This window comes from Vulpes lagopus, chromosome 12 (genome assembly GCF_018345385.1).
Source record: "Vulpes lagopus strain Blue_001 chromosome 12, ASM1834538v1, whole genome shotgun sequence".
NCBI lineage: Eukaryota > Metazoa > Chordata > Mammalia > Carnivora > Canidae > Vulpes > Vulpes lagopus.
In genome coordinates this window covers 10,383,294-10,664,077 of record NC_054835.1, presented here as the reverse complement: position 1 = coordinate 10,664,077, position 280,784 = coordinate 10,383,294, and the positions used below count along the sequence as shown (strand labels likewise).

Genomic DNA, 280,784 nt, shown 5'->3' with positions numbered 1-280,784 from the left:
TAGTCTCTTCTGGTCTCGGAAGTCTGAAGTCCACAATCAGTGTTGTGGACTAGAGTTGTGGTGTCGGCAGGGCTGGTTCCTACTGGGGAGGACACCCCCTTGCCCTTCCCATCCCTGGGGGTGCCGCGTCCTTGGCTCGGGCCTCCTCCAGCCTCAAGCCAGCGGCTTCTCTCCTGCTCGCATGTTCGTCTCTGACCCCGGCCTCCCTCCGACAGAGACTCTGTGATGACACCGGGCCCAGCCGTTGTCCAGTCTTCTCCCACCTAAACCCCTCACTTGATTGTGCCTGCAGAGGGAAGCCTATAGGGGCACATGTACAGGGGCACAGGTGCAGGCTCTGGGGGTTAGGACATGGTCCCTGGGGCTGTTCCTCTCCCTACCACACAGGTGAGTGGGTGGTCTCTGGGGAGGGGGATGAGATCCAGGACATGCATAGAGGGGTGCCTGCTGGACTGGGCTCATTCCTGTGTCATTACTGTTACTTTAAAGAGGGAGCAGTTGGGTCTGTGCCCATCTGCACCTGCCCTCCCTCCCAGGGCCCTCCTCCACATGGCCCCAGCGGTTGCTGCTCTGTGTCTGGAATGATTCTGGACAGTCCCCAATGTGCTGCACAGGACTCCCTCTGCAGTCACCTTCTGGGGGAGCCAGCTTCACATACTTTTGCTTTTCCAGATAAAACTCCTACAATGTGAACTGAACCCTTTTGCAGAGGATTCAGGGGTACTTGGGATGTTCACAATGTCATGCGACTTCTGCTTCTGTCCCATTCCAGAACATTCCATCATCCCAGATAAAACCCCATACCTGGGATGCTTGGGTGGCTCAGTGGTTGAGTGTCTGCCTTTGGCTCTTGATCCTGGGGTCCTAGGATCAAGTCCTGCATCAGTCTCCCTGCAGGGAGCCTGCTTCTCCCTCTGCCTATGTCTCTGGCTCTCTCTATGTCTCTCATGAGTAAATAAATAAGATCTTAAAAACAACCAAAGAAAACCCATACTTGTTAGCCCCCAAGCCCCATTTCCCCTCCCCAAAGTTCCCGGGAGCCACAAATGTGCTTGTGTCTCAGTGGACTTGTGCACCCTGGACATCTATCTACAGAAGTGCACACTGTGTGGCCTTTGTATCCAGCTTAGCATCATGTTTGAGGTTCACTGGCATTGTGGCATGTGTCAAAACTTAACTTCGTGTGGTGGAACAGTGGCCACTGTGTGGAGAGCCCTCTGTGTGTTCATCCGTCCCCCAGTCGACAGGCCTCTGGGCTCTGCACCCCTTGGCTCCTGGGAATGTGTGTGGCCGTGGACCTGTTTGGGTACTGCTTGGGTCCCTGCCTGGCCCCCACCCCGGCGTTCCCTCTGTCCAGTGGAGAGAGAACTCGCTCTGCGTCCCTGTCCCAGGGCCCGACTCTGGAAGCTCAGATGTCATAGCAAAGTCTTGCACGTTGAGATTTGTTAAGCACGCATTCCTCCTCCACACCCGTGCTGACCCACAGGTAGGGCAGCCCCATTGCTTGCGACTACCCATATGTGCGTGGATTGAGGCAAACAGAGGTTGGGGTGTGGGTCCTCATTTCTGCACATCTGTCTGCTGGCCACTGGACTGGCCAGGGCAAGCATACAACATCCCAGTCCTCACACAGGGCTCTATTGGACTGTACTGCTCTGTGCTTTTTGGTGTGTTTGAAATATTTTACACTTATTTTATTTTATTTTTTATTTTTTTAAAGATTTTTTTAATTCATAGAGACAGAAGGAGAGAGAGAGAGAGAGAGAGAGAGAGAGAGAGAGAGGCAGAGACACAGGCAGAGGGAGAAGCAGGCTCCATGCAGAGAGCCTGATGTGGGACTCGATCCAGGGTCTCCAGGATCATGCCCTGGGTTGCAGGCAGCGCTAAACTGCTGCGCCACCAGCGCTGCCCTATTTTACACTTTTTAAACAGAACATTAAAAAGTCCCCCCTCCCCCCCCCAAAAAAAACAACAACAACAAACAAAACAGAAGCAAACTGTGTTTGGGACCAGAATGGAACAGATGAAGTCAGGGGCAGAGCTGGCTAGGTGGGTGCTGGTGGCACTGGTGTGGGGTGAGTTGACTTGGAGCCCCTGGACTCAGCCTCTTGGTCTGGAATGGGCCTGCTGAGCTGAGTGGGTCTGGGGACAGGGCCGTCCTGGGATCGGGACATGTGCCGTGTTACTGTCCTGCTTGCTGCAGCAGGAATCTCTTCCCGGGCCCAAAGCTTGGATGGGGACATGCAGGCCAGGAAGTCCCCAGGCTGTTGGTAAAGCTCCCCAGATGTCAGTGCAGCTCCGTGGCTGAGTGTGGTGGCCTGGGGAGGGGCTTCCAGGCCCTCTCCCTCTCCCCAGGAGAGAGCTGGCCCTGAGGAGCAGGGGCGGGGTGTGTGTGTGTGTGTGTGTGTGTGTGTGTGTGTGTGCTAATGCCCCATTCATGGAGGGGCTGCCTCAGGGCTAGGCAGCCAGCAGGCCCTGCATGCCCCTGGGCTGGATTCCTACACTCCCTGTCTGTGAAATGAGTGGCCCCTCTGGCCTCCTGGGCCAGGGAGCCTGCCTCCTCCTAGGTCTGTTTTCCTTTCTCATGCATTTTCTTAAACAAAACTTCTAAAGAACTTGCCATGTGCCTCAACCATTTTAAAACGCTGCAGACTTTAGCTGATTGAACCTATGGCACCCCCATGAGAGAATCGCACTTTACAGTAGGAGAACCTGAGGCAGACGGGGTCTGTGACCCGCCTGGGGTCACGCGGTCAGTTGGTGGGGGGTCTGGCTCAGAGTCTGTGTGCGTCACTGCTGTCCGGCACCGCCTGTCACCCTTCAGTATTTCTAAGCTGCCGTGGGGTAAGAGGGACTCTGGCCCAGGCCCTGCTGCATGAAGCCATCTGCACGACAGCCAGAGGCAGCATCCCGAGGCTGAGGGACACGGTGGTCACCCTCCACCTCTACGGGGCCGGCAGGGCTGCCTGTGTGCACATGGCCACTGTCGCTGTGTCCAGGTCTTAGCGGCACAGGCGCATGACTTCATCCCGCCCACGCCCTGGCCTCACACTGGAAATGACCCCTGCTATCCTATCCTTTATTAGAGGGTTTGTGGAAGCCTGCAGAAAATAAGAAACTCTGGACACCAGGAACCAGCTGGCTCAGTGTCCAAACACAGTGTTTTTATGGCACGGTTTCTTCCTCCCGGGCCTCCTGGACCACAGCAGTCTGCTCCCTGGAATGGACGCTGGGGAATGCTCAAAGCCCATTCTAGAGAAGTGATGGGACTTCTTCCCCTGCCCTTCAGGGGAGCCTCAGGGCCTCCTGTACCCTCCAGCTGCCCTGCATTGGATTCCCACCCCCAGAAAGCAACTGGGGGCTTTCCCATCAGCTTGCTCCCCTCCTGCCAGGTGCTGGGACTGAAGGCTGGAGAGATTAATCAAACGGGGTGGGACGAACAAAAGTCCGGGCGCCAGGTACTGCGGAGGCGCCAGCATCCCGCTCAGGCCTTCTTCCCTGGGTCTCCCAAGACCTGTCATGTGGAAATGAGAACTCCCTTTTCCAGGAAATTAATGAAAACCGCGTTTATGAGGCAGCTGTTCTCGGGTGTGAACTTTGTTGGGAGACTAGTGGGTCCAGGGGTGAACTGGAGGGGCCCTCTGCCCCTGTACACCTTCTACCTTGTACACGAACCCTGGGAGTGCGCTCCAGGCTCAGGCAGCTGCCGCCGCACATGCATGCTGGGTGTGTTCTCACTGGGATGCAGACACCCCCTGAGATCACTGTTCTTTTAATAGATTTGGGGCCTGTCGCTCTGGGGGTGTGCAGGCCTTGCTCTGGACCCAGCACGTACCACGCTGACGTGTCGGCAGCCCCTGGGTACTGGCAGCACTACTTTGTGATTAGTAATCCAAGGGCTCAATGCGTGCTTGGTTACCATGTCCCCATTTGTAAGCTCAGGGTGCACTGCGTCTTCCAGATGTCAGATTTATAGCCCTGTAGGTCCTGACAGCCTTTGCAGGGGGAGGGGGGCAGCATTTCACAAGCATCACCTGATGGTGCTTGTGATATTCTGCACAGTGGATTCCATTCTTATCTCTAGTTCACAGAAAGGGAAAGCAAGGACCAGAGAGGGGAAGTAACCTTCCCCAGGTCACCCAGCGAGGCAAGGAGTTCCCGAGCCACAACTGGCAAGCACAGCGCCCCCCTTGGTGGAGGGGGCTCGGGGTGTGTGTGTGTGTGTGTGTGTGTGTGTGTGTGCGCGCGCGTGCGTCAGCACTGGGCTGGACAGGATTGAAACAAACCCATCTGTGGACGCCCGGCTTCCTTGCCCTGATGATGTCATCTTCCAGGCCCAGAGCGGGCCCTGGGCGAGCGAGGGGGCCACAGGGCCTTGGTCTATCATGGTCCAGTTGAAGGCAGAGTGTTTTGCCAGAAGCTTGCCCTCTGACCGCACAGCGAACTCATCTTCTCGACTCCCATGCTGACTTGAGGAGCGAAAGGTATTTTCCACATTGTGTTAAAGTCATCTGTATGGGAGCCTCGCGGGTGGAAATAAAATATTTACCATTTGGAACGAAATTCCAACTAGACCAACAAGCACTCCAAGCAAAGGATGTGGGGGGAGTGGGGAACGGTCAGAGGCACACAGCTGCTGCCCAGCTGTGGCTGTAGGAGAGGGGACTGGGCCCGGCTGCCCTGTCCTCCCCGGGGCCTCGCCCAGGGGCGCATCCGCTTGCAGCCTCTCCCTTCGCTGAGCGCTGCTGAAGCCCCGTTCTTGGACGCTCTCCAAGCCCCTTCGTGGGCGTCCCCTCCCCTTTCTCCCTCCTGGCCCATCTGCCTCCTCCCAGGCCCTCGATGGCCCCACTGTGACCAGCTGTCCTCCGTCCCCCATGTACCCGGCCACCCGTGGAGATGCCCGCAGCCTGGGGGTGTGGAAGGGCCAGTCAAAAGGAAGTGTGGTAGCCCCAAGGCAGCCAAGCCCTCATCTGGGAAATGGAGCACTGGGTGGGAAGGAGCTTGCCCAGGTGGCTCGTGGAGGGAAGGGCTGTGTCCAGGTCCCTGCCTTGAAGCTGCTGGTTCACAGCCCACTGTCTCTCACTGTCCTTGACTTTAGTTTTTCTAAAGGGATGTTGATGTCCACAAACTGGTCATGGCTGAACTGGAGGTAATTACGGCAGTTGTTTCCTTACCTGTGGGGTGGAGGATTCCACCATGCTCCCCGTTTCCCAGCTGGGCGGTCCCTCCCCCCCCCCCCCCCCCCCCCCCCCCCCGCCCCGAATGCACACTCGCTGGCTCGTCAGAGCTGGATGGTGGGTCTCTCTTCTGTGGGGAGATCCCTGCTGTATGAGTGAGTACTCCTCCTCCTGAACTAGGGAGTCTTGTGCGTTAGGTGGGGTGGACCAATTGTCTGGAGAGTGGGCCCCTGTGCTCCCTGCCTTTGGGCCAAGCCACTCTCATCTGGGCCCCTGACATGGCCCTGATGGCTTTCCCTTATCACTCTTGGGGACCCTGGGGATGGTCTGGAGGAGGCTCTAGGGGTGGGTCCTGGAACCCCCCTGGGCAGAAGGACCTAAGGACCATGGATGTGTGAGGCATTGGTTAGTGCCTTATTCTAGCTGCTGGGGGACTGAGGCTATGACTTCCCCAGGCCCTGACCCCCCAGGTGACCTCCACAGGGCCTTCAGTGACCCAGGGACCCACCACCTCATCTGTGGGACAAATACTCTATTGATTCTCTGGTTCAACTAGAGGGAAAAATCCCCCTGAACCTCCGCCAAGGGTGTGGGGAGCGCGTTTGGAACGGCTCCAAAGCCGGAACCCAGGGAAGGGGGGATACTCCCAACTTTTATGACTTGCTTCAAATAACTTCCTGGAAATGGTCGAGTGCAGCTTGCAGTCCCTGTGGCCTCGTTGGGGAGCAATGTTCCATGCAGCGCAGGGTCACGGTTGGCCGTGGGCGGCTTGGCCAACCTGGCCGGAGGCTCTGCGGCGGGATCTGTAGAGCCCCCAGCAGCTCCGGGCTTCAGGGCTCCTTTTCTGCACTCTGGGTCCTTTCTGTGGGCTCCAGGACAGTCTGGTAGGGACACAGCAGGGCCACCAGATCTGCTGCTGCGCAGCACTGCTTGCCCTTGTTGGGTCCACCCTACAATTTGTGTGGGGCAGAATGCTTAGCTGAGCAGAATCAACCTCAGACTGTGTGGAAGGATCATATAAATCATTTCAATAAATATACCCCACGATAAGGACGGCGTCCTCCGTGTGCCAGACTCCATGCCAGGCTCCACTGCTTCTTGCTTGGTGACCCTGGACCGCGAGCCACTCTCCCTGTGCCTCCATTTCCCTGTCTGTATCTTGAGGGTGGGGAGCGTGTCTTGTCCCCGGAGCACCTACGGTGGCACCCACGGTGAGAGCCCTCGGAGCTGGGCAACGTTACCATCACCCCCAGCACTTCTGCCTTTAGGAGTAAAGGGGCTATAAACACTCTGCTGTGTGTGTCTTGGCCTTCTGCTGTGAAAATAAGTAAACCCACCACAGGGAGTTCCTAATTGAGAGGTTGACACTACATTCAAATGTGGATCGATACGACTAGAATGGCAGCCTAACAAGTATACGACTTGGCACCCCACCAGGGCATCGGGGTTGTCCCCTCTCCCAAACCCGTGCTCGTACTGCGTGTTGTAATAAGAGTTTTGCCGATGAGAGACACCTGACTCTGGGAAATGAACAAGGGTAGTGGAAGGGGAGGTGGGCGGGGGGTGGGGGTGACTGGGTCATGGGCACTGAGGGGGCCGCTTGGCAGGATGAGCACTGGGTGTTATGCTATATGTTGGCAAATTGAACTCCAATAAAAATATTTTTAATAAAAAAAATAAGAGTTTTGCCGGTGTAGCAGGTCAAAGATAACTTGAGTTGGGTTGCATGTCTTTTCATAGAACGGTAGGCTCTGCTTTGCTTCCCTTGTCCACGTCAGTGGCCTTATTGACGTGTGTACGCTCTTGGTTGATGAAGGAACTGGAGCCTTGGTCTATCGGGCAGCCAGATTTTGCTTTTGGCAGGGTATCTTTGTATTTGAATGTGTGTGTGTGAGATGTTTCCCCGTACGTGTGTGTATGTGCAGGCACACGTGCACAGTATCTGTGACGTCCACGTTACACAGACACGTGTGTATGTGCGTGTGCCACGCAGAACCTCCCCGTGTTCCGGTCAGTGGTCTCTGAGCACTTTGCTGGGCGCCCCCTAGAGTGGTCTTTCCTATCTGGGGTCCTGTTATCGATCCTCATGTGGTTTCTCCTTTACGTTTTTATGGTGTTACTTTCGCGTTTACAAAACTTTCTCTCGTGGTGGAAGTCGGTTTGGTGTAAGGAGAGGCCGGCATGCTGTTCTTCCTGAAACTGCTTCCTCCAGACGACAGCTCCTTTGCCCCACCGCCCAGGGTGGGACATTCTGTCGTCTCCCACCACCGTCTCAACACCCTGATGCCACCACACTGGTCTCTCTGGAGCTTTTTCTGGATCCTCACGGCCTCGCCAAGGGGCTGAGTGTCCGGCACCGAGCTGTTTCCAGCGTGCTGGCCCTAATGTCAGAGGGTTTCCTGTGCTTCATGCCCGCAGCAGCAGTTTCTGGTCTGGCTTCATGAATTAAGCATTTCATTTGCCCTCAGAAATCGTTTCTAACACCTCCACGGAGAATACTGTTGGATGTGGTAGAGTTAGGATGTAATCGTAGGAGGCAGCGGCATTTTTACAGCGTCTCCCATCCACGAGGAGTGTCCTCCTTGGCCCCGTGTCCGTCTTATTCTGTGTGACGAAGTTTCCACGTTGCTCCACACAGACCCCGTGCATTTCTTATTACATACGCGTGGTCGGTTTTGAGCTCCGTGGTGTTTTCAGATGAGCTCTGTTGTCCCCACCACCCGCTCTCTGCCTCTGTGACTCGCGGGGAAGCAGCAGACCGGGCCACATGGATTCCTGAGCTCGCGGGGGACTCCTCACTTTGGGTGGGAGGGGAGTGTGGGCAGAGGGGGCGGGGGCGGGGACTGCTTGTCCGTCCACTGAGACCTAGACCCACCTGGTCCCTCGTCATGCTACAACTGTAGAGACGGGACCGGGGGAGGAGGAGCAGCGTGGTGGCTCCCGCTCTGGCCCCAGGGAGGGCTTGGACTCAGCACGGCTGTCGTAGCTGAGATTCCTGCTGCCAGCGCAGCAGAGCCCACTTGAAAACACCCGTGGTGCCAATCACGTGTGGGTGCCAGGCTGGGGGGGGGGGCTGGGGGGCTGTTGTCCCCCACTGCAGGCCCCCCCGGGAGCTGCTCTTCTTGCCCCGAACAGGTCTCTTTTCAAAGAGCAGCAAGCCAATTTTCTTGTTTCTTTTCTTTCCTTTCCTTTCTTTTTTTAAAAAGCCCCCATGTGATTATGCAGCAATGATTGAGAATGCACGAAGGCCATACTGGTGACATCGGAATCCCACGTGTGTTGGGCCAGAGAAGGGAGACAGCAGGCTCACCTCTGAGGCGATCACCTGTGCTCAAGGGGGTGGGCAGCCACCTGGCAGAAGGTGGGGGCCACCGTGGGGAGCCGGGGGCAGGGGCACTTCCAGGGAAGCCGGGTCCGGATTCTGGCCCTCGGCGTCCTGGCCGCATACTTTGTGATCTCTCAGTGGGGACACTTTGTGGATTTGTGAAGGTTTCCATAATGTATGTCCCATAAAAAAAAAAAAAAAACAAGTTGTAAAACTTTCCAATTCATTTTTCTAAGATGCAAACCCTTAACCGGGGACCATCTGGATTTCTAGGTTGCAGGAAATTACAGGCCACGTTTGGAACATCCATGACATGACCGCCGCATCCATCAAACGCGGAAGTCAAGAATGGACACCTCTCTGCAACTGCAGGGCCATTTCTTTTCCTTGAAAAGTCCCAAAAGTTTATTTTTAGCATCTGAAACTCATCTTTCTCTCCTAAAATTGAACTTCATGTTGCAAGGAAATGAGTGAGTGTGCGCCTTCCCCCAGAGAACCCAAGCTCAGCTGAAGTCACAAAGAAGTGCCTGAGGCCTCGCGGGCCAGAAGCAAGGCTCTCCCTCTGGGCCTCGCCCCCGGTGGGTCTTACTCTTACGAATGAGCGTGCTGTGTGGTTTGGCCTGATTACAGGCTGCAGACCATGCCTGGCACAGTCCACACACTTCTGTCCTGAGGAAGCTTTCCGGGAGGGAGAGCCCACAGGTTGCTCTGTGGAGACCCTCCCAGGGCGGTGAACCCACGGCCAAGGCAATCTCCACCTCCTCCACTTTTGGGGAGAGGCCTGGAGCCGCATCCATTAGTTCCTCCAAGGACTGGGGAGAGATTTGGTTGAATGAGAAATCTGCACCGTGTGCTCGTTCTGGTGGGTTCTGCATTCTTTCCTAGTGAAGTATTGTGCATGGAAAACCAGAATATATGGTCAGCATTCTTCCTATAAACAGAGCAATTGTACATTGTGGAGGAATTACTTTGCGATGACTGGGGGCGTTGCCATGGTTACCCTTCCCCCACCACTGTGGTCCTGAGTGCTGCCTACGTGGGACCCAGCAACCCGGTGCCCGGCTGACACGTGGCTCTGTAGGCACTGCCATCTTGCTCCTCTTTTTCTGACTGGGAATGTGCAGGAGTGTGGCTGTCCTATGTGACAGCCTGCCTTCGTGTGTCCTTGTGTCACCTGAGGTCATATGTAGAAGTCCAGGATGTGAAGTGGTCGGAGATGGGGATGCTTGAGGTGGGCATGGGGATGGCTTGCCTTCAGTGAGCCCCTCGGGGCTCCAGAACACACGGTTGGGACCCTAGCAAACTCTCGTCCCTCCCCAGAGGGTCTGATTCTCACTCTAAATTGCATTTTAGGAAACTCATCTCGGGTCCATGCACATCCAGATGGGCCTGACTTCACACACAGCGTCCACTTGTGCATGAAGGCTACCTGGAGTGCGTACATGGAGCGATTTTTTTCACTGCTTTTCAGCAGAGTCTGGCTTGGGCCCATACTGCAAGTCACAGTCCAGAATCCCATACGTGCTCTGAGAAGCTGTACGTGCAGCTCTTTTTTCCAACGCCCCCTTGAAAGGGAGCCAGTGAACAGGCAATCCCCATGACTCTCGTACAACTGATTAAAAGCGTACTTGCCATATATCAAAATATGCCACGTAGACAAGCCCTCCTCTCCCGAGGAGTTACCTCAGAGACAGTGGACTTACCTAACTCCCCAGGGGTCCAAGTGGGGGTGTCAGAGCCTCTCCAGCCTCCAGGTCCTCCTCCCATTGTGGGCACAGTTGGGGCCCCATGTCCTTATCCCCCCTCACCCCTGTGAAGGCATGGACGGGGTCCCATGTTCTACTTCTGCCATTGTGGGCACAGGTGGGGTCCTGCGTCCTTGTCTCCCCACCCCCTAACCCCCCCTACTATCCCCCCACCCCCGTACAGGCACAGACAGGACCCTGTGTCTTCTGTAGCTTGTCTTCTCTCTGGAACACCTGCTTGTGGCTCTGTACATGCTGGGTTTGGTTGTTCCTACTGAGATATGTCAAGATGCTACAAATGGAGAGGTACTGATGGTTTGGGGGGTGTGCTTTTGGTTCCAACACCTTTGAGAGGGCAGAGGGAGAACTTGAGCCATGGTGCAGTCACGAAGAGAGTTGGGGCCCATCCCGCCAGCCTCAGGAGGGGCTCTGGAGGGGGATGACCATGGGAGGAGGGGGCTGGGTCTCACGCCCTGTTTGATTGGTCATTAGATGTGAGCTGGCCCAGGGCGGGGTGTGACCTCACACAGTGAAGCTCCTTTGGTCCAGAGTGTGAGTGGTGACACTCCAGGTGGGTCTGCTCATGCAGAACAAGCGCCTTGGGCTAGAAGTAGGCATCTAGGGGTGCACTCTGACATCCCCTCCAGGGCACCACTTGTGCTGCTGTTCACCCACTTGCTCCATAAGTCACATCCTTTCTGGGAAAAGAACTCAACTGGGATTTGGGTTGAGCCCTTTTCTGGGAATACTTCACAGCAGCCTCCACCCTCGGTGGAGGGTCTTCCTCCATGTGGGCTAGTGACTCTGGCTGACAGGCCTGTGACCCTGCTGGTCTCTTGGCATGAGGAGCCTGAGGTGGTCATGGGTAAAGGTTGAGGCACTCCTGCTGTGTCTCTGGGAACCTGACCTGGACAAGCTCCCTGGTAAATCACAGGGAGTCACAGGGGGTGGGGCAGCCTTCCTTCAGCCCATTTGTTCTTAGACTCATGTGTAAGAACCTCCTCAGAGCAGGTCGTTGATTTGGGGTATGTGCTGTGCCCAAGGAGAGGGGCCCTTCCTCACTCACAAGGTGTCCTCTCCAAGCTGGGGCTTCCGTGGCATCTCCTGAAGGCCCTCTCATCACCCCCTCAGCCCACACCTTTGGGCAGCGTGGCTGTGACTGGCCAGTGCGCCCAGTGGTTTACACAGCGAGGGTGCTCAACTCTGCCTGGCTCTGCATTTGGAGACATCACATAGGAGCATGAAATCCAACAAGGTGGGAGTATTTACACCATGGAAACTGGCAAATGCTGCAATATGGGCCTGTCACCCTGTCCCCGGCTGGTTGTTAAATACTCCCTGGCACAAAACAGCAGCGCCCACCCTGCACTTCCCGTGTTAAGCAGTGTGCACACTGGCATGCGTGTGTACGTAGATGTGCATGTTTCACAAAGTTGGTGTGCAGAGGTCGGGGATTTCCCAGACCCCCCTGTTTAGGCTGAGGTGGAGGGCCTGATTTGAACCAGGTGCACCTGAATCCAGAGCCTTCTCCCCCTCCCTGCCCCTGCATGTATGTGGCTATGCTTCCCTCCCGCTGCTGGCACCCACTACCTCTAGCCATGGAGGTTGATAGAGTTGGTTGCTCTGAGCCCTCCTCGCCTGGACAGTCTCTTTCATTTCTTGGAGGGAGTGCCCTGGGCAATGCAGAATGTCAGAAATTCTTGGGTTCTCACTGATTCCTGGCAGCCTTCCTATGTGTCCTGAAGCCTTGAGGCACAGCCCTGTACCTTGCTGAGCATTTCTGGGTCAGGGTCCTACTGGCCAGAGGGTACTGCTGGGGTGGGGCCGGCATGGAGGGACTGGGGACACTGGTCCCTTGGAGGAATGGGGGGCGGGTAGGCTCCAGCAGGATTGTTTGCCTCCAGAGTCCTTGGGGGTGGTTTGTGGGAGAAAGTCAGCCCCCAGCCCCATGTTGGGCTGAAATAAAGTGGCAATAAAGTGGCTGATGTAGTATGTTCATGGGGCTAGCCAGGGATGCCAAAATGAATTCCTAAAATATAACATGATTCTTAATACTTCATGGAAAACATTGAAGTTGTCATTTGGGAGAAAATAAATATATTTTTAAAAGATTTTGTTTATTCATGGGAGACATACATAGGCTGAGACATAGAGGGAGAAGCAGGGTCCCTGCAGGGAGCCGGATGTGGGACTCGATCCTAGGACCCTGGGATTATGATCTGAGCCGAAGGCAGACGCTCATCCACTGAGCCACCCAGGGGCCCCAGAAAATAAATATTTTATTAGGCTCCTTTTTCCTTATTTTAGTGCACATACTTGCTTTACTTTCGACCATATCCTGGAGGATAGAGGTGAGCAGGTGCTTGCCCTGGGTAGGTGGGAGGCCTCTGAAGGCCCTGCCTGGCTGTGGGGGCTGCACTGGGGCTGGTGGATCCCATTGGCTCTTGCTAGGAGGCCTCGAGGGAGACCTCCCTGAACTGGCTTTCCCAGAAATGTTTCTGCAGGGACTCTGGCCGAAAGATTCTCTTCCTCTGCATCTTGCTGCTTATCGGATGTTTGGAAACATTTAAAGTGCCTGGGCCAAGTTTATCTTCTTTTCCCACCATTACAAAAGAAGATTTTCTTTTTTTTTACATTTTTTTTTTTAAAGATTTATTCATTTGAGAGACAGAGAGTGAGTGAACATGTGTGCACACATGAGCCAGAGGGCCAAAGGGGAAGAGAATCTGAAGCAGACTCCGCACAGAGCAAGGAGCCCAATGTGAGGCTTGCTCTCAGGGCCCTGAGGTCATGACCTGAGCCAAAACCAACAGTTGGGCGCTTAACTGACTGAGTTGCCCACGCACCCCTCATTTCTGTTGAATGACAATAAATAACATCCTCTGTAAACCACTGCTTCTCATCCCTGCTTTGTTTCAGGACCCTGCTCTTAGGGCAGGGTATCATCCTGGTGGCCTGAGGGGAGACCTCACCCCCTCAGCTTCTGATAGCAGCCCCTGCCCGCATTGCTGGCCCTCGGGACCTGGCCCTCAGTGAGCGGCACCTGTTGATCTTCCATTCAGTAAGACTCGTGGGGTGGCTCCAGGCCAGTGCCGGGGGGATGGGGGCCTCGGAGAGGGCTCAGGTGTCGACATGTCCCCGGCCCCTCAGAAAACACAGTCTCCGCCACTGTTCGTGACACAAGTTCACTTTGCACCCCGGGACTGCGTGTGGCCCGTCCCCCAGGCAGGGAGCTCAGGGCCCACCAGCGCACACCTGCGCCCTCGACAGAACCTCGCTCTGCCTTGCACGGCTGTAGCTCCCATGTCCCTGGCACTGTCAATCTCTGCTTCTTGCGTGGAGGGAACGGACACCCTGCATGACCAGCAAAGCCACTCTGTTTCCTGGGTGATGCCAGCAGCTGGCCAGGCCATGTCAAGCAGGCAGCAGACCCAGGCCAGGCCCTCTTCATGCTCACCTGAACTTCCTCCCAGGGCCTGGAGCCCCGGACCTTCAGGGAGGCATTTTTGGGCTGTACCGGGTCAGGTATGAGCACTGAGGGGCCACCGAGCGACCAGGTGAGGGCCAGGTGCCCCACCCAGGTGCATTCTGCTCCATAGCTGCCCCGTCTGGTTCCAATTCGGGCTCCTCTATCCTGCAGCCTCTGCCTCCCCAGACCTACTTTCCATTTCCACTGCTACCTTCCTGTCCTGGGCACCCGGAGCTCTGGGTCTGCACTTCTCTCAGTGCTGAGGGGCTTCACAGGTCCTCTCACCCATGGGAGCTTCTGTGCCCTGTGGTGCAGAGTGATGGCAGATGGATGGCTTTCAGGGCAATCCTGGTGATTACAGTAGTGGCCTCCGGGGCCTCTCCATGAGGAAGGGCTGTGGTGGACCAGCCATGTCTGTGGGGCACCTGGGGAGGGCGAGACCCCTGTCTGCTTTCTGTTGGCATCCCCAGGTCCCCCACTTCATGTCCTTGATGAGGATGGCATGACGATGACCTTCGTGTTAGAGCTGAGGGAGTGAGAGGAGTCACATGCCCTGGGGCTCTCAGCCCACGGTGGAAGGATCGGTCGTTGGGCCTGGGGGTGAAGGTGGGTGGCGGGGCTATCAGTGGAGACCCCTGGGGTCCTGGGAGTCGCCCCACAGGAGCCCCTGGTAGAGCACGCCAGCCCATGACCAGTGAGTGTGTGCAGGGCCTAGCAGCTCGCCAGCCTCTCTCCTCCACCTGGCCCCACTTCATAGGCTCCTAGAGGATGCATGCTCCTTATTGAGATCTGGAAACATCTTGTACACGTTGCCTTTTCTGCATAAGGGGCTTATCTCCTTCATCCCATGAATACCCACAAGGCTTGGCATAGCCTCAGGACACAGGAAAACCATTTCTGTGGTTGATTTATCTTCCCTTATAAGTAGGAGCTGAGGTGACAGGGACACAAGCTGGTGTCCAGCTGGTAGAGAACTGAACTGTCCTAAGTGCTGCTAGGTCAGTGAGTCTGTCCTGCCTTTCATCTCGGGGAGCCCAGGCTCCTCATGGAGATGCACCTGGAAGCCTGTGGCTCTTCCTTGGACCCTTTCCCCCAGGAGCCAAGCCAATGGCTGCTCTGGGTGCCCCTGCCGCCTGCCCTCCCCCAAGCCTCCTTCAGACCGCCCCACTCCTGACGCTGCGGAGAAGAGCTCTAAGTCAGCCTTCCTTCTGGGGTGATTAAACAGATCGCTCTATTACCAGTTTGACTCACAGTCTAAAAATGTGCTCATGGCATAGTTGTGGCCACTGAGCCTGGTTTGGTGGGCCTGGCCCCAGCCTGCTGAGCCCCGACTCTGTGCAGAGGACAGCCTTTTCCCAGCACTCTGGGCCCCAGTGCCTTCCTGCCCACTGGCCACCCTCTTCTGTTTCTGCCCCGCCGTTAGCTGTGGGGTTTGGCCTGAGACCCTGGTAGAGGGGGACAGAGGGAGGAAGCCATCTGGAGAGGAATCAGTGCTCAGACGAGAAAGGAAATTGCCCTGAGTGATTCAAATGACAAGCAGAAGGGGAACCTGGACGGCCAAGTTCAATAGAAGAGGCATGGGGGAGGAGCTGAGGCCCAAGCCCAGCCGGGCTCTGGGTCCTCCTGCCCTGGCCACACATGCCCTGCTCTGCTGACCCTGGGGGCCTGACGGTCAGAGCTTGGCCGGGGGGAGTCCCATGTCTTCTGCCTCCTGGGATCAGTGGGCTAGGCAGGCATGGACGGGAACCCTGGAGATGGGGAGGGTCCTTCAAGAGCCGGAGGGGGAGGGCAAGGTGACTGTGACCAGGGTGCTCCTCCATGTTGGTGGGCTGCTGGCTGCCTCTCCTGGCTTGGCCAGCACCACCTCCTCCCAAGGGCCTTGGCCTTGTCTGCCCCCTTAGCAGAGGTGAAAACGGGGGGCCCCCACCCTGCCCACGTGCACATGCCCTGCCCCGGCTGTGGCTTCCCGGAAGCCAGGGCTGGAGCCTTTCACCAGGTCCGTACTGCTGGTCGGGGCCTACTGGCCATGCCTCGAGAGCTCAGTGACTATTTGGAGGGACGGACTCTGATCTTTGGAAGCTCTGCCTTTTAGGTTCTGATTTTGATGAGTCCTTCTGTCCATTTTCCTCTTGGGCCAGTGGAAGTGACTGGCTAGGGACTGGGAGTGCGTGGTGGGTGCAGTTGGCAGAGAGGATGACACGCATTGCCTGCAGTCAATGGCCTGGCTCCATGGCCATCCTGGGCTCCCAGCTCAGCCCTGGGCCTAGCAACCTCTGCGGGCCCCCCTGGCATATGCAGACTGGATCGCTGTGAGGTCAGAGGCATACAGCCTTCTAGAGCCTCATCCTGTTCTAGAGTGGCTTCCCTGCTTTCAGAGCAGACAGGTACCTGCCTTTGATTTGGGGCAGAAGGAGATGTGGGGTTCTGCCCCTGGCACCACCCCACTGACCTTTGGGCAGAGTGTTGCCATGGCCCTGATTCTCATCCTAGCCCTGAGTGCAACAGATACTTCTTGGGTGCCTACCGAGGGCCACTCTGCAGAGTGTGGACCCAGTGTCCACATGGAGCCAGGGCAGGGAGAACCGTGGATTCCCTTCTGCACTTTGCTCAGCTCCTCCTGGACTCCTGCCTCCTTGGCACCCCTCCTGGCATGTTCTAAGACATTTAGGGAGCCCCCTTGTAGCCAGGCCATGATGATGAATATGGTGGGACTCTGGGACTTGTTGGACAGACACACAGCACAGTCTGTGTGTCCTTCTTCTGTAAGACGCCAGGTTTCTGCAGCCCATTCCTGTGGGACCTCCCCCTCCCCCAGCTCATCCAGGGACAGATCAGAACTTTCTGGGCTGATGCAGTTCTGGAAGGTTCTAGACCCCTCGTCCTTATAGGAAAACATGCACACGGCAAATGCACTTGGTGATGATAGTGGTGTTTTGTTGTGACAGACACTCTCCTAGCTTCACTCCAATGCGTTCGTTTGCTGTGAAAATCTCTGTCTTCCATATGCGTTCTTGCTGAAAGCCATTCCAGGGAGAGGAGCACATGGGGGCAGAGAAGAGTCAGGAAGGGCCTTTTCTTCCCCACAAATGCAGAGTGCCCTGGCAAGGAAGGGTATTCCTCCGGACTCGGGACAGGGTGGCAGGAGTGGAGGCCTGGAGGCTTGCAGGCCTGGTGGAGAGGGCCAGGTGCAGGTGATGGGATGTGCATGTCAGGTGACCCAGGGAACAGGTGGGGAAGGGGGGAGTGAGGGGACTCAGGTGAGGGTGGAGAGGGTTGGATAGGGTCTGAGGGTGATGGCCACAGTGAGAACCACAGGTGGCCTAGGCCCAGCCCCAAGGAGGCAGGTGGGGGCCTGACAGAGATTGGAGTCCTAGCCAGCCTTGACTGCAGCCCAGCTCCCGGGGTTAGCTCTCATCTGCGACGGCAGCCACCTCCAGCTCTGCCCCTTGGCTGCCTACCATTTAGCTGCTCCAGGGTCCAGCCTGTGTAGACTGGAAGCAGCTTCCATCAGGATGGCCACCGGAGTCTGCCTTGGGGAGGAGCATCACCCAGGCGGGGCACAGCAAGTCCCCGCCCCACCCGGAGCCAGCAGACAAACTGGAGGTGACTGATGCCCCAGGAGTCCGGGTGGCCTCCTTTTGTGGCCAGGGCAGACATCACCAATCCATGCTGGCTCATCCCTGCCCACGCTCCCTCTCCTGCCAGCCTGGGGAGCCACCCTGATGGCCAGTGAGGTGACATCCACTGGCTGTCCTGGCCGTGGATCCACCACAGTCCCGGCTGGTACAGCTACTTGGTGAGCACAGCACGCATGATGTGTGACCTTGGTCTCCGAGGACAAGCTGTGGAATGTGTGCTCTGGGGCAGGATCAGAGCATCGCCTGAGCAGGGAGCGGAGGTCTGGGATCCGGGCATCTGGAGAGCAGACGAGAGGTTGAGCTCATTCCCACGCTGGGCCAGCAGCTCCCCACGAGGCCACGGGAACGGGTGGGGCTAGAATTACCCAGAGGAGCCTAGAGGGCCAGTGGCCCTCGGGCAGTGAGTCCAACGATGGGGAGAGCATTCAGTGGCTGCAGAGGCTCCCACACGGTGCTTGCCTTCTTAGGTGCTCTGAGTACAAGAACACTGGGGCCTCAGGAAGGCTTCTCAGGTGTGTTGTGGGCAGAGGGAAAAGTCACTGTGTCCATCCCACTTACCACAACTGTGCTATGTGGCCTTGGCCAGGTCACTTGCTCTCTCTGGGCCGTCGCTCCCCATTATGAATCTGCCATGTGCCTTGGTTCTTCCCTTAATGAACTTCCAGTCTCACAAGGTAAACCAGAAGCCTGTGCAAGCAGAATGGTGGTCAATTGGGAGTCTCTCTTGGAGGACTTGCTGTGTGCTGGGCCACTATCAGGAGCTTGAGAATAAGCATAGCAGAGCCCACACTCTCTGGGGGTCCTGCCCACACGCCTGAATGGGTCAGTGACCTCACACTGTCTGGGCAGGGGCAGGGGTAGGGTTTGGGTGGAGTTTTCCCGATATCTAGGATGGCAGGAGGTAGAGGGCAGGGGGCCAGGAAACACTGCCCAGTGGCAGCTACTGTGCATTCACCACCCCCACAGCCTCACTGAGTCCTCCCAACAGGTTAGGTGACTTTTGTCACCCCACTTTATAGGCAAGGAAACCTAGGCCCATGTTGGGGGCATGGCTACTTCCCCAAAGTTGCACGGCTGGTGAGGGGCAGAGCACCTCTGAATCCAGGTTTGTGTAAGCCCAGCATGCCTTGGTGCTTTACCACTGGGCCAAGTATTTGGGGGTCCCTGGAGGGCTGGAAGTGGGGAGGGGGTCTCTCACCGATGGTGGCTGGATGGTGAGATGGAAGGAAAGCACGGCCCACGGTTGGGTGTGGGGCTAACGTTGCTTCTAGCACGGAACTATGTCAGCCCTGTGCTTGCAGAGACTCTGGCCCAGATGGCCTGGCAGTTTCTATATGTTATGTGTCTGCCTGAGAGCTGTGGCCTGCAATGAAACAGATTTACTCCCGAATGCTGGGGGCTCAGGAATCCCCCCAGGGGTACAATGTTCTCATGGGCAGGAAGTGAGCTGGAGCTGGGCTGTGCTCCTCACGCACCGTGATGAAGAGGTCCCCAGCCCAGCCAGCCTTCTGCGCAGCCACTTGGCTTGCAGATGTGAGCAGAAGACAGAACGAGGCCTGTGCTGGGGGCAGCGGGTTTGTCAAAGGCTAGATTCTTCTTCTCTTCTAGTCCCCTAAGCAAACCGCTCGTGAGCTGACACAGTGCAAGCTGGTCTTTAGCCGCCATATGCAGTCTGGCCCCTTGCATGTTTCTGAGATTATTTCCTCTCTATGCCACATTCCTGGGTGAGGACAGTGATTTCAGAGGCTTTGTGTGACCTGAAAGAACATGTTAGGAAAGGCTAAAAGTCAGAGAGCTTTTACAACCATAAGGTGGCTTCTCTGCCCTGGTTACTGTGGCCTCCTGGCTGGGATCCTCCCACACAGAGCTGGCCCCTGGGTGTTGGCAAGTGAATGAAGCCCATGCTGGGGTGGGGGGGTGGGGCGACAGCACAGTGGGTGAGGTCTCAGTGATGGCGTGGGTGGCCTGGGTGTGTACCTCTACTGTTCAGAGGGGCATGGCCCTGGGCAACCAGAAGCCCTCTGGACTTTGGCCCCCACGCCCATATGGTTGTGGCATAATGCTCGTCCAAGTCCAGAGCCTGACGTGGCTCATTTGGGACTAAAACCAAGGCTGCAGCCTTGGGTCACACTCCAGGCTCTTCCACGGGGGACCTCAGTGGTGGTGGCAGACTGTGTGATCCAGGGATGGATCCCACCTGGGGACATGATGGAACCCTTGGAGATAGCAGTCCCAGGATTCTGGTGAGGGGCTCCTGTGGGGGCTGAGGGGCGCAGGAGCTGGCAAAAGAGGGTTAGCACCGTGACCTTGATAATAGCAAAGTTTTGTTCAGAAGCAGCCGGGGCAGACCCCGTTCTAGTGCGTTTTGTGTCCTCTCACATGCTCCTCGTGCCAATCCACCAGCAAGTGGTGGTGTTGTCCTCACTTTGCATTGGAGTTGCTGAGATGCAGAGCTGTGGAAGCCACTTGGCCCAGCTGCACTCCCGTGTCCCTGGCTGGGAAGGCCAGGGGGGGTCTGATTCATATGGGATTTCAGATACTTCTGTTTTGCTTTGTTAGAAGTATGAGTTGAAGGTCATCTGCTTTTGCGTATAAATGACCGATTCTCACAGCACCAATTACTGAAAAGGTTCTACACTCCTCTGAATCGCCTGTACATCATGGTAAAAAATCAGATGAGTAGTACTAGAGAGCAATGAACTACCTGAGTATAAATCAAACAAAATATGTGCAGGATCTGTATGTGGAAAGGTGCAAAACAGGTAAAAGGTGTCAAAGATCTCGCTATAGGGAGATGAAAGAAAGAAGCCACAGACTGAGAAAAGTATTTGTGAATCTTATAGCTGATAAGGGACATCTCTAAAATATGTTGAGAAACTCCTACAACTCAACAACAAGGAAACGGCCCAAAGAAAAACTGGACAAACACTTCACTGGAGGAGGAGCCCAGCAAATTCACTCATGGAGAGCTGTGCACATTCTTGGTCAGCAGAGACTTGGTTCAGGCTATGACGGGACACCATGACACACCTATTTGAAAGGCTAAAATCCAAAACGCTGACAAGTGCCGGTGAGGATGTGGAACAGCAGGAGCCATCCCTCAACTGCTGGCGGGAACAGCAGTGGTGCAGCTGCTGTAGAAGACACAAACTATGCTCTTCCCACGTGGTCCAGTACTCACACTCCGATGTGGTTGCAAAGTGGGTTGAAGGCTCATGTTCACCAAGAAACCTGCCTGTGAATGTTCACTGCGGCCTTCTTCATCAGCACCGGAACCCAGAAGCAACTGTGATGTCTATCAGTAGGGGGCTACACCAACCACAATGCAACCCGACAGCAGAATGTCATGGAGCAACAAGAAGGAATGTGCTATTAATGCATGCAACATCACAGATGAGTCTAAGTGCATTTTGCTAAGTGAAAGAAGCCAGACCAGAAGGGCTACATTTTGTCAGATTCCACTTACATGACATTCTGGAAAAGGACAAGCTACAGAGATAGAAAACAGATTGGTGGTTGTCAGGGGCTGGGGTGGGGGGGCCACTCAACTGCACGGGAGAGGCATGGCGTGTATTGGGGTGATGGTGTGAACTCGTATGGCCCCCGAGTAGTGGATGCCACACTCCGCTTCTGTCAAAACTCATACAGCTTCACCACACTAGGAGGGAACCTTAAGTTTTAAAAAAAATCAACCAAAAGGTGAGGGGATCCCTGGATGGAGGGGATCCTAACCGTATTACAGATGCATGATAGAGCCTCTCTGAAGGGAAGGGGGGAAAGGCTCTGACCTAAGTAACTAGAAAGTCAGAAACTATAAGGACCAAGGAGCCATGTGCAGACACTGCCCTAGCTGGTGAGGCTGTGTGTTATGGGGTGTGGGCACACGGTCCTGGAGTGCTGTATATACACAGTGGGAGTGAGCAAATCAGGGACTACAGTGAGCACGGGGCCTGGGCTTCTCCTGAGGGAGGAAATTGCAGACAAGCAAGGGGAAGAAGCCAGGGTAAAGTGCATGGTGCTAGATTGAAGTTGGGGCCATTGATACAAACTTCTGTTAGCATAATGTACACGGGGACAGACAGACATAGACCTAATGATGGATGTGTGTATGTGTGCACGCAGGAGTGTGCAAGCGTGCATTCCCTGGCACTGTCAGCTGAGAAGATAATGCCCAGCTCTGGTCTCTCACACCGCCTGCAGTGAGAGGAGCCAGGGCTCAGGCTGGGGCAGGGAGACATGAGATGAGCTGGGAGCATCATGCAGGGACAGAAGGTAAAGACATGCTCACAAAGCAAAAGTGGGGAGGGAGTATGTGTCAAAGGGACACAGGAGCCAACCTGAGACAGCTGGCAATGGCCAAACCTGGAACAGTTTGAGCCATGAAATAAATAATGTAGAATTGCAGTCTAACTTGAATTATGAAATAAACATTAATGATTCCATACTGATATATGTAAATGGCTGAATAAATAAATGGGGAGGAGAGACGCATGTCCTGCATCAGAGAATTGCAGATTATTTCAGTAGAACTTCTATCTACCCCCACCCCCTGCAGCCTGAAATGTGGGCTGCATGGAGGGAGGATAGTCTGGAAAGGGAAGCGGTGGAAGGAGCAGGGCCACCAGCACCGGTGACAGCCATGGCGGTGGCATGCACCCCTGAAATGATGTGATGAGGACATTGCCTGGCCTGTGTCTCCCTCCCAGATCCCACCACTCACCCAGCTGTGAGAGAAACCCAAGACAAATCTCAGTGGAAGGGGATTTTCTCAGATCCCTGACCAGTCCTCCCTGAAGCTGCCACGTTCATCAAAAGCAAGGGAAGGCTGAGAAGCCGCCCCAGCTGGAGGATGTTAAGGAGGCATGACCACTACCTGTAACACGGTGACCTGGGCGGGATCTGGGGCAGAAGAAGGACATTAGAGAATCATTGCTGAATGGAGCACAGAGTGTGGGGTGTCGTTAATAGCACCCCATGTTGCAGTTTTGACCAATGGACAGGGTAATGAGTGTTAAGATGTTCCCAAATGGGGGGCCCTGGAAGCCGAGCCTACCGAAACACTCTGTACTGTCTGCAACTTTTCTGGAAGTTCAAGACTATTTTAAAACTTAAAGTGCGTCTTTGTAAAGCACTCAGGCATACCAGTGTGGCGCTCTTTCTCTCTCGCTCCATTATTCTTCAAGTCTACCCCTTTTGCCGTCACATGATCTCTGGCTCTGTACTGAATCCTGAAATCAAGCAGATGAGTCTCAGGAGGGCAGGGCCTGGAATGGCCTCTGGGTCCCCTGAGCACATGATGCTCCGCCTGCCACAGCCCTGCGCTTCTGTGTGCAGGCTCTGCACACACATTACCTGGGTCTGACTCCCAGCTGCCCTGCTGGTTAGCTTTGTGACCTTGGGCAACTTACTCGGCCTCTCTGTGCCCTGGTGTTTCTGTCTGTCAAATGGGACAAGTATGGCACCTCTCTCAAGGTGCTACATAAAGGTTAAAAGAGCTAACACGATAGAAATGCTGAGGATGGCACCGGGCATGTATGGCAAGGGCACCAGGATGCGCCAGCCCTTATTTTGAGGTTGGCACAAGATACAGGTGTGTTGGAGGAGTAACCAGACAGCATAGGATTTCTGCTTCCTCAGAACCACTTGCCACAGGATCTGGCCATCAAGCGGAGAGTTCTAGGGAGCAGGCCAGCCAGGTGCACGTGGATGGCAGCTCTCATCCTTGCCCAGATCGGTGGTGCTGTGGCCACAGTCACCCTGCCTCGGTTATGAACCTCTTTGAGGCAGGGGCAGAGGGTTGTGGTCAAACACGCTCCCCCAGCTCTGTCACCTCGTCAGAGAAGAAAGACAGGTGTTTTCATCTCTTGCTGAGCTTTTTGGTGATCCTTAAGAGTAATGGGAATAAAAATAGAACGATACAGAGAAGGGGTACGGGAGCTCCACCAGGCTTCTAGATGCCAGAGAGGATCGTCCTTGGTGCGGCTTCCTCATTAATGGTGCCCTTAGAGTTGGCCTTACCGTGCTGTAGGGCATTGGGATCTTGAGGGATCCGGATGGAGCCACTAGATGGCCGGAAATGAGAATGCCTGTCAGTAAGCAGTGTTGGCAAGAACACAAGGCTTCAGGAACATTTAACTTCCCTGGGTGGGGGCAGACATGGGAAGGTGGGGGCTGCGATCCGGAGAAGCTGATGGTGTGCCTGCCCCATGAGCTGCACACCCCGCCCGGAAGCGTGTCCTGGGAACCCATGCTCATGTGTGCCGGGAGATTGGTGCCTGAGCTTTGCTGGAGCCCAGGCTCCCATCAGGAGAGTGTGGTGGGTTCACGCAGTGAAATGCCATACAGCAAAACAAGACCCACAAAACCCACACGCAGGCGCACGCGAATAAACTGAACTCCGTGAAACAGCACAGATAAACCTAAAAACCTAATTTTGAGGGGAAAAGGCCCAGACATAAAAGAACACTTACTGTGTGATTCCATTTATATAACATTAAAACATAGACAGAACTAAACTGTATTGTTAGGGCCACATAATTAGATAGTAAACCTAAGAGGAAAACACGGAAGCAGTAACCACAGGAGTCAGGGCGGTGGTTACCCGCCGAGGGTGCCGCGGCTGCTCGGCGGGCGTGGGGGAGGCGTCTGTGGCGTTTGCTGCTTGTCTGTGTCTTGACATGGGTGGGGATACATGGATGCTCTTTTGCAGCTTGTGTCTCACAATTAAAGCAATTTAAGAAGTTAAGATATGGGAGGGCTGAGGCCGCTTGCGTTCCCTTGAACAAATGCCCTAGAACATAATTAGAGACCCTGGTGCCTCTCTTCAGAATGCGTCCTGAGGGGTAGAAGGGGTGAGGTCTCCGGAGCAGACGGAAGAGGGTCTGAATGCTGGCGCTGCTGCTTTGTATCACTAGGGCCTCCGGCAAGACCCTGAACCTCTCTGGATCTCGGTTTGCCGACCTCTTAAATGGGAACGAATATATGTACCAGAAAAATAATCAAAAGGACTGTACCTTGCCCAGTGTCTGGCACAGACTAAACCCTAACAGTGGCATGGATTAGCGTTGATGTTGCTATTTTGACAACCGTCTGGGGGGGCTAGATCCACGGATGGCCGCCACCGGTTCCTTCCTTCCTGTACATCGATGTCACCTCCCCGTCAAGAGTATATTCTGCTTCCCTCGAGTCTGGCTGGCCTGTGAGTACGTGGGCCAGTAACGCCTGGCAGAAGTGATATCTAGGAACTCCTGAGTTCCTGCTGAGGGTGAGGCTGGAGGCTCCCTGGGGCTGCTGCAGAGGCTGGTCACGGGAAGTGGCTCCCCGGCTCACACGGTGCCTTGCGCCTCGGGTGCATTGGGAGCCCAGGGAAGGTATTAATAGAAATAGGAACATCTCTGCCAAGTGTGAAGCCTGAGAGATGCCACAGCCGCAGGGCATGTTCTTAACCTAATTAGTTCACTAAACGTTTCCTGAGCAGAGGCTCTGCAGCGGGCTGCTGCCACCCTGGGAGGGGGGGCGGTGTGCAGGCTGGGGTTCAGTCCCTCCACTTGCAGGTTACACCTTGCGGAAGAGCTCAGATAAGCTCCATAGGCACAGGTGGGTGATGGGCCTCCTTCCAGGGCAGGGAGGAGCCACATGACCAGCCACTGTCCTGGGAGCCCCATCAATGAGAAGGGCAGAGAGACCAATGGGGTATGAACTCACAGCACGATGCCTCCACCTCTGCCAGCCTCAAGTGGGGTCAGGATGAATGAACACCCGTAGCCTTGAGCCCACCGTTCATGCACGAATGCTGGCTGCCTCACCATGTACAGTGCACCATGCACACCATACCTTTTTCAAAGGAAATTTGACACATTTCCCCAAACTCAGAGTCCTGGATTGTACGGCCCTGCAGCCCACTTCTAGGGGTTCATGCTATGGATGTCTTGTCACTCACCACCCAAGATCCATGCATGGAAGTGTTCACTTCAGCGTCGTTTATGACTGAAAGTCCCCAACTCCAGCTGCATGCCCATCAGTAGAGAGCTGCATCAGTAATTTCTGGTGCCTCCCCAGAATGAAATCCTGAACAGCTGGGAAAAAAGAATGAGGCAGTGCCCCAGGCTCATGAATGGGGAGACTCAGTATCCTAAAGACACCATGTGACTTACCTAATGTTTTGATTCAATAGGATGCCAATACAATCTCCTCAAGGTCTGCATTTGTTTCTGGTAGGCTGTGTCTTGCCGTGGGTGGGGATACATGCTAGGCTGCTTCTACCATGTGTTTTGCTGAGCGAGGGTCAGGGCAGGACTGTCACCAAAGCATGTTTGAAGAACAATATAGGGATCCTTTTGGCTTGGTACAAGCTATGGCAGAAACAAGGACAGAGGAGCAAGTGAGTGGCTGGCTGCGCGGGGAGACTGGGCACGAGGTTAGGACAGAGCCTGGTTAAAGCATCTGGGTGTTGGCATGGAAATGAGATAAACTGGCTTCTGACATCACTTTACTCGCCAGAGATGAGCCCCCACCAGTTGAACACCCGACCCAATGAGCACAACCTTAGCATCTCCAGGAGAGACAAAAAGAAAGTATTCATTATGATCTGAGGGTAGGAAAAGATTTCTTACCCAAGATATGAAAAGGATGCACAGGCCAGGAAAATGTTCATAAATCAGCTGATATGTACAGTTTGAAACCTCCGGTAAAGGAGTCCTGGGGGCAGGATGAAAAGGCTGGTCACAGAGCAGCAGAAGGTACTTCCCCATGCACACGATAGTGGGTTTGTGCCCAGGATGCACATGCACTTTCCATGTGTCAGTAAGAACATGACCCTCCATCCAATAAGCAGGAAATGGGCAACATGTATGAACAGGAAAGTCGTGGCAGAGGAAATTAAAAAAAAATCCATGAAAAGAAGTGCGACCTTCATATGAGGCTGAACCCTGTGAAATTGCCATATCCAGTTAGTCTCCAGGACCAAATGTTGCCACTCCCCTTGGTCCTGTCACAGGAACCAGGCAGGCATCAGGTCCAGGTCAGCAGTCGTGATGCACAGCCCGAGACGCTGCCACCTGCTGAGAATGGGGCACGGCGGAAGTGTTGATGCTCTGCCTCATCATGGGGGCTGCGTGCCACACACTGTGGGGATGGTGGGTGTCTAGTTCACACCCACCGCAGATCCTTCTGGGAGAAGGTGGAATGTGGGAAGCAGCCGTGTAGCTCCTCAGATGATCATGCACTGAGTCCCCATGTGATGCTGCATTTCACTCCTGAAAGGAGGACGTTCCTTCCTGCACACACGTGTCTGTGAGTGCTCATGGCGGCATTGCCCATAGGATCCGGGAGCTGGACGCAACCCACATATCTATTAGCCGATTGATGGAGGAGGGGCTTGTGTCCCATCCACATGATGCAACATTCCTGAGCTGTAAAAAGGAATGGAGCACCAATGGGTGCTGTACCTTGGATGAGCCTGGAGGGCTAAGTCTCAGAAGGCCGTGTACTGGGTGATCCCACTATTACAGAAGTCCAGGATGGGAAATCTAGACAGGCAGAGGGCAGGTTAGTGGTTGCTGAGTGGTGGGGAGCAGGGGGCGGTCACAGCTAAGGGTGGAGGGGGCTTCTTTCTGAAATCATGAGAATATTCCCAAACCAGCACTGGTGGTAGTCACATGTCTTTGAATACACTTAAACCCACTAGACTGGATGCTTTAAACAAACGACTTGTATGGCGTGTGAATTACATCTCGTTTTGTTTGTATTTGTTTTTTAAATATTTATTTATTTATTTGAGAGAGAGACAGAGACATAGGCAGAGGGAGAAGCAGGCACTCTGCCAGGAGCCCGATGCAGGATTCAATCCTAGGACCTCGGGATCTCTCCCTGAACCAAAGGCAGACATTAAACCACTGAGCCAACCAAGTGTCCCTGTTTGGTTTTGTTTTTTAAACAGCCTCCAGGTGTATCACCCGCAAATGGCATCAGAGGGATGCTCTTAGGTGGTGAAACTCAGTGGGCCACATGGATGAGTAACACAGCACTGAGCTTTCAAGTCTCAGACAACACACAGGTGGGCACGTGGAGCTGACCATGGTTGGCTGCCCCAGGTCTGGTTTGTGGGGAGTGTCCCTCCTGGCCTGCATGGAGGAGGAGACAGGGACACGGCATGGCTGGGGCCACCTCGTGGCCAGGTCCAACTCCTCCCAAAACCACCTGTGTCAGGCATGGAAATGACACCACACAGCATGCACATTTCTGGCAGCTTCTCACTTGGAAGCTGTATGGGATTATGAAGGTATCTGATCAGGGCTGATCAGACACCGAGAGATCCCCGCTAGTAGAATAGGGATGAGTGTATTTGCTTGGTGGAAATAATCCTTCTTCCAAATTTTTAAACTCTGGATGACTTTAGAAGGAAAGACCTTAATCCCAGGTGTTCCGTGATTACTGCATGTAACTCACCAACCAAAACTTGGCGCAGCAAACCAATCCTGCGGTGGAGTCAGCGGATGGGGCATGGTGGGCATGGCTGTCCCTGCTGCTTCTCACGTGGGGCCTCGCTGGGTGACTCGACAGTGGGTCTAGGGTAACTTAGAGGCATCTTAACTCCCAAATTGGTGGTCGGTGCTGGCAGACAACATCAGCTGGGACTTGACTAGGGAGCCTTCACGTGGCCTCTCCGTGCAGCTCTCCCAACGATGCCACCTCCAGAGAGTCAGCCTTGTCACCTGGGGGCTCGAGGCTCTGGGAGGTTCCAGCCTTGGGTGCCACATGGGTCATCCTCTCTACACTCTGTTGGCTGCAGCTGTCTCAAGAGCACCCAGATTCACTGGGAAGGATGCAGGTGGCAAGGTCACACCTAAGAGGTCTGTGGGGAAGGAGGTGTTCTTGTAGGCGTCCTCAATGAGGCCATCTGCTCATCCTGTTGGACACACAGAGCCTCCAGGGCCCTGGCCCACGAGATGGATTATTGACTGGCTCTCTGTCCCTTCTTCTGCTGATGCTTCTGGGGAGCTATGCCATTCCCTGTCACACTCCTGGCCTCCATTCCCATGATTGAGCACATTAAAGGAGCAGGTTTCCAGAACCTACTGCTGCCCTGTTCTAGAAACTGTCAGAGGAAACACTAGTATGACTTTAAGATCAAGGATTTGCAATAGACGCCAGGTGGGCGAGACAGCTGACAATTTGGATCTAAACGTTGGAACCATGGTGTTTGTGGGAGTCCCTGTGTTGCAGCCAGCTTCGGGCTCGCCTGGCTGGGTCCCCACTTGTGTGAATTTGAGAAGGTTCCAGTACGTCTCGTACCTGCCTTTTCTGTCCACAAGCAGCGTTTGCACTGACATGCCCTTCCCTCTGCACACTTTCTTCTCACTGCTCAGATGGCTCGGTGGCAGTTCTATTGCCATTTCTAGCCCATGCCCCCCACCTTCCTGGCAGGGCAGCCCCTGACTGCATAGCATCCCAAGTGTCTTCCGCAGTCCCTGAGCCAGATGTCTGTGGAGCAGAGGAGGGAGCTCTGGACTGGCAGTGAGGGGATTGCTAGGAATTGCTATGTGACCTAAGAAGTGCCTTTTCCTGGGCACTTCCTCACGTGTTCACTGAGGTCCTGGCCAGAGGCCTGCAGGGCCAGCCCCCCACTGTTCCCATGGGCCATGGCTGTGGTCCTAGGCTGTCTTTCCTGGTACCCTGAGATATGCTCCTCCTCTATACACCCCCAGATTTTGGGGGGGACTGGGTCATAGGACCCTTGTCCCAGGGTCAGTGTGAGTGGGCACTGGCCCAGCTCCACTTTGTGTCAGGGAGTGAAAGAGGGTGAGACAAGTATGAAGGTTCCTGGTAGCCCTGGCAAGCCTGTGTCCAAAACAAGGCATTTTATTATATTCTGTGACATTGTTAGAGCCCTAGAGCCTCTGTGGCCCTGAGGATGTTACCCCAGCCAACCCTAAGACCGAGATGTGGGATTAGGCTGTTTGATAGAAATGTAAATAAATATAAACACCTACACACATTTCAAAATTGTCATTTGTAATCAGTGATCCCAAATATTTGATAAAGATCTAATTTAGAAACCAAAGCTGACTCTTGATATTTTAAACATTCACTGTGAAGTCATGGGGGGTGTGTGAAGCAGCAATGAACCTGGAAGCAGGCAAATGTGCTTGTGCTAGAATCGGGCGTGGCGCTCTGTGCCCACGGCTTCTATCCTGTCCCCGAGTGCTGTCACCAACCTGTGTGAGGAACCCAGACCAAGTTCACTGTGAGACACGTGGGGCCCAGGCCCGATTCTCACACGCACACACATGTCACAGGCTGCTCGAAGGCTTAGCAAGGAATTGTAGGCTCTTAAAACAATGTTTACTTTTGAAACATGAGTATATGGGAAATTCAGAGTATTTTGGCAAAAATCAGTACCAAATAAAAAACCATCTAAAGGGTACTATTAACTCAAAAGACAATATATGAGGAAAAACAAAGGTGATTGAGGAATAAAGTCATCACTTGGATAAATGGCACACATGGAATACAAACCACAAGTGATCGAGACCTCGCGTTTTTAGATTCAAAGGTGGGTGACCAAGGGAAGCACGCTTGCCTGAAGTGAAATACCCATCTTCTCTGGCTGGACATCATAGCTGCATTTGGCAAAAGAGAAAAAGCTGTAAAAGAGGAGACACAGGTGAGCGCCTGTGGAAGCCCTGCAGCCAGCGGGGCCTGGGGTTGGGGCGGGTGGCACTCTGCACTGCTCAAGGGGCTGCCCCGTGCGCATCCGTGCAGCAAGCCATGTCAGCAGTGAGGACAAGCGCTCAGAGCACGGGCCGCGGTGTTTCCTTCCTCCGAGCACTTCTGTGGGTCAGGGAGGCAGACACGAGAGCAGTCCTGCCATGGATCTCTGGAGACTCAGAGTCAGGAGCAGTCTAGCCCTCAGAGCCACCAGCCCATGTGTCCCAAATGCAGGACGACGTTCACAAATCCACGACGGCATTAACCAGATGGACCACATGCCTAGGTTCTCAGAAAGCTCCATTAATTCTATGTTGGGCAGTGTCCTTCATTCTGAGCTCATGTCCTTGGCACTGTCATGAAATAGGAGTGATATTTGATGTGTTCTAAAGCTGGCAACCCTTAGGTGCCTTCTGATTTGAAAAAAAAAATCTCACTGAATGATAAGGTTCCTGAACCCAGCAACCCCTAAGCTAATTGGCTCCCATCTGGGTGCATAGGTGAGCACAGAGAGGCAGGGAGAAGGGTCAGGGAGTCAGCCAAGGACAGGTGGATACTGAGCTCAGAGCCAGATGGCGGCTGTGTCCCTGTGCCTCCCCAGCTTTTCCCTGACTCCTCATTCTGAGCTGGTGGCATGAGTTCTGGGCAGGTCGATGTCAGCTCTCGGGTGGTCTCATCTGTTCATCTGGTGCCATCAGCACAGTGAGCAGGTGCAGGATGCCCCCAAGAGGAGCCAGGGCAGCACCATCGTGGGCCAGGTTCCCCTTGGCTGCTCTCACTGCTGTGGACGCAGAGCTGTGGCCTCGGCCCCCGTGGCACCTAGGACTGTGGTCAGTACACGGAGAGGCTGCCTAGAGAGGTGGACGGGTGCAGAAGGATGAGCCATCTCTGACTTGAATTAACGAGGAGACTGGCCAATCTGAATTTTGGAGAAGGCTGAAAAAAACTACCGTAGGCACGGTTTAACTTGGAGTGCCTGCTGTCTGCCTGGGGAGGGTGTGTGCCAGTCATCGGAAGTTGTCCCCTGGAGAACTTGAAAGGAGCAGGCAAATAACTAGGGTGGATCTGTTCTTTGCCTCTGTATAAATAGTCAGGAGAGGTTTTGAGAGCATGTCAGTGTTTTCTCAGACTTTCTGAAGGCTTGCTTGGCGGCAGTGCTGGGGATGTGAATTCTCTGTGAGGAAAAGCTTTGTTCAGAAAGGCTCCAGCTTTGCAAAATCAGAATTCGTGAGCATTTGCAGTTTTTGTGGCGTTTGATCTTAAGTAATAAAGCTCTAGGGGATTAGAGCTGTAGCAAAGAGTCAGGGTTAAAAGTGATGGCTTTGGGGTCAGGACCACGCCCACTGGATTTCCTTGGGGGACTTGGCTGTGAGCAGGAGCAGCCAGGGGCTGCGGGGGGCTCTGGGGGTCATTCTGTCCTTAGGCGCTCTGTGTGGTGGCTGTCGTGGCTGGCGGTGTTGCTATGATTCCTCTTTCCTCTCGAACGGTGGCAGCTCATTAAGTATCAGAGTTCTCAAGCCTCGCTTCATTTGGGTTCTGAGCCTGGGAGGAGGTGCATCTCTCAGGTCGAGCCACCTGACACGTTATGCCGCTTGGGAGGGGGGTCAAGGTCCTCACAGTCCAAACGAGCATCATCTTTGCCCTTAGCTGGTGCTCTCACTTGGGGCATGTCCTGAAGAGCCAGTTTAGATGGTCTCCTACATGGTTGTCTACACTGTATCTTGCTCCTGAGCCTCTTCAACTCCTGTCCTGTCCTCTTCCCCACCACGAGATTATCTCAGCGCTACTATAAGAAATGACCACAAACTCAGTGGCTTAAAACAGTTATTCCCTGATAGTCCTGGAGTCCAGACATCTCTTGGCTACGACCACTGGTGCTTTCTGGAGGTTCTGGAGAGAATATGCTTCCCTGCCTCTCAGCTTCTCCACATTCCTTGGCTCACGGCCCTTTCCTCCATCTTCAAATACATCCTCAGGTCCCTGCTTCCTGTGTCAGACTCTCCTCTGACTCTGACCTCCTGCTTCCCTCTTATCAAGACCGTTGTGTTGACATGGGCCCACCTGGGCCACCAAGGCTAATTTCCCCTCTCAAATGGGAAGTCATATCTGCAGGATACAAGGTGACATCCACAGGTTTCAGTGATGAGAACGTGGGATTTGGGGGGCCGTTATTCAGCTGACCACACCCACCTATGGTTGTTCCCTTCCTCCAAGAAGTTCTCAGGACAGGTGGTGTGGTATGAAAGACATGCCCGTCCCCCCCACAACACCCCTGCATGTGCTGCTGGCTGAAAGTGAAGCCCTGGGGAGGTGGCCTTGAGGACCTCAGCATCCCTCCGTGTGTGCTGGCTATCTCCTTCATAGACATCTGCTTCCCCTTGGATTCTCCTAGCTATTGCTGCAGCTGTGGAGTCGGGGAGCACAGTGCCCAGGGGCTGGCCATGTGCTTCTCCCCCATCCCTGCCTAGCTCCAGTGCACCTCACCACCAGACCCCTACCTGCTTGCAAGTGTAGATTGGAGGCTGATTTTCTACCTAGATGCATGGTGGTTATGCATAAAAGGCTTATTCAGTGGCATGGAATTGGTGGGGTCCTCTGGGCCCTCCCTCAGCAGTGGGCCTGGGGTTTGGGCTGTCTGTGGTCAGGCAGCTGATGGGAGTCCAAGAGATGACCCTGTAGTGAACCTTCTTCGGACTTGGCAGTCAGTTACACTAGAGGAGCCAGGGAGGTGGTGGTGGGGGGAATGAGTCTCCTTAAGACTGTACAGAACTCAGGGCCCATCAGGGGGATCTTGAGTAGACCCCACAGCCATGGCTGTCTCTGTGCCTGAGCATGGGAATAGTGGATTGAAGCAGAAGGAAGGGATGAATAATAACAATATAAGTTGGACACAAGCCGGGAAGTGGAAGAAGTTATTTACAACACATAACTGACAAGGGGCTCGAATCCGAAACATATACAAACTGGCAAATCTGTGAGGAAAAACCTCAAGTCTCAGTAGAAAAATGGGCGAGAGACTTGAACAGGAACTTGAGAGAAGAGGGCATTTGGAAGGCCAATAAACGTCTGCAGAAGTGCTTCACCACACTGGCAGTCCCGAAGATGCCAGTTATGATCACAATGACAACTTTCAGCCCATCCATACCATAGAATATGATTCAGGCATACAAAGGAAGGAAGTACTGATACACACTAGGCGTGGATGAATCTGGAAAACATGAGTAAGTGAAAGAAGCCAGACATAAGAGGTCACTCACTGTGGGATTCTGTCTCTAAGAACTATCTAGAGCACACAGTCTCTAAAGTCACAACGTCTTTGGTGGTTGCCAGGGGCAGGGGAGGGGGTGGGAAGGAACTGTGTGGAAGATGAGGGTTGTACTCGGGAGCCATGGGGATGTCTGGAGTGATGAGAGCTAGACAGGGCTGGCAGTTGCCCAGTACTGTGGATGTGCCACATGCCGTGGGACCGTTCCCTATTAAATGATTGGTTTTAGGTTATGTGCATTTCACTCAGTAAATGGGTTTTCTTTAAGAACCACAATGACACAGTGCTTGCCCCACCCCCACCCCACCCGAGTAGCTCGAATTAAAAGTGACCAACATGCCATGTGCTGATGAGAGTGTGGAGCAACCGGAATGCCTGTACCCTGTGGGCAGGGTTGCAGACTGGTGCAGCCATGGCAACTCTGTCTCCTGAGGTCAACAATGTGCAAACCCGGGGACTTAGCACTTTGATACCCCATGTACACCTGACGGAAGCGCATACACACACACAACAACACGCATGTGCGAGAATGTTAATTGTAGCCTTTCCATGGTCGCTCAGTGCTGGAAAGACCCGGTGTCCATCCACATCAGAATGAATTGGCACACAGCGCCCTTGGCGTGGTCCGTAGTCCAAGTGAGCGCACCTGCTGTGGGGGCCATGTGCTTGGATCGCAAAGAGAATGTAGGGGAAGAAAGCTTCAGGCAGTGATAAAAAAATCAAGAGAAAAAGCTCCCCAAAAGTGTTGTGTGATTCCATTTATACGTAGCTCAAAACAGGTATGTTTTAACTCATGGTGTTTGAAGTGAGGACAGTGTCACCCTTGGAGGGGGCAGGGGGACAGGGAGGACTTCTGAGACACTCCATGACGTGTTATATAATAGGACCAGCAGACTCGAGGACGGCCACCGGTGACAGCAGGAGCCACAGCAGGAGCAGGCCGGAACCGAGCACCCTGTCCCTGCTGCGGTGGGGGGCTCGTTTCCTTTCACCCGGCGCCTTTCTGCCTTGGTAAATCCTCACGGTAACTAGAGCATGCTCCGTGGGCCGGGGGCTACAGGCGGGAACGCACGGCCCCTGTGCTCAGAGCTGAAGGCCCGCGGGGACAGCTGGACAAATAAATAACTAGGATATGTGTAAAAACGGTTTAAAGCTGACAGCTTCAGGGGAGCACCGGGTGGAATGGGCCAGACCTTCTGCATATGCCCAAGGATGGCTTCCACGGGCTTTATCCTTCAGCCCCACAGCTACCCTCTGGGGTGGATCTCCTTGGGGTCCTGCTGCCAAGGACAGGGCATGGGTGGCAGGCGGGGCAGCTGTGGGCAGCATGGTCTCTAGGTCTCTGGGAGGACCTGCCCAGCCGCCCCCTCCTTCAAGCCCACAGCCATACCGAGTGTCCGGTGGGCAGAGCCCCGTTTGCACTCAGCGGCCTCCCCTCCTTCCCAGGTCTGTGTATGGTTGGCCTTGTCTCGGGCAGCAAAGGCAGACAGAATCCACGTCCAGCTGGAACACTGCCCAGCGCTGCCCTGGGGACTCCGAAGCTGTTTTTGGACTGTGGCCACACTTGGCCCCAGAGACACCTTCCATACCCCTGCCTGTCTCCCCGAGATCTCTGGGAAAAGGGCGATGGGGCCAAGAGGGTGGGGTGCCCTCCTTCTCAGTGTGCTGAGAGGAGCCCTGGGGAGATAGAGGCATGCCATGGGGCCTGCGAGGGGTGCGCGTGGTCTTCCATGCACTGGCTGACAGCACCCTGTGGTCACCACTAGGATGAGGGGCTCTGAGGGGCCTGCCATGGATGTACTGACCCGGGTGAGGTTCCCATGTGGGTGTGCCACCTCCCCCAAGAACCCAGGAGGCCACACACAGTGACTTCCAAGGGACTGTGCCCTGCTTCCTGTGTGGCTGGCCTGGGACGTGGTGCTCCTCTGGGAGGTGAGGAGATGGGATGCCTCCCTGGTGGCAGGAAGCTGACTGTCCAGCAGGAGTGGCCCTGGGATCTCAGAGTGCAGGGCTGGGCTTCAGGGGCCCCGGGCACCCATGCTGTGTGCTCTTGGGCACTTGGTGTTTTTCTGGGGCAATGATCCCGAATGTTCACCAGCAGGTCGGGAGCCCAATGGGGGTGCCCTCTGTCCATCTCACAGGTGAGCTGAGCTGTCAGCACCTCGAGCCGAGCCTGTGCCATCAGCTGTGGAGGCCTGGAGCCAAGAAGGGTGGGTGGGAGGAGGGGTTAGTGGGCGCTGCGATCAGGCCTTTCAGTTTCCCTCCTGGGGTGGAGACCCCACATGCTGCCCTCTGCTTGGAGACCACAGTCCCACTGAGTGTCGTGGCTTCCCGTTTCCTCCACAACTCCTACACAGGTCTCATTCTGTGGATTTTCCCATCAGAAATGACATTGGAAGATGTTTCTAAAGCCCAACCTTCCACCAGGAGAGCCAACTTGCCAGACAGGAGCTGCCAGGCCTGGGTTCAACGTGGATTTAGTGCTGGCTGCCTGGGTCCTAGGTGCACCTAGCCTTACCTGGCTGGCCACGGCCCCAGATCAGGTCTTGTCATCTCACCCGGGGTCTGCTTCCGACTGTGGTCAACCTGCGGGGTGAGTTGGGGTATAGGTTGGACATGTAGAGGAGCAGCGGGCTGCTGCACTTCGCACCCTCTGCCCCCATACTGACGAGGCCTAGGAATGGGCTCGAGGTGGGGCAGATGAGGAGGGCAGCAGAGATGAGGTGGACCCTGGGGCTCTGGCTTGGGCCAGGAGAGGACAGAGGGCCCTCTGCCAGAGACAGACACCACAGGAGGGAATGGCACAGGAGAAGAGGCCCCGGGCACTGACAGGGTCTGTGAGAGGTGGGGCAGGTGCAGACTCAGGACAGGGGCTGGAGCAGGTGGATTGGGGACCCCAGCCTGTGCCTGCTCCCAGAGGTCACCCAGGGCATGGCCATGAACGTCGATAAGGACCCAGGACCAGGCCTCGGGGAGTGTGCAGGGAGGAGACTCCCTGGAGCCCCAGGGCAGGTGGTTCCACAGGCCCAGGCCGGGCCCGTGTACTGGACACTCTGGCCAGGGAAGCGTCCAGCTGACTGTATCAATCACGTTTTTAATTTCCCCTATTTTAGGATGCTTTCACATCTCTGGGGCCTTGCCGTCTGGGGAGAGAGCGTCCCTCCCCGGGGTGGGGAGCTAGTTCCCTGGGACAGCAAACAACTCCCCTGCAAACACGCCTTTCACAGACCAGCCAATCCGGAGCCCACACGCATGTCCACCTCCCTGTCTGGCTCCCACACCCGAGCCAGGACTCCCCCTGCCCTAAATCACCCGGGCCAGGGACCAGACAGCTAGGGACACCCGGGTGGCCCAGAGCCCGCTGGAATTATTCAGAGCTGCCAGTGCTGAGCTTGCTGAGACTTGCGTCTTGGGTCTTGCCCATTCCTTCCCCGAGAAGCCACAGCGCAGGCTCTGGCCGTGCTCTCTCTGCTCCTTCTGCCTCAGGTCTGGTGCTTTGCCATGTGCCCTGCACCGTGTGGCCCCTCCTCTTAAAAACTGTAAGTAATAAACGTCCTTCGATGTCCTGAAGCCTCCACGTCATCACTTAGTCACCTCCATAGAGTCAGTCCTGGGTGGGTCACTGCAGGCCCCTGAGCCTGCCCCTCCTGGGCGTTGAGGTGCGGCCCCGTCCCTCGTCCCTCGGCCTCGCAGCTGCGGCCACGGCTGCCCCGCCCGTGAGCAAGTGCACCTGAACAAAGCAGCCCCGCGTCCCCGTCCACGGTGGGAACACGGCCTCCCCGGCCGCCCTCCCACACCCCTGCTGGGCCTGCTGGGAGCCCAGACACTTACTGACTCTCGCCTGGTTTTTTCCTTAGTCTTTTGGCCAAAAAATGCCCCGGAATAATGAAGAAATCTATTTACAGTAGCGATATTCAGTCTGGTGCTTTCTGGAATGAATTAGCCACAGGAGAATTCAAGTGTTGTTGTTTTTTTTCCTACTCTCGCACCGTCCGGCTGGTGGGGGAGAGCGGCTGGCGGTGCGTTTGTGAATCTCCGAAGCCCCAGCACCGGCGGCCGAGCCCGGCTCACGCCCTGCGTCCGCGCGACCACAAAGCCGCCTGATGACCCTGAGATCACAGGGCGCCCGTCCCCAAGAGGCCGACTTTCAGGTCCCTTTAATTGTGACCTTCCCCTGCCGAACAATCCGCGTTCTGAGAGGGAGTTATTTATATCTGCTCCTCAAGGCAGGCGAGCGAGACGCCGGGCTGGCGGGAATCCTTGGGCCCTGATCTGCGGCCGCCGTTCAAACAGACTCGGGTCCTCAGAACAGAACAAAACTTTCTTGATTTCAGATGTTCACTAATTCGAACTGGCCTAGGGCCACGGGCAGGCGGTGCAGCGCCACGGCCTTTGTCTGCAGCCGGCCTCCCGCCCCCATCCCAGGGCCTCCCTTTGGCGGGAGGGAGTGGGGGCGTCGGCCGCCGCGAGGCCTGCTCTCCTGCCTCCGTGGACGAGTGTGTAATGAGAGCCCCACATCTGTGCTGACTCACTGTGCAAACATCCTCCGCCCGCGGCCCGGCGGCAAGGCCCCCTTGGGCTCCCGGGCCGGGGCCACACTGCAACAGGGCCCAGGACGCGGCGCCCTGGGGTGGGGGGTCCCTCACAGAGGTGCTGGGCAAGGCCGTGAGCCCACGGTCTCTGGTTCTGGAAGCCCCTCCTGCACTCTGCAGAGCCCCCGGGGTTCCCTTGAGAGAGAGGGTCTCGAGGTCTGCCTTCAGGGTGTGTGTGGGCACCCACGTTCCAGGCATGCCTTCCCCATCCTCACTGCACACTCTTGCTCTCCCAGGATGTCCCCCCGCCTCTGACGTGTCCACCCCTCCCTGCCCTGGCTGGCGGCCTGCACCCGGCACCACCCTGGGAGACCCCCACCATTGCTCCCTGTGATCCTGCCTTCCCTCTGCTCTAGCATTCCTGCGGCTGCTGTCTGCCCCGCACCCCTGGCTCAGCTGCGGAATCCTGCCTTCTGCCTTCCAACGCCTCATGCCTCCATCAGCTGGGCCACTGGCCTGGTTAGCGGGGAGAGAGGGACTGGGCAGGGACTGTCCCTCCCCCTTCTTCCTCCCTCCTTCTTCCCTCCCTCCCTCCTCTCTTTCCTTCCTTCCTTCCTTCCTTCCTTCCTTCCTTCCTTCCGCCCCTCTTCCTCCCTTTCCTCTGTCCCTTACCTCCTCCGTCCTTCCCTCCCTCCTTCCTCTTTGTCTCTTTCGTTTCTGGTTGGTCTCCCTAGTGTTTAGCATGAGGTTTAACATACAAAATGTGCTCCAAAATATTTGTCGAATGACTGAATCAGCGAAGGGATCCTGCAGGAGCTCCCTGAGGACTCTGCCCTGCATTCAGCAAATGTTGAGGACGCACTTCCTAACTGGCAGGTACGTGTGTTCTGTGCTTGGGAACATAGCAGCTCTGCCCCTCTCCAGGAACCCCAGCACTGCCCCATTCGGGCCACCTCACTCTCCTGGGTACCCCCTGCCTTGAGATCATGCCCTGTGGCTTCCTTTTTCCCCAGAGTGAGAGTGAGTGTCCGGCTCTGATCACCTCATCACCCTGAATTTGGATGAAATGTCACTTCCCAGGAAGCCCTCCCTTGCACCTGCCAGTTGGGTCCCCTTGCTATGCATCTCAGGGTATCCCACAGCCTGGCCGTGAATGAACGGGCATCTAGAGCCTACCTGGTGCCCAGCATGGAGGCTCCCTGAGGGCCAGTGCATCTTAATTTCACCCATCCTTCTGTCCCACACCCTTCGTGCAGAAGACTGTGGCAAGCTGCTTGGCTCCCGAGAGGGCGCACGGTCCTGGGAACCTCCTGGGGTAGGCGGCCTAAATGATGGCACCTGAGAGCTGCCCCATGGCTGGCTCAGCACCTGGGAGGCTGGATGAAGCTGAGATGATGCCCAGCCTGAGGCAGGCCTGGGGTCACATCCCTGGGCAGCCACATACCAGCCATGTGACCTTGGCCGAGCTGTTTTGTCCTCTCTGGGTCTCTACCCCATGATCTGTAAGCTACAGGTAACCTCAGGACCTACCTGACTGGGGCTTGGGATGGCCCCAAGAACACACTCATGTGGGAGAAACCCAAACACAGGGCCCCCAAAGTGATTGGTGTGTGCCTGACTCAGGTTCACTGTGGATGACTGTGCAGGTTGTGCACTGCACAACTCTGGGGATCTGTCCATAGACCCCCATGTGACTGGTGCCCCCTAGAGTTTACAGCGATGGTCTGCACCCCTCAGCAGTGACTGCTGAATCTTCCTGTTTCCATCCAGAGGCACCAGGGAGCCAAGCATGGTGCTATGGACCCAATGTCTGTGACGCTGCCAGCTTCACGTGCTGCAGCCCGAACCCCCAAGGTGATGGTACTGGGGGGACTTTGGGAGGTGATCAGGTTCAGATGCGGTCGTGTGGGTGGAGTCCCTATGATGAGATTAGCATCCTTCTAAGCCAGGGACGTGGACTGGCGCTTTCCGGCCACTGGTGAGGGCACAGTGAGGAGGCGACTGTCAGCTGGCCGGGAGCAGAGCTCTCACCAGAACCGAATCTGTGGGCACCCTGATCTCAGACTTCCAGCCTCCAGAACTGGGAGGAGTGATGCCAGGCGGGCTGCCCAGGCTGTGGTGTCCTGCAGCAACAACCTGAGCACACGGGTAGCATGGCCGCGAGTGGCCACCGTGCTGCCCACTTGCCTCCACGTCCATGTCTGAAGGGAGCTGTGCACCTATTCCATAGCCCTTCGCTCTCTCCTCAGAGAAAGTCCTGGGCAAAGATTGAGGAAATGGGACAGAGCTGGAGCCGTGTGCAGGTTGGCCCCCAGGGGTGCCTCAGCGTCCCCAACTATAAGGTGAGACCAGACTCTCGCCGGGGTCTCCATGTGTGGAAGCTCTGCCTCCGCCATCCCAGAGGAGTTGCGAGTGAGCGCCCACCTTGCGGGCAGGGATGGGACGCAGCCGTTGTCTGTCTCCCGGGATGCACCTGCCCCTCGGCTCGGTGCTCGAGCTCTCTGGGACAGACGGGGACGCCCTGGGTTGCTCAGCCTGACCTCGGACAAGCAAGTCCTCCCCTCTCTCTGCCTCCCCCTTGTCTCACCAGAGGAGGACCGCCTCCAACTCATTGGCTTGAATCTTTGCGTGGAAGCCGGGATGATTCCACTCCATCTTCAAACTTCTCTGCCTTCAAAACCTATTCAACAAAACCAAGATCCAAAGGAACATACATTTTCTGGCCTTTGATCCTGCTCGAGTCCGGGTTCCTGGGCTGCCCGCTGGTGATTGCGGGAGCACAGGGCTTGGCCGTCTGGTCCCCGCGTGCTGGCAGCTGCTGCGTTGGGCGGCGGAAGCTCGGGTTAGGCCCACCGCCTGCCTTAGTGCCCCTCGCCACGTAGGGAACCCGTGCCGTTCCTCCTGTGCCAGAGACGCTCCTTGTTGCACCGGATCGGCCAGTGCACTTGTTTGCTGTGGGATCGAGGGTGCAGCCGCTCAGTGTGCGTCACAGCCACGCCGGAGGTGAGCGACCCACCACATGTCTCCAGCTAGCAGAGCTGGACAGCAGCACCGCAAACATGATGGCCTGGAAGAGGGGACGTTGTCCTGTCTGTGCGCCCAGACCGGCGGTTCCAGCAGAGCCTGTGATTGTCATTAGTCTGCTGTCTCCAGTGGACACTGCCAGCTTGTTCCCAGGGCCGCCTGGGTGGGGGAGAGAGTGCGGCCTCCGGGAGGCCGGGTGCCATGGGCAGGAGGGTCCCAGGGCACCAGGAGGTTTGGAGATCCCGGGGCACCCAGCCTGTAATTTCAGGGGTCTCCCTACTCAGGGGAGACAGTGAGCCCCCAGTTACAGTTCGTTCTGTCCCATTCCCATGAGGAAGAGGGTGTAGCTATTTTCTGAAACACCTAAAACATGTGGATTCTGCAGACACAAGTTGGCTGCTTGGACTGCGAGTTACATCATGCAGTTGTCTGGCTTGAGAGAGAGAACGGAAGAGAACGGGTGGGGAGAGACAGAGACAGAGACCCAGAGTGGGACATGGGGTGGGAAAGAGACAGAGGCAGAGACACAGAGCGAGAGATGGGGTGGGAGAGAGACAGGGGCAGAGACACAGAGCGAGAGACGAGGTGGGAGAGAGAGGCAGAGACACAGAGCGAGAGACGAGGTGGGAGAGAGACAGAGGCAGAAACACAGAGCGAGAGACGAGGTGGGAGAGAGACAGAGGCAGAGACACAGAGCGAGAGACGGGGTGGGAGAGACACAGGGGCAGAGACACAGAGCGAGAGATGGGGTGGGAGACAGAGGTAGAGACACAGAGCAAGAGACGGGGTGGGGAAGAGACGGATGGGGTGGGAGACAGAGGTAGAGACACAGAGCAAGAGACGGGGTGGGGAAGAGACGGGGCAGAGACACAGAGTGAGAGATGGGGTGGGAGAGAGACAGAGGCAGAGACACAGAGTGAGAGATGGGGTGGGAGAGAGACAGAGGCAGAGACACAGAGCGAGAGATGGAGTAGAGACAGAGACTATAGTGAGAGAGACACTCAGGGAGACACAAACACGCACACACTCGCCCAGAGGGAGAGAGCGTGCATGTAAGGTTCTGGGGCCTGGTTGCCCAAGATGCCATGTCCGGCTCCAGGGGTTTTCACTGGAAACCACCCTCCTGCCTGGGTTCTGTCTTATCTTGAGCTTCAGAGGACAAGACATTGTTTTAAAGATCAGAAGGAACCAGGATTTAGAAATCAGCCAGTCCCATCTGTGCCAGGTCTCAGGCTTCCATCCTGGGGGACTGTCCCTGGTGCCCCTGTGGTGGAGGAAGGCTCCTCCCTGGCCTGTGGAAGCAAAGGGAGATGGGAAGAGGAACCTCCCCGGGCGCCAGGCAGCCAACGGGAAAGAGGCCCAGCCATGCCGCCCACAGCTCTCCCTCCTCTCCTCTCTGCTCCTTTGGGAGAGTGCGCTGGCCCAGCCAGCTCAGGCGCCACCATCCCGTCCTCTACCCTGGAGTTCCGAGCTGCAGACAGGTCCATCCCTCACCACCCAGGCTTCCTACCTCCCCGTGGAGGGTGACTGTGGGGTGGATTCTCTGAGGGAATCTTCTGGTGGCCATTTAGGGTGCCTGGCTATTGAGCCCATCCACGCAGTGCCTCCCTGTCCCCAGCCCCATCTCTGGGGGGTCGTGGTGGTCCCATGTCTGAGCAGAGGTAGCAGTAAAGGTCATTTCCCCGGCCATGGAAACGGGCAGTATTCTGGGGCAGAGCCTCCAGCAGCTGCTTGGATCACTGTGGGAAGGTGTCAGGAGCTACATGGAGCCAGGAGTGAGCAACAACTGCTTCCTTCTTGTTTTAAACCACAGAGATGTTGGGGACGCTTGTTTCTCGGCATAAGCGAGCTTGTTGCTAACAGATGCTGGCAGAAAACATTCTCTCCTTATTAGAAAGCAGTGAAGTGTGCCATAGGAAGGTGAAGTGACTTCTCAAGGTCACAAGCCCAATTAGTGACAAAACAAAGTCAAGGCTGTCTGACCCAGGCCTGGCCCTTGTCACCAGGCAGGACCCTGGGAACCACAGCTGGTCTGGGCTGATTTGTTCTTCATTTCTCGTGGGAAACATTAAGCCTCTGTGTAACAGTTGGGTCTTCACCGGATGGGGAAAAAGCCTATTCACAGAGGAGCAGAAATCAAGTCAGTCTCAAGAGTTCTCTGCAACCAGAAATGCCAACAGGGGCAACACTGCAGTGAGGTTGAGAGTTACAGGTCGTGACCCTAAATTCTGTGCCCAGCAAGCTGTCACTTGCACAGAAAAGCAGCCTCCCCCAGGCAGTGTGCCCTTCTGTAACAGTGCGCCTGGAGGGTGCACCCCAGCTGTGTGAGAGCAAGTCGGGGTGAGGGCCTCAGGGATGAGCCATCCCAGGCAGACTCTTGCACATCTGGTTATAAAACTGAAAATGCACGCCTGTCTTCAGACGGTCCTTAAGGAAGCAAACCTAGTGATGGAAATTTCTAGACTAGACTGTGGTCACGTGGCTTGTGTTTCGTAATGCCCTAGGACCCGGGTGGGAAGGGGAGGGTTCCTTCTCCCTGTTTGGGCCTCAGTTTCTCTGTTTCCAAGAGGAAAGAGTAGCCTTTCGTGTCACGAGGGCCAGCCTGCCGGGAGCTGGATCACCGGGATGCCCTGCTTGGGGAGGAGACTCCCGGCCCCCTGGCCTCCCACCAACATCCTGAATGTTTTATGTGATAATTCACCGCAGGGATTTTGTGTGCCTGCTTAAGGAGCAGTTCTATTCTGGGAGTTTCGGGACACCCCTGGAAATCGTTTAGGACTGTGGAGCGGGAGGCAGCAGCTGTGTTCGTGGTTTGAGACCATCAGTGGCCGGACCCAATTTCTGGGAAAGGTGGGCTGTCTCGCTGGGCCAGCCCCGCCTCGTCCTGGTAGAGCCAAGAGGGACCGTGCTGGCCAGCCTCCAGGATGGCCCCCAGGCCCGCCGCCGAGCCCGGGCGGCCCCCAGCCTCCCTTGGCTTTGATTCTGCAACTTTTTCCAAACCCGAAGCATGATTCACGTCCCAGACCAACTTGCGGAATTTCTGAAGATGAGAGCAGAGGAATCTGTCTGTGCTTCAGAGAGGCTCCCCAGCTCCCACCTTTGGGGGCAGCTGGAAAAAGAAGCTGGGAACACAGGCACCGCATTCCTCATGGATGAAGCACTGTCCCCAGCAGGGAGGAAGTGGTGGCAAACGGCCTGAGTGACTACAGCCTCTCAGTGGCTCCGTGAAGTCGCTTAGACTGATTGTGTTTGACAAGGCTGGTACTCAGTCAGGGCCACAGGACTGTGCACAGCCCTGAATACTGCTGTTGGCTGACGGAGACCACGGGCTATGGCTTCTTCCTCACACTGTCCCTTTCCTTCTTAGCTGGAGGAGGACACCGCTGCCCCAGCTGGGCAGCCCTGGGACACAGAGATGAGGAGTCCCGGCCCTGCCCTGCCCAGAGAAGTGCTGGGTGGTTTCCTCCTGCCCATGACTGCACTCCATCTTCCCCAGAGCCTTTATTGTCTGGTGCAGACTCAGGAGGGATGAAGGCCACAGAGAAGCAGCAGCCTCTCGGGCCCTGGAGTCATTGCTGGAGAAACAGGGCAGCCATCGGGTTCCACACACAGAGGGCAGGGAGAGGACCAACCAGAGGAACCACAAGGAAGAGCCGCCGGGGGGACGTGGGTGTGAAGGTGGTGGGGGCAGGAGGCTGTCTGTCCCAGGGACGGTCCACAGTCACAGACAATCCACTCGCGTGTGTGCCTGGCATCATCCTGGGACTCAGCAGACACTGGATGGGTGTTTGAGTCAATGAATAAGAGAAAGAGAGAGAGAGAGACAGAGAGAGAGAGAATTCTCTGAGCAAATGCAATTCTCTCCTTCTCCCTAACTCCTTGGCCTGGTGACCACCCTTGGCTTCCCCCCACACCTACTCTGGATGCGGGTTGCTGGCCAGGGTTTGTGTGGTGTGATATGGGTCGTGGATGCACATCACATTGGTGACCTGCACCCGGAACTGGAAGAACGAGGGGACAGCACTTCCTGGCCTACAGGCCCTCCAGAGGCCAGTGTTGTATTAGGGCTTCCTTCCTCGCTGCCCACTCTTGGCCAAGGACGCCTTGTGTAGAGAGAGCTTGGGTGGCTGTCCAGGGCCGAGCCACTGCTTGCAGCTAGGATTTGCATGGGGTTTGTCTTGAACTTGGAATCCGCTCATTCACACCTGACTTCAGTTCCTCCCAGACTGGCTCTCCCCCTGTCACGCTCACACACACACTGGACTGGGATCTTTGGGGCCTGGCGCCACAGCGTGATACATGACACAGGTTGGCTCAGCGGGTCAACCCGTCACATCTGCTGCTGGCACACTGCTTCTGTCAAGTCTCTGCAGCGAAATAGCCCTCAAAGTCTGGTTTTTAGTTTTATTTCTTTTTTGCTAATAGTTAATATTTTGGGACACTTGGGTTCATTGCAAAACTGAGTGGGAAGTACGGAGATTTCCTGTATTGCCCTGCCCCCCAACCCCACGCACAGCCAACCCCATCATCTGCACCCCCGCCCCAGCCTGGTGTATCTGTTCCAGTGCACAAACCTGCTCTGACTCCTTACTATCACCCAACCACGTACCCTGTAGCTCACGTCAGGGCTCGCTCTGGTGCTGCACATTCAATGGGTTTGGGCAAATGTATGATGACACATACCCACCCATATAGTGTCCACCCTTCACAGAGTCATTTCACTGCCCTAAAATCCCCTCTGCTCTGTGCTTACCCCACTGTCTCCTCAACCCCTGGCAACCACTGGCCCTTTTGCTGTTGCCATAAACACCTACATGCAGGTTTTCACGTGATCATAAATCTTCAGCTCCCTTGGATAAATACCAAGGAGTGTGGTTGCTGGATTGTATGGCAAGAGGATGCTTAGCTTTGTAAGAAACTGCCAAAGTGTCTTCCAAAGTGGCTGCACCACGCTGCATTCCTACCGACAGTGAATGAGAGTTCCTGCTGCTCCACATCCTTGGCAGCATTTGATGTCGGCGCTCCAGCTCTGGGCCATTCTACTACACATGTAGTGCTAGCTCGCTGTTCTGCATTCCCTGATGACGTGTGATGTGGAACATCTTTTCATGGGCTCATTCGCCCATCTGTGTATCTTCTTCGTGAGCTGTCTGCTCATGTCTTTTGCCCGTTTATTGTAACTGAAGTGTAGTTGACATGCAAAGTTATGTTGGTTTCAGGTATCCCAACAGAGAGATTCCACATTTACAGACAGTGACCACCACGAGCGAGCTGGCTGCCCTCTGTCACCATATACAGTAATTACAATATTATTTACTATCTTCCTTATACTGTGCTCTTCTGGCCATTTTAAATCAAGTGGTTCACTTTCTGATTGTTGAGTTTTAAAAGTTCTTTGTATATTGAGGGTAATAGTCCCTTATCAGCTGTGTCTTTTGCAAATATTTTCTCCACGTCTGTGGCTTCTCTTCTCATTCTCTTGACATTGTCATTCACAGAAGCAGAAGCCTCTAATTTTAAAGCAGTGTAGCTCCATTTCTTTCATTGATTGCTTCTTTGGTGTTGTATCTGAAAAGTCATCTCCAAACCCAAGGTCATCTGGGTTTTCTCTTATGTAATCTTCTAGGGGTTTTATAGCTTTGCATTTTTATATTTGGTCTATGATCCATTTTGAGTTAATTTTTGTGAAAGGTGTAACATCTGTGTTTAGATTCACTGTTTTGTATGTGAGCATCCAGTTGTTGGGCACCATTTGTTGAAAGATTGTCTTTGCTCCATTATACTGCTCTGCCCCTTTGTCCAAAGCTTTATTCTTAGTATTTGATTCACCATGTGTCATATTCTTTGGATATACCATAATATATTTAGCCAGTTTTCATTTTGGATGTTGATTTTGAATTTTTTAATCATTGTGCAGGTGACAGGAATCATGTCGTGTATTTGCCTTGACCTGCCATCCTTGGGGTGCCATTCTACGAGGGGAATTTCAAGGTCAAAGTATTGAAATACTTTTGTAGCTCGTAGTACAAAATGCCAAATTGTCCTCTGGAAATCAAGAATCAGTTCACTATTAATGGGAAATGTCCATCTTCCCAAAGCTTGCCAACACTGGATTATTCCTGAAAAATCTGAATGAGTCTTGAAGTTATATACTCTTCAGTGGACATTTCTGTGACTACTGGTGAACTTGAACATTGATTTCACAAGTCTGCTGAGGAATTTTGGTATACATTTTCTCCTCCTATCTCCAGAAACCTATGCTTTATTGATCTGTGAAACTCTTCAAAAGCAAAGGATATGAATCTTTGTTTCTTTTACAATTTCCACGTGTTTTACCCAGTTTATCTTTGCCTTTTACTTTGGTTCACCATGTTCTATTACAAACAGAAGTTTAAGTAGTTTAACATTTTCTTTTTTTGTCTTCTGCCTTTCTTTTTAGACTTATAAATGTCTTTCCCACCTGGAGACTGCATAAATATTGTATCCTACTTTTAATGTTGTTCTGTGTCTTCACTTTTTACTTTTGGCACTTTGATTCATCTGGACTCTGTTCTGGCATAAGATAGAACCCTAACCGACCATTTTTCTGAAGAAGTAACTAATTATCCAACCATTGGCTGCTCTAGGAAGAGTTCTTTCTATCCCACTGATTTGAAAAGCTACTATTACAGGGCCTATTTATAGACCTTTTATTTCATTTTACTGATCTCTAGTTGTGACATGAGAGGGGGCCACACATTTAAAGTATTGAAGATTTATATCATGATTTAATGCATATTAATAAAAATTCTCAGAGAAACAGAACCAATAGGACACATGTGCAGATAGATAAGTTAGATAACTATGAGAGGATATTTATTACAGGCATCGGTTCACAACAGTATGGAGGCTAAGAAGTTCCAGGATCTGCCTTCAAGAACCAGGAAAGCCAATGGTATAACTCAGTCCAGGATCAAAGACCTGGGAATTAAGGGGCTGATGGTATAAGTCTCAGGGTGAGTCTGAGGTCCTGAGACACAGGAATGCTAAGGTCTGAGGGCATAGGATGGACATCTCAGCTCAAGCAGAGAAATCAAAGTCTCCTTTCCTCTACTTTTTGTTCTATTAGGGTCCTCTGCAGATTGGATGATGCTCGCCCCACCCCCACTGTGCATTTGGGAGGGTGATCTTTACTCAGTTCACAGATTGAAATGCTAATCTCTTCCAGAAACACTCTCAAGATGTGCCCAGTGTAATGTTTTAGCAGGCAACTGGCATCCCTTAGCCCAGTCAAGCAGACATCTGACATTAACCATCACAGTGTGGGACAGTGTATGTCATCATTCAGTACTCTTTTTCCCAAAAGATCTTGACTACTAGTCTTTATTCTTTGAGATTAATTTTTAAATTGCTTAGTCAAAGTTCCCTCTTAGAAAGAAAGAAAGGATTCCCTGAAGTAAAACAACTCTGTTTAAGCAGAAACCTGGGCATCAGAATGGGCCTTCACCACATCGACATCAAGTGAACATTAGCTTCTCTGTTATGGCCTTCCAGGATCCAGGGGACAACCACACCCTGCCCAAGGAGATTCTAAGACAGCCCATCATTGGGACTCTAAAAGACTCATATCAGTTTGATTAGACATACCCACATGCCCTGGGGCAATTGGAAAAAACATTTATGATGAATTTGGCACTGACTGGAGAAAAAAATTCTTCTTGAGAATTCATAAACACAAGCCAGTGCTTACATGGTTTGCAGCACAAGTTCACACTACCTGGGTGGTCCAAAGAGCCTCAACCTAAAAATTTAGCTTACTGTGGCCATGAATTGGCAGCACTTTGAAGTACTTGACAGAAGTGAGTATAAACCCTCTCTGAAGAAATTCACCTTCAAATCAGGTCTCAAAGAACTCTACCAAGTGAAACCACTTCAAGGGGTTGGGGTCTGTAGTCAAAATTACATTATACATGAAGAAACATGGCCCCATGAATAAGACCCAACAGAAAACAAAACACAGCAACCGGAAGAATCACACATCAGACTTCACATATTGGAAGTAGGAGAGAAGAATTTATGTTTGATATGTTTAAAGAAATAAGTGAGATTAAAATAGGGGTAAAGAGAGAGTATAAAAAATTGACCAAGAAGATTTTTTAAAGATCAAATATAATCACTAAAAAGGAAAATCATTCCAACTGAAACTGCAAACTCAGTGGATGAGTTTAACTACAGATGAAACACAATTAAAGAAAGAATCAATAAGCTGAGAAATGGAGCTGTAAAAATTACCCTGAATATAGCACAGAAAGAAAAGCGGTGTAAGATCTTAGAGATGAGAGTGATAGGAATTGAGTGAGGAGACTTAACTCACATTTAATCTGAAGGAGAAGGGACAATATCTGGTCCCTTCAAGGCTAAGAATTCCAAGAACCAATGAAAAACACCAATCCTCATCTTCATTGAGCCTGTTGAATCCAAAGCAGGACAAATAAATTTTTTTTTAATTTTTTTTTATTTATTTATGATAGTCACAGAGAGAGAGAGAGGCAGAGACACAGGCAGAGGGAGAAGCAGGCTCCATGCACCGGGAGCCCGACGTGGGATTCGATCCCGGGTCTCCAGGATCGCTCCCTGGGCCAAAGGCAGGCGCCAAACCGCTGCGCCACCCAGGGATCCCCAAAGCAAGACAAATAAAATCCACTCTGCACTCAGAGATATAGGAATGAAAATGCAGAATGCCAAAGAATAAAAGAAGATCTTAAAAGGACTGAAGGAGACAACTTTATTATGAGGAATAACAGTTACATTGACACCTACCTTATCAACACCAATAGCAGATATCAGAAGAGAGTGGATTCATTACTTTTTTTGGGGAAAAAAAAAGCTTTGTGTATACTGAAAGAAAATAATCTTTCAGGAATAAGGGAAAAATAAAAACATTTTTAGACAAACGAAAATTTCTCTATCAACAAATCTTCCCTAGAAGAGACTGCAGAGGATGTAGTTCAGGTCAAATGACGGTCATCTTAGGTGGGAGATGAGACAGAAGGAGAAATAGTGACCAAAGAAAGTGGTACCTCTGTGGCAAATGTAATTAGACATTGGCTGTGCAAAATAATAAACATGCCTTACAGAGTTTTAAAAATTGTAATAATAGAAAAGTCAGAAAATGAGAAATGATTTGAAGTAGTGTTTTAAATCTTCATTGTTTGAAAATAAATATATTAATTGACTGAATTTTGATAAGTTCATTGTATATGTTAAGATGTTTAGGGAGCCATTAATAGTAGCAAAATTTATGTAACTACAAAGGGAAAATTGAAATTAAAATATATCAATAATAAGAGGGAAGTAGGAGAGAGAAGAAAAACAGGAGGCAAGATAAATACCAAATAAAGGACAGAAATGAATCCACATATCAGTGATTAAAATGAATGTAAATGGAATAAAAATTCCATTAAAAGATGAAGATTTCCAAGCCCTGTTTTTAAGAAATCCAATGATAAGTTATTTAAAAGAGAGATATCTAAAACATGAGGGTAGGCCAAGTAAACATTAATAATAAAAAAATGACAGATTAATGACAGATGAGAAGACTTTAGACAAAAGAATCTTTACCAGGGTAATTTCCCCCCCAAATGCAAGAATTTGACGCTAGTTTAACTCCATTACACCCATAACCTTTGTACTATTGTTGCCATAAAGTCTGCTCTTTCCTGCATTGTCATCCCATTTCTTATAGTGTGTGAATACTAGCGGCAAACTCTTGAAGCTTTTCTCTTATTATGTGAAAACATCTTTAGGGGCACCTAGATGGCTCAGTCAGTTAAGTGTCTGCATTTGGCTCAGGTCATGATCTCGGGGTCCTGGGATTGAGCCCTGAGTCAGGCTCCCTGCTCAGTGGGGAGCCTACTTCTCCCTCTCCCTCTAGCCACCCCCTCCACTCCTGCTCTCTCACTCTATCTCAGATAAATAAAAAAAAATCTTTATTTTATCTCATTTTATGAAACTTCTTTCACCAGTTATAGAATTCTATTTTGGCACTTTTCTTCTTCAAGCATTTTGAAAGTACCATTCCATCGTCTTTTGGTTTCCATGGCTCTGCTGAGAAGTCAGCCATCATGCTTACTGCTGCTTCTTTGAAGATTATGGGCTCCTCCTTCGTGCCATGCCCTGTGGGCTGCTTTTAAGATTTCATTTATGATTTTTGGCATTTTGACCATGATGTGCCTAAGAGACTAATAAATCAAGAATCCATATTGCAATTTCTAAAGTATCTAATTCACTGAGGAGCTGATACAGTGGACTGACAAAAAGATTTTTATGGAGACTTGTAAATTAATTCTAAAATTTAAATGGAAACACAAAGGGCCTAGAGTAAATGGCCAAAATAGTTTTGGAGAAGAAAAGGAGAATTTATACTCCCCGAATTCAAGACTCATTATAAAGTTAACAGTCCTTAGGGCATGGGGTTTTGGTGCAAAAAAAGACAGATCAGTGGAATAAAATAGAGAATCTAGAAATAGGCTTATATAGGACCAGCTGAATTTAGTTCAGAAAATGATAGACATTCAGTATCATCAGTGATGGGAAAGTGCAAAGTAAATTAAAAAAAAAAAAGTACACGCTTTCACACCTACCATATGGGTAAAACTTATAAAAATATGAATTTTGGCAAATTGTAAAACAGCAAACATTCTTATAATTGCTTCTTGGAACATAAATTGGTTCAACTTCTGTGGAACAAGAGCATATAATATCATGTTGAGTAGGTACATACCCTGTGACCCAGCAAATCCACGAGAGAATGTGGCTTTAGGATGTATACCCATGAGCACTCACAAAAGAACTGCTTACAGTGACAACTTGTGAAAAATGACCCAAATACCCATCAACAGTGGAATGGGCACAGAAATAGGATTAGGTTCATATAATGGAGTATATTGCACAGGGTGAAGATGAATGATAAAGCTGCATTCAACAAAATAGATGACTCTCAAAAATTAAAGTTTGGTCAAAAATGCAGGAGGTGGAGAAATACATAGCAAGAGTACACTCATCAATTTCAAGAGCATAGAAATCCAAGCATTTGGGATATAAGAATATGAGGTAGGTCACCTGGGTGGCTCAGTGGCTGAATGTTTGCTTTTGGCTCAGGGAGTGATCCTGGGGTCCTGGGATCAAGTCCCACATCAGGCTCCCCGCAGGGAGCCTGCTTCTCCCTCTGCCTGTGTCTCTGCCTCTCTCTGTGTGTCTCTCATGAATAAATAAATAAAATCTTAAAAAAATAAGAATGTGAGGTAAAGTTATATGGTGCCATGGGAATGGTAGGATGAAATTTGAAAGTGGGTTCCCTCCAAGGGAGAAAGCAGAGGGCTGGAGAGGGTGCATGGGGTGATGTCCTGTGTCCTCCCCAGGGGTTGGGGTGTGGGTCTTTGCTGTACTTTTTTGTTATACATGACAATGACTTAAGAATTGTAATTTTTAATCAACCTAGTGTTTGGTGAAAACTTTTTTTAAGAAAATTGGAAAGATGGGAATAATCTCCTAACATTCCTACCTGGTTCTGGCATATTAATCACTTAGCACAGTACTTATTTGATCTACTCTTTTTATTTGGGCTTTTTCCATGTAAATTCATAGGGGAGGCTGTTTGTCGTGAGGCAATGCTTTGCAGAAATTAAGGCCACACTCTCGTGTGTGTGCCCTCTGGGTTTGAACTCTGTTCCTGACTCACACCAGCTGTGCCTCGGTTTTCCTTATGTAAAGCAGGTGATAATAATTTTATTCATGCCATTCAACAAATAAAATGCTTCAGGCACTATTGGACCCATAGACGCGCTCTTAATGCTAGTTTTTACTTTCCATTTGTTTGATTTCAACAGAAGGATTATGCAGGTGCATAAAGTGAATTGAAAAGCTTGCATTCCTTTTGTGGTTTGCAGCCATGTGGATACTCTGGGGATGAAGAGTTCTAGTATGGTAGGATTCCACTAAGAATTCCAAGTGTTTGAAAAAACTGTCATGAAACCGTCAGGGCCTAGAGCTTTTTTGTTGTTTAAAGTGTCGCTCAGACAAGCTCTTTTCCTGTTTCTTCCTGTTGCTTGGGTCTCCCACTTCCTGAAGCACACTGTGTTAGCTGCCTCCTTCCCATTCGCTGATCGGCTTGGGAGCTTGCCCTCCTCTGTGTTGTCCATGTCCTCCAGGAACACGGCTGTGCTAGTTTGAGGCAAAAGCCCATGTGTTACAACTGGATTTGGGGCCATGGCCCCTGGAGTGGACAGGAGCGGCAAGCTTTGGGAGGCCTTGCACCTGCTCACTCCAGAGGGAGAAAGGGAAGAATCCATCCCCTGGAGCTGCAGGCCAAAGGGTCACCATGGGGCATCACCACCTGCAGGTGGGGCTGCAGGTGGGGCTCCAGGTGGCTCGTGCTCAGCTCTGAGAGGCGTTCACAGCAGTATCCTGAGCCTTTGCCTGGACAGGAAAGCTGGAAGTGGGAGGTGGGAGCATAAGGGGCCAGCAGATGGGGGAGGCCCAGAGGGTCTTTGGCAGCCCCTGAGTCTTACCCCGTTCTGTGGCCCTGTCCCCGTCCCAGCCAGTCATGGTGGTTGTGCTCCTGCTCCCTGGAACTGGGGTGGGAATTGTGGCAGAGTGGCTGTCCAGGGAAAGATCTGAGCTTTTCAGACAGTCCTCAGAAAGACCTAGTGCTCTTCTGCCCCTGAAACTGGTGTGATGCTGGGAGCAGCCTGGGGCCCAGGAGGGCAGTGGGGAGAGCTGGAGTGCACCCAGGTTTCGGAGGTGCCCCTGAGCTGCTGAGTTGGCCAGCCCTGCAGCCTCCTAAACTTAGCCCCTCCCTGTCCCCCCAGCCCCTGACATTGTACCCCTGGGCCCTGGGCCTTTAGCTAGATCCCATGACTGCCCACAAAGCCTCCTAGCAGCTCAGACCAGGGTTCCTACTCCTGAGCCCCGCAGAATGTCACACCCTGCTGCTTTGAATGAAATCCTGCAGCCCCTTCCTTCTGCCGGCATCACTGCCTCCGGAATTCCAGGGCCTGTCAGGCCTGCTGGTCCTCCCCCATGCCCGAGAGAGAGCCCATCTCAGCTTCCATTTCATCTCTGAAGACACAGAAGGGAGCAGACCCTCCACCTCCTGTCCCTGTGGCCATGGGAGCCCTCAGACACATGCACTGCCCTCTCTCCTTCACCCCTGCAGGGCTCCCCTTTCCATCCTAGCACCAGTCGCTTTTATGAGTGTCCCGCAGGCCTGCACATGTGGGTCCCGGCGGCCAGGACGCCCGAGCGCTGGCTCCTGCGCCTGATGCTCAGACCAGCTGCTCTGAGCCCGCCGGGCCGGCCGGAACCCTCCTTGGCTCTGCTCAGCCCTGCTCTTGGTTCTCCTGCCAGAGAACGGAGCCAGTGATTTCCATTTTCTCAAGTTCACCGGCATTTGTTTATCCTCAGGCTCATTCACTTCCCTTCCTCAGGACTCTGGGACGTGCCTCGCCTGCCTGGCCGCCTGGCGACCAGGGTGGATGTGGAGTCCAGGTGGTTCCCGTGCAGGCGCCAGGCCCCAGCCCACCTTGCTCTGAGGGTGGCGTGGGTCAGTCCAGGTGGCTGGAGACACCCGCGGGGCTTTGGCCTCTTTGTGGGGGGAAGAGGGGTACACAGGCTTTGGGGTCTGTCCTGGGTCCTGCAGGGATGGTCTAGCAGCTTCTGAGAGAAGTGTGAGAAAGAAGACACGTGAAGGATGTGTGGCAGCATGGGTCGAGGGCCTGGCAGGGAACGGGGTGAGCAGGTGGCCGCAGCTGCACCCCTGCTGCCTGCTGGCTTCACCGCCCTGGGGGCCAGCCTTACCTCTGGCTACTCTGTGTAGCACCCTGCCCTGGGCGGTGCTGGCCTCTGCCCTGCAATCTGACCAGGTGGCGGCAGGACCTCGCTGATGAGCCTGCGATCAATGGGGGAGTCGGGGTTCACCCAGACCTCATGGGGTACCCGCTGGCGCCTCTTGTCTTCACCATGGTAGACTCTAAGGAATGGGGGTCCTGGCCCGTTTGTGGCCTTGGAACCCCCAGACTGGGTGCAAGTGTGAGGGCTAGAGGGACACACAGGGACCCAGTGACAGCATCCGTGGCGCCCTTCTGTCAGCTTTGACAGGACACAGCACAGTTCTGGTCCCTCCCCCAGGTGGAGCAGGATCACCCAGGTGTGGCTCACCCGGGTGTGCCTGGCAGCCTCCTGCCTGGACCTCTGGTGTGGGTAGAGGGAAGTTGACCTCTGGAAAGACAGACTGTCAGCTTTGGGCTCCCCCACTTTACCAGGAATCGTCCCTGACACTTGCTGCGTTAGGAGGAGCACTGCTTTGTGGAGACCAGACCAGATTGGATCCTTCCTGAGGACAGAGGAGCCCAGGACAAGACTCAGCTAGGGAGAGGTGCTCCGTGCCAGCCCTGGAGGTCACCGGGCACCACCCACTGGACACATGTCTGTGGGTCCCTGGGGTCCTCCTCGCTCACAGGCTCATGAAGGAGATGACCCACGGGGCACACGGGAGCCAGGATTTGAACCTGCAGCCGCCAGAAGCCGAAGCCCATCTGTTTCCCCTGGACAGTCCTCTCTGATGTGTAGGGTTGGGCTTGAAGAGGACTTTGGGGGTGGGCTCAGTAGGCTGGCAGTGCTGGAATTGGACTCTAGAACAACACCTAGTCCAGTTGCTCCTTTGAAGGCAGATAGAGAGCCAGCCCAGAGCAGGTGACCAGCAGGTGACTGGCGTGCCAAGGCCTCTGGCCAGCTGGTTGCTGGGATGGTCCCTGGCCTGACTTGCGGTCAGCTGAGCTGGCACTGGGTGCCCAGCCCAAATTGGGTGCTCCTCACCTGTGTTCCCATCACCCCCAGTCTTCTCCAGTGTGGTGTGCTCCCCAGTTGATCATGTTTTTAGGACACACTCAGCTCTTTATACCCACAAGGAAATTCTTGCAAGGGGCCCTGTGTCTTGTCTGCACATTTTCCTGAGCAGGCGTGAGTGATAAGCAGAGCTGTGTTGGTACATCCGTGCGGATCCGTGGAGCCTGCTGGGGGCAGAGCACAGTGGGGCTTGGTCAGGGCATCCCAGGTCCCTGCAGGCACCCTGGGTTTTGGCCAGGGGAGCTCAGCCAGGGCTGCCTGGGCCTCGTCTTGGAGGCTGCCAGCCCACACGACCTCCGGGGCTCCACCCTCGCCCGCAGCCGACGTGTCCTGCCCTCGGATGAAGCCCAGGGCCGCTGCCTGCCTGGAATCCTAACTGTGACCCCACCTCAGCAACCCCAGATGGAGAGTCTAGTAATTGTGGTTCTCGGGACTCTCTCTGCTGACCTCCAAGTACCAGTTCGGAAGGGCAGATTTATGGATGGGCGTGAAATTGCCATCTTGAGAGAAGGCACAGGCAGGGCTATAAATAGGGCAGCCCGTCCCCGGAGGGTAGGACCCTTCCTCAGGGGAGGGTGTCACAGACCAGTGTTGTGCCTGAGGGCAGGACAGCACAGCTGTTGAGCCAGGCCTGGCGGACGGATGTCCTGTCCTGACGGGATTCAGACATGCCAAGTGGCTCCTGTTCTGATAAGCAACGGCCCAGAGGCTTTCCTGACATCACTGTCACATTTTTGGTGACCTTTCTCACCAAGTGGGATTACCCCAAGCCACTAATTAATTCGGCTCTATTCCTGTTCCCTTCTCACTGGCCTACAGACACCCCCTCCCTCTCCCGGGGGGAGAACTGTGTTTCTTCTCACGTGTGTCCTGGGACAGAGGCTGATGGGGCTGAGCCCCCTCCCACCATCAGGGCATACGACCCAGGACAGGCCACAGTTGCAGCATCAAGGGCTTTGGGGTGATTGTCCTAGGAATGCCACCATGGCATCACAACGGGACAGATCCGCTAGCACAGCTGCAAAAGGACGTGCTAGGGGGCAAGGCCAGCAAATATGGTGCACAGGCCAGATCCACCTGTTGTCTGCGTGTGGCCCATACGCTACGGATGCTTTTCCATTTTTAGCTGCTTGGTTAGAAGAAGGAGATGAGGACTATTTTATGACACATAAAAATTACATGAAATTCGAATTTCAAGGTCCAGGAGCAAAGTTTTGTTGGAACACAGCCGTACCCATTATTATTATCCGTGTCTGTTTTCACCCTACAACCATGGAGCTGCATAGTTGCGCCAGATTTTTAGATGATGCCAAATGTATTTACTGTGTAACCCTTTACAGAGAAAGTTCCTGACGCTTCTAGATCACGGATCTGAACTTGTAAGGGCCATGGGCCTCTGAGCATCTGTAGTCATTCTCCCCGGAGAAGGTCCTGGGCACCTGAGCACACCCATACGCACAACTGGAGGAGGGGTGAGACTGGCCAGAAAGGCCAGCCGGGGACTCCACCCAGATCCCGGGATGTTGGTGGCTCTCAACTGAAGGTCGTTTGGCCCCCAGGGGGCATGTGACCACGTCTGGATTGGCTGTGTTTTGCCTCAAGTGGGAGCTGCTGGCATCCAATGGGTGGAGTTGGGATGGTGCTCAGGCCTGCGGTGCATAGGATGGCCCACAGATGAGAGCCTCTGGCCCCATGTCCCCGTGGAGGCTGTGCACCTGCTGTGGAGAAGCATGATCCTCATCTTGCAGGAGTCGGTGGACCTGTATCGGTGGGACGCAGCAGAAATGGCTCAAGGGGCAGCAGGGCCAGGGTGGTGGCCCTGCTATAACGAGCTGCACCCACCCACGGCTGTTCCCATGTGTCTCCTGTGCGCCGGGCCCTGTGCTCGGGCTCCAGGAGCGGGGATGAAGAAGGCTGGCTCAGCCTTTGGTTCATTCTAATGCCAGTTGGGGGACAGAAATCCACTGTTGAGGGCAGACAAGGCCCTCAGTGGTGAACAGCCCCGCACCCTCCATGGCTTCCTGCGTGCCCACCGTCCTCGAAACACGGGTGCCTACACTCCGCCCTGGATGGCCCCATGCACTCCTTGCAGCGGACAGCCCGTCAGGCCCTGGGCCTCCAGTCATCCACTTGGCAAGGCCTTTCTTCCTGGGAAAGCATCCCTCCCCCACATCTCCCCCTCCCCCTCCCTCTTTCCTCCCCCTCCCCTCCCCTGTCCTTCCTCCCTCTTTCCCCCACCCCCCTCCCTCCTTCCCCTCTCTCCTTCTCTCTCCCCCTCCGTCCTTCCTCCTCCCTCCTTTCCCCTTCCATCCCCCTCCCCCGTCCTTCCTCCCTTTCTCCTCCCCCTTCCTCCTTCCCTCTCTCTTTCCCCCTCCCTCCACTTCCCTCCTTCCCCCATTCTCCTCCTGCCCTGCCCTCTCTCTTTCTCCTTCCAGAATTAGTTTCAGCCTCCTGTGGACACACACTACTTTTTTTCCCAGCTTCTCAGGTGGAGCTTTTTGGGGTGCACTGCTGTGAGCTGCAGACTGAGCCCCTCAAGGGCAGGGCCTGTGCTCAGGGCCTCTTCATAGCTGCCATGCCCAGCCCTGGAGGCAGCCTGGGATGATGTTCCACAGCCCTGTGATGGCTGAACGGGGGCCCAGAGCCGTCTGACAGCATGATAGGCATGTGGTCGTGTGAGAGAGGCTGGCTGTGGACGGGGACCACCGTGAGCTCCGGTAACTGGGGAGGGATCCTTGGCTGTGGCGGGACTGCTGCAGGAGGAAGGGCAGGGCTGCCCTGGGCTGGCAGGGCCAGCAACAGACATTCAGAGCCCTCCTCTGGGTCACACTGATGAATTTTCCAGAACTCAAATGAATCCAGAGCGGACTTTACAAAGTCTGAATGGACAGAAATAAGCATCAGTTGTGTGGAGACCAAGGGCCTGACTCAAGCCAAACTGTATGATTCATTTTCAAGAAACTGGTTTTTGGCTCCCTTGCCAGTTCACTCTGTTTGAAAGTCATTTCCATTAAAACATTCTGGAGGGTTGAGGCTATTTTTCAGTGGACAGGGCTCATGCTGAGCTCCATGGCAATTACTGTGTTTCTGAGCCACTGGTTTTAGCGTGGAAATGACTACTTCTGTGCTGCTGCATGTCCAGAGTGCATGATGGTGTTCTGGGGAGGCTGGGAGGCCCCCTCACCCCGCGGACGTGGAAGCCTCAGAGATGCAGATGGAAAATGGACTGAGCCTTTGGGGCCAGCCGGGCCTGCTCAGTTGATGATGAACATACGTGAGGGAGATCTTGGAGCCAAAGCTCCACGAACGGGGGCTCGTTCGTAGCTGCAGGGTATGGGGTGAGTCGATGGGTTTCAGTTGCCTCCTGTGTGCAGAGTGTCTATTAGCTTAGTATGTTACTCATCAGATTCACCCAAAGCTTCTTAAACATACAAATCCTGGGCTTTAGGATCTGGGCTCCACTGAGCAGAACCTCTAGGGCTGGAGCATGGGGCTCTGCATAAACCCCGTGTCCTGGGTGATTGTGGGCCTGTTCAGGTTCTGAATTTACACTGTCCAGAGTCCAGTAGAACTCCATGTATATCAGCAGAAACCTTTTATATCTGTGCTGTGCCATTCGTGGCTGCTAGCTGCCCGTGGCCACTGGCTGTTTGACGTGTGGCTAGTGCAAGTGATGAACTGGATTTTGATTCTAACTTGATTTTAATGAATTTTAATTTGACATTTCAAGAGCTGTGTGTCATGGGTGGTGGGTGGCATTGGGCAGCACAGCTGTGGAAGGACAGCGCTGGTTAGGCCCCGGGGCCTCAGGAAGCACCATGCAAGGGTCAGGTGTAAATTTTACAGTGGAGACTTGTAGAGGGTGTGGTGTGTGCCCGGTAGGGAGAAATGCGTCATGTGAGCTGTTCCAGTTCATCTTCACCAGAACCCAAGAGGGAGGAGCTCAAGTTCAGAGGTGACGGTAAATTGTTAAGGCCACGAGACTGGTCAGGATTTTGTTTCCCCGTGTCTCCCACCATTTGAAGATTCCCACTAACATGCAGGAGTAAGATAGTTGGCTGTTCCATGTTTGGGTATTCAGATTCTCTCAGATATTCTTTTTTCAGAACTGGAATGGGGCAGGGGAAAGGGGAACCCAAACCCCAAACCTTGTAAAAGAGAATGGGATGAAAATATCAGCTGGCCATCTGGTCTACCTCTCATTGCGTCTATGACAGAGTCACTGCCAGCTTTCCAGAAGCCTCCGGGATACTTTAGAAGTGCTGTAGCAGTGACCATGGGGTCTCAGGAAGGCCAACACCACCCAAGCTTACTTGCTGGCATTCTGCTCAACCTGGCTCAATATCTCTCCTTTTTGCACCTGAATGAGGCTCTCATACTCAGAGTCTACCTGCCTCAGATTTGTGTGGCTCCAGCCACACTCTTTAGTCACAGCCTGGCCCTGCCCGTGGGGTGGAGTGTGCGACGTGCCCTTTGACTCCTCCACACTCCGGCCATTGGGAACAGTCTGTCCCTGCAGGGGATGGGAGCTGCCTCAGTGCTGCCAGATGCCCCCATCCAGGCACAGCTGCTTGGTGCCCAGAGTGACAGAGACTTTCCTGCCCATTGACTCACTCAGCCTGGAGGGTACAGCAGACGGGTGCAGAATCTCACCAGAGCAGTCGGTTTCAACCCAAAGAGGAGGAGGAAAAGTAGGTCAGCCATTTGAATGAGGCAATGAGCTGAACCCACAGGCCCTTCTCCTGGAGCTAATGCTTTCTTGAAGAGACCCAGCAACCACAACTCCGTGTGCATTGGAATCATAAGCCTGCACGTCCCTTCTGAAGCAGTAGCATGGTTTCGCTGACCCTGGTCAAGCCTAAAGGTGGCCTTGACACAGAGACAATTAGTTTGGGTACCCTACACAGCAAGGGCGTCGGGAGCAGGAAGGTAATGATGGAGACTGGGAGTCGGCTGTGGCGCTGGGGAGGCTGGACCAAATCCCAGCCGAGATGCTTCCTCCTCCTCCTCAAGCCTCAGGTTTTGTTTGGGAGGGAAAGGTGAGTGTCCATATGCTAGATTTGCTGCAAGAGTAAAACAGGATTTTGTGTCTCAAGTATCTTCATAGTGCTCGGCAGAGAGCAGACACTCAATTCCTGGCATCTTTTACTTGCACTGGGCCATGACTTTTGTGTCGTGGGAGCAGCCATTCTACATGAGAACGAAGACTGACCCAGGGGCTGGGATCCCAGGGCGTTTCACGTGTGGCACCAATGTGGGGCTTCCACGCATCTTCTCATTCCTCCTCTGAGTTTCTTGAGCAGTACAAAAGAAATAATATGTTCGAAAGCACTGTATAGACAAGAAGCAAACAGAAGGAACTATTTCCATCCATTGGATAATACCTGTCATTTTTTTTCTGACTTTAACTTAGGATTGATCTTCAGATAAATGCATCATTGTCCCCTCCAAAGACAGTCTACCTGGTTTAAAATCCATTATTGTTTTAACATGTTTAAAAAGGAGACAAAATGGCATGCTTTGTATCTAGGTTGTCCGGTTGCTGATCTGAATGAAAGCCCATAGATTGCAAACCTGGCCCCAGACCCCCCTGGGACAGGTGACAGTGAGCCTCACCATCCCTGGTGCCTCAGTCAAGGACGATGATAAGTAACCCACCTCTACGGGTGTTTGCCAAGGACCTAAGGTGATGACCTTGGCACTTAGCCCAGCTTTGAGGTTCTACAACTTGATGGACATAAGGGCCCTGTTGGTCAACATGCCTTGAATGCCTGGCACATGCAGATGGCCAAACAGGAGGGGTTGGGCACCCCTAGGATGAGAGTGTAGGAGGGATCCATTCCCTATGAAAGCATCTCTGAAAATACGCTGAGTATGGAGAGGCTCTCAGACCAGAAAATCCCCAGGAAGGGTCTCTGCGGTGCTAAGACACACGTGGAACAATAGTAAAATGGTTTCCCCCAAACATCTACCCAGCGCTGCTTCTGTGCTTCTCTGGCACACATGAAATAGCTCCTTTTCCATGGGACAGTCCTTCAAACATCTGAAGACAGCTGTTTAGAAAAGGCAGCCTCTTAGGAAAGCAGATGGCCGCCCCACAGGAAATCTGGGCTTTTACAGTGGATAAGGGGAAGATCCTGCCTCCCATCCTCCCCTGAGGGCTGGATAGATCACCGAAAGCTTCTGGAGAAAGATGGCGGCCACCTTCTGGGGCTCAAGGAAGTACACCAAGGTCAGGAACCGGCTTAGGGTTACTGGCCAGTGGTTAATGACTGACTCTTTAAGGAGAAAGGCCCAGATGGGTGCTGTCTGCCAATTTCCGGGGTGTAAAAACTCCCACCACGGCCCATTTCAGGAAGCCAGCTGTTGGGAGTCTGGACACCCCAGTGCCAGCCCAACACTGAGCCTCTCCTCGAGTGTCTGCAAGTGAACGGATCTTGGGACAGTCCATCAGGGTCAAGAGTAGGTTTTCCAGAATCTGCAGAAGTGAACGAGAGGGGGCTGACTGTTGGGCAGTGGGAGGGGCTCCCACCAGCTCTAAAATCATGACCAGTGCCTGCCCCTCGGGAGCTTCCCTGTTGGACTCCCCCATCTCAGCCATAGCCTGATCGATACTAGCAGATGTGGGCCTGCTTTTATCCCACAGAATCCTCAGGACGGTTCTGGGAGGCTGGGATGAGGCACAGAGAGGTGAAGTGTCCTGGCCAGGGTGTGCGATGGCTCCCACGAAGCACTTCTGCTCCTTGCCTCTCTCTCCCAAGTTGGGGTAGGGGGTCAGCTAGGGTGCCCCGGGGGCAGGGGAGGGTTGCAGGGCAGCCAGAGGTAGCAGCAGAGGGGCAGTGGCGGGGGGGGGCGCGGGGAAGAGGGGTGGGGGGGCGGGAGTACAGAGGGGCAGGGGGGCCAGGGCAGAGACCCGAGGTCCTCCCCGCACCTCCCTTTTTCTCTGTCCTTCCAGCCCCATTCCCTGCACAAAACTCACAGCTGTCCTGGGGTGGAGGTGGGGAGGCAGTTGAGGCTGCAGGAGGGGAAAGTCTGCACCAGGGTTTCTGCTGGTTCCCATTAAAACAAATCTCCTTGTTGACAAAAATAAAGACGCCCGAATCGACGCCAGCGTTTGCCCTCAGCCCCGTGGCTTTTATTCTCCTGCAAGGAGCTGGATCCCATGTTCCAAGCTGGCGCGGCCCTCGGGCTTCAAAGGGGACATTCCTAAGCAGGCAGGGGCTTTGGCTGGGTGCCCTGGTGAATGAAAGTGCCCCCCCGGGGGAGCAGCCGGAGATGCCAGGCCCAGGGTCTCATTAGCAGCTCACACATTCTGTTTCATTTTCCTCAGCGCGGAGTCTGGACTTCCCTGAGCTGAGATGTGGGACGTGAAGGCCGGGTGGACGGTGGTGATGAGCTCGGGCTGCAGAGTCAGCGTGTTGAGCTCAGGCGGGCTGGCCGGCCTGAGATGTCACCAGTGGGTGTCAGGCTCAGGGCGCCTGGATGGGGGACCCTGTGTCACCCGGGGCTTCGGGCTGGGGGGAGTTCAGTGAGTCTCTCCTATCTTCGAGCTTTGGGTCTGACGATGGGGACGTGGGGGCCACCTGTCCAGTGTGTCTGGGTCCCACACCTGCCACAGCAGAGTGCCAGGGGCAGGGGGGCTTACAACAGAAACTCATTCTGTCCCAGTTCTGAGGTCAGAAGGAAGTCTGCAGTCAGGTCCCTCCTGGCCCTCCCAGCTCCTGGGGGTGGCCGCATCCTCCAGCCTCTGCCTGCGTGCTCACACGGCCTCCCCCTTCCTTCTGGTGCCTCTCCTCCACATGACTCTTATGAGGACACTTGTCTTGGACGTAGGGCCACCCTTTGCCTCTCTGAGCCCACCCTCTCCTCCTCCTGGGTCTGGTGCTATATCCCCAGTGCATTTAGGGAGGCCCAGGCCCAGTGCCTTCTCCCATATCCCTCACCCCCATTGGCCCAGGGAGGGGACAGCTGCTCCAGGAGTCACTGGGCCATGTCAGCTGAGGGGTCTGGGCACAAGCCACACCTGCCACCTGGTCTGTCCACTTCCCCAGACTCCCTCCCAGGTGCCCTCTGCTCTGGGCCTGTCCACGTGGCCGAGGCTACAGGGGAGGGGCCTTCCTCATCTCCCTCAGCTTCTGTGGGCCCCAGATGTCCTGTGGCTCATGACAGTGTCTCTGCAGTCTCTGCTCGAGCCGACCCATCATCTTGCCTTCTGTTTGTCTGTCTTTAATCCTCTCCTGTCTTCCTCTTCCAAGGACACTTCCATGGCATTTAGGGCCCAGCTGGCCAAACCAAGATGATCTCCTTATCTCAAAGCCCTTAACTCAAGCACATCTGCACAGACCCTTTTCCCAAATAAGGACACATTGTAGGTTCTGGGGATTAGGACATAGAATTGTCTTTGGGAGCCACTGTCAGCCTCCGGCAGCCAGACCCACTGGGGGTCCCCCTGTTAGCTGTACCCACGCCTTCTGCGCGCTCCTGCCCTGCCCCCCCCCACTCAGGGCCCTGTCCCCGCCCCGCCCCCATGTCAGGGCAGATCTTATCTGTACCGTTTCTGCTGGAAGGCAGTATGGGCAGAGCATGCATCCTGGGGTGGACGGGCCTGGAATGCGACCCTGGCTCCTCCAGCTAAGAACCCGATGGGTCCCAATTCCAGAAATGCTCTAGCTTGAATTCTGACTTGCACATCACAAGCATCCTCCCACTGGCTCTGCTCAAAAGTTCTGAGGAGCAAATGAGTTCGATCTCTGGGTTGGACTCCAGTCTGGGATACTCATTCAAACTTCTACATTCCCTTTTATTTCCTCTTATGGAAGAAAATTTAATGTGGGAGCTATTTCCATTAAAAACATTGGTTTTAATACTAAAAATGAAAACAAATAAAACTGGACCCTACTGGAAAAAACAACAATCCCAGCCGGTGTTTGGCACACCCGGGCAGTGTGCCGTCGCACGCAGGCTTCGACCGGGCTGCCCTGTCCTCTTGCCAACTTGAGCCCTGCCATTGGGGATGTCCCCTGCTCTCAGGTCGCAGGAAGCACAGGGGCTTTTCTACACTTGCATTGAGCTGCACAGAGGTGCCATTGACCCCTTGTTTCACACCATGGCTGGCTCCCGTGGGTCTTCTCAGCCTCACCGGTGGGGCAGCAGCTCCAGCACCATGATGGGTTGATGGTGGCTCCTGGAAATAGGACCTCGTTTAAAAAGGTGACGGGCTGAGATCCTAGTCAGCCTTGAACACCCAGAAGACCCTCTGCTCCAGGCTTCACGGACATCTCCACCTTTGCCTCCCTACGTGGGGTGTCATGTGCTGGGGAAGATCAATCAGGTCCCGTGTGGGGTGCCACCACAGGCACCCTGGAATTGCTATTTGAATCTGGGGAGCAGCCTGCTGACCACTGGGTAGCTCTCTTTACCTGTACAGATGCTTCTTTGTAAGAGCTAACTAAAGAGATGTTTCCAACTGTATTTTTCCTGGGCTGCAAACCCAGCTGTTATCTATAAGACATCCTCTGGGAGGGTAAGAAGTCCAGCCAGTCACGGCCTGGAAGATGTGTATCCGCATTGCACCGTCTGGGTAATTGCAAACTCACTCTCTGTGTCTAGAGTCTTATTGGGTGTTCATCCTGGACTGTTTCGCTTGGAATTTCTATTATCCTGCAAAGTTTACTTGGCCCCTGATAGGAACATTGAGGTTCAGTAAAACCAGGCCTTTGTAAGCATGACACCGAAACCAAGCACAGTGAGGGGCCGCTCCAGCTGATTCAGCCAGGGTGGCATGGCTGGCCGGTGCTGGGCAAGCACCCCTGCATGCTCTGCAATGTGCACTGCCGCTCGATGAGGCGGCCCTGCTGCTGTGGAGAACCCCCTTCCTGGTCTCCCGCTGATGCCCTGAAGCGCTGATGGAAGAACTTCAGCCTCCTGCAGGCTAGTGTGTTTGGTCTGAATGATGGCGCCCGTGACCGTGACTGTGACTGGTGTGCTCTTGTAGAGTGGTGGTCCTGGCGCCCTTGGGTCCTGAATGTGAGCTCTGGAAGCAAGTAGTTCCCAGAAGGAGCAGGGCTCTGGGTTGGTTGGGGTTGGTGGGGTGGGTAGGGGCCTTCACTTCTCAGAGCTGTGGAGGTTTGGATGTGCATGGAAGAGAGCCTCACGGGGAAATCATTTGCATAAACCCATGGAATTTGAGGTGGAATGAGGGGATGAGGCCCCCCCCCGCCAGCTCCCCAGCTCTGAGTGAACACCTGGGCCAGAGCACAAGATCCTGATTCCCTGTGTGGCTCTTTCCAGAGCAGCCCCACATGCTGTCTGGTTCACTCAGTGGATCAGACAGTGGGTTGGCCCAGGGATGCCAATATAAGGTCCTGAGGCTGGCCTGCTGGAGCTGGAGGGAGATGTGTCCATGGCCATGTGGCCTTCTGAGGCCTGGCTCCCATGATGCTCCAGTGCATCTGCTCGCCCACAGACTGTGGCAAAGACAGTGATGTGCTCCTCTGCACACCCTGCGCATTTTGGTCCAGGGGTCCGGAAGCAGGCCAGCGACACCTCTTCACAGGAAGGGTAGGGAAGGAGACAGGAGGATCTGAGAAGGACTCAGGAGACGGCTGTGTCTCAGCCTGTGTGCTGCCCCCCACTCCTCAGCCAGTGTGGACGGCGACACAGACTAGACGCTCAACTCTGTGTTGCCAAAGGAGCGAGATCATTGGCAGGGCTGGACCAGCAGCCAGGGTGAGATACCATCGGAGGTCCCTCCTGCTGAGACACGGTCCCACCCCCACTCCCATGGGCGTCAGAATGCCCCTATTGTTCTGGAAAACACAGTGCCCTGGATTCCTCCGAAAGGCCCATAGACTGGGATTGCTGAGGTACTGTGGGCTGCACTGTGCTCCCTTCATTCCTGTGTTGAAGCCCTGACCCCCAACACTCCTGAAAGTGACTGTGGTGATGGGTCCTTTAAAGAGATGATAAGGTTAAAAAAAAGTCATCTTCATTTAAGGTGAACTTATCCAATATGACGGTCGTCCTTATAGGAGGAATTTAGGACACAGGAAAAGAAGGAGGATGGCGGTGGGGGAGGTGTAGAAGGCCGTCTACACCCAGAGAAGGCCTCAGAAGAACCAGCGACACCTTGACTTAGGACTTCCAGCCCCAGGACCCACTGTGAGAGAGTAGTCTCTTCTATTTATGCCCCAGGCCCTGGCACTTTGTGATGGCTGCCCCAGCAGACTGCCGACTGGGGGAGCCTGTTGTTGGGCCCATCAGCCCTTCCTGCCCTCTTCCACTGAGTCCTCTTTGAATGAGGAACGCGTTGAAAACAGGGTGATGATGGGCAGCCTGGGTGGCTCAGCGGTTTGGTGCCGCCTTCAGCCGAGGGCATGATCCTGGAGATCCGGGATCGAGTCCCATGTCAGGCTCCCTGCGTGGAGCCTGCTTCTCCCTCTGCCAGTGTCTCTGCCCCTCTCTCTGTCATGAATAAATAAATAAAATCTTAAAAAAAAAGAAAAAAAGAAAAAGAAAACAAGATGATGAAGGACATGCTGTGTCCTTGGCCTTTAAAGTGGTGAATTTTGCTGGTACTTGTTCAGAGGTTACCCTGGGATTAATAGTACCAGGCCCCGGTGTGGAGGGAGAGCCTGCCGGGAGTGGCCCAGCGTGCCGGGAGCCACAGCCGCACAGTTCAGTGGAGAACTCACTCGTGGCTGCCACTGAGGTCCTAGCCGAGTCTGTGGCTCCCATCTCGGGTCAGCACCTACAGGTGAGGGATGCAGGTTTGGAGCGTCCTCCTCGGGCAGCCAAAGGGAACTCACCCCGGGGATACCTCCAACATCTGTGGGTCGGTGTGGGGGCAGCACTAGCCACTCACTGTGCTGGCGGCAGTCTCCCCAAGGTGCCCTGGGTTCACCTTGATGCCAGCAGACTGTGACCTCTTGGAGGGCGAGCAGATACCTGGGCTCCTCCCCCCTTGTCCTAGGGGCTGTGAGCTTCCACCTGCAGAGGGGGATGGAGAGAAGGAACCCTGGGAATGGGCCGGCCATTTCCCAGCCAGGCAATGACTGTGGGAGCCTGAGCAGCCCCCTAGACGGAGGCTGAGGGCTTAAACAGCTTGGGGAGGGCAATACCCAGTGCTCGCATGGATGCTCTGTTGAGAACCATGACTCTGCTGCCTACACAGTATGTGAGGAGAGCTTACAGCCACGGGAGGGCAAGCTGGGTGGTTGGATCCCAGGTGCAAAATTCGGTGCACAGCTGGCCTGTCCCACTGTCCATTGGACACCATGGGAAGAGTGGCTGGGTGCACAAATCCCTGGATGGTGGTGAGTCCCTCCCATGACTCGAAGTCCAGGTGCCGGTTTTGGGCCAGCCAGAAGATGTGGGAAGGCTACGTGCACACAGGTGGCCATCCCTACACTGGTGAGTGATGGAGTCTCTGTGCGGCTGTCAGGCCCATGCTGAAAGGACCCCGGCATCTTGCTCACTGCAGACTCTCTTGAGCCAAGAGCAAAATAGTTTTCACAGGCCGTCCGTTTCAATCCATTGCAGGAGGGCCGGGGCAGGGATGCTGACCTTGGGTCAGATACCACCAGTCACTGCTGTGTGAATCTGGGCCAGGTGATCAGCATATTTCATGTCCGAAAGGAAGTCTGCATGTGAATTCTGGCTCCGCCACAGATGAGCTGGTACTTTGGGTAAGTCTCTGACCCTCTTGGGTCCCCTCTGGGGCGGCTGACCTCACTGTGCCCATGGACGTTCAGATCATGACCCAAATAGTCATGTTGTTCTCCTACAGTCCTGGGCTGGCAGGTCAGGCCACTCAGTTTGAGAACTTTTCTCTGAATTTCCTGGTGGGATGGAAACTTGCCTCCCAACCTGGCTCCAGGCTTGGATGGAGAGGAAACTCACCTTTGTCAGCTTGGCCAAGACATCACACTCCTTGCTCTTCAGGGATAGGATCAAACCCATCTGGCCTGTCTGCTCACGGCCACGAGCTGCAAGGCTTCTCATTGCCGAGAGGCAGCCTGGGTGGCCAGTCGCCTGATGGAGACCTGTGTGACTGTCTGAGAAGGAGTGCCTCGTGTCCTTGCGGAAAAGCTGGAACTCCTCCCTTAAATCTGTACTATTTCCTGGTAACCAAGCCACTGACCTATGTCAGCACCCCAAGTCGTGGAGGGAGGCTGGCCTTCCCACTGGTGGGGAGCACTCTAGGGGCCAGACAGTGCTGGGGGCTGTGGTCTCAGGAGTGTCAGGTGCAATGTCTCATTAAAAGGCATAAAAAAAGGACCAGCTCCAGCTTAGCCCCCCCACCCCTCGTACATAAACACATGCACACAACACACACACACAAACACACACACACACACACACACACACACACACACACTTCCCCTGACCATATATATGATTAATGGAGGTTGGAAAAAAAAAAAAAAAGGGAAAGAACGTGTTGCTTTACTTAATGTATCTTGTACCTCTCCCCCCATCTTGTTCTCTCTGTGTATTGTCCACATCTGGAGGGGTACACCTGGCAGATAGGAAGCTGACTGAAGTTGGGGGCAGCCACCTGCCACCTACCTCAAGAAGCAGCATGTAGCTATCCCAGCAAAGCTAACTCCCCCATCCTTGTTTCTAGAACGGTGGAGGTTAAGGGGATTTGGGGAGTCTCCCACCATTCTGGAGATGGAACTGCAGACTGGGGCGCTGGCCCCAGCCCTGTCCCAGCACCAGGGCAGGAGCTGTTTGCTCAAGGAGGTGGGGGTGGGACAGCTCTGGGGCTTTAAGTCCTTTCATCCACCTTCACCCCTTCTCTTTTTCAGAACCCGGGCTAGAGCTCTCCCAGAAGGGAAGATTCCTGGGGTGGGGGTGGGGGGGCTGATGGGAAGGGCAGCCCACTGCCCCAGGGGACCTCCCCAGGCCTGAAGAAGTAAAGGCAGGTGTCCATCAGGAGTCCCCAGGGCAGCAGGTCCTGACCCCTCGCTCCTTTGCCCGCTGTCACCTCCCCAAGGGGCATCTTCTCTGGTTTCCTTTTGTGGCAGAGGGGTCACCAGGACGTCGGCAGGAGCGAGGAGAGGGGTGGGGGTTGCAGGCCGGCTTCGCCTGATTAAGATCCCAGATGTGCAACCTCCAGGCTCACTCAGGGACCCTTGGGAAGTCAGACCCTAACTTGGGCTCCCACGCCCAATCTGTGGCGAGGGGCAAGGGGGGAAGGTGGAGGGCGGGTCCTCCGGGCGGGATGACAAGTCGGCCACAGTCTTGGGCGCCCCGATCTGGCTGGAGTGGAAATTCAGTCTCCACCCAGAAGAGGCGCTCGGAACTCCTCCACGTAAAAGAAAGAGTTGGGCTGCGCTGCAACTTTTTTTTTTTGTAGCCCAAAGTGCTCGAACTCGGGGCCCCTCCGGTGTGGCTCCGGGGAGAGGGCCGGGTGCTGGCCCCGCGGCGGGAGGGGTCGGGGGCGCGGGTGGGCCGCAGGGCGCGCCGGCGCGCGCTCGCTGGAGACGGAGGCCGCCCCCGCCCGCCCCCGCCCCCAGCCCCGCGTCGCCCCCGCGCCCGCGCGGCCCCGGGCCGGCCCCTTCCTCGCCGCGACTCGCCCGCTGGCCCCACCCCCTCGCCCGCGGCGCCCAGTGGGAGGCGGGGGCGGCCCGGCCGAGCGCGGCGCCGGGCTCTGATTTGCTGCGGGCGCGGGGGATCGACAGCCGCGGCGGGTGCCTTCCCGGAGGGAGGGAGGGCGGGCAGGGGGGAAAAGCGCAGGGCGCCCGAGGCGAGGCCGGCACTCCCCGTCCCCGCGGCTGGCGCAGGACCTCGCTCGAGCGGAGCGCCCACGGGGAGCGGGTCGCGGGGCGGCGGCGGCGGCCAGGCGGCGGCCAGGAGGAGTCGGAGGGGGCGAGGAGGCGAGGGCGCGAGCCGAGCGGGGTCCCGGCCGCCCCGCGGACCAGAGCCGACCCCCGCCCGTGGGGAGCGCGCCCGCCGGCCTGGGCCCGAGGGAGGACGCGGCGCCCGCCCCCCATGACTCCCTAGGGCGCGCGGTCCCGCCGAGTCCGCTCCCTCCCGGGCCGCGCCCGCGCCCCGCGCCCCTGCGTCCCCGCGCGCCCCGACCCGCGCCCCGCGGCATGGACGTCCACACCCGCTGGAAAGCGCGCAGCCCGCCGCGCCCGGGCGCCCCGCTGCTGTCCTCGCCGCCGCCGCTGCTGCTGCTGCTGCTGCTGCTGTGGGCGCCGCCTCCGAGCCGCGCAGGTAAGGCGCGGGGCGCGGGCGCGGGCGCGGGCGCGGGGGCGCTGACTGTCATCCCCGGCCTCCGGCGCCGTCCCCCGGGCTCGGGCCGCCGCGGGCCGCCCTCCGAGTGCCCGTCCTGGGCGCCGGGCAGCGGGACGCGCCGGCGCGGGACCCCGCGGCCACGGGGCGTTGGGGCGCGGAGGGCTGCCCACGAGGCCGGCAAACTTTGTCCTGAAAGAGAGCTGCTCCCACATCACTCGCGCCGGGCAGCACAGCTTCCTCTCCCGAAACCTGGGAAGGGTCGCCCCCTAGAGTCACAGCCCGTCAACTCCGGCCGGGCTCCTGCAGTCAGGGGACAGTGGTCCCTGGTAGGGGAATCCCAGAAGCTTGAGCTTGAGCACCCCCCCCCCCCGCCCCGGGCTTGCACTGCCCCCCCCCCCCCTGCACTGCCCGCCTCCAGGCTGGGTCTCTGCTTTCCTAGGAGTCTTGCAATCCTGGCCGCGAAGTGCCGTGGGATCCTCGGGATACCCAGGAGCCCTGCTCCTAATCCCACCCCAAAACCTCCTAGCCCCTCCGGGAGGCAGTTTTTCTTGGGTTTGCCTTCCAGAGATGGGGGGCGTGGAGCAGAGCCAGGAGATGGTGGTGGAGGTCGCGCAGAGTGGCTCAGATGGTGCACAGATGGGGCATTCCTCCTGCCAGAGGTCTGACTTGGAAGGCGCCCTCTCCCATGGGGAGGCTGGCCGCTCGCGACTCCCTCCAGCTCAGCCTTCTGATGGGACAGTGGATTCTGAGCATCACCTTGGTGGTTACCTGTGGGATGGGCCTTCACACATCAGAGGCCCCAGAAAACCCCCTGAGTCCCCATTAACAGGTGGGGAGGCAAGGCTCATAGCTGCTGCTGTGAGGTCAGGGAAAGTGGGGGGTACAGGGGTGGGGCAGTGGGCTCAGCTGGACCAGCTGGCCCTCCTGCTCCACCGCCCACCCCTTTCCCTCCGCCACTTTGTAATTTGAAGCCCTATGGGAAGAGTCACTTTCTATGTTCCACTTGCCAGTTAAGATCCTCTCTCCCTTTCTCCTGGCGTGCTGAGTGTGTGGTGGGCCAAAGGGGACGAGCAGGAGTCAGGGTGTCCAGCCAACAGGGGCCGGGGGAGACAAGGGGTGCCTAGCCTAGCTCTGGGAACCTGGCGCCCTGTCCCCTTGCTGAGCTAACTGACTTGGCAATTCTCCCTGGGGATCAGTTGAAGGTGGAGGACAGTCGTGGTCTCGGGGAAGGTGGTCTGGATTCCACTGGGGGATGTGGTCAGGGGGCCCCATGGTGGCCTTAGCCCCTTCCTGCTCCTCAGGTGGGCTTTCCCATGTGCCGGAGCACACGAGGGAACCCTTCCGGGGAGCTTCCACCCCACGCAGCTGGGGCTGGGTGCTGGCTGGGGAGCGCGCCTTTGCCAGGTTTGCGCTGGCTCTGCCCCTGTGGTCCCGCCCCTGCCTGGATCCCCGCGTCCCCGAGGGCCGCCGGCGGCTCCTTGGAAGCGGCATCGCGGCACAGGGGTCCAGGGGTTGCACCCTTGGCTCTGGTCGGACAGTGCGCAGCGTGTGAAGCAGCCGCTGTTCTGAGCGGGTTCCCAGGCGGGTCCCCACCTCCCAGGGTGGGAGCGGTTTTGAAGTCCCGGGCAGGGCAGCGCGTGGCCAGGGCGGGCGGCGCGCACCCCAGATGCGGGAGGCGGGCGGGAGCCTGTTCTCTCCATTTTGGGACGCGCCAGATGTTTTCCGAGTTTTCTCTGAACATGGCCCTTTTTTCCTACCTTCTCCTTGGCCAAGTGTGTGAAGGAATGAAAAGTAAGATTGCATTTGGGGCCGGTTAAGATTGTAACGGGCGGAGGGGAATATGTGAAATGAAACATGACCCCAATATTTGGAAATTGAGGTCATCTCCTCGGCCGGGCATTGGTCGACTCCGGTCACGTGACGGCTTCTCGCAATAATTTTGTGGGAAGAGTTGTCCAAGTTTTGTGGGACTTGACAGGTCTGAAATGGTTAACTTTCCTCTGACTCAATCAAGTTGGCTGGAAAGACACCCTTTCCATCCGTTCCCCTTCCCCTCCTCCCCAGAAGGGAGCAGTCAGTGGGAGGAGTTCGGGAGCCAGGCCTGCCCGCCCCCCCGCCCCCCCGGGAGCCCTCTCCCCCATCTGGTCCACATTTCAGTGGCTGGAGGGGCGGGGGCTGCGGTCAGTGCCCCGCGGCCGTGACCACCCAGCAGTGGCCGCGGGCAGGAGAGCCTTCCGCTGTGACGCTGCTCCAGGGCTGTTCCGGGGTGCTGGCCACAGCCTGCCCCGTACCCCACCCTTCAGATATTTCTGGACCTCCCCGCGGCCCCGCCCTTAGCCCGGCACAGCTGATGCCCGCCCCGCCCCGCCCCTGCCCTCTGGCCGTCTGGCCCCGCCTCCTCCCCATCACAGACAAGCCGGGTGGAGCCCAGGGGGCGCGGAGCAGATGCCCCCTGCCCTCCCCCGCCCTCCCCCGCCCCCTACTTAATAACAGGACAGCGGGAGGCCAGACTAGCTTGAGCCCCGAGGGTCAAGAATGAGTCACCCACACCGGGAGGCACCCACACGCTGGAGCCCTGGGCTTGCACTTAGGGAGCGAGGCGGGGTCCCTCCCCGAGAGCTTTGCTCGAGGGCACCCTCGTGATGGATGCGCTGGCACCTGCCGCCCTGGGCCCCCAGCATCTCAAGGGACCCCTACCCGAGTCTGCGGGATAAGGGACCCCAGGTGCTGGGCCTTGAGTGCCCTTCTCTCCGCTGCAGGCGAGGCTGCGCCTCAGCATTTCAGAAGTAGGGGGGAAGCGGGGACACCCCTTCACCTCCATTTACCAGCACTCCCCAGGGAGGCCTGTGCCCCAGCAGCGGGCTGGGGGTGGGGGTGGGGGTGGGGGGGCGTCCACTATCTGTGGCCCCAGGGTGAGCCACAGTGTTTCAGCCCCTCCTTCCCGCCCACCTCCCTCCACCCCTTCCTTCCTTCCTTCCTTCCTTCCTTCCTTCCTTCCTTCCTTCCTTCTTCCTTCCTCTCTCCTTCCCTTTCCTCTTTCCCTCCCTCCCTCTTCCTTCCTTCCTTCCTTCCTTCCTTCCTTCCTTCCTTCCTTTCCTCCTTCCTCTCTCCATCCCTTTCCTCCTTCCTTCCTCTTTCCTTCCTCTTCCTCCCTCCCTCCCTCCCCTCCTTCCTTCCTCTTTCCCTCCTCCCTCCTCCCCCTTCCTCTCTCCCTCCCTGCACTCCTTCCTTCTTTCCTTCCTTCTTCCCCCCACCCCTTCCCTCCCTCCCTCCTCCTCCTCCCTTTCTCTCTCTCTCCCTCCACCCCTCCTCCCTTTCCTCCCCTCTCCCCCCTCCTTCCTTTTTCACTGGAATGCCTTTGAGAGGGACCACATTGACTGCAGTCTCTACTCCTGTTCCATCTCTCCCTTTCACTCACCCTCAGGACCTGCCTGGACTCTGGAGGCCTGGCCTGGAGGGTTATGGGAGGACAGAGGTGCAGGGGATGGGGTTCCTCACTGCAGGACCTCTAAGTCTTCTGGGAGGGGCACAGGGCTTTGTTTCACTGTTCATTTTTCTGTCAAGTATCTCTTTAAATAGTCTGGGGCCCCATTGAGAGATCTGGGGAAGCTTCCTGGAGGAGGTGATGCTAAACTTGATCTTCTCCGTTTTCTTGTTCCCCTTCCTTGGCAGGTGCCCTCTTGCACCTCTGGCTTGGTTCTCACCCACCCCTCCTTCTTGGCAGGACATCCCAAACTCTGGTGTGGTGTTTGGTGTTCTCTGGGGCTGCTTCCTTGGCTGGAAAGCCCCGCATTAGCTTGGTTGGCAGGGCGCCCCCAGCTCCGCTTGTCGTGGGAGGGCTGTGCCAGCAGAAGTGGCTGCTGTGAGAAACATGGGGTCTCTGCAAGGGATGAGTGGGGACCCAGGGGCTTCCTTAACCCTCTCTGCCCCTGAGTGTGAGGCTGCTGCTCCAGAGTAGTTGGATGAGTTCTGCAGACAGGCCATGGCTGGGGATGGGGGGCTTCTGTGCTGGGGAACAAGCAGTTAGGTGCAGGAGGGGGTATCTGGTGGCTGAACCCCAGGCGCAGCATGGATAGTTGGGGAGGGGCCCGTGCCAACTGTGTGTTTGCCTCTGAGACCCACTCGAGGTGGCTGGTCTGGGCCAGTCACCCTGCCTCATCTTTCCCGTCTTTTCCAGCTGGTTGTGTGGAATACCTGATGTAGACTGAGCCCCTGAGTCAGGAACGACATGATGTGGCTGCTCTTCTGGATGGTGTTTTTGCAAAAGGAATGGAGCATGGTGTTGCCACAGACCCCCTGTTGCCATCCCAGGAGCAGCACAGCAGAGGGACATGTGGCTGTCCCAGGAGGCACTAGGCACTAGTCCTTGGTCCTTGGACAGCCACACCTCTCCATCCTTCCCACAGAGCTCTCATCCCCAGGCTGGGTCCTCTTATCTCCACATCACCTCCTGGGCCATTTGCATAGGTCTCATGAGGCAGCGTATGTGAACATGCTTGACAAGAGCCCCTTGGAGGGCTGGACACACGTGTATGTGTTTCTGGGTGTGTGTGTCCGAGTATGTGCATGTGTATGATGTGCAGATTTGCATGGACTGCGTGTCTGTATGTCATGTGTCGGTGTGTATGCTTGTGGGTGTATGTATGCATGTGTTTACGGGGTTTCCCGGTCCCTGGGGTGTCTGGGGAGCCTGGGGTAAGGTGACATTTCTGTCCTTACCATGGACCAGTGGGAGACACAGAGATGAACTGTGGCCAGGGGGTCTGCTAGGGACCCACGAGGCTGGGGGTCCTGCAGCAGGGCAGGTAGGGTCCTGCTGGGCTTGATCATTTGATGCAATGTTTTTACTGAGATGAGGGAGATGTGATATTGTAGTTTCTCTTTCCCCTCCTTATTTTGGCTCCCCCCATAGAAGCCACTCCTCTGTTGTCTGCACTCTGCCAAATGTTCCTTTTCAGGTTTCTGGCCTGGCTCAGCTTGTGGGGATCCTGAGATCTGCAGGTGGAGCTAGCTTTGGCCCTTCTCACAGGCAGACCTGCCTCTGCTGCGGGCACAGCATGAGGACCAGGTGTGGGTGATGCTCAGGGCAGCCGGGCTGGAGCCACACAGCCTGGATTTAGACCGTGGCTCCACTCCTACCAATGGTACATTTAACACCATTGTGCCTCAGTTTCCCCATCTTGAAGAAAGGAATGATGATTATAAGTCCCGCAGGGTTCTTTGTGTGGGTTCAATGCATAATGTATGCAGAGCACAGAGTGAGCCCAGTTACCACCGTTTGTCCTGCCCAGACCCTGACGCAGCACGAGGCAGTGGGTATGGGGCCCAGGGCTGAGTTCCTGGCCCTGCTCACTGGCTGGCTGTGTGAGGGACTCCTCTCTCCTGCAGACAGTGTCACATCAGTGCCTCCCTCGTGGGAGAAACAGGAGAGGTGATGTAGAAAGTGTCCCGTGGTGAGTTTATTAGACCACTTGCTGGGACTTCTGTGGTGTTGAGGCTGGGCGTGGAGATAGCTTCCCTTCCTCCCAGGCCACCCCCACTTTACAAGGAGGAATTGGGGTGCAGGGATAGGAACTGATCTGCCCCCATTCCACCTCAAGGACTCCAGTTTTCTGCCTCCGTGACATGCCCATGAGTGACCACTGGTGCCCTGGATGTGTTTGTGCTGGGGTGGGCGCAGGTGGGGGCTTTGGCAGCTCAGATGCTGCCTGCGCTGCCCCAGGTGGCTGGAAAGCCATGTACGGAACAGATGAATGCACACTTGGATGTGAGTGGGTGTGTGTGGCTGGTGGTGTGGGTCATGGGGGTCACACAGTCTGAGGCATCATCCCATCAGCTTTGACTCACCCAGTAGTTTTCTGGCAGATTCCCCAACCTAAGTAATAGCCCCACATTAGAAGTAAATGTCGCCATTCTTTGGTGATTCAGGCGTAGGAAATGGGACCACAGTCTGACCCAGTTTCTCCAAAGTTTCATGCCACAGAGCTCCAGGGGGGGCGCTGCAGTGTCTCTGTGCATGGTCTGGGGGTACCTTTGTTTTCTTGTTCCCACACCTGTGATCCTATGGGGGCAGCACTCATCTGGCCTAGTTTGCCTTGCCAATAGGGATCCTGATGACCTCTTTACTATTCTACCCAATGCCACAAAATGCCATCAGAATGTGTGCATGCAGCAGAATTGGTCTCACATGGTAAAACTCGGAGCCCGCATTGGAAACAGTGATCTCACAATGACAGGGAGTGAGCGTTTTAACGTCACTGGGAGGCGGGAAGCAATCTTCTGGAGGGATCTGGAGTGGTGGTGCGTATGCCCGAAGTGTTGGGGGACCTCCAGTGTGACAGACCTGTGCGGGGCATGGGGCACGGGTGGCAGGTGCATGGCTGAGCGGCAGGTGAGCATGCTGCAGGCCACCAGAGCTTCCAGTGCGGTGGGGGCCTCAGACTCCCGCGTAGGTGATTGGGTCCAGTGGGCAAGGTGGGAGGTGCTTGTGGAACATTCACCAGCAAGGGCTGCCACCGGCTAATCAGAGGGGAGGCACCTTCCAGCCACAGGGTGCTGGCCAATCAGAGGCCAGGCTGCTTTGTCAGACTCTGCTGTCCTGCCCAGAGCGAGTTAGAAGGGAGGCGGGGGAGGCGGGTGTCCCTCCGAGGACCAGATGGCACTTTTCCAGGTGTGTCCCCCTGGCTCCTGTACATCTTTAGGGAGGCCCTGTCCCGGGGGTCCCTGGAGCACCTGTGGTCCTCCCTCTGGCCCTGCAGCAGGTGTGGCTGGTCCCATCCTGCAGAGCCCACGGCCCCCTGGTTCCCAGTGACCAGGGCCCTCAGGAGGGTGCGGGACCATCACAGATGCTGGTGTGTCAGGCGAGGGGACTTCGACGCTTGGGGCTTTGTTTCTGGGTGGCTGCCCTGCCCACGGGGGGACTTCTGGGAGCCTTGGCCTCCCTGTCTCCTTTGTTTCTTTTTTTTTTTTTTTTTTTAATTTTTATTTATTTATGATAGGAACACAGTGAGAGAGAGAGAGGCAGAGACACAGGCAGAGGGAGAAGCAGGCTCCATGCACCGGGAGCCTGATGTGGGATTCGATCCCGGATCTCCAGGATCGCGCCCTGGGCCAAAGGCAGGCGCCAAACCGCTGCGCCACCCAGGGATCCCCCTCTCCTTTGTTTCTGATGCTGAGCTGCTCAGTTCCTGCTGCACCGAGCCAGGCCGAAGGTCAAGGCCTTCTTGGGGAGGACAGAGGGGCAGTTGTGCACCCAGTGGGCGCCTGGAGCCTTGGACTGCTAGGAGGGCCAGCAGGGAAGGGCCACCTCTCACCCAGGAGCTCAGTTTGGTCCCAGGAAGGCCAAGCTGTATTGGGGCTTCTCCCATCCTCCAGGTCTTGGGGAGAAGTGACCGTGACCTCCTCTCTGTTCAGTTTCTTCCTTGCTTTACTCTGTTCTGTGTTCTCTGGAGACGGTGTGCAGTGCTGAGGGGAGCTCCAGCTTCGTCCTGGGGAAGGAGGTGAAGGAGGTGGCCTGGGGGGGGCAGCTCCCCATGGGGACATGCTGTCCTTCTGAGGAGAGTGCAGCAGCATCCCAGCTGGTGTAATGCAGTGGAGGAAGGGACCAGGCTTCTGTGCCTCTTAGGCTGAAAATGCTCGCATCCCAGGGCAGGGGTGACTAGCAGTTCCTAGGATGGAAGTTCCAAAACAGGATTTCCGAATGGAATTATTTTCCAGGGAAGTACTTTGTCATTCAGATTTATAGTTGAGATAAGGGCTGTTATCTCAGAAAGCGCTGCTTGCATAGTGGCTCCATTTCACTGACCGCTGGAACCTGTGGATCCTCCTTAGGTACCCAGTGTGGTGGGGCCAGTGTGGGGTGGGCGCTGCTGGGTGGATGAGTGCAGCAAGCGTGCTCTGGGGGAGGAGCTGGAGTCAGCCCAGAGCTGGGGAGCGTTGGGGGCAGACTGGTGCTCCCTCAGGGTCATCCTCCTTCCCCGGAACAGGTCAGTGGCAGGTTTCAGCATAAATGATGGTGGGGACACTTAGGAGCAGAGATGGGCCAGGAGGGAAGAAGGGGCGGCAGGCGCTCCCCTTCCCTGTGTCTGCCCTGCTTTCTTTGGTGTGGCCCCAGTGATCAGGGGAAATTTCAAAGGTAGCACCACAACTCCCACAATCCACATGGGCTGGGCCAGTGTGTGCCCACTGCTAAACCACTCCTCTCCACCCCAATGACTGTGACACTGACCGCTGCGTCACACTTAGCTGGAGACTCTGCTGGCTATGTTCAGCCCTGGACTTCCTTTCTGAGATGTGTCTGTGTGGGAGGAAAGATGAGCATCCCCACCTGAGGGACATGGAGATGAGCAAAGAGTTCCGTGTCCTGGTTCTTAGCTCCCCTAGGGGCTGGGAGAGCAGGGAGACTGGTCCTATGGTCTGTGCCCAGTGCCCAGGCTCAGCGTGGGTATCTAAGCACCGAGGAGCACCTCACAGTTTCCCCATCTGTGAAATGGGCATAAACCAGTGCCTGTCTCCAAAGCCTGCTGGAAGGATGGGAGGAAGTCACTCAGGACTTGCCTAAGGACTGTCATGGTGCTGGTTCTGGCAGTTATTACTGCCGGGTGTTGAGTGCTGGATGTGAATGTAGGGCCTCTGTGTTGGTAGTTACTGGGGAGCTCATTCAGGCCTTGGAGCTGAGCCACTTGGGGTTTGGTAAGGTGCCAAGGGAGAGAAGGCATCACCCATCCTTGTCCTCTTTAGGCCCAAGGAGGACGGGCTGGGTTCATGGTGCAGGCTCTGGGCTCTCCACCTGCTGCAGGCCCTGAGTGGGATATTCCTGAGACAGGAGGACACTGGGTGCACTGGTCACGTGAGGCTCTGTGTCCCTGGGGCAGTTGGGGTGCTGGGGCCTGAGAGCAGAGGACAGCATGTGGCCAGGAGAGGCTCAGCCTGACTGCAGGGAGGCCACAGGCCCCGCCCTGCTGCCCGGTCACTGTCACTTCAGCTGGAACAGGGTTCCCCCCGCCCCTCAGGGATGTCCCAGCCCCAAGGGCTGGTCCCGAGGCAGCAGCTCTGCAGACATTTTGCAGAAGGCTGGGGCTCCCTGGGTCTGGGACCCTGGCCTTGTTCCCTGGTGCTTTCTGGGGTTGACTGGGAGCAACAGAGGTGGGGGGGGGCAGGTCCAGTTTCCTGTGAGGTGAGGCTTTGAGTGGGCTCAGCGGGGGATCCCCAAGAACGAGGATGGGAGCAGCACCTCCTCTGGCTGCCCCTCTCCATGGGAGGCCGGCCCCCATCCCTCCTGCAGTCTGCCACTTCTTTGACTTTTGAAAAGGAGGTTCAGGAGATGAGGGTGGGAAGCACAGATGAGTCAGCACCCAGGGAATAGGAGAGTGGCTTCCGAGGCCCAGAGAGCAGGGTGGGGACTCTTGGCTGTGTGACCTGCAGTGCTTTGCTGGACCTCTCTGATCCGAGTTAGCTTATCTCCAAATCGGAGACAATAGCACCAGGCAGGAGGGTGGTGGTGGTGGGGGGGCAGGGATTAGTGCTGGTGACCTGTGCGTGGACATCGAGCCCTTAGCGGGGTGTCCTGCATCCTGTGTTCAGGGCAGTAGGGCAGGCGGAGTCATGTTAATCCATGGTCAGAGTTGTCACTGTAGTCGTTAGCATGTCACAATAATATCATATATCGTTATTGTTAGTTTGTGTCAGTTGTTATTACTGGCAGAGCTGGGGAGGCAGGAATCGTCAGGGAAAAGCGGGAATAAAGCTTCTGCTTGCAGGTGCAGGGCTTAGCTGGATTGAGAGGTGGCTGGCCAGCTTGTGCAAAGGGCCCAGCTAGTGACGGAGGGGCACATCCAGGAGGGGTCGGAGTGCATTGGACAGATGATACTCTCCAGGGTGGGGGTTGCTGTCCAAGTTTCTACTGCACTGAATATCCTGGAGCTACTTCAGGCTCATTTCCTTGGCCTGGGGGCAAGGCAGGGGCCGAGACCCCGGCAGCAGACATGCCCAGGGTCCTGGGGAAGGAACTGGTGGTCATTCTGGGAGTCAGTGGTCTGGCCTCTGGCCTCAGGGTTGTTTTGCTGACTCATCAACTCAGAACTGGAGGGCTTTGGGGTTCTGGAGGCTGAAGGCTGCTGAGATATAGAGGGACCAGACCCCTGGGGTGGGCTTTGTTGCCCAGTGTCCTGCAGCTGGGAGGGGAACCTGGTGGTCTTGGATCTCCACCATCAGGGGGACGGTGCATGAACCTTGTGGATTCCTCCTGGGATTCACAGCCTGAGGCTCTCAGGTCTGTCCCAGGGTTCCTTCTGTCCCAGGTAGGTTTGATGGCCATTGGGACACCCACCATCCTGTGTAGGCTGATGGTACCCAGAGTGGAAAGTGCTGGAACCCAGCCTCCAGAGTCCATGGTTTTCACCTGCATGCCACAAACTGCAGAGCTTTCCAACTTCTTAATGCTTCCTTGCTCACCAGAAATACAGTGAAAGCTGCTTCAAAGTGAGGACACTCCCTGTGTTCCTCACTTGGTGGCTTCCCTCTGCATCTGAGCCACCAGGATCTGCCCAGGCAGAGGACCGTGCTGGGGGCAGTATAGGCCAGGCCTGAGTCGGGTCTCCCGGCTCTGAATCAGCCCCGCCTTCCCCTCCCTGCAGTGCCCTTGGCCCTCCATGTGGACAGGCCCCCAGCTCCCCTTCCAGAGCCTGTCCCATTATAAACAGCAGGCTGGCCCTGGAGCAGGTTCTGCGGCCACAGGGAGGGCTGCTGTCCAGGGGCTGGAAGGCACAGGTGGGGGGTTCTTCTTCCCCCAAGAGGGCTGGGGACAGGGGACAGGCTATTTGGCCTGAATGGCCTACAGGTCCTCGGGCCTGCCCACTGTTCTGGCCAGCTACAGGTCAGCTGGGGGAGAGTCAGGCTCTGGGCCGGGCGGGGGGTGCTTCTCAGCACCCCACAGCCTCCCCTGGTAAATGGAGTTGGAAGAGCAGGAGGGAGGCGTGCTTGCTTGCGAAGGGCCTTCCTTCTGTGTGCCTTCTCCTGAGGGCTTTCTCACTGTTTTGCGCCGATGACATCCTCCCAAGGTGAAAGGCCTCACCTCTGTTCTACAGGCCAGAAGACTGAGGCCCAGGAAAGCCCCGCCTCTAGTAAGTGGCAGAGTCGCACCCTCTGAAACGGCATCTCCGTTATGGAGATCTGATTTTGTACAGCCTCTTGGGAACAGGCTCTGTGTGTGGAGTCAGAGTTCAGAGGGCAGACCTCACAGCGGGCAGGAGTGGGGGGTGGCTTTGGGCCCGATCAGAGGCAAAGCCACCTGCTTCTTCTCTGGGGTCTTCGTCCCAGCAGCAGTGGGGAGGGCAGAGGGAAGAGGGGGTTGGTGAAGCCTGATGGTCACCGGGGGTGACCTCTCTGCCTGTCATCTGTCTCCCCAGGTCCTGGTGGGGGTGGGGGGTACCGGGTCCGAGTTCAGGATGCAGCACCCCCTTCCTGAGCCCCTTCCCCTGGGTCCTGGGTCCCACGGCGTCCTCCCCATGCCTCTGAGACAGGCTCTGTGGCTCTGTTTTTGGCCGAGGAGAGAGTGTTTGTAGGAGGGGGTGAGCTGCCTGGGTCTGAGTCAGTTTTTCCATCTTAGCGGGAAGGAAGGAAAGGGGAGAAAGGATCACAGCCAGGTAGGTCTTGCCTGTTTAATATCAGTGGACACACAATGAGAGAGACCTGTGGGGATCTGGGCCAGTAAGCCAAAGGCTGTAAAAGACCAGGGTGGGGTCACCCCCAGCAGTTGTGCCCTCTCTCCAAGGACCCTGTGGGGGTTGAGCGTCCGGTCCGATGTCCCGAGAGCTCAGCTGGGGTGGCTCAGCCGCAGCTTCTCCTTGGCCAGGGGAAGCTAGGCTAGGACCTGACCCACATCTTTAAACCAGCAACATTGCAGTCAAGGAAAATAAAAGCCCTGTGAGAGAACCAGGGCCCCGAGGCCTGATTTCTGAGCCCACCCTTTGTCTTATTAGCCCATCGCCTACGATGGATCCAAAAAGCCAGAGGCAGTGTGCAGACTTGCCGAGGACCAGGAGCAGAAGAGTTCTCCTCTTGGTTTCCTCTGGAAATGGGTCGCGAGTCCTAGAGGATTGTTCAGTCCCTCAGAATCTTTGCTGCTTGGGTCACACACCCACCCACTGTGCAGGCCAGACAGTGTGACTTGGAAAGATTTAGGGGATCTCCATTTATTTGAAACCAAGGGAGTAGGGCTTGTGTGTGTGTGGTGCTGGGCAGACTTGGTGGCGGGGCCACGTCCACAGGCCCCAAACTTCACGGCTGTGTGTGGGGGTAGTTCAGCCAAACATGGGCTAGACATGCAAAGACCCAGGTGGGGTGTGCGGGGCTGGTGCTGCGGCTCTCCAGGTTCGACCTTGCTCTAATGTGCCTCAGTTTCCCTATGTGCACAGTGGAGCTGAGAATGCCAGCCTCATGGGTTTCAGGAGGCAGGATTTAGAGCGGAGAAAATGGGCGGGGTCTGTGGGCCTCATGGCCTGGCACAGTGCCCGGGGCGGGCACAGGTGGTCGTGAGGTCGAACCAAGAGCCCCTCACAGACTCTCGGGGTGCTGGCCAATGTGTTCTGAGCTGGAATTCTGAAGGCAGGTGGGTGGGTATGAAGGGGCCCGGGCTACTCTGGGCGGGGAGGAGGGTACTGTGTCGGCTGGCAGAGGCAGGGACTCGGGACGGGGTGACCCCTGCAGGGGCTGGGGGAGAGAGGAGGCACAGGATTTGGGATTTGGTCCTGCTGGTGTGGAAGACCGCCTCCTGTGGGTGCTCAGGCGAGGGACCAGGTCCAGGAGTCTGCTGGGTTGGGGTCTGTGGCCCGAGTGCCTACCGGATCGCCCCACGCTGATGTCAATCTGCACTCAGGGGTGTGCCACCAGGCTTCACGCAGCAGTCTGACCATCCCAGGTCTCTTGAAGGATGGATCCCCAAGCAAATGACCAGTTTGTGGTGGGGTGTGTGCATCCGCGTGTGACGTGAGCAGGCGTGAGCACCATCCTGCTGGTGTCTCTGCTCCCGGGAACACAGAGCTGGCCGATGCCCCAAATGCCTCCTGCATTCTGGGGGCTTTACGCTCAGAATTGCTTGCTCCATCCAACAACCCCGGGGGTGGGGTGGGGGCGTCAGTACTGTGGGGCTTTGTCCGGTGACTCAGCTAACCAGGGGCAGGCCTGAGATTCCAACATGGCTCTGAGCACCCTGGGCCACCTCCTCCTGCCAACCCCCTCCCACTTTGTCTTCTGGATAATTTCCCAGCTGCCACTCGGCTCCTTAGCTGCCATCTCTCCAGATGACCCTCTCCAGACCTATTCACCTCAGGCTCCTTTAATTCCGGGATCAGTCATCTCCATCCTGTAAATAACTTCCAGAAACCCTGTCAGCCCTGTTTTGGAATTCCTTAAGTGCTATGAGCTCTGCTTGCTCTATCCAGACCACTTCTCTTCTGGGCTCTTCCCTTGAACCACTTCTGTTCTGCAGAACTTCCAAGTGAGTGATGGGGTGTCTCCTGGTGCCTTAAGGGTACTGCCTCCTGCTCCCCCACCCTGCCTGGGAGGCCGGGATCACGGACACCCCACTCCAAGCCGCCTCCCCGGCGCGGCTCCTTTGGCAGGGCCTGGACGAGCTCCTCTGCGTCCACCCCTGGTTCTCATGGTCTAGCCCTCCCTGGGCTGAATTTAGGCCCCAGCGGAGGCACTGGGCTCTGGGCATGTGCCTTTCTCCATAAACATTGCAGCCTGGTCAATATCTTGGCAAGAAAATAAAAAACAAAAGTCCTCCAAAGAGGGGTAGTCTGGTGTTTTTCCAGTCACTTATTAAAATATTTCCTGATGTGATTTCTACAGTAATATAAACAGCCAGTGAGGAGCTGCCCCCCCAGAGTGGCCCCAACACCCGTGGCTGGTCTGGGCAGCCCATCTCTGGGGCATGTCAGGCTCCAGGCTCGCGCATTTTTCTCTGACGACTCATGCTTGCTCTCCATCTTGCTGCGCCTTCTTCCCCTCTGTGATCCCCAGCGCCTTGGGAAACTCTGGGCTGCAGTGTCCCGCCCAGATGGGCCCAGCTGTAGGCTCCACTCCCTCTCGGAGGAGCCTTCCCCAGACTGGCCAGCACCCAGTGCTGTGTGTCCAGGGTCCCCCCAGGGATGCGCCTGCCCCTTCCTCGAGCTGCTCTTCCAGGAGCCACTCTCCACCCTCATGTCCTGTCCTGTGGCTCCTGGGCCCTCACTTCCCTTTTCTGTCCTGCTCCTGGCCTCTGCCGTCACAGCTCTCCAAGGAGGGGCAATGTGGCAGCTGCCCATTTGGATGGGAGAGAGATGACTGTCACAGAACACTCTGGCTCAGACCTGGTGCCCTGGATCTGGCGTTAATCCCATGTCTGCTGGGCCGCACAGTCTGTGTCCAGGTCTGTAATTGGACTCCGGAGCTGCTAGCAAGGGAAGGGCCTCATGTGTGTGTGCAGCACACCTGCTGGTGTCCTGCCTGTGGTGCTAGGCTGCGGTCAGAAAGGTGCTGGCATTACTCTCTCTGAATAAACTTAGGGGATACTGTGTGGCCTCCTGTGGCATCGAAGGTATTGTGTGCAGTTTTGCCAAGGGGGTGGTTGAAGACAACCCCTTCCCAACATGTAGTTCAGCATTTGCTGAGCACCACTGTGTGCACGCTGCTGTGCCCAGTGAATCTGATGCAGGGCCCCTTGAAGGGCACACAGCCTGGCCCCAGGGGGAAGGAGGGGAAGTCCTGGGCTCCTGGTCCCGTGGTCAGTGCACGGCAGCTCCTGGCTTGCCTCCATCTAAGCAAGGCTCGCCTCCCTTGTGCTGCCCCATCCTGACACCCCAGGAGAGGGAGGGCAGTGCTTGTTGAATGCTGGGGACACTGGGATCAGAGGTCACTTGGGGACCCCCGCTAATGGCATGGGCCAGGCCAGGACCAGGCTGGCCCCTGACCCATCTGGCTCAGTGTCCCCTGCTGCCTCCTTCCTGAGCTCTCCTAGGTTTGCACAGTGGCTCCGAGGGCATGTTGGAGCCAGGCTGCTAGTTTGCCTGAGTGGGGACTTGGTGTGTTGACACTTGGGGGTATGCTGATGCTGCCCAGGGCTTCTGGGGGACACGGTGCCGATGCTCAGAGGAGAGGCAGGGCCTGGAGGTGTGAGGGGAGCCCCCGGCAGGTCGTGTGGGGAGGGGTGAGTCCTCTCCTTAATGTCTTCCCCCTCTCCTTTTTTATTCTTTAACTATGTATGTTTTTAAATGAAAATGGATATGTTTTCATTATAGTCATTTTGGAAAACACAGAAAAGTATACAGAAGACAATAAAAATCACCCAAACTCAACCTCTGCTGGGTGTGAGCATGAAGAGTAAGGGAGAGAGGGGAGCACATGGTGGCTGGTCTGGAAATTAGGACACCTCCACGGAGGGGGGGGCTCGTCCCCACCCAGCATTCTCTCCCTGAAGGCGAAGGCCCTGGAGTTCCGGCCCAGCTCATCTGGACTTTCTTCCTTCACTTTATAAGGACAGCATTCTGTTCTCCGTCATGACTGCTGTAAAAAGCCAGATTCACTGGCAGTGTCTTCCGTGGTTAGACATTGGGTCATTTCCATTTTTGATATTATAAGTGCCTGCGAGTTCGTGAAGCAGGCATGTCTTGAATATTACCTGAGCTGCTCTCCAGCTGCTCTGGGTGGGAGGGAGGGAGGGAGGGAGGATGTGTCTGGGAGCACAGAGACACCCCCCCCCCCATTGTGGGACGTGAAGGGGGCTGGGTAGCCTTGGCTCTGTGGGTTTTTAGGCACAGCACCCGTAGGAATTCAGGGTTTGATAAAGGCAGCATTCATGTTGGCTGAGAAAGAAAGGATTAGTCATTGAAATGGGCTGGGGTAGAAAAGACACCACCTGGGAGAAGGAAGCTGGACCCTGCCTTCTTCTTGCACCAAAATGCATTCCAGATGGAGCAAAGATGGGAACTTTGCAGATGAAACCCTGGAGCTACCAGAAGAAACTGTGGGAGACTGGGTGTTACAAGCTGGGGGTGGGAATGCCGTTCCCGGTATAACAGAAACCCCAGAAGTCGTAAAAGAAAAAAAGTTTTACTCCATTAAAAGTCAAGAGTTTTCCTCAGGCTAAAAGAAAACCCCAAACGACCAATCAGTTAAAAAAAAAAAAAAAAAGGAATAGGAGCATGGATCATGGAGAAGGGATTGATGTGCTGCAATACTTAAAATTCCTGTAAATCAATAAGAAAAGGCCAGGAACCCCCCTATTCCCCCTGCAAAATGGACAAAAGACACATATAGTTCTTAGGAAACACAATACAGATAGTTTGTAAATGCACAAGATGATGCTTACTCCCTGGAAAAAGGAATTCAGGTGAAAGCCCAGGGAGATCCCTCCCCCTGCCCACCCCACCTGGCCAGATGAGCAAGGAACAGACATTGAACAACACACACTGTTGGCTCCAGGCGGTGAGGGGAAGTGGGTGTTCTCGAAGGTCCCCCTTCTATGAAAGGCAGAGGCAGTATCTCCCTGAATATTAAAATAAAATGCATGTGCTCCTGGACCTGGCAATGCCGCTGGGTCTTGACATTTTCCCTAATGGTACGCGCACACCTGTGTGCGGACACCTGTACGGCGGGGTAGCACCGTGTGGAAGTGGCCTGGTCTCGCCATGGGGGCTGTTTGGATAAGAACATCCTGCAGCAGCTAAGAGAATAGGGCTCTCTTGGTTTTGTGCATCCCGAGAGGGACGGGTCTCCCGGGTACTTTAAGGAAGAGAAGCAAGGTGAGGAGTGCTTCGGTGCTGTGAATCCACCTCTGTGAAAAAGGGAAAACACGTGTCTGGGCTTAGCTATCAGAGATGATGAGGACGGACACACGAGTGTGGGGACTCGTGCTTTGCACCGGAGCGGGCGGCGGGGTGCCGGCGTCCTGTGAGCTGGGCGGAGGGCTCCTTGGAGTGCCTGGGTGGCTGCGAGGTGGGCAGGTGTGCTGCTGACGGGCGGGCGGGAACGTGTGGGCTGGCTGCGCTGCGAGCCTCGGCCTTTCCTGCTGGCAGGCAGCTGCTCTGGGCTGGAATGCCTCGGTCAATTGAAAAAGTTTGTGGTTAAAAAAAAAAGGAAAAAAAGAAGGAAAGAAATGAGCTATTCAGGAAGGGGCTGAACAGACGACTGGGCATGTAATAGAGATCTTTTGACAGTAGGAACATGTGAGTGTAGAAGAGCCGAAATTGTCCTCCACAACCCAATCTACTCGTGCAGGCGGGGAAACTGAGGCTGGTGATACCTCACCTGGAGCCCCACAGCAAGTTCACAGAGTCCATAGACATTGTCTGTTTTAATCCTGAGGTAGATGCTGACAGTGCACATTTCACAAACATGGAGGAGCTGCCCTGCACTGCCCGGCTGAGCGCGGGGTCTGGGATTCAGGAGGGTCCTGCAGTCCCCCAGCACCCCACACCGCAGGCGGCGGGGCCTTGCCCCTTGCAATGCCCACCTGGGGCCCAAAGGCTCGTGCATCCTACCTTCTGTGCAGGTGGCAGCAGTCATGCTGTGAATGGCACCTGCCCCCAGACTGTCCTGCAGATGGAGCTGGGCTGGGTCCTGGGCATCCTCAGGCTGGGGTCAGTGAGAAAAAAAAAACAGATGACCACAGATGTGACAGCTTTGACCTGGGAAATGTTCTATGTGATGATGCTTGAGCTCGTGTGCGGTAGTGCAATGGTGGGTGTGGCCCTTGACCTCCAACCCCTTGAGCACCGTCCTGCCTGGATGGTCACCCACTGCATCATCTCCCCATGCTCCCTTGCCAGGGCAGGGCATGGTCTTTCCAACCGTCCAATAGCTGGGCCATCTGCTGTCACTCGGCTTGCCCCTTACCACAGTTCAAGTCACCAGGGTCCTTGGAGTCAGCTGATTCTCTGCTCACCCCTGGAAAGCCAGTCTGGACATGAGGCTTTGGGGGTTCCTCAGCTGGTGAGCCAAGGGAGGGGGCTTTGTGGTGTCAGAGGACAACGGAGAGTCCTCTGCCCTAGAGAAGCTGATGCCCCCACTTGTTCCCCAGGGCCCTTCATGTCTTGTTTCTACAAGATCACCACTGGGAGGTCCACCTTACCTTGGTCCCCAAACTTCAGCCACTAGTATTCTCACAGGGGAGTTGGTCTGTCCTGGTGGAGCTCAGAGCTGAGACCCCCGTGTTCGCTCACTCATCTGAGAATGGCAGGGTGTGCCAGGCATGTGGGCTAATCATGGCCCCAGATGCTGGACACTAAAATGAGCATGGGCTCCCTGCCCTTGAGCCCCACATCTGGGTGGGATTGGACTGTCACAGGAATCTGTTATAGGTCTGTTTGGTTGAACCATGAGGAAGTGGCATTTTATGGGCCAAAATGGCCCAGCAGCCATTTCACATGGTTTAATCTAGTTCTCCCAAGAGGGAGCACAAAGGAGGGCCAGCAGTTCAGCGTGGGGGCCTAAGGACACCTCCCTAGAGTGACTGTGTCTGAGCTTGAGGTCTACAAGGTCAGTGGGGACTCACTAGGAGTGGTGGTTGGGGCAATAGGATTGGAGGTTGGAGGATTCCAACTACAGGGAAATGGAATGTGCAACCCCCTTCATGCTGTGTGACCTTGGTCTTTGAATTTGGGGTCTGGTGTGACTGGAGCATAGCAAGAGCACAGGGGCAGGGGAAGGAGTGGCAAGAGATAAGGCTTTGGTGCCTGTAGTTCAGTGAATTCCTTTTTCTTTATCCACCATGCATCTACAAGTTCACCTACACAGTGTGCCTGCCCACTCATCTGTCCACCTACTCATCCATGCCATTAGCCCATCCACTCATTCCCTCATCCAACCAGACCATCAACTCATTCCTCCACCCACCTATCCATCCAGACCATGAACTCATTCCTCCACCCACCCATCCATCCAGACCATCAACCCATTCTTCCACTCACCCATCCATCCAGACCATCAACCCATTCCTCCATCCACCCATCCATCCAGACCATCAACCCATTCCTCCACCCACCCATCCAGACCATTAATCCATTCTTCCACCCACCCATCATCCAGGCCGCAAATCTGTCCACTCATCCATCCAAACCATCAACCAATTCTACCACTCAGCCATCCATCCAGACCGTCATCCCATTCCTCCACCCACCTACCCATCCAGACCATCAACCCATTCCTCCACCCACCCATCATCCAGACCATCAACCCATTCCACCACTAAGTCATCCATCCAGACCATCATCCCATTCCTCCAGACCATCATCCCATTCCTCCACCTAACCACCCACCCATCCATTCAGACCACAACTCTGTCTACCCACCCATGGATCCAGACCATGAGTCTACCCCACCCCCCAGCCCCCATCCTTCCTTCCATCATGGCACTGGGCTGCCCTCTCTACCACACCACATTCCACTTCCACGTCAGGGTGATATGACCCTGCAGATGTCCACTCTCACTCTGGGGCTCCTTGAGGGTGAGGAGAGGCTGACTCACTTTAGCTTCTGAGCGCTTACTTAGTATAGTTCCAGGCACAACTGGATTCTCTGGCTGTGTGTGCTGGCTTGAATCAAGAGCCTGGATGCTTCGGGCCGCAGCAGTGGCGCACAGTGCAGCCAGGATAACAGTGAGGCACTGCCCATGTGTCAGGGGTTCACTGAGGAAGGGGGCCCATGGCTCTGGACTCACTGGGGAGGTGGGAGGTGAATGGGCTCTTAGCGGAGGTGGGAAAAGGATGGTGGGGGAGCAAGGGAAGCTGTGCAGCTGACCGTGAAATGTCAGAGAAACTCTGTCTAGGGAATGGGGAGGTGGACTGTCTATGTTTCAGGATATTTGGTTATAGATTCAGAAATTCTACTAATTCCCCAAATACCTTTGTTAGCTTTTCTCAACTATAAAAGTAAAGCATACTTATTATGGCAAATTTTGGAAACATAAAACTGCCTTTCACTTTTCTGTTCTTAGTCTGTTTGGGCTGCTATAATAAAATACCACTGACTGGGTGGCTTCTAAACCACAAAGGTTTATTTCTCATGATTCCGGAGGCCCAGAAGTCCAAGGTCAAGAGCCAGCATGGCTAGGGGAGGACGCTTCTTCCGGTTCAGAGCTGGTGCCTTCTCACTGTGTTCTCATGTGGTGGAGGGGGTGAGGGAGCTCTCTGGAGCCGCTATCTTTGGGGCTGACGATTTCACCGTATGAATTTGGGGGAGGGAGGTCATGAGTATTCAGTGGCACAGCCCTCACGCTTTCCCCTTTCCCTGGCTCAGCTCCGGTAGAAACAGGGTTACACCTGTCCTGGTCACAGACATTTCCCGTGTCATTACCAGCTGTAAACATCCCCATGGCCCCCACCATTCACTGTATACTTGCACTGGACTTTACCTCTCTGCTCCCCTCGTGTTGGACTTGGGGTGTTTCCAGTTGCTTGCTGTTCTAAATAACACCTGGATGAACATCTTTCTGGTAAATCCTTTCTGCCTCTCATTATTTCCTTGGGGTGGATTCCTAGACGCTGACTCATGGCATCAGAACAGAGGAATGTTTTAAAGCCTTTTTATTGCGGAGGCCATTCCAACCAGCAGCAGGCACTTGTTGCTGGAGCTCCTGTGCCTTGGGCCACATTACCCTGGGTACCGACCCCAGGTGGGCCCATGTGATAGAGGGGGGGGCACCCGCCGCTGTGAGCTGGGCATTGTCCCCTGTGCTCCTGGGGGGCAGCTGGGCTCTGTTATGTAAAGCTCGTGACCTGGCTGGGCTGCCTGGGCTGCCTGGGCCTGTAGGGCTTTGGTTTCCTCATCTGGAACGTGGAGCAGCACTTCCTATCCCACAGTGTATCCTCAGAGCTGGGTTCTTTTTCTTTTCTTTTTTTTTTTTTTAAATATTTTATTTATTTATTCATAGAGACACACACACAGAGAGAAAGGTAGAGACACAGGCAGAAGGAGAAGCAGGCTCCATGCAGGGAGCCTGACGTGGGACTCAATCCCAGGTCTCCAGGATCACACCCTGGGCTGCAGGCAGCACTAAACCGCTGTGCCACCGGGGTTGCCCAGAGCTGGGTTCTTAATAATACTTATGCATCATGTACGTTTAGAGCACTAGTTGTCTCCTCCCACTTAGTCCGAAGATATAAGGGAATCTCCTGGGACCAAATGGACAATTAGTAGATGCTCATTGTCTCTCCCTATGCCCCCTTCCTCTCTGGTTTTCATGCATTTGCTGCGTCCCTGCCGTGGCCCAGAGAAGACAGTGGTATTGAGTCCTGCTGACCATAGGGTCCCCTCCCCACCAGGCAGTCACATGGAATGAGTGTGTACTGGAGCAGCGGTGAGGGGGGAGGGCTGGGGCTGGTGTTGGGGGTGCCACCGGGGTGGGTGGGAGAGAGAGTGGCCTGGACAGGGGCAGGCCCAGGTGTGAAGGGAATGGCCTGCTTTCATTCGGGTAGTCTCCTAGATGAATTCTTGCTGATGAGCCACCCAGTAGCGAAGGTGGGCTTCATGTAGACCTGCCCACTCTTGTACTTTGCCAGTGTTTGGAGGTACTGACTGAGCCCAGGGTTGTGGAATCTGTGGAGCCTGCACTTGCCACCCCTGGTGAGGTAGGGGGTGGAGGTTGGAACTCCACTTCGTCAGTCTGCCAGGCATGAGCCCAGGGAGTCCAGTGGAACTGGGGGTGGTAGGCTCGGGGGTGAGGGTTGTGCAGGCCAGTTCTGAGTCCTGCCATCACTTTGTGGTGCCTCCTTTGGGGGAGTTCAGTAGTTTTGCACAGTTCTGTGATCATTTGGTGTCCATGTGGCTGGTTTTAGTCATAGTAAGAGTGTTCTGAAGACTTGCTTGGCTCTAGTAATTTAAAAATGCCTTCTGGTCCTGGGGGAAGTAACGTAACATATTCCTCCAAAGGTCAGAGTGACCCAGTGCAATATTCTTTTACTTGGATCATATAATTGAATAACATAATTTCAGAGCCGAATCTTAGAATCAACAAAACCGCACTAGGATCTATCTGTGGCCACGCTCTGGACTGTGTAAGGAGCATTCAAGCGGATATGCAGGGCTTGACTGGATAGACACTGGCTTTAATTTGTAACAGGAAATATTCCTCTTAATTTCACTTATCACATTGTTTGCTTTGTGATATTTAATAGGTGTGACACCATCTCCAAGGGCTAATTTTCTTCTGTTTCTAAAGTTGTCTCTTCCAATGAGAATTTTAAGGCAGCCAATGTCAGCGCTGGAAAACCAGTGAGCCAGCAGACACATTTGCCTTTTGTCCACGTTTCAGTCCGGAAGGACAGGGGTGAGCTAGACTTGGGCCTTAGTGGGGGGGTGTGCAGAGGCATGGTGTGGGGTGGCCCACTCCAAATGTCAGACTCAAGAAATGTAACATTCCTGAGAAGTGCAAACACAGTTTTGTTTTATAAGGTTAAAAATTGCCTACTACCAAGGCAAAGGTGAAAAGAAAGCTCTGACAGTCTTGCAGGTTTGGTTTTAGGTGAACATGGAAAGAGGACAACTATTTAATCATAGTGCCATTTCCTGTGGGACACTAATTGGCATTTATGATTCCATTGATTTGTTATAAAGGCAATACACACCTGTCCTAGAACTGTTGAAAGCTACTAAACAGTATAAGGAGGAAAATAAAAATGAACCATGATCCCTTCCTTGTTTGAACCATGATTGTGGTGATGGTTTCTTCTATTGAGTGTAGCAAAATAAATTACCAGCGGAACATTTTGATATATCTATTTTCCAGTATTTGTTTCCATGCCCGCATTTACAAAATTGGAATTACAGGCTACTTTGTAATAGCTTTAAACTTAAAATATGCATAAATCTCAGTAAATGAGGAGTAAAAGGGAATTCCATCAACCTGATAAAGGACATTGATGTAAAATCTACATGCTGATTTCTCTGCTCCCTGGGATCAGGGACATGGCGAGGACACCTGCTCCCACCTTGCCTATTCAACATTGTATGGTGATCCTGGACAGTGCAATAAGGCAAGAAAAGGAAATATGAGGCATGTGGGTTGGAAAAGGAGAAGCGAAACTTCCTTTACTTGCAGGCCACATGATTGTTGATGTTAAAAACTCTATGGGCTTTACAAGGAAGCATCCAGAAGTAGTAAGTTTAGCATGGTCACAGAAGTCAATGCCAATACAAAAAGTCACTCATATGTCTAGAGCATAAAGATGAACAGTTGGAAATAGAAATTTAAGCTGCCACTGCTGGGGCATTAAAAATACAAAACACTTAGAGATATATTTGAAAGATAATTGTGCACTGGAAATTGTAAAACATCATTTAGAGGTATTAAAGAAAGTCTGAAGAGTTGGAGAGGTATACCATGCTCATAGACAAGAGGATTTAATATTGTGAAGGTATCATTTTAATCCAAAACTGATCTTGAGATTCAGTGTAATGCCAATTAAAATCCCAGAAGGCATTTTTGAAAAATAGACATTGGCAAGTTGATCCTGAAATGTACATGGAAAGGCAAAGGACCTAAAATAAAAAAAAAGAATTTTGAAAAAGAAGAATTTAAAGGGCTTCTGTTATATGATTATAGGACTTACTATAAAGCTACCATGATTAAAGCCTTCTGGTGTTGACATATAGACATGTAGAGCAAGGGAACAAAAGAGAGTCTATAAATAGTCTCACTCCTATATGATTTTTGACAATGGTGCTAAGAAATTTCAGTGGCAAGAGGGTAGTCTTTAGGACAAATGGTGCTGGAACAACTAGACATCCATTTGCAAAAAAAATAAATAAACCTGGATCCTTTACTTCAAATCATATATAAAAATTAGGTTGGATCGTAGGTGCAAGTGTGAGATTTAAAACTATAAAAATAAAACAAGAAAGAAAACACTTCCTGTTATCTTGAGTTAGTCAAAAATTTCTCAGAAAGTGCACAAGAAGTATGAACCATAAAAAAGTCGACACATTGGACTTGATCGAATTAAGTGCTTCTGCTCTTCAAAAGACACTGTTAGGAAAATGAGAGGGTAAGCCACAGATTGAACTAAAATGTTTGCAAAAACACACATGTAATAAACACATCTAGGAGAGATAAGGGAATGTTGTAGCTCAACAGTGAAAAGACAGATGACCCAATTTAAAGCCAGGCAGAAGAGTTGAACAGACATTTCATCAAAAAAAAAAAAAAAAAAAAAAAAAAAAAAAAAGAATGGTGCATTTGCATATGGAAAGATGCTTCACAGCTGCAGTCATCAGGGAATTACCGATGAAGCCCACAAGCGGGTACCAGAGCACACACAAGCATTGGCGAGGATGTGGAGAAACTGTCATACATTATTGGTGGCAATGCAAGCTGGTGCAGTCACTTGGGAGGACAGTTTGGCAGGTTTTTATAAAGTCAATCATACTTACCAGGGGGCCCAGCAATTCTACTCCTACGCATTTACCCCAGAGACATGAAAACATATGTCTGTGGAAAGACACACGTGTGAATGTTCACATGCTGCTTTATTACCCCAAACTGTGAACAACACAAGTGCCCATCAGTGGGGAGATGGCGAGGCAAACTGTGGTTGACCCATGTGGTAGAATACTTGACAGCAATAGCCAGAGTGGGCACATGAGCATTGTGGGTTCAGAAGTGTTATGTTAAGTGGAAGGCACAGACACAAAAGACTATATGGGATGCGATTCTATTCATGTGGCATTTGAGAAAAGGCAAAACTATATATAAAAGAAAAGTTAGTGGTTCTTAGAGGCTGGGGGTGGAAGGACATAAGGAGACTTTTTGAAGTGATAGAAATACTCTATATTGTGATGGTGGTGGATGGTTACAGGACCACACATTGGTCAGATTCTCTGGGCTGTACACTTACAAAGAATGTGTTTTTTTTTTTTTTTTAAGATTTTATTCATTCATGAGAGACACACACAGAGAGAGAGGCAGAGACACAGGCAGAGGGAGAAGCAGGCTCCATGCAGGGAGCCCGATGTGGGACTCAATCCCGGGTCTCCAGGACCACACCCTGGGCCAAAGGTGGTGCTAAACCGCTGAGCCACCCGGGCTACCCAAAGAATGAGTTTTATTTTATTTTATTTTATTTATTTATTTTATTTTATTTTATTTTATTTTATTTATTTATTTTATTTATTTTATTTTATTTTTAAATTTTTTATGATAGGCACACAGTAAGAGAGAGAGGCAGAGACACAGGCAGAGGGAGAAGCAGGCTCCATGCACCGGGAGCCCGACGTGGGATTCAATCCCGGGTCTCCAGGATCGTGCCCTGAGCTAAAGGCAGGCGCTAAACCGCTGCGCCACCCAGGGATCCCAAAGAATGAGTTTTAAAGAATGAATTTTACTACATGCAAATTATATATCCAAAACCCTGACTTAAATTATTTTTAAAAAATGGGGCACCTGGGTGGCTTAGTTAGTTAAGCATCTGCCTTTGGCTTAGGTCATGAACTCAGGGCACTGGGATCGACCCCAAGTCGGGCTCTCTGCTCATTGGGAAGTCTGCTTTTTTCTCTTCTTCTGCCCCTCCCTCCACTTGTACGCATTCTCTCTCTCTCAAATAAATGAGTAAAATCTTAAAAAACACCTGGGAACATTTCCCCAGATGATTAAATATTCATTTATTACTAATATTAGTGATTACTTAATTAAGCATTAGTAATATTAGTTAACATTAACATAACAATACATAAAGTTAATGAGTGTATGATATTGTGGTTTTCAGATGTACAGTAATATGTTCTATCCCCCTCCTCCCCAGGTTGGAACATTTAGTTTCTTTCCGTGTTTTTGGTGTTGCACATGATTTTGTGGTGAGGGTCTTGAAATTTTTATACCTCTCTGTCACTCGGTGTTGGAGGTAAACTCCACTGGGTGGAGAGAGTGAACGCTCCCAGCATTTTCAGTACCAAGTGTCACACTGTCTCTTAGAAGATGTCAGTTTGGGATCCCATCTGCACAGAATGAGAATTTTCATCTTTGCCAAACTTTAGTACATTAAAAAAATATTTTGCCAGTTTGATGGGAGACAAAAGAATCTTGCTTTAACTTGGGTTTATTTGGCTACTAGTGACATTGAACATGATTTATTTGCTTGTTTCCCTCCTTTGTAGCTGTAAGAGTTTCATACACATCTATTGGGAGTATTGCTGTTGTAAATCTCAGCCCCTATTTGTTGCTGGTTTATTGTGATTGTCCTTTGCTACCTTAAAACCATCCAGAACTTACTGTCTAAAGAGTGGTCCTCTGCTTTAGCAATCCTAGTTGGCTCTGGAGCCTGCGAATGGGGCCAGCAGGCAGGGGCTCTATGTTGCCCGGGCATCTGGTTGAGCTGCTGCACCGGGGCCAGTGAGGTGGCCCTGGGTCCTGGCTGGGGGCTTGGGTTCCCTTCATGGGGCCCCTCGAGGGGCTGCTTGGGCTTCCTTGCAGCATGGAGACTGGGTCCCAGAAACACTGTTCTAAGCTGCTTTAAGCCAGGACCCACAAACCAGCACACAGCACCTCCACGACTGGTCACATGGTCACAGAAACCAGCCCTGCCCCATTCAAGAGAGCATAGATAGCATCTCTTACTGGGCACTTGTGTTAAAGAATTTGCGGCTATTATAAAACTGGATCCTTGAAAAATGTGTTTTGGTATTTTTTTTGTGTGTTTTTTAAGATTTATTTATTTATTTATTCATGAGAAAGAGAGAGAGAGAGGCAGAGACATAGGCAGAAGGAGAACCAGGCTCCTTGCAGGGAGCCTGATGCAGGGCTCGATCCCAGATTCCAGGATCACGACCTGAGCTGAGGGCAAGCGCCCAGCTGCTGAGCCACCCAGGCATCCCTGTTGTGGTTGTTAATACAATTATGCAGGTTTTCTGAGGCTGTATTGAGCATTTTTCATAAGTGGGGGTGTATATAGAGACATGAGCTGATGTACCCTTTTACCTTCTACACGTGCTCAGCCCCTGCCCAGACAGAAGCCCCTCACTGTTCGGCTGGTATTTTTCTGGGCCTTTCTGTGCATGCATTTACATGACATGGTTTCAGGTTACGTAGACAGCTTTTATTTATTTTAACATGAAAGGGATGGCGCTCTGTGAATGTTTTTGTGATTTGCTCTTTTCACTTAGTGATATGTCGTGGCTGTCTGCCTGGGTCAGGCCAACAAGACCAGCCCCTTCCTGTCCAGTCTCTACAGAGGATTTCAGCAGGCAGCTTGTTTATTTTACCAGCTCCCAGCTGGTGGGCTTTTACCTGGTTTCCATTCTTTGCTGCTCTAAATGACTCTGCCTTACACCTTTGCAAGCTTTCTGTAGAATTCAGCCCTAATAGAGGAGAGGGGATCAGAAGGTCAATATGTATGTGCTTCCTAACTGGGCTGCTGTGAAATTGTCCCTAAAGGGTTTTCTACCTTACTGGATTTATCTTGAGTCCACAGAACACACATCTCATCACTTGTATGTCTGTTGGTTCTGTTCAATGGTTGGTTGGATGGTTAGTTGGTTGGTTGGTTGGTGGTTGGTTGATTGGTTGGTTGGTTGGGTGGTTGACTGGTTGGTTGGTTGGGTGGTTGGTTGGTTAGTTAGTTCACTGTACTATGCATCTATTCTGGGCTAAGCTCTGTCCTCCCACTGTGACTATGGGTGACACCCTTCTCTCAAGGAGCTCACAGTCCAGGAGATGGTGGGTCCCTTGGGGCACCTCCTGCCAGTCCAGTGTGGAGAGGGCATGGTGTGTGCAGACTGTGGTGTGGTGCTGGGGTGTCACGGTTAATGATGGGGCCTCTTGCTCTCCTTGAGCTTCATGAAGGAAATGGGTCTCTTGTGGATACAACTGCGACTTGTCATAATAACTCTTGAGGGAAGGAAGGAGCCTGATAATCTAGTGTTGGTGCTACTGATTTTGGCTACCATTCAAGGCTTCCTAGGAAAGCCAGGTCCTATTATACCCCTTTTATAGCAGGGAAACTGAGGCTCAGGGTGGTGGAGCTGCTGTTGGTTTTGGGATATGCTAGCACCTGATTCCGTGGTATGTCCATTTATTTAGTTCTGAGTCTTGATATGCAGGCCATGGCCACATGCAGAAAGGCCATGCACCTTTGGTGTGCAGGGCCAGTGGGCTGGAAATGCTCAGGCCAGTGCAACTGACATTGCCTGGACTCTGGAATGTTGGGAGGGTTAGTGCAGAAATGCTACAGACTTTCCACGTGTGCTCAATGCCCAGTAGACCCCAGAGGATATTGCTGCACAAATGAGGCCCCCCAGCACCCCCCAGTGACATTTCATGGAGCCAGTGGTGAGTCTGTTCTGGGCTGGTACAGTTTTGGCCCATGCCCGCCCTCCCTCATCCGCGAGGCACCCTGAGTGCTCCCTGGGTGCTGGGCCTGGGCGAGGCTGAGGATGCAGAGGGCCCCCTGCCAGTGTGACCCCAGCTGGCCCGATGGCAGCCAGCCCACCCTCTGGGCCTCGTGGAAGCAGGTGGGGCCCCACAGAGCCTGCGCCTACAAACGCAGCCAACCCCAGCCCGGTGGAATGTGGCGCTTGGTGCCATCCCCCACCCCTTCCCTTCAGAACAAGGAGATAAATTACCTCTGAGGAAACTAAGATTAATCATCTGGTTCCCCATCATGCCTGCAGGCTCCGCTTCTGGACTGGCTCCTGCTGGCAGTGCCTGTGTGCGCCCAGCCCTGGCCGCCTCCTCTGGCCCACACCATCTCTGCAGCGGCCCCAGGACTCCTGTGCATGCCCTGTTCTGTCAACGGCCGTCCCATGGGGTGGGGGACACATGTAAGCCCCTTTGTTTCCTTTCCATGAGGCCAGATGGAAAGCAGAGATGATGGACGAGAGGAGGAAGGTGCTAAGTGGATGCCGTGAGGAGCTGGACATGTACCCCTGCTCCTCAGGTCAGCAAGAAGATTGTCCTTCAGTTGTGACATTTGCTGTCATTCCTAGGGTGCTCGAGTCCTAGTCTGGTCTGGAGCACCCATAGTCTTTGGCATAATGGGAGCCCAGCCTCCTCCGTGAGGCCTAGCTGTGCTCTGACATCCCCATGCTGCCCTGCTTTTGGGGGGATTACCCCCTCGTGTGGCCCCAGGCAAGCCTTGGGGGGGCTTCTGTGTGCTCCCATAGGCTGTCTGCCTTCCTGTCCGCTCCTCCTGCAGGCCTTCTTCCCAGTGATGTGTGTGTGTTGAGGCTTCTCTTCTCATCTGGAGGGTCGGCAGGCTGGGCCACATGTGAGCGCCCTCGGCCTGGGTGCTGGCATGTGCATGTGTTTGGGCCCCATGAGGGCACCTGGCCAGCCGACGGCCACAGCGTGGGGTGATGCGGAGGTGCCAGAGTCCAGACCCCTGGGTCAGCCCCAACTAGGGGTGTAAGATGAGGGTCATAGCCTAAGGAGTGAGTTTCAGACTAGTCCCACCCCTCCTGGGGCTGACCAGCAGGATGACTCCCCCCACCACAGTCCCCCCTTTAGGAACATTGTGTTCCTAAATAGGGTGGTGTGGGTGTACACTGGGCACCCGGGGCCTCAGCTGCCCTCTCCCTGGGTCATGGGGGCACACGGTGGGCACCCAGGGCTGCGGCTGCCCCCCAGGTTAGAGTATGGGGGTGCATAGCTGGTGCCCGGGGCCTCAGCTGTCCCCGGCCCCTGCCAGGCTCACTGTACTTGCAGCCCCAGGGTGTCACCTGTTGGGAGGCCCTTGGAGGAGAGGTAGTAGCTGGTACCAGCTCCGTGACACTATACCTGCCTCTCCACCTGCTGCTCTCCTGTGCTCTCTGGAGTCTGAGTGCATCCTGGCTGCTATCACTCCTCACTGATTCCCCATTTCCTGGGCATTGCTGGGCAGCTGGGTGGCCGGCAATGACAGCCCAAGTGATCTGATGGGACTCACACCCCTCCAGGGCGACAGGTGCAGCGTGAACGGGATGCCACGGGCATTTGCTGGGAGGAAAAGGCTGGCTAGGCCGCTGTGATGGAGCTCACAGGCCTGGGGCTTCTCCCAAGGCTGAGCTGTGGCCTGGGGGGCTTCTGGGCCCCAGGAGGATGGAGCAGAGATAGAGTTTCCTGGCAGCAGGGGTGGGTGGGGCATGTGGGCTGAGGGCATCCTGCATCTGGCCCTGACCCCCAGTGGCTCTGTGACTGGCCTACAGGTCACCTCTGCTCCCTGCTGTCTGGAAGACCTTCTTAGCTCGTCCTTCCCTCCCCATGACAACCCTTCACCCTCAGAATGCTGCCATGAAGGCGCAGTGAGAGGCAGGATTGGGCCATCCTCCTCGCTGCCTGAGAGGCTCTTGTGTTTGCTCAGGGAAGGAGTGTGGTCCTGCCCTCCTCCCCACACTCTATGGGGGTGGTTGTTGGGGGCAGGGGAGGTGCTTGGTGTTGTCCAGCAGTTCCCGCTCAGGCTGGTGCTGCTCATGCCATGGGGCCGTGCATGCCCCAGGCCCACGCCCACCACTATCCCAGGGCAGGCCACCCTCGCAGTATCCTTTCCCTTTCACAGATGGTGACGGGGAGCCCCTGGGTTGGAACCCACTTTCTCCAGGGCCACAAGGCTTGTGGCTAGGAGAGCTGGAACCAGAGCCATATCCACCAACCCTAATCCTGGGGCCTTTGGAGGAGGGCCTAATCCTGGGCATCAGGTAGGCCTGTGCTGGCCATCCAGTCCGGGAGATAGATGCTGCGCCAATGATTTGCACAAATAGTCACACACAATGAAGCTGCCTCCTTCAGTGAAAACATCCTCCAGAAAGCCCTGAGCTCCTCCTTAGAAACTGAGAAACAGGCCTGAAGCAGTGGACGAGCCTGGTGATGTTGAGCATCGCAGGGAAGGCTGAAGGGGTCCTGGCTGGAGGGGTGGGGCCGGCAAGTCCCTGCCAGTTGCGGTCTCCATGCCATGCAGGCCCTTGTGTGAGGCATGCAGGGTGAACAGAGTCAGGCTTGAATCCAGCCCCATCGAGTGGCAAAACTGCCTGCGGGGAGGCCAGGGGTTCTGAGGCCACATGGGGGGCAGGTCCCTGGGGGTTTGAGCATGGTGGTCATGCCGTGTACTGCGCAAGCCCAGGACTGTGTTCTCAGGGACTGTAATGAAGTCATCCTTGCAACGCTGTGGCCTTGGTGGGGTGGCAGCCAGTGAGAGCCAGGCTCCCTGGGCAGGACCCTGATGTTGGCAGAGGAGCTCATTCTCAGTGATGGGAGCCACTGAAGGGTGGGTGTTCAGGGACCTGTCTTCCCAGTGTGGCAGCAAGCCCCGCCTGCCCCAACGTGATGGGCCAGGGCTCTGTCTCTGCCCCCCACAGCCTGGGCGTGGGGAGGGGAGCCTTGGGAGATGGCCTGTTCCAGGCCCGTGGTGCATTTGCTACCCACTGCCCTTTTGCTTTGTTCCCATAGTTTGGTCACTGAAGAGGAATGTCAGTTCCAGCCTCCGGAGGCTTGTTTGTTTTTTCAACCTGCTGTGCTGGCCTCCTTGATGGGGCCATGGAGGGCTGGTTGGGGGTGCCTCAGCCCTGGGGCGGGGCGGGGCGGGGGTGCTCCGCCCACCCTGCTTGCTGCCCTCCTTCCCCCCCTCCCCACCTCCACCCCTGGAAGCAGAGGGGGGACCTGGTGAGGACAGAGTGAGAGCAGGTGTGCCAGGTGTGCTCCTGCAGGCCGCGGGGGGGGGGGGGGGGCTCCTGAGTTCTGCAGCCCAGGAGAGCCGATGGACGTGGCACAGGAGCTCGATGTTACCTCCACTAGTGGAAGGACGTATCTCCAGGAGCTGTGAGGTCTCCACACATGCTGTGCTTCGGGGACCCCGACGTGTGTCACCTGCCTCTGCCAAGTGGCAGCCGGTTCAGGACCGGCATGGATCAGAAGCTGAGGGTGGCCCTGTCACAGCCCCAGCTGGCCAGTCCCCTTCTCCACACGTACTCACTTTTGGAATAAAGGGCCCTGCCCCAGGGTATCTGTGATCCTTCTAGCTATGACTTTAGACAGTTCTGAGGGTTTTGAAGGCATAAACCGTGGTGGTCATTTTGAGAACTCTCGTATTTTCCTTTGGTGACGATGTGGACTCCAAAGCGTGCAGAACCCCCTCCCTGGGCACATCCTGTCAGGGGCACCCAGCAGCCTGTAGGCACTGGTCAGGAGTAGGCCCTGGTCTCTGTCAAGAGATTGGTGTTGGAAATGTGGGCAATGGCCTTGGAGGGAGAGCCATGGAGTTCTGGGGCTGGGGAGGCCTGGGGGCCCCAGTACAGGAACCAAGTCCCACTGGGTGCCGAGGATGCAGGCTGCGTGCCTCACACCTCCCAGCAGCCCTGCCTGGGGACTGCGGTCTTGAGTGTTTGTGCATGTGTCAGGAGGCCACAGCCTTCCTTCACCTGTGAGGGCCGGTGTGCAGACAGGGGCTGTGCAGCTGACCCTGGGGCAGAGACAGACCAGCCCACACCAGCACCTGTGCCCAGAGAACCCCAAGCCCGGGGGCTGACGGAGCCCGTCCCTGTGGGGGATGCTGCTGACGGTCACTTGATGAGATAAAGGTGCAGTGGTGCCCCCACACATCCTGCCTGGGCCTGGGCTCTGGTGGAAGCCTGCGACCTGAGAAGGGACCCAGGGCCCTGGGGATCTGGCAGGTGGATGGGACGGCATTGGCAAGGACACCCTGATGGGAGAGTAGTGGTGGGCATGGCTCTGACTTGGGGGCCCTGGGACTCGGGGGACGGAGGTAAAGGTCCCCTCCCAGGGGGGTTCTGGTCATCAGTGGAATCCAAGGGCACGTTATGGTTCCAGGCCTGGAGAGTAGGTTCTGATAACCACACCCTCCTCCCTGAGCCCCGGAGGCGACAGTTAGCCCTCGCGCCATCTGGCAGTGGATAGACAGAGCCAGGGCCTCACAAGAAGTCTTTGCCAATAGCAAGTGTTTGAGAAAAGCAAATAAATAAATAAATAAATAAATAAATAAATAAATAAATAAATAAGAGAGGACTTTGAGCCCAAGGCCGGCTAGCGCAGGCAGTCCTGGTGTGCAAGGTGGGGCTGTGTCCTGCCCTCTCGAGGCTTGCTGGCTGGGTGACCATGTGACCCGCTGGCAGTTGGACCCTGAGTGCCCTGGGTGTGCTCAGGTCATCCTCGGTGGCTGCTTTGGTGTCTCGTGTCCTGCAGCCGTGAAACGAGGGGTGCGGAGTGCCGCCATTCCCGATCCACAGAGGCCCCAGGTAGCTGACTTTCCCAGTGACTGTGCAAAGTGCTTCTGGGGGTGGCGGAGGTCACCCTGGTGTCGCTGGTGGACATGTCGCCCCTGGCCATGGAAACGTTTGGCTCCTTAGCCCACCACTTGTAAGATTTGTCTCTGGCGCCTCTGCATCCTGGTCGGGGCCGCTCACTCCTGCACGGGCTCATCGGGAGACCCCTTGGTGGGTCCCTGCTATGCTTCTGTATTTGGGGGTCACTCCTGTGGCTCCTGCGTTTCTTTCCTGGGTCCTGGTGCTGCCTTGTGGGGACTTGGCACCTGGAGCTCAGCCACCTCAGTGCTAGGACCCTGTGTGTCCCTGAGCCTCACTGCCGGGGGGTGGGGGGGTGGTCTGGGAAGTGCAGTTTTTAGCTCCCCAGGCTCCGCAACGTGGGAAGGCACGGGAGCCTGAGTGGGACCAGAGTGCCTGCTGCTCCCAGAATGTGGTGGCCCAGGTGTGGTGAGCATGGCGTGGTCTCATCCTGGTGGCCTGCTTTGCACACTTGGGTCGGGTGTGGGGGCTGCATGGCTGGTTCCCTCTCTGTCTCCACCGGTGGCTGGGACATGCAGGGGTGCTGCCCACCTGGCTGTCATGGAGGGAAGAGGAGGGAGGGCTTGCTGCTTTTCCAGGGAATGTGCCAGGGCAGTCTTTGTTGCCAGGCATCCTCTCACCAGCCTTGGCAACCTCCTCCCTGGTGGGGTAATCTCAAGACCTCCTCCCTGGTGGGGTAACATGGGGCTCAAACCCAGGAGCACCTGTCCCCCAAACCAGCGCTACTCCCAGCACCATCCTCATCCTGACAGAGGCTCCAAGGGCCCTGATTTCTCAAGAAACCTCCTTTTGAAGTGGAGGCTCCTATGTCAGTGGGAAGGAGAGTCCACGGAAGTCCTGTCCTGCCAGATGCCTCCCAGGCCCTTCCCATACCTTCCATAAAACTTGAAGATTTTTTTAGCTCTGGCACAGGGCGCCCCTGGCCAGCAGGAGGGGTGGCCTTTTCAACTTGTTTAGCAGAGGCCCGTAAACATGTTCCTGAGGCTTCTGGAAAACAGCTCTCTCCCATCAGCAATTGAGAAAACAGGTTTGCAGGCTGCCCATCTGGGAAGAGCATCACCAGCTAGTGGGACGGGAGCCCAAGAAACCCCAGCCGCGATCTGTGATCTCTCCCCTTGGCTGCTGCCTGTCTTGGAACTGAGTCTCAGAGATGAGCCAGAGCTTGGTGCCGTGTCGCTGTGGCAGGTGAACCAGCGGCTGGCATGGCCCATCTCTTCCCACGGGCCGCGTCCAGGCCTGGGCTCTGCTGGGATCTGCATGGACGTCGAGTGGACAGGCACACTGTGAGGGCTGTGGGGAGCCTGTGGGCTGGGGGCAGGGGTCACCGGTGCCACACCAATGCTGTGGGGGGAGCTGACTATGCGGTGTGAGGTCTGGGCCCTGGGTAGGAGCCCAGAGCCACCCAGGAAAATCACAGAGGCCACAAGAAGTAGTGATTCTATCCACGAGTAGAGGTCCTGGGTCCCCACGCTGTCCCCTCCTTAAGGGTTCCCTCCCATCCTCATGTTCCCTCGGTTGCGGTGACAGGTCTGCAGCCAAGCTGAGCTGTGGAAGTGACTCCGCTGGGGGCAGAGCTCTGGGATCTGGGTGCCCTGGTGCCTTGCAGGGAACCGTGGGTGGGGGTGCATTTTGTGGTGAAGGAAAGCATCCCCATGTTCTTGGAGCCAGGCCCAGGAGGCTGTCCCGCCCATCCCAGTGTGTCATCGTGTGGCATTGGCACCTGCCAGGGCACCATCCACTGCCCTGAACGCCATGGCCCCTTGCAGGCATGGGGTCTCTGTCAGGGCCTTGCTGGACAAGCAGAGGGGGTGCACAGCTTCTGGGTCCCCACATGCCCCCACTCTCTGCCCCCGATGGTTGTGCTGAGCTCCAGGTGCAGCAGCTGGCTGCAGGATTCCCGGGACCCGCAAAGGGGAAACCGACACTGTGGCGGGAGGGGTTGTTTCTCACCTCAAATCCTCCACCCATGTTAGAGAAGCAAGGCTTTCCTCTTGAGCGAGTCTCAGGCATGTAGTCACCCCTCTGGGGAGGAAGGAGGGTGAGCCAGTGAGCTGGAGAGCCTGTGCCAGTCTCGCGGTCGCCCCCCGCACTGGATGCTGATTTTATAGTAGCAGGTGTTGAGTCTAAGCCAAGCTGCCCTAAATGTAGGGAGGAACGTGCTGGCTAACGTAGAGGTTCGTTCTTCAGGCACGGCTTGATCCAGGGGCGCGAGCTCTGTGGCAGGAGCCTATCTCTCTCTCTCCCAGGAGAGGGCCTCCTGCAGCTCCCCATTCATAGTCCATGTGCGGGACCAGCAGAGTAGAGAGAATTGCTCTTTCCTGGAGGAAGAGGCCCAGGATGGAGCCCTGTGGGGCCTGGGCCACTTATGGGCTACCCGGGCACCAACCACCTGGGATGAGAGGTGCTGTGCCCTGATTTGCACCGTGGAGCTGGAGCTCACATATTCAGTGGTGGGGGCCGGGCCAGTCATCAGCCCCACCCACACCCCCGCAGACAGGTGGGTGCTGGTCCCTGGGCTCCCCAAAACCCCAGGGCAGTACCTGCTGCTCACAGGGCCTGTCACTCCAACTTATTTTCTCTGCTGGAATGACTAGGGCTTCTTGTCTGTAGTAATGGGAGCTGAGCTTTTCCCCATGAAATGGCCTTTGTTTAGGGCAGGTGTGTGGATCCCAGGCCTGTAGTCCTCAGAGCCTGGAGGTCCCCGCTCTCCCTACTGTGAAGGAGGGAGCCAGGGGCACGGGGAGGCTGTCTCATTTCTTGCTGAAGGAAGTGCCCTGGCTGCCGTTGGAATGCCCTTGGGAGCTGCTGCCCTGCCCCCCATGGAGGGTTCGGAACTTTCTGGAAGGGATGCAGGGACCTGCTCCTCCCATGTCCTTGGTTCTGCACTGTCTTGCTTGTAAGCATAGGTCTTCTAGGGGAAGTGGAAACTGGCTCTTTGCTATAAACAGTTATGGGAAAAATCACCTTTTAATTGGATAATGATGGGGGGTAGCATGGGCTCTGCGGGCTCTGTGTCCTAGTCACACAGGATGTGTTGACCCCGGGAGCCATACAGCAGAACCCACGAGCCATCAGTGCCCCTGCTCCAGAAGACCTTCTTCCAGGGTCGCTCCCATCAGCAGTGGGGTCCTCGCGGCTTGCGTTCGGGGCGGCTTTCCCACAACTGGGCCAGGGGAGAGTGACTGGGAGCAGGCGTTGGACAGCACCGGCCAGCGAAGGATGCAGAGTGGAGGGGCTGTATCTGCAAAGTTGGGGTGGGGGCGGCCGTGGGCTGTTGCCAGCAGGGGTCTCCTCCTGGTGTGTGGCTGTGGCGGGAGCTGGGTTGGAGTGTGGTTCTGGGGACCCCGATGTGTGCCGTCCCATGCCCCCGAGCGCCTGGCCCCTCAGTTGGTCCTGAGCTGGTTCCCATTCTCCTAATCTGTCCGGGTGCTCCTGGGTGGGCGGCAGGTGCCGTGTGGTGCTCCTCACCTCACCCATAGCTAACCCCCCACCTCCCTTTACCATTTCAGCTCAGCCAGCGGATCTCCTGAAGGTCCTAGATTTTCACAACTTGCCTGATGGAATAACAAAGACAACAGGTTTTTGTGCTACGCGGAGATCTTCCAAAGGCCCAGACGTCGCTTACAGAGTCACAAAAGATGCCCAGCTCAGCGCGCCCACCAAGCAGTTGTATCCTGGTAAGAGACATGTGTGTGTGTGTTCAGGCAGGTGGGTGGTGGGTGGTGGGGACAGGTGTGCATCTTCTGTTGGAGGCAATGGCTCTACCTCCCACCTCCAGCCCAGGCGCAGAGCTGGGAGACTGTGTGGTGGGAGAGGCACGTGTGGTTTTGCTCGAAGCTCTTCTAAGGAGGCTGGTTTGGTGTCATTCTAGTGAAAACAGCCCAGTGGATATCACCCCGCCCCCCCACCCCCCAGAGGTGGGCATGTGGGGCCTCATCTATTCCCCTGGCTTTTCCCGGGCAGGTGTATCTCCAGCTGTAGACAGGCTGCCAGGACTCCAAATGCAAAAAGGTGATGCATGGTTCTGCTGTGACGAGGTTGAGAGAGACCCGGGGTCATGGGAAAGGAAGCGCTCCCACACAGAAGCTTAATTGGGGCAGTGACATTAAGAGACACATGAATCACACGTTGGGGCTCCCAGCAAGAGGGTGCAAGCTTTTAATGAGAAGCAACTGCCAAGGGCCAGATCTCTGCTTTTAATTACGTGCCCGGAGTGGGGGGCAATGTTGGCTGCTAAGATGCAGTGCCTGGTTGTCCCCGTTGACCGGCTGTGGACGCTCTGTGACACCCCCTCCCCATACCCCGCCCCCCTCAGGGCTTATCTGGATGTGAGTAATAGCCAATGATTGATCACCTCTCGCCTCTGCCTTAAATGAGCTTGTTCTGGTTTAGATCAGAAAGGGAGTAGGGGACCAGGCAGGTATGCTCACCTTTGGAGATGTTCTGTAATTAGTGGAAGACCTGGCTGTGACCCTGACCTGTGACACCGATGTTGGGCGGTAGCGACGTCTCTGTGCTCCCACATCCCCATGGGGTCCCCAAGGACACACTCTTTCGGGGCAGTTTATTTGCTTCCGATGCCCCTTGCACTCAGCCAGGCTTTATTTAATTTTTTGAAAGATTTAATTTCTTTATTCGAGAGAGAGAGAGAGTGTGAGATTGAGCAGAGGAGGGGCAGAGGGAGAGGGAGAGGGAGAAGCAGACTCCCTGTGGACTCAATCTCAGGACCCTGGATCAGGACCCGAGCAGAAGGCCGATGCTTCACCCCCTGAGCTGCCCAGGTACCCATCAGCTTACTTTTAGTCCATGGGGCCCTTAGGAGTCTGTTTCCGAGAGATGCCGGGTCGGCCCTTTCCAAGAAGGTCACTGGGGGGTACCCTCATTTGGGTAGATGAGGTCAGTGGGGGGCACAGGTCGCCTCCGGACCTCCCAGGAGTGTACTTCTGCTTGCCCAGCCGCCCTGGGCTGCAGACAAGGTCACTCCCCGCAGATCGCCTCCATTCCCCACGTCCCCAGAACACTTCCTCCCCTTTGGGGCTGAGCCTGTGTTCCAGAATCATCCGCCAGGTGCCTGCTCTCATTTCTGCCTGGAAGCTGCCCATGTCCTGCCCCTCATTCCCCATCCCAGAGAGAGGGCATTGCAGAGAAGGGCTCTGGGGGGCGGCTGCTTATCTCGAGGCAAGAAATTGCATGATCTCAGGAGATAGACTCATCACTGGGGATCTAGTCTGGATTCCTCAGCAGGCAGACAGGATGTAGGTTTGAAGCCTTCGTTTTCCTTGAGCTCTCAAATCAGTGACTCAATTAGAAACTGAGCGTGTAAACGCACTGGCAGGGTCTTCTGGTCACAATTAGCATGTGGAGCAGAACGGGTCCCGGCACAGCCAGTGCCTCGTCCAAGCCACATAAAGCTGGAGGTCACTGCGGGCTGATCTGACTAGGAATTTCTACGGGGTCCCCTCTCCAAACCCCACAGTGAGTCCTCAAAAGCTGCCAGGGGTGTGCCTCCAGGTCAGGGTGGTATGATGTGGCCTCAGGTGTGAGGAGGCACACAGCTTCTGTCCCTTCTCTCTGAGAGCCTCTGAGGGAGCCGGATGCCTGTCGGCCTCCTCACTGTGGGGCCCGTCTCCCTGGGCCAGGGTGGTGCGGCTGCACCTTAGCAGCCTGTGTCTCCTGGAAGGGGTGCGTCAGGTGGCTGCTCGCTGCAAGGCTGGGGCACGATGGCCTGAGTTGAGCATAAACATCTCTGAACGACTCTTTGAGCAAAGGGAAGTCCACGTCCAGGTGACTGTGGCCATGACAGGAAGACCTCAGAGTTGTCCAGTTGTTCTGGAGACACGGGGACCCCATTCACAGGCTCACAGAGGAGTGCTCGGCGGCCAGGGCCAAGCAGCTCTTTGGGGGCCTTTGTGGGGCTTGCCCTACCTCCAGAGGGGTGCAGGTGGGCAGCTCAGTGCTGCCAGATGGAGACATGTGTCCTCCCTGATTCCAAGACAGCTTCCTCATCTTGCTTACAGCCAATGGGCAGGTCCTGAGGTCAGCGGGACCCTGGAGCTCCTGTGCACCCATGGACCTTTCCAAACAGTTGGCACTGGTGGCCCATAAGGATTAAGGCAGAGCCCAGAACTGTGATGCTTTGGGGAGAGAGCATGGCACTGCTTGCCTGGGGGTCCCCTGGCCTTGCCACCCTCTGCCCAGGGGCAGGGGACATGGTGTCAAGGGAAGACAGGCCTGATACCCTAGGAGATGCCATCGTGGGCCCTCGAGAATGCAGGAAGCCATGTGTCCCATCAGGGCCGCCCCAATTTCCTGGATGGGCATCTGCCCTGGGGCCCAGTACTGGGTGCTCCTGCAGCCATGGAACCGGCACGGCCACATCCTCGCTGCCCCCTCTGAAGACTCTAGAACATGGCAGGCTTCCCCACGATCACAGGCTTCCTCTGTGATCTCCTCTGTTCTTGTGCTTCAGATTGGGGCCCTCTCTCCATTTTGTCCTCTACCTGGCAACCTCATGGCCACTGAGATGCCCTTCATGTTCAGGACCTGAAGCAGGGGTGGGATGTGACCACAACCCCTGCCCACTCCTTAGGCCTTTGCCCCAGACCTTCCCTGCAGGTGGGCCTGGGCCCCCACATCAGCTCCTGTCCAGTAGAACGTCCCATCCAGGAGCTGCTGGCATAGGGGACTCGGTTTAACAGATGCTTTTATTAAGCTCCTACTGTATACCCAAACTGTCCCAGTGCCCTTAAGCCTCAGCACAGCGAGAAGGAAACGACCTCAGGAAGCAATTGGGGCTCTGCCTGAACCTGCCTCTCTCCTTTATGACTTTGAGAAATCAAGTAGGAAGAGTGGGACCCAGACACAGTTCCCCTGATGGCCCAGACGGTGTGGGTCAGCATCCGGCTCACGTCATGCCTGGCCTAGGCCATCTCTGGAGTGACAATTCAGCCACTGTTGTTTTGCTAGCAGGGAGATTCGTGTCAGACATAATGTACCCCCTCAGGCACTCTGAGCTGAGATCTACCCCCAGGGATGTGTGAACCCTGGGTCGTGGCATCCTCACGAGCTGGAGAGAGTGGGCCGTGGCCGTCCCAGGCTGTGCTCTGTGCCAGGAAGGGGGCGCCCCCTATCTCTGCCCTTCTCTGTATTTAAGACGGGATGACAGCTGTAGGGTGTCTGAGCTGGGGATGGGGCAGGTGACCCTAGAGATGAGCGCTGCCCTTGATGTGAGCAGTGGCCTCCCCAGGGCCTCAGGTTGACACCCCCCGCCGGGCCCTTTGGTGCCCTTTCACCCCCAGGGACCCAACGGGGTCCCGAGGTCCTGCCCTGGCCTTGCTGCAGAGTGTCCCCTTTGGTGGTTCTGCTGGTGGCTTCTCTGACTCCTGTACATCCCCCATTTGGAGGATGGTGCAGAGCTGGTGGCTGTGACTGCTGATCTCTGCACACCTCTTCCCAAAGGCTTCCTGTCTGTATGGAAGGGTGGCCTGGGTGGCTCCTCAGGGAAACCAGCCTGTCCCAGTGGAGGGAGAGGCCAGGGCACCCCACGTGGCAGATGGACAGATGCAGCCTGAGCCCCAGGCAGGGGGCCCTGGGGCTCTCCCTGAGGGTGTCTGAGCTGGGGCTTTGGGGCCTGTGGGGCTGACTTTTCAGCGGCCTTCTTTCTCCCCCTTGGGACCTCACAGGAGTCCCTGAGCTGGCCTTGGAGGGCCAGTCGGTCTCCCTGTAGGGGGCAGCTGTGGCCTCTCTGGCCCTTGGCTCACCCTGGCAGCCCTCCCCAACCTGGGTCCTGCAGAGGTCACGGAGGTCACACTGCCCCCTACCCCCACCCCCAGGGGAGCCTTAGGATGCCCTGGGCCTGGTGCCTGGGGGCCCCCTGGTCCCCAGCATGTGCCCCTCCAGTGAGCAGCCGCCGAGGCCAGCTGCCTGGCCACATGGCACTTCTGTCAGCAGAGGGCGCCCATGGATAGCGTCCCTGCTGGAAGCTGCAGGGACCCCAGCTCTGTTGCCCCCCCGGGCCTCTGCCTGGCTGCTTGACCTTGTGAACAGTGGGTCTGATAACAGGGTGACCCATTCCCCAGGCCCATTAGCCCGGTTCACAGCCCCTCTAGAGTGAGGGTGCTTGTGCCGACGCCTCTCCGGGCACTGCTCCTCCCGGCAGGTCTCCAGGTGGTGGCTCCCCTGTGGAGGGAGGGACTGGCCACGCTCTCCGCCCCCCACCCCCTCGCCACCCGGGCCCTGGGCAGAGCTGCTGTCCTCGCCAGGGGGATGGATGGGTGAGGGATAGGTTGGGATTTCCCATGGTGGTGGTCGAGGCGGCGCAGCCGTGTGGGCAGGTCTGGGGTATGCACTCGGCGGGGCTGGCCCGGGTCTGGCAGTTCATGACTTTGTGTTGTTTCTGTCTTGAGTTGTAAGGAGCATTGCCTGCCATTAACATACGGAGTTTGTCTTTTTTTTCTTCCTTTTTAAAATTTGGGTTGAAGTCTTTTGATTTTTTCCTACTGTAAAAAAAAATTTATTTGAGAGAGAGAGCACTAGCCAGGGGAAGGGGGCAGAGGGAGAAGGAGAAGCAGGGAGCCCCATGCAGGACTCGACCCCAGGACCCTGGGATCATGACCTGAGCTGAAGACAGATGCTTCACTGACTGAGCACCCCCAGTCGTCCTTCTTTCTACTTTTCTTCTGTTTTGTGTATCAGCCAGGAAATGTGGTCCCTGCCTCGGACCTTCCCTCCCCCTACTCTCTCTCCCGCTATTGAGCTATAGGAACTGAGGAGATGACACTCAGGGCTCACTGCTGGAAGGACCACTCAGGTTTGCACTTAAACTGTGCCTCCAAGAGGGTGGGCTTGGTCATGTGGTGCTAGGGAAGGGCTGCAGGAACAGTTTAGTAAGGGGCAGGTGTGCAGTAGCAGATGGCTGTGCACCACCATATGTACCACAAGTTGCCAGGTCCCCGAGCTGGTTTGTCTGTGGAGCTGTGGCTGGGTGTAGTTAGAGCTTCCCGACTGACTTCTTATCTCTGTCTACCGTTACAGCGTCTTCATTTCCGGAGGATTTCTCCATTCTAACCACTGTGAAAGCCAAGAAAGGCAGCCAGGCCTTCCTGGTCTCCATCTACAACGAGCAGGGCATTCAGCAGATTGGCCTGGAAATGGGCCGCTCTCCGGTCTTCCTCTATGAGGACCACACAGGGAAACCAGGCCCAGAGGATTACCCCCTCTTCAGGGGCATCAACCTGTCGGATGGCAAGTAAGTGGGCACTGCTCAGTGACCCAGTCCTACTGCTCCTGGGGTTCTGGGCAGGCCAACTGAAGCCTGCTGGCAGGTGAGGGACCTTATGGCAGGATGTGCTTTATGAAAAGCAGGATGGTGCCACCATGTCCATAGGCGGGCACCAAGCAGAGATGGGACTAGGCTCAAGTTCGGGGGGCCAGGGTCCTGGTCTTAGGACATGCTCCCTGCCATCTTCTCCCTGGGCCTCTGCTTCCCCTTCAAGTGCATTGTAGTATCTCAAACGCTAGACTCCTAGTCTCACAAGCGACATAAAAGATTGTGCAGTTGTATCCCACTCCTTCTAGGGTATGGACCCATTGGATGTGTGGGCAAATGATTTAAAAAAAAGAAAGAAAAAGAAAAGTCTTTCCAGAATTTCTTTGTTGGGGACCTACCTAAATGCTGGGAGTATGAATGTCAGCTCTTTCACGGCTGACATATCTGAGGCCATGTGCGTGATCCTGGAAGCCCCTCAGGAGGTGGTTCCTTCCATCCATCCTTTCATCCATCCATCCATCTATCCATCCATCCATCCATCCATCCTTCCTTCCTTCCTTCCATCCCACCACTTCCCAGCAAACCCCACATTCTCCAGCCACCTGCAGCTCCCCACAAGGTTTTGGGGGGGTTCACTGAGACAGAACTATGGGATACCCCCTGCTCTTGGCCTGTTGGCGAGCCTGCACTCAGGGTGGCCCAATGAGCTCCCAGGTCCAGATAGGTGAGCTCGTCTGGGAGGCGAGAGGTGGAAGGCCTCCATAGCCTGAGTGGGTCTCCCAGGGGTACACTGTGTGGCTGGCATCTGCGCCCAACCTGGTCTGATGGCAGAGGCTCAGTTCAGAGCTGCCCAGCCCCACCACAACAGTGTAGGAAATAGTGGTTTGCTGCAGGTCCCCTGCGCTGGCATTCTGGAACACAAGCCCCCTCACTCACCTGGACCATTCCTTTGCAGGTGGCACAGGATCGCTCTCAGCATCCACAAGAAAAATGTCACCTTGATCTTGGACTGTAAAAAGAAGACCACCAAACCCCTGGACCGCAGTGATCACCCCATGATAGATGTCAATGGCATCATCGTGTTTGGCACCCGGATCCTAGATGAGGAAGTATTTGAGGTGAGGTGGAAGGGAGGCTGTCCCAGGGCCTCCTGGGATGTGTGCTGGTGAGTGGTCACTCCTGGATACAGCCACCATGGCTGCTGTTGGCTGCCTATCTCCTCCTCGGGGACAGCTGGCATTTCAACGTGGCCTCCGCTGCTGTCCCAAGAAGTGTTTGTAGCCTGTGGGAGTGCAGAGGCTACATGAGGACAGCAGGGTCCCCCCTCACCTGAGGACTTCAGGGACGAGCTTGGCAAGGGCAGGGCTTTGGTGAGTGTGGCCCAGGGCTCGTAGACACATGTGGACTCCTGACTTCTGGTATCTGAGGGTCGTCCCGGAAAGGGGTCAGCTGCAGGTAGGGGGACAGTAGGCCGGAGCTGGGCTGGGGGTGGGAACCACCAGCCTTCGGAAGTGCCCTACCTATGCCCTTGTGCAGCCTGGAGACTGGCTTCCCAGGGAAATGCCTCAGGGACGGGGAAGGGGGCTGAGCAGAGTGCACCTGGGAGCCCCCACTTCAACCTGCAGTCTTGCATTTGTCTCCTTTGAAGATTGGGGTTCAGCGTAAGACAGCATTATAGGACTCTGTCTTACCGGAAGGAGGTCACCTCTGCAGAGGACCAGTGGTTCCCAGATGCCCCAGGGGAGCACCCTGGAATCACCTGGGGACCCTTGAAAGTTCAGATGCTTAGGCTTTGATCCTGAGGTTCCCAGGCCTCAGACCTGCAGCAGGGCTCTGGGATCTGCATTCAAGAAGGCTCTTCAAGTGGCCTGTGGCCCCTCTGGCTTGGGCGAGGTGACAGCCAGGACCCCTCCACTGGACTTCTTTCTTTTTCATATTCGGGCTCTCTGGAAGGAGATTTGGCTGCCCCCAGGGCACCATGGCTAAAGCGTCTTTGGAGACCACCACACTGGATGGTCTCTGAGGGCTGTCCCAGCTCTTGGATTTCATCCTTGGGATCCCCAGGGACAGGAGGATGGTGCAGCGTTTCCCCTTGACATTCCTGAGCGCCAGCATGTGCTCCCTGGAAGTGCGCACCCCCTTGGCCATGTTTGGGAGGCCTGCCCTCTGCCCATCAGCCCTGTGCTCACATCTGACATGGGGTCTCAGATCTGTGCATCTCCTTGGTGAATTGAGACCCGTCCCAGGCTGGACAGGTGTTGAGTGGATCCCGGTGCTCTGTGGGGGCACCAGAGGGAGAGAGTGTGCACCCATGGTTCCCATTTCTATTCTAGTTACGGCGACGCCTCTGAAGGTTCCAGGGTCAGCTGGTGGGGATGTGGTCAGGCCATAGCTTTGCGCAGGTGAAGAATAACTTTCCCAAAGTCTCACGTTTCTGAAAAGTCATCATGGGGCATGTGGTGTGACCACGAGACATCTCAGGAGGGCGGCTGGCCTGGGGCAGGCCCTCTCCTCTGTTGCATGCTGGATTTGGGGCCTCCGGCAAGTTGCTCTAGTACTTCTTAGCCTCAGCTTCCCCGTCTGCCATGGGATCATGAGTGCACTGTGTCACATGGCTGTGGCTCACTGCGTCCCTCAGGGTAAGTGCTTGACGAGCGTTAGCTGCTGGGTTTGGATTTGAGATCAGCTCCAAGGCATGTGGAAAGGCAGGACAGAGCCCAGTAGGTATGATGGACAAGTGAGGATTCAGAACAGCCACGGCTCCCGGAAAACAGGGTGAGAGGGCTGCAAAGAGAAGGCTGGGAGCTGGTGCATGAAGGTGGGTCCAGGGTCTCCAGTGGGTGTGGCAGGCCTGGGTGTGGCAGGCCTCGGCGTGTACCGGGATGCAGGGTCGGATGGAGCCCGGAACCTGCTGGGGCTGCCACGTCCTGCAAGTTCTACAGACCCTCCCTCTGGGCACATTTCTGACCAGACTTGCCCAGAAACCTGGGATGAATTATTGCAGGATGGCTGGGGCTGTGAAAGCCACCTGGGGTGGCTTTGGGGCTCTCCTTGGGGAGCTGTCTTGGGGAGTCAGAGGCAAGGGGTCACACAGGCTGGGGTTGAGTTATTGCCGGTATAGATCCCTTGTGGGTGACAGGATCCAGGTGAAGCAGGGGACGTTGGTGAGCTTTAGGACTACCACCTGTATGATGTGGGGACCGGTAACAGCATTGCGAGGGATGTCAGGGGGCTCACTGGCGCCCATGTGTGAAGCCCGCGTGTGACGGGGAGCCAGGGTCACTGTGGACATACTGCCCATGTTCCTGTTGATTCAAGTCCTGGATCCGGAGGCAGGAAGGTGTGCTGGGGCTGGGCCGTGGCATTGCGGGCTTGAATTAATTTCCTGCGTGGTTGCTTTTCTGTGCTGGGTGACATCTCTAATTTCTGGTGCCTCTTGAGTGCTCACGTGTGCCTGTTACTGTACAGATAAGCTGTATCTAGCTTTATGAGAATCAGGATCCTACAGCAAATCTTGCTTCCCTGGTATTCTGACGGAGCCCGAAGGAGCTGTGTTCCCAGGAGCAGAAATACGGACACCGTGTTGCCGTAGGGAGGCACTGGGAGAGGTCGGGGTCCCAGTCCCTGCCGTACCGCTTACCGCTGGCGGATGTGGGGTGGGCTGCGTTCCCTGCCCCAGACTTGGGGTGCCCGTCTGCGACACAGGTTGGCGGTCATGTACACCCCGCAGGGCGTGGGAGAGATGCGGCAGAGGCTTCTCACTGTGGCTGTGGATGGAGACTGCAGGTCGGGAATGCGTTGGGAAGGGCTGGCGTCCTGTCTGGGCCCTCGCGGCTGCCAGGAATGGGAGGTTTTGTGGATGGCGAGGTGTTCATGCTCTGTGGGAGCTGTTTTCCCAGACCCGGGCTTTCCTGGCTGTTAAGCCCGCTCACTGTGGAAAAGGTGATCTTTCTCTTGCAGCGGAGACCAGGGATAGGGGGGATGCGGTGGTGCCTCAGTGGCTTCGGAGCATTTTATCTTGCTCTTCTCTTCCTGAAGTGGTGATGGATGGAGCTGGGTGCGTTGGGTCTCATGGCAAGGAAGGAAGAGTAATACTTTTTTTTTTTCTTTTGAAACAGAAGTGACTTCACTCTCCTCCAGATTTCAAATAATGGCCTTCCCCATCTTCTCTTGGCTTCTCTGGAAGCTCTTCTGAACGGGGAAGGGGGGCGGCACTGTTGAAAAATATTTCTCCAGCAGCCTTGTTCTTCCCCTGGAAGGATGCCTTCCCCTCATTAGAAGCTGCTTTGTCCCACAGCTCCACAAGGGCCTGGGTGCGCAGGAAGGATCTGGGGTGCCCCAGGGAGTGCCCATCAGCACCGGCGCACACCCTAAGTACCATGCATACACCCTGAGTACCTGAGTACTGTTCCCAGATGGAGGTTTATGAAACTCCAGGGAGCCTGTTGGGGCTCCAGGGGTTTTCCTGGGGTGCATGAGGCCCCACAGGGGCCGCCTTGTCCAAAGTGAAGTGCTGTCTGGGGCTCAAGGGTGGCACAGGGACCATTGGAGCCACGGTGGAGCCTTCCTCCCAGCAGTCACCTGGGGATGCCCCACTGGATGGGGGACAGGACGTCCTGGTCCCTCTGGAAGCCACCCCAGGAGGGAGGGAGATGAATACAAAGGTCCCACGGGCCTCGGGCCCCCTCCACTTCCTTTCTGGCTGATAACCAGGGGCCATTTGCTAAACCTCTCCAAGCCCACGTTCTCATCTGGAAAATGGGTGAGTAATTCTAACGCTGTGGATGGAATCTGTGACATGCTGGCACCCCCCCGGGCCACTGTAAACCTCGCTGACCCAGACCCTTGGTGGTCGGAGCCAAGGCCATCCTGAGGCCCCTCTGGCCCTTGGTCACTGTTCACCTGCCAGAGGCCTCACCAATGGTTGTGAGTCACACACACTGTCTATGTGGCAGCTTGGGGTCACTGCCGTCCCTTCCCTCCTCTTGTCCAGACTCAGCTTGCAGGTCCAGTGCCAGGACCCTGGCCTCAGAGATAAGGGTCTCCAGCTTGGCAGACAGGGAGCCCATCTGGAAGGGCTGGCTGAGGGCATGTACACCTGAGCTGGGGTTAGCGCTCCTGGGCCCTGCCATCCCCGACCCCCTGGGGCATGAGCTGTGAGTGGCTATCCTTGCCCCTACTCCCTCCCCGGCAGGGCCCGCCCCCTGCCCCCGGTCAGGCGGCCAGGCCATCCTAGGGGTGGGGTGGGGTGAGCCAGAGGGGCGCAGGCTGGCTGTCCTGGCTGCTGCCTTGCCGCCCGGCTCGTAGATCCCTGGCCACACGTTCTGAGGTGCAGAGCACACTCTGCAGGGCTGCTCTGGGGTGCTGGGCCACCCCTGTATCCTGGGGCATTGTGTGTCCCGTGTCTGTGTGCTGGAGTCCCGGGGCCTCACTCCTGCCCCCCTCCCTGGTGGACTGAGGGCCCACTGTGAGGGGAGGTCGGGACTGTTGGTCAGAAGTGGGGTCTGGCGGGCCTCCTCGTGCAGGAAAAAGTCTTGTTTTCCTCCAGGGCTTAGGAACGAGCTTTGTGTTTTTGGAAACATGGGCGAGAGTGCCAGGGAGAGTGAGTATATCTGGCAGGAGGTGGGAAGTGGTTGTTTTCCTTCCGTGGTGGAGCCAGGTGGGAGGCCAGCCAGGTCGGTGCTGGCCTGTGGGCCCGCGACCATACCCGCCAAGTGCTCTGCCCTCCCATCAAGCCTTGCCACTCCCGGGATGCTGGCACCAGAGAGGACGAACAGCCTGTGGAGGTTACCCAGCAAAGCTACAGGGGAGCAGGGCTGGGTCCCGGATCTGTGGTTGCCGGGAGCCTGACAGCCCTGCCCTGATGTCACGACACAGAGCGGGGTGCCACCCTCCCAGCAGCCTGTGCCTCTCTCTCTAACCCCTGACCAACGAAACCGGGACCTCAGAACCCTGGGTCCCCCCTTCCCCAGCCAGGGAATCCCAGGGGGCTCCTGATGATGATGCTGGTAGGAGCTTGTTCCCATGGGAACATCACACTGCCCTGACCTGTGGGGTCTGTGAAGGCCCAGAACCTTCCAGGAAGAGCCAGCACAAGCTGCTTGCAGGGTCACCGGCAACCTGAGCTGGCCTTCTCTCGTCCCCCGGCCCCTGCTCCAAGACACAGGCTGATTGGGAGACCCGGCATACCCCTGCCCACCCCGGGCTCATCTGCGGGCCTGGCACTGGCGGCTATTCCACATGGAGGGGTCTGGAAGGTGGGGCTCGGCCAGGGGAGGAGAGGGCCTCTGTGGTAGGAAGACCCTTCTCTTCGGTGGTTAACGGGGGAATAGGAGGGGGGCCCACCCCGGGGATGGAGAAGGGGATGGGGGATGGGGAGCCAGGGAGTTCTGGGCCAGGAGCCAAACCCACTTCTAAGCTGTGGTATGTTTCAAGGGGCAACAAGACCAAACAGATGGTAAATGGGCTTTCTGTGCAAACCCTCGGGTGCCGGCGGGACAAAGATGGCATCACCCCCGAGGGACGGTCCTCCTGTCTGTCCACCCGCCTTTCATTTGGAAAGACAAGGGGTTTACCTCATCCTGATTCCCATTTTCCAGAGGCCTGGCTTTTCCACTGACATGTTCTTTCCTGGAATCCAGCTTTCCTGGGGCAGGAGCGGGCTTCTGCTGGGCAGGGCTTTCTCAGCCGTCCACAGGGCAGCCAGGATCCCCGTGGGGGTGCAGAGCTGCCCTCCCCCGATGGGTCCAGGCTGTGACCTCTGAGCCCCGGGCCTTTCCAGGGGCCATCCTGTCACCTGCCACAGGGCTGCATGCAGGGGACGCAGGGCTGAAGAAACCATGTCTGGTGGGCTCTGAGCCAATAGACGTGTAATCGGTCAATGGGGGACGGTCAAAGCGTGAGGAAATGCACAGGGATGGCAGGGCGAGCAGAGCATCTGGGCCGTGACTTGAGAGGTGCAGAGCTAGTTCCAGCACCTGCCCTGTGCCCTGTGGCCCCAGGGGCTACCTGCTGGGGGACCCATTGTCTCTGTGCTGCCCTATGACCCTGGGGGCTGCCTGCTGGGGGACCCGTTGCCTCCGTGGTGCCCCATGCCCTGTGGCCCCAGGGGCTGCCTGCTGGGGGACCTGTTGTCTCTGTGATGCCCTGTGCCCTGTGACCCCGGAGGCTGCCTTCTGGGGGGCTGGTTCTCTCCGTGGGCACCAGGGCAGCAGCATGGCCCAGCGGGATCTGAAGCACCTCCCTCCTGTGCTTTGTTGTTCATCTGTTCCATCAGCATCCCTACCGTCATTTTGACCCAAATTTCTCTGTGGAAAGGAACCCGCAGAGGTGTTCTGGAATGTGCTTATCCTGTCCTTGGAAGGTGGCCGAGAGCGGTGCATCTGTGGGGCTGGTGGGACCCAATCCGAGCTCATACTCAGGCACCAGGCAGATGTGACACAGGGAATCTGCCCCTGTGCCCCCCGCATCCCCACCAGTCAGCGGTGTTCAGTCTGGCATCCCCTGCACCCCCTGTCCCCATCCCCCCTCCTGGTCCCTGAGTGTTTCTCCAGTTGGTGTGGCCAGTTAGACCCATGCTGGGAGCAGGAGGGGCCAGCCTCTGCAGCAGACCCGGCGGGGACTGTGGCTCTGTCTGGAATACCTGCCAGCATGTTCCATTGCTCTGCTGTGAGACTGGTGCTGCAGCCTGAGCCCGCGCCAGATGTGGTCCTCCTGTCTGTGCCCCAAGCCCAAGCTGTGCGACTGCGCAGGCATTCTGAGCACAGGACTCCATCCCTGCCCTGCCCTGCCCTGGCCAGGCTGGCATGGTCCAGTGTGTAGGCCCTCTGACTGGCATGCAGGACAGCAGAGGAGGGAGCCTGCCTGCATGGCACGCTGTCCCTGGTCTAAGCCCATGTACCCTGACTTTAGATGGGGCCGTGGAAGCCCCCAGATAAGTCATGGGCCTGAGGTAGGGCCCTGGGGGAGAGGGCCACAGATCACACCTCTGTGATCGCAGATTGTGCATCCTGGGTGGGCCTTGCAGCCGCCAGAGTACTGTGTCCATATGACTGTCCCCAGGCTCACATCTCCCCAGTCCCTGACTTTCCTTAGTGTCCCTCTCAGCTTCCCCTAGGAGCACCTCCCTGCATTGTCTGGCCATGTGAGGCCCTGCCCCGTGCCCACCCAGGCAGGTCTCAGGTGGGGATCCCCGGGGTTGCAGCAGGGGCAGGAGTAGGCGAGGTCAGAGTCTCTTGGCCAGGTCTGCGGCGCTGCCCACGTCCCAGGAACCTTCCCTAATTCCTGGTAAGGGCAGGGATACTGCAATTCCCACGAGTCTCCACAATGTGGTGGCTCAGAAAGATAGAAATTGAGTTTCTCCTGGTCCTGGAGGCCAAGAGTCTGATGTGTGCTCCCTCCAGAGGACTCGGGGGTGGGAGTCCTTCCTGCCTCTCCCAGTGCCTGGTGGCCCTGGCGTCCCATGGCTCTTGGTTCCATCCTTAAAGCTCTGATTCCATCTGCACGTGGCTTCTCCTCCCTTGTCTGGCTGCTCCTTGTCTGTCTTCTAAGGAAGGACACTTCCCAGGGGACTTAGAGCCACCATCATCCAGGACAGTCTCACCTCGAGACCTTTAACTTCCTAATGGCTGCAACGACCCTGTTCCCAGATAAGGCTCTGTTCCTAGAGTTTGGGGGTTCAGACTTGGAGCTGTCTTTTGGGGTCACTATCTAGTGTGGAAGGGGGTTCACCCAGGAATCCCTCTAGGGGGATCCCTGGGTGGTGCAGCGGTTTGGCACCTGCCTTTGGCCCGGGGTGCGATCCTGGAGACCCGGGATCGAATCCTACGTCGGGCTCCCTGCATAGAGCCTGCTTCTGCCTGTGTCTCTGCCTCTCTGTCTCTCTCTGTGTGACTATCATGAATAAATAAAATCTTAAAAAAAAAAAAAAAAACTTAAAAAAAAAAAGAATCCCTCTAGGGCATGTGTGGTGCTTAATTAAGAGCTCTTCTCTGGGCTTGACCATTTGGTTGGTTTCAAATTGAGGCTTCTTGGGCTGTTGAGTCGGGTCTGGCCAAGGAGGCAAGATGGTAACCTCTTCCCGGCTTGGACAGGCGACTGACTGGCCCATGAGGACGATGTGCAGGGCGTTGGAGATATTTTTATCTCCAGTTCAGGTCCAGCAAGGGCTGGGCAGTGGACAGTGCTGGGCCTGGACTCCTGCCTAGTGTAGGTGGCCAGCAGCCTGCTGGCTGGGGGTCAGTGACCAGCTGGGCGTTGGGCGGGATGGCTCTCTAATGGAGGCGGGAGCTAGGTGACAGTGGGTCTCATGTCACTGATGTCTTTGCCGAGGGGCTTCCCTGGGATTGTGCCTCGAGTGGTTGGGGTGTTTGGGGTGGGGACCAAGCTCTGAGGATGTGCCCCTGGAGCTGGCCTGGGTTATGCTGGGTGCTCATGATCCCTGTTGAGCAGAGCAGCTGGGGTGGGCCGTCCCCTCTATATGGGGTGGGGGGCGGCAGTGGCACCTAGGATGGGTCAGGGAGACCCCACAGAGTCAGGCAGGCCCTGCTTCTGCCCACGTGCTATGGGGCCTGGCATCTCCTGCTTCCTGGCCTGAAAGGGCTTCAGGTTTGTTCCATGGAAACTGAGCAGCAGGACCCTGTCCCAGCCTGGGGGGCTGATGCAGGGCCAGAAGCCCAGCCTTTGTGATGTGCAGAGTCTGTGGGGAGGATTGGCGCTGGGGTTCCAGGGAGGGAATGCCATTTCAAGGTCATCTGCACTGCTGCGGCGGTACGGGTACGGGTAGGCCCATTGGTGTAGGGGAGGAGGATCGATGGCCTTCCTGGAGGGGCAGGGCATTGCAGCCGATGCTTCCAGATGATGCCGATACTTCCAGATGGAGTCCTGCTCTATAGCCCATGGTGGTGCGTGGCGGTGGTTGAGGAGAGCCCCCTTGCCTGTGCTTGGAGCCACCTGTGTTAGTGACCAGAGGGCAAGGGGCCACGCTGTGTGTGTAGAGGGGACTTTTTCTTTCCTGCTGCCAGCTGTCAGGGCCGTGGGGAAGCTGCAGCCTCACCCTGGCTTCCACTTGCCGTTGGCCCAGGTTTGGGCTGGCCTGGGACTCAGTTTCCTTGTGCAGCAGATGGGGCTGCCATTGCGAGTGTCCAGGGAGATGGTGCCTGATGACACTCTCAGCCCAGCCGCGCTCCTCATCCCACGTGCTGTTGGTGGGCCCACCACTGTGCACATGTGTTGCCATGAATTGCCAGACTCTCCGCACTGCGCTGGGGGACACGAGCTGTGCATGTTGTGGTCTCAGTGATGACGAGGATTGTTACTGGCACTACCATCCCTGTGTCACAGGTGGGAGAGTCAGAGTGGGGTGGGCAGGCCTGCAAGGCCAGTCGGCAGGTGGGGGAGCTGGCATCCACCCCAACCTGCAGCTGGCCCATGCACAGGCTGCAGTCATGGAGGTGTTTGGAAGCTCTCAGTGCTGGGAGGACAGGTGCCGTGAGGCCCGCATCTCATCACCCCTGCGTCCAAGGAGCCCGGGCAGCAGCTCGAGTGAGGAGGCTTGTCCAGAAACCCCAAGGCCCTGGATGGGGCAGTGACTGTGCCTCCAAACCTACTCCCTGTGTTCTGTTTGGAAAAGCAAATCATAGTAAGAGCCCTCCTGGAGTTAAGGAGGGTGCCTCCTGCCCTGACTGCCCATAGTCTCATCCTGATCGTGGCCCCGTCGGTTCTTCATAGCAGCCCAGGACGAGGAGTGTGTGCCATGTTGGCTTCTCAGTGCTCATGGGCTGCCTCGGTTCCAGAGAGGGAAGGCCACCTGCCCAGGGTTGCACAGCAGGGAATTGCAGGGCTGGACTTGGCGCCCAGGTGTGAACCCTGTCCTGGATCAGAAGGATATTCCAATTTCCCTGTGAGTTAGCCGCACTGACCCAGCCCGTCTCTGTCGTGTCCAGCAGTGGCTTTTTTTTTTTTTTAAGATTTTATTCATTTATTCATGAAAGACACAGAGAGAGAAAGACGGAGACATGGGCAGAAAGAAAAGCAGGCTCTAGGCAGGGAGCCTGACATGGGACTTGATCCCGAGACCGGGGATCACACCCTGAGCCAGGGACAGGTGCTCAACTGCTGAGCCACCCAAGAGTCTCCCAGCAGTGGCTTTTTGCAGCTGGGGGTGGGGGCAGGTTGGGCTATAGCACAGGACCCTGGCTGGAGCCATGGCCCTGTTGGTGCCTGGCCCTCACCCTGCAGCCTGAAGTGAGGGTGGATTGTGGTGCAGCGTCCTCTCAGTGGGGGGAGTGCTGGTCTGGGGCATGTGGAGCAGCCCGGCCTCCCAGCCACCCTCATAGCAGGGACAAGCGTGTTCTGCATGCAAGTGAGAACCTTCCAGTGGCTGTGCATGTGCAGAGGGACCCCAGTTAGGCCTGACTGTCATAGATGATGCCAAGTTACTTTTTTTGGTTGACAGATAAGTCTCAGAAAGGTCTTTTAAGCTTGGACCATGCTCTGGAGCCAAGGAAATGAAATTCAGTGGGGGATGAATGTGTTTCTGCATTTGGGTTCAAAACAGCCAGCTATGCCCGAGTGGACCAGGGGGATGGTGGCGAAGCATGTCCTGTGGAGAAGATGGAGGGGTCTGTGCATGCCATGTCCATTAGTGACTTCTGTGTGATATGGTGCTATGGTGATACATTTGGGACAGAGGGCTGGATGGTGGCTGGCGTGGACCGTGCCCAGTGGGGGCTGAGCTGAAGAGCTGGGGTTTGAGCCCAGGGTGGGCAAGGCGGGGTGGAGAGAGCTGGTGCCCAGGGGTGGAGAGACTCATCCAGGGGGATAGGGACCACATGGTGGCAGAGCGAGGACCCCAGAGAGGCTATGTGTGGTTGTGAACCTTTGGCATCTACCTCCTCTGCCTGAGCCCAGCTCTGAGGTCACCCCCTCCAGGATGCCTTCCTTGACACTCTCCCTCCCCTGCCCCAGGAGCTGGTCACTCGGTCACCTGGGCTGCCTCCTGAGGAAGCACTAAAGTTTGAGACTTGCAGCCAGAGACTCTGATTTCTTTGTGTCCATAAATGTCATGATGGGGGTGCTAAAGATGCTGAGTGAGTGAGTGAGAGAACGGCTAATCAGACTTTCCTGTAGGAGACATTGAAGAGACTTGGTCAGGGTTTGAGGGCTGATGGCATGGTGGTGGTAGTGCTGGTGTTGGTAGTAACGGTACTGGTGTTGGTGTTGGTAGTAATGGTAATGACGGTGGTAGTAACGGTGGTGGTGGTGGTGGTGGTAGTGATGCTGCTGTTGGTGGTGATGCTGGTAATGGTGGTGGTAGTGCTGCTGTTGGTGGTAATGGTGATGGTTAGTAATGGTGATGGTGGTAGTGATGCTGGTGTTGGTAGTGATAGTGGTGGTGGTGGTGATGCTGGTGATGCTGGTGGTGTTCATCTGCCCAGGCCCCCCGGGTGCCAGGCCCGCTGGGTTTTCCCTCACGTACCATCACACTCTGTCCTCATGACACTTCCGCCAGGCAGGCCTCATCATTGTCTTTCACAAGTGAACCAATGGAGGCCTAGCTCCAGGCCCCACAGCTGGTAGGAGAAAGATCCAGCACCCCAGCCATGGTGATTAGTGCCCCGTGCCTCTGTGCTGTGGTACCTGGGGCCCATGCTTTTGAGCAGTTTGTCACAAAGTACATGTCACTCATCTTGTGCTCAGAGATCTCCCCATGCCCTGTGGTCAGCTCAGTGTCCACGGGCTCACTGCTTTGAAAATCCAGAAGGAGGGCAGCCCGGGTGGCTCAGAGGTTTAGTGCCACCTTCAGCCACAGGGCCTGATCCTAGAGACCCGGAATCGAGTCCCACGTCGGGATCCCTGAATGAAGCCTGCTTCTCCCTCTGCCTGTGTCTCTGCCTCTCTCTCTCTCTGTGTCTCTCATGAATAAATAAAATCTTTAAAAAAAAAAAAAAAGGTCCAGAGTGGGAGGAAGTGACAGCTTCACTGGTGTGCTGCCCAGGGGGCAGGTGTGGACCTGTGTGGCTGGGCTGGTGGCTAAATGTCCAGAGTGAGGTGTCCAGGGCCACACCGCCGGTGGGGGAGGATGTGAGACTGGGCCCTGCAGGGAATCTCAGGGGCTTTTGAGGAGGCGGGCCTAATAGCCTGGCCCCGGCCACTGGCTCTGCTTCCTGTCCCTCACTCTGGGGATGGGCTGTTCCCTCTCTGAGTCCACTAAGCTGACCCTTCAGTCATTGTGGCCAGTTTCAGGGTCTGATGAGGCTGGGACTTGACACCCTACTCCCTGCCACTATGCCTGGGGCCTGTTGTGGAGATGCGTGTGTGAGCAGACACGACCCTAGACACCCTGCCTGGTGGCACAGGTCTAACTGAACCGGGACCAGAGGTGGCCATGTAGTGGGGAAGGTCACAGACTTGGACCACTGGCCAGGCAGCACCTGGAGGGGAGCAGGAGCAGTCTCCCGCCACGTGGACATATTTGCAGTGTTAAGCTTACTCTCAGACTCCATGGGTCCTCCAAAAATCATGGAAAAAGTTGTTTCAACCTCCTCTGGCTGGGGGCCTCTCTTTTCCAATGCATGTGAGTCACAGGTGAGTAGTCACATAGGATTTTAAATGTGGCTTATTGGGTCCCAAGAGCTTGAACAGAGAAATTACGGTGACCTTTTATGTGTGAAGTCTCCAGGGCACCATGGAAGGGGCTGTAGGAGGGCACCCTGGCATCCCCTGGCTGCTGCGTGTTGGTCACGGTGGCTGGAATCCCAAGGCTCCCCCGGGGAGGTGAGCTTTGCCAAGTGGACGATGGTGCTTCGTGCCTGTGTGCATCCCTGGAGCTCTGTGTGTCCCTGAGCTGAGTTACTTGTTGGCAGATGCTGTCCTGCCGCCGCTCCTGTTCAGAGACTGGGTGGGCTCCCCTCTCCCAGCAACCCCGAGCCTGGTGCTACTTCCCCCTCAGATGTGCATACTGTGGCTTGGTGCCTTTTGGGTTGGAATGGAAACACTGTATGCTAGTGTCCCCACTGCCTTCCTCCGCTGTTCAATGAGAGCCAACTGAGCTGGGACCCCTGTACGTCTCCATGGTGCAGGTGGCTGTGCCCCGGCGGGGAGTGGAGGCAGGGCCAGCTGCCCCTTGGGGATGACCTGGGAGTCCTGTTGAAAGGAGAGATGCTGAAATCCGGGCCCCGGGAGGAGATGGAAGGTGGCGTGTGACTGGAGGGGCAGCCGCATGGATGCGCCAGGTGGGGATGCCCCCTCCATTGGGCAGACTTCGACTTCTGGCTCCACAGCCCCCCCAAGGCTGCAGAGCTCTCCAACAAAAACTTTGCAATTTCCTCGGCTCACAGCAGAAATGCAGGCAGGATGAAATCTCATTATCGGAAAAGCAGAACCGACTCCCTCAGCAAAATGCTTGTGGCTCAGCGAGCGCCAAGGACAACATGAGCCCTGCTGCGTCCGAGTGCCTGATGCCGGTCTGTCCCCAGCAGGAGGAAGGCCGCTGATTGTCACCTCAGGCATCGAGGCTGTGCTGCGGAGCAGAGTGGCCTTGATGACCACCAGGCACCAGAGCAGAAGCTTCCAGGGGCTGGGCAGAACTTTGCTGACCTGACAGGGGGCAGACGTAAGGCATGTAGGAGGAGAAATCGGTGATTGGCATCAGAGCGAGGGAGACTGACAACAGTGAGCATGTGCTTCTCTGGCAGGGGGTCTGGGCCACCACCAGGTAAGCTGCGGCCCTAGGGCCCAGGGGTGGACTCAGGTGCTGCTTCCACCCTGGAGGCTCCTGTGCCCTTGCACCGGGCACCGGGGTAAAGCCACGATGGCTGGACAAGCAGGACACCCCACTTGAACTCCATGGAGGCCAGGCTGCTCTGGGGCGGCAGCTACAGCACAGTGATGGGAGCCCCTCACTCTGTACCCTTGTGAGAGAGATCCCGCCTCTCTGAGCCTCAGTGTGTGCACCTGCAAAATGGGGATAAGAGAAGACACAGGATGAGGCCACCTGTGTGAGTACAGAGGAGCCACGACGAGGCACATTGGAGCATGCCGTCGTGGGGAGGGGGCCAGGGTCTCCCACTGCAGCCCTGGGACTGGATGGCTGTTGCTGAGGGAGGGGACTGGGGTGCAAGTAGGACAGCTGCCCGGCCAGTGTGGGTGGGGAGCACGACGCCCACTGTCAGGCCATGAGTGGGGCAAGTGCCCTGTGCTTCTGTGGGGAGGCTGGAGGGCGCTGGAGGAGCTGCGTCTTTGGGGGGCCAGGGCTTTGTGCACAGCGAGGACAAAGCTAGGCAAGGCTCTGTGCAGGGGGAGGGCTTCTCCTGTCCCAAGGGTGGAGGGGCCGGTCCTCAGGGGCGGCCTGGGGTGGAGGGTATGGGGAGCAGTGTGATGGGGCTGCGAGTAGGGAGGCCTGAAGCCAGAGAGTGCAGGGGGAGACTGGTATGGTGTGGGAACGCTCCATGGACTCTGGCTGCTGTTGGGGAGGTGGCAGCGGCGGCTCAAGTGTAAGAGAGCGGTGGAATGCCACAGGAGTGAGGAACACGCAGTGGGTCCTTCTGGAAAGTTCCTGGACCCCACTGTCAGTTTCCCCATCTGTGAATGGGGGTTGTGGGGAGGCTCAGGAGAGACCCACCCAGGAGGTGCCCAGCCGCAGGCCTGTTGCTACTTCCTTCAGAGTAGAAGGACTCTTGGCCTTGGATCCTGGAGGCCACCTGCCCCTCAGGCCCCGGGGCCCACGGGGGGGACCTGCCCCCCTGACCTCACACTCCTAGTCTGTAAGGAGACCATTTACTATGTCTAGAGTTTTGACCTTTATAGCACAACCCTGTAAACCCTTTCTTAACCAGCATCTTATGGGGCAGCCTGGCATGTAAAACCTGTTGGGGACCCCAGGCTCCTGCGTGGGACACCTTTTGAGAAGCCGCAGCAGGGCTGACCTCCCAGGTCCCTGCATCTCAAGGGAGCCCAAGGGGCGGGGAGGCCGTGGGAGCAGGATGCCCAGCGCTCCCAGGTGTGCCCTGCCAAGAGAAGGCACCGCCCCAGGCGGTGAACAGCTCTTGGTTCTAGTTGGGTAACAATCTTGGTTACTGATGGGGTTCACAGAATCACTGAATCGTGAATCTCTAGGCCTTAGAGGGAGCCCTGCAGCCTGGCAGCTGACCTTTTCCTGGCTTGCCACTCCCGGGGACAGTGGGAGCATGGGCCATCCCAGGGAGTGGGCCTGGGCCAGAGTGGGAGGCCCCCTCCCCGCACTTGGTCACTCCTGGGTGCTCCTGCACACACACACACACACACACACACACACACACACACACGTACAACCCCAGACAACTCCAGATCTTGCAGGTGGGCCATAAATCTTGGAGTTTGGGGGTTGCTAGGCTAGTGTCAGGGCAGGGGTAGCGGACTCTTCCAAGGTCAAGGCCAGGCTGGTTGAGGGTTTCTAGTCAGAGTCCCCACCCCCCTGACCCCAGAGGATAGCTGGATGGGAAAAACCCTGGGCTGCCCTCACTGCTTCCAGGTGGCCAGGGAACCTGCTGGCAACTCTGACCTTTAGCCAGCCTCATAGAGCTGGTGTTTGGCTTCTGAGTGCCCCGGGCTGGGTCCTGAGAAGCTGCAGACCCAGGGCTTTGCCTTGTGTGCTCCTTGTATCCAGGGTGGGGCATCCCAATTTGGACCCTGGCTCCATCCAGCCTCCTGCCTCATTCCCCCAGACACAGACACAGGGTGGTTCTGCTGACCGTGCCCACCGGGCCCAAGGGGCCAAGTCTAAGTGCAGTGGGGGCCTTTGTGCTGGGCCCCCAGCATCGCCCACCAGCAGCCACTGAGAAGGGCTTTGCTGGGAAGGGGGACCCACGGAGTGAATCTTGGGGTCTGTGGTTTGGAGCTTGCCTCATATCACAGGGGCTGTCATGAAAATGCTCTCAAAATAGTCACAAAGTTGTGAGCATTCATGTGTGTCGTGTGAAAGACAGCATGAACTAGCTTAGAGCCAGCCAAGGGGCGGGCAGTCTCCAAGGTGCTGGGTCACAGCTGCTGGAGGCCCCTGGGCTGGGAAGGATCCTCAGGTTGTGTCTGGTCCCTGGGGGACAACATCTCTGCAAAGAGCACATGGGTATTCGACACTCCAACCTAAAAAACTGCGTGTGCAGGGAAGGGGTTGGCAGGAGTCCTGGACGAGGGGCCTCCGAGAGGCTCAGACCCACCCCTCCGCTTCCCCTTCTCACCATGGCACAGGCAATGGATAGATCCCTGCCTTTTAAGAGATGTGCCCACAGAACAAAGGGGCACATGTTTTTGGTGTAGAACCCCCCTTGGGGGTTTGTGGGAGGAATGATTTTCAACAAATGTAGGTGTCCGCAGAAGAGGGTGGGCCCTGGGAAGGAAGGGGGCTTCATGCTCTCAGGGCCCTGTGGCCTGGCCTGCAGCTGATCATGTGATTGCATGTTCCCTCTGCAGTTTGGGGAGTGGGCGAGGCAGGCAGGGGGCCAGGGCTGGCTGAGGGTCAGGTCAGCACCTACTGCGTGCCGGGTTCCAGAGCACCAAGTGAGTCCACAGGAGGTGCCCGGCCCTCCCTCCGCATGTTTATGGATGCTTATGCCCCAGCCTCTAGCATTGCTTGCTGTCTGGTGCCGGGGGCAGCATGGGCCATCTCGTGGAGGCCTGTGAAGCCTGGTTCTGGGCTAGGCGCCCTGGGTCCAGAGACACAGATGTGTCACTCATTGCCATGGCCTGAGGACTTGGGCTCTCCGTGGAGGCAGACCCTTTACCAGATGGCTGTGATCCCATGTGCCGCTGCTTGACTGAGGGGCACACCAGGTACCGGCAGCCACAGCTACACCCAAAGACCCCTGAGCCTCTTCTTCCTTCCAGAGACTGCGTTCACAGAACATATATTCAGATGTCAAATTGCCAGTCGAAAGAAGAAAATATTTTATTTGAATTGGATGAAATTTGAACTAGAAGCCATGTTGCTTAATGAAAATGTGTGGTTTTGATTCACTATTCCTGTCATATGGTTCTTGTCTGCTGGAGAGTTTACAACATGGATGGGCCAGGAGCTCTGACATCCAAAAGGAGAGAGAGAGAGGCAGAGGGGACAAAGAGGAGGGAGAGAGGCAGGGAAAGGGGATGACAGATGGAGGGAGGGAGGGAGGTGGGCAGCTCTGCCAGTCACAGAACCTGGGGAGGGGAGCCCTGCTTTGGGTGCAAGAATGTTTTCACAGGAGTCTCTTCAGAGCCCTCTGTGTGGAGACAGGTCAGCTTGGGGGAGTTCTAAGTTCCTTGCCCATCCTCAAACCCAAGTTGGGAGGGGGGCACATGATTTGGACCCATGTCTCAGGGATCAGGTAGGATGGGTCTTTTCTGGACCCTGAGCCTGTCACCCAGTGGTGCCACTGAGTCATCCCCACTTTACCCCATCTCTGAGCCAGCTTTCCCACAAAAGCTTTGGGAAGCCAGGGAGGGCAGTGATCCTGTCTCTCAGAGCAGCTGGCACTTCGCTTCACAGACCCCAGGAAGCCATCTGGGGATCCACACTTAGTGACTTTGAGTGGCACGTCCTCTCAGCCTTCCACTGTCCAGCCTCATCCAGGGTCCAGCACAGAGAACAGCTCATACACTTTTGGGCAAACAAAGGGCAAGGAGGGCATAGCTTCCTTTCTTGGGAAGGAAGCACCACCACCTTTGCAAAATGAGCACCACCCCTTTGGTGGTGCTCACGGCTACCACGTTTCTCTTGCTTCACTCATGGCTTTGTCTTGAGGAGCAAAACGTGCCTTTTGTTGGATCATGGGAGAGAGGGTGTGCAGGAGCAGGGGTAACCTCGGGTCTCTGGACAGAAAGGGATAGTGGGACACAAGGGGCATCAGTGACAACCAGATTAATACATGGTCTGGGTATGCATATTATCTTACCCACGGGGCACAAGCCAAGTGCAAAGATTTAGAGAGAGTGTGGACACTGCTAGGCAGTGGTTCTGGGCCATGGCTACGTCTCTGTGTGTGATGCAGGGACTGGCACTTAATAGGTGCTCAATAATTGCTATTGGATGAATAGATGGATGGATGGATGGTAGATAGTGAATGGTTGATGGATGGTGGATTGGTGGATGGAAGGATAGATGGTAGAAACATGGTGAATAGATGATGGGTGGTGGATGGTTGATGGATGGATGATGGATGGCTGGCTGGCTGGATGGGTGGATGGGTGATTGGATGGTTGAATGGGTGGTGGATGGATGGTGGATGGATGGGTGATGGTGGATGGATAGATAGATAATGGATGGGTGATGGATGGATGGATGATGGATAGATGGTACATAGATGATAAGTGGATGATGGATGGTGGATGGGTAAATGATGAGTGGATGGATGGTTGGTTGGGTCGATAGATGGTGGATTATGGATGGGTGATGGATGAATGTGGGTGACTAGATGGATGATGGATGATGATGGATGGATGTCTTGTGGATGGATAGATTGATGGTTTGATGAGTGATGGATGGATGGATTGATTGTGTATGGACATATGGATGTGCATGTGGCAGGATGAACTCTGCCAAAGACCTCAGTGCCTGGCACAGCCCCTAATTATCCTTCACTGGGCACCATCTTTAATGACCTAGTCTCAACATTGGGCATGTTTGTCCATATTCTTTCTTCTCCTTGAGCCCAGCATGTCATGTAGTGATGGATACTGTGCAGGCTGCATTGAGCCCCACCTCATCTGCTGTGTGACTAAGGTCACCAGGCAGGTGACCTCAGGGCTTCAGTTTTCTTAGTTTCAGATGGGAATTAATAGAACATCCTTCATAGAGTTCTTGTGGGTCCAAAGGGAGGGACAGCAGGCAGTTTCTTTGCCCAGTACCTGATCTATAGTAAACACTATTTAGACATTAGTCATTAATAAAACCATTATGATATCAGGTTATATCCATCTGATTGGGGCCCAAAGATCCTCTGCCAGGGAGACGTCAAACATTTGATAACATTCATGAGACCTGTGGTTCTTGTTCCCATTTGTTTGTCTGCTGTTAACACATCTTGAGGAGAAGAATATGGAATAGAATTGTTGCATACTTTTCCCATCTGACATAGTGGGACTGTTGGCTGCCATGGCAGTGAGCTAGAATGATCAGTGGTTGGCAGTGTAGGCTCATCCAGGTGGTAGCACGTGTCTGTACTTGATTCCCTTTCATGGCTAAATAATATTCCAGGGTATAGATGGACCACAATTCGCTTATCTATTCATGCATTGATGGACATTTGGGCTGTTCCCACCTCTTGGCTGTTGAGAATACTGCTGTGAGCATGGGTGTCTGTGGACTTACTTGAATACCTATTGCAACTCTTTCTTGAGTGGATTGTTTACCTGTCTTAGTTCATAGGATTGGACTTTCTGGGTCATGTTGTATTTTCTTCTTTAAAAATAAGTCCCATCCCACCCCATAGTTAGGGATGACAGGGAAGAAGGCAGCATATCTCCAAGCCCCCATAGTTTAGGGTGCAGTTTGTAGTTTGCATTTATCACTCACAGTTCACAAAAACTCTGAGTACATGGCTGGCACCTGGCAGGTAACCGACAGGTGTCTGATGAATGGATAGAAGGGTGGGTGGGGGGGATGGATGGATGGATGGATGGATGGATGGATGGGCAGATGGGTGGATGGGTGGATGGGTAGGTGGGTGGATGGAGGGATGGATGGATGAGTAGGTGGGTGGATGGAGGGATGGATGGAGGGAGGGATGGATGGATGGATGGATGGATGGATGGATGTGGGTAGATGGAGGGATGGATGGATGGATGGATGGGTAGGTGGGTGGATGGAGGGATGGATGGATGGATGGATGGATGGATGGGTTGATGGGTGGGTTGGCAGGCCATTCTAGCTTGAGTGATTAGAGATAGCAGCTCCCTGAGAGAAAGGCTGGTCCTGATGACAAGCTCCCCCCAGGGCATGTCTGGGCTACTCACCACTTGCCTCCCAGAACTGCATGTGAGTCCTCTGTGTGCCACTTATTCAAGGGCTTTTGTCCTTTTCCAGGGTGACATCCAGCAGCTGCTCTTTGTCTCGGACCACCGGGCGGCTTACGATTACTGCGAGCACTACAGCCCGGACTGTGACACCGCTGTCCCTGACACGCCCCAGTCACAAGACCCCAACCCCGATGAATACGTGAGTCAGCGCCCCTGGTTCATGGTGGGCTTGTAGGCAGACTCTTGGAAAGGGGGCAGGTCAGGCGGGCAGGCAGGGGTGGAGGGATACAACCCCATTTAAAATAAACCCGCCCGGCAAGAATCCGAGGCTCATGGTGAGGCCTCCTCACCCCCTTGCCCCACACAGGGCAGCACCTCCATTAAGCCTACTGGCAATTCTCTGAACCATTTTCAAGTGAAGATCCTCTCCCATCACCCAGTCACCAGGGACTCCCATCTTCTGTCACATTCTACCTGCTGTTACGACCTCTCAGAAAAAAGGAAGGGAGACCCTCGTGAAGCCGAGGTGCTGTGGCCCAGGCAGGTCTTTGAAGCCCGGGCTGAGTCCCTGCCGCTGAGGCCCCCTGGCCTGACCCCTGTCCCTATTTTAGGGGTGACACCTTCTCTGTCACTCTGGTTTGGGGCAGGGGACTCTGAGTGTCAGCAGCATTGCCACAGCACCCCCCAGTTAGGCTGGCCGTCCTGGCCCTTGGTTGTAAAGGATCAGAATGTCTGCCCCCTTTAGGAGTCAACTTTCTCTGAAGGGGACCTGGGCCCCTCATCCCCTCCCTCATGCTTCTCATGAGGCTGACTCAGCTTCTTGGGGCCACAGGCAGGTTCGTGCCTGGAGTGGGGTGCGGCTTTCTGGGGTCCACTCTTCCTGGCTGAACCTAGATGGTGAGGATAGCAGCTGGGCTCCTTGTGGGGTCTTGCCTTCCTCACATGGCCCCCACCTGCTTTCAGTACCCGGAAGGAGACGGAGAAGGTGATACTTACTACTACGAGTACCCCTACTACGAGGACACAGATGACCCCAGCAAGGAGCCTACCCCCACCAAGAAGCCTGTGGAAGCTGCTAGAGAGACCACGGAGATCGCCGAGGTCTGTGCGGGTGGGCTGCTGGGCGCTGCAGGCCACGGTGGGGAGGCTGGGAGACAGGGAGCTCAGCAGGCCACCAGGGACCCCGGGGGCTGGTGACCATCTGTGTGTCATGCCCCCCGGGGAGGCTGGACAGGGGGCTCTCCACCTGCCATGCTGCCAGGAGATGTGGGTGTGAAGGGGAGCGTGTTGCTCTGGGTCTGAGGTCTAACTTTTAAACCTGGAGATACAGTTCACCTTTTTGGTGCAGGATTGGGGTTTTTTAGGGGGTTTAGGCTCTGGGCAGCACTCCCTGTGGCTGGCCATCTCCCTGCATGGACGGCAGCCTCTGCGCCCGGGGTCTGCGGGCTCTTGGTTGGCCACGGGGCCATGCTGTGTGTCCTCTCATGATTCCCCACTCTGTACCCCGGCCCTCAGGAACAGACCCCACCCACCACGGCAGCCCCTGCAGTGCCTGACATCAGTGAGGGGGCTGGGAAGGAGGAAGACCCTGGCATTGGAGACTACGACTACATGCCCAGTGAGGACTACTACACACCTGCCCCTTATGATGACATGAACTACAACGAGGGCTTCGAGAACCCCGACCAGTCCCCCGACCATGGCGCAGGGGCCGAGGTCCCCACCAGCACAGTCAGCACCACCAACGGCTCCAATGTAATTGCTTATATTCCGAGCGGGCTTGGGGCAGGCGCTGTAGGGCTGGGGGGCTCGGGGCTCCCTCTTTTCTCTGCTTCTGACCTCAGGGGTCCTGGGCTAGCTTTCTGGTTCCCAGACCCCCAGACCCCGGCCCCCAGGGGTGCTGAGCAGCCTTGGGGTCCACGGTTCACTGAGCACATGTCACTGTTTCTGTTTCCCATCTGCAAATTGGGTGGAATGAGCCCCGCCCACCCAGACTCTCAGGGTTCAGGTGGGGATGGGTGAGGACGTGCATGTTTGCAGCATCTCTCTCTGTGGCCTGAGGGGGCCAGCAGGACAAGGGTGGAAGCTGAGGGTCTGGACCAGCAGAGGAGGCACGGGGCCCACTCATGCCAGATATGACCGTAGGCTTTCCTACCTGGCTCCATGCCTCGTCCACTGGCCTGGGAGAGTTTCGTCTCCTCCGGATCCCAGTTGTCATTCACAGGGTGGCACAGGTCGGCCCCTAGGGGTTGTTGGCAGGTTTTCAGATGAGGGAGGAGCTTAGCACAGTGCACTGCACACAGCGAATGCTTCAAAGTAGGCGTTGCAGGACGCCAGGCCCTTGACGGCCACAGAGCAGACACCTCTTTCTGATGGGTGCGACCCCCTCTGTCAGTGGGATAGGGTAGGGGGCATGTCACCGCAAGACGCAAGGCCCTGGGCCAGGGCACCTGACAGCACACCGACTTCCCCACAGTGTGCAGCCCTAGCTGGCCACGGGGTCCTGTGTGGCTTGGGGTGAAGTCTCCCTGTGGCAAGAGGATGTGTGAAGAGGCTGCTGGGGCCCAGGAGCTGCCCCAATGCCTTCAACCTGGCTCCAAGGAGGCCCCGTCCTTGGCATCCCCGGGCTGTGGGGCTGGGGAGGGAGGGGGTCTCTGTACAATGCCCCACTATCCTCCGGTGACCCCTCTTGTCCCCTCCTGCCCAGCCGGCCCCGCCTCCTGAGGATGACCTGGAAGGGGAGTTTACAGAAGAAACCATCCGGAACCTGGATGAAACCTACTATGACCCCTACTATGACCCCACTGTCTCCCCGTCGGAGATAGGGCCGGGCATGCCTGCCAACCAGGACACCATCTACGAAGGGGTGAGAGGCCGCAGGGGCACCTTCCACTGGTACCTTTGGGGCCTGGGGAGGGCGGGCTGTGAGTGGCCCCTGCTTGGTGACTGCAGGGCCTTCCCTTTCCTCCTCTGCTCATCCTCTGTCCACCTGTGTTTTGTGAACCCAGATCGAAGGACCCCGAGGCGAGAAGGGTCAAAAGGGAGAACCTGCCATCATCGAACCAGTAAGGCATTTTCTTATCCCCTCTCTGAGGTCACGGGGTCGTGTAGGTCAAGGCCTAGCCAGTGGCACCGTTCATGGATGCTACACGCTGTTTGTGGCTGAGGCTTGAGCAAAGGGGCTCAGGTGGGGGAATGTTCTAGGCCATGACGGAGACGCCCCTGCCTGGGACTCCAGCTGGTCAGACCTCTGTGCTGTGCGCCTATGGTCTGGGCACCTCGTTGGGCACCTGCTGTTGTCTCTGGGATGAAAGAGCTTGTGTGAAGGAGGGGAGCCCCTCCAGAGGGGTCAGAGGGTTCACAGGGCACCTCAGATCTAGGCTGGGCAGCACCAGGGGTTAACTGTGGACCCAGCCGCTCCCAGGCCCGGCGTGGCCACCGTGTGGGGTACATTGGTGGAAGCCAGCAATGTGTGGCAGGCTGTCCGTAAAGCCGTGGCCGGGGAACTTGAGGAACTCACCCTGCTGGGTGCAGTGTCACAGAGAGTAGACAGGATGGCTACTGATGGAGTGGGGGGCTCATGGTCGGGGCCCAGGAGCCGCTTCCTGCTGCCCAGGGAGCACGGCTGGGAGCACTGAGGTCCACCCCAAGGCCCGAGAGCTGCTGAGGTCAGGCCCTGACCAGGCGGCGAGGCTCCACGTGATCGGCGGGCGGGCCCGCAGCTGCCTGTGGTGAGGCAGTGCGCGCCGGGCGGTGGCTGTGGACATGACAGCGGGGAGGGCCTGGCCGAGGCCCACCCTGCCACGTTGTTCAAGTGCCGGAGGGAGGAGGCCAGTGGCCTGCCCCGAGGCCGGTCACAAGGCAGAGCTGGGCTGAGGATGGTTCCTGGTGTTGCAGCCTGGGACAGGACATTGTAGATCCCAGGACGTTAGGCCCCTGGATTCCTGGGATGGGGAATTTTGTGACCTCCATCCTCCCGTGGTCCTGGGAAGGTGCTTTTAAAGCCTTGACCTCGGTCTCCCCCAGAGAGACCCGAAGCCCCATGGCCAGGGCAGACGGGACGTGGCCCATCTCTGGGGTGGAACACCCAGCGGGCAGAGTTTCAGCAGCGCCCTCGCGGCTTGGCTCTATGCCCGGCCTTGCAAGCATCCGGATGATGGTGAAGGCAGCCCGTGTAGTTCTGTTTTCCCTCTGGGACTGTCCAGGGGTGGGATCCATCAGCCCCACGGGGCTGTGGCCTCTGGACACACGTCTTTTCTCAGGCTGAGAACATCCCCTTCCGGTGCTCTCTGCGGGTCTGAGGAAGATGGCTTATCTGAGGGTGGAGAATGTGGGTGCAGGAGAAGGGTGAGCCGGGGGGAAGCACGGTGCAGCCAGTAGCTGGGGAGGAGGTGCCCCAGAAGGACAGTGGGTGTGCTGCAGCTGCTATAGGGTGCCCTGGCCAGAGGTGAGCTAGCCTGGTGTTGCCTCTCGCTGGCCTGAGCCTGGCTGGTCTCACTGACCACACGCACATTTCCCCAGATATCCTAGTCCCCAGATGGACCTGCTCTTGACTCAGGGTGCCTTTTATGGGGTCCAGCACAGACAGCGTGTCTACACAAAGTCTGCCTCATGTCATGAGGGAAACTGAGGCATCTGGACGCAGCTCGGGGAGGGCTCCCTCCTCTGGCTCTGGCGTTCAGCACTGCCCCGCCCCAGCCCATTCTGCTTGTCTGCCAGCCCCTTGCTGGGCCCCTGGGGACACTGTGTAAACAGTTGGAATCTCTCAACCCAGAGATGCCCTCAAAGTCTTAGCTCCATAAACAGATGGCCGAGGCCTGGGAGCCGGCTGGCGTGGGCCTCGCAGCAGACTACTGACCGCAGAGGGCGGGGTGGCCGCTGCTCCGTCTGTCCCCACCCCGCTCCAGCACCCGCCCTCTGGGAAGAGGGGCTCGTCATGTCAGTGGAGCCCTCGGAAACCAGCTCCTTCTTGCCCTCCGAGCCGCACCTCCTGTCATTCAGCAGCCGGTCAGCAGCTCCTGGAAAGGGCAGCTGCCCTCTCAATTGAGGGGATTTGGGTTTGTGGGTGTCCTGGGACCCCAGGAACTAATCCTCAGACTCAGTGTCTTGTGTCCCCTGGTGAAAATCCCGGGCGGCACACGGATCACCGGCTCTCTTCTCCCCTGGGGTTTGAAAGAAAGACTTTTGTGCGTACTCCTTGAGGGGCGGAGGCACCTGCATTGAGAGCTGTTTTCAGCTGGGCCACGGCTACCCTCCCTGCTGAATTCGGGGAAGGTGTCTGCACCCTGGTGGTGGTGGGGTGTGTGTGTGGACTGGCCTAGCACCCCAGAGAGGGCCACTGCTCTCCCTCGTCAGCTGAGCCTTTCTCCCCGCACTGGGCCCATTTGTCCTGGTGTCTGGCCTCCTTCCCCGGCCTCCATGGACACCTCTGGCCCAGCTTCCACGGAGATCTGTGGCCAATGTTGCCCCAGCTTCCCGAGAACCATGCCAGCATGTCTGGGAAGACACGGGAGGCCCTGGGGCCCGCTGAGGCCAGAGCTTGATCCCAGCTCCATGGCCAAGCCTCCCCAGCTGCCTTTGTCAGAGGAGGCAATTTGAAAGCTGTTTGGAGGAGCTGTCTGTGTGCATCCTGAGCACACGTAGTCCTCTGAGTGCACATCTGTGTAAACACACCTTCGTGGTGGCAGGGAGCCCTGGAGGGGAGGCTGGGGGGTCGCAGGGCCCTGCGGCCTGGTGCCCCTCTCCCGTGTGGGTCTTTGAGCCTCGGCTGGGTGTGCACCTGTCCCCCTTGGGAGGCTGTCCCACATGTCTCAAGAGCACTGTCTACTGTGGAAGGACTGTCTGAGCACAGCAGCTCACACCATCCCTGGAGGGAAGCAATCTATGTTTCCTCTGCTCTGGGGGAATTGGGGGCAGGAGGCCCCCGTCCTCGGCCATGAGTGTGGCTGAAGCAAGGCCAGGCAGATCCTAGCTGGTCCCAGGACGCCCAGCTCCCTCTGCTGCTGCCTTCTCAGCAAGCAAAGCCCTGCAGGGGGCAGGAGACCCCTGCCCTCCCGCATGGTGGTGCATTGTCTCAGAGCCCCCTCAAGTGGATGTGAGACACAGAGGACATTGGAGGTGCCTGGCCCTGGTGTCCACTGGGCAGGAGGGAAGGGAGTCCTGCCCTGGGAAAGGGCTGGAAGTGGGGGCACCCCCCGGTCAGGGAGCTCTGTCTGCTGACCCCTCTGCTACCCACATGGCCTCTCTGGGGTCCAGGCTGATGGGGTGGGGGGCAGGAGGCCTTGTCCCCACTTGGGGGTAGAAGACCGTAAGGGTGGGGGGGCCAGCGGCAGAGAGAGAGGCTTGAGGGGGAGGGTGGCCGAGGGTCCCGTGGACTTGGCAGTGTCTCCCTCGTGCTCTGGGCTGCTGGTGGGCATGCATCCTGACTGTGGTCCTCCTAGAGTCATTCTTTGCAGCCACTATGGGGTGAGCTGACCTCTCATGGGGTCATCTTCACCAGCAGGGTCTGCTGGGATCTCAGGAGCCATGGGTCCTGGGGTCTCAGACACCATCTCCTGTCTTTTCCAGGGCATGCTCATGGAGGGGCCGCCTGGCCCTGAAGGTCCCGCAGTGAGTGTTGTGCTTAGTTCCCCAGGCTTGTGGGAGGTGCTGGGAGTGGTGGGGAATCAGTGACACCCCTTAAAGGGCCTGGATGGAAAAGAGGGGGTGCTCACTGCCCTTTGCAGGCCCCCCGGGGCCCAGCACCGTCTGAGCCCACCTCCATCCTTCCAGAATCAAGGTGGGATGGGGTGTTGCCCTATGGCTGTATCTTTGAATTCTGTCCTGACTTTGTTTTTAATTCCAGGGTCTCCCAGGACCTCCAGGAACGATGGGCCCCACTGGCCAAGTGGGTGACCCTGGAGAAAGGGTAAGGGGTGACTCTGCTTGCTGGGATCACCTGCTCCATGGGCTTGTCTGTGGGCTTGCCTGTGGGTCTTCCACTTTGTGGCTCCCATGCTTATATGTGCAGAGGCAGCCGGTGCGTCAGTGTCCGTCTCCACGCTGCCCCTGGCCTGTCAACCTCTCACACCACCCCCTCTTCCTATGTCTGTGTCAATGGATGTTTAGGGAGCTTGACTACTTCCCGGCCCTGTGCCTGGGACAGGTGACACCTGCAAGGGCAGACCCGGCCGGCCCGAGTCCCACGGAGGCTGTTGTGGTCGGCTCAGAGGGCCCTGCGGCCCGCGTTAGCATAACGGAATTGACAGTGCTGTGAGGGTCACGTGGGATTAGGATCTGCATTGACCCTTCCTTCCTCAGTATGTGAGCTCCATGGGACTTGATTTCCCCTCATTCCGTCTTCCTTGTTGGAAAGCAAGCAACAGCATGGGAGAGCTTGCTCTGGGTCAAAGGGACCCATCCCGGGCATCCCCCTGGTCATAATGACCTGTCCTGGGGTCACCCCTGGTCAAAGGGATGCATCCTGAGGTCCCCAGATCAAAGGGATATGTCCCCCAGTCAAAAGGACCCCTCATGCCTCCCCCCTGACCATCAGAGAGACTTGTTCTGGGTTTCCTGGTCAAAGGGATACATCCTAAGGTCACCCAAAGGGACGTGTCCCCAAGTTAAAGGATCTCATCCTGGGGCCTCCTGGTTAAAGGGACCTGTCTGGGTTCTCCCGGTCAAAGGGACCTGTCTCTGAGTCAAAGGGACCTGTTTGGGCACCCCATGGTCAAAGAGACATGTTCCCAGGTCAGAGGGACCCGTCCTGTGCCCCTTGGTCATAAGGACACGTCCCCGTGTCCCCATGGTCCTGGTTGCTGTGGAGCCATGAGGGCCCAGCCCACAATTTCAGTGTGACACCCCGTGGAGTTCTAGGGTACTGCAGCCTCAGGGGCTCTTGTCCAGCGTGGCTTGTGTTTTGTGTCGGTTTTTCCTGCCGGTCTGATGAGTATGGACGTGAGCACAGTCAGATCCAAAGCTAGTAGCAGATGACTAAGCAGCGGACAGGAGAGACCAGGGGTGTGTGTGCGTGTGTCCTAGGGGACGTTCATCCCCAGGGCTGGGCACATGGCCCAGAGAGCATGGCCTTAAGGGTGTGGGTGGGTCAGTGGCTGGGTCAGTGGCCAGGTCTGTGGCTGGGTCTGGTCTGTGGGGAGGTGGCTGGGGTCTGCTCCCAAGGCAGCCTGGCGGGCAGCCAGGCTCTGGGGCTCCAGAGTGGTGCTGGAGCCAGGGGGCGGGGTGCCCTGTCCTGTGGCAGGTGAGCACTGAGTGCACTTTCCAGATGGCGTTGATGAGGGTCAGCAGCAGGTTAGCACTGCAGGAGGTGGTGGCGCTCCTCCATGTGGCCGGTGACCTCTGAGGAGCGACATTCCCGGCTATGCTGATTATCTATAGCTGGTGGCTCTAGGGGCACACAGAAGGTGGGTCTTTCTCCGTGGTGGAGTCGGGGGGACCAGGATGGCCTTCCCACACCTCCTGGCCCCTCCCCTCTGCCTCATGGCCCCGACTGCAGACGTGGGGGCCGCTGCTCCACTCCAGCTCCAGGACCAGACAGCTTGGGTTCTGCGGTCTGTGCCCCAGCTTGCTCTGGACACCATGTCCCCAAAGGTCTGTGTGAGCGGGGGCGACGGCCAGGGGCATCACGGTACCTCGGGACCCCCGTTGAGCATGACTGAGTCCAGGTGTCAGCAAGGGAGGAGCACATGGTATGGTCCCAGAGGGGCAGGAGGAGATGCTGTCCATGGTGTGCATGACACGGTCAGTTTGCCTCTGTGTCGCTGCAAGTGTCCATCCCTCCGCCCACCGTCCAGCGATCACACAGTGCGGGGCATGGTCTAGTGCCAAGGACTGTCCACTGTCCAGCGGTCACATGGTGCCAGCCATGGTCTAGCACCAAGGATGCACTCTTCCCCACTTGGTCCCTGCCTTTGGGCTGAGCCTGGACAGGGCCAGTGGTGGGTGGCCAGCTGGGGCTTTGTGTACCTCAGACCCCTGACAGCAGAATATCATTGTTTTAAGCAATTGGTGTCTCTTAGGTTCAAGCCCAGATCCAGGAGCCTGGGGACTGGGCATGGGGTCAGCAGAGAGACCCATTCCTCTAACGTGTGCTGTCCCAGGGGTTGGAGGGAAACCTGCAGCCCACTGGCTGTCCCAGCACCTTTCCAGGTGGAGGTGGGAGCTGGTTCAGGAGCTGAGCACTGCCCACCGCTCCAGGCCCTGCTTAAGCCATCCTTGTCGGAGGAGCTATCCCTGCTCACAGCTCAGCTTCCTCCCAATGCCCAGCCTTCCCGGATGTCTGCTATTTAGCTGGCAAGGGACCCCGGCTGCACAGTCAGGATTCTACACTGACACCACCAGTAGGGAGACCTCAGAATCCCTTTGTGGGAAGTGGAAAACTTTTTCTCCATCTTCTTACGTTTTGTGATTGGGGCGTGCAAATTAAACTGACCAAAGACCGTGTTGATAGAAGAAAAGGCACATGCTTGTATTACTATTTTAAGTTTCACACATACACGGAGCATCCCAGAAAGGCAGCGCGAACTCAGAGAAGCAGCCTGACCTGAGTGCTCAGGTTCCGTTTCAATCGAGGGTGACCCATGGGGGAGCAGCGACTAGCAAAATACGGGGTGACTAAGGGAAGGGGAAGGTCATTTTGGTAAGGTCTGCTCACGTAGACTTCTGTCCGTGCTGGCTCCCAGTCCCCGGTGGTGGGGGTTGTCCTCCCTGTCCTGGTGCGGAGGACAGTGGGGATACTGGGTGCCATCTCCACGAAGGGAAACGTATGCGCTCTCCTTCTAGAAGGCTGAGGGGAGCGCAGAGGAAGTCCATGGATCCTCGGGTGCCTTTGGCTCAGAATAGTCCTTACAGCAGCATGGTGTGTTTTGGGGCAGCACATCCTGATCCCCTCCGCCTGCTTGGTTGGGCTCACTTGCTTGTCTGTATGGGAGAGGTCTGGAAGGATCCTGCTCTCCCCCAGCCGGGTTCTACTGTCCTGGGATTCTCCAGCCTTTCCTATTACTAATTATCAAGTAGTTCTTTTTTTTTTTTTTAAGGTCTATTCATTTATTTTAGAAAGAGAGGGAGGGAGGGAGGGAGGGAGGGAGAGAACTCTGCTCAGCACAGAGCCAATGCAGGGCTCAATCTCACGACCCCGAGATCAGGACCTGAGCCCAAACTAAGAGTTGGTCACTTAACAAAATGAACCACCCAGGCACCCCAATTAGTAATTAGTTCTCATCTAACCTTGACTGGCCGAGCCTGGCTTCCTAACTGGATAGATGGTCACCAGCTCCCCCAAGCCTTGCCCATGGGTGGTGTCACCGGTGAGAAGGGACCTGAGCCATCACCCCATCCATGCCCCCTTGGTGACAGATGGGCAGGCCCAGCCATGCGGGCCGAGGGGAGGCAGGGCAGGGCTGGAGCTGGTCTGGCCCCACTCTCCTGGCAGGCGGGTGGGGACGCCCCCATTCCTTCCTCAGGGGCTTAGAAGGAAGCTGAGGACAAGAGAGCTGGGTGTCCTGAGGGCACTGGAAGATCCCTTGGGAGAGGAGGCTGATGCTCCCCGATTCAAGACATACATCTCCTATCACGATGCTTCATGTCCAGGACGGAGGCCCATTCCTACAGCGGTGCCTCCCTCCATGCAGAATGGGATGCACATTGTACCCTCGGGGCAGGAGTGGCAAGGGTGGCCCACGCCATCCATCCCTGGCTGCCTCGTGTGCTCCAGCAGCCCCGCAGGGTCTCACTGCCCCCCCACCCCCCCGGAAAGCGTGCTTCACAGGTGCCCCTGGCATCCCTGGCACCACCGCTATGCCACCATGTCCCCTCTTGGCTGGCTGGACTTCCGCCCAGCACCAAGGGAAGGATGCAGGCTAGGCCACTGCACTATGACAGGCAGAGTCCATTGAGGACTGTGTGAAGCTTGAGCTTCACAGGAGCCATTTCAAGTGCCATTGCCGCGGGTGGCGAGGCAGGTTGGTTTCTTTGCTGTCCCCCTGTCTCCTGGGGATGGGCGTGCGGGTCTGCTCTCTCCTCTCCCTGAGGGCTCCGGGGTGTCAGGACCTCTTATGGGGCCACCGTTCAACCCCCAACATCTGGTTGTTCACATGTACTCCCCCCACCCCCCACCGCAGCCAGGCATCTCTGTGCTTGAGCTCCCAAGGCAGGTCACAGATGCGGTGGGCCTCCCTTGCCGCTGCCACCCAGCTGGGTAGACATGCATCCAATTCTGCAGGGAGGGAGACTCTCGTCCCTTGGCATCGCTCTGGTTGTGCTGGAGAGGGTGCCTTCCAGGGCCTTCCCAGCCTGAGCGGGGCTGCAGGCCCAGCATTGTGGCTCCGAAAGAGCAGGGAGGGAGGACACACAGCAGGAGGGTCTTTGGGAGCTGAAGGTGGACAAGGGGCCGCCCCCCGCGTGTCCCAGCTTCCAGTGCCACACGTGTGCACACAAACCATGGAGACACACAGGGACGGCGTCTGTTCCCTGGGAGACACGGACTCTAACACCTGAAGTTGGGGTTTGATTTGGGACCAACTCCCAGGCTTAAGACTCAGCAGCGGGCAGCACCTAGGTTTCCAAGAGGAAAACTTGTTCCCGATGTTTTCTTTTCCATACCTACTTCTCATCTTCTGAGGATTTTTTCCGATATGGCCGAGGCAAGGGCCGTGCCCGTGAGCAGTTCTTTGACACAGAGGTTCTGCTTGCAAGGACTTTCCTGAGAAAGCTGTTCGCATGCCCCCCACCACAGGACGTGCCCTCAGAGGGCAGGTGGGGGCAAAGACGAGCCCCTCGTGCATGGGAAACTCTACAGCTGTTAAACAGAATGAGGCCAAGTTCATAATAGGCCGTAGTGTGCAGGGAAGAGAAAGAGCAGATTGCAGGACGGGGTGCTGGGGGGGGTGGGTTGGAGGGGTGACCTCCTGGCGAAGGAGAGGCATCCCCCGAGGCCCTTGCCGCGGAGACCTGTGAGCGCGCTCTGTGTCGCCAGCCATCGTGCGTGCTGCCCGCTGTCCCTACAGGTGCAGAGCTCCAGCGCTGGGTCCTCCTGCGGGGAGGAGAGGGAGCTTTCCCTTTCCATTTTGTATAAATCGTGTTATACAACAGCTCATGAGAGCAAGGAGTGCGTCTACAGTAAAATAACCAGAGAAGAGAGAAGCAGGTGTTTGTTCAGGCGCGGACTGTTCTGGGTCCTCTGGGATCGTTCCCCGAGAGCCGCAGATTCTCCGTCTTGGCTGGGAACCGGGACCTGATCTGTCTCCCCCGCCTGGAGCATCGCACCGGTGCTGTGGGCGCTCTTGCCGGAGCGCGGCCGAGCTTGGTGCAGAGTGCTGGACCCAACACCATGGCTTGTCGTGGGGTATGGCTCGTGGGGGTCCCTTTCCATCCGAAAGAGGGAGTCAAACCTCCATCTGTGTGCAGAGCAAATCTGCACCCCAGGCTGGTGGGAGTCTGCCGGGATCTATGAAGGAGCCATGCTCATAGAATGTTTTGGGGTTTTTTTGAAGATAGAGTGTCATACTCGTTTTACACTTGTAGAGTCCCGCGAGGGCCAGGGTCAGTCCAGAGACTCTGCAAGGGGTGTCTGTCTGGATCCTGCCTCAGACCAGACTGATGGGGTCTGTGGGGGCCATGGTGTCATCTCCATGCACACGGGCTCTTGAACTTGCTCGAGAGGGCAAGTGTGTCCTGTGCACGTTCCTCGTGTCTGTCCAGCAAGCCTCCTGTCCAAGTGACCACATGCAGCGTCGATGGGGGCTGGGTCACAAAGGGCACTTCACTGGCAGGTGGAGGACATGGGCCTTGGGGGCCAGGAGGTGGCCTCACCTGCTGGCATGCAGGCCTGGAGGACACATTCCTGGATGGTAGAGGCCCTGGCTTAGTCTGCTACACAAGTCCTGGAATCACCTCTGTCCCTGCAGTCCCCGGATTGCAGTCTCCCTCCTCTCTGCTCCTGCAGATCCCTCTGGGTCCAGCTAAGAGCCCCTTTGTCCTCATCCCTTTCCCCCTAGAAGCCTTTCCTCATCCTCAGCCCATGGCCAGTGCCCCTCCCTTCCCTGCACTTGGCTTCTGGAACATTCCACGCCATGGGGTCTTGCTTTTCTGTGCTTGCCTCCTAACTTTCCTCGTGGGCTGCAGCTCTGACCTCCTTGTCTGGACACAGCCCTGGTCCATCCCTGTTGCATTCTCACTGAGCTGCCTTGGGTCCTCTGTCCACAGGGTCCCCCTGGACGCCCAGGCCTTCCTGGGGCTGATGGGCTGCCTGGCCCTCCCGGAACCATGCTCATGCTGCCTGTGAGTATCCTTCATTGTGGGGGTGGGCGGCTGGGGTGGGTGGGCTCAGGGCTCGAGATGTGGTGGAAAGGGGGCCCTGAGCTCTGGGTCCGAGGGGGCCATCCCTTGCCACGGAGTCACTCTGATGTGGGCCAGCCATCTTGTAGAAATAGGCTCCTCTGGAATGGACCCTGGTTGGTTGAGGCCTCCAGCTCTCTGCAGGCGCCCAGGGCTGTCCTGTCTAACAGGCGGGAAGTCTGGCCCTGCAAGGAAGCTGAGTGGCATCTGTCCGTCTCCACTGCAACCTCCATGTGAGCATGCTACCAGCCAGTCCCACGTTGTGCCTGACCTGCCCTTGACCTTGTGGTGTCATCTCCTTTACTAGGAGGCCAGGCCCAGGAGGGCAAGTGTGTGGCACTTGCTGGCACTTGGACATCAGTCTTCTGACTGGTGACCCAGTGCTGCCCAGGAGGCTGGGCACAGCTTGGGGAGACCCCGTGTGAAGCCAGGACCTTCCTGGCTAGGCCTCCCTGCTGCAGGCATTTGCACTGGGCCCTTGGCTCTTTCTTGCAAGAGCTAGGGGCTGCAGGGTTGCAGAGTGAGGTGCCGCAGAAGCCAGAAAGTTTTTCCCACACTTGGGGCAGGTGTCCAGGTGGCCCCAGGGCTGAGGCTGGCAGGTGGGGCTAGGGCTGTATGTCCCAGGAGGGGCCCGGCGCCAGATGCTGTCCAACCAGACTCCCCCAAGGCTCTGCTGTCACCTCAGGGGCCCTGGGGTCCAGCGTGGGCACCCTCATCAGTGCCTCCGTTGACCTTCTGACTTAACACCCACAGTTCCGCTTCGGAGGGGGTGGCGATGCCGGCTCCAAAGGTCCCATGGTGTCGGCTCAGGAGTCCCAGGCTCAAGCAATTCTGCAGCAGGCTAGGGTAAGTGGTTCCTGCCTCCCTGGTGCTCTGGGGTCCAGGGAGGGGTGTGTGTGCTCACCTCTGGGGGATCAGGATGCTGAGGGGACATGCACTTGTCTAGCTGGGAACCCAGGCTAGCCTTGGGAAGGGGCAGGGAGGTGTCTCAGGGCTCGTCCATGCTGAGGGACCAGGCTCCTGGATATGGACGTGCAGGGGCCACCTGCTGTTCCCCATGGGGCTCCAGGGATGGAGAGACCTGGAAGTGGCTCGCTGCAGGGAGTGGGGCTGAGTCAGAGCCCCTGGGGCTCCCAAGGAGTGTTTGCTCCCTGACTGCTCCACTCTCTGCAAATCAGTCGAGTAGTGAGCTGAGGTTTTCATGGATGATGCTTCAGATTGGAGACTGCAGATGACAAGAGCAAACCCCGGTTCTGTGGGATGGGTGGTGGGTGATCCTTCCGTGGAGCGTTGCCTCTAATGGGGCAACTCAGGACGCTTCTGAATAATCCCTTGTTTGGACAATATGTATGTGGCTCTGGCGCAGCAGAGGTGATGTTAATGATCAGAACGTATGGATAATTACAGGATGGCTTGAGTATTGAGCTGTTGCCGTGGAATAAAGCATCCGCGTGATGCAACGCAGTGCCGTGCGTGACGAACCCCATCGCCTGCGGCTGGATTTACTGGCTGGGCCTGCCCGGCTGGCCTTTTAATCTGAGTGCTTTAATTGAAGCCAAATGGATGATGGGCTTACAAGATTTTATAATGCAAACAAATCTTTTCCAAAATGAAAATGGCACCATGCAGGGGCTGGGGGGTAGGGAACTGAGTGCCAGAAGAACTGAGCAGAGGAGATCCTTCAGGAAGGGGGATTGGGCTGGGCTGGGCTGGGGTACGTGGGAGCTGGGTCCCGGAGCCGGGCCCTGGGTGGGGCAGGACAGGTGGCGGTCAGGGGTGCCCTAGGAAGGTATCCACGTGAGGTCTGCAGGTGATGGTGGCTCCAACAGCTCGCTGTTCCAGGACTTACTTATTTTACCCATGGAGGGCCCCCAGAACTTTCCCCAGCTGCTGGAGGGTGCTGGACATGTCTTTGGGGTGGGGGGAAGTGTGGTGCTGATGTTGAACATGAGTGCACAAGGGTGTGGGTGCTGGCTGGGGAGGAAGGAAGAGGTCGCAGTGGAGTGATGGTCCCCACAGGGGGGCACCCCACCCCTGGGTTCTACCCCCACCTCCCCCTCAGCCTTGGTCCTAGGTTTCTGGAACTCCATCCACCCCCCTCCTGCAGATGCCCCTGTTGGGCCTTCCCTGCCTGGCGGAGGCTCCCCTGCTAGCACCAGCTGTTTCTCAGCCTGCCCCGTTTTCTCTTGCAGCTGGCACTGCGGGGGCCGGCTGGCCCAATGGGTCTTACAGGGAGACCGGGCCCCATGGTGAGTCCTTGGTGGGAAAGAGTGGGGGAGTGTGGTGAGGGCTGGGGCGTCCTTTGGGCTCCCAGCTCATCCAGAGAGGGCATACTTCAAGCTCCTATCAAGCACTGATTCTATCAGCAGCACCCCAGTGGACACTGGGGCCCCGGGTATGGGTGGGGTGGGAGGCTGTGGTGACCGGGGTGCTGGGAAGCCTACCATACCTGCTCTGGCTGTGACCTAGGGAGCCCCAAGCCTTTCTTTCTGACTGTCTTCATCCTTTACAATCATGTTTCCAAAGTTGGGAGTACTTCGGGGGCAGATCTGGGATTCCTTGCGCCACCCCCCCCAGCTGCACAAGCTGTGTGGTGTGTGTGTGCCCAGGCACACTCAGGGTCGGCAGACGAGGTCCCTAGGGAGTGCGGGTGGCCTTTGCAGTTTGCAGGGAGATGGAGGATTTAAATGCGCCACCCCACCCCCGTTCCCTGGGGTGGACTTGGCTCTCTGCCCTTCCCTGTCTGTGCTGGCTCAGGGCTGCTCCTGCCCCATCATGGCCTGGCGATGCCCACACATTGCCCTGAGCTGGGGGCTGTGATGGACCCCAGTCATTGTTCTAGAGATAGAGAGACAAATGCTTGTGAGGGCTTCGTGGTCCTCATACCATATGCTCCACTGACCATTTTGTTTAAAACCAAGAACACATCCGCGTAACTGGGCAGTTAACTGCTCATCCCTCGGGCTCTGTCCAGGGCAGGCAGGCTGGGCTCTGGGGGCTGAGAGCTCTGTGGGTTCTCAGCGGGAGCCCTGCCCCATGGGGCGACCCCCTCCCTGGGGTCTGTGTGATGTGCATTCCTTAACCCAGACCCTGTCTCCCTAGGGCCCTCCGGGCAGTGGAGGTCTGAAGGGCGAGCCGGGAGACATGGGGCCTCAGGTATGTAGGCACCTGCCCTTGCTGCTTGGAGGGGCACCTCCTGGGCACCAGAGGTGGTGGCCACCAGAATGGGGGACACAGTGCTGCATTTTCTCAAGGAAGCCGGTGGAAACTGTCATGGTTTTGTGCAGCATGTGCCGCATGTGGGCGTGTGGCAGAAATAGCTGCGGGGAACAGGCTGGCTGTGCCCTGTTGGGCCCTCACTCGGGCAGCAGGTTCTGTGCCCTGCCCGGAGCTGCTTGTGAGCCATCTCTGCCGGCTTGCTGAGCATGGGACCAGGCTTTGCTCTTTCCTCTGAGGAACATGGACGCAGCCTGACCCTGTGCTGTCTCTGATTCCTGACAGGGTCCCCGAGGTGTGCAGGGCCCGCCTGGCCCTGCCGGAAAGCCTGGAAGAAGGGTGAGTTTGGTGGCTTGGGGACAGCAGCTGGGTCATGCTGGGGGGTGGGGGTCTGTGGCGGGTCTGCTGGTGCCTCCGGTGCCAGGCCTGAGGCCTAAAGCCTGGATTCTCCACTCTCCTCTGAGGGCAGCTATTTTCAAGGCCCAACACCCTTCCCCAGGATGGGAGCTACACCAGAGGTGCTCTGCATCCTGGGGCTGGTAACGGCTTGCCCGCCTCTGCTGCTCTGCCCTCTGGCCTCCATCCTGAGCACCTTAATTTTATTTATCAAACATTTTCATGGAGGCAAGTTCCTGGGCCCTTTGGGAGCAAGTGTGGAGAAGACAGAGTGATGGGTGGACCTTACTTCCATGGGGTGGCCTCGTTTCCCCAGAAATGGCCTTGGTCTTGGGGGAAAATGGCCCAGTGGGTATCTGGACCCCCGACGACTTTGGTAGGCAGTGGGTCTACTGAATGGAACTAGTTTGTTTCCATGTGACTGTGGCTGCTGAACAGGGTGTGCGTTTACAGGTTAGTATGAATTAACAATCCCCATCCAGACCAGCCAAGGAGAATCTGATGGGCTCATGTCATGCTCTGCTGAGTGGGTCTTTGCAGCCAGAGGAGGCTTCTAGGGGGAAGAGAGGGCTTGTTCCCAGGGTGTCCTTGTCCGGCTGTCCCCTGGGGCTGCCCATGCCCCTTTGCTTGGACAGTGTGCAGGTGGACAGGGCTCCTGGGCGGGGGGGCTGACAGTAGTTGTGAGCCAGAGTGATGGGGGCATGGTGCTCGTGTGGCTGTCAGGACATGGGTTCCGATGCGTGGGGGATGTAGGCCCCAGGCAGGGTTGGACCCACATCTCCACATGGCCTGCTGATGCCAGATTTGGTGACTCTTGGGTGACAGTTAGGGGTTCATCTTGGATCCGATTCCAGAAAAGGTTTTATTTCATTAAAGGTTTCTGTGAGTCTCTGTAAATGCTTTGTGTCCTGTGTCCCCTGGGGATGGTTCCTGGGCAGGCAGGAGGGTGACAGAGGGATGGAGGGGCGGAGGCGGAGAGCCGGTCCTCCCACAGCTGGTGGGGTTCCTCGGCCCGGGGTGAGAGCACCCTGTCTGCAGGAGGAGAAGTGGCAGGAAGCCGGAGGGGCTTCACTGGCCTGGCTGCTTCTCTGGCCGGAGCCCTGGCTGTGACCGTGGGAGCAGCCGCGTGTCCTGCCAGGAAGCCTCCTTTGGTTTCTGAGTGTGTGCATACCTGTGGCGCCCCGCGCCCGCCCTCATTGGTCCCCCCCGCCCCCTGCCCCGTTCCCTGGGCTTGGCTTCTGCATTTTACCCTGGAGCTGCGTTGCCTGGGCACCTTTCCTCAGGTGACGTTTCATCCCTGGCAGCTTCACATAACCTTTAACCCTGAGGAAGACAGACCATCTTCTTGTGGTCCACCCTGGTCCCTGGCTTCTTTCCTTCTCTGCTGCTGCCCTGTCGCCCCCATTTTCCAAACTTTCTCTGTGCTTGGTGGTGAGCGGCCCAGTGACAGCCTCGTTTGACCAGGGGCTCATGGGACACGGGGAGGAGAGCAGGTGTTGATCTGGCTCAGCCCTTCAAACTCGGCTAGCTGACATTGCTCATTAGTGAGTTGGCACCTGGCTGAGTCCCTGTCCCTGGCCAGGTGGCCTCAAACCTGGCGGGGCTCTCCTGGGGTGACCCTGGGGCCTGCCCTTCATCCTTGTGGCCAGCCGGGTGGGGCCCGTGGGCTTGTCCCTGGCAGTTTTCTGGAAATACCTGGAGGTAACAGTCCCAGGAGCAGCCTCCATGGATGCAGCGTCTTGCTCACAGTGGGCAGCTGTGTGGCTTTCGTGAGACAAGCCACCACCGTGGAGCCCAGTTTCTTTCGTAGTCGCTTGGACTAATCCTAGGTGCTTGCTTTCTGAGACTCTCCAGCCAGCAGTCTGGCTTCTGGATGGAGGAAGGGAAGTGGGCTGCGTATTGTGGCTGAGGCATGATCTCTCGAGAGCCACAGACCCGCAGTCTCCCAGGCCCGTGGGCGGATGGACAGCGTTGCCTGGCTGCCCTCCTGCCACATGGTCTTACCCCCAAACACAGAGAGGCAGGTAGTATTACCTCTATCTGGTACTTCAGATGGCAAGGCCCAGGAGGACTGGAACCACATCAAGAGGCGTGGAGCAGCCCCAGACCCCAGGCCTGGGTCCTCCCGGCCAGCCTGGCCACATGGGGCTATGTGGCTCAGCTTAGCCTCACCGGAAGCCACCACTCGCCAGTCCCCATGACAGCTTGCCTCCTGTGTTCCAGGGCCGAGCTGGGAGTGACGGAGCCAGAGGGATGCCCGGACAAACTGGCCCCAAGGTAGGCTACACTCACCACCTCCCTGTGTTCTGGGACCATGGCTGCCATCACTGTTGTCATGCTGGTGACGTGGCCAATGTGTTGGTTACACGGTGGATGTAATTTTGGTCACAAGTAATGACTAATGACATTCATGCTCATCTGGGGAGGGGACCTGGGGGTGAGGAAGGCTCTGCATGGATCCGTCTTTCTGATGTGTTGGCATGAGGACTGACTAGGCTGGTGGGGTGAGTGTCACAAGCAGGTGTGACAACTGCAGCTGGTTTGCTCAGGGGGCAAATTTGCTCCTTTCTAGAGAGTGGTGAATGTAGGGGGGCAGGGGGCATCCCAGCTATAGAAACCATTCATGCATGGATAGGCAACAGGATCCCACATGGGGGTCAACACAGGAATGCCAAGTGTGCAGGGCAGGGGGCCTTCTTGTCCAGTTTTGGGATGTCTGCCCCTCATTGCAGGAAGCGAGTAGACACTGCATATGGGTCACTGCAGGGCTCATATCTTGGCTCTGGGAGAGCTGTCCTGGGCAGTGTGTGGTGCCAGAAGAAAGGCTTACTTCTCCAGGGAGCACACCATGCTGTGGATGGTCATCTGGACTGGGTGGAGATGGGTTACCAACCCTGCTGGGTGTCCGAGACACCTGTTCATGCTGTAACTGGTGCGGACAAGCTCAGATGCTCCCTGTGCATCCTGAGCTCACATGAGGCTCTGGTCTCACATCCCCGGGGTGGCAGGATGGAAGAAAGGCTTCTTGGGTCACTCCCAGTAGACCACGGTCTTCTTCCAACCGACCTGAACTAGCCTGTGCTCAGCCTCACCCCACATGGTTTTGCAATGGCCATGAGACAGGGCAGGGTGGCCAGGGAGCCAGGGTCCCTGAGGGCCAGTGCCAGCCCATCTGCTGGGTAGTATGTGCGCTGAGGGTATAGTGGCAAACAGGACAGGCACACATGGAGGTGCTGCCGTGGTCACTTGGCCAGCAAGACTCAGAGTCTGTGGCCCAAGGACAAAAGTCACCTCTGTGTTTCTGGCCTTTGTTGGTGTTTGTGGGGAAAAGAGCCTGGGAACCTGGATCCAAGGCGGTGGAACACATGGTGTGTGGAAGCCGGTGGTCACCACATGTGAAGTTCCTGGGGCCCCGGGTGCACTGACACTGCCTGAGCCGTGGCCGAGGGAGAGCAGCTGAGTCGTGTGCATGGCATGGTCTCTGAGCAGCCTCTCTGTACCCCTTGCAGGGTGACCGTGGCTTCGATGGCCTGGCTGGACTGCCGGGAGAGAAGGGCCACCGGGTAAGTGTCCTGTCGGAGTGTCCCTGGCACAGAGGTCCCGGTGGAATCCACACAGTGGATGTTATTTCTTGGGAGGCCCTTCCAGACAGCTGGAGGGCTCTGGTGTGGGGCTGTGTGCCCTCTGGTCTGGGGGGGTCACTAAGGAGACTCCTGGGTGGGGGAGTGGAAACCAGTGCTGACATAATGCCTTTGTTGGTGGGAGGTCAGCCCAGAGGAAGCTGGTTTCTTCTCTGTGGCTTCTGATGGAAGAGCCCAGCAGGCCTGGCACCCTGGTGGTGCTGATGGACGAGGGGGGAGCCTTCCTCAGAGACGCCCGCTGCCTGATAAACGGGGCCTGTCATGCCCTCAGTGAAGCTATTTCCAAGCTGCCGAGGACCCTTTGCAGCATCAGTGGTGACTTGGGGCAGCTGGGCATGACCCACGTGGTGCAGTGACAAGGGCGGGCCATGTGCTGTAGCCGGCAGCCCCGGTCTCTCTCCATGTGATGGTCCCGTGCCGCTCGCTCATCGGACATTTACTCCCTTCCCTGCCCTGTGAGAAGCAGACGATGTCTCTTCTATACTTCAGCACATAGCGGACACATGTGCGTGTGTGTACACGCATGCACACACACGTTTGTTGGCTGTGTCAGGGGGTTTAGCCATCACGTCCCATGGGGCGTTGAGAGAGGGCTACAGTAATGTACCAAAGCTGCGTTGTCCACAGTATCCAACCATGACATGGAGACTGGACACAGACAGCCACCACGTTGGGGCCAGTGGGATCCATGGATGTGCATTCATTGAGCACCAGCTGTGTGTGAGGCCTGAAGTGGCCAGGGGCGGGAGGTGGGCTGGCGCTAACCCTTAGGACACTGGCTGTCCAGGGTGGTAGCTCTTTCTTGGGGGATCCGGTGGGCTGGGGCTATTCTTGCTTCCCATAGAGAAGCAGGCAAGGGTTGCTCAGGCCCCGCTGCCGTGTCCTGAGGTCCCAGAGTGCCCCATGTCCGTGGATCTGCCCGGCCCTACTAGAGCCAGTCCAGCAAACCTGCCTCCCCACACCAGTCTCCCAAATGGCCTCCTGTGGCCCCAGAGTCTCCATGGGCTCAGGATCTCCAGTGTCAGAATCACAGGAAGATGGATGGGCATTTGGGACAGTCGTGTGCAGCTGCTCCCGAGTGCTTGACGCTGACCCCTCTTGACTTCTCAGGGTGACCCTGGTCCTTCTGGGCCACCGGGACCTCCAGGAGACGATGGAGAACGGGTATGTACCCTCCTGTCTGCCCCCTCAGGGGGTCTGGGCTAGAAACCCCTGGGAAACTCCAGTAGCTATGCGTTTGGCCACCAGGCATGAGGCTAGGGGAGGAGGGGTTGTGGAGGGCAAAACCATGGGATGTGGGGACAGGCCACACGCCACTTCTGAGATAAAGCAGGTGAAAATTTGTAGCTTGACTGTTGGTCCTGTGCTGCATGGCATCCTAGAGCTGCTTTCACTTGCCACTGGTCGCAGAAAGAGGGCCCTTCGGGGAGGCAGGTGCCCAGGTCACCATGGAGAAGGTGTCAGGAGAGGTCATGAGCTCAGGGTCTCAGCTTGTCTCATGGTCCGGGGGTAGGCTGGGGGGTGGCGGAGCCCGGAGATCTGGGGGCTGGGTGGAGAGTCTGGGACAGACCGTCCTTGGTCTGGAGGCCGGTTGGGCAGCTGTCTGGGTGTGTGCAGTGGGGAACGATGCTGTGCCTGAGTTTGGACCATGCCTGGAGCTGGGCCTCCCCCGGGGGCTCTGCAGAGTCCCCAAGTCTGTCAGGTGTGTCTTCCTGGGGCTGCAGGCTCAGTGTCAGACCAAAGCACAGTTATCCTGAGGCAGAGGAGCGTGGGGGTGGTTAAGCCCCCCATATACCCCAGTCACACTGTGTCCCAGGTATTAGGGGTGTTTTAGGGAAAAGGTTTGAAGCCCTGTGAATAAGAGGAGCAGGTGAGGCCTGGGAAGGCCAGGCCCTGGTGGCCACCAGCTCTCAGATTGGTCTTGTCAGGGCACCTTCTCCTATCTGGGCCCCCACGCAGCTCACTGCACCATGAGAAAGGAGGGGAGGGTCCTTCTGGGTGTCTGCACCTCTCGAATCAGAGGAGGTGTGTGCGTGTGTGTGCGTGTGTGTGTGCGCGCGCGCGCGCGTGTGTGTGTGTGTGTGTGTGTGTGTGGATACATAACGTATGTGCTTGTGTGTGAGTGTGCAGGGTACTTAAGACTGCATGTGCATGCACAGTATCCACCGTGCAGGCCTGGCTGTGTGTACGCGCTCATGTGTGTGTGCATGCGTGTGTGTGTGTGTGTGTGTGTGTGTGTGTATGTGTGGTGAAGAGAAGGGAGCAGTGTGTTGATGGAGAGCAGCAGAGTGCTGACAAGCAGCTCCTGACCTTGGGACCAGTGGAGCCTCAGCAGCATTTCCTTCTCCAGCCAGAAGGAAAAGACTCATCTTGGTTCCTCCCCCAGCTGTGTTTAGGGCCCTGGCAGAGAGGTTAGGGTACCTTGGGGTTGGCCCAGGGGATCTGGTGACTGTCTCTCACTCCTTCCCACCTCAGCTCTGTCACTTGTGTTCCAGTCTGTCATTTACCCCTCTTCCCTCCCCACTCCCTCCCTCTCTCCTGTCCCTCTCTCCCCTCCCCCTCTCTTCCTCCCTTGGCCCTCCCCCCTCCTTCCCTAACACCTGTCATCTCCTCTCTCTCCCCCACCCTCCTCCCCACCACCCTGTCCTATTTTCCATCTCTTTCTAGTTTTCATCCCTCCATCATTCACTCCTGTCCTTCCCCATCAAGGTAACCAAATCTTTGCTCCCGTGATTCCTCCCGTGCAGCTTTTTCCTCATTGGAGCTGTGATTTGTACCATCCTGAGCAGAGTGTCCCAGGGTCCCAGAACCCACCTTTTCCCTGCAGCTTTCTGGGAGTGAGGACATTCAGGCCTTCCCAGCAGGTCCCAGGGCTGGTAAATCTGGCATAGGCTGAAGTGGCCCCGGGAAAAAGCATCTTTCTGCACAGCCTCAGGGAACATTGTCTCTCTGTCTGGGCTTCTAGAACTTGTCCCTAAAATCCTGCCTCTTTTCTCCCCAACAGGGTGATGACGGAGAAGTTGGGCCCAGAGGACTGCCTGGGGAACCCGTAAGTCTTGATCGGGTTCTGTCTCAGCATGGAGATGGGCTGCCCGAGGAGGCCAGGCAGGGCAGAAGCAGGGACCGACCCAGAGTGTAGATTAGAGAGGGGTCAGCCTTGGGACAGACACATCTGGGGGATTCTCGAGGAAGGAAAAAGAGCATATTGGAAAGGCTAGTAGGACAGATATGACCTTCCACAGAGGAAGAAGCTGAGGCTGGAAGGGCTGTGATTGGGACTCCAGGCTGCAGGCATGGTGGGTGTCCCGGGCTATCATGGTGGGTGTCCGGGGTCATCATGGTGGGAGTCCAGAGCCATCATGGTAAGTGTTCAGGGTCATCATGGGGGGTGTCCAGGGTCATCATGGGAGGTGTCTAGGGTCATCATGGTGGGAGGCCAGGGCCATCACAAGGGGAGTCAGCGCCACCATGGTGGGTATCCGGGGCCATCATGGTGGTGTCCAGGCTGCAGGCATGGTAGATACCCAGAGCACACCAGGCACATGTCCAGGGGCAGTTGCAGGGACTGATCAGACAGTTTGCCATCCCTTCTCATGTCTATACCTCCCAGAAATGGAGCCTTCCATCAGGGTGGCCCTGCCATGGCATCAAACGGCTTTTTTCCCCAAGCCGACCTCTACCCAAGTAGAGGGTCACCTTCATTGGTGACAAAGAACACCATGGTTACTTTTCGAATGTCTCATTTTGTTGTCCACGTCGCTGTGGCCTTTTGCATCTAGTGATGTTAATTGAGGACACGTACTGTGAACATGGCACAGAGAGAGAGCCCAGGGTTGTGCTCACACGTTTACTGGGGACTAAATTATACCCTGGATGACTGATGAGCCCCTAAGGAGAATCCATTACCCAGTCCTCTCCCTAACATGCACCTAAGTGATACCTCTGGATTATTAACTCCTAGAAAGCATTTATAGGGCCAGGTATTTAAATAATGAGGGGAACAGTTCCATGGCAATGAGCAGGGGAAGATTCTTCTTCCATGGCCTCAGAAGAGCGTCCATCAACATTAAGGGTGCTCATGCCTTGGTTAAGGGCTGGGTGATCCCCAGCAGGTGAGGCGGGTGTGAGTGGTTCATGATGGGGCTCCTGCATGTGGTGAGCAACGACTCTGCTATGTCACCTTTTAAATCTCCTGATCCATGCTGGAGTCGGCACTGCCTTGAGACTGTGTCCCTCGGCCTGCTCATGGGGCTGTCCCCCCATGTACCCCTTGCCACAGGAGAGGGAGAGGCTGAACTCTGGGCTCTTGTGGTATCCCAGAGAAAACCTGAACCCTGTGCTTAGTCTCTGTATTTGGTCACCATGTCCCCATCAGTGTGTCCTCCCTCCACCTTCTGGTGTCAAACATGCAGCCACATGGAGGGATGTGAGAGGGAGCCAGTAACGAGACAGGGACAAAAGTGTGTCATGCAGTAGAGCGTCTTTGTGGCCTCTGAGGGGAGAGCTTTTGTGTGCACCTGCCCTGAGCAAGGGTGAAAGAGCCCCCTTGACTTGAAAGGCTCCCCTTGCTCTGAGGGTGCCCTTCGATCTCCTGTCTGAGCCACTGGTTAATTCTGGGCTCCTGCCTCTGCTTCCCAGAGCCCAGGTGGAGACTGGGGTGGGGTGAGGAAGTGAGGCAGGTGAGGATGGTGTGCTGGCCACGCCTCCCAGAGAGATGTGGACCCCTGTGTGGCGACAGAGGCTCTGGGAGGAATGGGGCTGCAGGATTTGCCACGAGGCAGGGCCAGAGTGGGGATTCTTGACCAAGTGTGAACAGTCCTTGCTCTTTCCTCTTGCAGGGACCACGTGGTCTGTTGGGGCCAAAGGGGCCCCCAGGCCCTCCTGGACCTCCGGTAAGGCGTGTCACCTTGTACACTTGCCCAGGGCTAGTTGAGGGGGGGCTCTGATGCTCCCAGGTCGAGGAAGCCCCCCTGCAGGTGTAGCCTTGAGCATGGAGACAGAGGCCAGCTGGCTGTAGGGCTCTCTGCTTTCTCATGCGGCACATGCCATTACAAACAGGCCCCAGATGCCTCGTGTCCCCCTTTGGAGACCTTGTAGCAGCTCCTGTGAAAGATCTGTTGAGAGGCAGCATGTGGTCCTGGCGGGGCTCCGTCCTGGTGGGTGGCTTCCCTGGGCATGCCCTGCCTGATGCTGGGGCCTGGCAGCTCCACTGACCCCAGGCCCATCAACCCTTGCCCTTCCCCAGAGGGTGTGCCATCCCCAAACACGTGGCCAGGACGCCAAGCCAGGTCACGTGGGGTTCTCCCTGTGAGCATCACGAATTCTTTAGCATTCTGTCTTGTTTTTTGCTTTTCTTTCAATCTCATCCAGGGTGTAACGGGTATGGACGGCCAACCAGGCCCAAAAGGAAACGTGGTAAGTCCCAGGGGTCTGCCGCCTGGCTGTTGCCAGCAAACCGGGTAGGGATGCGAGGAGGAGGCCACGGCCCTGAGCCCCGGCCCCCACGGAGCCAGCCGTGGGAGAGCTCGCAGCCACGGTCCCGTGGCTGTGCTTGCTGCCGCCAGAGCCAGGCCACAGCTGCGCAGGCGTAGAGGGACCTGCCTTCTCCCTGCCCTGTGCTCTCTCTGGTGATGAGCGTGGACTATGAGCCAAGCCCACGACAGATAGGCCCCATGACTCTACTGGGGTACTTGAGCACACTTTGGGGAACATTCTACCAAATGGAATACTTTCTGGTCCATTCCTTTCACGGGCTCCTTCCTGGTGGCCATCTGGCTGCACCAGCAGAGACAACTGAGTGCTGCTGGCATCGGGGTCAGCATGGAGGGCCTTGCAGGTGCCAGGACCTGGTTCCCCTCTGCCGTGGGGTCCCCTGCCTCCTCCTGTCTGGGCATGGTGCTCTGACACTGCTGTTGGGCGTGATAGCACGTTGTTCTCCTGCTGGCCCCCTGGAGTCCCCATCCCTTGCTTCTGTTCCTTCTAGGGCCCCCAGGGAGAGCCTGGCCCCCCGGGACAGCAGGGTAACCCAGGCGCCCAGGTAAGCCAGCAGCAGTGGGCAGTGGGCGGGGCAGGTGTTCGGTGGGGTGTCCTGGGCCCTGTGCTGCCAGTCTCAGCCAAAGGGACCTACAGCCTGGATGTGACCTAGAACCGAGTCGTTGGTGTGCAGATGAGGGGGAGGGTGCTGGGGGGAGGTGGACAAGGGGTGGGGAGGAGTTGGGAGCCAACCTCCTTGACCTTTCCTGCCCTACTGTTCCTCTCCTAGGGTCTCCCAGGCCCCCAGGGTGCCATCGGTCCTCCAGGGGAAAAGGTGAGTGGGCTGTGCCAATGTAGGGGGCTCCCCACCTGCCAGAAGGGTGTGTTCCTGCCAGAAGGATGTGTTCCTGCCCCTGGGAAGCTCCCTCTGCTGGAGACCACAGAAGTGCTGGCCCTCCCCCCAGAGAGGGAAGCTCAGCTCGCTGTGCACTGAGAAGATGAGCTCAGGGGAAGATGGGGGATCTCTGCCTTTCATTGATCATAAATTCACTCAGTCACCCATTCACTCATTGTCTGACTATGTGTGAGGGTTGCCAGATTTAGGAAGAAAAAGAAACGCAGGGCACTCAGTTAAATTTGAATATTTGTCATCTGTCTGACATCCACATTTAACAGGGCATCTGTTTCCTTGTTGTTTGCTTGTGTTTTGTGTTTGCTAACTCAGGCAACCCTGAGTGTATCCTGGGCACCTGCTGAGTCCTGGGGGCTGGGGGGAACCCCAGGGCCATGTGTACATCTGCAGGCAGAGCTTGTGCTCAGCCCAGGTGCTTGCCTGGGCAGAGCTACTTGTAAGGCGTGGCTCTCAGTACCACAGAGTGCTGGGCACTTGTCATCACTCAACGGGCTGATTCTGCTCCTGTAGCAAAGCCTGCAGGCCCAGGAAGCCGCAGAGGGGAAGGGTCCTCCCGCTCTGGGTGCACTGGTTGCTGGAAGCTTCTGTGCCTCCGAGCATCCCTTTCTACAAATGTTCTTTGAGCAGAAAAGTTGAGATGTGCCCTCAGAGGCAGGTGGAGGGTGGGGCAGCCTAGTGGAGGGGCAACCCCAGGGCTCACGGGGTCTCTGGTTTGTTCCAGGGTCCCCTGGGTAAACCAGGCTTGCCAGGAATGCCCGGTGCTGATGGACCCCCGGTGAGTACCCTGCTCGTCTCACCCCTTCACAGCCACCTGCCCTGGGGGTCCCCCAGGCCTGCAGCTGCCCCCCTCGCCCCTCGTTTCCTCTCTCCCACCTCCAAGAATGAAGACCCCGCTGATTGCGAGCTTGCTTGCTCAGTAGTCGCTGGGCTTCGGACACACTTTTCCCTAATGAACTCCAATCAAGGGGTGGAGACAGCATGAGTAGAAGTGTGAGTTATTTATTGGGGGTGCTGCTTCATGACCAGAACCAGCCTGCATTGTTAACTCCCTGGAGGGCTGGGCTGGGCTCTGAGTCGGGTGCTGTGCCACTGGTTTGAAGGGAAGGACGACGCGTGTGCCGAGGGTATTTTTAGCGATCCCACACTGAGAAGGAGGGTATTCACGAGCACGGGCGCATTTTCAAAGTGTGAGCCCAGCTGTGGAGCCAAATTGGGTGGCGCCTCGAAATAACGAGCCGGTGACAGGTCCAATCTGTGGCTGAGCTGTGGGAGGGAGGGGCGGGGAGGTGACACAGGGTCAGTGTGTGTTACAAGTATGTGTGGATTCATCTGCGCCCATCGCCCTCTTTGCAAGTTGCTGGTGGGATTTGGGGATTTGGGTTATTTTTAGAGGATTCAGGTGATGCTGCCTACACAGCCTGTTTCCAAGGACAAGCTGGCTGAATTACCTGTTTCAGACATGGTGTATTTTATTGTTCTAATCACGCCATTAAAAACTAAGCAGCTCAGTATGTTGACAGCGAATTGGTGACTGTGTAAGGCACAACCGTCCTCTTCCCTTTATGGTGGAGTGTGGTTCTGTCCAGGGCATCACACGTCTGTCCCTGCCCTTCCTCCTCTGAGCTGATGGCTCGCCAGCCTACCACGTGCAAGCTGCCCTGGGCCTCCTGTGGCCTCCCGCAGCCACACATCTGCGAGCATGGACACAGCATGTCGCTTACCTTCTTTAACTTATATTCACACTTAATTTCCTCTTCTGATTATAAAATAACACATCTTGTTATGGAAAATTAGCAAAGTAAATGGAATGACAACGAAATGAAAACCACCCTGACACCATCTCTGAGGCCCAACCCGCTGATAGCAGGGCGGCGCGGCTCCTCGTGTGCATTCTGCTCTCCAACCCCCACCCTCCCCTGTGCATCTTCTGCAGCATTTGATGTGAGGCCCTGTGGGTCTTCTGTAGGGGCTCACGGGGGGATGGTGCCGGGGGTGAGGCACTCTGTAGACCCCCACCTCCCTGACCTGACTGCTTCTTCCAGGGACACCCCTGCCCCGTCCCCACACTGACACTTCCTCCGACTCACTAGGCACCTCAAAGGGTCCGATGTCCTTCTAAATTGTAAGACCCCTGTCTGTGGGGCCCATGGGCTGCCTCTCCTGGACTCTGCCCTTCTCTTCTCCCAACCAGCACTTAAACCTGAAACAGAAAAAAAAAAAAAAAACCTGAAACAGGAACACATGGTAGACCCATCTGAGTGTGTCTGGGCCGGCTGCACAACGCAGGTGCTTCCTGCTACAGGTGCCGAGGGTGACTGGTTGTCTCCTGTGAATTTGCAAGAATAGAGACATTGAAACACACTCTAGTTATGGAGGCAGCACACTGTTGATCATCCTTAAAGAGAGGGTTTTATTTCCTCCTTCCCTCGGGTTGGTTGGGTTTGGCTTCAGCTACAGAAAGGAAGGTTGATTTAAAGCCCTTCAGAAGGAGGGAGTGTTTCAGGGCAGATGCGCGCCTAAGCACGTTGTTAAATCATCCTGGGGAGCTCAGGACGGAGAGATGGAGATGTGAATTATGGTTCGAAGGAATATTACGGAGCCAGTAAAAACCGACTTTGGGCAAGTATTCCGTGACATGAGAAAAGGCCCACCACTCAATATTAAATTAAAAACACATCACGTGATGCCAGTTTAGCATGTATGTGTGCAGAAGATGGATCAGAGGGGCCATATCACACAATTAGCCAGGGTTGCTGCAGGCGGTGAGGTTATTAGGGCCTTCTGCTTTTCCTCTTGCCTGAGGGAGGGTCTATGGGGAACATATATTACTTTTTTAATCAGGAAAGTATCAAATACACATAATTTAAGCTTTATTATTTTTCCATTATACAAGTAATGCTCCTTATAGAGTACTGCAAACGTGTAAATGCACAGAAAGGAGGGGAGATAGTCTGGCCTTGTGCTGGGGAAAAAAAAAATCAATCTCTTGTTTTGATGTATTTCCTTTCAGTGTTTTTCTGTTCCAATATTTTTAGTGAGTCTGCTTTATAAAGCTTTCCCCCCACAAAGTTACTCTCACTCTATACGTCTAAGTTAAAATGCACCTAAAGAAATTGGGCCCCAATTCAAATAATGCTGATAATTATGATGATTGCGGATGCATGTTGGCTGCTTGCTGCGTGGTGGGCGCAGTTCTGAGCGCCCTGCAGACCCGCAGGTGGTTGTGCCCACCAGGTGAGTAAGGACGTTACCATGTGGAGGGCATGGCTCTCCCCCCAAGGGGCCGATGTGGGCTCTGCCCTTAGTGTGTGTGTGTACTTGGCCGGGGCTTGAGCACCCACAGATGCCCTCCCGGTGCCCTTGTTTCCTTAATGGAAACATATCTGTGGTCGATGGAAGCTGGACTAAAATCCCACCAAAGAACCCACATGGCAGAGAGGGGGCAGGATCCCTTCCCTCCCCATCACCCCAGGGCAGGATACCTTCTCCTTGGCACTGTTTGGGTCCAGTGCGACCACCAAGAGGTGCTGGCCCCATGAGCTTTGTTTCTGAAAGGCAGGATGGTGGGCAGTGCATCCCGCTTGGGCCAGAGCAGCAGGTGGGGTGCCTGATTTCCCTCAAAGGTGGCCCCCGCCAGGTTCCCCGTGCCCTGAGGCCTCCTAAGGGCACCCCACCCTGCAGAGGAACTTCCATACCCTCCCACTTGCTTCTGCATCAGGGCAGGCCATTTGCAACCACATTGAATCCAATTGCACAACTAATCAAAATAAAAAGGAGGACCCACAAAATCACTGATTCAAAGAGATGAGATTTAGGTCCCCATAATTCTGCTGTCTAGTGTTGCAGAAATAGAGCCCTCAACGTTTAGAACACTTGAGCTGAAAGAGCCATTGACACATGAGGAAGTGGAGGCCCAGAGAGGGCGAGTAACTGCCCCAAGGTCACACAGAGGGTCAGGTGTAACCAGGACTAGAGTCAGACGCTTCCCTCACGGCATCCTCACCCTACCGCATGGCCTCTTTCCTGGAATCCGTGGGGTATTTCCAGACAGTGAACTGTTTCTCTTTCTGCTTTTATTATCTCTGTTTCCTCAAAAGTAAAACACTAGTGACCAGCCTTGGTTGGAAAAGTCAGAGAGCTCGCATTTCTGATTGGGATTGGTCAGGGCTTGGATGATGGGGCAGTGACCCAGGGGACAACACCATTTCTGCTGGGCCTTGGCTCTGAACCTGTATCATGGGAATAGGTCCTCCCCTCAGGCTGCATCAGCTCAGAGACTGGGAGCACCAGTCTGGGAGGCTGGGGTCCTCTCTTTCAGGTTGCACTGGCCGGGAGGCTGGGAGGCAAACCACGTGAAGACCTGGGGACATACAGGGACCCCGAGCCACATGACAGGACATAGCCTCTGTCCTGGCACCAGCCTGACTTCCCTCGTATCTCCCAACACAAGAGTCTGTGTCCTGCAGATAGCGTGTAGCTCGCTGGTCTGGGAAGCCAGGATATCCAGACCCCTGGTCCTGCATCATTCGTCCTCATTCAGAACAGAATCCAACAACTCTGGGAGTTGTTGAGCAAATGCCTGGTGGTCACCGTCTCCACTCACCTGCGCTTGGGGGTGGGCTGGGCACTAGTGAGTCGAGTGACACCATCGTTCCCAGATCCTACCCGTGGGCTTCCAAGAATGTTCTCCTCCATGCCAACAGGAGGTGTTGCTGGGCCTGCCATGGATGTCACATTACAGATGGTGCCCCTGAGGGTCAGGGCTGAAGGGCTGGCTTGGGCCCACGTGGCTGGGAGTGACCTCTGTGCCCAGCTGCCTGATGGGGGTGTGGGGGAAGGAGATGGGAGACAGCTGTGGGGGGTGGCCAGCAGCTAATGCCCACCTTCTCTCTCCTGACAGGGGCACCCAGGCAAAGAAGGTCCTCCGGGAGAGAAGGGCGGCCAGGTGGGTTCAGGAGGGAATGAGTGGGGGGCAGCTGGGCCCTTCCTCTGGTGTCTGTGCCCGGGGCACCCAGCCTGGGGGAGTGGGGCCTCCACCCCTCGAGGTCCTTGTGACCCCTCCACACCTTTGGTGACTGCACACAGGGGTGTGGGCATAGCCATCACTTGGCCACACAAAAGCTGGGTGATTGTGCAGGTCCTGGGCCAGGGGCTCCTAATGACCCGTTGCCATTGTTTGTTTTGGGTCCAGGGCTTGGGAGTTTAAAGGTGGGATGGACTTGTCTGCTGCCCTGTTGGTGGCGAAAGTCCACATGCCTGCCTTCCTACTCCTGGCTCCCCCAGGCCTGCACCTGCTGGGTGGGCTGGGGCAGAGGTCAGCGAGGCCCTTCAGCTGTCAATGCCACCCCTTCCCAGGTGGTCAGCCCTGTCCCCTTCTCCCAGCCCGAAGCTGTCCCATGTCATCCAAGGTGCCTCTACTGGGAATGTGCTGCTCTCAGGGCAGCCAGGCCCCCCAAAGCATCAGAGCCCTCTGCCCATCTTGCTCGCTGCCCCACTTGCACTCCCGGACTGGTGGGCTGTGGCCACAGTTGGATTGGTCCGTGGTGTTCTTACTCCTCATGGGACACAGCCTGTGCTTTTGCCTTGCCTGGGGCTGGGTCGAGTAGGAGCAGGTCCTGTGTGTCTCCTGAGGAGGCTGATCTGGGCTGTCCCCTCTGCTCAGAGCTGGGGGAGCTTGCTGGTGGAAGGCAGGCATGCTGACTATGCGGGGAGGACCCAGGAGTGCACCAGACACCACCGCCATGCCTGCCCACCCAAGTCAGAGCTAATGGCATTTCCTCTTTGGTTTCAGGGTCCGCCTGGCCCCCAGGGCCCAATTGGCTATCCGGGTCCTCGAGGAGTCAAGGTGAGATTCTGGCTGCTTCACAACTTCCTGGAGGTCAAGGTTGGGATAGCAGGGCGCAGTAGCCCTGGTTCTCCCAGGCTCGTGGGGAGGCGGGATCCCAGGACAGAGGGCCTGGGCAGGTGGGGCAGGGGCCATCTGGGGCCAGGAGGGGCTGATCCCAAGCAGGGGACGTCTCTCTGGTGCGTCTGTGACAACACAGGCAGCAGGACGGTAGCGTGGGGACGCTGTTAGTTGTCACCTGGTGCCTGCTCCCTTCTAGCCCCTTAGGGCTGCACAGCTCAGCCACAGTGAGGTGTCTGGCGCTCTCTCCTAAGGAAGCTCAGAGAAGTAGTTCCAGGGCCCTTTGCACATCTAGAGTGAGAGAGCCCGTCCCCCTGGAGAACACCTAGGCCGACCGGGTGGCTAGGCAAGGTTCGTGGGAGATGTCCATTTATCCACAATTGTGTTTCTGCTGCCGAAAGCGTCCCAGAACCTGGTTAAACAGGGCACAGAGCTCCAGAGCAATACCCAGCACACAGCCCCGGCTGTTCAGCTGGAGCTAACCGTGTTTGCTTTGAGTTGTGTAATGTCATCTCCACTCATGCCACTTTCTCGACTGTGTTGGGCACATTTATATGGAAAGGGATGTGCCCTGAGGAAGGTACATGTGCTGGGTGTGGGTGGGGCTCTGCTTTCTCCGAGAACAACCATGGCATGGCGTCTGAAAGCTCTAGGTGGTTCTGGGGCTTGCAAAAGAAGCTAATGGAGTCTTTCCTTCAAAATGATCTTAACTTGATGTGAAAGGAAATATATACACATGTGTACACACCCCACTAGCTCAGTCTGAAGAATTCACATGAACACACCCAGCAGCACCTGGGCCCCATCCACACCGTTTCCCATGCTTAATGTTCTGGAGCCTTCTTGCCCATCAGAAGTGTGCAGCTGGCCTGTGATGTGGAGGGCGGAGAACCCACGACCTCCGTGCTCAGTAATTTGTCCCAAGTTAGCCTGACATCTATGCCTCCATCAGGACTCAGACCCAGACCTGCGTATTCTGAGCCAAGTGCCCCATGCCGGGCTCCAAGTGGCCCCTACTGCATTTCCCAGGGATCATGGCCTTGTGAGGGCCCGAGCCACCGCAGACAGACTTCCTGGGGCTCAGGGGCCCTAGGTGGGAAGTGGGCTCTTGCAAGCATGCCTAGAGAGTTTCACAAGGATGATTGTTCAGCAGAAATGCTGATTTTGTGAGCTCTGTGCGTGTTTACTTTACAAATTCTTGTCGCATAGCAAAAGTGTCTGCCAGCCCTGAACGTGGCTAATTGCATAATGCTGTGTCTGTGAGCTAAAAGGTGTTTGCTTTAAAATGTTTATGGAGGATGCTCTTATCTTGTCTATCTGATTAAAATTCATTCACGCCACGAGCGATCCAGTTAGACTTGGAAGCGGAGAGTGGGAGGAAAAGCAGAGCTCAATGCTCTTTTCATGGGAGAAATGGATTCTCATTCCCTGGGGTTTTGAAAATGTCAGCGGGGTCCGCAGCCTGGGGGGGCAGCCTGGGGGGGCCCCAGGGGAGGTGACAGCATGGGGCGGACAGGTGGTGGCCTGGCTTTTTCTCCACCAGGTCCTACCTCCCTTCTGGGGCAGCACCCCTCTGCGTGCTTTCCTGTCCTTGCTGAGGGCTAGGCTGCTGCCTACTGGAACCCTGCCTCCTGATCCTGCAGGGGCAGGTGGGCGAAAGACCCTGAATACAAGTTGTCTCTGGGCCCTGCACAAGAACCTGTCCCTCTCTGGGCCCCATGCATTCTGGTCCCTCCGTGCTGGCCCACTTCAGCCATAGCAGATGCTGCAGTCCATGGTTCTGAACCATCCAGGGCCTATTCGTGTCCCCTGGGGGACACCCGGAGACATTTTTGACTGTCCCGATTTGGCAGGGGTTGGGGGGGGGGGGGGCGGTGAGCCTATGGTCATCTAACCGGCAGGTGTCAGAGATGTTGCTCAACACCTCTGTTCCACGTGGTGCAGCCCCTGAAACAAAATGACCCAGCTCAGAGACCTGGCCTGTTTGTCTCCTGGCCTGCAGTCCCCTGGCCTCTGACCAGGTGGTAAAATGGGGGAACATTAGGTCTGGAAGGATGTGGGCAGGGGAAGAGGGAGGAAGCTGGTGCCAGAACCCCCAGGGCATCAGGGTTTCAGGGTAACAGGGCCTCCCCTCTGCCCTGAGGTATCCGGCCACCTGGGTGGCCGGGTGCCTCAGGGGAGGCCGTGCAGCCTGGGCCAGTCCCAGCTCCAGCTTTTCTGAGGGCCCTCTCCTAGGCCCCTGGAAAGGGGCTCAAACTGCGCAGTCTGTGCAAAATTCTTGCCACAAGAGGGCAGCTGGCAGCCTGAGGGTCCCCGGGAGGCTGGCAGCTTTAGCTGGAACAGAGATGGGAGGCCCAGCCTGTCTCGGGTCCTGTGGGCAGCTGGCCCCTGGGAGTCGGTAGTCAGTGTCTGCTTCCTGCTCAGAGGGCTGAGGTCGTGGCCCCTTAACTCCATTCCACAGAGGGCTTTACCTGGCCTGGGTGAGGTGCTGGCTTGGGGGAGGGGGTGGGGGAAGGGGACATGTCCCTCCCTTTCAGTTCTTATTGGCACAGAGATGAGGTATGTCCTGAGCTGACTATTGGTGGTGGTAGTATCATTGTTATTAACTGGTAAATAATGAGATTGTACCTGTTATCATTTATCGTAATAATACAAAATGACGATTGCCAGACAGCACATCGCTGTTGTCTATTGAGCACCCACTCTGTGCTGGGGCACTGTCTGGGGGGCTTATCTGGTGTTCCCCTCCCACCAGCAGTAACAGGGTAATGCTTGTTTTCACCCCCACTTTCCAAATGAGAATATTGAGGCAAGGGACACCCGGGACCTGAACCAGTCTGCCTGATTACAGAGCCCAAGCTGAGGCCTCACGTCCCACCTGCTCCCCAGACCTCAGTGAGACAGATGTTTCTGGAAGAGGGTGGCCTGGGGGGGCTTGCATGGGTGCAAGGATGGAGCCCTTCCTTGGAGACCAGGAGCACAAGGGAGCTTGCCTGGGTTGGGGTGGCCAAGCACTTTCCCTCCTTGGCGTTTGGGGCTTAGGCCTTTCCTTTCGAGAGCTCTGGGGAGGCTCTGACTCACTCCCTTCCCTCTCTGTTTGCACAGGGGGCAGATGGCATCCGCGGTCTGAAGGGCACGAAGGGAGAAAAGGTGAGTGTCCTTTCCATCATGTGGCGGCGGACCAGTGCACACAGCCCAGCCTGGGTTAGGGCAGGTGGCTCCCTTGGTGATGCGCTAGCCCCGGCGGAGGCTGCTGAGGCCTCTGAGGTCGGGGGGCTTGGCACACCCCAAGGCACAGACTGTTTGCCAAAGGAAGAAGAGGTGGATGATGACCCGCTGTGGGTGCCCCACCTGGCGGGGCTGAGGGGCTGGGGCTTTGAACCCCCCACCCAAGGCCAAAGCTCTGGCCCAGCACACAGCCCATGACTCACCTGCCGAGACCAGCGGACGCCCCACTCTCCAGCCCCAGTGGCCACCTTACAAGCTGCTACAGAGCCGGGTGCAGAGGGGAAGGGGTGTCACCACGGAGCTGGGCATGGGTCCCTCCTGCGCCATCTGCCATTCCTGAGGTGGCTCTTCAGGTGGCTGCACTGGACAAGGAGGACATGGAGGCTGGACCCTCCATGCTATGGTGTTTGCTCAGCCCCCGGCCCCCTCTACTCTCAGCTGGCTGCCAGGTGGAAGGAGCAGACGTATACACGTGCTGCCTCAGTTCCCCCTGGAGAGTGGCCAGAGCAAGGCAGACCTCTGAACCCTTGTTCTGGGGCCTCAGAAGTGTGGTGACCAAGGCCCATCGAGGTCAGGGCCAAGCACACCCCCCTGCAGGGCAGACCATGTCCCCACTGGCCAGTCCCATCTCCCTGCATTCCTGGCCTGTGGACCCAGGCCCTGCGGCCTGTCAGAGGGGCCTACCCAGAGCCCCGCGTGCCCCACTTGTCACTTTGACCTTTTGCCAGAAACAGGGCTACTGGAGATAATATGGGCTGGGTGGCACAGGGAGGGCCTCTTCTCCAGGAGGGCCCCCGCACTGTCCTGAGTCAGATCTGAGGGGGGGGTGAGGACCCATCTCCTGGGGCCTTGGCACTCTAAGGCTGCTGTAGGGGCGTCCCTGGCACTTAACACAACAGCGGACGGACAAGTGCCATAGCCCGGGGATGTAAGGCTTCTCGTCCTGCCCCAGAAAGCTGCCTCCCTCTGGGTATGAGCTCCTGGCAGCCTGGATGTTCAGGGCAATGAGATCCAGACACTGAGAGTGAAGGGTGAGCCAGGTGGCCCTGTGCCAACTCCCTGAGGGTCCTATGGGTGTCTCTGTGGGGACACGAGTGGACAACAGGCCACTGACATCTGTGAATCTCCAAATTCACACATGACGGGAACACATCCCATGGCCCAGAAGATGCAGGGCTATATTCACTGCAGGCCAGCCCCGCAGCAGGACTGCCTGGGTCCCAGGCCCTTCCCTACCCTACAGCTCACTGGTCCTGTCCACCAGGCCAGCCAAGGCCTGCAGCTTCTGTGGGGCGTCTTCCCCACGTCCCCCCTCCTGTGCTCACTGGTCAGCAGTTACTGGGCCCCAGCAATGTCTGGACCGGGTGGTGCTGAGGATGTGGGGATTGAGCTTGAGCCCCAGACTGACCGCAGAGGGTGAGGGGGATGCCCTTCATGAGGGACATCCTTACCTGGCACGTCCAGGGCTTGTGTGGTGGCCCAAGCACCTGGGCACTGGGGGCCAGGGTGGATGTCGGGGCCAGGATTGGGGTGGGGTGGGTGCTGAGCGTGGGGGGCCAGCCATCTGAGAGGCAGGCTCCTTCAAGCAGCCCAGGCACTGTCTTGTCCCTCATCCCTCCTCAGGGTGAAGATGGTTTTCCTGGGTTTAAAGGAGACATGGGCATCAAGGGTGATCGGGTGAGTGTCTCAAGGGTGTCAGGGGCTGGGGGCTGGAAGGATGTAGGGGGCCAAGGGCAGGGCCAGCTGAGGGGAGGGGCCAGTGAGGGGCGGGGCTAGAGGAGGGGCTGTAGGAGGGGCTGTAGCAAGGGACCCATGGAGGTGCCGAACAGGGGTGAAGGCTGGAGTGTTTGGAGCCACAGAACAGCTTCTCCTAACAGAGGTGACCCCTCTGCGGGGGCTCCTGGCCCACAGGCAGGGACAGCTGGGAGCCAGAGGCCTGGCTCTGTGCATATCAGCCAGAGGCCTGGCTCAGAGCCGCGGGGCTCTCCTCTGGTGTTCACCCCCAGTTACTAGGGTCACTGTGGTTACCTCGCCCCTCTGCCCCATGCCCTCACCTGCCCCGGGGTCAGTGGAGACTTGTCCTGTTCCAGTGACACCTTAGCAGAGCAGTTCATTTGGCTCAGATGGGTGGGAGCATTGCAGGGGGATAGGCGGGAAGGGGCTGCCGACGAGCCCTCTGACCAGGGAGGGTGGGGGTCCCTGCCCACCCCCATGGCATGTCCGCCCACCAAGCATTCTTACATATTTTTAGGGCCCCAAGCAGCTCCTGTGTTCCGTAGCCTCATCCTGGCCTATCGGAATCTTCAACAAACCAGTTGTTTTTAATGAATAATTCACCTCAGCCGGAGAGGAAGTGGGTCAGTGCTGGGGGAGGTGGGGGCTTACATGGCAGGTGCCTGACAGAAAGCTGCTGGCTGTGTTTTCATCTAATTGAGGAGAGGGTGATGCAGATGATGCTGGAGGAAGTGTCTGGGTCCTGGGCCTGCTGCCACAGTGGTGCAGGCGCTTTGAAGCTCCCCCCCAAAAACTTCTGAGCGAGCCCCGGCCTGAGCAAGAGGGAGTGAGGTGCCTGTGCCGCCTGGTAGGTACGGCCACACAGCAGCAGCTGGACGCACACCTTGACGGTCAGCTGTCAGCCGGCGGGACTGTCACGCGGCCACTGTAATTATGCCCTGACAAGGCGGGCCTGCAGGTGCCTTTTCAGAACACGCCAGAGCCAGAGAGCCCCACACGCTTGGCGCTGTGTCCCAAACTAAAAAGGCAGAAGCAATCTTGGCTTCTATCAAAGGAGGAGGAATAAAAGAGAGATTCATTTCACAGTAATGTCCCAGTTATATTCCTGCTAAACGCAGCCGTTCTAGAACTTTCTCCATGGTGACAAGACTCCCACTCCCCACATCTGAAGGGCTTCTCCGTTTGGCTGGTGAAAAGTCCTTTTTATTATGCCTCTGACAATGCGGTACCTGCATTTGGGGTCCCTATTACGAGGATGCTTTTTCAGAGGAGATCGCACAAAAGACGTTTGGCAGTCACATGCCAGGCTCCTGGGGACAGGCTGCTGTTGGAATTAGGTGAGGGCGGGAGTGGGAGCCAGGTGCCTCCTTCACCACGGAGCTGGTGTCATCGGTCTTAATTTCCCCCAGAGAGAAATTTCTGCCCAGCACTGGTACTTTCTAGTTGGTCAGCCAACATGTGAAAGATACTTTTGTTGATTGAGAAAAAGTGCTTCTTAGGGACCAAGGATCTGGTCCTGCAGACAGACACATTGGACCTTACAAATAAGGAAGTTATTGGTCTTTCTGTGTGTGCTGAGCATTTTTGTTGTGGGTGGCACAGCTGTCCCACAGCTGCTCCTGGAAGCCAGAGACCAGAGGACACTCAGCAGCGGGCAGAGAGGTGGGCGCTCAGATGCTGGGCTGGCATGCTGTGTTGACGTCGGCAACCCCCATTGGGCTTGGGCCCAGGCCTCCCCATTCGTATGATGGGGAGTTGGATGGGGCCGTGTTTGGGACCCTGCCATTTGTGGGACACGTCTGTGGTCCCCTGTGTGCCAGCCATGCCCAGATAGATGCCCAGCCAGGGGCTGTGGTCCATTCCTATGCCTCTTGGGGTTTCAAGGGAAAAAGCATCCCCCTGTGCATGAGCTGTTGTGCTGTATTTGGGAAAGTAGCAATTTAGAGCAACCAGTGCAAACCAGTGTTAACCAGTTATCTCAGCCAAAAGAGACTCATTTGGAGAAGGTACCTGGGAAGAGCCACCCACCTCTGTGCAGAGGGATGGGGAAGCCGTTCAGCAGAGTGTATAGCTTGCTGCACCGTGCTTTGCTCTAGTCTGACCCAAGCGGGTTCTATCTGCTTGAGGCCACCTGGTGGGCCGAGCCATCTGAGTGGCTCCTACTGGGAGATCTTACCTGGGACATGGATTCTTAGGCACAGAACAGCCGTGAGTGTCGTGTGGTGGGGAGTGAGCCTGGGAGTCTGCCCTCACCTTCTTTTTTCTGACTTGCAGGGGGAGATCGGCCCCCCTGGTCCTCGAGGAGAGGATGGCCCCGAAGGCCCTAAGGGTCGTGGAGGTCCGAATGGCGACCCTGGTCCTCTGGGACCCCCTGGCGAGAAGGTATGTGACACGGGAAGCTCCACCACCTCTCAGGGACAGAACTTCCAATGAACTTGGATGTCCAGCTGGTGACTCAGCGAGGCTGAGACCCCCAGATGGGGATGGGGGAGGTCTGATGCAGGTCCTGTCCCACGTGCTCCCCTGGCACCCTGCCAACTGTCCCAGGGAGATTGTCTGTTGACAGCTCGATCCTTTTCTTGTTCTAAGCTGGGACATTCAGAGCACTTGGCCAGCTTCCTGGGAGAGTGCCTTCCTCTAGGCTTTCCCAGCGTGGGGTCTGAGCCCCGGCAACCATGGCAAAAGTCCTTACACCTGCCCTGCCCTTCAACTCCGCCCTCCGCCCATCTCGGAGTGCCCAAGATGTCCTCCCTGTCCTAACCCTAGCCCTAACCCTAACCCTAACCCTAGCCCTAACCCTAACCCTAACCCTAACCCTGACACAACTACTACTTTTTCACCAGGGAAAGCTCGGAGTGCCAGGATTACCAGGTTACCCAGGAAGACAAGGGCCCAAGGTAATTTGTGAGCATGGCCAGTGCTCGGAGACCCCCTCGAGGCTCCTGCCCTCCCTGTCCCTCTAACCGACTCTGGGGGTGCTGCTGTGTCTCCCCCACATTCTGCCCTGCTCACAGCCTTCTGCCTTAGTCTGGCTGAGTTGGAAGGAGGTGCCAGCACAGTTAGTGGAGCCTTTCAGAGAATGCGGGAAAGCCAGGCTGAGCCCAGGGCTGCACGAGTGGTCCCTGGCATCTGCGCCCGCTACTTTCTCCACACGGAGGACCCGAGAAGCCTCGCTCACCTTTGGTGCTTCACCCTGGGGATTTGAAAGTTATTTGCTCATAACTGAGCCTAAAAGAGAGATGAAACCTTCCTTATATGATATCATGTTCTGCCTTAAGTGAAACAGCTCCTCGAGGCTTTGGAAAGCATTTAAGACATTATTTTTTTTCAAATCTCACCTTTTATTATTCATGGCTCTTCCTTAAAAAATACCCAGCCGCCTGCACTAGAGACATAATTAGTGGTGGAAGAGAGCTCCTGTCTCTCCCATCTCTCCTGCCTCCCCAGCCTCAGCACTCTCTAGACTCCCAGTCTCAGTCTTATTAACAGGACGGGCCCTGTGGGCTGGCTGCACTGCAGGGTATTCCCATCCTGGCTAAGGAAACAGCGGCCCTTCCCGTGGAATGCTAATATCCACCCCCAGGGCCTGGACCCTCGCCCTGTGTGCAAGGGGGGCAGGTGGCGTGAAACGGGAGTGTGTTTCATGTCCAGCAGTGGCACGCCGGACGTGGCTGTGATGTGCCCACGGCATCTTGGAGAAAGACGGGTTGATGGATGGATCTTCTCTCCTGAAGTGCATGTCTCCTGGGGGGTGGAGCAGAGAGAAGAGAAGTTTGGGGGTATGTGTGGATCAAGTTCAGGCAGCGTCCTTGGAAGGCAAGGGTAGAACTTCGAAGCTTGCCTGGCCATTTTGAAAGTCCTTGGGAGCGCCTGGATGTAGCCCTGTTACCCAGCTCCCACACTGAGCGCTGTGGGACCTGAAACCAGGGGTCTTCGGCACAGTCTCCTGCCCCGATTTGCGGATGGGCATAGGGCCGGGTGGGCCATGCTAGGCCCCTGTGAGAAATGCAAGGCTGGGAAATTTGTGAGCCTTTCATGTTCTAAGCACATGTTCAGGTCAGGATTTTAAGCCACATGGAAGGTAGAGGCCCATTGACAGTAGTCACCACCTCCTGAGTATGTGGGGGGCCAGGGGGCACCTTACAACTCACCTAGGAGGTGTCTGGATATTCACCACAACAAAGTCGTGAGTTCATCTTTTGTCTATATGCACCTTGTAGGTTTCTAGAATGAACTAGCTGTTAGTTGCTATAGTCTGCACTAATTTACATTGATTTCTGATTTTACAAGTTGCCATGCTTTATTTAGAGGTGTTCTGGGAAGATAACAAAACATGACAAGGCACGGTAAACAAACATCATAAATGTGAGATTTGCACATCATCTCCAGTTCATCTCTATGCACCCTGTTCTTCCCAAATACTAGCGTTATGAAGACATGGGTGTGGAGAAAGGGAGAAGGGAGAAGCATGGTTAAGACAGCTTTGGTTTTTAGATTTGGAGTCTATGAGATGTTCCGGAAATATTTATTGAGTGGGTGGGTGATGATGATGGCTGGGTGGATGGATCAGTGGAGGGATGAATGGATGAGTGGATGGGTGGATGATGTATATATGGGTAGATAGGTTGGTGGATAGTTGGATGGATGGGTGGAGGGGTGGATGGATGGATGGGTGAACATCTAAGTGTGTGTGGGTGGATGGGTGTGTTAGGGGTGGGTAGTTAGTGTCTGAGGCTGTGTACTGGAACATGCAGCTGGCACATGCAGCATAGCTCATCCCCTGGCCCAGCTCTCATGCTTCTTCATTAATTATCTCTCTTTCAGGGTTCTATTGGATTTCCTGGCTTTCCTGGTGCCAACGGAGAGAAAGGTGGCAGGGTAAGGATTGCCTGGCCCCTTGTCAGGTGGCTTGTTCTGCTGCCTTGGTATTTAAAGGGTATACTTTCTAGTATGTCTTGTTTATTCTCACCCACTTTGCTGCCAAAACTGCCTTCCAGACAGCTGACCTTTAGGTCAGGGGCTTGGGCTCCAAGCACGGGAGACTCTTCCCACATGTGGGGCTGGGTGGGGTGGGGGCAGGAAGGGCAGGAGCAGGAGAGGAAAACATGTGGGGAGTGGGTAGAGAATTCTAATAAACACCACGACTCTGACAGCTCCTCAGGTCATTAGTGAAACCCAGATTCTTCCCTTTCAACCCAACTGACTCTTCCTCCAGGCTAAGTTTAAAAGGAAAGGAAGGGGAAAAAGGAGCTTTCTTCTACTTTGTATGTCACCTGCCCCGTGGGTGTGAATTCAGGAAGCCCCTCTGCCCTGTTACTGCCCAGCTGCCATAGTCACAGCGCACCTGCCTGGTGCAGTGCACAGTGGTTCCCTCTGTCATCACCATGAACTTCCACATTCTGGGGGACTGGGCTGGGGAAGCCATGACTCCCTGGTGGCCAGGCCTTCTGGCAGGAAGATGACGTAGTGCTGCCAGAGCACTGCCCCCTGAGGGACACGTGATCCAGGGGGTCATCTTGGTCCTGCAGCCCTGAGCTGGGTGTCCACAGGCATGTGGGGACACAGGGGCTGGTCTGTGAGATATGTACAGGGCATGCCTTGTTGGGCACACCAGGCTTCTGAAGAACTGCAGCCTCTGTGTGTGCTATGCCAGGCCAAGCCCGCTGCCCTGAGCCCCATGCTGGAGCTCCGGGCACAGGTGGGGGCTGTACCCCGTCAGATCACCTGCTCCAAAGTGTCCTTACCATGTCTGAGCAGAGACCGTGAGCTCTCCTGAAAACAGAGACTTCTAGCCACCAAACCCGTGTGAGCAAACGTTTGTGCCCAGGGGGCCACTCTCAGTACGAGCAGATGTGTGAACACAGGGACAGGATTATCATCTGGATCTGGGTCTGGAGCTGGCTCTCTGCCTGTTAACTCCACATATATCCTGTCTGTGTCTACATCAGTGCGTGTGTCTCTGCGTGTGTCTCTTGCCCGTCTATCACTGTCACCATCCGTGTATCCGTCATCTACCCACCCACCTACCTACTTACCTGTCTATCTGGTTCTTCCTTCCAGGGAGAGTCTGATGGATGTCTTTAGGGAAGGCTGTGTTCTAGAATATAGAGGCCACGGTGAAGTGTGGTCTGGGGCCCGGGAAGTGTGGGGTGGCGAGGGGATGGCTTCGGTGTTGGTGGAGGCCTCATAACCTTTGACACCACCCTGCCGTGAGACTGTCCAGGAGGGGTCATGACATTCAGAGAGTTTGGTCTTATGATTTGACTACAAGTCCTGCTATGGAGGCCTGGCCAGCACCCTAGGGCCACACTCTGATCCAAGCCCCATTACCCTCTCCCTGCCCCTTGAGCTTCTCAGCCTCCCACCCCTGAGCTCAGAAGGCCGGACAGGTGCCTGGGTCCCCTCCTCCACTCTGAGCCCCGGTGGGCCATCGTCCATGTGTATCAGTGCCGTGGGTCACCAGGGACACAGAGGAAACACAGGTGGTTGGAGAGCAGGGCAGTGTGGGGCCAAGGGTTTGCTCTTGTGGGCTTGGGCTTGTGGTTCCCAGGCTCTGAAGCATGGACACCCCGAGGAAACCATCTACGCCACGAATTTCCAGGGATTTCCTAGCTCGCATGTGGCAGCCACCTCGGTGGGTGTGGGGCCAATGACAAAGATGTCCACTTATACAAAAGGGAATGGCTTTGGCAAGGGCCAAAAAGGACTGGTGAGCACGTCCACTCCTTGTGGGAGAGAAAGAGTCCCTGTGCTGCTCCTGAGACCCAAGCGGAGAATCTGCAGGAACATGGTGAAGTGTGTCCCTGGGAAGTGTCCGAGATGGCCCTGCACATGAGCCAAGCAGCGGACTGCTGCCGTGTTACGTGCACGTGGACCAATCACCGCTTGGCTCCTGGGCTCCCCACGCCCCGGTGCCCACTGGAGACTGAGGACCCCTGTCCCCACACGGGAGAGGAACCCCGATTACACACGTCTGCCCGGCTCCCCTCCTGAGAGAGATGTCTGTGTTCTGGAACCTTCCCCAGGAAGGAAGGAGGAGGGGTTCCTCCCCCTGCTGGGGTCTCCCAGCAACAGTGACCTTCCCTGCGCCCCAGTGCTTTTCACTCCTGCAGTGATGGTGGCAGTCCGGCTGGCTCGCTGCCTCTTCTAAACCAGCTTGTGGGGTTGTTCTCAGCATCCTGTCACAGCGTCTGTCCATCCATCCGTTCAAACAGCAATAATTGAGCACCACCTCAGTCCCCATGTCCTGGATGCTCTTGGGGCCCTGAGGACACAGCAGGAGAAGCCCAGATCCTCGCCCTCGTGGAACTTGCCTTCGGAGGCAGGGGCAGTGAGCAAATCTGAGGGTGGTGTGTGCTAGGAGAAAAAGCAGGGGGGCGGGAGGGTGGGTAACTGCAGAGGGAGGTAAGGGTCAGGGACAGGTGCCCGGGAGGAATGGCCGAGGCCTGAGTGGGGAGCAGAGTGCGGGTAGGGCCAGGAGCCGTCCCAGGGGCGAGAGGATGTGAAGGTGGTGGAGGCGAGCAGGGGTGGGGTCCTGAGATCAGAGCCCCCACCCCCACCCCTGTGGAGCACGATGCCACTTGACAGACTGGCGCTGGCTGCGTTTGAAACGTCCTCCCCGAGGGTTTCAAATGGAAGTCATCCAGATTTAGATGAGAATCTTGGGGAGGGTGGTGAGAAGCAGAAGTTCCTGGTGTGGGTGGAGCCTGCTCCTCGCCTATCCTGAGCCATCCGCTGACCAGGAGGGTGGCCCCAAGGGGCTGGGGGCTGAGGGGGACTAGGAGTCCTGAGACGCCACCCGCGTTTGGCTTCTCGGCTGGAGTGTGTGCCTCCCCCATGGGGATGTGAGGACAAGTGCTCACAGGCAAGCTGTCGAGGGGACCGTGGAGGGGTAGGGGGCACCATCTCTACAGCAGCGTCCATGCCTCTTGGCTTGGGTCAGATTACAAAGAGGACCTGGGAGGCCCCAGTGGACCACGGCGGGGATTCTCCTGCTGTCTGTGCCAGGGTGGGTAGTCTCTGTGGGAAGACAGCGGGCCAGGGACCAAGGGCAGGGGTTTAGGTGGAGGCTGGGGTACGGAGGCATGCACCTGTGTGCACCCACAAATGCCAAGAAGCAGCCGGTACCCCGCCCTGGCGTCGACGCTGGTGAGAGGCTACCATTGGAAGAAAGCAAAGGCTTTATTAATTTTTGTATGCAAATATTTATTTGAAGCCAAAGGATATTGCCGTATAATTAAAGCAGGGAAGCCAGAGTGCATTGTTACAAGGCAACATAATTATCTCATCATCATACGCTGTTTTATTAAATTCATTTCAAGATGAGAGGCTGTAGAAAAGCCGTTTGGATTCTGGCAGCAAACAAGTGAAAGATGGTGAGAGGCAGCGTATCAGGTGGCCTTTAGCGACACAGCCCTGTCTTGGGCTTTTCCGTGAGAAACTGTCATAAAATTCTGGAAAATCGGTCGAGAGGCATGGGGACACTGGGGTGGCGTTCAGCCCACTGCTTCCCCATGCCTTAGGTAAACTGCATTTACCAGCTCTCAGAGCTTTGCTTCAGAGGAAAAAAACCACGCATAGCATCTGTTTTCCGTGGTTTGGAAAATGCAAAACAACGACAACAAGAAAACGGAGTCCAAATTCTATTAGAAGAGAAGCAAATGGCTTTGGGTATATGATTTATATATCGAGTTGCAAGTTTGCTTGTCTGCGGAGCCTATTGAAAATTTAATGGCTAATATTCTTAACTGTAGCAAAAGTAAATTATGTATGAAAGGGGTTGACGTTCTTTTCTTCTCTTGCAATAATGACCCACTCGCCCCCCCCCCCCGCCGCCCCCGCCTCTGGGAGAGAGAGAGAGGGAGAGGGGGGGTGGGGTGTCGATGCTTGCAGAAAGGAAACCAGATCGGAAACCGGATAATGGTGGTAAACATCCATCAGACTGCAGGAAGAAAATTGGATTTCTACAGGCCTGTGTAGGAATACAAAGCTGTGGGTGTTGAATGTGCGGTGAAGTCTCTCAGCCTGAAAAATCTCCTGTGGAAGCCAAGATAAGGGCAGCGGGCCTTCCCTGCCTCTGTCTTTGAGCGCTCTCCCCGTAAGCCGCCCAGGCCGTGGCAGGTGTCTTGAGGGACTGACAGCCCCTTCCTCTCTGGTTCTAGGGCACGCCTGGGAAGCCGGGACCACGGGGGCAACGAGGCCCAACGGTAACCACCCTCTGGGCTTCTGAGAAGCGGGAACACATTGTGGGGAGCACACTCGGTGGTAGGGGGTGGGAGGTCCCCAGGGCAGGGACGATCAGAGCTCACCTTTCCTCTGTCTTTCCCCTCGCAGGGTCCGCGGGGTGAACGAGGCCCCCGGGGCATCACTGGGAAGCCTGGCCCCAAGGTAGGTTTTTGGTGTCTTTTGTGGTGCTGCCTACCCACATACGGGTGACACATGGCCTTTGCATTTGGAGAAACAAACAAAAAGGACTTTTGGTTGAGGGTATTTAAGAAGGAGCTGGTTCAGCAGCCCTCAGACGGTCAGGTTGCATCAAATCCTGTGCTTTGGCCCCGAGAGCAGAGGCAGAAAGGGCCAAACCTACTGGAACCTCTGAGACAGCGGCCCTGAGGCCTCCAGAGGCTGGGCCCTTTGGCCTGTGCACAAATGCCAAACCATCTGGGTACTCACCATCTAATTCTGGTGGGCACGTCCTATTTCTTTTCTTGAAAAGGGTTTTGAGTTACAGAGAGATCTTTGCCAGAAATCAAAAGAAAGTCCTTCCTGCCTTAAGGGAGAGCCTGAGCCTGCCTCCTACATCCCTCCCTCCTGCCAAGAGGCACGGCCACCAACTACCCTGATTATCCGTGTGGCCTGCCCTGTCCTATCAGGTCACCATTCCCAAATGCATCCCCTCCAAGGACGTGGGTCTTGCTGATCGGCTGGGGTGCAGAGCTGACCTGCCTCCAGGCTACCGGTGTGTGCCCACCAGAGGCCACTATACATTTGTCCACGATGAGCGCCGGGGTGCGTCACATTCCCGGACACGGACTTAACTGTCCTACTAGAGCCACTAGTGCCATGGGGCAGCCGCTGTCACAGCTGTGGGGGCCTGGGGACAGAGGCCCGTGTCCTGTCTCCATGTGAGTGTCTGATACATTTCTTGGTGGCAGCACAGACTTTGTGCCCTGCAGGGGACTGTCCTCGGGGAAATGTCACAGCCCTGTAAACAGCAGCTCAGTGTCTGATGTGTGTGAAGAGGTGAGAGGACAGGTGGCCTTTGGGAGCAGGGATCGTGGCTGGTGCTCTCTGCTCTACAGAGAATCCGGGTGACTGCACAGGTGCATGTGTGCCATACGTGGCTCTGAAGTCCCAGCAAAGCCATGAGCTGGAGTCTTTCTACCACAAGCGGTACTAATATGGATAATCATAAAGGTCTTCTTGCTCTTTCCGTCCCTCCCTAGGGCAACTCTGGAGGCGATGGCCCAGCCGGCCCTCCGGGTGAACGGGTGAGCGTTGTGATCGCAGGGCCCACTGCGAGCATCTCTGGGCTTGCCTTAAATGTCACTGTCCCTTTCTTTCTGGAGGTGGCTGGGGCGAGGGAGTCATGCCTTTGACTCTGCTGGAAGAAAGGGTTTCCCTGACTTGAACATGGGTCAGTGGTAGCTGTCACTGGGTGTCACGTCTCCTGCCTGTTGACATCAGCGGCCCCTCCCCATGGCCCTGGTCTTGGGGCTCAGATATGGCTGGGACGCATGGGAAACTGTGAGCCCTCCGCCCCCTGCTGACCCCCTGAGCTTCCCGCCTGACCTCCTGTTACATGTTGGTGAGGGTAGGACTGGAATGGATGGAGAAAGGGTCTAGGGGAGCAGAGAGAAATTTTGCTCAGAGAACCAACAACTTGGGAGGCCAGTTGTGGGGGGCGGCTGGGCCCCCACATGGAAGGGGAAGGACGTCTGTGCTCAGTGGGCTGATCTCTGTTCCCAGGGACCCAACGGACCCCAAGGACCCACCGGTTTCCCTGGACCCAAGGGCCCCCCTGTAAGTAATGTGTTTTCCTTGTTAGGCGGGGATTCTGGGGGACTCCATGCAGGCCCCTCCCGGTGGGCCAGCAAGTGGGTGTCATCTGGGAAGCTGGCTGCAGAGAGCTGCTTTTCAGAAGCGTGGACCTCTTTCTCATTTAGACCAACGTGGCCTCCTAGGTGGGCCCAGTGTGAGCATCCTGGGGCTGCTGGGCCACGTTACCACTGACTTGGTCACTTAAAACAGCAGAAATGTGTTCTCTCATCCTCTGGAGGCCAGAAGTCCAAAACCTGGGAGCTGGCAGGCCTGGTCCATTCCGGGGGCTTCAGGAGAAACTGTCTCCTGCTCTCTCCTGGCCCCCGGGCTTGCTAGCCGTCCATGGCTTGTGCTCTCTTCTCTCCATCTGGCCTCCACCCTCATGTGGCCACCTCCTCTCTGGGCTCCTCTGGGTCTTCAAACCTCTGTCTTGTTATGGGGCCATGTGTCACTGGATTAGGGCCCACTCCAGTGCAGTATGACCTTGTCTTGATGACATCGGCAAAGCCCCAGTGTCCCAAGTGAGGTCCTTCACAGGTACAGTGGGTTAGGACTTGAACCTGTGTTTTGGGGACACAACTGGATTCAGAACAGGTGCCATATCTCCCTGGCGGTCAGCAATCAGGACATGACAGCCCTGGGTCCCCATGCTGCCTGCCTCAGTATCCCCCCCAGGTGGTGAAGCGTGGCCCTCAGGAAGGCTGTGTGGGTTCAAGAGGTGACACACAGGTGCTGTGACACACCATGACTGTTGCAGAAATTTTCTGTGAAATGAAGTAGCAGTCACCTGCCCCCCCACCCCCGGTCTGGCATTAAATCCCAAAGGTGCGTGCTTCTCAGAACCCACTGAAACTTCTTCCTTTGCCTCTTTCTTCAGGGCCCTCCAGGCAAGGATGGGCTCCCAGGACACCCTGGACAGAGAGGAGAGACCGTAAGTACTGGCAGTGCAGGGACAGGGGGACAAGGGGACACAGGCTGACCGACCTCTCCTGCAGCCCCACATGTGGGCACTGCCTCCTCTTCCTGAGGAAAATCCTCCTGAGTGTGGGAGCTGCACGCATTCAGATGGGAAGGGAGCAGGAAGGGCTGTGTCCTGCTGTGAAGCTGCAGGAGGGCCTCGGGCTTGTACTGGTCATAGCCTCGTCGCTCTGGGTACTTCTGGCCTCGGGTTGATGGGCAGGGGGGCCCTTCAAAGAGGCAGGTGGGCTTGCAGCTATATTCTCCATCAGCAGATTGCTGCCCCACGCCCACTGCCCACCTTCTCCTTCCCTTTAGAAGAGCCCAGAGCAGGTGGTATCTGAGCGTTAAAGATCTTGGTGTTTTCAGTTGGGACAAAAAGCATTTTTCAGAAGTAAGATCAGTTCCTGGTCATGAGCACCATTTGGGATTTGAACCAGTGCACTGTGTCTACTGCAGGCATGTCCTGGGAGGGGGTTGTGGTGAGGTACACCTGTGACCTTGGTAGGGAGGCATGGAGGGTAGACCTGTGACCTTGGTGGGGGGGGCATGGCAAGGTACACCTGTGACCTTGAGGCCCCAGGTTCAGACAGGTAGGGCCCTTTTGTCGCCAGATGGATGGTAGAGGTTGCTGGGAGGCCCCTTTGGCCCTGCAGCCATTATTTTTGTGGTCACGGATCTCTGAAAGACAGTCACAGCAAATGGGGGCCCTGTGACCAATGAGACCTTGAATGCCAGATTTAACATCTCAGTACTTGCTCTAAAAAAAAAAAAAAAAAAAATCCCTTTGTCCCTCCGGTTCATTGTGATGAAACCTCTTTTAATTATACCTTCCCGGTGTTCTGCAGCTTGGCGCATGCTGGCTGATAAATGCAGATTACCCTGTTCTTTTGTTTATAGAAAAAATTAAAACCTTTCATCTGAGCTTTCGCATATGTTTCTCTAATGCTGTTCTGAGGAGGAGACAAGATAGAAGGTTTTGCCAAGTGTGTGCTTTTCTCCCTCTGACTTCTCCCAAAGAGAGGCTGGTAGATTGATTAAGCTCCTTGTCTTTGCTGGGAACGGAGTACAGGGACTTTCCAGCTACCTGTGCCGGGCCTGGCTGCCCTCACGGACACAGGAGCATCCTGTCCCCAGACTGGCCAGGACAGAGGTCTCCAATGTGGGGCGTCCAGACACATCCTCCAGAGAGGTCTTTTGTCAGGTGTTGACTTTGCTCTTTAATAGGAAGTGGATACATGAGAGGCCTATACTTCTAGATGTGAGCCCAAAGTCCATTCCTGGGCAAGGGGTTCAAGTCTGATTCCATCCTGAGCCAGCAGCAATGGTCCTACCCCCAAGGCAGAAGGAGAGGCCCTCCTTGCGTTACACACCAGCTCCTGCTCCCCTTGGGCACTTCCGCCATGGCCCACCAAACAGAGGTGCCCTTGACCTGTCCACCACACCTTGTTTCTGACCCTGTAAGATGCTGCCTTTAATTAATTCTACTTGAAAAAATGGCCATTTCCATGCATTGCATGCAACTCCCCTGGGCCAAAAGAGAAGAGCCCTCTGAGAATTTGCAGGGATGCTGAATCTGCCATGCATTTGCATGGTCCAGTGGCTAAGCATGAAGTTTCAGATGCCAGCATGGTGGCTGTCCTCAACGGGGTGGCAGGGAACCACCCTTGCCTATCAGCCACATGGGCCAGTCTGCTTGTCTTCTGGGTCTCGGTGGGGCTTACAACTTCTGCTAATAGCTTCCTGGGCGTCACACCTGCTCATCTCTGCCAGTGTTGCATGGCACCTGCAGATAGCATCTCATTGGTATATGCCATGCTCTGTAGATGTGCCCAGAAATTAAGCCTTCCTCTTCGCAGTCCACTTTCTCCTTGAAGGAAGCGTGTGTAGCGTGGCCAGCATCCACAGTGAAGGCAGGGCCGTTGCCCACGAGCAGTGGGCAGGGCAGAGGGAGAAATTGCTGTGGAATCAGGCTCGGCACGCTCGCGCTGTCAAATCATGGAAGCAGCAAGCCCCCGCTGTTTCCTGATTTCCACTGATGCCCAGGGGCTGGTGAGGTCACCTGTCACGCAGCAGAGGTGTTAGCGACACACGCGGGACCGTCTCACAGAGCCACTAATGAGAAACAGCCCAGAGGTAGCTCCCGAGTCAAGCTTCCGGAGGCTGAGAAATGGCACCGAGTCTGCTGGGAAAATGAACACTTAGTGACATTATAAAGATTAACGGTTTTAAAATATATTTCTCAGCACAAAAACACGGCGGCGGAAACCAGCTAGTGAAGCTAACTTGTCTGGCTTCATTATCTTCATGAAATTAATGCACAAACAGAGCAGGAGAGCTGGGCCCTCTGGAGTGAAGTCGGGAGCGTGTGCAATTTATTCGGGGACGTGGCGGGCGGTTGGGGCGCAAGGCTTCTGATGGGAGCCACCCGGCCACCTCAGGCACTGACTCTCTCCGCAGGGGTTCCAAGGCAAGACCGGCCCCCCGGGACCCCCAGGCGTTGTCGGCCCTCAGGTGAGTGGCGCCTCCCCCCCGTGTTTCACTGGCAGTTGGTGTTGTGTGCCCATGCAGGAACGGGAGGAAGGGGCCCCAGGATTGGGAAAGTGCAGGTGTAGCTCACAGAATCCTGAGCCCCACAAGCTTGTTGACGTTCAGAGCTGAGCTTTGCATGGGGAACCAGATGGGGGAACGGGGGAACCGTCTGTTGAACCATCAGCGAGAACCAAGCAGGCAGAACCAACACGGCCCCTGGGCAGTTGGGGCGGGCTTCCTGGGCAGGGCCGCGCCGTACCTGTTCCTCCCTGCCCTCCTGCCCTGGGCTCTGGTCAGGGCCGGCCCCTGCTTTTCTGCAGAGCAGACTCGTGGCTTTGAGCAGCAAAACCGGGCAGCAAGCTTGCACCTAATGCAGTGGTAAATAAGATATTGACCCGCTGTGGCCATGGACTGCAGGCAATGTGGGCACACTGCCCACCTCTCAGGTGGCGATCTGGCCACCTCCCCTGCATGTGGCTCCATGTTACATCCTACCCCGTCCACTCTGCTCTTTTTTCTGACTCTTTATGGGAAGAAAGAGATTTGTGAAGCAGGATGAGGTTTGGTGAGCATGCAGTGGGCCCTGTGCCTCCACGGCCCCGGCCGTCCCTGATTTGGGAAGAGAAAACTGCTTCCTGGCAAGTCTCTTGAGAACTTTTGTGGCTGATACCGACTTTCCTCACAGGGTCCCACAGGAGAAACTGGTCCGATGGGCGAGCGTGGCCACCCTGGGCCCCCAGGCCCCCCCGGTGAACAGGGGCTCCCAGGCCTTGCTGGGAAAGAGGGGACGAAGGTGAGTTAGTTGGGCCTTCTGTGCCAGCCTGACTTCCCAACAGGGAGTTTTCTCCTGCTCTAAAATGACTCGGAGTAAGCGATTTCTCAGACAAATGCCCGTCATGCCAGTCTGCTCCCCAGACCGCAGACTCAGCCCCACTTTCGCCTGGTCTGAAGGAGCACCTGAACTGACTTGCCACAGGAATGGAGGGTGACGGGGCTGGGGGTCAGCCCGGTCCTGGGCCTTCTGCCCCCGGGGCCGTCTCTCCCATCACCCAGCTGCCACATAACGTGCTCTGATACTTCATGTCTGAAGATAATTGAACAGAAAGTGACCCATTAAAAAGTTTCCCATAATAAGAGGCGTGAGAATAAATAATAAAAGTAGGAAGCAGATGCATTTCTGTCCTACCTCTTAGTGTGGATCCTGCCTTCCCTCTTTATTCCTCAGGGAGCCACCCCCCAAAGCCAGGGGGGTCGTAATTCCCGTGTATCGGCTTGAAAATGGCGAGCCACCTCCCCTTGCAGCTTCTCAGTGAGGGACACGGCAGACCCAGCCCTTTGGATGAGCACACGCACAAGAGTAACCCTCACGATAATGAGGTAGAGCCAGTCAAGTAGAGTAGGGCAGTTGAAAAAATTGCACACCTATGTAGGTGCACTGAAACACATGTGTGCCATATGCACGTGTGCATGAGTGTGTGATGTGTGTAGACGTAAACGAGCATATATCCCAGTCACTGGGAGGCTCTCTGAGTTCGGGAAGGAGGTCGAGGGCGTGCTGGTTGGAGAGGCCCTCTACTCCCATGTTTGGCCCTGGAGAAAATTCTAGAAGATATTTGGAACAAGTATCCTGGGTGATAAGTCCATTTGGAGTGATGTTGCCAATGTTCCTTTACCTGAGAAGTCACGAGAAGCCCCAAATGTATGAAACAGGTAGATGTGGAGGCAGATAGCCACCTGGCCCTCAGCTCCCACTCAATTCACTGTGGCCCCAGAGAGATGAAGTCTGTCCCCAAACCACATGCAGCGCCAGCCCCTGGAACGTGCCCCAGGCGTGAGCACAGGTGGTGTTTCTGTGTGTGGAGCTGCTGGTGAGGAAATCCAGTCACAACTCAGAAGTTCCTTCTGAAGCCGCTGCCCAGGCAGTCTAACCTGATCCCACTCTAACCTGATCCCAGAAAGATCTGGAAGGGGAAGCCCCGCCCAGTTCCCCACCCACCCTGGCCTCGGGCATTGCTTGGAAGGCATCGCTTACAAGCTAATCTATGGCTCTGATTTCAGGGTGACCCAGGCCCCGCCGGCCTGCCTGGAAAAGATGGCCCTCCTGGGTTACGTGGCTTCCCCGGGGATCGAGGGCTCCCTGGTCCAGTGGTGAGTGAGGGGCCAGGCGGGGTCGGACCTGGACACCGCCCAACCCGCGGGCCTCTCCCCATGGCACCCCGACCTCACTCTCGTTGCTCTGCAGGGAGCACTTGGCCTGAAAGGCAGCGAAGGCCCCCCCGGCCCACCAGGCCCCGCGGTGAGTGCTATCAGTCGCACAGATGTTTTATCCCTTCCTCTTTCTCAAAACCTGGTCTGCAGACAAGACAGGGTGGCCCAAGGGCCAGGAGAGCATGCATGTCAGCCCTGCTCACTATGGGTCCCTGGGGGACAGTGGGCAGGGGCCCCGAGCTGGCAGCCAGGGTGACAACGAGCCAGGGGCATGACCCAAGGTCAGGTAGAGACATGGGTGTGGAGGGAGGGCCGCGTGGTCCTGTCGAGGAGCGGGGAGCATGCTGATGTGCTTAGCGTAGGTCTGGGCAGGGGCTGTGGGGACCGAAGGTCTCTCTCACCCCTGAGCCTGGATTCAAGAGTCAGGTGACCTGCACGGCCTGGGCTGCCCATGCAGAGGTGAGCCGGCACAGGTGCAGGTCCGTCCCCAGAGCCGAAGGTCACTTCCAGGGTGCTGCCTGCTAGCTGAATGGCCACCCCTCCAGCCTTCAGAGTCCAGCTATGAGAGGTCTGATGATGCAGTGTCCCCAGAGCCGCCTCTGTGGTCTGGGAGAGTGGGGAGCCGCACGGGGGCTGTGCCGACAGACCCCTGTTCTTGGTCGACACCTGTTGGAGATGTGACACCTGCTGTACTTTCCGTGGCCCTTCAGAGGGGGACCATCTCACAGGCCCGACTTCTTCATGGATGTGGGGCTCTGGGAGCTGCCCCCCAGCCTCCGGCTGGGTCTGGGCGCAGGCCACAAATGGACCCCACCAGTCCCCAGTTGAGTCACGGACCATTTCAGAGAGATGACAGTAGGGAAGCCAGGCCTTTCTTTGAAACGTTGCTCGTCTTTCCAATAGAGCCTGGCACAAGATGGTGGCCTCCCTCTGTGCTGACCCTTGAATTAGGCCAGGTTCCCCCAACCAGCGGTACCCCAGGGGCAGCGTCTCCCCACCAAAACATGCAGCACAGGGGAGCAGGGCAGAGAGAGCCTTTTGTGGGCAGCAGATCCCACGGGGAAGTGTGGTGCCAGGCCCCGGAGTGGGAGCCCAGAGGGCGAGGATATCACCCCAGGCGAGTGCTTAAGGAGGCCGTGTTCTCAGACCTGGGGCAGGAGAGGCAGGCGTGTGCTTGGCATTGCAGGAGGGGAGAAGCTGGGAGAAACCGAGAGCCTGAGCACTGGTCTGAGTAGTCTGTGCTGCCCAGGACCCTGGGAGCTACCAAGGGCTCTGGAGTGAGGGTCAGCGGTAGGACCTGGTAGGACTTTGGGAAATTGAATCCATGCATTCAGAGAGCCTCGGAAACAAACTGTTTTCTTGCCCACCCCAGGGATCTCCAGGGGAGAGAGGCCCAGCTGGTGCTGCTGGGCCCATCGGAATCCCAGGGAGACCTGGGCCCCAAGGACCTCCAGGGCCGGCTGGGGAGAAAGGAGCTCCTGTGAGTACTGGCTTGGGGGCTCAGGGGCCCTCCCCGCCTTAGCCCCCTCTGACCTGCCACTGGCAGTTGTGCCCCAGGGGTTTGTGGGATGGGGGAGGTGGGCGGAATGAGTGCTTGTCCCCCAGGAAAGCGTGTGTGTTCCCAGAATCCTCACTGAGGTCCAAGGGTCAGTTCCCAGTGTTGGCTTGCTTCTATCGGGGAGTCACCTGAGCTGGAGGGGTGCTAGGGAGCATCTTGGCCAGGCACATGCACACAGAGGGAGGAGCTGTGACCGTCCACACATGGCCTTGGCCTCGGTATGGGCTCTGGGTGCCGTGTGTGGACGGGTCTGTTGCCTGCTGTATACCCAGCTCCCCTAGCTGGCAGGAGCCAGGGTGGTCTTTGCATGAGAAGGGTGGGTGTTTGGGGTGGGAGCCCCCTCCACTGGTCTAGGGGTGGGCATGGAGGCAAGTGCTGGGAGAAGCAGCTTCTTCCTGGACCCCCATAGCCACACTCTCAGTGACCATGAGTGTGGCCCAGTCACCTGTGGAGGCATCATGAGACCTCCTGCCCCAGCCTTGGTGTCCATGGAGGAGATCAACAGGTCCCTTCTTGTCCAGACACCTCCTGGGAACCTGGTGGCTGCCCTCTGCCAAGCACTTTCCCCCAAGTAACTGCAAAATGCCCTGACACGCTTCTGCCTCAACCGTGTTCCATGTTCAGCTTCCATCACATGGTTTTGCAAACTCCCACCTGCCCCGCATTCAAACAGCTGTGGAGACAAATTTCAGCTCCATCCTCCCTTTTGCATTCAGATGTCAGAAAGAGCGGAGTTCTAGGGGAGAGGGCAAACATGCACATAGATGATCTCTGACCGAGTCAGGGCACCCATGCGGATAAGTTCCTGTCGGAGAGACACAGTCTTCTCAAGGCTTGGTGGTTCATGGGTGGAAAGGGCCCGGCTGCCTTCCCTGGGCGGGAGCTCCCGCTGGAAACCGCCAGGAATCTGGTCAGTCTGCTATCGGCCATTCTAATGGCATCTAATCATTTCCACTGAGACCACTGGACATCAATCCAGCTGAATTTGGTGCCAGAAACCCACCTTCTGTGGGGCATTGGATACATAAAGCGCGCACAGATTCGGCTGGAAACAGTTGGGTTTGTTGCTCCAAGAGACTAAACACTTGAGCAGAAACCTCTCAGAGTTGTACTGTGCACTTGAAAGCTGGTCATTCTCCCTGAATGACTCGAGAGAGAGAGCAAGCCAGGTATCTAAGCAACCTGACCAGTAATGTCAGACCAGAGGATTCTGGGCACCTTACTTAGGGTAGACATTTATATCTTACCCTAAGGCAGGAGCTAAGTGGAGGAGCAGGCAGTGAACCATGCAGGCAGGAAAGGATGAGCCAGGGTGCTGACATCCAAGTAGGTACCGGCCGCCCCAGATCCCGAGGCGGAGTGCACATTTCCTCTCCTGTGCCCCCTCCCCAATGCATACCCTCCTTGTTCTGTGCTCTCACAGTGATCCCTAGACTGGCAAAACTGAGCAAAGCAAGAATAGGGAGGATGTTTGAGCTGACCAGGGACATTTTTAAGGGAAATGAGTCAAAGTGACAAGAAAAGAGAGATGGGTGTGTGCATGCCTACTGGGCAGGGGGAGTTTGCAGAGAATTGAAAGGGTAGGAACATTGGTGGAGGCCTGAGCTCAGGTCCTCCTGGCCGTTGGCATAGATGATCCCACACGCAGTCTCAGGAGTCCTGCTGGCTGGGCTGAATCCTGGCTCTACGTTTCACATGCTGTGACTCAGTTTCCTCATTTCCAAAAGAGGAGGCCTTTTTTGGATGGGCACAGATGAGATGCAGTGGTGCACTGGAAGCAGGTGGCATGGGGCTAGACTCTGAGCTGCCCTCTGCATAGCTGGCTGAAATCTGTTAGGACTGTGGCGAGGGTACCGACCCAAACAGCAGGCTCCTCCTCTCTGGGGCGATGAGCTGGTGGTGGGATGTTCCCATTACAAGCTGTGTTTGACCTGAGATCTCTTCCCTGTAGGGTGAGAAAGGTCCCCAAGGTCCAGCTGGCCGAGATGGCCTCCAGGGCCCTGTGGGGCTCCCTGGTCCAGCTGGCCCCGTGGGCCCCCCTGGAGAAGATGGAGATAAGGTAAGGAGGGTTCACACAGGTCCTCTCGCCTGTGGACAACGCACCGTGCTGGCAACTGGGTGACCCCTGCCTGCCCTGCGCGCTCTGCATGCACAATTTCAGTAAAGCCCACAGATCTGTGGTGACAGATGAGATCTCTGGTATGCCGGGTGAGGGGGCGGGGGACACTTAGAAACTGCTTCTGTGCCCCCCTCCCCCCCCAAGCACTCTGCTGTTTGCCCAGGACATTGGCCGCTAGTGGCTGGGGCGAGGAGAAATCCTCCCTGCTCTCTAATGCTCGTAGCGGTTCCGAGTGCAGAGGCTGATGCAATGAGGTTTTAGTCCTTATCCATTTTTCAATGTCTCCCCTTGAATCATCCCAGCTCCCTCTCATGAAAAATGTGGCTGCGGGAGTTTATGTTTTCTCTCTCATTGAGTAAAGACCGTGAAATTTAGCTCTTTGGTTTCACTTTCCATTTATGATGACTCTCCAGTGACATTTGCAATGTTGTCACCTGTGCGCAGAGGATGCCGCCTCTTGGGGCAGGAGATGGCTCCGTGCAGCGGGTGCTGGAGGCTGTCGTGACCCCTCAGGAGCTCCATAGCTCCGCTGTTGGTTACTGTCCTGCTAGGCATGCCCCCGCTTGACAAAGTGCATATTTTTTCACCAGCACCGAGGTCCTATAGGGCATGAGATCAACGGCTTGCACCCCATTCACTGTTGCATTTGAAGGGAAATCTACCTAATTTATGGAAACGTCTCTTCCTAGGAAAGTTCTTGGGCTGCCCCAGAGGGGAGATTAATCTCAATGTCTGAGAAAAATGAATTATGGGGAGCAGCTAACGTGCAGGCAGTTCAGGGCTAACGGACTGTCCTCTTCCCACAGGGAGAGATCGGGGAGCCTGGACAGAAGGGCAGCAAGGGGGACAAAGGCGAGCAGGTATGGGCCACGCACCCACTGCTGGTGTTAATGCTGTTGTTGTCACACCCACCAACCATCCAAGCGGGACGCAACCACCGGGCTTCTGTGGGACTTGTGTGGGGGTGGCATGCACCTTTGCATTGATGCACACGTGTGTCCACATCTGAGGGGACCCCTCTTCATGGACAAGCAGAAGCACTCGCAAGTTTCCTAGAACAGAGCTGGGGGAGTGGGAGTGTCTTGTCTGGAGGTTTGGGGTTCTGCAGGCCTGGGTCACGGCCGCCCTGCGGTGCTCAGGCTATGAGCGCCCTGCTAGAGCAGTGCCTGGACCTGTCCACTCTGAAGTCCTGGTGTGTCCTTGGGGAAGGCCTGTCACTTGGTTGCTGGCCCCGTCCTCGTTGTGGTGACATGTGTCCACTCTGCTGCATAGCTGGGCCTCTTCCCGGTGACCAGTGATCCTCTGTGTCAGGGGACCTGCTGACCCCGGCTGGACACACTCCCCGGGGGCGGTGCTGCCCGGTACCCTCCTTGCCGTTCTCTCTCACTCGCTCCATGTGCCAGCAGTGCACTGTGCATAGAGACACATGGGGGCTGGTATGGCACTGCCAGGAGTGAGCTCTGGGATCGTGAGTCCTGCATGTGTGAGCTGCCTGGTGTCCAGCCTTGTTTTTAAAACAGGGCCTGTGGGACCCCGATCCTGGGTATGTGGTGGGAACTAAGGTGACACTCAGTGGCCATCCCCCGCCCCCGCTACCCGTGATGACCCACGAGGGCCTGAATTCAGAGTCTGCAGGTAGCCTACAGCTGGCGACCCACATGTGGGGGCTGACCGGGCCTCAGACTGTGGACCCCACACCGACCAACCCTCTCCCTCGGCCTCCGCTGCCATCTGAGAAGCAACCGTGTCTGTCTTTTCCCCACAGGGTCCTCCCGGGCCCACTGGTCCGCAGGGCCCCATTGGACAGCCTGGCCCCTCAGTGAGTACCTGCACCCGGGACCCTTGGCCCATCCCCAGCCCCCCCACCCCAAGCCCGCGGGGTGCCCGCAGCTGCTCCTCACCCATGCCCCACTCTCTCCTGCAGGGAGCCGACGGCGAGCCAGGCCCTCGCGGGCAGCAGGGCCTCTTTGGGCAGAAAGGTGACGAAGGTCCGAGAGGTTTTCCTGGCCCCCCCGGGCCAGTGGGGCTACAGGTACCTGCAGGTTTTGTGTGGTGGCAGCGGCTGGTCTACCTCACAGGCTTCCACCTCTGTGGAGCCTGCCCCACTCTCCCCTTCCTGTCCCCTCCTCTCCCCTCCTGTCCTGACATCATGAGCATGGGGAATCTAAGACTAAGCTTTGGGGGCCTCCCAGAGCTTTCTCAGGAATCAGAAGCAATGCAAGTTCCCATGATTGCAGATGTGTCCATACGTGTGTCTCTTACCCAGCGGTACCTATCTCCGAGCTCCCCGTAGAGATGCGGGAAGTGATCGACCAGTTGTAAACCTGTAAAAGGAAACTGCCTGCCCTGCGTCCTGCCCAGGAAGGGTGGCTTTGAACGCTCGGGCGCATTTCATCTCCCTGCCTCTCTATGCGTGTGTTCATGTGCTCGTGTGCACATGTGTGGTTTTGTTTGGCTTTTGCAAAACCTGAATCTGGCTGTGTGTGCAGAAAGTTTGTGCAGCTTCTCCCATTTCCCTTTACAAGTTGTGTTCAGTGTTAGTAAATATTCTTTGGATGTGTCCCTTTTTATTTATTTTTCCAAGACATGATTTTTAGTCACCGCATAGCGTGCCAGCATATGGTGGTGACATAATTTATTCAGACATTTCCCTGCTGTTGGCTCATTAGGTTTTACTGTTTAATGGGACACTGAAGCAAGCGCCTTGGTCCATAAATCTCCAAGTACTCTCTAATGATTTCCTTGGGCTGGTTCTGAGACTTGGCATCATGGGGGTATCCTCATATTTGGCTGGACGCTTAGAAGCACATTCGGAAGCTCTTGGGCGCTTGCTTGGCGCCGTGGCGGGGAGACCACGAAAGCCATGTGGGGACTGGGGTGGTGTGGTGCTGACCCACTAAGTCTCTGCTGTGTTCCTGCCCAGGGTCTGCCAGGACCTCCCGGAGAGAAGGGTGAGACTGGGGACGTGGGCCAGATGGTAAGTGTGACCAGGACGCACCGACTTCCCACTTCCGTTTTGGCCATGGTTGGCATTTTGTCTGTGCTCAATGGTTCTTCTTCCCCTAGGGTCCCCCAGGTCCCCCCGGCCCCCGAGGACCTTCTGGAGCTCCAGGTGCAGATGGGCCACAAGGGCCTCCGGGTGGAATCGGCAACCCCGGTGCCGTGGGAGAGAAGGTGACTCCTGGCCCCTTGCCGTTGCAGTGTCTGATGTGCGAGTGTGTGTGTGTGTGTGTGTGTGTGTGTGTGTGTCCAGCTGTGGATACAGAGACCCGCAGGGTGTTGCCGGGCTGTTCCTGTCGAGTGTACTTTGACACTTAGCAGATCTGCATGGTGGAGATGGGAGTTCTGACCCCTGCCCACCGTGGCCTTTGCAGAATCTCCCAGCCATACACCCAACCAGCAGAACTGGCCCTGCCCCTTCTCCATGACCTGGCTGATGGGTCTACTTCATCCCTGGAAGTACTAGGGTGGCTCCATTGACCATTCCCTTCATGGTCAATTCCGTCCTCTCAAAGTCTAGGGTCCCCGTATGATCTGATTCATTCTAGGGTGTGGGTCCTGGGGATGCCTCCATGAGCATGGCGGGCTTCTGTGTGTGCACACGTGTGTGCATGCCTGTACATGCATGTGTGCGGTGGGCAGGCCTCCACTGCAGTGCCTGTGAGCATGACCCTACCTCCTTGGGATAAGAGGAATGAAACCAATGTGCTTCCATTCACTGGCATTCCCTGTACACAGTTTTCACAGCTTTCTGACGTCAGCCTGTTAAATTGGAAGAAGTCCTCCATGGCTGGTCATTTTTTATGATACGAGAATTACAGACAAATGTATCCTGCTACCACCATAGATTAATGATGCCCTGCTTCTTCTTAGAGGTGTCCTCCTTCTGGGGTTCCTGCCTCCTCCCGGCAGCCCAGTACCCTCTGCTCTCTGTGTTTGCCTGGCCCGTCCCTCCTGTGTGGTCCTCCCAGCCCTCCCACTGGCTTCTTGTGATTGTCCCCCATAACTTGCTCAGAGCACCATCCATTCCGTGTACTGTGGTCACCTCCTTCGTGTGACCATCACAGCCCGCTGGCATCACTTACCCTGATGTGGATGTGACATGGAGCCCCAGGGGCTGTCAGAGTGCAGTGGATGCTCTCATCCTGGGCTCCCCACCTCTAGGGCCCGACGGCAGGAGGATTTGCTAAGTGCTTGGAGCTTGGGCCACTGATCTCCACGCCGCCATAACCATGTCATGTTTCCTCCTTAGGGTGAACCTGGTGAAGCTGGAGAGCCTGGCCTGCCTGGAGAGGGGGGCCCCCCGGTGAGTGGGCTCGCAAGGCGGGAGGTCACCACCATGGACCTCTATAGGGTGGGAAGCACACACTCTACCTCAGTTTTCTCATCCATGAGATGGGAGCCACATCTCCCCTCATGTTTAACTCATGGAGTTACTGTAACACGAGGGAGTGAGATGGGGAGTGAGCAAGTGTGTGTGTCTGTGTGTGCACACATTTGAGCCTGTGTGCAAGTGCGAGTGTATACGTGTGCGAGCATGCCTGGGTGTGTGACTGCATGCATGTGTGCAAGTACAAGTGTGTGCATGTATGTATGTGAGCATGCCTGTGTGTATGTGCACACACATTTACACATGCACGCAGGTGTGAGTGCCATGAACACCCATGAGCCAAGACTGTGAGTTGCTCTGCTGTCTGTGGTGTTCCAGACCTGCTCCTGGGCTGCCATGATGTGGGGGCAATTGTCCCCTCATCAGCCCAGACCTGGAGTATCCTGACCTTTGCAGGTCAGAAGGGCATTCTTACCAGGGTCTTGGGCCCAAGAAGTATGACTCGTGGACAGAGGTCTCCTGGGCCTCTAGCTGCTCCCTCCACCTGCAAACTGGGGGGTGGCCAGGTGGCCTGAGTCCCTGCAGCCCCTCCCACCTAGAAGCTGAGTGTTGTCTCTGAAGGCCCTGTAAGCCAGTGGGCTCCTCAGGCCTGCCTCGTGGTGCTGGCTGGGCCAGACCACATGGGGAGCTGCTGAGGGCCCGGGAGCACGAGCACCTGCCAGTCCCCACCTGGCCCAGCCTGTGGCCTCATCAGAGCATGCACTATCCCATGCATGCCAACGAAGGGGCACACTGGAGGCCTGCTCTGAGGACATTGACATTGGCCTTTCCCTCCAGGGACCCAAAGGAGAAAGGGGTGAGAAGGGCGAGTCGGGCCCTTCTGGTGCAGCTGGACCCCCTGGACCCAAAGGCCCTCCTGGGGATGATGGTCCTAAAGGCAGCCCTGTGAGTAGCTCTGAGATGCGCCAGCACCATGAAACTCTGGGGGCTCTGTGTTGGGTTATTCTTACTCCCACTGGCCATGCACTAAAGCCTTCTGACTGTTATGGGGCTTGGAGTAACATCTCTAAAGTTTAGAGGTTTTCACACCAGCTGCCAAGCCAGAGCCGTGAGGGTAGGAGGTGTGGGGTGTGAGGCTTTGGGGGCTCCTGTGAGGACCCTGGGAGCTTGCTGAGATGCATTGTGTGAACGGCGGCCTCTCTGGATGCCGCCTTCCCATGGCCTGCCCTGGCTTGGCCCTGGGAGGAGGTTCTACGTGGCACATTCTAGAAGCCTACAGGTCTAAGCTCCGGCTCAGCCTGAAGCTCTGGGAGCAGGAGTGGGCATGGCACCTGTCCTCTGCAGCGTGCCTTGAGAGTGGAGCGCTGAGCCCGTCTGGCTTGGTGTGGTGTGGCTGGGATGGCACGGTGCTCTCCAGAGGTCTTCTGGGCCATCGGGTGCCCACCTGGTGTCAGGACCAGGAGTGTTGTATAGGCTGGGTGAGGCAGGGGTGTAGGGGTGCAGCAGCAGCAGCTCGATTGCTGAGGGCCGATGTGCCTGTTTTTTGTTTCTTTCAGGGCCCTGTTGGTTTCCCTGGAGATCCTGGTCCCCCTGGAGAGCCTGGCCCCGCGGTAGGTGTCCCGGGCTGCCGAGCCCCCAACTCCCAGGCCCTCCACCTGCCTTTGCCAACCCTGATTCTTTCTGGTTGTCTTCTATGAATTCTCTTCGGGGCCCAGTGCTTTCCCAAATGGCACCCCTGGTGGTCAGGTGGAGAGAGCATGTTCCCACAGCGTACCTGTGCTGCCCAGGTTGACTTGGATTCTAGGGCAGGAACTAGGGACATGGTGGGCGTTGGCGTGTGACTCAGGTGCCAGCAGGAGGCAGAAGGAACTCGGTTTTGTTCCCACAGGGTCAAGATGGCCCCCCTGGTGACAAAGGGGACGACGGTGAGGCCGGACAAACGGTGAGTCCACTCATGACTTCCAGGGATCCCACACGGCTTCTTGCTGGAAGGTGTCGGGCACTCTTGGGTTTTGCAAATTGCTTTGTTCATTTCTTAGAAAAACCCAAGCCCGGTAAGCTTGTAGGATCGATTCTGAACAGTGACAGGACCGTGAGCTCCCTGCGCTGTTAGAGGCCAGGGACAGGTGTACCAGTGGTTCAGGACTCACCGCCACAGAGTCCGTGACTGCCCAAGCCTACCATGAAGGTCAGGCCTTATTCCTGCCTGATCAGGCCGGTGCTCTACTCCAAAGGGCTCCGCCCAGGCCAACTCTTGGGCTGAGATCACACCAGGCCTTACCTCTCGCACCTGACACTGAGTTTCTGCGACATTGCTCACTCTGCACCAGCCAGGTAGACAGCTGCTGGAGGTTTCCTGCCCTCAGGCCCTGGCTGGTGTCACTGGTGTTAGATGAGCAGAAGCAAAGAAAGCTCAAGGGCCCAGCTCTGAGGCCAAGTCCCCTGAAAGATGCCTGAGGACCCTGGCCCCCTGGCCCGTGACTTGGGATGACCCTCATCCTCCTCGTGCCTCAGGTCCTCTTCTGTAGAAGGGGGTATCTGCAGAAGGTGGTGTGGACAGAGCCAGCTCCCTGCATAGCCAACATAACGGCTATGTGCTGGGAAAGTGCTCTTTGAAAATGTGACAGCTTGGGGGGCCCATGACTCAGTTGGGTAAGCGTCCATCTCTGGGTTTCAGCTCAGGTGTGATCTCAGGGTTCTGGGTTCAAACCTCGTGTCGGGCTCCACACTCAATGAGGAGCCTGCTGGAGATGCTCCCTCTGCCCTGACCCCTACTCATGCACGCATTCTCACATGCCCTCTCTCAAATAAATAAATAGATCTTTAAAAAAATAAAATAAAACGTGGCAGCACGGGTACTATGAGCCAGGACTCCCCACACTGCCCCACAGCTGCGTTGAGGGCAGAGGTCAGGTACAGGATGATTTCACCTGGGACTTCTTGCGGCAGTAGCTCCCCCCCGACCTGGGACAAGAGAGACAGCCTCAGCACTGGCCCAGGACAGTACACGGGGGGAAATGTGTGTTTGGTCAGCCTCACGCCAGCGCAGACCTGCCGTGCTGCTGTCTGACCTGCCCTAATTCCCGAATTCTGTGTTCTTTCCCCGACACTAGGGATCTCCAGGCCCCACTGGCGAACCAGGACCGTCTGGGCCTCCAGGAAAAAGGGTAAATGATCCTGCCTGCTGCCCTTGGCCACCCGGCCCTCATCAGCCCCGCAAGCTCTGGGTGGCCCTGGTAGGGAAGATGCTGCCATCTGTGGTGTGGGCTCCAGCCCTGCCACATCCTCAGGCCCCACACCCGCCAGGTCCATGGCCCCCTGCATGGAGGCGAGGCCAAGACGCCATCAGTAATTCCCGCTGTGGGGAAAAGACACCTACAGAGCCGGAAAACGCCTCGCCCTCCGGCTCACACCTTTCCTGAAAATCAGAACCAAAGGGCCGAATGGTGCTTTTCTGCGTGTTGAATTCTTAGCCTTTGCTGGTGCTGCAGTGCAGTGGCCTGTGTGGCATGTGACCAGGAGAGGGGCCCCAGTACTTGGACTAACCCGGAGGCCCCTCCCAGGGCTGGGGTCCCTGAGACTTGCTCTGAGGGCCTGGTCCTTGCTGGCCAGGGGTCTGGGAGCCCCCTCCCCATGCTGTAGGCCCTCCATGTCCTCCCTGCCTGCCCCTCCAGCCTGGGCTTCTCCCGACACTGAGGTCATCGCTCTGGCGTCTGCAAGCAGCTCCTCACGTGTTTTTCCCTTGCTCTGTTCCAGGGTCCCCCAGGCCCCGCAGGCCCCGAAGGCAGACAGGGAGAGAAGGGAGCCAAGGTAACGTGCTTCCCTGCCCAGCTGTGACTGCGGAGCTTCCGGAAGAGCGGCTTGCATGTTGGCCGGGTTGGGTGGGAAGCGGAGATGTGTGCATATAGGAGAGCCACAGAGGCAGCAGGGAGTGGGAGGCGGCTCAGGGGGAGGCCCGGCTCTCACTGCAAACCAGGAGGGCGGCAGCTGGCATGCCCCAGGGTGCACAGGCTGTCAACCCCTCCAGCCTGAGGGTGGGGAACGGGTGCTGGTGCACTCAACCTGGTGCTTGACCTGGCCACGTGGCCACTGCCCCCGAGCCATGCCCACTGAGGGGCCCGTGTCTTGCGGCTGGCTTGCAGCCTGGTGCCTGGGGCCCTCGAGGGACTGCTCCCTGTGATGCTGCTACCCCTGCCTGCCTCCTGGAGCCATCCCATCGGGAGCAGAGGCAATGGCAGGAGCCGTCCAGCCCCACGCCAGCCCAGGAATGGTGGCCGTGTCCACCGTGAGTGCAGGCCTGGCCGGAACAGCTGAGATTGCCAGAGACTGGGGAGCTCAGCTGGCTGAGGAAATTAGAGGGATGGAGAATTGGTCAGGACAGCTCCCATAAAGAATGTGGAGAATTTGGGGCCATCTCAGTGATCTGGGGGCATCTGGGGCTCTCTGAGCAGTGGTCCTGGGCCAGAGTGATCTGGCCTCTAGCATCTGTGTCCTTGCACCTACAGGGGGAAGCCGGCTTGGAAGGCCCTCCTGGGAAGACTGGCCCCATTGGCCCCCAGGGGGCCCCTGGGAAGCCTGGGCCTGATGGCCTGCGAGGGATCCCGGGCCCTGTGGTAAGTGGATGGGGGCCAGGGAGCGGGGCAGCTGCAGGGGAGGGGCGTGGGCACAGGGACGGGCCCTGTGGGGCTCCTGCTGAGGGCCTGTTGTGTTTCAGGGTGAGCAAGGTCTCCCGGGCTCCCCAGGCCCCGACGGCCCCCCTGGCCCCATGGTGAGTGATGACCCCAAGGGGCTCCAGGCAGTGGTGGAGGGTGGAGTTGGGGAGGAGAACTCTGATCCCTCTGCCCCCTCCTGCAGGGACCCCCAGGACTCCCCGGCCTCAAAGGAGATTCTGGCCCCAAAGGGGAAAAGGTAAGATGGGACTCAGGGGCCTCTGAGGCTGTAGCTCGGGGCCCCTCAAACACGTGGGATATCAAACTATCAGCCACTCATCTGGCAGGTGCAGGCTGGGGACGGGTCCTGGGAGGCTGGGAAACCCAACCGGCCTGTGCTGTGAGGGACCCTGGAGGCCCATGTGGAGGTCCCGGTGGAGGGGTGTCCAGGGTCTGAAGAGTGGACAGCAGTCCAGAATGCCTCCCACAGGGAGAGGGCCGAGACCACCCAGCACGGCAAAGCCTGTTTGCTTTCTCTAGTTGAGGTTTTTTTTTTCTGCTCAAGCCGATTAATTCACAAATGTAAAGCACACACACAAACCAGACAGTTGCATCTGAAGGACTGGGGACTCTTTCTTTTCTAGCCCATGCCTGTCACCACTGAGCCTGTGAAGTAAGAAAGCTGGAAAAAACCCTTCTAGAGCCTTTCTATGGGCTCATGTAAAACAAACACATGGAAACTTATGTAGAGAGTTTTTATTGCCTCCCCCCCAAAAAAATCCATAAAAAATTATTATAGTATCTCTAATCCTCTGTAACTTCACTGAAGTCTGTGGATGTTTCTGTGCACACATTGGCTGTACAAAAACCAGATGTTGCATATGAGACCCATGCAAACATCACTCAGGAAAACACCCTGTTACCACTTTGGTCTGTGTCTGGATTTGTGTCTTCCCGCCTCTTTGGCTAGGATATCTACAGAAGGCCAGCTGTGTCACACCTGCTGTCTTGTCACTTGGCCTGCCTGTCAGCTGGGTCCTCTGCCAGGACGTGTGGCTGGTGACCCCATGGCTTCCCTTGTCAGGGACCCCTGCCATGTCCAGCCAGCACACGAGGTTGGCGGTGAGGCACAGCCACAGTGAGCACCCCTTCCTGCCTTTATTCATCAACAGGGTCATCCAGGCTTGATCGGACTCATCGGACCTCCGGGTGAACAGGGTGAAAAGGGTGACCGTGGTCTCCCTGGCCCCCAGGGCTCCTCTGGCCCCAAGGGAGAACAGGTACGTGAGGAGGTGCCCCCACCACACCCCAGCGCGGCTCCTCAACGGGTGGTGAGAAGCATCTGAGGACCTGGCCTTGGGCCAGTTAGAGCTGGAAGGATGTCCTCACGTCTACCATACCTGGATGGGAATGGCAGAGGGGACGACTCACCCAGGGCACAGGGGGCTGGGACGCAAGTGTGGCCCTGACTGGCTGCCAGCCTCTTGCTCCCTCAGCAGTTCACCTGATGGCCAAGCGAGGGCCTCTTACCCAGCTGACTGCCCAGGTCACTGGTGAGGCCTAACCGTGTGTGCCAGGCATGCAGGGCAGCACCTGCTCCCTGACCACGATGGGCACGCCTGGCCCCAGACCTACCCAGCACTGCAAACCCTAGCCAGAGGGTTCTTCCCTGCCCTGCACAGCCAGCCACTGAAGTGACTCTGTGGTCAGGGGCAGGGCCACGTGTGCCGTGGAGGCGGGCGAGGGCATGTGGCAGGCCTACTGCATCTATGCCCTTCCCCACGTGAGGGCAGCATCCCAGGTACAGGTCACTGCTTCCCAAGGTGTGCAAGGCCCTTGGCTCCGCACCCCTTGGCCCACACCTGACCTGCAAGGGGATGGGACTCATGGGGCAGAGCCAGGGAGGCAGGGGATGAAGTAGGACCCTCACTGGGCCCCTGATGGTTGTAGGATGGCATCCTTGGGAACCCTGCTTCATCCACCACTGCACTGCTCTCCCCATGGCGCTGACCATCTCTCCTAAGTAGTGTAGTCCAGGGCCTGGTAGCCTGGTGACCTCGAGAATTAGGAAGATGTCTGGGGCTCCACCACCAAAGCACCTGTCCATGCCCTCGCCACCATCCCTGCAGGGAGGTGCCTGCTTGAGAATCTCTCGGATTCTGACCATGATGAGCTGCCCCAGTTCCTCTGGGGTAGGGGTGGGGGGTGCAGGGTGGGGGTCACTCGCTCTCAGCCTCCCTCTGCCCCCGCTGTCACTTAAGCCCCAGTGGGTAGGTCGTGTGGAATCGGGGTTCCAGGTGAAATGAGCTTAGGGCGCCCTTCCACAGCAGGATGCTTGGTGCTAAAGCTAGCGAGTCTCTGGCGCATGGGCTGGCTGGGCCTGTGTGGACCGAGCGAGGGTCTGCTCAGAGGCTGTGAGCTCCGTGTGGAGCAGAGCATGTGGAGAGGCTGGGCAGAGTGGGCGGCACACACAGGGCCTTAGGACCCTGATGCCCTTGACCCCAGGGCCCGTGCAGGGGTGAGGGAGGCGGGGGGTGGGGTGGTCCCAAGCCGGGCGCTGGGCGTGGAGCTTCTGTATTTCAAATCAGGATGTTAGAGGGGATGATGGCAGAAGTCCCCTCCCCGTGGCCCTGGAGACACCAGATTCCCAGCCTGGCCCAGGCAGCCAGGCAGGGGTGCTCAGTGTCCTGGCGCACGTTTGGGCCCCAGCAGGTCCTGCAAGGAGAGATGGCTCCCCATCGAGGCAGCCGGCCCCTCATCGGAGGGTAAAGACCACGTCACTGGAGAGCCGGGGTACTCGGCAGGCGTGTGCGTCTGTGACCCTCCCCATATGATGCTCCAACTGTGTTTTCTGCTCCTTTTCAGGGCATCACTGGTCCTTCGGGCCCGATCGGCCCCCCTGGCCCTCCCGGCTTGCCGGTGTGTATCTGGGAGGGGTGGGTGGCTCTGGGTCGCACTGGGGAGGCAGACGAGCCCAGGCTGTGGGCCTTGGCGTGGTGGGAGGGTTATGGGATGGTCAGGAGCCCCCGGGTTGGGGCCCACCGAGGGGATGCTGGGCCCAGGGTGGGTTTGCCCATCACCTCCACATCAGGGCCCTGGGTGACAGAAGCTAGGAAGAGGCATCTCTGGGCCCTGGTTTCAGGAGGGGAGGCAGGCATTTCAGGGATCAGGGATATGCTGGGCCAGGTGAGGAGAGTTGTCCCCATGAGTCTGTAGGATGGCCTGGCCCAGACAAGAGGGGCTGGGGACCATCCATAGGGCAGCCCCCATGTTGCTGGGCCACCCAGCTCCAGAGCCGTCCCCCAGGGCCGGGAGCCTCCACTTGCCCCTCCTGGACCTGGGCCTGGGTCTGCGAGGCCAAGGTGAGGCCATGAGACCCGACACCCTGCTCTCCTGACTCTCGAGGCCTAACCGGTTCCCTACTGCGGTGGGGGTGGGGGTCAGGATAACTGGGGTTGGATGGGACAGGACCCTTCTCTGCCTCCATGTGGCTGAGCGCCAGTCATACCCCCTACCCTGTCAAGCAGGTGCAAGCATGGACTCCTAAGAAAGGGGGCTCGGGTGCAGGCTGGAGGTGAAGAGCCAGCCAGGCCTGAGCAGGAGCGTGGGGCGGGGTGGGCACCCGGAGGTGAAGGGCTGCCTGCACACTGATGCTCTGTCCCCTACTCTCTGCAGGGTCCTCCTGGGCCAAAAGGTGCTAAGGGCTCCTCGGTAAGTGGTGTGCACCCCTGATGGCCCCTCTGCCCTGGATGACAGCCACCCTGGGTCCCCTTTGCCCCCTTGACCGGTGGTGGCACCATCTTCATGCTTCTCCAGCGCCAACCGTCCTGAGCCCATCCCCAGCCACGGTTGCTGCAGACGCTCTCACCTTAGCAGGATGGTGCCCCTGAGGTTTCCATGTGGGGCATCAGCCTCTTGCATCTGGGCCTGGGGATGGGAGGGTCCCTGCCATCCTCCCCCTGGCGCAGTAGACGTGGCCCCTCGCCGTGTCTGTGCAGGCATTGGGGGATCATCCTAGAGTACAAAGCAGGTTTAAGTCACATCAGGCCTCTGTAATCAAGGTCGGTTCCCTCTTTCTCTCCCAGGGTCCCACTGGCCCGAAGGGTGAGGCTGGCCACCCAGGACCCCCTGGCCCACCGGTGAGTAGCCTTCAAAGACTTGAAAGTGGGACTGGTGGCTCTCCTGGTGCTGAGACAGTCATGGGAGCATTGTGTGTGCTATATACCTTCCAGGACTTTGCGGAAGGTGTCCACATGCCTCTCCCTGGGAGGCCTGGTTGGCCACAGTGGAGGAGAGAGTGCACATGGGGGTATCTGTGTGCGTGGGCACCTGTGTGGGTGTGACAGAGGGCAGCACCCACCAAGGCCCCCAGCAGTTGGGCAGGGGCCATGATGAGCCAGATTGCGGGGCGCGCTCACTCCATGCATCCCCCCCAGTTGAGTGAGCAGCCTCTCGATGCCTATCTCCATCCTTGGCTTGGGCTCCTACACCCACAGGCATTTGTGTGGCACCACCATACACAGCCCTAGGCTGGGCTGCAGGGGCGAGTGGAGAGCTAGTTGCTTTGAGTCCAGCTGAGGCTAGAACCCCAGTCCGCGGCCGGGAGGAGGGGGGTGTGCGTGTAGGTGAGGCCCGGCAGTGGGGACAGGTGTGCAATGCTCAGGAGCAACAGAGAGAGAGGAGAAGCATGCTGAGGGGGACAGGTGTCTGCAACCAGGACGTGGGGCTCCGGCTGCCCGGGCACTGCTCCCACCAACACCCACCGGGTCCTTCCACACACAGGGTCCCCCTGGCGAGGTCATCCAGCCCCTGCCAATCCAGGCATCCAGGACCCGGCGGAACATTGACGCCAGCCAGCTGCTGGATGACGGGGCTGGCGAGAGCTATGTGGACTATGCGGACGGCATGGAGGAAATCTTTGGCTCGCTCAACTCCCTGAAGCTGGAGATAGAGCAGATGAAGCGGCCCCTGGGCACGCAGCAGAACCCCGCCCGCACCTGCAAGGACCTGCAGCTCTGTCACCCCGACTTCCCAGACGGTAGGGGTGGCCGCGTGCAGGGCAGTGGGGGAGGCCCGCGGGGCTCACAGTGGGTGGGAGGGGGCAATGACAGGGCTGCCCAGGCAGCAGGACAGACACAGCCTCTGTGTCCCCATCTGGGCAGCATGCGGCCACCTGGGCATCTCCCCCTGAACCTGATGGAGGCAGCGCAGAACATGGCCCGGTCCTAGGAGGAGGGAAGGAGGGCAAGGCTTTGAGGTGACACGGAGGGCGGTCCTAGTCCGGTCATAGCCACTGTCTTGTGTGTAAGCTGTGACCCTGGGCCTCGGGTCAGCCTTCCACGGAGAGGGTCCTCCCAGAGGACAGAGTGGAAGAGACAGTGTGTTACTTGCTCAGCAGGGCATGCCCGACATCGGGGTTGTCGTCAGGGTCAGGTTATACCTGTGCTAACGTCAGTATCAGGGCGCTACTTGGGACAGCCCTCTATCAAAGCCCGTCTCGTTCCTATCCTCCTGTCCTCTGAGGCCTCCTGTTGAAAGATCCAGCCCCTTAGCCGGCTGTTGCCCCTGGGAAGTGTGGGTGTCTGTCCTCGAGACCTGAGGGGCTCCCAGGCCTCTCTCATCCCGAGTATGTGAATTTCCTAGCTCCACCCACAGCCCCTCTGCATTCCTGTCTCCCTGCCGAGGCAGCTGGGCCACCCTCCACTGCCAGCCAGAGCAGGGGCTCCAGGGGTTTCACCCTCCAGCTGGGTTCTCAGGGATGGGACTGGGACTGTCATATCTTTGTGTGGATGCAGCAAGGGCACTGGGCAGACCTGGGGGTGGCCCACACTGGTGGCCTGTGGGCCTGGCCCTGTGTCTTACCTGCTGAGCTGACGGCATGTGGCTCCTTCTGGAACCACACAGGGAGCAGCTGACGAATCCGCTCCCTGTCGGCCTTGCAGGTGAATACTGGGTGGATCCTAACCAGGGATGCTCCCGGGACTCCTTCAAAGTTTACTGCAACTTCACAGCTGGAGGGGCAACGTGCGTCTTCCCCGACAAGAAGTCCGAGGGGGTGAGTGCCTGCCTTCCCCTCACAGCAGTGCTGGGGTCAGAGTTGAGGTTTCTCCCCCCGGGGGCAGACCCAAGGCGTGGGACAGAATTGGTGCAGCCTGGTGCTATGGCTGGTGAGGGGACGGCTGGCTCCTGGGAGGGCTTCCACCTGCCAGCCCCAGGTTGGGATTTCAACTGCTGGGTGTGTGGCTCCTTCCTACATTGACCTTGCGGGTCTGCCCTCAGACCAACCTAACACCCATGGGGACACCTTTGGGGCAAGCACACAGTCCCCCAGATGCATCTCTTAGAGGCTGGCATTTATCTCAGTTCTCGGGGTCAGCTGATGTCTAGGCACCTCCTCCCATCTCTTCCGAGGGCAGCGTGTTTGTCCAAAGTGCTTGCGGTACAGAATCTTGGTCAGTGAGGTTCTGATGCACAGAGACTTGGTGGGAGGTAACAGTCACCTGGTGGGGGGTTTGTATGCAGGGGACAGGAGTGAATGTGTGTGGGGACATAGGTGTGAAGCTGGTGTGTGTGTATGTGAGTGTGTGCATGTGGATGGGTGTGCAGATGGGCATGTGTGCATGTGGTCGGATGGGTGGATGGGTGTGCAGATGGGTGTGTGAATGGGTATGCAGATGGGCATGTGTGTGCATGTGGATAGGCATGTGGATGGGTGTGCAGATGGGCATGTGTGTGCATGTGGATGGCTGTGTGGATGGGTGTGCAGATGGGCATGTGTGTGCATGTGGATGGCTGTGTGGATGGGTGTGCAGATGGGCATGTGGACAGGTGTGTGGATGGGTGTGCAGATGGGCATGTGTGTGCGTGTGGATGGCCGTGTGGATGGGTGTGCAGATGGGCATGTGTGTGTGTGGACAGCTGTGTGGATGGGTGTGCAGATGGGCATGTCTCTGCATGTGGATGGGTGTGTGGATGGGTGTGCAGATGGACATGTGTGTGCGTGTGGACGGCCATGTGGATGGGCATGTGGATGGTGTGCAGACAGGCATATGGACGTGGGCTGCTTTCCCCTCTGGCGCAGGACAGTGAGGTGGACAAGGCCTCTAACTAACTGCAAGATGACCGCGACGCGGTGCCCTCTGCGTGGGGCCTGCGCAGAGCTCCATGCGCCCCCAGGCGGCCGGCTGTGCAGACAGGCTTCAGCTCGGGTGCGGAGGGGCCAGGCAGCCTGTGGTCACAGGTCCTCAGTGGCCGCAGTGCTGACAAGCAGCTGTGCTGTGCAGAGACGCCCTCCCCTCACCCCTGAACCTCACTGTGACTATGGGGGCTCCAGGCCCTTGGACAGAAGGCTGGGCCACAGGGGCAGGGGCCCCACCCTCACAGGCACGGTTTGGTGACCCCTGTTTTACATGCACACTCCCCAACCCGAAATTTGCAACCCTTGGTAACCTGTATGCCCAGCAACAAATGCCCTGGTGTTCAAAACAAGAAAAAAAAATTGCAAGCCTCGGGACCCTCCTGTTTGGCAGAGGCCCAGGAAGAGATTTGGGTGGAAAGACCCTATTTTCTCATCTTTTGGTGGCTCTCTGTCCCTGAAATGTGGCCTTGCTGCTGGGGAGTTAGTGGGCACCTCCCGGAGCCCCAGCTGGTGGTGTCGCTGGGCGGACAGCAGGCTGGGGCACTGAGCCACCCTCACTGCTTCGTGTTCTTCCTTGGGTTCAGCCTCATGCACATAGAGACCCCTCCCCATCAGGCAGCAGGAGGGCGGGGGTTTAACTTCAGCTCCCTGCCGAAGCACATGTTATCTGAGTGCTGAGCTGGGCGGGTCGGGAAGCCCCGGCGAGAGGGCAGCTGGGCACCACTTCCTTCCCTCTCCCCTGTGTGAGGCCAGCTCAGAGGGGAGCCCAGGGGGACAGCACAGGGAGTCGGACTCCTGCTTTTCCACTGTGCATGACTAGCACTGGGTGAAACAGGGGGCCCTGGGTCCTGGGAGGCCCATCTGTTGTGCTCCCTGGCTCTGCACCTGCAATGAGTGGCTCCCCATAGCCCGCTCTGCACTCGGCCTGTCCTGGGGAACTGTGCCTGGACCCTGCACAGAGCAGACGCCTGAATGGGAGCCCTCACCTCCCATGGGGGGACAGATGCTCTCTGACCCTGTGACGGTCAGCTTCACGCTGCGTCTTCAGGGAGGCTCCATCCACCACACACTGGCACATAGGACACACGCATCAAATGAGATCAGATGGGATGGGAGGGCGGCCGCGTGTCCTTCCTGCCCCTCAGTGCTGTCTCTTACTGTCCTAAGTGCTGGCGACCCCGGGAGTCCCTCCACCACTCAGCAGCTATGAAGTCCCAGGCCCCGTACTAGAGGCTGGATATACGCAAATGGCCAAAATGCAGGCTGCTGGGTGAAGGCCTGGCTCTCCTCCTGTCCTCATCATGGCCACCAGCCTGTCCCAGGGCGAGCACCCCGACTCCGAAGGAGCCCCTCGGCCACGTGGGGGCGCGGCGCTCAGAGGAGGCCCTGCGGGCGGGATGCGGCGTGTTTGCAGGTGGTGGGGAGCACTCCTCGTGGCGGCGGCGGGAGAAGTAACCCTGTCCTTCTCTGTTTCTCTCCCACCCCCCGCCCGATGTTTAGGCCAGGATCACTTCTTGGCCCAAAGAAAACCCGGGTTCCTGGTTCAGTGAATTCAAGCGTGGTAAACTGGTAAGGCGGCCCCTGGCGTCTCCGCGGTTGTCCTTCACATGCGCCCGTTTCGTATCTTACAGAGTAAAATGGCCCGCTGGCCCAAAGAGCAACCTTCTACCTGGTATAGTCAGTACAAGCGAGGGTCCCTGGTAAGTGGCCACCGGGGCGCTGCCTGCTTGCGGGACGGCCTGGCTCGCGGCTCTGCATGGCTCTCATGGCCGCCGGGCACCGCACCGGCTCTGGCACCTCTGGCAGAGCTGCTCCACGGCACGTGACAGCCAGACTCCGCATCGGCGCCCACGCCCGCCACCCCTGACCAGAGTTTGTTTAGCCTGGGAGCAGGTGGATGGAGCAGGGGGATGGAGCCGGGGGCTGCTCTTCCTGTCAGGTCTAGGACAGGAGCATGGTGCTCAGGGCACCCAGAGCCACCGCAGGACGCCGCCAGGACTTGGGACCAAAGACACCAGGGTTTTACACAGAGGGTTTTACTTTGCGAAGTCCTTGTGGGCAGGTCTTAGGGCCGTCCTTAGGGCCCACCTGGCCATGGGCTTGTCCTACACCCACGCCACTAGGTCAGTCCCCGCATCAACTCCTGGGGAGCCAGTCTCCATAACCCGGCCCAGACATGGAAAGACCCTGGCATCCCTTGGAGGAAGCGGCGGTGGTGGTCTGTCACCAGCCCAGAGCGGAGCCCATCTGGACTCCTTCATACGAGGCTGGTGGCTGCTCCCGCATGGTTGGGCGTGTTGCCCTGACTGTCCCAGGGGTTTGGTCCGGGCCCTTCCCTGGAGCATAGTGCAGAGCCCCGTACCCTCTTTCTAGCAAGTGAAAGGGCCAGGGGTCCAGGGTGTGGACATGTTGCAGGCACCTGACTTTGCTCCCTGCCTTCATGTCCTCAGATCTGGTCGTCCCGCCCCCACACGCTCTGGGAGGGGGTCCTTTGTCACCCGGAAGCCAGACTGGGAGTTCCGTGACTTCCCACCCGGCCATTGCCCACAGTGCGGGCACTGTAGCCTCACGGGGGGCAGGGGAGCACAGAGGCCACATCCCCCAAGGACTCACAGTGTGGAGGCTTCCAGCTGGCCTTGGCTCTGTCCCACCTCTCAAAACCTCTTGCTCTTAAACCCTGAAGCACTTCCTGGCTAACAATGTCACACGCTCTCGGCGTCCTTGATTCCAAGTCACTCTGGCTCTTGGCAGACACTCTGAAAGTCCGCGCTCACCTCACCACGTCTGTGGAGGCTTCCTCTTATCTCTCCGTGTGGACAACGGGCCTCTCACCTGCTTCTCCGCCTGCTGTCCCTCCTCCCTCCGCCCCTGTTGTGCTCACTCAGAGCAGTGGGCACGCAGAAGGACCTGCCTCGGACCCCGCTCAGCATGGGGCAGCCCAGGGAGCAGGGCACCCAGGACAGGTGCACCCCCCGGCGCCCCTCGGGGCCTAACCCCAGCACCTCACTCAGAACACCCACGTTCTTCCCAGAACTAGGGAGCCCACCTCCTGTCACTTGTCCCATCTCAGACTTTAGACGGAGGTGAAGGCGAAGGGATGGCCCCAGGAGGAGACAGTTTCCCCTTCAGGTTCTCATCCTGCTGGATTTCCAGCTCTCTCTGGCTGTCCTAGTGGACAGGACATAGACGCAGAAGAAACAGGCTCCCTCTGTGGACCTGGCTGCTCTGGCCGCGGCCCATGAAGACAGTCCTGCAGAGCCCCTCTCCCACGGTGGGACAGTGGGGTCCCGGGGCTCAGCACTGGGCGTTTAGGTCCTTCTGTGTCCCGCACTGCTCGCTGGCCGGCCCCTGTGCATGCATGCTTCCCCAAGTCGAGTGTCCTCCCAGAAGGAGCACCTGATGGCCTGGACTGCGGTTGGTATTGGGTTTCCATCCTCAGGGTTGGACTGTGAGGTATTTGGTCACTGTGTGCAGAGCTGGAGTGGCCCTCCCTCCGGGCCCTAGCGGGGACGGGCAGGGTTGCCAGCTGGGGCCCCCGTTCTCCACGCTCTCTAGTTCCACATACGTGTGTGAGCCAGCGGGCAGCAGGGACCTCGGTGCTCTCTCGTGTGTCTGGCACGGGCCTTGTGGGCTGGTCACACAAGCCCTGGGGAAGGGCCAGCCTTGGAACGTGGCCTCGGACCCTGACATCTGCTCCTCCTGCTGATGCTCAGAAACCGCCCGAGCCCTCTGCCTCCTACGGGGGGGCCTACAGGGTGCTGCCTGGCAGAGGAGGGGGTCGAGCCCCATCTGGGGGCCAGGGAGGCACCCAAGTGCCTGGGCTGTGTCCAGCTGCTCAGAATGATGCAGACCCTGAGGTGTGGGACACCCCGCCGAGCTCAGCCGCCCATGTTGGGGGTGGGCTGGTGATGCTGGGGAAGGCTCTTGAGAATGGGTGCGTCATCTTTCCCTGGCACCCTGCCCTGGGCCTGCTGTCAGTGAGTCTTCTCAGGGAGGGTCACGTCCCCAGAGTGCCCCTGGCTGCCCCCTCTCGGTGTGGGCAATGGGGAGCCCCAACCCCCGGGCCAGGAAGGCCTATCCCGAGTGTCACCCTGTGACTCTAGGAGGGTGCCCGGTCACCCTAGCCCTCCCTCTGGCTCTTGGCCAAATGGCTCAGGACCCTCTTGCCGCCGGGTCGGCCAGGTACCCCGTGCCTCCCTGCCAGCTGGCTGAGTTACCCCCAAGACCCTCCTGCCCTCTCCATCTATGGTTTTCATGGCTCCCTGGCCAGGGCCTAGTGCATCCTTGGCACCCAGAAGATGGTTCTCATCTGTTATCATCATCTCATGGGCGCCTTCCTTTGGTGGATCTCCAGGCACAGTGATGGGAACTATATGCCACGTCTCTGCCCCCAGGGCACTTCCCGTCTGGGGAGGGCTGCAGGCCAGAGCTGGTGTGGAGGGCCTTACAGCCCAGTAGGGAAAGTAGACAGCCAGGCTAAGGTGGGGAAGGACACCTAACCTGGGCAGGCTTCCTGCAAGAGGAGGCATGTGACCAGCCAGGCCAGGAGGGAGGTCTCTAGAAGAAATGAAGTATGTTTCGCTCTGTTCCAGGGAGCCCTCGAGCGAGCCAGTGCATTCTGGCCTTGGGGGCGCTGCGTGTGCAGCACGTTTCCAGGGTGGCTCACACTCTGGAGGAGACAGCACGTGGACCAAGGTTGCAAAAGCTGGGCCATGAGTGGGGCCCTGGCCCCTCAGTGCTGAGCACCCCCCTTGTCCCCCCAGCTCTCCTACGTGGATGCCGAGGGCAACCCTGTGGGTGTGGTCCAGATGACCTTCCTGCGGCTGCTGAGTGCCTCTGCCAACCAGAACATCACCTACAACTGCTACCAGTCGGTAGCCTGGCAGGACGCCGCCACGGGCAGCTACGACAAGGCCATGCGCTTCCTGGGCTCCAACGACGAGGAGATGTCCTATGACAACAGCCCCTACATCCGTGCCCTGGTGGATGGCTGTGCTGTGAGTGACACGTGGCGGCCCAGGGGCGGGGGGAGCCTGCGCAGCGTGTGGGGCAGTGAGAGCGCAGGGGGACACGGACACCTGACAGGAAGGGCCCAGAGCCGGGTCTGTGGCCCTGTCGGGCTGTGTCGTGGCACCTGTTGCAGTCCGGCCTGGAATTAGAGACTCTGTCCTTAGGACTCTCCCCAGGAACGGCCAGGATGCAGGCGGGTTCTGGTCCTGGGCGTACGCTGGGCTGGGCAGTGCTCCGCAGGTTCAGGGCTGGCCTCGGCTCCCCATGTACCCTGGCCACACGAGGTCGTACCCGGGCCCCATCCACCTGCCGGGAGGGGCAGTTCTGCTCGCAGGCCTGATGGGAGGCCTGCTCGGCCCATACAGCCAGGCAGTGCTGGGGTTGCATTTGCTCTTCGGGCCCGGGCCCTGGGATGCTTGCTGTCCTCTGCACCCCAGCTGTGGCCTCCCAGAGTGAGGCCTAGGTCCCCCCTGAGGGTCAGCTCCTGGGTTCCCCCCGAGGGTCAGCTACTGGGTCTTCCCCGAGGGTCGGCTCCTGGGTGCCCCCTGAGGGTCAGCCCCTGGGTTCCCCCCCAAGGGTCAGCTCTTGGGGACTGCCCCTCGGGGCCTGGTATCTCCCAAGGTGGGTCTGGGCTGTGTCCTTATGTCTTGCGAGGTGTTTGGGGGCCACTGGAGGGTGGAGGTTGCCAGGAGGCATCGTCTCTGTGAGTCTCTGTCGCATCCCAGCGCCGGTCCCTCTGTCCTTTAGAGCCCCTGCCCGAGGTGCCCAGGCCAGCCCCCATGGGGACAGGGCTGGCTCCGTGTGCAGGGCCTCCCACCAGGCCAGCACGTGATGCTCTTCTGTGGAAGGCTCACCTCATGGCCAGGCCATCCCAGCGCCAGCTGCAGACAGGGTCCATCCAGCAGACTTCCGGGTGGAAGCTTCTTCTAGTTCTGTTGGGAACTAGAACCTGAGCTTCTTCTAGTTGGCCCAGCTGTGCCACCAGTTGCCTTCCACCCCATGTTGGGAACAGAGCCACCAGGGCACAGGTCGGGGGTGGGCATGGTGTGTTCCAGGCCAGGGAGAGGCATCCCCAGCACTGGGCTGCAAGAAGCCTGCACTCTTGCCTCTGGGTCAGCGCTCCCTGCCACACGTTCCACCCACTCCCCGCCCCCCACCCTCCCTGGCCTATCACAGCATGCTCAGAATGTGAGTTTTCCCTACTGTCCCCTGTTGAGGCCCAGGGCTGTCCGGGCCAGGCCAGAAGGTCAGGGACAGCTCCGTGGGGCGTTGGGGTCCAGCAGGAAAGTGACTGTGTGGAGCTGCTGGGTGGCTGCTGAGAGCAGGACCCCAGCTCACTGCCTACATCTGCCCTGGCTGGGGCCAGCACCTGGGCTGCCACCTCCGGCCCCGGGGAACCTCTGTTCCTTCTCATCCTGGATGTACCCAGTCCTCCCCATCCCGGGACACCCTCCTCTCCTCCCTGCTCCTGCACACCCTGGGTATGTGTGGGTCAGTCCTTTGGTCTGACTGCGGAATGTGTGGAACCCATCCCTGTTTAAAGCAGAGGAGTCCCACCCTCTGGGAAGGAATCCAGAAACACCCTGGGAAGTGAGGTGGGGGGTGCCACCTGCATCTGCTCGGGCTCCCGATGCGCACCTCACGCTGCTTTGAGAAGGTTGTGAGGCAGCAAGTAAAATTATCCCCATGCCTCTGCCGCTTACGTGGGGGAACGGTAATAGCACCTGCTCCATGAGACTGTTCTAGGAGTGCATCTCTTCTCACCTCAGAAGAGCTCGCAATTGTGTTCAGCCTGGTAGAAGCCCCAGAAGAATCAGCTCTGTGACTATTTCCGACTGCACAGCCCAGGCTATGGGGAGGGAGGCAGTGAAGGTAGAGATAGGAGTGTCTTTGGGGTGAGGCAGGACCTCAGGACAGGGCTCAGATTGGAGCAGAAGGGGGAGGAAGTGCCCTGGTGGGGCCAGGACGTGCCACCTGTGGTCACACCTGGTGACGGGGCTCACGGGTTCCCAGGAGAGGGGAACATTTCCCACAAGGGGTGCCAGGAATCGCGGGGAAAGGGCAGGCCACCCCAGCTCCCTGCTCCAGCTCAGATAGGCACTGCTCTGGTGCCCCATCCCTCTTTTTCTGGACATTCCCTGTCCACATCTGGAGCCCCTGAAATTACTAACAGCACATCCTGGAGACACCGAAGTTCCCAATAGCATATCCCAGAGCCCCCGAAGTTCCTGGCAGCACAACCCGGAGCCCCTGAAGTTCCCAACAGCACAACCTGGAGTCCCTGAAGTTCCCAATGGCACATCCCGGAGCCCCTGAAGTTCCTAACAGCACATCCCGGAGTTCCGAAGTTCCCAGCAGCACGTCCCAGAGCCCCCAAAGTTCCCAACAGCACGTCCCAGAGCCCCCGAAGTTCCTGGCAATGGCATCTAACTCAGAGCCCGCCCTCCTGGCTCTGCAGACACGTCAGTACAAGGTCAAGCTCCCATCTCCCTTAACCCAAGAGCAAATGGCCTCCCCTCTCTGGCCATGTCTTCTGGTGATGTGGCCGTGCTGGCAGCATGTGGCCTCCACGCACCAAACGCCACTAGGATCACTCCAGCCTCTGGGCAAGAGCTGCTGATTGGGGCTTCTCTTTATTGTGCAGAAGCAAAATCTGAGGTCAGGAGGGGTCCAGTGAGCTGCCCAAGGTCCTTAGGCTATGGTCAAAGGGATCTCCTAATTCCTGTCCCCTTTCCACCATCGTCCATTTCTGGCATAGCTGCACCTCGAATGCCTCCATTGACAGGGAGCTTGCTCCCACCTGGGGCAGCCCAGACCATGGCCACAAAGTCTCAGTGTTTGGAAACTCTTCTGGGAATTGAGCTAAAATCTTCTTGCTGTAATTCCTACCTCTCTTTCTTGCTTCTGCCCCTTATGTCATGCAGAGGGGACCTGGTTCCATACTAGAGTTGCTCAGCCTTTGGGGCTGGCTGAATCTTTGGGGTGCATGGGGTTGGGCTGGGGACATCCTGTGCCTTGTAGGATGTTGAGCAGCATCTGTGGCCTCGACCCTCTGGATGCTAGTACCCTACTTAGCTGCCACAACCCGAAATTGCCCTCAGGTGTTGCCGCATGCCCCCTGCCCCCCCGCCTGGGGGCGCTGCCTCCTACCCAAAGGAGAAAGATTCAAGGGGAGCCCCATGGCTCCCCCTTGCCCAGAGCTGGAAGGATGCAGCTCCTCCTTCTCCACTGTGGGGTCTGAAGAAGCTTCGGAGCCTGGCCCAGACCCACGACCCAACGTGGTTGTGATCCAAGCCATGACCCTGTCCTTCAGAAAACAACCAACCGTGCACCTGCGCTGCCCCCCTGACCGCGGTGCCTCCAGGGAGTGGACAGCAGTCGTTTCTGAGCTCTTCGACGGCCCTCCGGGCATCTCTGGGGCCATTGGGAGACCTACGATCATGGGACACTGGATGCGAGGCCAGGAGGAGTGGCCGCTCCCTCCTCAGGAGGTTTTGCTTCTGGAAAGAAAAGAGTTTGTCTCTGAAAAGGGGGAGAGATGGTGTCGCTGAGGAGCAAGTCCTGCTGATGGAGAAAGTTGGCCGTGCAAGCAGGAGCGGGAAGTTGGGGCTGGGCCCGGCAGAGCAGGGGGGCCTGCGTTGTGGGGACACATGGGGGGCACTCCTGGGGAGTTGTGATTGGTGAACCCCATGCCCCCCAGAAGTTCAGCTGGGGCTGTAAAGCCCCACCCCTCCCATGTAAGCATTCAGGAGGCCCTGCGACCCCATAGGCCACCCACATGCATGCTGGCGGTAGAGACGCCCGCCTTGACCCTTGGCCCCCCTGTTGCCCCAAGGGTTCCCGCAGAAGTACTGTGGCTGTGTGCATCCCCCGAGGGGCCTCTGAGTGGGGCCCAGCCCTGTGCACAGACACAAATCACCTGGAAGAGGGCCCGAGGAGCTGTGCCACATAAATCCTGTTGTTTGGGTGCCCTTGGGGGGCCACTGCTGGCCCGTAATGGTCAGTTAGTTAGTTATAAAGATTTATTTATTTACTCATGAGAGACACACAGAGAGAGGCAGAGACACAGGCAGAGGGAGAAGGAGGCTCCCTGCGGGGAGCCTGATGCGGGACTTGATCCTGGGACCCCAGGATCATGACCTGAGCTGGAGGCAGATGCTCAACCGCTGAGCCACCCGGGGATCCCTGTAATGGTTATTTATGCCTCAGGAATGACAGGGCAGCCTGCTGCCACATGCCCTCTCTACGTGCTCTGGTGATTGCAGCTGCGGGGCCCCATATATCCAGGGGGACTGTCCTGGCCACTCAGCAAGCGCCGCCACCCCTCGGGGGGAGGAAGAGAGGCAGACGTGGTCCCGCAGAGGCTGGTTTGTGAGCCCCTTGTGAGAGGAAGGGGCAGCCCTGCAGCCAAGGTGGCTCGGGTCCCCTGGCAGCCCCTGCCTTCCAGTGGCCCTGACGGCCTCCAGGGCAGCCGTCGCTCTGGTCCCCTGCTATGTGGCGGCCAGCAGTGAAGACGGAGGCCACAGGGGCAGAGCCTAGGCGGGTGGAGGTAGGCGCCGGTCTGGACGGGGGAGGCGTGAGGCCACCCCTTCCAGTCAGCACGAGGGTGCAGCTGGGCCCCTGCCACGTTGTCCGAAAGTGCCAGCATTCATGGCCCCGAGTTCCCGGTCGTCCCTGAGCAGTCCTTTAGGGCAGTGTCCCGTGTCACAATTGTCTGAGAGGCAGACTGTGTGGACCTAGAGCAATGCCGTCTCTGGGGTGGACCAGCGCTCACAGTGCTGACAAGCCCCAGGGGACCTTGTAGTGGCTCTGAAGCGCTGTTCCCAGCTTTAAAATAATTGCAGCCAGACCCAGCTGCAGGCAGGATGAGGTTAAGGCAGGGACGTGGTGGGGACGTGGCAGGAACATGATGACGATGTGGCGGGGATGTGGCAGGGACAGATGTCTCCAGGATAAGGAATTTCCAAGAAGGTGTGGCACTCAGGGAAGTCATGAGGCGGCTGCGCTCCAGTGCTCGGCCACCGGGGGCTTCTGTGTGGCAGGCCTGCTGGATGCGCTGGACATGAGGGTCTCTTCCACCACGTGGCAGTCTGTGCTGCGGAAAACAGCCACAGAGACAGTTGGCTACCTAGCGCTTGTCACACACCGAGCACTGGAAGCCACAGTGCGTGTGGCCTGACTGTTCCTGAGGGTCGGCTCAGGAACTTGGGAGTGGCTCAACCAGGTGGCTATGGCCCAGAGTGTCCCCATCAGCCTCAGGACGTGTAACAAAATGCCCCAGACTGACAGCTCGTCCATGGCAGCCACAGGCTTCCTACGGCTCTGGAGGCTGGAAGGCTGAGGTCGGGTGCTGGCATAGGCGGGTTCAGCCTGCTTGGGGGTGCTGCCCACAGTTGAATTCTTGCGCTGGAGAGAGCAGCTAGCTTTCCAGTCACTGACTGTCAGGCACCAGTCATGGGCTCCATCCACATCACCCAGTCCCCTCCCAGAGGTCCCACCTCCAGACGCCCTCACATTGTGTACAGGACATCAACCCCTGGATGGTGGGGTGGCTGACACTGTGCTGTGTGGCTGCGGGCTGCTATCCAGGGAGGGCTGGCCTGGGGTTGGGGGTGCTGCTCAGTTCTGGCCACATGGGCCCCCCAGAGGAGTGACAGGGGTAGCACAAGCTGGGCCATTGTGCCCACGGCCACCCGCAGAGTGGAAACCACCTAGTAGCCCCTCAGCTTCCCGTGGCTACCCATGCGCCACACACGGATCCCGGCACCCCAGCCCCGTTCTTCAGGGGGAACTAAGGCCCCCAGAGTCTGCGCTCCTCTTTCAGGATGTGGACAGTGCAGGGAGACCCTCTCCAGGGCCACAGGCCCTGAGAGTGTGACTCTGTGCTGGGTGCGAGGTAGACACAGCTGCTTGGGGTGCCCGTGCTGGTCTGCAGGGAGCACGGCGGCCCCGGGGACCCTTGCCAGGGGGTGTTGATTAGAGGGTGGTGCCCCTTTAGCCTTGCATGGAAGGGTCCTGCAGGCTCAGAGCTGAGCTTGGGTGGCTCCTCGGTCCGAGACAACCCTGCACCTCTGCACCCTGTGCTCTGGGACAGGTGGTGGGCAGGGGAGCAGAGATGCCTCTCCTGAGGAAGTTCTGTCCCCTTTGTAGGGCTCACTCTCCTAATTAGCAAGGTGGGGCTTGCAGCCTGACCCGGAGTTGAGCTGGGGATGACCCGAGATGCTCACCTGAGCTGCAGGGGACTCAGTGTAGCACGCTGCTCCCTCCCTGCACTGTCCCTGGCCCTCTGTGCCTCAGTTTACCCAGAACTCCTCAAGACCAGGTAGTGGGTAAGGTTCCCCCCTGTCCTCACCCTCCTCCATGTGATCGCCAAGGGCAGGGCTGGCCATGAGCTCTTACCGTCTCCGAAGTCCTCATTTTGAACGTGGAGCAGCCAGGATCCGGGTATCCCAGGGGAGCGGCATTTCCTGTAGCTGGTCCTGGCGGGGGCACCTTGGGGTGTCCTAGCTGGGCCGGAACTGTGCACGGATTAAATGGGATGTCATGGGCTGCGGTGCGGGGGCGCTGCCTGCCCTGGTCTAGCACATTTCCTCCCTCCTCCTGCCCAGACACGGCGCAAACCCACTTTCTCTGCGGCTGGTGGAGCGTGCACACGGGAACCCAGGAACCGGGGTGGGTGTGGTGGGTGTGACTCAAACCCCAGAGGTGCCCCCGTCCCCCTTTTACCCACGTGTGCCTCTCCTCTGCTTCCCAGACGAAGAAAGGGTATCAGAAGACTGTTCTGGAGATCGACACGCCCAAGGTGGAACAAGTGCCCATCGTGGATATTATGTTCAACGATTTCGGTGAAGCATCACAGAAATTTGGATTTGAAGTGGGGCCGGCTTGCTTCCTGGGCTAGGAGCCGTGAGCCCGGCCCCCAAGAGCAACCTCGTGACCTCAGCGCGCCGTCTGCGGGCGTCCTGGACAGTGAAGGCCCCTCGTCCCTCCCCCGACCTCGTCTGCGCCTGGCTCCGCGCCGGGCCAGACCCCAAACCCACAGAGAGCGAAGGGAAAGAGCCGACTCCCCAACCCCGGAGCCGAATCACATGACCTAGATGGCCCACAGCCACCGGGCCCCACTGCTTTGTCAGCCCCATCTGTCCCCACCATGCGCCACTCGGGCGGGGACGGGGCCGCATTTCTGGCCGCCCAGCTGGCCGATCCATCGCCTGCGTGTGGAGGTCACCAGGCCGGGCGTGGGGCTGCAGTATTTGGAGATCATGTTTTTTTTTTTTTTTTTTTTTAATTCAACTTGAAGATGCGTATTTCCCCTGACCATCAAAAAAATGTTCGGAGGCAAACCTTGTAAAAAGGTCATCCCCACCCTGCCAGAGCCTCTGTTTTCAACTACACGATCCATTCACAGGCCCAGTGTCATTCTGCATGTGCCTTTCCAATGGATTAAAGGTGCTTTTGTTTTTGTGAGTTTTAAGTAAATATTTGTATTGTATTGTCCTAAGTGTTCAGTGTCCCCGACTTTCAATCACGCATGTCAGCCCGGCTTCAGTCCTGCTGAGATAGTGGGGTGAAGGGTGGGTGTCCAGTTCTGGTGAGGAAGGAGCAGCTCCGTGCCCCACCTGGCCAGGGACGTGCAATAAGGTGGAGGTTCGCCCCGGGGGCGGCAGGAGTGCACACTGCCGTGGCAACAGCGGAGCCCAGGGTGCCCGGGCCCCTTTTCAGACAATTTTTTGATTAGCTTTGGATTTTTTTTTTTAATGGAGAGGAAAAAAAAAAAAAAGAACTTGATGCTTTGCCTTTCCTACATGCACTTAGATTAAATCACAGGCATAAATTAATTTTAATTGCTTCCTTTTCCCGTTTTTCTACCCGCAGAGCCTGATGGGAGAGTATCCAGGGCAGGGAAACCACACTTTCTGTAGATGATAATTAAATGAAAATTGGTGCTTACTTTTACACTTCTCCTTTGTGGTGCTATCTGTTTTAAGATCTCCTTGCAAAGGGGACACTGGGGTGACCTGGCCGTGCGGCCTCCCGCCTCTCTCAGTCCCCGCCTCTGCCTCCCTGGTGCGGTGGGGACCTGCTGAGGACGGGAGGGTGGACGGGCGGACGCTCGCTCACCGCCTCCCTTCCCGTGGGGCCCACGTGTCCCTGTGCTCCCAGAGGGTGGCCAGGCCCGTTTCCAGGATTGGGTTGTGCCTCTGTGATTTGAAAACACATGCGCGCTATAAAAGATGCTGCCCACAGTGTCCGCGGCGTGACGATGAGCAGGTCGTACGCATCCGGTTTGCCGAATGTCTGGTGCTAATTTCTGTGTTTGTTCCAAGAACTGAGCTGAAGCCGCGTGTGCCGTCCCAGCTGGGCTGCCTTTGCCCGGGGGCCTCAGCCGACGGGGAGTCGTGCAATCAACTCTGTGGGCCGCCTCCCCACACGAGCAACCCGGAGTTCCAGCTGCCGGCGTCCTGGGCCGCGGGCCTCCGCCGCTCCGGAGAGCTCGGGGCTGGCGGGGCTTCGTGAGCGAGGGCAGGGGGCTGCCTGCCGTGGGCGGAGGACCCGAGGGGCCTGCGAGGAAAGGCAACCCCTTCACTGTGAAAAGCTGCCCTCGAGCAATGCCCTTTCCTTCCGTGACGGGAGGAGCAGGTGAGGACCGCGGGCCCTGCTCGGCCCCCTCGGGAGGAGCTGTGACCGTTCCGGTGCTGTCGTCTGCCCACCTGCCCGCCCGCCCGCCCGCCCCGCCTGGGAGACCGCAGCAGAGCCTTGCCCCCACCTTGGGCATCACGGAACCACCTGCTAGGATTGCCCGCATTCCCGTGGAAATTGAATCTTGCTGTCACCAAAGAAAAGTCTGGCTCGGAGGTTCTTTGGAGCCCAGGATGCCGGCATGCGCCAATGACTCTCACATTTGTCTCTTCCAAAGCAAAGCCATATCCGAGGGCTGCCACGTGGTGCCCTGTGGGTGTTGTCTAGGTCATGTGATTCCGTTTTGCTTCCTCGTCCCTCCTGAGGCCCCCGTCACGCTGTCTTCCTCACCCTCTGGCCCCTTCAAAACTGTTGTCATTTGTACTGAAGTCAAATGTGTCCCGTTCTCCCCAGACCACTTCGCTATGGTATATTGCAATAAAAATTACTTCTTATATTTGCAGATGTTATCCGGTGTGATTCTTGTCCTTCCTTCTCTCTATAACTGGACACATATTGATGTAAAGGGGAAAATGATACATGGAAAACCCACGGGAAGGGTCCTGGGGCATTGGGATCTTTAAAATACAATGTCAGGTGACACCTGCCTGTTGCCTAAAAACCCCATAGATCTGTTCCGAAGTTTTAACTGTAATGCCCAGAAAGGGGCATTTTAAAATATTTGAAAACCGTGTGATGGGAAAGTGCTTGTAAGAGCTTCTTAATAAATACAGTTTACTGTTTCCACCGTACGCAGATGCGATTGGCTGTCTTCTTTTTTTATATATAAATTTATTTTTTATTGGTGTTCAACTTGCTAACATATAGAATAACACCCAGTGCTCATCCCGTCAAGTGCCCCCCTCAGTGCCCGTCACCCAGTCACCCCCAGCCTCTGCCCACCTCCCCTTCCACCACCCCTAGTTCGTTTCCCAGAGTTAGGAGTCTCTCATGTTCTGTCTCCCTTTCTGATATTTCCCACTCATTTTTTCTCCTTTCCCCTTTATTCCCTTTCACTATTTTTTATATTCCTCAAATGAATGAGACCATATAATGTTTGTCCTTCTCCGATTGGCTGTCTTCTTTTTTAAAATTTTTTATTTATTGATAAGTGACACAGAGAGAGAGGCAGAGACACAGGCAGAGGAGAAGCAGGCTCCCTGCAGGGACCCCGATGTGGGACTCGATCCCAGGACCCCAGGATCACTCCCTGGGCTGAAGGTGCCTCGATTGGCTACCTTCTTAAGGATGAAGGGGCCTCCTCCGGCCTTGAACCACTGTGTGAAGCCAGGGGCCACAGGGGGCTGAGAAAGGGGGTGCCCATTGCCCTCCAGGACAGGGCAGAAGAAGGACAGGGGACAGAGCCGCTCCCTGGGGGGCCTGCAGGATGTGGGCAGGCGCCAACTTTGGGGGCGTCCCCTGCTCCTGGGCATCCAGGCCTGGGCGGCATGCAGCCCTCACCCTCCTCCTGGGCCCAGGCACGTCCCCAAGCCTCCCCATTCTGCTGTCCAGCTGCATGTGGGGATCGCACTTCTCGGCTCCTTGGAGCCGGGTGGGCTGTTGGCTCATTCGGCGTCTGACCCTGGCTCTTGGGTCTGCAGTTGGGGCTTCCTGTTGTGTGTCACTGGCCTTGTTCCCCAGGACAGCCGTGTCCCAGCAGACCCAGAGGTGGGTCCTTGGCCTACCTGGGATCCATCAGCAACAGAGTGAGAAACATTTCTGTTGTGTTAAGCAAGAGGACCGTTTGTTGCTGCGCCAAAACCCAGACCGGTGGTTTTCAACGTGCTGTCCGGGGACCAGCAGCACCCGCATCATCCCATTGGTGGAAGTGTGAGTTCTCAGGCCCGGCTGCAGACCTGCTGAATCCGACCCAGGGCGTCAGGTGACTGGCTGCCTGCTGGAGCCCAAGACCCCCTAGCCATCCTGAGCTTGATGGAATTGTCCCCGAAAGCCAGAAACTCCGCCTGGGAAACCGCAGTGTGGCTGATGCAGGCGTGCAGCCTGGACTGTCGTCTGGGTGGAAGGGCCCCATTGCCAGGACAAAACACTTTTTCTGTCATTTGCCCCCCATGGCAGCTGGCGGGCAGGTTCTTCCCTAGGGGAGATGTCAAAACTGGAAGGACAGTGGCCTGGCTGGCCACCCTTGCCGCCCTGGAAGGTTCTACAGGAAGAGATGGGCTCTGGAAGGAGCCAGGGAGGACCCAGGCCTTCCGGGGCTGGAGGACACAGCCCTTCTTCAGGATCAGCGTTGACTCTGAGATGCTCCGAGGGACATGCCAGGCTCGGCTCAGCCTTCGCCCGTACGAGCAGCACATCCTTCTCTTAAACCCCAGCATGGACTGTGATGGCCTCGTTGAAGACGCAGGACACAACGATGTGCGGTGGGGCTTCCTCAAAGCCAATGGACCTGATGGCTGCTGCGGTCAACCCCGAGGGAGAGGGGCGGCCGCATGTGTGGGCGCTGTGGGACCAGGCTGCTGGCTCATGTCCAGGGGGGAGGACGCTGGTTCCCCTCTGTGACAGGTGTCCTGTGGAGACAGCGCCAGCCTCGCCGGATGGCATCAGGGCAGGACTTGCAGTGACCCTGCACCTGGGCAGCTGCCACCAGTGCCCGAGGCTGTGCATTCAGCCTCAGTGGTGATGAGACAGCTTGCAGGTAGGGCAGGGAAGAGGCTGGTGCTGGAGACCCGGGGCCCCAGTGAGGCCAGGCTAGGCCCTCCCCCCCGCTTCTCTGTGTCCCCTCCCTCCTCGAAACCTGCCAAACAGAAGCACCTGCCACTCAGTGTGGTTAAGAGATGAGAGCCAGGGGGTGGGGCCGCAGCCCTGAGCCCAGAGCTCAGTGATGTCTGTGGGTGGGTGTCCCCAGGATGGACTCAGCACCACTCTCCCAGCCGCAGGGACCCCTGCTCTCCTGCACTGCCATCCATCCCAGCGATTCATCAGCAAGAGCTCACCCAATGCCTGCAGCCACCACATGTGGGCTGGGCCCTAGAGTGGGGAGTCTTTGCTTTGGCGTCAGGAGAGGCGAGATCTTGTGGAAACAACCTTGGCCCGGCCTTGCTGTGGAGGGGTTGAGGCCTCCATGGCTGTCCTGGGAGCCCTGTTTGTGTGAGGACCCACAGGAGCTGGGTGAGAGCCATCCTTTCCTGTGTCCACTCCTGCTGGGCAAGGGGAATGTCTGTCCCCGTGAAGGAGCAAACAGGTCCTTGTTCATGTCTGGAGCGAAAAATCATCCAAGAAGTTCCCTGTGTTGGAAAAGTGTCCTCAGTCCCCTTAGCCCAGCACTGCAGCCCTGGGTCTGAGGGAGGATGGTAAGGCTGTGTGAGTGCCAGCCTGGCAGCTGGCTTCTGTGGCTGCAGAGCTGGGCTCTAGGGCCCCAGGCATCAGGACATGGATCCCTGCACACCTGCCAGGGCCTTTGGCCTCCGAGAGCGGCACCTGGTCTCAGCCTGCCTTGGGCAACGCCTCCATTTGGACAACAGGTGGGTCACCTGTGTGGATGGGCGTGGACACACTTGTCGTCAAAGCCAACCTGTCTGGCAGGGACCCAGGGGTGTCAGGAGCCTCTTGATACCCTGGGAGAGCCCCCAGGCCTCCCGGGGGAAGGGAAGAGGGTCAGTGCCCACTCCCAGGGGCTTCCATTCCAGGAAGGGTTTTCCGCAGAAAGCACACTTCCCTCTCTGATTTCTTTGCCCCAACATTCCCCTCTCACTTCCAAGAGGTTCATTCATTCAGTGACAGTTGACTGACCGCCAGCTGTGCACCAGGTACTGGGGCAGCGGAGGAGGAGGCCCGCCTGCTGGGACCTCTTGTTCTGGTGGGAATATACGTGAGCAGATGTAAGGGAAAAGCCTGTCAAGGGATAAGTGGGAAAGTGCTCAGGAAAAGGAAAATGCATGAGGGATGAAGGTGTATGTTTCTCTAAGCGTAAATAAAAAAGTATCAAATGGGAGAGAGGACATGCGCCCATGTACAGGGTGCAGTGTGTACATGGTGTGTCTGTGATGTGTGATGCAGCAGGACCCATGATGGACCCCTGTGCACTCGGGGTCGTGGGACCCAGGTGAGCAGCAACCATGCAGGGACATGCTGAGAATGGTCACAGTCTGGATGTTTCCAACTCGGAGTCCGCAGGGCTTGCTGGGAGAGGTAGGAAGAGAGCAGGACAGAGACCCCAAGGAGGAGGAGGACGTGTGCTCTGGGACATGACCCTCAGGCCCATGCACGGGCCGTCTCAGTGACCCAGGCTCAGATGCCAGCAACGCCCAGCTCTCTGAGCCTCTGTCCGTCCATCTGTAAGACGGGAGGGTCACCACTGCTCTATGATCAGAGGACAGGTGGCCTGTGTCCTTGAATGGGGAAGGGGCCCAGGGGGAAGGAGGTGGGTTTCACAGATTGCTTCAGGCCGAGGGGGAGAGGGCAACTCATGGTTGTGGGATGAAATGGCCCAGTCCCAGAGCGGGACAGTGAGGATGGGTCTGGGGTTCGCCCTCCACTGACAAGAGGCCTGCTATGGCCCCTGGGCAGGTAGGGGTGTGTTCCGCTAAGGCTGAGGGGGGGCGGGGGGACAACGTGGGTCCTCTGGTAATGGCCACACCTGTATGCCCACCAGCAGCTGTCCTTCGAAGTGACCTGCACAACTTCCTAGGGATGCGATTCTGCGTGGAGCCCTGGGGGTGGGGGGTGGGACCCCTGCAGACACAGCCACGCCCATCCCACCCACCCCGCCTTCTGCAGGTGCAGCTCCCACTCCCACCCTGCCCTCCACATCTGCCCTCGGCCACCCCTCCCACCTCAGCAGCCCCCTGGCTATGAAGCACCAAGTGGCCCGAGCCAGTGTCTGCAATGAGTTCACATGCTCAAAATGAGCCGGTTTTTAGAGATCCAAGAAGTCACTCTGAATATGTGCATAAGGTCACATACAGCTAATCCACAAGGATGAAATATAGATACACAGGCAATGGGTAATAGATTTAAGGTGTAAAGCACAGTGCACGTAGATGTCGTGGCAGCTTTAGAGGTTTCTAACTGGACTAAAGCAGTCAGGAGCATTAAAGGTAATCACCTCGTCCAATCCAACAGTCTCACCAATGAGACTTTACCAGGAGGTCGATTTCAACGGAAGAGAAAACCACCTGAGGAGCCCCCCGGGAGCGGTGACAAGAAGCTAGCTGCGGGAGCCCTCTCCCTCCGGGCACTTGCCACGCACTGGGCATCTGCACACCTGCCCTTGCTGCACCCAAGTTGATGTCATGCCCACTAGCCTCTCCACGCACTGGGGTCTGTTTTTGTGCCATAGGCAGGAAAATACCACTTTCCAGTAATCTCCCAGGAGTAAATACTTCCACAAAGGCCACATTGCACAAAACATCCTGCTGCTGCTTCTCTTTTTTTCCCCCCGCAAAATGACAAATGATATCTAGTAGGTTTGGGAAAAATCCAATTCCCGGGCACATGTTGGGAACTGACGTGATCACCGGTGCAAGGATCTTGCTGACCCTTTGGGATCTTCTCCCAGATTCATTTTAAAAACCCGGAAGCACCCTGAGGAGAGCATCTTGATAGTGTATTTGGAAGACTCCGGTTTCTGGAGCCAGACTGAGAAACCACTTCCGGCATTTGTATTATTTATTATGACGTTAAAACTACTCCCCAAAACTTGGAGGTTCAAGTCAGCCCAACCCACATTAGGTCACATTCCCATGGTCAAGCATCTGGACACAGCCTGTGTGGGTCCTCACTCTGGGGCCTCACAAAATGGCAGGTGCGGTGTCGCCCCCAGCCAGTGATTCATCCAGAGACCTGACCAGGGAAAGATCTGCTGGGCTTACACATGTTGGGGGGCGAGCTTCGTGTCCTCAAGTGCCATTGGACTGAGGGCCTCAGGTCTTCACTGGCAGTTGGCTGGAGGCCTCTTGGGGCCCTGCATAGGGCTTTTCTAACATGGCATCGTGTCCTCAAAACCAGCAAGAGCAAAGGTCCGCCAGCCAGATGGAAGCACGACCTTTTGTAAGCTCATCATAGAAGTGATGTCCCATCAACTGCTATAGTCTCTTGCTTGGAAGCAAGTCCTCTGTCCCACCCACATTTAAGGAGAGGGTTCCCCAGTGTGAGAATACCAGGAGGTGGGAGACCCCTGGGGCCAGCACACTGCAGGTGGGGTCTGCACACTATAGCGTTCATGAGAAGTGAATGCAGATATGGATGTGTTGCTCCTCAATTTGTGATCTCGGGCAAGTCTCTTAGCCCCTCCTTATGCAAGAGGACAGGTCAGAAGTGAGATGCCCACAGCCTGGTTTCTTCGTGTGTAAAACAGAGGTAGTTGGTGTTTCCCCAGGGTGTAGGTAAGATGAAATCATGCATGGGAAGCACTTTGTGCCAGAGCCTCAGCACCGGTGTCCCATAACAGCTCTGCATCCCCAGCATCCAACCCTATCTGTGCAACTCACCAATTGGTGTCAGGCTGCAGGGCATCGCACGGTGAGCATTAACCATCAAGGGACTTCTAAGTGTCAAGCCCCCTTCGGGGGTGCAGGCAAGAGCATCCTGCTTGCAATGAGCTTAGGTATGTCCGGAGAGACCAAACTCATGGCTGGGATAGGTCTGTTCTGGGCAGGCTGGACTGTGTGCCAGGAGGAAGTGTGGCATCAGTTCGCCTTCACCCAGCTCCGACCTTGGCCGCTGCAAATGTCACAGTGGTGAACACGGAGGAGCTGCAAGCCCTGCCTTCGGGTGGTGCAGGTGGGGGGTCAGTGTGCACGAGGAAACAGGGAACTCAGGGGTTCACTGTACATCGCCGGGGCTCCATTGCGTAGGAGGCATCCGTATGCTGCCATTGGGGGCACAGACTCAGAGAGAGAGAGAGTCCCCACAAGTACCCATTGCCAAGAGGCTTCATGGAGGAGAGGATCTGGCTCGGGCCTGGATGGTTAAATGGATCTGACTCTTATGATCCTGAATCTTCACCTTCGGCTGGGCTGTGTCTCCCCTCCCAGGGGCTTCCTAGGACCTAAGGACTAGCACACAGCTGGCAAAAATCCTCCCACACCCCTAGTTGTGGGGCAGCGGAAGCAATGCTGGCTTCCCTAGGTGCCGTGGGCCTTGGTTCCACTTGGGAAGTACACGAATCCCACCACATGCTCCCCTAGGCAGGCAGGCCTCCTGAGCTCGTGGCTCTGACTCAGCTCCCTGGAGTCCTGCCCACATGGCCCTCGTGATGGCTGTGGCCATCATTTAGAGGGGTGCCTGGCACATCATAAAGACTGAGCGAGTGAGCGTTAGTCACGGTCACCCCACTGTGCATGTTTTTTAGAGGCAGAGGCGGTAAAACTTGCTGTAAGAGGCTGGCTTGGCCCAGACTTCGGTTCTGGTGACAACCAGTCAGGAGTGGCATGGACTGTCCCATCAGGACTCCAAATCTAGGCTCACAGATGCCACAGAGAATGTGGATCTGGGGCTCTGTGTCTGGGGATGCTGGGACCAGGTGATGCGAGAGATGTGGAGCGAAGGAAGATGGGTTTGGAGAGGAGAGGTGAAGAGGTGGGTATTTCCACAGGTGAGGTCATCTGACCTACACCCTGGGGAAAATGTGACCTGTGATCAAGAGGCATTTCTCCTTCACACTCAAGGAAAGCCTGTGGAGTCAGAGGCCAGGGCCCGGGAGTCCCTGGAAAGTGTTGATCCATGGTTCTTACTCTTGAGCCTGGATCAGAGTCCCCTGAAAAGTTTGTCCTGCTCGAGGCAGGAGTGGATACCAGGACTCCTGCATAGTCAGCGCCTCCCACACTGGCTCCTCCTTATTCTGACATCTGCCTCCTTGCTCTGGCTCAGATCCCCCGAGCTTTAAGACTCCCACCTGAAATGCTGTGTATCTGACTCATGGCTTTCCATTCTCTCCTCAAAAGCCACCTCCTCAGAGCGGCCCTATGAAACAAAGAGCTGAGAAGACTCAGTCTGCAGACTCCTAGTGTCTGAAAATTGGGAGACAGCTTACATTATATTAACTCACCTGCCAATAGAAACAATAAGTTCCAGAGTACCTATGAAAACACAACTATTTAAGGACAATGTGGAGCGACAAGAGGCAGACCCTGGATGTGGGGTAAGCCAGAGAGAAGGGAGCCACGTGGGGAAAATGTGCCATCCCCCGACTTTCTCCCGAAGCCCCCCCCCCAGTCCCCATAATGCAGTGGGAGCATTGCAGAAGGAGGCTGAGCAGGCTGGGGACTTGGAGTTGGAGATCTGGCTACAGAGCACTGGAGATGAGCTGGGAAACCCTGAAGATATGGAAGCCATGCGGGGAAGCCCCCAAAGCTGCTCACGCCAGCCTGGCCGGTCCTTGGCTCACTGCTGGTCTGAAGAGGGAAGAGGTGAGGTGCTGGGGGTGCGGTGGAGAGTTTCTGGCAGGCTGGCACAGCTGAGCGGAGATGCCAGCACTACCCAGTACGAGGGGCTCCTTGAATTCACACGATGGATCAGAGAAACACGTCAGGCTTCCTATTGAAACCCCAGGAGACCAACCCTTGAGTAAAAGGCCTGAAGTTATCTCCTAGGATTAGAAACAGAATAGGGCCTCCCTATCCAGCCTTGGTCCCTTGCTGCCAGCACAAAGCTCAGCTCTCTTCTCAGGAAGAGCACAGAGTCCAGAGTCTCTGTAACATAATGTCCACAGTGTCTCACATAGACTCAAGGTTTACTAGACACACATGAGAGCAGGAAAATGTGACCTGTGATCAAGAGGCAAAATGTCTACAGAAGCAAATGAATGGTGCCTCAGATGTTGGAATTTATAGACATGGACTTCAAAAATAAGTAGATAGATTTCATATAGCATATAAAAAAGATGGATACCGTGGCTGGGGAAGGGAGGGATTTCAAAAGAGATAAGGAAGCTCTAAGAAACAAAATATCAGAAATAAAAACAGTAATATCTGAAATAAAAAAATCCATTGGGTGGACAACTCTGAGAACATGTTGATGCTTTACTCCAAACCGAAATGTGGGAGACAACGGTTACACAAAAAGTGAATAAAACCTTAATTAAGGGGAAGGTACTGAACCAACTTGCAAGAGTATAGTTGCTGTCAAAAGCTGAAAGGGGTAAGGGGCAAGGGGCCGAAGACTATATGAAGTGTTAGCCCAAAATGTCTACATTCAGTCCGCAGCATGAATCTGCAGATCCGAGAACTCTGTGAAACCCACGCAGGGGCACTAGAAGGAAGATCATACCCAGGCACACTGCTAGAAGCCACGGGGGCTGGGGCCGGGAGAAGCAGGTGGCAGGGACGAGGCCGGGGAGCTTCTCCTGGCAGCAGTGGGTGGCGGAAGGATGTCCTGAGGTGCTAAGAGGTGGAAATTCCTCACTTAGAATACAATTCTAGCAAAGTCAGGATTCAGGAATGAAGGTGAAGAAAGGACACTTCCAGACAATCATAAGTGACAGGAATCTGTCTTCTGCAGACCCCCATTCCCCGAAGCAAGGAAGGAAGTTCTTCAGGCGGATGGGAAATGATTCCAAGTGGAAATGCAGATCCTGAGGCAGAAACGAAGAGCACAGCAGAGCTGGCAAATATGCACAAAATACCTCCCCCGCCCCTTTGAGAGAGGCTGTCCAGAGACAATTGAAAAATTTAAGATACAAATAATAGAAATGCATTGTGGAAGCCCGTAATGTCTGTAGCAGCAAAATCCATAACAACTTCAGGATAAAGGGTTGTGTGGCATTCCTATGTGAGTTTGTGGTGACCTGGAGAAATAGTCCCCCGAGGGAACCATGGTGATATACAGTGCACCACGTGATCCCTGCATGACCAGGGAATCCCACACAAAGAAGTAGAGCCAAAGAGTCAAGGCAGAGAGGTCAACCAAGGAAAGGGGGGAAAGAGAGAAGGATGTGGGGGTAGCAAGTCAAGAGCAAGACGGTAGGCAGTCAAGTGTTGTACTTTGAGTGGCGGGGGGGAAGTGGGGGGGTGGGGGGTGGATGAGAACCCGGGACCTGGCACTATGCCCACTTAGGAAAAATGCATCTCCAGGGGTGGGTCAGGATGTGAGTCAATGAGTGGAAGAGCATCTTGGTCAAACAGTGACCTTGAACACGTGTCTCTGGGTAGTGTCAGTCCTTTGTCCCATGTGCTCAGCAACACCTACTTCCCCCGCCCCACCACCGACCCCCTCCATAGGCACATGACCAGGGGTCAGACAGGCACCGGCCACTGCAGGAGGCAGGGTGAGAGGGAGGCATGGGGACTACCCCGCCACAGGCCTGAAGCTGCCCCTGCAGGGCCTCCATGCTCAGCTGGAGTGACGATGACCCTTCGGAGAGGGGCTGCTTGGGGAAGGTGGCAGAGACAGCTGCTGGAGAAGATGTGGGTCCCCAAGACGCTTCTGGGAGGGGGGATGCCCACCAGGAGCCCCCACAGTGCGCTGGCATCGCTGTCCTGTGGGAAGCCATGGAGATTTCAGGTTTCACCTGCTTCGGGCTGATGGACCTTGATGATGCTCTCTTCAGGTGTCCTTCCTAGTGCACTTGGCTTTCTCAAGCATATCGTACCCTATCATGTTGTTCTCATGTATTTGTTTGTCTACTTGTTTGTTTTCTGCCTTCCCAAGAGTGCAGGGGCCTGTCTACTTCGGTTCCCGTCGTGCCACAGGGCCTGTACTATGCGTAGTAGGTGCTCACTAAATAGCCCTCCTCTCTCTCTTGCTCGTGAGGCTGATCTGAGTGCAAGCCCTGCCCCCGTACAGGGGGTGGGAGACAGGATAGAGGGAGAAGAACAGAGGGACACAGAGGGTGGCAGCGTGAGCATCCCAGGGACTCCGGGGAGCCGGGCTCTAACCCTGGCACTCAGGGTAACAGGCTGTGTGGCCCCTGGCAGCCTCCTTCCTTCTCTGGGCCTCAGTTCCACCATCTAGGACCAGAGATGCCCCTGCGCCTGACGTCACCCTTGCCCCATGGACGTAGATCCCCTCCCCCCGAGATGTTTTGCGGCTAGGTTTCCTTCAGTTCCTTGCATAGAGAAGGCCACTCGGTGCACTTCTGTCTTTACAAAGAATTCAAATGTGGTTTGTCCTCTGTGTTACGATTACAGCCTTGAAAGTCCAAGACTTACGAACCTGACTGTACATAACAGGTCTGTACATGTTCCCATGACTCTCTTCAAGGGACCCATGAATAGTTCTTGTTGCGTTTGCCGACTTAGGAAGTTGGACAGCTGAAAACATCATAGCCGTGTTCACAAAAATGAGTACGTCCCAATTTCCATCCCAACATTTTGGTTTGTCTGCCTTTCACGAAAGCTTCAAGGCATCAGCTAATTTTTAGAAATCCAATAAGGCAAATATATGAGCATGATGAACTTAGGGCTCTCTTCCCTGTTCCAAGGCTATAAACACAGCACCATTTCCACATGAAATCACCAACCGGTTCCATGAGTCAAGGTCACATTTTCTTTTCTTTTTTTTTCTTAAAGATTTTATTTATTTATTCATGAGAGACACAGAGAGAGGCAGAGACACAGGCAGAGGGAGAAGCAGGCTCCCTGCGGGGAGCCCGATGCGGGGCTCCATCCCAGGACCCCAGGATCACGCCCTGAGCCAAAGGCAGACGCTCAACCGCTGAGCCACCCAGGTGTCCCTAAGGTCACATTTTCAATTGATTATCAGGTTGTACTATAATAGACCGAATTCTCTTAAATATCACCAATACTCAGAACACCAAATTGCCACGGAGTTCGTTATGCTCCACTATCAGGGCTACGCACTTCTGTCCCTCGACCTGTTTACACCCAGAGGGCAGCACACGTACCCATGCCTGACTCGCAGAGCCGGGCCAGGGGGGTAGGACGCGGTGGCTTCCAGACATGGCTCCAAGGGGCCGCCCCGGCTGTTCTGGGTGGGTCCTGCCCAGGACTCTGAGAGCACACCCTCCGCGGGTCCCCAGGAAGCCACCTCTTCCTGTCACTGGGGTGCGACATCTCCCTGCCTGTGACGGGTCGGAGTTGAGGGCAGCAGGATGTGCCACCCCAACATATGCCACATTGGCTTGTTATTTTGAGCTTGAGAACACTTGAGAAACCTGGGAGGAGGCATTCCCTGGACCCTGCATCCACCTGGAGGCAGCTCCTCCCATGGGGGCCTGGATGCCATCCCTCCAGGGGCTCCGTCGGCCAGGCGGGAGGCCAAGGGTGACCCCACACACAGGTCACAGACCACCAGACCTTTGGAAGTTCCTCCAGAGCAGGATTGCCTCTCCTGAAGCCATGTCCTCTCTCTGAGGGCCTGTCCCCCTCTTCTCCCTCGTAAGAGGGCACCTGCACTAACTTCAAAGCTGCCTGGGGCAGCTTAGTCACCATTTCCCCTGAGTGTCTCCCTGGGGGACCTGTAAGAACCACACCACCCACGGACACTGAAGTGCTCTCTAGGAGATCCCTGACACCCACATGGTGTTGTCTGACATGGGGGTCACGATGCTCATGCCATGCCTGGAGGTCGAGGTGGGGATGCAGACGCCCCTGCCTGGGTGTCAAGTGGCCCAGGGTGGCTTCAACGTGACTCCAACCCCGTCCCTGTTGTTTTGGTGAAGCTGCTGCCACCAGGCTCACAGCCTGTTCTTTGGCCTCGTCCCTGGCCCTGACCCGACCACTCACACGCCCCCTACCCCTTGGCAGTTGGTCGGAGGCCACCCCTCTTCACTCTGGCCAGTGACTCCTACAGACACTCTGCCCTCCCCTGCCCTTCTACCAGTCAGAGACGTGAAGCCTGCTGTAGGCCAGTGAGCAGCTCTCCAAACCCTGCCAACCAGGGAAGGCCTCGGATTATTATCTCGCAGAGCCAGAGAATGAGGAGGGGCCCCAAGTGTTCCTTAGAGACAGGCAGGCTGGGCCTTCTCCACACAGGGCCTTGGGGTCTTCTCCTGGGAAGTGTGTCCCTATGAGGGGAAGGGAGGCCCATCACACAGGATGCTTGCTATCAGGGCGTGGGGCTGTGTCACTCTAGCTGGCGCCACAAGCCTCGGAAGGAAGTGGCCCCCCGGGGAAGAGAAATAAAGGCAGGGGTTAAGAGGGGGAGGCCACGGCCTCAGAGAGCCAGGAGCTCCCGCAGCTGCACACACCAGAGCCATGGAGCGGGGCAGACTTGCTGCAGGACCTGCCGTCCTGGCCGTCACTGCCCTCCTGTGCACTGTGGCCTCGACTGAGGACACCTGTCCAGGTGAGTCAGACACCAGGTGAGCAGGCTCAACCTTGATCAGGTCTGGAAGCTGGCAGCCTGCACGTGCAAGCCAGGCCTGTGCTCAGCCCTCCGTGAAAACTCTTCATTACTCCTTGGGATGGCGCATTTTAAGTGTCTATTCCCAGAAGAGGATGGTGGGCAAGTCCAACCCCGAGGTGATGGGCCCAGACCCTGGCCCGCGCTGTCAGCAGGGGACCCTGCAGAGGAATCCTTCTCCTCCGGGGCTCAGGGTCCATGTGCAGGGGGGTGATACAGGGTCCACGTGCAAGGCAGGCAATCACAGGGTCCTGGGGACCTCACACCCAATGCCGAAGGACCGTCAGGCTCTGGGGCAGGGGTGCCCCGCTGTGCCTCTGAGGGGGGAGGCAGAGCAGCCTCCTGCCTGCCTTTCCCTGACCTGGGCTCAGGAGCTGTTTCCCCTGCCCTGCGCCCCCCGGAGGTCCTGGACCAGGAGGGACAGAACAGGTGTGTTTCCAAGAGTCCAAGTGCCACAGCTGGTGCCAGACTCACCTGGGTCGGCGGGACGGGGAGTGGGATTTACCCGGAGTAGCCAAGAAAGGCCTGGAACCCTCAAGATGGGAAACACCAGGATCCTTCACTGGAAGATCACGGGACAGTAAATTTATTCCCCTAAACACATTGTGTTTCCTAATTTGTCTAAAATTGACAACTCTTCTTTATGAATGAGAAAAAATGAAGCAAAGTTTAAAATGAAGCCTACCGTGTTCTGAGCAGTGAGAGGAGGACAGAACAGCACTCCAGGTTGTGGCAGCTCCCTGCCCCCGACCCCCGCAGGACCCTGTGCTGTCAGGCACCCCCGAGACACCCCCAGGCCTCCGACCTGGATGTTTTGGCTTCAGGATCCACACGATCAAATGCCACCAAGTAAATCAACCTCTGCTCCCAAATCCGAGGACCCTTGCTCTGTGTCCTGGGAGCAAACACATCCCTCTCCAGGGGACCCACAAGGACCCCTGGCGGCTCAGGAATTCTCTGAGCACCTGCCCAAGGGCTGGGGGTGAAATTTCAACATTGACCCCAAATCCCCGAGTTTCCTAGAAATATTTAGGGTTATTAGTAATTGAAAGTCCCCAGTGTTCATGCAGCTCTTTCTAAATGCCACGGATCCTGTCAGAGACGTGAAGGAAGGAGGAGTTTCCTTCTGAGCTCCTTCCAGCTCAGATGGAAACATTTGCAGCATCTAAGGAATCCTCCCCCACAGCCCTCTTCCCATCCTCCTGGAGCCCAGAGGACAGACGCCCAGGGGGGCAGAGGGATGTGCCCGAGGACACACAGCACTGAGGAGCTGGGCTCCCCTTGGGCAGGGAGGACTCCAAGGCCATCTCCTCCCGCCTGACCAGCACCCATGGACGGGTGCAGCATGACCTTGTGCCAGCTGCCCACTGTCCTTGGCGCAGCGACATGGATCACGGGTGAGGTTGCACACCAAGCTTGCAATGAGCTAAGGTGCCCGACTCAGTCCTTCACGGACACTTGCAATCGGGGGACAGAGCACGTCTACAGCAGAGGCGGGGGAACCCAGGTCCAGGCTGACCATCCAGTGGTGTGCAGCGGTCAGCCCAGGCTCAGGGTCCCCTCGCAGGGCAGCCTGTCCGCAGGATCTGCTGGGGCCTTGGGCCCAGGTGGGGCGCACCCACCGACACTTGGTGTCTCTCTGCAGAGGCGAAGGTGCTAGATCTGGAGGGTTCTGGCAAGCTCACCATCCTCCGAGGCTGCCCGGGGCTGCCAGGGGCCGTGGGGTCCAAGGGAGACGCAGGCGTCGATGGAGCGAGAGGTAGCACCCCGGGCTCGGGGTGGGGTGACCCAGAGCCTGCTCTTCTCCAGGTAGAGCCCGGGGTGGCCATGCCCCCTGCACTTGCAGGTGGGGGCGTGGGTCTTGCCCTGCACACAGTGGGGTCAGAGCCACGCGGCTCTGCTGTGGGTGGAGTCGGATCCTCAGGGGAGGGGCTCACAATGGCCCGACCTCCACGGCATCTGGGGGGGCAGTGCCCACCGGCTCACCCTGCACGGAACCCATTGCAGGAGAGGCCGGCTGTGTCCCGTGGGGACCGGTGGGACAGGATCTCCTGGGATGTGCCCCGTGTTCCAGGCGCTGACTAGACCATAGGGCTCCGTGGGGGCAGCTGAACCGGGGCCCTGTACATAGGTCAGCGGAGCCAGGGGTCAGCAGTGGACTGGGGCCGGGGCTGCAGGTGACTATCTGCTCTCCACTTGGGCTTGGGCTTCTCCCAGGGGCTGCTCGGTGTACCCTAGGGCAGCTCTATCCACCCTGGGGCAGCTCCGTCCACCCTGGGGCAGCTCCGTCCACCCTGGGGCAACTCTGTCCATCCAGTGGCAGCTGGGACCATCCCAGGGCAGCCCCATCCACCCCAGGGCAGCTCTGTCCACCCCGGGGGCAGCGTTCTGAGGATAAGTAGTGCTGGGTGGACCTTACTACTTGGGGCAAAGAGCTCACATGGAATCGTTGGGCTGCACCTTTGTCCACGATGCCCATGTCCTTGGAGTTTGCAGGAGCACCTGGTCCCGCTGGAGTCCCTGGGAAGGCCGGACCACCGGGACCCAAAGGTAACAACATGATAAAGAGTGAGGACCCCTGTGCGGGACCCTGGTCTGTTCATAGAAGATGAGAGAGGAGCACAGACAGAGGACGGGGAGTTTGGGAGAGAGAGACAGGGAGGGACAGAGTGGCAGAGTGACGGGGAGGGATAGGTCATAGTTCGATTTCCAAGGAGCCTGGAGATCGTGTATGACCTGAGTCCTGGGTTGGGGGTCCTGGGTCTCCAGTGACCTCTCCTTTGGGGGGGCAGGATCCCAGGCCTTGGGGTCCCCTGCCCTCCTTGGAGACTCTGACATTAGAAATCTTGGGGAGCCAACAGAGCAATGGGGACGTCCAGGCCCTGGGGCAGGCCTGCACTGACCATACCTTCTGTGTTGGGGGGTCATTCCTCCTGTATCTTCTCCAGGAAACCAAGGAGAGAGAGGCGTGCAGGGGCAGAAAGGTGAGCCTGGGCCAGGTCCAGGGGCGCGTCCACAGGCTCTGGCCACGCGGGGCTCCCAAGGCCACAGTCAGCCTGGCAGCATCTCGGGGGGATGGGTTTCAGACCCAAGTTCCTGTCTCTTCAGGGAAATGGCAGGGAAGTGCCCAGGGTCTGGGCCACGGCTCAGGGTGCCGTCCTGTCTGTGAGGGTCACAGCCCTGCATTCTCCCCACCCGGGACCCTAGTGACAGCCAGATGTCGTTACTGCTGAGTGCAGACCTTCCCCCACTTTCCCTATTTATGCTCCCTCCTGTTTATGCTCCTATTTATGCTCACTTATGAAACGTTGTTTATCAAACAACATGTGAGAGACAAACTCCTAAACCCTGAGACCTAGTCGCGTGCTCTGAGCACCAAGAAAAAGCACAGGATTGGGGCACAGACCTGAAAGCCTGTTGCCCCCAGATGTCTCCCCGAGCAGAGGCTCTGAGTCTGAGGGACAGTGGGTGCAGGTGAAAAGTCCATTCCTACCCCACTGAAGACCCGGGGGCCCCAGGCACATGGCCCACCCGGTGGGCACCCAGCGCCCAGAGAGACTGTCTGCTCCTGGGCCGGGAGGTCAGGCTGGACACTGCAGGGCCTTGCAGATCCGTCCCGGGGACCGACAGGCTCACAGCCCTCCCGCCCTGGGCAGACCCCCATTCTGCTTCCCCTGTATTCCTGGGGCTGCAGGGGCCAGGGCTTCCATTTCCAGGCCCTGATGTGCATGTCCTCTCCTGCCCACAGGAGAGCCCGGGTCACCTCAGTCCTGCGACACAGGTGACCGACAGCGCCACTGCCCCCCCACTCTTGAGCTGACGCTGCTACCCCCACTGAAGGCTCGACCAGATGCCCCCCCTTGCTCAGGTTCCAGAACCCAAGGACCCCACACTCCAGCCGCAGGTCCCTCCCTGGGTGGCTCGGCAGTGGGCAGCAGCCCCCGGTGATGTTGTCCAGAAGCTACAACGTCCCCTGCAGGCCAAGGGCCCTGGACTGGGCTGGGTGGCCCTGGGAGGACAGGACTGCCAGGGAGACCTGGCTGGGCAGCCTGGGGCTTGCTCCCCATCCAGGCCCAAGTCCCTCTGCGCCCGGGGCCGATGTGCCCCATCCCCCCAGCCAGGGCTTCCTGCCTGACGGCAGCCCTGGGTGCATCCCCAGCACCTCGGACCTGCAGGGAGCTGCTGACCAGGGGGACCTTTCTGAGCGGCTGGCACACCATCTACCTGCCCGACTGCCGGCCCCTGACTGTGCTGTGCGACATGGACACGGACAGTGGGGGCTGGACCGTGAGTGCAGGGCCCCAGGGAACCGCTCGGGGGGGGGGGGCTCAGGAGGGGGATCTGCCTGCGGGTCCCCCAGAGTCCATGTCTGCCAGAGGGAGGACACTGTCCTGTGGCCTTTGTCACACTATCCACCACCCACCCTCAGGCTGACTGAGCCTCTGGTCTAGGGCAGGGAAGACCAGACAGCTCGTGGGGGGTAAACCCTTATGGGGGGGAGTCCAGACTTTGGGGCAAGGCCCAAGGGAGCCCACACCCCCAGCTGTGTGGCTTTGGGCTTGTTGCCCACCCTCTCTGTTCCTCTGTGTCCCCCTCCTCCCTTGCGGGCTCTGTCCTCAGATCCTCTGCGGGACCTGAAATGAGGCTCCGTGGCCGTGTCTGCTGCTCCACCAGGATGCCCCCTGAGCTGGGAGGCCTCCCCCTGAGCCGTGACCCTAACAGGGCCCGGGGCCCTGACCCTCTCGCTGTCCACAGGTTTTCCAGCGAAGGACCGACGGCTCCGTGGACTTCTTCCGCGACTGGGCCTCCTACAAGCAGGGCTTCGGCAGTCAGCTGGGGGAGTTCTGGCTGGGGAATGAGAACATCCACGCCCTGACCTCCCAGGGTAGGGCCTGACACTCTGCGTCCTGACCTCAGCCTGGGCCCTGGATTGAGGCCCTTGTCCCTCATCCTGCAGGGGCTGCACTCTGACAGCGGGAGGCACTGGTTCTGCACCAGCCTGCACATGGGGGCTCTGCCTCTGTGCCCAACATCCGGAGGGAACACGTCAGGGCCCCGGGGAGGCTTCATGCATCCAGGGCACCACTGGAGTCTCAGGTCCTGGGACAGGAGGGCCCAGAGGCTTCTGGGGACCCTGCAGTGCCTGCTTGGGGAAGACAGACCGTCCCTCCTCCAGGTCCTCTGTCCCTGACCTGCGCGGGTCTGGGTGAGGGCATGTCCTGACACTCGGGCTCCTCTGCCCGCTGTGACCACTTGCCGCTGTCCTGAGGAGGCCGCCAGGGGTCCATCTGTCCTCCCTGCATGATCCCCTTGGCCATCCTGCTGCTCCAGTGTGTGCCAAACTGTCCCCTGTGCAGGAACCCTAAGTGGCCCACAGCCCGGGGCTGTGATGTCACACCCTGCCAGGAAAATGTGCTTCATTGAGGTAGAACAGTGTCCTGTTCCCTCAGACAGAAACGAGGAGGGGATGCCGTAGGAGGATGTGTGGGATGTGGGTCTTCATGGCCCCTCGTATAACCAAGGACTTTGTATCTGAACGTGTGGAGGCCTCCCTGGGATGCCGAGTCCACACAGTCCCTGCACACTTTCCTGCATTCCCACCTCCTGGGGCTGAGATGAGGGGTCCCCGCTGGGACCTGACAGCCCCTCTGCTCCAGGAACCAGTGAGCTCCGTGTGGACCTCATGGACTTCGAGGGCAACCGCCAGTTTGCCAAGTACACATCGTTCAAGGTGGCGAGTGAGGCTGAGAAGTACAGGCTGGTCCTGGGGGCCTTCGTGGAGGGCAGCGCAGGTGAGGGTCCACCCGGGGCTCGGGGCCCTGCTTCCCCTTCTACCTCTGCACCACATGGATGGGGTAGTGGCCGCCCGACATGGTCCTTTTTCCATCTGTGAGGTACCTGTCACCCGGTACCCACAAAAATATGTCATGTCCAGTAACAAGTCCAGTGGTGGGGTGGGGGGACTGTTCTGTACGACATCAGCGACACAACCAGGGAAAGGGCAGTAATGTGGTGGTTTCCTGTGGCACCCACGTTCCCACTATGTGATGCTTGGAGCTCCCTGGTGATGCACCAACTGTCCCAGGTCAGTGAGTGGCCCCCCTCCGAGGAAGGATGCTTGCCAGCTGGCAGGGACAGACGGAATGAGAGTACGTGCCAAGGCCACTGTACTAGAGAGCAAGCGTCCCCTGGCACCCCCTAGAGTTGTGCAGTGCATGACACGCACACCTGGATGGGGCCGACCTGCCCAGACCTCGCCCCCACTCTCCCCCATGCAGGCGACTCCCTGTCATACCACAACACCCAGCCCTTCTCCACCAAAGACCAGGACAACGACTCAACTACGGAAAACTGTGCAGAGCGGTACAAGGGGGGCTGGTGGTACTCTAAGTGCCATCTGTCGAACCTCAATGGTCTCTACCTCGGGGGGCCCCACGACAGCTTTGCCAATGGCGTCAACTGGAAGTCTGGGAGAGGCTACAACTACAGCTACAAGGTGTCGGAGATGAAGCTGCGGCCGGCCTAGTGTGGGGCGCTCCATGCACACCGTGGCCTCAGGGAGGCGGTGTGGGCGCTGTCAGGGGAGGGAGCATGGGGTCCCCACCCTGCTCCCTGCGGAGCCCTGTTTCTCTGTTCCATCTCCTACACTACAGCCCTGCCTCCCATCCCCGGGGGTGAGAGCAGGGACCCACCATGTCCCGCCGGCCATGCGTTTTCTCAATAAAGACGTTTGCTTCCTTGTGGGGCGCTCGTGGGTGCCACCACTGCCTGCACAGCCCTGGCCACCGACCATGCTGCTTCTGTTCCTTTGGTTGCACCCCCTGGGACCTGACCTGGAGGGGCCCTACTGGCTGAGGGAGGAGTCCCTGGGATCTTGGTCAGGAGTGGAGAGCAGGGTCTGTGGCTGGGCCCCCTGGGTCGGCATCCTCTGTGGCCACAGTCTGCTGTCCCACAGATGTTAAGCTGCAGACAGAGCTGAGGGGAGGAGACGGAGACCCTGTAACCATGACCCCAGGTCTTAAAATCTTTCCAGGTCAGCCCTTGCAGAAAGTGTCTGCTGACCTGGGCTCAGAAGTGACCCATCTTGTCCCAGACCCCAGCTCTGCCCACTGAGCCATACCACCCTGGCCTCCAGGTTCCCGCAGGGTTCACTCGGGACTGCCCCAGACACCCTGCAAAGGGTGACCCTAGGCCCATGGGTCCCTGACCATGATTGAGACTTCAGGGGGCCAGGCGGGAAGTGTGGCTGCTCTGAGCTCCCTGTGGGGGCCTTTGCCCTGAGGGCCGGGCCAGGTCACCCCACACCTGGCCAGCAGGCGCGCAGGGCAGGGACAGGCATCCTGGGAGCCAGCCAGGCCACCTGAGGGATAGCAGTGTCCTCAGCATGGGAGCCTCTGTCTGCTGAGCAGCCTGCCCAGCCGTGTCCCCCTCGGCCACCCACATGCCCTGAGGGGACCCCATCCTCAGCCTGGGTAGCGGGTCCCCACATTGGCTGGTGCTTGACCCTCATGCTGCCGTTTGTGTCCCCCTAACCCCAAGTGACCACGGGGGGCCTTGTCGTCTACTTTGCAGAGAATCTGGGAGGGCCCAGGGGGGAGCCCACCTTCTTGCCCCCAAGGGTCCCTTCGGGGGTCGGGGGGCTTCGCTGGGTGTGAACCATACAGAAGTTGGAGTATTTGGCGTGTGCGGCATGTGTGGCATGTGTGGATCCCTCTGGCAAAGCCTACGTGGTTTTCTCTCCTTTCTTGGTGGGGGGGTTGCTGCTGCCTCCCTGCCCCTGCTCTGAGAGGACCCAGTGCAGGACCCCATCCTCAGCCCTGAACCGGGGAGGGAGGGCCGCATCCTGCCTGAGCCCTGGGCACTGAGCAATGTGTCCCCGCACAGCCGAGCAACCAGCCCTGGACCTTGACCTTGTCTTGATCTTGCAGCCCCGGAAACGGGTCGTCCTGGGAGTGCTCTTCCTTCAGGAAGCCAGGATTTCCAAGAAACAATGAAATCTTGAGAAAACACTTAACCTCTTGAGTGCTGGGTCCCTCATGCGGAAGGCAAAAATAAGACCCTTGAGCCCAGAAACTCATTCAGACTGACAAGGCAGGAATTCTTCCTACGTTTTGTTCTAGAAATCTGTTTAATGGAGAGACAGGCTAAGAAGCAAGAAAAAAATAATTTTTATGACTATTTAACGTGATGCTTTGCTCGACTTCATTTATAAACTCTCTCTTGCTTTCAGGACTTGGTAAGATTTTAGAAAGTCTGTATAAAAATTCAGTCCAAGCTATTTGGAAGCAGGAGGGGCTCATGCTAAGTGACCTCATGGAATAACCAATTTCCCCTTTTCCCTGCACCCCTGCTCCCAGCTGCCAGGAGCCGCCCTTCCTGGCCTGGCTGCCCAGCTAGGGTCCAGCCTCAGTTTCCCCTCTGCCATTCCAATCCAGGTGGAGGAGCCCCTGGTCCCTCGGTGGCGGCTCTACCTGTTTCCCTCGTGACCCCCCACCCCTCCGGCTGCTGGGCTGAGTCATGGCTGTTCTGCTGGGGGTGTCGGGGCTCCGTTGTGCATGACCCGGGGTTGAAGGGTGGCACCTTCTCTGCCTGCATGGCTGGCTGCCCGCACTTGCCAGGGGCGCTGTTGAGGGGCACAGCAGAACCCCACTGCCTGTGGTCTCTGCAGTCGGAGGGAGAACCTGCTCCTCCCTCGCTGTGTCCCATCCCCCTCCTCGAATAAAGTGGACGTCTGGTGGCTGCGAGGGGCCCCAAACCAGCATTGTGCTCTCACCCTAGCACCCCACCCCCAAATAAAACCCTCTTATTCTGGTCCCTCCTTTCTCTCACCCAGGTTCACGAATTTTTCCAAGGATCCGAAATGCCTTAGAGCGTTTACAAGAATAGGACTTGGAAGGGGTCATCTGGTGGGTTTTAGGCTCAGGCAGGTCTGGGTGGAGCTCGATACTGCTCAGCAGAAAGGGGGTGATGTCTTAGGCTGCATGAATGGGGGCATGATGTCTAGCATTGAGGAGGAGATGCCACAGTCTTGTCTACACAGCTCAGGCCACACCCGTGCCTTAGGTCCTGAGTGTTGCACTTCAAAGGAACTGGGGAGGGAGCATTGCCTGGGAATGGGGGCATGGAGGTCGCAGCCACACTGAGAAATTTCAGACAGCTGGGGAGAAGGGCAGTGGGTGACACGGGTGACACACGCGGCTTCACACTAGGAAAACAGCTGCTGCCCTGGGCTCCTGGGGCTCAGAGGTGCCTCTCTGCCCCCCGGCCCCCCCGGGCCTCTGTCCTCTCCCAGTGGCCTCCAATCAAAGAGTGGGAGACCGGCCTGTCCTGGCTCACAGGGGCTGGCAGTGTTAGCGCTGAGCACTCGCTCTGCTGGGAAAGCACAGCCCAAGACAAAGCAGGATGGTGGCCACCCTGACGACAGGGCAGTGGCTGATTAAAACCACTGAACCATTGGCAGCACCTGGGAGACTCAGTGGGTGACACATCTGGGCTCAGGTCATGATCCAGGGTCCTAGGAGACTGCCCAGCCAAGAGTCTGCTTTGCTCTCTGCCCCTCTCAATGCTCACGCTCTCTCTCTCTTATAAGTTAATAAAATCTTTAAAAAAATTAAATAAACAATAAAACTTCCTGGATCATTAGCAGCAAATAAATAAACCTGAACCCAGACCCCTTCCCAAAGCCAAGGGATAGAGAAGGCTTCAGGATTCCTGGGGCTGATCCCCACCTTCCCCTAGCTTCCCTGGGAGGGCTCTGCTCACCGAGTGGGGTGAAGGACAGTGCCAGGGCCGCACGCCCCTGGCCCTTCACCTGATGGAAGGTCTGCGGGTGCAAAGCCATCTCTGGGGTACGAGAGCATGCCCCCGGCCCAGCCGGGGATGACACAGTTTCCAGCAGCATGGCAGCCTCGAGCAAACCGTCCTCGCGGGGTCAGGCTTCCCTCCCTCTGTCCTCACTGCACCCCAGCAGAGCATGTGCAGACCCTGCGTCGGGCTGGCCTGGCTCGGCCGCAGTCTCGGGGGGCAGAACCCAGGGGCCCTCGTTGGCCATGTGTGCACCCCCCCTTCGGTCAGCACACGGGCGGCCTCGCGCGGGGGCCCCCACGGCTGCCGTCCCCAATGACCCTGGACGGTGCGTGGTCTCAGCCACTCCGAGGGAAGCCTTTGCGAACCGGACCCTCCATCGTGGTCCTGCGTCTTTACTGTTCTTTAGCCGAATGGGCCTCATGGGAGGAAACAGCCTGGGGGGGAGCACGCAGCTGTTGACGAGCAGGATAAAATGGGAAGAGCAGCCCAGGAATTCAAGCTGGAAAGTGCAGAACATTTCTAGACCCCAAAAGGTGAGAGATGGGATTTTTTTTAAAGCTCCCAACGGAAAAAACCCGTGGAATGGGCTGGGGACAGAGCGGCTCAGCCTTGACCATCACCTCTGTCCTCAAGCCTGTGAGCCCAGAGCAGGTATCCCCATGACGATAGAGGCAGCGTGAGGAGCGTGTCGGGGAGAGAACACGGAGAAGCCAGCCAGCAGGGTGGGAGGGGGGCCAGGTCCCTACTTGCCCCAGCACTGACTGGCCCCCAGGGGTGCCTGACCTGGACCTGGGACCGAAACAAGTCTGTCTTGTCTTCCAGCTCTGACATCGAAGGCTAAGGAGCTGGTGGTCACTTAACCTCGACAGAGGTGGCCTGGGTAGGGATGGACGGATGGATGGATGTGGGGAGGAGAGACAGGAATTCACCCTCATCCTAAAATGTGCCCTGGGTGTGGCGCCCACATGTGCCCCTTCCCGTTTCCCCAGCCACACGCGAGCTGCTCCGTTTCGTTGTTGTCCCGGTGACTGATCAGCCATATGGGGAGGGGGCGGTCAATTATCTGATTCCTGGAGCTGCACAGAAGGCTAGGAGCACCCCCCCCCTCCACCCACCCCGTTACATGGCAGCCGTCCCAGTCAGGAAGGCGGGAGAGGCAGGAGCCATCTGGAAATGTCCATCTGTCCCAAAGCAGCGAATACGGCCCTCCTAGAGTCCTGCGCCTTCCACCACCGGAGCAGCGTTCTCAATTGCAACCAGGGTTGAACAGTAAACCATCAAATCTTGGGATCGGAAAATAAGGGGCAGCTGATCTGGTTCGTGTTTCCATACAGAGCAAGAATTGGTGGCTCCCCAGCCCCGGACAGACGGCCATGTGGTCTTGCCCCAAAGACCTGCAGGTGAGAGGCCGCTGCCGTGTTGGGCAGCCTGCCCGGTGCGGCCCGGAGCAGTAGAGCGCCTCCCCTCATGGAGCTGGCCCTGCTCCCTCCAGAGCTCAGCCCTAGGGGGCAAGTGGACGTTCAAAGCCCCCAGAAAGGGCCGGCCCTGGGCTGCTGGCCAGGACCTTGGGGTCAAGGGCAGAATGCACACACATCCAGAGTAGAAGGAACAAAATAACCCTAGCCAACAGTGAGTGACAGGCTCGCACGAGGCCCTGGCCTGCTCGCCTCCATGGGAGGCCCGAGTCTGAGAAGCTTAGGCATCCGGAGCGGCACGGGTGTGGCGCCTAATGTCCGCCGGTCCTGTAGCACCTGTCTCCGGGCTGCGTCCTCGCGATGGTTGAGACACATTTGTGCTCAGGCCGGCTGTCCCATCTGGCTCCACCATCCTCTCCCATATAAGCCTTACTGTGCCCACTACAGGGTGAGGGGCTTCCAGTCGCTTGCCCTCCAATCATCAAATGGTGCACAATGGTTCCCAAACCTGAGAGTCCCTCAGGGGGACAATGGTTCCCAAACCTGAGAGTCCCTCAGGTGCACAATGGTTCCCAAACCTGAGAGTCCCTCAGGGGGACAATGGTTCCCAAACCTGAGAGTCCCTCCCACCTGGGAGGGCCTTAAAAACACAGACAGAGTCAGGGGCTCATCCCAGACCTGCGAGACCAAGATCTCAGCGGGCATGAGGGTCTGGGTTTGTGGACAGCCTCCTGCTGCCTCTGATGGCAAGCCACGTGGGGAAGCCCATGCGCCATGGCAGGCGGCCCACAGAGGACAGGCCCAGTGAGCGTCTGCCTGCCTGCCTCCGCCCACCAGTGAGTCCTCAGAGCAGGAGGTGAGAGCGAGCCCAGACACAAGTAGATGCAAGCGCTAAGAATGCTGAGCTGGGACCAGGTCTGCCCGACGGTGAGCACGCCTTGAACCGAGGCGCTGTGGCGATCTTGGCGTTTCCCATGTCGGGTCACTAGGGTCACTTGCATAAATAAAAGTTTAAATGCTTTGAATCAGCAGGCTCACTAGGGGGCTCCTTTCTAGAGAAAACTTCACAGGTGCGGGCTGACCGTGACATAGACACATCCCATGCTAAGTCACAGATATATGTAAGCCCCTGCCAATAGGAGGATGACTGTCCCCTCAGATGAATACAGGGTGGCCACTTAAACAGGGTGACCAAGGGGAATAGCTGCCGTCAGAAGGCACGGCTGCAGGCACACACTCCTGTTCCCACAAATGCATGAGAAAACAGGGACTGGACTTCATAGTGAACTCATTACTAGAGTGAGATAAAGTCCATAGATTCTCCAAGGCAATGGAGGTGACCACAGGTGGAACACCCACCAGAACCTGAGGTCGTGGGGACAGAGTAGGTCTTTCCAGGGCTGCCTGACAAAGGCTGGGGGGCTGAGCAGGGGTGGGGGGCTTCCCCAGTGCCCAGGAGAGAGCTCGGTTGAGAATATGTGGACTGAAGCCAGGGTGGAGGGCAGGTGAGAATGCGGAAAACAGCCGGGAGCCATGGGCACGTAGTAAGAACATCACCCGCACGTGTAAGTGGAGCATTTGAAGCAGGGGGAGCAGATGGTGCGGGAGCAGGCCTCGTGCACGCGTCACAGCACAGCTGGGGGCAAGGGGCAGAGAGGAAACCCTCATAAACAACCCGAGGAAGAGGGTCATCCACCTTCAGAGGGGCAGCCCTAAGACTGTGCGGAAATCGCGGCATCTAGGATCACTGGATGCACACTTTCAGGGGCTGAGAAAAACTGCCCATCTAGAATTCCACCACCAAGTAAGAGGTTCTTTGAAAGGGAGGCAGGACGAAAATGTTTTCAGGAAACTAAAGTGGACCTAATTTATCACCAGTGGACCTGCATCCAAAAAAAGAAAAAGATTAAAAAAAAAAAACACACAGAAAGGGAGAAGGAATAAGATCAAGCCCCACAGGGCAAGGGTGCAGACAGGCAGCGCGAGGCAGAGGGTACGGCGCCATGGCACCAGCGTCCGTGTCTGCGGGGCTCCGGCAGGTGGGTGAAGCAGGGTCGCAGCAGTGATGACAAAAGGTAGGAGGGGATGTGGTTATGGGCTTGGGAAGAAGGTCTGCACCGGTAAAGCCATAAAAGGACCACTTCCCTTGGCTGTAAGAGGTGCTCAAGGGTCAGCACTGGGGGGGTAGGACAAGGACGTACGCTGACAGGCTGGTGGGGGCGAGTAATGAAAATACCCGTGGCTACAGATGGGGGCCAGAGAGCAGAAGACAGGTGCTCAGGGTGATGACCCTGCCCCCCTGGGAGCCTCGATGACCTGGGCACCCCCGCAGTTCTTGTACTCGTTTCATCCCCCAAACGCCCACATGGAGCAGATCCAACCAGCACTAAAATGTGCCAATTTGTGCTTAGAAAACTTTTCTTTTGCCTTTTAAAATCAGTGCGTGGTTTCTGAAAGCCACGTGATAAAACAACCGAAAACGCAGCTCTTCCCCGATCTTTTCCATTTGGTCTGCAGAGCTTGCTTTTCTATTCATAAGACCTGCAAATCTTAATAGTCAGCTTTTCTGGGGCCTTTGGAGGACTACAGGTTTAATTCATTAACTACCTCAACACTTCAGATCGCAATAATAATGTGCAAGAAGAGATTCAAATCCCCTCTTGGGCAGTTCAGTAGTCTAATGCACAGGATCATCCTCGTGCTAATTAATTTCTAGAAACCCGACTAATTTCACTTAGAAATGCAGTGACCCCCAGGTCTCTCACGTATTCTAATGCCGTGTAGACACGCACTAAGATTTCCTTGCGATGTTGCAGGACCGAGTCCATTAGTTAATTACCCATCTGGGAGACGGGATTTGGGAGGCTCTCTCTATAACAGGGCAAATGCTTTATTTTATTTTATTTTTTACTATTTTATTTATTTATTCATGAGAGGCACACAGAGAGGCAGAGACATAGGCAGAGGGAGAAGCAGGTTCCTTGTGGGGACCCCAACGTGGGACTCAGTCTGAGGACCTTGAGATCACACCCTGAGCCCAAGGCAGATGCTCAACCACTGAACCACCTGGGCGTCCCAGGGAAAATTCTTTAAACGTAAGACTGAAATCTCAAACCTGTCCAGATACCTTAACTCAGTAAGTCATAATCCTATGACATTGTATTCACGATTTCTACACTTAATGCAAGTCGTCCCAGGTTCCTAGGATGCTTACCTACTCTGGAATGAGAGACCGTCCCAATGAGCCTGATGAGTTGGCTTTCCCAGGAGACTGGCGAGGACCTGGTGGATGGCTTGGGTCCGCGAGTGGGCTGCAGGGACTGCCCTGGGTCAATGACCCCCGAGGGGAGGGAAAGACAGACATGCAAGTCGCCCATGTTCCTGGATTCTGGGAGTGTGCTTTTTTAAAGATAGCTTTAAACTGGGAACGTACTACGTACACACAAACCGTGAAAAGTGTTGCCCACGTATTTTGATCTCCGTGTAGCCAGCGCACAGTCGACACCCAGGAGAAGAAACGGGACGTGCCAGGAAGCACCACCTACACCACGTGGGCCACCTGTGTCCCTCCCAGGCACCCCCCGCCCTGCCCCCCAAAGCAATCGCTGTCTCCTTGTGTCTGTTTACCACTGAGGCATGCATCCCCGGCTACCATGGGGCCATCCTTACTGTTGGGAACAACTCCATGAGGGCCGGGGGGGGGTGCCCCCCCTGCACACCCTCCTGGCGCTTCTCTGGCAGCTGTCCCTAGGCATACGCGTGTGCTTCTGCGTGTGTGGCTGTGCTCCCCAGTGCGTACCGCTGCTCATGCCACCCCCGGGCTCGAGGGGAGCAGAATTGCCAGGTCACCGGGATGTGTGTCTTCAGTTCGCAGAGTTAATGCCGATAACCCCAGATGGGCCTACCTGGTTCCGGGCGCTTCTAGCAGCGTGTGAGAATCCCCCTAGAGCACAGCATCACTGGCCCACTTCTGGCTGGCCCACGAGTGTGTTCATAGTACCTCCTTTTGGTTACGATGCGTGTTTCCCCAAGAACAGATAAAATCCAGAACTTTTACAAAAATATATTCATCCCGTGGGTACCATCTTTTGTGATGCATCTGTTCAGATCTCTTACCCACTTTGGACTGAGCCGTTACACATTCTAGATTGATCCGTTGGAGCTCTTCAAGTATTCTGGATACGAGACAGTGGTTTTTCTCTCAATAGTTGGCCATAGCAGAATCATATGCCACCTGCCGACGGTTCCCCACCCCAGTCCCCAGAAAGGGTGGACTGTGTCACCTGACATGGCCAAAGGGACTTGGCAGATGGTGCTAGTTAAGGACCCAATGATGGGGGCCGGCCCTGGATTGTGCAGGGGACCCACCTGATCTCTTGTCCTTCCAGGCAGAAAGGCCTTCCTGGCTGTGCTCAGAGGGAGAAGCAGCATCGGGAGAGGGGTCAGACAGGGGACGTCTCTGGCTGTGATGTCAGCAGAAGGAGCCTCAAGTCAAGGAATGACAGTGACCTCTAGATGCTGGAAAAGGTGGTGAAACAGGCCCCAGAAGGAACATGGCCCTGATGGTCACTTGCTTCTGCCCAGCGAGACCTGGTGGGGGGATGTTGAACATGGGGACAGCATTTCTGTCACTCTGAAGCCACTATGGTTTTGGTAATGAGCCGCAGTGGTGGCAGAAAAAGCCACACATCCGTGTGACAGAGCGAGCCTCCCCCTCCGTGGTTTCCCTTCTGGTCTCCGGAGGTGCTCTTTGATAAACAGGAGCTCTTGGTTTCAGTGTGGCCGATTGATCAACCCATTCCTTTGTGTCTGGTGCTTGTAAAACCCCAGTTAAGAAGCTATCACAGGTCAGAGGAGGGGACACTGCTCCATAGCCTCGTGTGGGGCTTGCTCAGCCTGGCCCACCCCTGGGCCGCAGGTGCCTGGGTGTGGCCCCACCTCTCGGGGTGGACCAGCAGTTCACGGGGTGCAGTGGCCTGCAGCACCCACTCTGCACCAGTGGAAGCAGAAACATGCCTATTTAACGTTTCTTCCTTTTTAAAGAGAGTTTCCTAGGTTCAAAGGGACGTTCAAGGCTGTGCAAAGATGCTGCAGAGGGAGGGGCTGCCGGAGACCTAGGGTAAGGGAGGGGGCTCCCCGGGTCAGTTCATGGGGTTCCTGAGGCTAGGTGCTGCTCACCAGGGGGAAGACCCTTTGCCGTCTCTGGACACAGGGCTTGCATCTGCCAAGTGGGCACTCCCTACCCCGACCGAGTGAGCTCAGGAGCATCTGTTGAACCATAGCTGGGCAAATGCTCTCATGGACTGATTTTAAGAAACCGGACACCCCGACCCCCAAAATCGAGTCTGTTGGAAAGCAAACTCTTAAAAACATCCTCTTGCTTCTGGGGGCGGCTGTGGGCATACATGTTGGGCCCACTGTTGGTGGGAAGGGAAGGGGCTTTGAGATGCTGGGTTTGCAGGGCTGGGAGGTGAGGGGTGACAAGGGACAGGGGGCGTCGCTGTGCTGGTGGGCTCGTCATGGCCCCACCATTCACCTCTGACACCCCGTAGCTCTAACCCTACCTGTCTGACTTCCAGTTGATGCCATTCTCAGAGCTCTTGTGGGGACCCCCCCAGTTAGAGACCATCCAGGTTGGACAGCAGACATCCAGGGCTCCACAGGCTGAAGATCTCAGGTCACTGTCCTGGTCTGTGGTGGAGAAGAAGTGGTCCTTGTGGGATGGCAGAGAATCACCTGCTCGGGGAGGAAGGGTGGGTGGGGGTGCTGGGAAGAGCCCTGCCTCCCTCATCTGGTTAGCATCCCCCTCACTGTGGAGGTGTGTCGGCTGAGCTCCCGTCCAGGCCTTGGAGAGAGAGAGGGAGCAGGAGGCACACGACCTGCCTCCCATGGTGCATTGTCCCCCCTCCCACTTCCCCAGGACCCTGACGACTGTCAGGACGGTCCTCTCCGCCTGCCTGTGTCTCTCCTCTGGCCGTCGTCCCCTGTTGGGGCTGCCCTGCTCTGTCGTCAGCCCTAAGCGGGAAGCTCACTTCTGGATCTGCAGCCTCTCCCCTTCCAGCCTCCCTGTACCACCTACAAAATGGGCCCAAGGGGCCCTACCCTGTGCTTTCCTTGGCATCCCAAGTGAGGCCACGTGAGTCCAGGGTGCACACGCTCCAAGGCCCTCTTCCTGGTCTCCCTCCACATGCATGTGTCACTCCGGGTTCCTCAGTCACACGGGCTCCTATTGCTTGTGGTTCTTAGTGCCCACTAGAACCCCCAGCTCTGCAGGAAGTGCCTCCCCTGCTCATACCCCCAGGGAGTCCTTTCAGGGAAGAATGCCCAATGGGGCTTGTGTGCCCTGGACCATAGCTCTGAAACCGGGCTCTGAGAACAGGGGTGAGGTCGGGATTTTGGTCCATGTGCCATGGGGATGAGAGTTGGGACCTGAGGCCCCACACAGCCCTAGAAGCAGAGCTGACCCTGTCACTGGTCCCCATGCTCACTGAGATGCAGGTATCACAGGAGAAGCTGGGATGGGGGAAGGGAAGCCCCAGCCCAGGGTCACTGAGGGCACACACAGCCAGGATGTGAAGCAGGTCCATCCTCAGCCCCAGGTGGACCCTTACCTGCACTGCCCTCAATGAAGGCTCCCAGGACCAGCCTGTACTTCTTGGCCTGCTCACGACCTTGAATAGTGTGTACTTGCCCTCGAAGTCCACGAGGTCCACACGGAGCTTGCTGGTTCCTGTTGCACAAAGGTTGTCAGGTCCCCAAAACCTCCTGCTGCCAGGCACAGGAAGTGCCGTGTTTGGGTAAATGCTTAAGGAATCTGTGGGCTTGGCATCCAGGAGCCTTTGAGTGGGAATGTTGAATGTGAGAACCTCCCGGATTATGTCCTGTTCTAAGAATCTTCCCAGCTAGTCTGTAAACCATGCCTGGAATTTTGAGATTGGTGTCCACTAGATGGAATGAAACCCGACTATTTTTAAAGTATAAATTCTCCTGCAAACACTAGCACACCAGCTTGAGAAGCTGTAATTGTAGTTTTTTCTGCAAAATTTGAGGCCCATGAGGGGATCCCTTAGAGGCTGCCCTGGTGCTAAGGGGAAAAGGATCTGCAATTTTGCAGTTACTTTTGGGACCAGCCATGAACATATATTAAGGACAGAGGTGAAAACCCATCTCTCAGGGTGCAGAGGCCCATGGGCAACTTCCCCATGCCTGACCTGGAGGCAAGGCAGGGGTCTACACAGGCCTAAATTCTGTTTCCATGAAAGACCACCAGGCAGGAGTGGGAGACCCGCTAACCTGAATCCCAACTGCCTCAGGGTCACTAGTTGCTCTGGGTTCCAGACACTTGAGACCAGAGCCATGTTCACTCCAATATCCCTGATGCTTCTGAATGTAACGTTCATAGGTTCTAAGAGCCCCCATGTGCAGGCTGGTGCAGAACCAGTGCCTCCCGCTGTCAGAGTGCAGCGCCCGCAGGCCGAGGGACAAGGGCCTCGATCCAGGTCCCAGGCTGAGGTCAGGACAGGGGGTGACGGGCCCTACCTTGGGTGGTCAGTGTGTGGATGTTCGCATTCCCCAGCCAGAATTCCCCCAGCTGACTGCCGGAGCCCTGCTTGCAGGAGGCCCAATTGCAGAAGTTCACGGAGCTGTCGGTCCTTCACTGGAAAACCTGTAGACAGTGAGACAGTCAGGACCAGCTGGCTCCCCAAGGTTTCTAATGTCAGGGTCTCCAAGGAGGGCAGAGGACCCCGAGGCCTGGGATCCTGCCCCCCAGAAGGAGAGGCTGCTGGGGACCCAGGACCCCCAACCCAGGACTCAGGTCATACACGATCTCCAGGCTCCTTGGAAATGGACCTATGACCTGTCCCTCCCTGTCACTCTGCTGCTCTGTCCCTCCCCATCTCTCTTTCCCCATCACCCCATCCTCTGTCTGTGCTCCTCTCTCATCTCTCTATGAACAGACCCAGGGTCTCGCACAGGGGTTCATGCGCTTTATCATGTTGCTACCTTTGTTTGGGTCCTGGTGGTCCGGCCTTCCCAGGGTCTCCAGGGGGACCAGGTGCTCCTGCAAACTCCAAGGACATGGGCATCGTGGACAAAGGTGCAGCCCAACGATTCCATGTGAGCTCTTTGCCCCAAGTAGTAAGGTCCACCCAGCACTACTTATCCTCAGAAGGCTGCCCCCGGGGTGGACCCAGCTGCCCCGGGGTAAACGGAGCTGCCCAGGGGTGGATGGAGCTGCCCTGGGGTGGACACAGCTGCCCCTGGGGTAGACCCAGCTGCCCCTGGGTGGACAGAGTTGTTCCAGGGTGGACGGAGCTGCCCCAGGGTGGACAGAGCTGCCCTAGGGTACACCGAGCAGCCCCTGGGAGAAGCCCAAGCCCTAGTGGAGACCAGATAGTCACCTGCAGCCCCGGCCTCAGGGCCACCACTGACCCCTGGCTCCGCTGACCTGTGTGCAGGGCCCCAGCCCAGCTACCCCCACGGAGCCCTATGGTCTAGTCAGCGCCTGGAACACGGGGCACATCCCAGGAGATCCTGTCCCACCGGTCCCCACGGGACACAGCCGGCCTCTCCTGCAGTGGGTTCCGTGCAGGGTGAGCCGGTGGGCACTGCCTCCCCAGATGCCGTGGAGGTCGGGCCATTGTGAGCCCCTCCCCTGAGGATCCGACTCCACCCACAGCAGAGCCGCGTGGCTCTGACCCCACTGTGTGCAGGGCAAGACCCACGCCCCCACCTGCAAGTGCAGGGGGCATGGCCACCCCGGGCTCTACCTGGAGAAGAGCAGGCTCTGGGTCACCCCACCCCGAGCCCGGGGTGCTACCTCTCGCTCCATCGACGCCTGCGTCTCCCTTGGACCCCACGGCCCCTGGCAGCCCGGGCAGCTTCAGAGGATGGTGAGCTTGCCAGAACCCTCCAGATCTAGCATCTTCGCCTCTGCAGAGAGACACCAAGTGTCGGTGGGTGCGCCCCACCTGGGCCCGAGGCCCCAGCAGATCCTGCGGACAGGCTGCCCTGCGAGGGGACCCTGAGCCTGGGCTGACCGCTGCACACCACTGGACGGTCAGCCTGGACCTGGGTTCCCCCCGCCTCTGCTGTAGACGTGCTCTGTCCCCCAACTGCCCGTCCATGGGTGCTGGTCAGGCGGGAGGAGATGGCCTTGGAGTCCTCCCTGCCCAAGGGGAGCCCAGCTCCTCAGTACTGTGTGTCCTCGGGCACATCCCTCCGCCCCCCTGGGCATCTGTCCTCTGGGCTCCAGGAGGATGGGAAGAGGGCTGTGGGGGAGGATTCCTTAGATGCTGCAAATGTTTCCATCTGAGCAGGATCCGTGGCATTTAGAAAGAGCTGCATGAACACTGGGGACTTTCAATTACTAATAATCCTAAATATTTCTAGGAAACTCGGGGATTTGGGGTCAATGTTGAAATTTCACCCCCAGCCCTTGGGCAGGTGCTCAGAGAATTCCTGAGCTGCCAGGGGTCCTTGTGGGTCCCCTGGAGAGGGATGTGTTTGCTCCCAGGACACAGAGGAAGGGTCCTCGGATTTGGGAGTAGAGGTTGATTTACTTGGTGGCATTTGATCGTGTGGATCCTGAAGCCAAAACATCCAGGTCGGAGGCCTGGGGGTGTCTCGGGGGTGCCTGACAGCACAGGGTCCTGCGGGGGCCGGGGGCAGGGAGCCGCCACAACCTGGAGTGTCTCTGCCACAGGCTGGAAGGTGCTATTCGTGCCTCCTCCGTAGTTTGCCCTCCCTTTGGAAAGGCTGAGGCACGGCTCCATCCAGCTGCTTAGGATCTGGAGTGAGACTCTGCTCCCTTTATCTCTGAATCTGCTGAACCACACAGTCTGAGGTGACAGCAGGGATGTGCAAGAACAGTTCCCACATGAGCGTGAGAACCCCTGGATTAGAGAATTTGAGGGACACTCTCTGCATGCCCACAGGAAGACAGTGCAAAGGGCACTTTCTGCCTCTTGGTGATAGAGTGGAGACCCAGAGGCGAGGCTCCCGGGGCCCGTCCCGGGCCTGAGAGTGAGCACGTATTACAACCTTGTCCAGCCCTCCCCCCTGGGGCCCTGGTCGGTGTCCTCATCTGAGGATGAAGTCAAGTGTTGGGCACCCTTGGAAAACGCATGTGGAGGGCATAACCATGGACCCTCTACATGGTGGTAAGTGCAGAGTTACCAGCTTCAAGTCCACCTCACCTGGACAGGTGTCCAGAGCCTGGGCAGCTGGTCTCCTTCGCAGGCACAGAAGGAGCTGACCTGTGGGCCCCAGGGCCCTGGTGATTCCACCTAGCTCCATGTCCTCTGTTCTTCTACGTCGAAGAGGCTCCCAGCTCTTACAGGGCACAGAAACTAGTCCCAGTCTGGGCCCACAGTTTCTCAACTCCCAGGGGGATGCTCACTTCCTATTGGCTCTTTGCTTGCACCCCCGGGAGGTATCAGGTGATGCAAAGAGTGTTTCCTTCTAGGTGGGCCCCACCAAGCTCCCTGCTGAATCAGGCTCCCTTCTCCTAGCGAGGTCATCCTGTTGCCCACTGGGGAAGTTCCCATGACCCACCTGCTGGAAAGAGTCTGCTCTGTGTGTGGCTAAGGAAAGCCCAGCCCCCAAATCCCTTGTCTGTTCCCAGCTATACCCAAACAATATTCTGATGCCCTGACTGGGGTACGAGGAAAAGTTGGCTGAAAATATCACCCTCCCTTATCTGATTTCCAGAATATTCAGGGTTTGAGCCTGTCACTGGGCACTTGAAGTGGAGGCAGAGAAAAGAAATCTAAGCACTTATTCTGTACCAAGTGCTACTTATGCCCATCCCATTAGGCAGATACTACTGTTTGAATTTCACAGGTGGGGTGATTGAAATCACAGAGCTAGGTCAGACCTTGGTGTCAAGTTCATCTAATGCACTGAGAATCCCTGGGGCTGTTCATTACATTTGAAGGTGAGGGTATGTCTCGTCCCTGCCAATCCCTGGGGTCGTACTCCATATCTTGTGCTGTGAATCCTGTTCAGCCTGAGCATGCTGTGGGGATTCTGAGAAGAGGTTCTGGAGATGTGTAGAAACGTTCACTAAAGAGAGTGGGTTGGCACCAAGAGGGAAGAGCAGAGGGCACACTCTCCCATAGTTTGAGATTTTCCTGGGCCAGGGTGTGTGGTCTATGTTCTGATCACAGAAGTGAGGGGTGGCCAGACCAGAGAGTTCACGAAAGGAGTGGGTTGTCAAGGGGCACATAGGACCTTGGATCCATCTCTATGTGTATTGCAATAGACTATACTTTTCATGTTTTTGTGCAGGGGCTTCAGCCTATTAAGACAGAGGAATGTGCAGGTTGCATGGCCCAAGGCACCTTTCAGCCTCCCTGACCAGGCAGCCTGTCTCTGCAGGCATAGGTCTGGATTTCAGTGATGTAACTTGGTCTGCTGGAAGAGAACTCAATTCAGGAGCACTCATCTGACATGAGTCAGGATAGAGAAGGAGACAACAGGTCTACCTTCCTCAACCCTAACCACCAGCAGCCCCCAGACACCAGAGTCCTTCCTCTTTCTTTGCATTGCCAATAGGGTTATTTTACGCAAGATGTCAACAATACATTCAGATATCAATTTAACATTCTTAAGAGTATGAGGGCCAAAGGATGCAAGCTTCTGTTAAATTCAAAAATCTTAAATTTGGATCAATAGAAGTCATTTGACTTTTGGAAATGGCACTCTGGGTATTTGGGAGCATTACCCTAGTAAGGGCAAACAGGCAAAATGTTAAAAAGAAATGTGCTTAAAGGCACAACAAAGGTAGTCACAAAGGAAAACCACAATGATACCAATAATTATCGTAAAGCATCTGGTGATGCTCTTGGGAGCAACAGAAATTTGGAGAGGGGAAATGAGCACTCAGAGCCTCTTTTTGCCAATTCCTAAAAGATAACAGTGAAGCTGGTCAGTGATCTGCCAATTTTGTCGTGCTAAAGGTCAAAGGTGGGGTCCAGAAAATGAATTGGGGGTTGAGATCCAGAGGGCTGCTCTCTACTCATGAGGATGAATCCTCAGTGGCCAGCCCTCACTGGGACCAAAACCTGCTCTGAGACACCTGTGTGTGTCCCAGGAAAAAGTCTCAAGTCCTGAATTCTCGTAAGGTCTCAATGAGATTGCTAGTGCCCTTGGGCTTCCAGCTGAAACCACCAAAAATGTCCTCTGAAGGAGAATAACATTATCCCAGGACCTACAATACTTCAGTAAATATATATATTGTTTCAAATGAACTGTTAGAACACAGTACAAGATAGCAAAATTCATGAGGGTAAAAGGCAGCTATAAGAATAAACCAAAGCAACAGACTGTAGAAACAGATCCCCAGACACAACAGATACCAAAATGACAATTTGATTCATGGTGCAAACTGAAAAGGACTGTCAAAGATCGAGGACAAGCAAGGGTGCTTATAATCACCACTCTAGTCAGTACTTTACTGGACGTCACTGTCAGGACAGTAAGGCAGGAAAAGGAATGAAGTGTAAAAGGATTGAGAAGGCAGACATGAAGCTGATATTCTTTTCAGAAGATACAATTTAGCATACGAGAAATTCAAGAGAAACTAAAAATTAAAATTTTAGAACGAATTGATTTAGCAAAAATAAGTTATAATTCTCAAAATTATCACAAAGCAATATAGAATGAAATTGTAAAAAAAAATTGCAGCAATAGCCACACTGAAGTTAAGTAACTGTGAAGAATGCCAACAAAATATGTGTGAATTCTCTGTGTCTCAAGCTATCAAATATGAGCTGAGAGACCCTATGGAACATCAAAGTAATGGAAAGAAGAGTTTATGTTCTTAGATTAGAACACCCGACATTATAAAATGTTAGTTACCTCCTAATTGATGTATAGAGTCACTGCATTGCCAGGTAAGTGCCCATTTTACTGTGAAATGAAGTGACAAGGTGAATTTAAAATCTGTAGAAAAGACAGGAGGCCAATAACTAAGATGTTCTGGAGCAGGAACAAAGAAAGATGGCTTGTTCTATCCAATAGCAACAATAATTATAAAGACGTATCTATTTAAAAGTGTGGCACCTGCTCCAGGGTACAGAATAAACCAGCAGAAGGGAATACAGTCCTGAAACCAGCTCAGGCATTCACTGACCCCTGATTTATGTAAGTGGTGCCCCTACAGAACATTGGGAAAGGGGAAATTCTCAATAAATGGCATGCCCTGCCCTAGTCAGAGACCAGGACACACCCTAATCGGAAATCCGGCTCAGCGGACCAGCATGACTATGCAACTTTCTGGGATCCCGTTGGCCACTGGCCCCTATAAAGTTGTTAAGCCTCTTAGTCTAGGGGTCCAAGTCCCTGCTCCGCTGCATCGGGTATACTTGGACCCAGGCTCGAGCTTGTAAATAAACCCTCGTGTGATTGCATCGGTGTCGGCTCCTTGGTGGTTTCTTGGATTCACGATCTTGGGCACAACAGAGCTGACCTCTCGGAGCCTGGCAGGGGCGAGCTAGCCGAGCATTACTTGTTTCTGGAAACTGGAGAAGTCTTTACAGCTGGTTTATGCTGTGTGGCGGGTGGGCTGTGCCCTGCTCACCGGAGAAGCACCATCAGAGGTACCCTGGAAGTGCTGCCGGCCTGCCCTTGAGGCCTGGGTACCAGCAGCCACATGTGGACGTCCGCACAGAGGGGCGCCAGTGGCCCTTCCCCCTGCATCCCTGCCCCCAGCTCTCAGCAGCCACCCTCCCTGCCTGGCCACCAGGCCTGGGTCCAGGTTCAGCTTCCAGGGTCCAGGTTCATCTTCCATTCTGATCTACTGTTTCAAAACCCGGACAGAGGAGCCCCTTGGAAGCTGAGGCACCACTGGCCCAATCCCCACAGCTTTCCTCATGCCTGGCTGCTGGGCTGGGTCATGGCTCTTCTTCTGGGGGTGTTGGAGGCTCCCCTGAGTGCACCCCAGGATCAGGGGTGGCACTCCCTCGCGTGGACAGGGCTCTGCAGAAGCTCTGTGGCCATCCAGCATGGACTGGTCCACAAAGCCTTGGGCGCACAGAGTCCACAGCCTGTGACACTTTCAGGGACGCATGAAAAGTTTTTTGATTTCTTTTAAAATCAGAAGAAAACAATAAGATTTGCCCCCAGATGATATTTGTCTCTGGACCTCCATAGTTGTAAAATATGACTTTTAGCATTTGTATGTCATGAAGGCAGAAGTGCTCAGGGCCCCCACAGGGGAGGGCCCTCAGGGTCTATGCTGGGTGAGGTCGGCTCTGCGGGCTGTCGGCTGTCAGAAGGAGGCTCTATCTCTTCACTGTCGCAAATCCTGAAGGTGACCTGACCTCTTGGCCAGCCCTCGATATCTTGCCCATCCCATGTCCCTTCTCCCCTACCCCGGCCCTGGGAGTCTGCAGGCTCGCTGGGCACAGGTGGCCTGGGCGGAAGTGTCCATGAAGGACTGAGCCGGGCACCTTGGCTCATTGCAAGCTTGGTGTGCAACCTCACCGGCGATCCATGTCTCTGTGCCAAGGACAGTGAGCAGCTGGCACAAGGTCATGCTGCACTGAGGGTACCCCCCACCTCAGTTTCACATCTGCCAAGGAAGGGGCTTAAAGACACTGCCAAGAGGTCCTGGTGGAGGGCCAGTGGCGGGGACCCATACCGGGTGCTGAGCAGCTGGCCCCACTTCTGGCTTCAAGGCTGTCCCCTTACAGAAACCGCCCCTCCATCTCCTTAACTTTTTGCTCTTAGGGCCACCACTGCCTCTCACTGCACTTTGCAGACGTGAATCGTGTGTTGGTGAAAGACGCTGTAAACATCTTCCATTCTGTAAGCTCTCCACTAATTTTGCCCTGGTAAGTTTTCTGAGCTTACAATTTTTGCTTTTAAAGTTCTGTTGACGAAACCTTTCCTGCCTCCCAAGTCCCAAAGATATGCTCCTGCATCTCGTTTGCTATCCTTCTCCTTCTTCCTCCCGTACCTGGTCCTTCCTTCCACGTATGTCCTTGCCGTGTAAGCCCTGCATGCGAGGATTCACGATTATCTTCCCTTTTGTGTGCCCGTTTCTAGAACCATCTAGCAAACCCTGTCTTTCCCCCATTGGCCCGATGGTGCTACCTTCATGGTGGAAGATCCCACATATGAGTGCTTGGCCATGTCTCTGAGCTCTTGGCACCAGCACTGTGTAGCATTTGCTTCCCATCCTTGCCTCATGTCTTACTCTTGTAGGACAAGTCTGCCCTATTTACTCTTCTTTTGTAAAGTTGAGGCAGCCATTCATGGTGCTTAATCCCTCCAGGTAAGGCTTAGATCACCTTTGAGTTCTGCAAAACTTTCCATTGGGATTGCATTGAATTTGTGGGTTAATTTAGAGACAGTTGACATCATTATAACATAAGGCTATCCCACCAGGGAGCATGGTGCCTTCCTATTTATTCAGATCAGTTTCCACATCTCATATCAGAATTTTAATTTTCAGTTAGATTAATTCCTAAGTATTTTATGGTTTATGTTTCTACCGTGAATGGCACCTTTTGAAAAATTATATTTCTAATTGATCATTACTGGTGAAAATAAATGGCATTGTCTTCCCTAGATCCAATACATCCAGACATATCTAGTACATCTGTTGATTTTACTGACCTTTTTTCTAGATAAATTATTCCATCAGGAAAAACATCGGTGATTCACTAAAACTGGAGCTGACAAAGAACAGCGACCTTTTTTCCTAGAATGAGAACTCATTCTTTGCATGCACACCCATGCACACACCCATGCATACACACACAATGCACAGCCATGCAGACATGTATGCATGTGCACACCCATGCTACATGCACACGTGTGCACACCATGCAGACATGCATGCAATCAGACATGCATGCACATGGACACCCGTGCACACACATACACACAATGTATGCCCATGCATACATGAACACCCATGAACACTCATGCACATACATGCACACCCATGTGTGCACACCCCCATGCAAAAACAAACAGGCTCTCTCCTCTCCTGCAGAGTCCTGTGTGTCCTGGCATCATGGCACACATTCTGTCTGCTGTGCACGCCAGTACATAGGTGTGGGCTCCTGCCCTCCGGGAGCTCAAGTCTGGCTTGGGAAATACAGCGTGTGGTTGTAAAGGATTACTTTCTGTCCAGCATCTCTTTCTTCCAGCCCTGGGGCCTCATGTCCCTTCTCCTCCTGGAGACGTGAGCAGTGGGGGCCTACCAAACATGAAATGCAGAAGCAGACCTAGTCCCTGGCCCCTGATGGCAGATGTCTCTGGAGGTCAGGCATCCCTCTGCCAGATAAGCTCTGCCTCCTGACTGCGGTGCCTCCGAGCAGCCTGGGGCCAGGGCAAGGCCAGGAGACAAACTCAAGCTCCTGCCCCAGCTTCAGGCTTACTACAGCCTCAGGGACTCCCCCCTCCTTCCTCAGAGCCTCAGTTTCTCTGTTTATAGTGAGGCATCTACACCAAATATCCTTTCAGATCCTTGTTTGCTGAAGCTGGAGCCTCCGCCTTGCCCACCCTGCTGGCTCTCCACTGGGACCCCAGGGTCACTGGCCTTCCTTCTGCAGAGTCCTGTGCCACTTGCGGCTCTATTTCTATTACTAAAGCCTCATGCAATGGGTGAGAGTCCCCCACCTGCGGTAAGGAATCTGCTTGGGGTAAAAGATCCCAGTTCTGTAGAGATTGGGTGCAATGACAGATGCCCTTGCCCCCCACCCCAGTGCTTTGTTTCCACCCTTGGAGCAAAATGGAGCAACAAGATTGCTCTGGATTGCTCAGGAACATGGAATGGGCAGCACCTGGAGACCCAGCCGCAGTTCCTGGAACACTGAGCCACCATGTGACCCAGCAATTCCCCTCCGAGGCATCCATGTCCCTGGGAGAGCTGGGAACCCGTCCATAGAGAGCTCATCGGCCCGTGTTCACGGCGGTCCTATCCACAACAGCCCAAAGGCAGAGAAATAGCCCAGGTGTGCGTGACTTCATGGATGAACAAACCAATTGTGGCCTATCCATACGAGGGACTAGTACCCGAGCAAAGAAGGCATGAAGGGGGGATGCCCTACTGCGTGGATGAACCTGACTACATGCTGAACGAAGAAGCATCACAGAGCACATGCCGTGTGATCCCACTGATGTGAAGCATCCAGAACACACGGGGCCACAGAGACAGCAGATTCGCAGTTGTCACCGGCACGTGAGAGAGGGGGACAGAGAGGGGACAGCCAAGGGCATGGGGTTTCTTTTGAGGTGATGACAGTGTTCTAAACCTGCATGTGGGGGGATCCCTGGGTGGCGCAACAGTTTGGCGCCTGCCTTTGGCCCAGGGCGCGATCCTGGAGACCCGGGATCGAATCCCACATCAGGCTCCCGGTGCATGGAGCCTGCTTCTTCCTCAGCCTGTGTCTCTGCCTCTCTCTCTCTCTGTGACTATCATAAATAAAAAAAATAAATAAATAAACCTGCATGTGGGGATGGTGTGAAGATGCCAGCAAGGGCAGGACAGGGAGGGGGTCTCAGGGAGCACGCATTCAATCTCAGGCTGTGGGGTGCTGGGAAGAAGGGGATGGGTACCCTGCCGCCCAGGGCCTTAGATACAGGGGCTGGGCCTGAACACCTGGAAGGGAGGGTGGCTTCAGAGGCCCCTGCTTTCTGTACAGCCCAGTCCACCTGGCTTCCTGCGGCTTATCTCCTCCTTTCTGGCTCCACCAGTCTCTCCTTGTCCTGCATGGGCCCCCCAGGCTGGCTGTGTGGCCCAGGCTGACCTATGTCCGAGGTGCTCAGCAGTCCGTGGGGGGAGTGGGTGCTAGGAGTGAGCCTTGGGGTGGGTTGCGGAGAGGAGAGAACCTGGCTGGGGTCAGGTCAACAGGGTGGAGGGCAGGAGCACCTGCTTGGGCAGAAGGGAGCCCTCAGCCGGCACCTCTTGAGTTTTCCCAAGATAATGACGCTGACGCTGAGTATCTGCCAGGCCCCTAGAGACAGGTGGCCAGTGTTTGCAGGGTAATAGTTTGTGTCAGAGTAAATTGGAATTTATATCTCAGGAGGCGGATAATCCTAGTTAGAACTCTCCGGCGTCCCCGGGGCTGGAGGACTTTGCCCAGCACTGCTCTCCGAAGCCACAAGCAGAGACAGCCCTCCGCAGAGCAGCCCTGGTGCCTGCCTCCAATTATAATACCTTAATTGAGTCTGCAATCCCCGAACGCTGTGGAGAAAACAAATCTCACAGGGCGCCTTCCCCCACGCCCCCACCCCCTATTTTCACAGGAGTAGAGGTCATTTTCACCTTCTGGAAACTAGAAGAAACCCAGCAGGAGGTAGGAGGATTTGTTCTGTTCTGTTTTGTTTTCTGTGGTGCTTGCTTAGTTTTGTGCGCATTTTTAAAGCTTATGAGCTCACTAGAAAAACCCAGGTGCACGTTCTCACCTAAGTTAGACTACTTTGTAAAATCTCCAAGCCCTCCTCTGCTTTTTGTCCCCAGGGGCCAGTACCCAATCTGATTTGCTCTTGATTGAAGACGCTGACAAGCGGCTGCTGGCTGGCTGGCACGGCAGCATGGCTGGCCCGGGACTGTCATATATAACACACGAAATGAGCCGCAGAGGGGCCAAAACCAGGTTGAATGCACATATTATCTGCTCCGGAGCTCTGTTCCTGGAGCCACTGTTCACAGATTTGCTCTGCATGAATGAATGGACTGAGGCTGCCCATGACACGTGCTCACGCAGTAGATGTCATTTCTAAACTTGCACGAGGATAGGACTAACTTTGCAGACGGGCGCTACGGTGCGGGTGGACCATGTGACACGAGACTGGGATACACGCTGCTGCTAGGGCTTCATTATTGCACATTAATGCCTTATCTGTGGCCTCCTACATCCCATATAGTCACCTGGTGGAGCAGGTTCTTAGCCCGGTGGAGTGGGACTTAGGGCAAGAGGCTTCGGCCTGGACACACAGCCCTTCCGTCCATCCTCTGAGCATCCCAAATCCCAGTCATCTCGGTGACAAGGGGTGGTGGGGGCTGGTGGATGGGTCTGCAGACATGTGCAGCACACGTGATATCCCTGCCTGAGCTCCTTCTCACCTCTTAGAGGACAGCTCTCTAGAGGGCGGAGAGACCCTCACCACGGTCACAGACAAGTCACCACCATGCCACCCTGTGACCAGGGAGGCACAGGATACTATGACTCAGCAACCCACTGAAAACTCCCAGGGAAGCCTCTGATTGGCTGGCCAGCAGCCAATCATCATGAGGGACAGATGTGGGAGCAGAGCTGCTGGGCCACCACCAGGGATGTGGACCGTCCCCAGGTCAGCAGTGGAAGTTCCACATCCAAGAAAACCCTTTGGTCTTGGGCAAACCAGATGGCTGGTCATTCCAAGCACAAGAATCCATCTAGAAATTTCCAAACCTGATTAGGGACTTGGGTGAGCCAGCTGGAATGTTTCTCAAATGCTTCGTCTGGGCAATTTCCCCACAAAGTAAGTTCAAGAGGAGACATTTCAAGAGGGACGGGAAACAAGCAGAGAGACAGGTCAGTCAGAGTGGGGCCTGTGGAATTTTCTTTGGCAGAGGGCAGAGCCCTGAGTCACCTGTGGTTAAGCTGGAAACCTGGGAATCCTGGGTGGCTCAGCGGTTGGGCATCTGGCTTTGGCTCAGGGTGTGACCCCAGGGTCCCAAGATCGGGCCCCACATTGGGCTCCCTTGTGTGGAGCCTGTTTCTCCCTCTGCCTGTGTCTCTGGCTCTCTCTCGGTGTGTCTCTCATGAATGGATGGATAGAATCTTTAAAAAAAAAAAAAAAAAGGAAACCTCGTCCCTTATCCAGCGTGGTAGGCTCCACTTTAAGGCGTTCGGTCAAGCTGAGTTGCACACACTTTAGTCTCAGCTGCAATCGTTTCCACTCCTGAAAGTCCTCCTGAGACAAGTCAGCAGAGCGGTCATCACAGCTCCCAGTCCTGCTGGGCTCCATCCTGAGTACGGCACCCATACCCTACCACCTCTCTTCACCGTCCCAACCCAGTGGGGAGGGATTTGCACATCCGCAGTTTGTATCTGAAGGGCCTGAGGCACAGATCACAGAGCCAGCTGCAGCCCAAGGAGGAGCAGGGGACCTGCGCTCTGCAAGGAGGAAGCCCCCTGCCTTTTCCGGGGTGCTGCCACTGTCCCCCCGAGTGTTATCTAGAAGTCTCAGGGGGTGCCCTCCCTGTGAGCTCAGACTTCAAATTAGTTTTGTCTCCTTTGATCAAATCTCTCTGCTTTAGCTCAGCTGATAGGAGGATACAAAAGATGACTTGATCGAAACAACTAACACTCTCCTGTTAGGGCGATGTGCTTCACCTTTCAGGGAGGGCCCCCCTTCCTTTTGAGCAGACATCCACTCCTAACTGGGAGTCTGAGTCAGGGAGGTGACTGCCTGATTCAAGGTCACGTCCCAGGCTCTAGGCCTACACCCCTGCCCTTGTGCCCACCCCCAAAGTTCCACGGGCTGCAGGAAGGCAGTGTGCAGGGTGCATTTGGGATTCTGGAATGTTGCCAGGCCCTGCTCTCCAAAGTGAGCTGGTTTTGTTTGGTGGTGCTGGTGGGCATGGTCCCCGATGGCCCTCCACCCCTTCCCTCCCTGCTATCTCTGCATGGGCCACACCGTGCCACCCTGCAGTTGACAACGATGGATGTGGTCAGAGCAGGAACCAGGCTGCAACCAGCTGGGATTGCCGGCCCGGGCAGCTTAGTGTCTCCGCTGCCCTGCTTCGTGGCTGCAAATCCAAACCTTGGGCTTCTCCACCTGCCAAATGTCTGTGCACGTCCCGGGAGGTCCACTGTGGCTTCTCGTGGCTCTGGGGTAGGAAGGGCAGGATGGAGTGCTCAGCTCCGTCACGAGGCAGGTGAGGAGGAAGGGGTGCTGCTACAGAGAGCCAGCAGCAGGGACACTCACCATGAGGGTCATTGCTCACCTTTCAAGCAGGTCCTGTGATTATCTCTGGTTTCCAGGGGACAAAACTGAGGCTCTGTTGCAAGACACTCTCTGCCACCACTGCCAGAAATGGGGTCACCCTGCAGCTCCTGGACCCGCGACTGGACCTGGTTATTCAACTTGCTTCTCCAGGCATCTCTCTCACCAGGTTTTATCTGATCTTTGAGACTAGTTCAATGTCCCCTTTCATATAAACCAGATGACAGGACATCTAGTTTGGAGAGGGAAAGGGGTCCCTGGGCATGTTAACAGATGGTAAAGGATGCCCACTGTCCCAGGAAAACTGAGGCACACAGACCCTTCTTATCTACAGAGCATGTGGATGGCACTCACTCATGTGTGGGTGATTTATTTTTTTTTAAGATTTTATTTATTTATTCATGAGAGACACAGAGAGAGAGGCAGACACAGAAAGAAGGAGAAGCAGGCTCCCTGTGGGGAGCCCAATGTGGAACTCGATCCCAGGACCCCGGGATTACACCCTGAGCCAAAGGCAGAGGCTCAATCACTGAGCCCCTGTGGGTGACATTTATAATTTAAGGACTTTGACCCATATTTACCCATGACGAGCCTTCAGAAAGGAAAAAGCAGGTGCCCAGTGGATACTGCTTCAGGAAGTGTCCGCAGGCCGGGTCTCTGCCCCCAAAACGCCCCCGTGTCCAGTGTCTTATCCTCAGAATCTAGCGGGAGGGAGTCAGCAAGAAGTCAATGCCGGGACAAATCTGGGAGCATCCGCACTCACCCCTGACCCCTTCCGGAAGGCTCCCCGAGAGGCCAAGGACACTTCCAGCCAGCTCGGGGGCAAACAGAATCGGTCCTATTTTTAGAACCACAAATGAAGAGCCATTTCTGTCTTTCCCCCATCCGCCCTCACAAGCAATGAGGCCCCGTCTCCACCCGAGGCTGCTTTTTGTTCCTTCTCCTGTGAAAACGCTTGCAGAGCTTTTCAGCTGCTGCAAAGGAGAGCTTTGATTCTCCACGGAGAATCTGCCCCGCAGGCTCCCGAGGGGAGCTGGGGAAATGTCGCTCTGCCGACCATAGGTAATTAAGTCCCCGTGCAGTTATGGAACATGCATTATATGATGATTAATCCTTGGGATGGTGAGGATATTTTTCATTTTCAAAGCTCTCCTGGGTTGCTCATTAATCATCCCAGCACCCCTGGGGGTGGAAGTATTGGCTCTTTCCCCCAAAAGCAGGGAAACTGAGTCAGCCTGCCTGCCTGCCTGCCCCCACCCCTGTGGCCTTGGTGCAGAGTGGAGGCAGCCCTCGTAGGGCACGCTCTGGGGGCTTCTTGTCCACGTCGCTCCCACTTGCTTCTCCAGCTTCTCCGGACACAAAAGCAGGAATCAGTAACAGTGTCAATTTTTTTTTTTTAACAATGTCATTTTTAAGGAAAAAGAAAGCCACCCGGCTGCTGGCTGCAGAGCTGCCACCGAGGCCTCCTTCCCTCTGTTGGTTTGCCTTTGTGCTTCTTCTCTCTGGCACCTGCACCCTCTCGGCTCACAGGCCCCCTCGGAGAGCTGATGGGCTCACCATTTCCTCAGCGAGCAACCAAGCAACCGAAAAGGAAAGCGCTTTTAGCTCCTCCAGTGCTTGGGCTTCCCTTCCCAACTGGGACAAAGTGCTATAAATACCAGGCAATCCTGTTTTGCATTCAAATTGTTGTGGAAGTTTGAGGCTGTAAATAATATTCTCTCGGTGCTCAAGACAGAATTATTATTATTTTCCCACCATTCTTGGAACGAGTGATAAATTAAACATCTCTTTCGCTCCCCCACCCACAGCTGACAGGGCGTGTAGAGCCGAGAGTGTGCTGCACCTGCGGGTGGGGGGGGGGTGGCAGAGTGGGGGAAGGGGATTAGAGGTGGCCACGAGGTCTGCAGGCTGGCAGGGGTGAGGCCCTGCTCCTCGATCCTCGATCCTCGCTGCTCCTCACTCCTCACTCCTCACTCCTCGCTCCTCGGAGCCTGGCTTCTCTTTGAGGTTTTCTCCGGCAATCTTCCAGTAACAAAGGGTAGATCCTCAGAGCTCAGAGGTCATGGTACCCACGCTGGTCATTTTAGACGGGGAGGGGGTGGGGCACAACCCAAGGCAGAATGGAGCTTTGGGGAATGAGTCTCTCTTTTTGGACACTGTTATCGACCACAGTCTGCCTGAGGTCAGACCCATACCCCCCCAGGAGGCATCACAGATCCTGGGAAGTGGTATTTCCCCTGGGGTGCTGGGGGGCTGTCCCAGGGTCCTTCCCGTTGCCAACAGAGGCCACGGGGATCTTGGATAGAAAAAGGCTGCTGATCCAGCTCAGGCCTTGCTGCATGATCTCACTGGGAGTCTCCGTCTCCAGGCCCCGGATGATGATGTTGAGATGAGATGAGATGGGATGAGGAGAGCCAGACCTCAGCGGACCCAGGACGACTCAGTGAGGCGCCCAGCACATAAGGCCCTGTGCAGAGTCAGCTCTGTCTGACGGCCGCCTCCTTCTCCACGGCGGCAAACCTGGTGCCCACTGGGCATCCCTGCCCCAGTGGAGAGTTGTCTGCTGAAGGCAGCGAGGACGTGGAGGGACCCGGAAATCTCAACCCCCCATAAAGCCTGTGGGTGCTTCTCCTGTAGTGGCTGCAGAGCATCCCCATGGGGCCAGAAGGACCTGCTCGAGGCGTTCTGGTGGGCAGAATTGGCCCCCGGCGGGGGCGGGGTGGTTCACACCCACATCTCTTCTGCTTCCACCTCCGCCTCTGCCTCCATCCCCAACCCCAGGGGTCTGGCTGTCCTGTCCTCGCCCAGGTGGGCACCAGCCAGGTAGGTAGAGGGCCTGTCCCTCCCTCCTTTCACTCAGGCCTCCCCAGACAGAATGTGGCCCCTATTCAGATCCTAAGTGGGTGTGGATGCTCAGATGATCCTTCCAAACCGGGCTAGAGTTGGAGCTGGTGAGGCACTTTGGTTCCCTGAGGCCTGGGCAGGGAGCCCAGGAAATAATTGGAGTGTGCCAAGCTGTCTTTCCCTGGGAGCCGTGCCCTCTCCGCAAGCAGCTCAGCGGGGCTCCCTGGTGCAGGCCCGCGGGGGCCTCTCCTGGCCGCCTCGGACCAGCCTGTGTCTGTGCTTCGCTCTCCTGCTCCAGGGCTATTGACCTCCCAGAGGGGGAAAGAGCAGAGCTGTGGGCGGCCCCCGGCTCCACGTCACCTTGGACAACAGGGGGATTAAGGCCCGATGTTGGTTTCAGAAATGTGCTCCCAGGGCCGCAGTGGAGCCACTCTGTGGGACCAGGAGGGCCATGTCCCTCAAAGGGACACGCTGCACCCGTCTGCTCGTTCTGGAGGAATGGCTGGCCTCGTGCGCCTGCGGGGGCGCAGGAGAAGCACCAACATCTACCTGTCATCTCACTCAGCCTGCAAGTTTGTGGCCGTGACCCTTTTAGAGAAGAAGAAACTGAGGCCGGTAGGCAAAGAGGGCTCCACCCTGCCTGGCCAGCACTGTCCCCCGAAGCCCCCCTTGAGGGATGCAGAGCTGTCCCCCCACTCCGGGTAGGAGCAAACCCATCACCAGTGTCCCTGGGGCAGGTGGCACTTGAATGGCCTGTAAACCTTGGGCCGATGGTCAGTGGCCGGGGAGAAGCAGCGAGCCCTCACCTGTCCCACCTTTTGTCACCGAATGGCCTCACCCTGCCCCTGCACTTATAAGATCTGACCCTGGACCTCAAAGAACATGGAGACCCTCTTGCACAAATGGGGAAACCAAGTTACAGGGTGAGAAAAGGGTTGACTCAGGCCCCTCGGCTGGACTCAGGTGGGCTGGAGTCTGGGGCTCCGGGTTTCTGCCAGAAGCCTCTGGATCCATTGCCTGGGGCTGCAGCGAGGAGGCTACTGAAAGGTAGAGGGTACAGAGCCCAAGGTGAGGAAGCCCCTCGTCCCACCTCTGCACCCACCCCCACCCCCCGATGTGCTGAGCAGAGCCCTGGCCCGTCCCTGTTTATAAGACACACTAATGAGTCTCCTGCATGGACCAGGTGCAGGTCTGGAGACAGGGTCACCGGCAATTCAAGTGCACGATGGTATGTGAACGGCCTCGTGGCAGAAGGATGGGGAGCAGGGGGCCGTGGCAGGTGCGCAGCCACCTGTGCAGCCTCACTGTCCCTGCTCCTGTCCCTGCTCAGAGCCCCCACTTCCCAAATCGGTCTTTGTAGGTGGTGTGGCCTCCAGGCCGCGTGCAGACCCTCCGCTGGCCGTTCAGGAGGACCGTTCAGCTATCCCAAATGCCGCTGCAGGGGGACCATGAAAGGGTGGCCAGAGAGCGTCTTGGGGACATGAGCCATGGTGCTGTGGCTGAGGCTGGGCAGACAGGAGCGGGCTGCATGTGGTATCTGACTTCCGCTATGCTAAGGCAGCGGGTCAGGCGGTGGCACCCCAGTGTCCTGCACCCAGAGGCCCCCAGGGGACCCTCCTGGTTGGCAGCAGCCCAGGCCAACCCCAGAGGGGCCTGGACTCTCCCAAAGGCGGCCCTTTGTTCTGAGACCCCCAGCCTCCTTCTGGGCATTAAAATGTCCTTGCTGAATGAGAGGACAATTTGGAAATTCTGTCTCCAGCCCCTTCCTGGCCCCAAGTGTAAATCAGCTCCACAGAGGAGAAGCATGGGGTGCTGTTGGGGGTCAGACATGGAAATAAATTTGGCTCCCAGTCTGGACCACCAGACCTTTCAGAGGGCTCGTCCCAGGGATGGTGACCTGTCTGCACCCAGCCACCCTTCGGTGCAGCAGCAGGTGCCAGGCCCCCCACCCTCCGTGGGGGGAGATGACGCACATACATATAAGCCCACAAGCACAGCTACACTCCCATGCACACACATGCACATGACCTTACTTATGCACCCACACAGCTCATGGGCAGGTGCACACGCTCTCCCACCTGCGCCCCTGTGCACCTTGGCCTCCTGGTCCTGTCACTCTTGCAGGACCTTCCCTGCTAGGCCAGGCACAGCCAGGGTGCAGCCCACAGCTCCTTCATGCACTCCTCATCCAGAAGTGGCACTCAGTGCTCCCCAAGCCCAGCCAGCCCTAGCCTCGCCTCCATCCAGGGGGTGTAGGTCCTCCCCCGCCTGCTATGGGGCGTTGGGAGGATTGGGCAGTGCTGCCAGTGGTGATAAGTATCCCGCATGTACGGCTTTCAATGCTTTGTCTTGCCGAGCAGCTCCCTCACCTTTGATGGCCCCATGAGGAGGAGGCAGGGTGGGGGTGCTGGACTGTCCTGAAGGATGATGAGCTGTGGTCTCAAGAAGGAAGGAGGGAACGAAGCACACTGAGCACTGGTCAGCTGCCTGGGTGCACACCAATCCCCTGGCAGATTTCTTAAATCCAGATCCCAGACACCCATCCAAAAGCCACCGGCCCAGGGTCTGTAAGGCAGAAGGCTTTGGCTCCCTTGGAATATGCTAGAAGGCTCTTCCTGCCTCACGGCACACAGAGGCACGCTTGGGCCCGAACTAGCTAGGTGCAGCCCCCACCATTTGCAGCAGACCCTGGTTTCTCAGGGAGCTCAGGGACCAGCGAGGGTGGTCCTGATGCCCGAAGTGATAGATCCCTCTCCGTAAGACCCAGCACAGAACAGGAACAACAGCTGCCCCCCTGCCCTGACAGGTGCGGCGCTGGGGCCTTTCTCATGTTTCTGCCTCAGGCTCATTTTCCTCCTCGCCACCTCGGGCTGTCCTGCTGCATGATGCCAGCAGGGTAGACAGGGTGGACAGGGTGGACAAGATGGCTTCACAGAGGAGGACAGAGGTGGTCATGAAGGTCACAGGCAGCAAGCCATGGAGCCTCACTTGGGCTCTACCACACCTGCCCTGACGCCCTCCCCAAGAAGGCAGCTGTGGGAATCACCTCTCAGCCCACAGGCTCCCCCACAGGACTTCGGCACCTCCACCAACTGCTTTGGGTGTCCCCAGCCATGACCCAGCCACAGCAGCCTGTACATGTTGGCAGGTGCTCTTAACCAACGTTGCCTTGAAAGTTAAGGTGTCACCAAGAACCTATCTTTTTTACAGCAACCAGCCCTGGGACCTGGGGCAGTGTTGTTGTTCTTGACCAGACCCGGCCTCTGTCTATGAATTGAATGTTCTAGGATAGAACATCCAGGCCAGAGCCCAGCACAGGGCCGAGCAGGGGCAGCCTCAGGAAGAACCGGCACTGAAGTAATCCTCACTATTTGCAGAGAGGATTCTGATCTTATAAATAATGCACACTCATAAGAATGTTGGATAAATGCAGATATCAAAGAAGAGAGTTGCAAACTACCCTGACTCTAATCCTACATGCAACCCTCCCCTACACCTACTCCAAGCCCTACCCCTAGATCTATACCTACCCCAAGCCCTACCTGAAACCCTACCTCTAGCCCTACCCCAACCCTACCGCAAACCCTACCCTACACCTGCCCATACACCTACCCAAACCCTACCCCTACCCCTACATTTACCCTTACATTTAACCCTTAACCCTAGGCCTCACCAACCCCATCATTAACCCTGCACCCACCGCACCCCTACCCATATGCTTACTCCTACCCCTCACCCTACCCCAACCCTAACCTAGGGTCGCACTCCTGCACTGTCCTCGCCATTGTCCCCTCTCAGCTGGGCTCCAGCGCAGACTGTGGCTCCTACTGCTGCCTGGTCCTGGCTGGTGAGCATCCACCCGACTTTTGAGAAGCTTGGGGCCATGCACCTGCTGACCCCCTGCACTCACAGTTGAAAGCATCTCTCACCACTGTCTGCCTGAGCTTGCCCCTGACCACCTTGCGTAGGGGGGATGGAACAGCCTGGCAGGTTGGACTCACACCCCGCGGCATCCCGCAGCCAGCTCACTGCGGGGCACAGGGGCTGAAAGTTTGAGTGGCGTTAGGGAGCAAGCAGGAGGGAAACGTCCTCCCTGTGCCCAGGGGTGGTGCCCCAACAGGTGCGTGGGACCCAAGCCGTGTTCGGCTTTGGCTGTGGCACCCAGGGGCAACCCAACACTGCACACGTGTTGCCCAAATCTGCTAGGGGCCTCGCCCCGAGTCAGAATAGTGCTTTCAGAGTCTGCTCTGCTTGCAAAGAAAAGGATACAAGTGGTCTCAAGAGAGAATGTGGCACCTCCGGGGCGCTCTTGCTGCAGTGTTGGATACGGTGTCCTGCGGTGGCGGGTTTCCCTCCTCCACCAGGTAACACTGCCTATGCCCTTTGGAGGCCCTGGACCAAACTCTACGGAAAGACAGCAGAAGCAACAACAGAATCTTCTTTCTCCAGATGGGCCCGGAGGAGGCCCAGATGCACAGGAGCCCACGGCCCCGCAGACGGGGAACGCCACCCCCACCGGAGACTCAACCTTAGGGAGGGTGCCGGCAGGGAGAGTGTGTGCCTGTGAGGCTGGCCTGTGGGGTCCAGGGTGCCACGTGGGCACAAAGGAGGATGCATGGCCTCCTGAGACTGCATCCCTCTGAGCCCAGAATGGACGGGCTCCCTCCTCTCCCTTCCTCCTCATCTCTAAGACTCACGGCCCAGAGGCCGCCGGGGACAGAAGTGATGGGACATCATCATCCCAGGGGGCTGGGAGCTGATGAGTTACCCCGCCTGAAGGGCTTTGTCTCCTGTTACCATCAGCAAGCTTGCAGGGAGGGCGATGCATCAGTGTCCGGGCTCTGCAAATCCTTCTGGAGGCTGGACCCGTGCCTGCCATTCTTTCCCTCATTTTCCATGACCTCCCCAATCTCTGGGTGGGTGCCGGGCTCATGGAGAGGCGGACACACAGGCTGCCCCCTACCCCAGGGACCAGTGTCTGGCCGCAAACACCAGTTCCTGAGGCCTGATTGGGATGGGGGACAGATCACCAGCAAGGGCATAGAGGTGCGGACTCTGGGATTCTGCACCGGGTTTAGGGACAGGTGGGGCTGCCCCTTGCCAAGGTGGCCATTCTTGCTCACTGGGGACTCTCCGTGGAATGTCCTACCTCCACGGCTCTCGCCTGTTACCCTGTGCAGTCTCTTCTAGACTTGTGTGTACCGAGGTGTTGCAGTTGGTCGCTATCTCGTCCCCACGACAATGAGTTTGTGAGCGCGGGGTGCCCACCATCCAGTCCTTGGATCCAGGTAAGCGCCACATGTAAATGCTGCCTGAGGTTCCCCAAAGGAAGACATGGACACATAGGGCCCTCCCTGGTAGCAACAGTGGAAGGAGGCACTGGTGACGGAGGTCTGGTGGAGAGAGGGCCCGGCCTGAAGGAGCTCCCTTGTCTATTTACACACACACACACACACACACACACACACACACACACACACACACCAGCCAAAGATTTTTGTAGAGATCACACTGAATCTGCGGATGGATTTGAATTTGAGGACTATTGCCATCCTAACGGGGAGTCGTTCCCGTTGAGAACAGGGACTATCTTCCCACTTAGTTACATGGTATTCAGTTTCTGTCAACAATGTCGTACAATTTTCAGGGTACAAGTCTTGCCTTCCTTTTGCTAACTCTCCTTGGAGGTATTGTAGTCTCGTAAAAGTTATTGAAAATGGGGGATCCCTGGGTGGTGCAGCGGTTTGGCGCCTGCCTTTGGCCCAGGGCGCGAGCCTGAGGACCCGGGATCGAATCCCACGTTGGGCTCCCGATGCATGGAGCCTGCTTCTCCCTCTGCCTGTGTCTCTGCCTCTCTCTCTCTCTCTCTCTCTCTGTGACTATCACAAATAAATAAAAATTTTAAAAAAATTTTTAAAAATGGTATTTTTTTATCTTCATTTTTTGATTGTTCACTACGAGTGTGTAGGAATATCACTGATCTTTGTATACTGTTCCTGTATCCTGCTTCATCGCCTTTATCACTTAGGAGTTTTTAGTGGCATATCCGTGTGGATTTCTGGGGATTTTCTGTTGACAAGATCGTGCCATCTGCGAAAGGACTTCGTTTTACTTGTTTCTTTCCTGGCTGCGATGCCTTTATTTCTTTTTCTTGTGTAAACTCTGTAGCCGAACCTCCTGTGGAGTGTTGGAGGGATGTGGTGGGAGTTGCCATCCTTGTCTGGTGCCTTGTTTTAGGGGAAATGTGTCTAGTGTCTCTGCATTGTGCGTAACCTCAGCTGTGGCACCATGGTGATTGTTAGGTGGTGCCCCGGTCTGCCAGCGGACCTCTTAGGGACCAGGCGTCTCCAGAATCTTCTGCTTTCCTCTGCTCCTTCACACAAACCCACCACCCACCTCTGCCCTTGCTTCTTCAAGATTTTGAACAACACCCACCAGCTGCTTCCTACAGGACTTTCTTTCTTTTTTTTTTTTCAAAATAAAATCTGTTTTTTATTTTTATTTTTTTATAATAAATTAATTTTTTATTGGTGTTCAATTTGCCAACATACAGAATAACACCCAGTGCTCATCCCGGGGGGGGAGCCCCACACAGATGCCACCACTGGCCTTGGACACTCTTGTCCCTTGTACTTGGAGCTGTCACAGACCCTTCAGGAGCACACTGCTGGGCAGATGGATGGACGGATGGATGAATGGATGGATGGATGAATAAAGATAGCGTGTGCTTTCTAATGAAACAACTGTCAAGTGTCAGGAGGGAGAAATGGAAGTCTGGGAGCAACATTGACTCTGGCAGTTTTTGTTAAAATTCATGCAAAATTTACACAGTTAAGAAATAGTTCCCGAGCTCCTACGATGCTCTAGGCACCCGGGAAATGAGGATGGGGGAGGGAGAGGCCCCCATGAGGGCCCAGCTCTGAGCCTGGTCCTGGTGAGCTGGGCCGGAGGGCCCCTGCCACGTGTCCGCCATGTAGCACCCACGCACAGAACGGACCGGGGAGGGGAGGAGAGGCCGCAGGCCAAGTGGGAATTGGCGGGGGAACTCCGTGCCATCCAGTCCCTGCTCCCATGTGACCCTGGTCCAGGGCTGGAGGTGGGGTGTGCACTGCAGGGAAGGCCGGTAGACGGGGAGCCCGAGGGATGGCTCTGCGCCCCTGCTCCTACCACCTGGAAGTGCCAGGGTCGGGGGGAGGTGGGGATTAAGCAGTAAACATGACCACACCTGCTCCCCTTACCTAGTCATGGGGGCCCCAGGGAGCATGGCCACGAAGGTGCGCACACTGGTCAGTTAAGACTGAAAATCGACTTTGGACACAGCGGTAGGTAAAGCCTTCTTGCTGCCGCTGCACGCGTGGCAGGTGGTGCTGGGGGACTGCCCTCTGCCTGGGGGACCTCGGACCGTGCGCAGTGCGCTGTCTCCACAGGCACCCCAACCTGTGCCACCGCTGACCCCGAGCCCCAGAAGCCCCCCATCCCGCTTCTGGGTCCCACCTTTGCCACCTGTCAGGGGGGCTACAGCCACACTTTCTGGGATCCTTCCTCCCCTTAAAATGTCAAAGAATCAACAGGATTGACAAAGTCCCTCAGGTTTCCTTGGAAGTGTCATTTTTCCTGGGATTGGGTTAAACCTTTGGAATGGGGGTGCAATAAGCCTCTCCATCATTGTGTGTGTGTCTCCGAGTGTACATGTACATCTGCATGTGTGACTGTATATCCACAATCCTGAGGTGTTGCTTTGATGACACCAGCTGCCCTCTGCACACGGGGGGCTTAGTCTGCGTGCTCGGAAGGGCAGAGCCGAGTTCTGTGACTTTATGAGGTGTCCTTGTGTGATTCTTTCAGTGAGAAGTCTGGCTGGCCTCAGGCACTGTCACCGTCTACTGATGACTGCTGCATGCACAGGGACCATCTCTCTTCTCCCCTGGGATGAAGAACAGGGCTTCACTATACAGAGACAAGGTTTCTGAAGCCTTTAGTCAGAAAAGCAGAGTCACCAGCAGATATACTTAAAGGGTTTATTATAGGGTTTTGTCCTCCTGCAGTTGTGGGAGCTGGCAACACGGGCTATGGGAGGCTCTCATGTCCCTCTGCTGCCTGAAGCCAGTGGCGCATCCAGTTGGGACAGATGAACAGAAGTGGGGGAGCAGGGGAAGCCTGCAAGCTTCAGAGATGGATAGAGCCTCAGGTTTCCCAGCTGAAGCTTCACACCTGGTCCGGGGAGGTAGGGAGCCTGGGGAGGAAGAGTACAGGTGCCAATACTGCTGCCTGGGCCCACAGGGGGGCAAGTGCCCAAGCAACAGCATGACCCAGCCTTCCCAGTGCAAGAGGAACACAGCCAGGCCATGGGCCTCCCCAGTCCAACCGTCTCTTGGGCTCAGGCTCAGCCAGGGCATGCAGCCGAGGGCACTCCAGGCCGTGGGGACACCCCTCAATCCTTCCCTTGTCAACCAGCATCTGCATAAACCTCACTCACACAGACTTAATGCCCAAATAAATAGCAAAATCCAAGCTTATGCCTAACGTGAAGATGCTCTCCTCCATAAAGCTGAAAACATGCCAAGGCCTCATCCCCCAGAGGGCAGAGTCCTTCTACCCACACTGGGGTGATGTTCATTCCTGCTGCAGCCGGGCAGGAATGAGATCCTGTGAGATCCTGTGGCTTCAATACCAAGTGCATTCGGCATCTGTTACCCCCAGACACAGAAGCTTGAGCAATGCACCTGGACCGTCTCTCGATTTCTGTAGATGGGACCCTGGCATGGCTTAGCTGGTTGCCTCTGGTGCCAGACATGGCAGGCTCTGCAGGGAAGGACCTACAAGGCTGTGGTCTCATCTGAAGGTCAGATGGGGAGGGTCTTCCCATACTCGCTCACATAGCAGCTGACCTGAGTGGTGGGACCCCTGTGACATGGGCTTCTGTGCAGGGCTGCCCGTAACATGGCAGCCACATCTCTCAGCGAGAGGGCTGCAGAAGACAGAGGGTGAGAGAAAGCAGGGCCAGCAGGCGAAGTCATGTTTCTTTGCAGCTGACGGTGAAGGGCTAACCCGTCCTTTTTGCTGCTCTAGCCATTGGTCAGCCATTCCTAAGCCAGGAGCACGGCCCACACCCAAGCCCATAAACCTGAAGGTGCTTGCAGCCTGAGTTATATGTCAGATGGGCACACCTCTCGCCGCACTGGTGCACACACAGCCACACCTATATTGGTGTCCACTTTGGATGTTGGATGGGCACACCTCCTGCGGTGCTCGTGCATACAGACCCGTGCCCATATTGGCATGCATGTCAGATGGGCACATCTCCCGCCATGCTCATGCACACTTTGCGGGCACTGTTTCCCTGTAACCAGTACACTGTGGCCTAACTTCTCTCTGACTTGCTTGACACAAAAAAAGAACTTTGTCTGTGAGGTTCTGCATGCTGAGAACTCAATCCAAATGGGGAATAATTGGCTGTCCAGTGCCAAGTACTGGTGGGGAGATGACACACGCTGTCAGGTCAGAAGTTTGGAAATAAAATCACTAAAAGTGGGATCGAGGGCAGCTAATGAGGGCACATCTGCAGCATTTTAGACAAAATCAGGATCATGGGTAGAAGCTGCAGCTTGCAAGATCGGGGCCTCCTTGGGTCCTCAGAGGCTCCAGCCTCACCCCGTGAAGGCCCACGACCCGCCACAGCCAGGCTGCATGCCAGCATGGTCCACGCAGTGCCCTCCGTTGGTTTGCTCATGGCCGTAACAGAGGCTTGAACAACAGAAACTCACTGCCTCCCAGTCCTGGAGGCTGGACGCCTAAGATCAGGGTGCTGAAGGTTGTTTTTCCCCTGAAGCCTCCCTCTGCGACTCGAGGACGCCATCCTCTCCCTGTGTCCTCATGTGGCCATCCCTCCACGCATCTGTGACCTACTTTCACCCTTTTATGAGGACACGGGTTCTACTGGGTGA

General features: G+C 56.6%; 2 protein-coding genes and 1 pseudogene across 6 annotated transcripts; 2 read left to right on the top strand and 1 right to left on the bottom strand.

The window, feature by feature from the left end:
• The first annotated feature begins 70,447 nt into the window (after positions 1-70,447).
• Positions 70,448-223,308, top strand: COL5A1 (collagen type V alpha 1 chain). 2 transcript variants are annotated; one of them, XM_041724123.1, is made up of 66 exons: positions 70,448-70,991; positions 107,774-107,941; positions 113,298-113,511; positions 114,488-114,650; positions 134,567-134,698; positions 135,463-135,600; positions 136,015-136,254; positions 137,207-137,365; positions 137,508-137,564; positions 141,067-141,108; positions 141,344-141,406; positions 147,700-147,774; positions 148,585-148,677; positions 150,024-150,080; positions 150,934-150,987; positions 151,333-151,386; positions 153,667-153,720; positions 154,953-155,006; positions 156,195-156,248; positions 158,089-158,133; positions 159,923-159,976; positions 160,455-160,499; positions 161,068-161,121; positions 161,347-161,391; positions 162,191-162,244; positions 166,370-166,414; positions 167,261-167,314; positions 170,480-170,524; positions 172,226-172,279; positions 174,611-174,718; positions 175,180-175,233; positions 177,161-177,214; positions 181,498-181,542; positions 181,670-181,723; positions 182,782-182,826; positions 183,305-183,358; positions 184,254-184,307; positions 186,794-186,847; positions 187,551-187,658; positions 188,924-189,013; positions 189,108-189,161; positions 190,446-190,553; positions 192,583-192,690; positions 193,557-193,610; positions 194,516-194,569; positions 194,675-194,782; positions 195,674-195,727; positions 195,817-195,924; positions 197,003-197,056; positions 197,918-198,025; positions 198,637-198,690; positions 198,969-199,022; positions 200,194-200,247; positions 200,837-200,890; positions 201,586-201,693; positions 201,795-201,848; positions 201,935-201,988; positions 202,902-203,009; positions 204,595-204,648; positions 205,405-205,440; positions 205,815-205,868; positions 206,512-206,767; positions 207,672-207,784; positions 210,499-210,567; positions 213,631-213,864; positions 220,632-223,308. In XM_041724123.1, exons 1-66 carry the CDS (start codon positions 70,868-70,870, stop codon positions 220,776-220,778), a joined length of 5,523 nt encoding a protein of 1,840 aa, XP_041580057.1. In that variant the 5' UTR covers positions 70,448-70,867; the 3' UTR covers positions 220,779-223,308. The 2 variants fall into 2 exon arrangements, with proteins under 2 accessions (XP_041580057.1, XP_041580056.1); XM_041724122.1 differs by lacking the exon at positions 210,499-210,567 and adding an exon at positions 210,368-210,436 and having other exon boundaries at positions 70,449-70,991.
• Positions 223,309-235,636: 12,328 nt separating this feature from the next.
• On the top strand, positions 235,637-242,594 carry FCN2 (ficolin 2). 4 transcript variants are annotated; one of them, XM_041724061.1, is made up of 9 exons: positions 235,637-235,762; positions 237,465-237,578; positions 238,316-238,369; positions 238,768-238,803; positions 239,568-239,600; positions 239,979-240,106; positions 240,575-240,704; positions 241,477-241,611; positions 242,098-242,594. In XM_041724061.1, exons 1-9 carry the CDS (start codon positions 235,672-235,674, stop codon positions 242,343-242,345), a joined length of 969 nt encoding a protein of 322 aa, XP_041579995.1. In that variant the 5' UTR covers positions 235,637-235,671; the 3' UTR covers positions 242,346-242,594. The 4 variants fall into 4 exon arrangements, with proteins under 4 accessions (XP_041579995.1, XP_041579993.1, XP_041579994.1 ...); XM_041724059.1 differs by having other exon boundaries at positions 239,568-239,687; XM_041724060.1 differs by having other exon boundaries at positions 237,465-237,628; positions 238,309-238,369.
• Positions 242,595-249,204: 6,610 nt separating this feature from the next.
• LOC121473174 lies at positions 249,205-255,874 on the bottom strand (annotated as a pseudogene).
• Between the last annotated feature and the right edge of the window lie 24,910 nt (positions 255,875-280,784).

Coding starts and splice junctions, on each gene's coding strand:
- COL5A1 (XM_041724123.1), top strand. CDS start 70,868: ATGGACGTCCACACCCGCTGGAAAGCGCGCAGCCCGCCGCGCCCGGGC. Junction 135,601..136,014: donor AGACCACGGAGATCGCCGAG/GTCTGTGCGGGT, acceptor CCCGGCCCTCAG/GAACAGACCCCACCCACCAC. Junction 192,691..193,556: donor CTGGAGAAGATGGAGATAAG/GTAAGGAGGGTT, acceptor CTCTTCCCACAG/GGAGAGATCGGGGAGCCTGG.
- FCN2 (XM_041724058.1), top strand. CDS start 235,672: ATGGAGCGGGGCAGACTTGCTGCAGGACCTGCCGTCCTGGCCGTCACT. Junction 237,629..238,308: donor CAGAGCCTGCTCTTCTCCAG/GTAGAGCCCGGG, acceptor ATGTCCTTGGAG/TTTGCAGGAGCACCTGGTCC. Junction 239,688..239,978: donor AGATGCCCCCCCTTGCTCAG/GTTCCAGAACCC, acceptor GTGCATCCCCAG/CACCTCGGACCTGCAGGGAG.